Source organism: Lepisma saccharinum, chromosome 21 (assembly GCF_977018435.1).
Source record: "Lepisma saccharinum chromosome 21, izLepSacc3.1, whole genome shotgun sequence".
NCBI classification, from domain to species: Eukaryota; Metazoa; Arthropoda; class Insecta; order Zygentoma; family Lepismatidae; genus Lepisma; species Lepisma saccharinum.
In genome coordinates, this window is record NC_139249.1 from 19615408 (window position 1) to 19903765 (window position 288358).

The 288358-nt window shown below is 38.3% G+C and overlaps 3 protein-coding genes across 3 annotated transcripts; 1 reads left to right on the forward strand and 2 right to left on the reverse strand.

Annotated features, from left to right (window-relative positions):
• Positions 1–15549: 15549 nt before the first annotated feature.
• On the reverse strand, positions 15550–125748 carry Klp61F (Kinesin-like protein at 61F). Its single transcript, XM_083142460.1, has 19 exons — positions 125549–125748; positions 118329–118476; positions 116368–116520; positions 111097–111254; positions 109062–109211; positions 106596–106832; positions 102668–102860; positions 46583–46765; positions 43366–43637; positions 39996–40135; positions 37488–37603; positions 33256–33441; positions 28852–29019; positions 25699–25959; positions 23446–23625; positions 22954–23176; positions 19202–19329; positions 17838–17975; positions 15550–16006 (listed from the first exon to the last, which is right to left on the reverse strand). Exons 1-19 carry the CDS (start codon positions 125605–125607, stop codon positions 15878–15880), a joined length of 3222 nt encoding a protein of 1073 aa, XP_082998586.1. The 5' UTR covers positions 125608–125748; the 3' UTR covers positions 15550–15877.
• Positions 125749–126218: 470 nt separating this feature from the next.
• LOC146003996 (succinate--CoA ligase [ADP/GDP-forming] subunit alpha, mitochondrial-like) lies at positions 126219–150481 on the forward strand. Its single transcript, XM_083142541.1, has 7 exons — positions 126219–126339; positions 136313–136539; positions 139362–139583; positions 140621–140725; positions 143378–143557; positions 146692–146826; positions 149487–150481. Exons 1-7 carry the CDS (start codon positions 126303–126305, stop codon positions 149565–149567), a joined length of 987 nt encoding a protein of 328 aa, XP_082998667.1. The 5' UTR covers positions 126219–126302; the 3' UTR covers positions 149568–150481.
• Positions 150482–159514: 9033 nt separating this feature from the next.
• On the reverse strand, positions 159515–228260 carry Pdcd4 (Programmed cell death 4). The gene is made up of 9 exons (XM_083143364.1): positions 227772–228260; positions 174782–174939; positions 173666–173767; positions 172205–172322; positions 170763–170922; positions 168992–169214; positions 167756–167866; positions 164038–164177; positions 159515–162261 (listed from the first exon to the last, which is right to left on the reverse strand). Exons 1-9 carry the CDS (start codon positions 228067–228069, stop codon positions 162201–162203), a joined length of 1371 nt encoding a protein of 456 aa, XP_082999490.1. The 5' UTR covers positions 228070–228260; the 3' UTR covers positions 159515–162200.
• Positions 228261–288358: the final 60098 nt, after the last annotated feature.

The following is a 288358-nucleotide window of genomic DNA, read 5'->3' on the forward strand; positions in this document are numbered from 1 at the left end:
GGTAAAGTTTCATTAACTATAACACTTGCATTAGAACCTGTACTAGAATCACTAAGAGTTATAGTTTCTTGGTGTAATTGCTCTAATTCCTCTTGGGCGTATTGTTTCAATACTTGTTCAATGGGAGTATCCTTATTACTATCAGCCATTTTTCTTCTATAACTTACAACACAATTCTATATTACTACTACTATTTACTTTGAGGTCGAAATGTTCTTCTCTGGGTTTATATATGCAATCAATTTGATGGTGTTCGTTTCCCTATCAAAAGTAGACGTAAATAACCATTTACTACCATATTTCTGAAAATTCTCTAATACAAATCTCTTAGTATCACTTGCAACTTTCTGAAGAAAAACATTTATGTCCATATCATGTATAATGGCAAATTCTACATTAGCGTCTAGAAATTGTTTCCATTCAAACAATGTTCCTTCTTTGATCATAAAATTTCCTCGAAATAACAAATGTTGTACGTCAAACAAAGCATAGACGTTCTTTAGAATCCAAGTCCATAAGTCGGGTTTGGTAAGATCCAAAGCCATCAAAATCTGGTGGGTTCCCTGGTTTGTGTCTGGGGAGGAAGAAAATATAACATTACCCGGTATACACAAGGTCTCCTTTTACTTTACTAAATGGAAAAAGTTTTACTTTTGGGGTTCTATCATGATAGTCCCTTATAAACAAGCAAATATCATCAACATGGTTTCCGGGTTGGTGCAATACCAAAGTAGGATGTTGTTCAGATAAAACATTGTTGACAAGATCCTTAAAACACTGGACTACATGAATTTCGTCCTCATGCCGTAAATTTCGTAGTTCATAAACATACAGATCTTTATTTGGATTTTCCCCATACTCTTGTATGACTTTTGTTGCTCTGATTAGAGGTTCATATGGGAAAGTAAAATGTTGTCTTGCAGTATAAATTATGGATTGATAATCTGGTGGATAACAAAAGTACGGCAGAGAAAATCTACCTACATGGACTACTAAAGTACTGCATTCATTCTCCCAATATCGAGGAGGTATTATGTTCCTCATAACTTCAATCATGTTGCTGGGTACTGAGTTATTCATTTTTCAAAAACACAGGGTCTTGGTTCATAAAACCTTAGGCAAGTCGTATATTGCTGAACACTTTTATGACAAAACTCTTTACAATGTCTGCAAAAATAGCTTCTAGGTAGTCTTAATGTGTATTGTGGTTTAAACAAATACTCCTTTTCTTGTCTTAAAACATAATATCTATAATATTTACAAAGCATATTGATGCAATACAGTCGATTATATCCGAAATCATGGAATTCGACTAACTCTTGTCTCTCACAACAAGGACAATATATCTTACTTCTATCGTGTACAATAGCTAGAGGTTGAAGACTCATTGTTTAACTTTCTTTTCTTAAATGGTTTAGCTAAAGTATTTAACTCGTTTGGTTCTGTTCCCTGTATTGTTCGTATATTTACTAACGGCGGTGGACCGTATGGCGTACACAACTCAAACAATCTTCTTATTAGTACATAATATACATCTGCGAAGTTTATTACGGTAACCTTGGCAAGTATATCATTTAACACATACTCGAATTTAGCAATGCTCTGGTTTTCTAAAACTTGATCTATCGTATACCTTTTGACATCAAAGAAATAGGGCAAAAATTCTCTATACTTAATCTTCCTATCTTCCAATTCCAATGGAATATGAGGATATTTCTTTGTGTAATGCAAGGACATTTACTTTTAGTGGTCTGCACTTTTCTCAGCGGGATTTGGTATTCGGGCTAGCTTTATATGTCCTCGCGAATCGGCGGTAACTTTCAATTTCCAGTTTAATCCGTACCTTTTTCTCCACTCTGATAAAACTATTATAGCGTTTCCTTTTACGTTGAGTAATAGTCTATTCCAATCTAAATATGGAATTTCTTGAACTCCTCCACTGACTGATGGATCTACTTTATAATTTGCAAATACCAAATAATATGCACTCAAAGCTTGCGCTAAAAACACAAGGGCATCTGGTCCTATGCTATTCTTAACTTCAATTAAAGAATAACCAATAAATGTTTCGATTAGAATTTCATCTATCGTTTCTTGTACTCGTCTTCTAACGGCGTCTGGTATTAATAACACTTCAAAGATATTTAATTCACTTAATATTTCGTTGGATGCAGATCCAGACATTTAATCACAAAAACACTTTAAGAAGATAAAAAGAGGTCATGCAAACTCTCTATCCGTCGTGATATAACTCATAAAATTTCTTAACTCACCTAACGGCTAACTGTTCTCCGCGAGAAGAAACAGGAGGTCGATTCTATTCTTAAGTGAAGATATCCACTAGGTCAATCTTTCAATCTTTAAGTAGAACCTGTTAAAGATAAATCCTGATATAGGGATGCTTTCGCTGTATAATATAGGCGAAGTAATAAATGAAAAAGATGATAATGAAATGATTGTCTCTTAAATGAATGGCCAGTTCACTCAATTGACGAGAAGATGATAATGATAATGAAATACATATTGAAAGAAAAATGTATAGACATTCTTCTTTTACGTATAACTAAAATATTAGTTTCTTGGATTACCTTTTTCTTTTAACACTAGTTCGATCCTTCTTTAAACAAAGGAACAAATTTACGTGTGCTTAGGATGAGTTTCTTCCCTTTCTGAGTTATTTGTGATTTTGGTCTTTACTGATTTACATTTCAAAACAAATGTAATTACCATTGATTCGGCGAATAATATCTCTTCAAACGTCTAACATTGACGTTCATTTCCTTTTGTCCTACTAACTTTCTTACATGGAATACATTATTTCCCAAATATCTGATGATTTCCCATGGTCCATTCCATTTTCGTCTTAACTTTTCCGTTAATCCTATTTTGTGTGCAGGTTGGTATACCAAAACCAAATCTCCTGCGACGAATTGTACGTCATTAACTTTTTCATCATATCTTTTCTTATCATATACCTGTCTCTGTTCGTGTCTTTTTCTTGCTATTTGGCGTATGTCTTCCAAATGCTGAGATAGGTGCGTCGTATGCGCGGTGGGATCTTGTGTCTTAAGTGATTCTATTCCCATTGTTTCTAAAGGGAATACCGGTTTTCTACCGTACACTAGTTCAAAAGGCGAGAAACCAATCTGATCTACCTTCGAACAGTTGTACGCAAAAACACACAATCTCAAATAATCACTCCAATCCTTTTGATGATGTTCTACGTATTTACTCAGCATTTGTGCTAACGTAGCGTTGAATCTCTCCACTTTACCATTCGTCTGTGGATGGTAAGCTGTGGTACATACATGTTTCACTTTCATGAGTTCCAATAATTCTTCTGTTACCTTTGCCATATATACAGATCCTCTGTCGGAGAGTATCTCTCGAGGACATCCGTGTCTACATATTACATCTTCTAGAAGAAATTTGGCTACTGTTTTTGCTGTGGCTGTTCTTAGACATCTTGCTTCTATCCAATTTGTAAGATAGCATGTTGCAGTAATGACATACTGAAATCCTTTAGAATTTGGCAACGGTCCTAGTATATCCGTGGATACACGAGCGAATGGTTCTCCAATAGGTATTGGGTGTAATAAACCTTGAGGTTTACCAACATTACGGTTTCTTTGCTGGCAAGTTGGGCATCCTTGGACATATGAAATAATTTCCTTTTTCATATTAGGCCAGTAATAACGTTCCGTGATTTTTCCACGAGTTTTACTTATTCCTAAATGTGCTCCGGTGAGAGGAGAATCGTGAGCTTCTCTCAAAATTTCTCCTTTCAATTTTTCTGGTACAACTAACACGTACTGGTCTCCAAACTTTCGATACAATATGCCATCTTTAATCTCAAAGTATCGTACATTTAATTGATCTGGGTCAGTTTCTTTATCTGTTATTAGTTGTGCTACCACTGGATCTTCTCTCTGTAATTTTCCGATATCTTTTACTTCTTTCTCCGTGTCATCTGTCTCCTTTCTAACCTGGGCGACGGCGACAATGGCTCCTTCTTCGATGTATTCTCTTTCTTGAGCTGATAGCGAAGTAGATGGAATACGGCTAAGACAATCTGGTGCGCAATGCAATTTTCCTGATTTGTGAACAATGTCGTAGCTATATTCTTGCAATCTTATCGCCCATCGAGCTAATCTCCCTACAAGATCCTTACATCTTTTTAACCAACATAAGGCATGACTGTCAGTTACTACTGTGAACTTTTGATCTATTAAGTACGTTCGGAAGTGTGTGATTCCAAACACTACAGCCAATGCTTCTTTTTCCGCAATAGAGTAATTTCTCTCTGGCCCATTCATGGTCCTACTAGCATAAGCTATCGGATTTACAATCCTCTTCTTTGATGACGGGTCCTTTGGATTTGGTCTACTCTGACATAGTACGACACCTATACCGGACTCTGAAGCGTCGGTGTGCAGTTCTATAGGAATACCTGGTTCAAAATGTCGTAATACTGGAGCATTCATCAAACACTCTTTTAATGTCTCAAAAGATTTTCTTTGCTCTTTTCCAAAGATAAATTCTTGGTCTTTTCTTGTAAGCTTTGTAAGCGGTTGTGCAAGCTGACTGAAATCTTTGACGAATCGTCTGTAATATCCGCACATTCCTAAAAATCTGCGAATCTCTGTGACATTCCGAGGTTCCGGAATTTCTTTTATTGCTTGTACTTTCTTCGGGTCGGTTTTAACTCCGTCTCTCCCTATAATAAATCCTAATACTTCCGTTTCAAAGTATCCGAAATGGCATTTAGTTGGCGATAGTCTTAAATTAGCACTTCTTAGTCTTTTTAAAACTTCTGACAAACGATATACCATTGTTTCCCAGTCTTCTGCGAAGACTATTAAATCATCTAGATAAACTGCAAGGCTATTCCATTTCATAGAAGCAAAAATTTGGTCCATGCATCGTTGATACGCTGCTGGGGCTCTGTGTAAACCAAATGGCATCCTTTTCCAATGGAAAAGTCCGTCTCCCGTGATAAACGCGGTCTTGTGTCGATCTTCTTCTTTAATTGGAATTGACCAATATCCTGAACGACAATCTAAAGATGTTATATATTTGATATTTCCCAAAAAGTGTATGATATCATCTATACGAGGTAAAGGATAGCTATCTTCTTCTGCAATCGCATTTAATTTTCGGTAATCTACACAGAAACGTATCTCGTTATTCTTCTTCGGTACTAACACTACAGGTGAAGCATAAGGTGATTTACTAGGTTCTATGACTCCTATGTCAAGCATCTGTTGAACTTCTTGTTTTATAAATTCACGCTGCTTCGGACTCGTCCTATAAGGCGGTTGACTTACAGGAGTTTCCGTCTTCAATGGCAGGGTAAATTCATAAACGTCTGTTTCTCCTAGTTGATCGGCAGTCCATGCTAAACAGTCTTTATAACTTGTCACTAAATCAAGAACTTCGTTCCTTTGAGCTGGGGTCAACTCGGGATTGATGTCTAACTCTTTTGCTAGGTCATGTTCATCTTCTTTCCCTAGAGTGGTTCCGCTGTGTAAAACATCCAAATCCACTGCATAACAAGATTTCACTTGGGGTTGCGTTAGTTGGGAAATACATTCTAATTTTCCTATCACTGTTCCGGATGGAATATTAACACTGGTATAACCCATATTAATTATCGGCACAGCTTTTAGATCGGAAGGTTTCACTAACATTCGTGGCACTAAACATCTAAACTGATTGTATAGACCATCAGAAGGTTCCAATAAGTATTCACTGTCACTTTCTTTTGAAGTTGTACATGGATAAGTTACGGCGATCTGTGTATGCTGACGAGATGGAAGAAACGTATTGACCATCACTTTAAACACTTTCTTTTCCTTTCTCCTCTTTCTTTTCTCTTTTCTAGCCTTTAAGCTAGTTTCAAAATTATCATCAATACCTGAACATTTCAAAGAAGTTATATTTACCTGATTATCTGGTAAAGAAGTTGGATAATTCAAAATCTCTGTGACTGTTGGTTTCCCAATAGGTGCTGGATCACAATCACAACGTGAAGACTCACTACGTTCAGACTCACTGTTGATTTGCGTTGATTTACTCGAAACTTTATGTTCGGTGTTATCTGGCGTTGTTGTTTGCGTACGCACTTGGGTGCGGTCGGCGTTCCTTGAGATAGCTTCTGATTGGTTGACTCGATCATGTGTTCCCTCTTGGCGACATGATGGCGTCACATGCGTGCGCAACTGGGTGCGGTCGCAAGACTCGACTATGTTCTCTAAGTGGCTAAGTCCTGATCGCTGGTGTGGCGTCACTGCGTTGCTACCGGACGTAATCACGTGTTTGCTGCCTGGTGACGTGATGTTTTGGCGTCGCTTCGACATCACGTGGGCATCAAAAGTGTTCGCTTGCTTCAGCTTCTTGATAACATTAATGAACCGAGTTAAGATTATCTTACTGGGCGTTTCTTTATTTTGAAAGTCACTATCACTCCTCATTAGGAATTCGCACTCCTTATCTACGTATGAAGATTCTTGGTTAGAATATGTTTCTTGTTTTTCTTTTACTTGGGAATGAAAACTGACAACTTTTATAAGACCAGAGTATGAAGGAATATTACCGTTAATGTCCATTTTTACCAACGGAATTTTTCTTTCCATTTGCCGGAATTCACTGGGACGCTTTAAACATATTCCCTTTGGACTGATCCATTTCACATACTTATTAAAGAAATCACTACCAAGTAATACAGGGGAGAACTTTTCTCCTCTTTTTGGTTCCATAAAAACGAAGTTTATCCACATTTTTAAACCGTTTGCTCTAAAATATACTCTATGGACTGGATATAAATCTGAATCTGTATCAAGCAAGGTTCGAATACTCACTAAACCTATCTTTTTACTGTTGCTGACGAATTTCTTTGGCAATAATGCAGGATTAATGATACTAATTTCCGATCCTGTATCTAATAAAGCTACCTCCTTTTTCCCAAATAAATGTACATGTAGGTGTGGTCTCGGATAGCGGTGAGACTCATATATTGCAGATTCTGGTTTCTCTAATGGTTTTAGGGGTTTTACATAGTTCGCCTGATTTACGAAGCGATCCCCATCTCGCTCCGTCCTTACTCGTTTGGGGTTCGAATGGCATGGACAGGTGCGTCGTTACCCTCCGTCAAACGCGTTTTTCCAAGCAGTTCTGACACTAACATCTCGGCTAACATTTCGTTGACTTGATGTTCTACTGGTTTCTGTACTAACTCCTGTACACCTTTTTGATTCCTGAAGGAAGCTTGATTACCTATGGGTCTTCGGTTATCGAAGTCGGACCTTTTTCTTTGTGGGCATTCTCTTGCATAATGACCGAAATTTCGACAAGAGAAGCACTGAATGTTACTCTTATCATTGTTTCTCGAATTCTGATTTAAAGTTATACCCCTATCATTGCGACTGTACTGATTAGAATTACCTCCATAATTACCTCGGTAATTGTTACCTCTATAATTATTCCCTCTAAAATTATTGCCTCTGTACTCGTTTCTAGGTGGCGTGGCCACTTCTGCTGTAAAAGTACGCTTGGGAAAATCATTTCTAGGTGGATTCCTAAATGTCCTACCTATTCCTCGCTGATACTGGTTATCTTGTCTTTCTGGCCTGGGCCTAAGATTATACCTGGTTTGAAAGAATTTATTCGGTGATACCTGTTGGTTCTGGGGTCGATTCAGTATTTGATTTTGTGGTCGATTCTGTGCTTGATTAGACCCTTGGTTAGCCTTAATAAAGGATATATTTTGTCCCTTATTTTCAAAAGAGGAAAGAACGTCTTTCTCTTTTTGTTCAGTTACCTTTTTCTTTGATAACGCACTATTAGTTAACGAAGCCTGCTTTTTGGCTCTTTCCATTAATCGAAGGTTATTTAGCAAATCACTTAAAGACTCCGGTCTCATGGGGACTAGTTTCTCAACTTGGTCCTCACTGAGTCCTCTATAAATATAGTTCATTTTGCTTTCAGTGTTCATATGTGGGTCAGCTCTCTGACACAATTTCAACATAGAGTAGTAATACTGCTCTATTGTCTCATCATCACCCTTCTTTCGTGCACTGAGTTCGATTAAAGCGTCGCCTTCTGGATAGACAGGTGAAAAGGCTTCTTCTAATTTTGCTTTTAGTTCAGAAAACAAATTTAATGCCTCTAAGGTACTCTTATGCAATTCCCAAAAATCAGATGCGCTGTTCTTTAAATATGCTGGAAGGTACTTTATTTTATCGCTTTCGGACCATCCCAAAATGGTTGCTACCCTTTCATAGGTCTGAATAAATTGTCGGACGTTTTCACCTTTATTTCCTGAAAATGTGTCGGGCTGCACGGACGGTACTCGCCCGTGACATGGAACTGACGTTGTCATTGTACTAGTGTTTTCTGGATCGGTCGGCATTGTGACTATTTGTGGTTTTCTTTCCGCTATAGGCTGGTTACATTCACTAAGGATACACGGAATTTCTATTTGTCTACGTGATGCAATTCTTTCACTACGTCTTGTCTCTTTTATTTCTTGATCAGACATTCAAGTATTTCCAAAGTCATAGTTTCAACAATGTCAATCAAATTTGTCCTACTTTTGGTGAGATTCCTTCTCACTTTTACTACTACTTTTGGTGAGATGCCAATTAAATTTCTCCTACTTTTTGGTGAGATGCCCCGCACCTCCACCATTTAATATGTCACGAACCCTGACTCGAACCATAGACCTCCAAGTCTATCACTAGGCTACCCTCAGAGTCCGTGGGACATATGTTTGCCGGGGCTCACCAGGGATCTCACAGCCACTGCGCTCACCTGACACAGAACTAGGTTCTTGGGCTGTACACTCTTTTCTCATCTGTACTCCCGGCAGAAGAGTACAAGATACAAAGAGAAAAGGGCAATTTATGGGGGTTCCACCACTTAACTTCTAAGAGTTAAGAACTTAAAGCAATAAGCATTCACCATTTCTATAACTATGACTGTTGGAAAGGAACTTGCATGCATTACCTTCTGAAATCAAGATAAATAAAAGAGAAACACAATAATAGACTTAATAAACATATATTCTTTGGTTATTAGCTGTTACACTATAAAAGTATACATGAGTTTAACATAAACGCTTGAAGAGGCGTATTCCATGACATTGACATATAGTCATGTTTAAGCGAATCTTCCTTCTCTTGTTTTGAAGGATGGATGTTTCTGTTACATGGGCGCTTTGGCCTACTGTTACATGAAAATATATAAGAATATGTACTTTACCTTGCAGCTATGCTTCTAGTGAAGTTGGCTTCATGGCTCAGACTTTACTTCTGAAATCGAACTAAGGACTGAAGAGAAGAACTGAACTAGACTGAACTCTCTTCTCTGGAATCTCTCTGAACTGAGAACTTCTTTACTTTGAGACAAAACCTAAGCTTTTATACTACTGAAAAAGGCTTGTCACTGGGTGGGGTCACCTACTGGCGCCCTCTGGCTGACGTCTTATTCTTTGAAATCTTGATCTATGTTAAAACCAAGAAATAACAAGTGTCTAAAGAATTACCATATATGGAAAGATTGGTATTGTTGGCGCTTTGGGCTTTGGAAAGTTGGATAAGGAAATCATGGTAATTTAATCATTCACATGAGCGTGAATAGCGTGATCTTATCAACTCTTCAAACAAACAGGATGCTCATTATTCTTTCTGCGGCTTGGCTGGGATAACCCTTGACAAAGCGTGTTTTCCCTCCGGAAGACAAACAATGCAGATTATCAACCAAATGCGGGCAGACCTCTGACATATGAGATAAACTGTATCCTGTTGTGGCTTCTTGCCAAGTTGAATAACAAGTATTTTCCTTGTCGAAGTAGCTCTTCTAAGCCTCTTAAAAACTTACCATTGCTGGGCAATGAATAACATAAAGGAAAGGTATGGTTAAAGGAATATGGTAGTCGCTATAAAGTTACTGAGTTCGATTCTGGTGGGCGACTGAAATTCTAGATGTGACACTGGGGCATTTCAGTGTACAGTTAATGAGATAGTCAAGTATAAATTAGATGTAGTAGCTGTCCAGGAAGTTAGGTGGCCAGGAGAAGGGAATTGTAAAACTAAAAATTATACTTTTTTCTATGGTGGTACTGAAAATCATAATTTTGGAACAGGCTTTTTCATAAATAATAGAATTATCTCGGCTCTTAAAACAGTAGAATTTATTAATGATAGGATATCATATGCAGTTTTACAGGGTAGGTGGTGTAAAATTATTTTAAACATACATGCACCAACGGAAGATAAAGATGATAATACTAAAGATGATTTTTATACAGAGTTAGAACAGGTCTTTGATAAATTTTCTCAGTATGATATGAAAATTCTGTTAGGTGACTGTAATGCACAGATTGGCAAAGAAGATACATTTAAACCCACGATTGGTAAAGAAAGTCTTCATGAATTAAGTAATGATAATGGTATAAGATTGATTACTTTTGCAACCTCAAAGAATTTAATTGTGAAAAGTACCACTTTTAAACATAAAGATATCCATAAATATACCTGGTCTTCTCCAGATGGTAAAACTCATAATCAGATAGATCATATTCTCATTGATAAGAGAAGACATACTAGTATAATTGACGTTCGTACACATAGAGGTGCTGACTGTGCCAGTGACCATTATTTAGTAATTGCTAAATTAAGAGAAAGAGACTCGGTGATAAATCATAAGCAACAAAATCTAAAAGTTATAAAATTTGATACAGGAAAGTTTGCTGATGAAAGAATTAAGAAAGATTACCAAATTAAACTGTCAAATAGATTTGATGTTTTGCAGGATTTAAATGATGATGAAAATATAAATGAAACAGACGTAAATAAGAATTGGGAGCATATACGTAATGCAATAGAATCAGCAGCTAAAGAAAGTATAGGATACCATAAACCAAGAAAAAGTAAGCCATGGTTTGATAATGAATGTCATAATCTAATAGAAATAAGAAATCAGGCTAGACTTAGGTGGTTAAATAACTCGGATGATACAAATCTAAGCAATTATAATAGAATAAAGCGAGAAGTTAACCGCACGTTTAGAAGTAAAAAAAGAGATTACTTGAAAAGCAAAATTAACGAAATTGAAACAAACAGCAAAAATAAAAATATCAGAGATTTATATAAAGGTGTAAATGAATTTAGAAAGGGGTGGCAACCTAAAGTAAACTTGATAAAAGATAAAGACGGTGATTTTCTAGCTGACCCAAGCGATATTCTAAATAGATGGAAGAACTACTTTAATGACCTTTTAAATGTTCATGTAGGAGATAAATCAGAAGTAAATGAAGTCCACACAGCAGAACCTTTAGTTCCAGAACCTAACTTCACTGAAGTTAAAGATGCTATTAAAAGGCTTAAGAATAACAAAGCACCTGGCATTGATTTAATACCAGCTGAGTTAATTAAATATGGTGGAAATTCATTAATATGTCAAATTCATAAATTAATTTGTTTAATATGGAATAAAGAAGAAATCCCTCAACAGTGGAAAGAATCCATAATTGTTCCTGTGTTTAAAAAAGGTGATAAAATGAACTGCAATAATTACCGTGGAATTTCTCTACTCTCAACAACATACAAAATATTGTCTAACATTCTTTTAACAAGACTAACCCCATATGCTAATGAAATTATAGGTGATTATCAATGTGGATTTAAACGTAACAGATCAACTACAGATCAAATTTTTCACATCAGACAGACACTTGAAAAAAAGTGGGAATATAATCAAAATGTCCATCAGCTATTCATTGATTTCAAAAAAGCATATGATTCGGTCAAAAGAGATAAATTATATAATATATTAGTAGAGTTTGGAATACCTAAGAAGCTTGTTAGTATGATAAAAATATGCACCAGTGAAACAGAAAGTAAAATTCGTGTGGGTAATAATATGTCTGACAAATTTATAATTCATGATGGGTTAAAACAAGGAGATGTATTATCTCCATTGCTCTTTAATTTTGCCTTAGAATATGCTGTAAGGAAGGTAAAAGAAACTAAAGAAGGACTAAAATTAAATGGTGTGACTCAGTTGTTAGCATATGCAGATGATGTAGACTTACTGGGGGATGATATAAATACGATTAAGAATAATGCTAAAATATTTTTCAAAACTGCTAAAGAGATAGGTTTGGAAGTTAACAAAGAGAAAACTAAATATATGCTTACAGGCCGAAACCAAGTGTTAGGTAATAATCAAAATCTAATTATTGATAACAACTCGTTTGAACCAGTTTCCAAATTCAAATACTTAGGAGTAATATTAACAAATGAAAATGATATTAAAGAGGAAATAAAAAGTAGGCTTAATTCAGGAAATGCATGTTACTTCTCTCTTCATAAACTTTTGTCTTCTCGTTTAATATCTAAGAAACTAAAAGTTAAAATATACAAAACAGTAATTTTGCCTGTAGTATTATATGGGTGTGAAACTTGGTCCCTTACATTAAAAGAGGAACATAAATTGAGAGTATTTGAAAATAAGATCCTTAGGAAAATCTTTGGACCTAAAAGGGATGAGGAGACAGGTGAGTGGAGAAGGTTACATAATTTAGAACTACATAATTTGTATTCATGTCCAGATATTATTAGAATAATTAAATCAAGAAGACTTAGGTGGGCAGGCCATGTGGCACGAATGGGAGAGGAAAGAGGAGTTTACAAGGTTCTTGTTGGGAAACCTGATGGTAAGAGACCTGTAGGAAGGCCAAGACGAAGATGGAGGGACAACGTTGAGATGGACCTAAAGGAAATCGGTAGGGATGGAAAAGAGTTAGATCTTGCTCAAGATAGGGACAGATGGAAGGCCTGTGTTGCTGCAGCCGTGAACCTTCGGGTTTAAGAAGGCTAGAGAGTTAGTTAGTTAGTTAGTTGGTCTCTCGGCATTGGTTGTATGAAAATTGTGAATTGTTCGCCTTACCACACACTTATCAAAATAATCCAATTCACACTTTTTGGTCTTCTTTTCCCTGGCGTTGCAAACGATTCAACTTCCCCACTTTCAACCATTCTCGCTAACTCCCTCTTGCTGTGCGTGCACCGCGGGATGATACATACCGCTCGAGCCGATGTTGAAGACTGTGCCCTGCAACGAGCGTATTATCAAGCAGTGCAGCCCCGTGATGAGCATTGTGTCTCGCAGGCAAAATTGCATTCTCTGCGCATCGGTGATTGTGGTAAGCTTTTCTTGAGACTACTCTACACATCAGTTTGTGTCTAAATTAGAAGTTTTGTGACAAACCTTTATATTATAGGTAGGGATTCTACTTTGTATATGGCAATAACCTCCCAAGTGGGAGCATTGTCAACAGGGAAGTGGGGTATATTTTTCTTGTAATTTGATCCTTTATATGCCAAAACACATGGAACATTTATAAACAGATTATGGCCTGATCTACAATGAACAAAAGGAGCAATATACTAAAATACTTGCTCATCTGTGAAACTACTATCCGACAAAAATATTGAGCCCTCTGTTTACTCGCTTGTAAAATTGTACTCCGTGGGAGGAAAAAAGTCAAATATACTTCATTGGAAAGCCTCAAGTATCTTCTACTTAAGCATTATCTGAAAATTAATCAACTTTGTTTTCTTACTATAATGAAAAACACTGAAAAGTAGTTTTTCTTCCATTCATGAACGGGGGAACTTAACACCATACAGTTCATAATCAAATGTATATATAATCTTGAGATTTTGTGTACTAGAAGTTTCATTACTTTTGGACCTCTGTAGAAAAAATCTAATACATATTTTTACTAGATACTTCAAAAATTGAAATTTTAGGGAAACTGCAAACTTGAAATGCATAATTACATAAGTTTAAAAAAAAAACAAAAAAAAACCACTGTTTTACACGAAGCTACACACAATTGAATTAGACAAGTAAAAAACACAAACAACTACACTTTACGAACATTTTTGTCTGAATAGAAAACAGAGTTGAAATCACGATGTCTTGCTTTTGTTTAGGGATGTACCGAAGCAGATTACAGATGTATGAAAATCGGCAGAAATTGACGCATCAGCAAAAATCCGATATTTAAACCAGTACAGATTATACTAGTTTTTACCTTCTAATAAGTTTTATATTCTAGTTTTGTAAGATTTATTGAAAATTTCGTTATTATTCATCATTATTGTAGTTTTTGAAATAAAATTATTGCAAACTCTCATTCAGAGGATCAACTATAAATCGGGATCCAGGTTTCCAATACAACAGCTGAACCAGGATCTGCTGTTGTATTGGAAATTCAAAAATTAGTATTCAAACCAGAAGCAAGTGCTGAGAAAATACTTGAGCTTACTTGCTGCATCAGTATTTAGTGATTGTGTGTTCAGTGTTGCTGAACAGATTTGCGATAAGAGAAGTAGGAGGTTACTTCCTGAAGTGCTTCCAAATCTTGTTTCTGAAGTTGAATCTGGCAGAACAGGAATTCATTTTGCATTTCAAAGAACTGCTTTTGTACTAATGTTAAATCTCTTGAGAATCCATGTTCTTCTTAAAGGTTCACATAACATTTTGTAGATGGAAATGTACATTTGCATCTCTTGAAAATATATATGTATATACATATATGCAATAGAAATGTACATAGCAAATTTATTTGTGTCATGCTGAAAATAACATCCCATTTCTGTTTAATAATCTTAGGTATCGGAATCGGTTCCAAAAATTATCGGTGAGTACATCGGCATCGGTAAATTTTCAACTTCGTCACATCCCTACTTTTGTCTAAAAGCAGACACTTGTAGCTTTCCAATGAGGTATATTTGACTTTTTTCTTCCCAGAGAGTACAATTTTACAAGCATGCAAACCGAGGGCTCAACATTTTTGTCACGGATAGTAGTCAAAGTTCTATTAATTTCAGTGGCCACTGCCACCTTCATTCTCTTGGCAGTGTCCACCAAAATTAATAAGGTATAACCAACTATCATAGTTTCAGAGATGAAAGCAGGGCATAATTTCGAATTTCACACTCAAGTCACAGCTTCAAGGCTAATTCCATTGAAAATGGCCTCGGCATCAAAGAGTTAATACTTGCGGCATAATCTTATAATGCATTCTGCAGTTCAGGATCTATTTCACGTGAGTAATAATAAGTATAGTTTTTAAATCAAATTTATGGCTATACGTATTCACCATTTGTATACTTGTACAATCCTGAAATATGTTCAGTTTCTGTACCGAAATCTTAATCTTTTATTCACCATACATATATGGCTCTACGGATAGCTTTACCTTTGTGTCAGTGACTTTCCAATGACAACTAAAATTCCTATAAATATGGATAAACTAGTACTCACTTTATCCGCAAAACTGTTTTTTCTTCTTTGTTCTATTAATTTCAGTGCCAACTGCCACCATCCTCATTGGAACTCGCTGTACTGTTGCTTGGTGTGCCAAAGAACAAAAAACAGTTTCACAGATAAAGTGACTACTAGTTTCTCCATATTTATATACTACAGCGTGTCTTTTCCCAATTATGAATAAAATTCCTAAATGCATACTTTAATTAGAAATTAATATTTTTATTACACATTAAAACTTCTTTATTACAGTTTGCTTATAACTAAAAATTTATAAAACCTTACACTAAAGACATCTAGAAGGCACATTGTACATTATAAAAATAAAGAAAGAACATGCTACAGATACATTAATATTTTTGATAAAAGATGCTTGGATGGATACACTACTAAAATTTTATTCAGTTTGCTTTCTTCCTGAATATGAAGAACGTAATACTGGGTAAAATGACATATACAGCCATTTTGTCACACCCACTGTTCCATAAGGTAATATAAATGCACATATAAACAGTCACATTCAAGCATGTACAGTTCAATTAACCATTCTCAATGTTGGCTTCGAGAAAGATCTTTTCAATGATGGTATCTTCTGTGGTTGCTTGAATTCTTTTGGTTTCCTCTTTAACGTCATCTGTTGCCCACCTTTGTTCTCCTTGTCCTCCTTGCAAGGGGCAAACAAAATCAATTAATATCAATTTAGATTAAATAAATAAGAAAAAGTATGAATGTAACATAAAATTTTGACATCCTTGCGACTACTAAAACTAGGATATTTCAATGGTTTAAAATTACATGCAACTAATTATCACATGAAAATGTCTAGTAGGGATGGTCCGTTAAGAAATTTCGTCACTATCAATGTAAAATTAACCAAAAGACAATAATCTACTGATCTGATACAAAGTTGTAAATGTTCCTTGAAGAACATGAAGGGCTCATTATCTCCTTAATTAATAAATGTAACCAATTTATTTAAAACAGGTTTGGTTTTACCTATGAAAAGAGAAGTTGCATGCCTGATTTACCACAACAATTCTTATTTATAGTATATATTTGTTCTATATTAATTAGATATACAAGGTGTCTCAAAAGTAATAGCGCAAACGGACACAGGTGAAAGTATACGATAATAGAAGCAAAAAAGTCTCTGTAAACATGGGTCTGCAAACGAGCCGTTTGAGATAATCGCGAATGTGTGATTACAAACAATGAAGTCAGTGGCGCCTTGTAAATTCTTCCTAGTTGGTAAAATGCTTTCAAACACCCCCGGTTCATTTTGGAATTGGTCACAAGCATGTACAATTATCTATACTGATTGTATCCATCCTGTTTGAGTTCACCTCTCGGAAATGTTCTGTTTTGTAAACAAAGAGCAAAACTCTGAACGTGCAAGGAGTAAAGCACTCTGTGTTTACAAAATGCAATCAGTGACGGCTTGTAACCACACATTCGCACACATTATTAGAATTTAGCAACTAGGACGATGTTTACAAACAATGAGGTCAGTGGCAGCTTGTAACCACACATTCACAATTATCTTGAAAACAAATCGTTTGCGAACCCATGTTTACAGAGGCTTTTTTGCTTCTATTATCGTGTACTTTCACCTGTGTCAGTTTGCGCTATTACTTATGAGACACCCTGTATAACTAAAACACCAGTGCATGTATGCAAGTAAAACAAAAACAGAAGTCTGACAACTTCATTTTCCGGCAATTTCTATCTATACGAAAAAAGTCTGTTTACATCGGAGAATATGCTACTGACATACTGTACAAAACCAGGACATGAAAATAATTTTTAAAAAGTAATAAAAATTTTATAATTTTGTACTAAATTACAGGCTACTTATAGATGTATAGGACTGGTAGATAACTGAAATTTTACTAATAAACCAATACATCAATATGCTCATATTGGCCAATAATGATTAATTTGTCCCATACATGGTTTCTCATATCCAGGTTGCTTTTTACTTGGTACCTTCGAATTTGTAAAAGACTCGTTAGGTTCATTGTCAGGCTGGCCACTATAGTACCGTGATAAAATTCAAGTGCATATAATTCCCGGTTTTCAAGGTGAACTTTCAAAAAATTCAAGGTACAAGCAGATGTTTTCTCTATACAACCTTACAAATTACCACCTCTCAAAACACACAGAAATGTATTTACAATATAAAGAGTCTGTGTGATGCCAATGTATCCAAAATTGAACGGTATATATATATTTAATTTAAGGTGCGGAGTTTACATTTGTCATTTCACTTACTCACACTAGAAATACATCTACAAACATAAGTCACAAATGTTATGGGATATAGTAATCTACGAAAACTGTTAATTGTATAAGAATTTCAAATGTACCTAATCAACTTCTCTGGGTAAAATATACTGAGGGGAATGACTTTTGAGACCTTATTGGGAAATAAAATGTTGGCTCGGGAATTGTCACAGGAGACAAATTAAAGATGGATTGAATAAGCAGGCACTTACATCTGAACCTTGATCATTATCATAGTAGTGTGGGATGTCACCAACAGATGCAGCCCTTGGAATGCCTGAATGTGGTTTCAGGTGACTACGCATCAGCAATGAATTTGAAAGATCCCCCTCACTTGAGTCTGAAGACGTCTGTTGAGATAAGAGAACAATTTATTAACTCGCATTATTTAAGACCACATGTTATATTTACTATATTTAATATTTTAACAAAGCTTCACGTATACAAGAATGTAATTCATAAGAAACGGTGATCAAATCTTAACCACAAGTCAATAAAATTTCAGATTTCCAAATGTTTAATTTTATCAAAACCCAGTTCAGGTATACAGAGTCCGTTCTGAAAGTATCCGAACTTATTTATTTGCAAATAATTTATTGATGACAATTACAACTGCTGTCATTCTTCAATGTAGGCACCTTTAGCCTCAATACAGCGAGTATAGCGACTTTTCCACTGTTCACAGCAGTCCTGGAAGTTCTTAACTGACACCCTCTTTAATGCTGCGGCCGTGGCAGCTTGAACCTCTTCAATTGACGCAAAATGCTTCCCCTTGAGCACCCTTTTGACCTTGGGAAACAAAAAGAAGTCGGCTGGTGCCAAGTCCAGGCTGTAAGGGGGATGAGGCAGCGTTGCCACGCGTACGTTGGCCAAAACCTCACCTACCAACAGCGCTGTGTGAGCCGGCACATTGTCGTGTTGAAGCACCCACCTGTCGGAGACGCTGAAGCACTGTTTTGTAGTAAGCTGCATTCACGGTGGTCCCAGCAGGTACAAACTCTTTGTGCACGACCCCCTTCGCGTCGAAAAAGACAAGGAGCATTGTTTTCATCTTTGATTTTGACATCCGAGCCTTCTTTTGACGAGGGGACGCGGGGGTGTGCCATTCTGAACTTTGTCTCTTGCTTTTGGGGTCGTAAGCCTCCCGTAGCATGGTTAAAGTATTTTTTCAATTTAACCCAAAATTTCACAGCATAGCACTATTCTAAAGTGCGCTCCATTTTCACCAAATCCACCAACTGCAAATTGACGCGACGTTTTTTCCATGTAGACAACACGAGCGATTGCACCTCAACCACTGCTCGCAGGCAACTGAGCGAGGCCTTGTTTTGAAGGTTAAGGTCCCCACTGCCACCTGGCGCAGCTTTCCTTTACCCTCGACCGATTCTCGCGCCACGCTGCAGACAGTTCGGATACTTTCAGAACGGACCCTGTATAACAATGTAAATTCAGTAGACTGTGAGAAAATAGCAAGCATAATTTCCTTGACCTACCTGTTGATTTCTTGACATTCTTGACTGGTAGACAGCCTGCAATAGTACTGCATTACATTTGTTACCTTAAGAGCAATACGTACCCCATCATTCTGTGGTGAAGAATCTGAAACTGCAAACCTTGACCGGAATCTCTGTAGAATCCTATCATGAGGAGATGTGGCAGCAAGGTTTCTTGGGTATGAGAACTCCCTTCTCTGAGGAGTGTGGCCTAAAAATAAAAATTAATAAAGTAAGTGTTTTTGAATAACTCCATATTGTTGATAAGTGATCAGAATGCTAGATTTACCAAAAAGTAGCTCGTTACGCTACTCCTGTTAACTACTCCCTACTTCTGCATAAAAAAAACAACAACTTAAAACCACCTTGCGGATATTCAGCAGAAGACCCTAGTGTGACAGTTGTACTTAGTGGAAAATAGATTGTTATTTATTATCATGATTCCAGTTATTCGATAATGTTGATAGCAGTGTTACTTCATTTATTTATTTTTACTATAGGGTTTGAGAATAATGCACCTATCTAAGCTGCATATCAATTCAAATTATATATCAGAGTATTGCAATTAGGATGTTGCAAAAATTAATGATTACAACTATTCACAAATAAAATTTGGCACGATTATTTGTTTATGTATCAACATATTTTTCTTCAGAATAAATATTTCAGTTTTTAATCGACTGATATGAAGGCAGTATTTTAAGTGAAAAATATCTCTCACTTACTCTTTCAAGGATGATAATTGTCATGAACATGATGGATAACCAGATTTTCTGAGTAATAGATTTTGTCATTATAAATGTTCTACAAAAGTAAGCGTTAATGTCAAATTTTTTTGGCCCTGTTGCTACATTCAAAATTTACCGCAAAATGCCGAGAAGAAATGTACCTGTAGCGAAATTTTTGCTACAAGAATTTTGTAGATCGCTACAGTAGCACAGTACTTCTGACCACTGATTGATAATATACAAAATATACATATGGGTCATTCCATGTGAAATCAACAAGGTCCTCAACCAAAAATTTTTACATTCATTTGAAATTTTGCATACTGGAAGGGCCACCTGAGATAGGAGAATATGCAAAGTTGCAGATCAATATCTTTTGAGTTTCCGAAATTACAGTGTTGAAAAACTATGAAATTTTCACCATTTTTTCCCAAAATCTTGTTAATTTTAAATTTCAATATTTCTGCAATCAGGGCATCTATAGATGTAATTCGGACGGTGTTGTGAAGGTCTTTAGCTCTTTCATACGGGAAACTGCATATCTGTGTCAGAGTAAAAATACAATTGAAGTTGGTGTAAAGAAAACTTTGGTAAATATTCTCTCAAAAATGGGTCTTTTAATTATTTTTTTTCAAAAACTTATATGTCATACATACTCTATTACTCAATAACTGCACAAAATTAGAAAATGGGATCCGGAGTTATGTTAGATTTAGGGTAGGGTAGAGTAGGATAGGTAATGTATGATAAAATATTATGATAGACAAATTCTTAATATTCAAAAGTATAAGTGTAACAGAAATGATATACAATATTGATTGAATTAACGTATATGAATAGGATTGTTTCAATTTGCAGTTACAAATACAGGGTGATTCAAAAGTTCGGTCCCATAGGTAACTCAGTTATTAGTGCATGTAGCGACAAATGGAAAGAGGGGAAAGTTGTTGTAAATAGGCAACTTTCAATCTAAAGTGCTTGAATTTTCAACGTATCGTGCACAGTTTAGGCTGTACACTGGTACAAGCTTTATTGGTAGCAGAAAATGTCACATGCTTGGCCCTGAATACTGCATGCAATCAATACCATGCAGTACAAGGTAAATTAAGAATTAATGACAATAATTACAGGTAAACTAAACAAATGATTGTACTAAAGTATAAAAATGTGAAAGTGTGACATGCACAGTGTGAGTACTTATGTATTGCAGCCTGATTCTCATTTGGAGTTTTCAGTCTTTTCTAGAGGTCGGGGGAAAGGAGGGGTGTTTGCGTCACACTTTAATACTTGTTTTTATCAGGCGAGAGAGTAATAGAAAATAACTTCCTGAGCTATGCAAATCCATAACGTAATTTGATCTCACTTTCTTTTACTACAGAATTAACAAGGTCGTTACAGAAGTGAAAGCTTTGGGATGCTAAACTAGGGGGAAGGTGGTGTGTAAAACACATTCTGTTGCTCAGCCAGCATTGTCTGGCTACATTAGGTCTGATGGCATTTGCTCTTGATCGGCATAGCAACAGCTTTACAACCTAGAACTAAGAAAGCCATTTGTTGAACCTGAATTGTACTGCACATTTATACGAAATAACTATTTGTCGCTTTTCCCCATCAAAATGCAGAGTGCATTATACACATGAATGAGGGTGGATCAAATCAAAACTGAACAGGAGCCACAGAAAGAAATCAACAAGGTTTATTTCAAACATAATCTCCAAAGTTACACAAGCACTTGTCCCACTGTTTCACCAAGTGGTGAATACCCTGCTCGTAGAACTCCTTTAACTGAGGAACCAGTTGAGAAACATTGAACATGACTATATTGTCAGAGTGGAAACGCCGACCCTTTAATGCCTTTTTCAATGGACCAAAGATACGGTAGTCACATGGTGACAGATCAGGGCTATATGGTGGGTGTTCAAACACTGTCCACCCAAACGTCACCAACGTGTTCTTTGTAACAGCTGACGTATGTGGCCGTGCGTTGTCATGCATCAAAACCACTCCAGCGAACAACAGGCTGGGCAGTTTGGCCTTGATTGCTGCATGCAAACGGTGGAAGGTACTGACAGAGAATGTTCTCCATAGACTGCCTTCATTTGCCGCTGCACTTCGCAAACTTCTGCCACTAAAACATGAATAACACACCCCGTTGCTCTTCTTTGCTGGAAAACATTCCGCTGTCGCAGGTGAAGCCCTGACTGCCTGCCTGCCTTCTTGCCTTTTTGGATGGTACTGCTGCCGACTGCCTAACCATATCACCTGCTCACGCATGACTATCTAGGGCGAGTCCATTATGCAGTAGGGGTTTCCTTCCTTACCTTCCGCTCTACCTCTACACAGGGTTGTTGCCACACACATACATAAATATAACCCAATACATCCACTGTTTAGTTTTCATTTGATCCACCCTAATATATACGGTAATTCAAATACCCTAGATTTGTCCAGTAAAAGTAAAGTGCTCTTGTGCTTTGCACCACACTTTCTTGATCAGGGCCGAAGGTGGGGGTGATGTAATCAGTGCCATTCGCCTGGCCACCTTTACCCCCCCACCCTCCCAGAGTTTCCTCCAGGCACCCACTTTATAAGTCTGAAAATGCAGAATATTTTCTAGGGATGGGACCGATTAATCGGTACTCTATCGGCAGATATAGGCATGGTGTATCGGTAAATTTACAGATTATTTTACCAATCCGATATATCGAAAATATCTCATAATTTAGTGCAAACTTCTGCCACTTTGTTGTAATTTTTATGGATAATCTCGATGCCCTACTTTCTAAAAAAGTAATTGTGTAAATATTCAACTTCTTTTGCACTGCAGTCACCCTGAAACACACATTTCTTAAGGAGATCAATGAACATTTCAGGTTCTTCAATGACAATTTCTAATTTTATATCGGATCGGTAAATTTTATATCGGTATCGGCCAAAATTTCATATCGGCCCATCCCTAATATTTTCCTAAGAAATAAAATAAATGCAGTCAGCTGGTTACTTACAAGAGCTGAGTAACCAATTCAGTTTCTCCGTCTACTAGCAATTTTGGTTGAGCTATCAACCTGAGATATATATAATCTTACAATTACACACTTAGTACACACCTGTTGGCACATCTTTCTTTAAATCTTCATACAGGTATTTATCCAAGTCCTCATCTCGCCTTCTGAATTCTGTTGTCATTGTTTGAGACCAATCTGAGACAATGGAGCACTGTGATTCCAGCTTGTCTTGGTGCTGTTTGACAAATGACCCAAAGTCTGCTTTCTGTCCTTCCAATACAGCTTCGTGAGATTCAGCTGATGCATGAAGCACATTGAACAGAGACTAAAGAAAATAAAGAAAAAAGAATGAAGAATATTGGAATTTGCAGTCAGACTGAAAATGGGCAGGAAGTTTTATTTTATGATTATTTTGTGGATCGATAACTTCACTGCTATAAAAATAAAGAACATTTGCATGCCAAAAGCTTCTGCATAGGCAGAAATGTAGCCAGGAAAAAAAAATCCCAAAGCCAAAGTTCATCTAGTACTGAAGCAGTACATACTAGAAAAATAGAGAAAATCAATATCACATAAGAACTGATCAATACTAACCTGAGTGTTCTTAACTTGATCTTGGTGTTCTGCATGCAGACCTTCCGAACGTTTCCTCAATTCGTCTTCTATCCAGCTGTAATGATGTTGCCAAGCAGTTTCCCCAGTTGAAATAACACCATGCACGCCTGTGACAACATCATCTCTGTACTTGTCCATGTTTTGAACTCTCTCTTTCGACTGCAAATATGTTCAAAATTCTTCAATTACCTTCTCACATATGAAAATGTGAATTACAAAATCCTTAACAGAAAGCGAGCTACTTCCTTATTTAAAACCACGTTACCTATGAAATTATGAGGATTACGTGTATTATGCAGAAAAATGTAAAATCTGTTTTACCAGAGTATTAAGTTTATTCCTGTATAAAGGGGTCCATTTTTTCTGCTAAAACATTTGCAGCAGGATTAATCAATTTTCCGTGAATTGCATAACTCACAGGATAATTCATGTCTGTAAATAAACTCTAAATTTCATGTTTAAGAGTCCATTTCTCATTTTTCAGTTAGTTTTGAATCATTTCGTGACAAAACAGGGTAGGAAAATGCATCTCTCACCTTACAATGTGTTATTTCACATTTCATGTTTTCATTAAAAATGAAATATGCATGCCTCTAACGATAACACAACACTGTTCACTTAGCCATATTTTTTGAAAATTAAATCAGGTAGATAGCACTCACGGAGTCGGCAGACAAAATTATCCATTACAGACACCAGCATTGCAGGTGGAACTAAGCTGGACTTCTTCCCTTATTCTTGTCTTTAGGGTCTCTAGGTGTTCAAAAACTCTGCTCTTGAGGTTCCCCCAGAGAAAGAAATGACAGGCAGTCAGTGTGTACCATACATTACTTTTAAAATATGCCTCTACCACAAAAGCAGGGTGTTTAGGGGTCCAAAGATCCATTGCTACAAAAATTGCATCATTTGTGCTTTTACCTAGCATGCTGGATGTCATCCCAACTGCGGGGCAGAAGGAAACACCAACCTTCGAAAGTGATAGATGTACAGTGGAAGCTCGATTTTACGTTTCTTAGGGGACCAAGGTCACAAAACTCAAAATACAGGAAAATGTAAAACCGAGATAAGTTCTATAATGTTTTGCTATGTTCGGACAATCAAAATAGGGGTTTCACTGTACATTGCTGGATCCTGTATTAAAAACACTTAAAAAATAGAAGCAAATTAACATGTTATAGGCAAATAGTAACACTGAAATTCTGAACACACTGTCCCCAGTTAATCTTAATCTGTCCACTGATTTCATAGCAGATGTGCAGGACTCAACGAAGCTGCTACATTTAAATTGTGAGACCTTATATTATAAGCTGCAAAGCTAGGACAAATATATTCATGGGGAAATAACACCAGCATTAACACACAGGAAAGGTGCCAATTTATCAGAAGTCATGTGATTTTGTTTATACTAACTTCATTCTTACAGTGGATAGAAAATAAAATGTGTTTTACACCTGTTACACATCATGAATTACACTGCGCATGCAAGCTGAACATTCTGTTTTTGACCTTATAAGACTAGCTGCAATTTTCTGCTGCATGTAATATTATAAAGCTAATGTAAGTTGCATGCTTGGAAGACTTGTGCCTAAATATGTAATAACTGAAGCAGTGTCATGTTCACTTTGTCACTTTCATTACTTCTTATAACACCTGAATCTGCTGTGTTCTGTCTTTCTCACTTTGATATTTCTCTTGTTACGTATTTAGTCCCCCAAGCATGCAACTAACATTAACTTTAGAATATTACGTAGCTCAGAAGTGCAACAGAATTTTTTTTTGATTTGATTTAGTTTATTTTACTTAGCGTTTTGTGCCTCTTGGCTAATTTGCGAAGATGGGGATGAGTGATGAAATTGATGAATGGACATTCACAAACAACCAAGCCCGACCGGGATTCAAACCCGGGACCCTTGGCAGAAGTGCAACAGAACAACACAGCCTAGCAAAGATAAAGAAAGAATGCTCAGCTACACGAAGCATCCATGTGCAGTATAGTTCACAATGTTGCAATCTCACAATGAATATTGATGGGAGACACTGGTACTGCAAGTGCCTAACAGAGGATTAAACCATAAGCTTGGCCAGAACTACTTATGACAAACTAGCCTAAATTCTGCACTTACTACATAAAAATAAGTATTTTTAGTTGTAATGTCAGATTACATGGTGCTTTAAGAAAAGAAAAAACAAATGTGAAAATATTGTGGAAAAGAGGGTAAGAGGTGCATTTACCCTTTCGAAGAAGCCTTTCATGTCCTCCACCACAGCATCATTCTGACTCGCATAGTGGTGCTTGAGTTCATCTTCCCTGTTCACTTGAGTGTTCAACCCTTTAATAGTGGAACGAACCATTTCCGAGGAACTGTCACGAATCCTGCACAGAGCAGTGTCTTGATCCGAGATGCTGCTGTTGGTTTTCTCAAATTCGTTGAGGAGTTCAGTGATGAGACCATTCACGTTATCTCTCACATTCTCTAATGTCGATACAAATCTCTGCGAAAGAAAATAACTTTATTACTTTTACATACTACACAAACTTATCTGAAGACCACATTCACATGTACCAACTACTCTGGTCATATATATTTTACATACGAAGGGTGGTCAAAAAGTTTTGCTCAATCCACTGTAACTTCTTTCTTATTTACACTAGGGCAATGAGGTTTCATGTGAACATACTTTGCTCCTTCGGGTACATAACCATGTCGTTCAATGTAAACCTCCTCTGCTGCGACACATCTGCGGTAGTGTTCTTTCCATGCTAAGAAGAAGGTACTTTGGTAAAACTCAGGAAAATTTTAGCAGGCAAAATCTGAACTGTAGGGGAGGGGGCTGAGGGGCCACTTCCCTTCCCTTCCTTCTTATTTTCTGCAGCGTCATCATAGCTGAGTGAGGCCTCACATTATCGTGGTGCAGTTTGATGTCCTTACCTTGGAGCTCTGGTCTCTTGGTCCTGACTGCGCATCTCAGTTTATTCAATGACAAACAATACCACTCCTTGTTAATTGTTGACCCACGTTCCAAGAAGTCTATGAAGATTACATACACCACGTTGATCTCCAAAAAAGGTTGCCATTATTTTTTCGGTTCATCTGATGAATCTTTGTTTCTTCTTCCTGGAGAACCATGATGATGTCATTCCATCAACTGAGTTATGCTCTCTGGATCCATCATCCAAAGTCTGATCTCCATACACATGAAGCAGCTTTTTTCCGAATTGTTGTGGCTGAGTCGTCTCCGGTCTTGTAAAGGAATTCTATCACAGACCATTGGCTGTCTACTTCATTATCCATTGACCATTATGCCTCACCGGTAAGTACAGAAACTAAATTTGTATAATCAACTTTTACATAAAAGACCAAAGGTTGTTCACATGAAACTTCATTGCCTAGTGTAAATAATAAAATAGTTACAGTGGATTGTGCAAAACCTTTTGTACATATGCACTCAAATAGAAAAACTTTGAACTTACAACATACTAGGGGTGGACCAGTAAGATTTTTTTCAGATAGTTATACAAATATTTTAATACAGATAACTAATATTCTATTGATTTAATGTAAAATTCAAATAGTTCATGGTTCATTCATCTCTTTAATATACGTAACCAGATGATGTTAATGGGTACTATTTAGAAAACGAACTCCATGTTTAATTTACAAAACCAAAATAGGGACTTATACCATTATTAAAAGTATATTCAGTGATAGCATTGATAATTTATCAACCAATAAGTAGTTTCATTTTTGAGTTTTCTTTTAAACCCACTTTATGCACAGAGAGGTTAATCAGAACTGGACCTACAGTTTAATTAGGTCTGATCACTGGATATTGAAATTGGGACTGATATAAAATGGCATATTGATGTTAAAGGGGTGAATATAATCTTAAATTTGATTTAAAAACTATGTATCTTAAACAAAATAACATTTTCCTTCTTATCACACTTTTATGTAGTTATCTGAATATTTTTATTTGTGTAAAGGAGTCCAATTTTGCTTCTCAAACTTTTGCAGTAGGATTAATAAATTTTTCGTGTTTTTGCATAAATAACAGGACAATTAAGATTTCAGAAAGTGTTAAACTAAATTTTGTGTTTAAGAGTTTTCTTTTCACATTTTCAAGTTCATTTTACATCATTTTGTGGCAAAACATGGTACAAAAAGATAACTCATACCTTCAAAACCATGAAAACTTAATATTACATGTTATTTCACATTTCCTGTTTCTGTCCGAAAAAAGACACACATGTTTCTAGCAATCGAGGAGTCCATTAGATGATATTGTATCAGCAGATTCTGACAGAGTAAAGTAAAGTAAAAAAGTAAACTGCTCCCCCGTGCTTTGCACCATGCCATGAAGACAGAGTACCGATGAATACACAGTATGTCTACTAAGTTTTTAGACTAGCAACATATTAACAAGATAAATGCTGCAATGTGGCAATAGTGTCACATGTAATGTGTGTGTGTGTGTGTGTGTGTAGTGAAATTGGTGTCTCATCTGGTTCAATATTGATTGAGTTACAGCCTTTAAACTAGTGCAGTGTTTTGTATCCTCGTCATGGATTTGAAAACTGAACAAAGAGTGGCGATTAAGTTTTGTGCAAAACTCGGTAAAACTACTTCAGAAACCGTTGAAATGCTGAAAACTGCTTACGGCAATGAACCCTTTTGTCATTCCAATGTTTTTATTTGGCATCGTCTATTCCATGGTGGTGATGAAGATGTGATGGATGGTCCCAGTGAGGGTCGTCCCTCCACCAGACGAACTGGCAATAATGTTGAAAAATTTCTACAAAAACTGAATGAAAACTGGGCATAGGTACTGATGATGATTGCAGCTGTGTGTAGATCCATTTTAGAGTGCTTGCTAAAGAGATTATGACGAGCGAGACCAGAGCTGGTTGAATCCGGTGCTTGGTTCCTGCAGCACAGCAATGTGCGAAGCTACAAGACAATTATTGCCCAACAGTTCTTGGCACAGAAACAAGTGATTGTGTTAAACCACCCACCATATTCACCAGACTTTACACTGACTGACGACTTCTTATTCCCCAAATTGAAATTCCACCTGAAGGGCCACACCATTTTAGAAATTGAAGAAGCCGTGACAAGGCACCTAAACATGATCCCAAAATAAGGTATCCGCAGGGGCATCTAGCAATTATACAGCCATGTCACTAAGTGTGTGGACTTCGGAGGAATGTACATCGAAGACTAACCCAGGCTTATGGCAAGGCTCCAATATTTACACTTCTAATTGAGCCAGTCTATAAACTTTGTACACACACCGTGTATGTCCCATCTCAACAATATACACTTTCTTTCTACTTAACGAAATTAACCTAGAATTTAGACTACTATAGGGAATAATTATAACAACCTTTGTATTAGCTTCTGACTGCTGACGGAGACCACGTCCTATGTCACGAGTCTTCTCAATCTCCTCCCACTGTTGCTTATTGAAATTCTGATGGATCTCAAGAAGACTGTTCAGGGCAATTTTCTGCTCGGCAACTGAAGTTTTGATCAGTTCTAGCTGGCGCTGAAGCTACAATTAAAAACAAGAAAGGTTAATAATTTCATATACAATAATTATGTACTAATTTACACAGATAATAACCAACATTTAAAGAAATATAACTTGGTTCTTACAATCAAAGTTAATTATGTTACTTATGGACAACCATTGCAAGATTTCAACACAGAGAATGCTGTACAATTTATGATGTTGTGCTCTCTTATTAGATGTGTTCTCTGCCCTGACTTCTAGTAGTAATGTGGCTAGACAGTCTGGCATAAAAAATCACTGGAGCATTCCAGTATCACACTTGTGACATTCAAACATAAAATATAAGGTTCTAGATATGCGATTGAATTAAAATATTAAAAATGAACTGATTTCATAGAATTATGAAGTACCTTGTGGTGTCTGCAAACTTCAGTATGACGACATTGACTGAATGCATGGAAAGCATTAACGAGAATGTGTTACCTGTGTGATGCTTCAAAAATGTAGCAAAGTTAGCAAAGTTTGACCTCATTTGTCTGAAGCAGATGCTAATAATTTTTGTTGGTGAAATATGCAATTTATATGCATTCACAAACATTTCAGCCTCAATGCAACTAAACACAATAATTTCCAGCTTGATTAATTTTATTATTTACATGGAGTAGGCACATTTCGTGGAATGCCCCTATTGCACTATTCACTTGACACACAAAGTAGACACAGATTTTACCTTCCCAGATTCCACATTTTAACAAATCAATCTTCATGGTCTCAAAAAAAAAACAACATAAAATGTCCCAGATTTTCTATTATTTCGCATTGTAAGCTTTTTTGCCTAGGTCTCCTGAAGAATGTAAAATCGAGGGCTGCTGGAAAAGTTTCTACAAACTACACCAACAGTGGCGCTAGTGTTCCGCTATTATAAAAATCGGAAGAATAGATCTCTTTATGTTTAAATTATCTTTGATTGTTTAAGCCTATTCATTTATTTTTCACAGCAGTTTGAAGAACTAGTTTCGTGTGAGAAATTGAAATTTCTTGTGAACACTTTCGGGCAATGATTTTTTTATGATGTCAAATGTAGTTTAACACCAAAACAATGCATCGAGCGACTTCATTTGGCTTTTGGGGATGAAGCACCATCCAATAAGACTGTGTACAATTGGCTTTCCGAATTCCAGCATGGTCGCACATTTCTCAGTGATGAATTTCATGAAGGTCGTCCATCCACGTCTGTTGTTATCAGTAATGTTGATGCTGTGCGTGAAATGATAGAGAGAGATCGGCATGTGACATACCATGAGATTCAAACCTTCTTGAACATTGACATGAAAGCAATACATACGATGTTGCATGGTCATCTGAAAGTACGGAAACTTTCAAGCCATTGGATCCCAAACAACTTGACCGAAGCTCAAAAACAGGCTCTTGTAAATTTGTGTAAAGAAATGCTCAAAAAATTCAACTGAGGCAAGTCAAATTTGGTGTACATCGTTACAGGGGACGAAACTTGGATCTATTCATACGAACCCGAAACTAAACAACAATCCACTTTTTCGGTGTTTCAAAGTGAGCCGAAACCAACAAAAGTTGTTCGTTCGAGGAGTGCTGCCAAGCAAATTATTGCTTGTTTATTCGGTTATACCTGACATGTGGCAACAATAGCTTTAGAAGATCGAAGGACTGTAAATGCTGAGTGGTATACAACAATTTGTTTGCCAGAGGTCATCAATGAATTGCGTAAAACAAACCCAAATAGTCGCATTATTCTTCACCACCACGACAATGCCAGTTCCCACTCAGCACATCAAACTGTTGATTTTTTTGTCCAGTAAAAATGTCGAATTAATGACTCATTGTCCGTACTCACCTGATTTATCACCTAACGACTTCTTTTTGTTCCCACACATGAAAAATTAGATGCGTGGTGAGCGATTTGTGTTGCCTGAAGCAGCTGTTGACACATTCCGAAAAGTGGTTTCTGAGGTATCAGCTTCAGAGTGGAAAAAATGCTTTCAAAATTGGTTTGAGCGCATGCAAAAGTGTATCAATCTTAAGGGTGAATACTTTGAAAAACAATAAAGCCATTCCCAGAATTTCACGTCTTTTTTCATATTGATTGCAGAAACTTTTCCAGCAGCCCCTGTATACTTAAAAGACATATTAATATTAATATGTGGAAGTTTTGTTGAAATATTCTGCATTTTTAAACAAATATTATTTCGAATAAATTGCAAATGATATTAATTTTATTTATATAATTTACTTGTGACCGCCTACCAATTCTCGTAGCACTTCTGGCAACTGGAGAATCGCAGGGGACCAACTTCCTTACTGGGATTTTTACCTTTCAGGCTCAAACCACATACGCTTACTCATGCAAAAGTCTGGGGTTAGTAATTCCAGGTTTTTATTAATTTTCACATGCAAACATGCTTGAAATTTATTTGAAAACAATCCGATTGACATGCATCGCAAAAACTTACAACCACGGCTTCCATTCAGCTAAGCCACCCAATATCTCCACACTCCCATTCCTCTATTTTATACAATGCGATTGCCAATATGGCTTTTCTTTACATCGCTGTCAAAGTTATAATTCATACAGCATGATTGCCACTGTGGCTTTTTACACATTGCTGGGAAAGTTGTAATTTGTACAGCGTGTTTATTTTTCTATATACAACATTTTCGACTTGAGAACTTATGATCTGTCATATACTAATTACTGCAGAACATGTGATTTCTGAAAAAAAGTTCATTTTTTGTGTGTTACTTCTGGTGTCACTTTGCCCATGAATATATTGCTCTAAGTTTGTGTCGGCGTAGTCGACTATGTGCTTTGTAATGGAGCAGGTAATGGTGCAAACCATGGAGGGCACTTCAAAACCAGAATAAGGTTTGAAGTTAAACTTCAATATAGTCAATAGGTTTTGACGTACAAGCTATATTGGGTGGTGCCTGATGTATACCACAGAAACCTGGAATAAAACTTTAAACAAGACAAATTGATAACCTTTTATTCCAATGATACCAAATAATATAATACAGTTATTTTTCGTGTTTTCTTTTTTTCCAGAAGTAGAGTGGAGTGTAACTAGCCATGTAAGGTGTTGAGTGAGAGAGAGTGAGAGAGAGAGAGAGAGAGTGAGAGAGAGAGAGAGAGAGAGACAGAGAGAGAGAGGAGAGAGAGAGACAGAGAGAGAGAGGAGAGAGAGAGAGACAGAGAGAGAGAGAGGAGAGAGAGAGAGACAGGGAGAGAGAGACAGGGAGAGAGAGACAGGGAGAGAGAGACAGGGAGAGAGAGACAGGGAGAGAGAGACAGGGAGAGAGAGACAGGGAGAGAGAGACAGGGAGAGAGAGACAGGGAGAGAGAGACAGGGAGAGAGAGACAGGGAGAGAAAGAGCTTGAAAAATTGATTGATTGATTGATTGATTTAGTTTATTTTACTTCGCGTTTTGTGCCTCTGGGCTAATTTGCGAAGATGGGGATGAGTGATGAAATTGATGAATGGACATTCACAAACAACCAAGCCCAAGCGGGATTCGAACCTGGGACCCTTGGCGTCACGGCGCGATGTGCTAATCGCTCGGCCAAACAGTCCGGCAAGAGAGCTTGAAAAAGTTCTGGGAAACCAGGACAAAATGTCGCATGAAAAATAAAAACCACTAAAAATAACTATTGATTGATTGATTAGGTGTTTTAAGTCCACTTTAAGCACAGTAAGGCTAATCGGGACTGGACCTACTATGGGTCTCCACCGGGTATCGAACCAGGGACCCCTTGATTACAAGGCAACGAAGCTTCCACCGTGCCATTGGGGAGGCCCTAAAAATAACTATTACTTGGTATCTGCAAAAAGTGGATACACGAACCTTTAAGGAGAATATGCATATGCTTTTTATTCCAAGTAATTCTACGTTAAATAGCAACTCCTACATGATAAACCAAACAGACGCTAGGTCCTACAAAAAACTCTTTGTATCTCCTGAAAACTCCAATGAGAGATTGGAAACTGACTAATATCAACACACACTATTCTCACAAACGAGATTCGTGCACAGCTGCCCATTTGAAAAACCAATAGGACTTATCACAAACTAAGTGTTATTGTATACATTTATCTCATTCTACATAGAGTGAAGGTCAAATTTCGAACAACGGCAATCTTTGATTTCAGTAAATTTATAAAATGAATTCTGAAATTTCTTTACCATGAGATTCTGAACTAACAATGCAGGCTCAAGCTATGGTTAGGCTTTACGGTTACATACCTCCTCGGTCATTTGCTTCTCCAAAGTCTGGACTTCCATTTTATCAATCTGAATGAGATGCTCGATGTTCTGGGCAGAAGGCATGAAGGAGTCTGTGAGGAAGTTGTGCAAGTTGTCAACCTGAACATCACAGTTCGTTCGTGCGGAATGAAGATGGTGCTGTATCCACTGCTGCATTGTGCCCACCTGCGAAAACAATCCACACTTGTATTAGACGTTTATACTGGCAATATTGTAACTGTCACTTACAGACCTATCTAGCTCTGAGAATGAATAATGTATCAACGTAGAAAGTGTGTATGTAGTTGGGATGGCTAGGTTCATAGCTACTGGGCAATACAGACATTTCAGTCAAATGTTTCTATAAATAGCATGTAGTAGGATGTCTACAATTTGATAAAAACAAAATTCTATTACCTTTTCCAGGCTTGAAAATGATAATTTTCAGGGATCATTGGGGTAATTAATGTACAGGAACAACATGTGTGTGTGTGTGTGCGCATGAAGTTCACTATACAGGTTGTCCCGTTACCATCACTGTCAAACATAACTCTGAAACCACATGGCAGAGCAGGACAGTTTTTTGCAAAATGTTCTAGAGCTCAAAAAGTTATTTTTGTTGTCATTAGCTCATTCGTTTTTATTTTGGTTCTGCAGACTGGAAAATGACACCGCACCAGGAGAAGGCCTAATGTGTGCTCTGGAATGCTGAGTGCAAGTCACCGGTTACTGTGCAACGACACATTCGCTGTCAATATGGAAGAGATCCTCTCCTGAAATCCAGCATTCAGAGATGAGTGCAGAACTTTAACCAGAGAAAGCCCAATGTCACCTGTAGGTGACAGCTTTTTAATTTTTTTTATTGTATGCTGTGGCCGGACATATATTTTTTCTATGTCAAACTGTTCAATCACTTTTTCTCAACTGAATTTTTGCCATTTTGAACTGAGGGATGTCTTGTGGAATTTTCTGGAACTATTTAAGCAAAGATGGCCACCCTTAAGAAGGACGACACATCACCTGCTCCTGGAAAAGGACATCAAAATGGTAAGATGATTACAAGTTTATTACTTTTACTTACTCTTAAAGGTTTAAGGTTTATGTCTGGTAAATATAAATTTTCTCCCTGAACAATAAGTTGGTGTAATTGTTGAATAAATTTGTAGTGTCACCTGTAGGTGACATTGGGCTTTGAAAGTCATGAATGTATAAAGGACTAGGACATAATTGCATTGCAGAGTTACTTTTAATAATTATAATTGTAATAATAATATAATTACAATATAATATTGTAACAATGATATAATAATAAAATATAATTTTAATAATTTTAGTCCTCCAGTGAGTAATGATTTATAATTATTGTAAAAACAAGAATAAAAACATTGAGACTTGAAAAATAAACACAAAGAATATGCTTTCCTCATCAATAATAATAAATCTTTTTTGAACTTGGAATCTACTATCATTTCAGGTTGAATTTGGATGAAGCATTACAACTTATTGGAGGATGGATTCACAGATGAAGACAGTGGGGATGAGAATTGCACAGATGTCAATCGCCTTCCTCCAGCAATGCTCCTCGCCGAGGCGGAAGTTGTCACAAGAAGTTATCATGATTCACAAGAGACTGCAACAATTGAAGAGACAACAATTGATGCTAGTGGAATCTGGAGGGCATGTTCTTCAAAGAATAAGCAGAAAGGAAGTGTTCACGATCGACATTGGTCATATAGTGAAACAGGTTTTGTAAGCCATGGAAGAGGTGACGGTGACGAAGTAAACATTGATTATGACGGACCACAGTTGACACCAGTTGAATGTTTCGAGTTACTTTTCAGTGATGATGTGATTGCAATGATTGTAGAAAATTCAAATTTGTATGCACTGCAGAAGTGGTTCTGTGTCCTAGAGTGTACCAAGTGAAGTTAGACGAGACATCAACATTGCAGAACATTTGAAGGTAGTGTGTCCTCAAGGAAGATGTGCACACTGCCACAAGAGGACACAGATAATGTGTATGAGGTACGGTATAGCATTACACATACACTGTAGGTACGAATTTGATGCACATACATGAACAGAAAAAAAGTGTAAAGTGCAATGTCAAGTTCTGACATTGTTAATATCATCTGTGTCACATAAAAATGAGAAGGGGGAGATATAAAACAGATGTTCCATGGTATAAGTTTCACGTTATGTTCATTTTGGTACCTTGAATGCCCAATGCCACCTACAGGTGACACTCCTGTATTTTCGAGCAGGATAATACAATCTTTATTTTATTTCATTTTGATGCAAAACCAATAAACCCTGTTAATATGATCACAAAACTAACAGAAATAAAGTCATGGGCTTTCTCGGGTTAAAGCAACTGCTAATGTGAACAACTTGCCTCTCAGTTGACAACCAGGTGTGTGTCAAAAATGTGAAAGTTGCATTTTAAGGCAGCCCTCAGAAGTCCATTCGTTGTGCATCACGGGAACTGAATGTACTGAAAAAGATCCATGGAGTCTGTTGATATGCCGCAACATGTATGGGTAGAAGTGAGAGTTCCTCCTACTACAAAAGTACCCGTATGTTTCCCCCAAACTTTTCCAGACTAGTAGAGACCCCATGTAACCAGGTGCATAATTTAGTAGTCGCCAATATAGGCATCTTAGGTTATCAGTCAAACTATCAACAATTTTACTGATCCGATACAGGCCTCATACTTTGTTCCTTGGGTAAAAATGTAGGCAAATTCAGATTTTAATTGCAGATAAAAGAAAGGAACCTTCATTAAATGCTATGATGTTATTTCACTTCTTTACAATACTGCATTGAAGGACACTGGTTAACTTACACTGTACTGTCAGTAGAGGCATGCAAATTTAGTTTTTGACGAAAACACGAAATATGAAAGAACATGCTGTAATGTTCATTTTTCATGAGAGGCACATTTTTCTACCCTGTTTTGTCACGAAATAATGCAAAATGAAATGCAAAACATACTGTTAACACGAAATTTACCGACGCGATACTTTCTCAAGTCTGAAGTATCCTGAGTGTTATGCAATTCACGGAAAATTGATTAATTCTGCTGTAAATATTTGAGAAGCAAAAATGGACCGCTTTACACAGGAATAAACTTAATACTCTGGTAACTACATAAATGTGCTATTAGAAGGGGTAAGTTTATTTTGTGTATTAACTGCAGTTTTTAAATCAAATTTAGGATTATGTTGATAATTTTAAAACCAAAATGTCATTTTATATAGCACTTTTGATGTGATTATTCACTGCTGTAACACCAAAATTTTATTTTACCACTTTTGAACCCGAAATAGACTGTTTCTGTACCGAAATTTTGCTTTTTATTTACCAAAAATATGTGCCTCTGTCGGCAATAACATATAATAAATGGTGCAGAGTTTCATTTATGACACCCCTAAAATGTATAACTGTGACACAACAGCCTGTGAGGGCCAGAGTCTGCTACCGACTGCTGGCCTCACTCTCACCTGCCGAGGTGGGAGATCATCCAAACAGTTACACATGACAAACACCCAGTCATTGTAGATTTCCGTGACGGGGTTACGCTACTCATTCGTAGCTCTTTAATTTCCTCACAATAGTGGGTGGGCACCGGTCCCATACACAGACTGAAATCTCAGGACAAAAGTTGTTATCCTTCCTCCAGGAGACCCGAACCTGCATGCATCCTGTAGCCGGTGCCCAAAGCCTTATGCCTTAAACTCCACAGGCCAAGGTGAGGGAACCTAAATTTCTATGAAAATGCTAATTCTCGAAAAAATTAAATCATTCATTTTTAAGACAGCAGTGCTGCCTGTCAGTCCCACAGAAGAAGCAGTTGTACAATGGATCTTGTCAATATTACATTGGCAACCGTTTTTTTTTAATTTTATTACTATTATTTTAAATGAAGATTTTTATCAAATTTTAATTGTAGATATCAAATATCATCAGGCAATTCAAAATCATCTGCATATTGGAAGCAACTTGTCATCTGTGGCTGTTGTTGCCAAACTTATGTTTCATCCTCTAATAAAGGGAACAGCAAGCTGACTGGCAGGGGAAAAGGCACGAGTCACCTCCAGTGATTTCAGTGGGTGGAAGCACTCACGTGATGGCTGCCAAGGTCTTCCAGAAAATGACAGATCACAGAGTGGAAGGAGCACTACCAGAAAAAACCTAATGTATAACTGACGGAAAAGTTTTTAAAAACTTACATGTGAAGCAGCCATTTTCTCAGCCTGCTGAATAACATGTGTCAGGCTTGTCACAAGCGAAGACATTTGCTCACTCACAGCAGTCAGTTCATTGCTTCTTTTCTCCAAACGCTCTCCTGCGGGAAAATAAAAGAAAAATGTTTCCATTCCTTTATGTAATTTCCTACTGAAAGCAATATAAATTTAAGTTAAACTTGCTTTATACAATCTATACTAATATATGTAATTAATTCAAAATTGCAACCTTGTAAGACGTGCATTCCCAGAGTGCACCATGAAACATGATTTTTGCACAGAAAGCGTATAAATTGGATCACAGGAACAAAACACACATTTAGACCAATATACTCGTATTTCCACAACCTTTCATTTCAAGCAAAGAAATGTATTAATCAGACACAAGTGACCAGTCAAGGCCTGGTCATCTGTTACCCTGTTAGCCTAAATGAGAAGTCTGATTTGTGGTAACCCAGCTGAGACAAGTCACAGGCCCTAGATGACCAGTGGAGGTGTGCGTCAATGCTTGTTAACTTAAATATGCCACATCATCATCTTGCAAAGTTGAGAGAATATTTTTCTAACCATAATGGAAATTCATGACTGCAGAGCTATTGTTAATATACAGGGTGGTCATAAAGTCTTTCCCTCAATACAAAAAATTATATAAAAAAACATTACAGCTACATACATACTTACTGTTATTTTAAGTTAATGTCATTTTTGTTTTAGATACAAGTTGAGTTACTATAGGAGGTGCTGCAATCACAAACTGAAAATAGTGAATTCTGTGCAGGAAAAGGCACAGTGTGTCTTATGGTATGATACCAAATTGCAGATTACTGTGCAGCGAAATTTTACAAGGGAATATGGACAACCACCACCTGATCACAAAAGCATCACTGAATGGTATGTCAAATTTAAGGAAACTGGAAGTGTGGAATCCCATCCGTCAGTCAAGAGTGTGTTAAGGCTGTTCATGAACGAAGTCCTTGAAATTTTTTTACACAAACAGCTTCAGTGACAAAGTCCAGTTAGTGCAAGCTTTGAAGCTGGATGACAGTCCCCGTTGAGCTGATTGGAAGGATCGATGACAATAATAATTACCTGCAGCACGTTTGTTTCTCGGACGAGGCTACTTTCCACACGTCCGAGAAAGAAACAGGAACAATGTGAGAATATGGGGTTCAGAAAATCCTCATTTTGTCATGGAACAAGAAAGAGATAGCCCTTAAGTGAATGTCTGGTGTGGCTTGATGCATGACCAAGTCATTAGTCCTTTATTTTTTTCAGAGAATACAATAACAGCGAACATTTACCTTTTTGTAGCACCTCAACTGAATGACTTGCAACCCACGGTGGTTTTTCAACAAGATGGTGCACCACCACACTGTGGATTAATGGTTCGAAAATTCTTGGATGATACATTTCCCCCGATCGCTGGACAAAATGCCACTGGATTTTTTTCTGTGGAGTTATGTAAAGGACAGTTTATGTAAAGGACAGTGTGTATGCAAAACCTGTACCTGATCTGTACACACTCAGAAGGAGGGTAACTGAATCTGTTGCTGGTGTCATGTTGTTGGACAATACAAGACGAGAAATCAAATATTGATTAGATGTTCTGCAGGCAACAAAATGGTGCGCGTGTGGAAGTGTTTTGACAATGTCCAAAAAACACAATGAGTTTCTCTTTCGTTTTGCAGCAAACAATAGGACTGTGCCTGCAATAGTTTTTTTAAATAATTTTTTGTAATGATGGCCACTCTGTACATTAAATAGCTCTATATTTCTCTTATTTGTGGTTAGCACAGGTAAGTTGTAGGATTGTTCTATTTTGAAAATGAATAAATAATCTCTAAACACGTAGTACTGTTTGTGTTATTGCAAAATCTATAGAATAATTAAACAATCCTCTGCATATTATAAAGTTCATGTTATGGAAGTAATACATTTTGGATAAAAGAATGAATTTCAGGCTTTTCATTGTTCACACTATTAGAAATAAATGCCTATTATGTGCACGTTTCTTTGTGCTTATTACCTTATCTTCTTGCCTACTTATGTGGGGAAGTTTTTAATGCCTTCAAATCCAGGCTCTTAACGATTACAATATCATTAGTTCATCATCTAAAAAAAAAAAATATACATATATACCATTTTACGCATGCATAATGCATAATGTATAATAAATCGGAACGTTCCTTCATTTTGTGATGAAGTTATTTCAAGCACATTTCACAGTAGTGTCACCATTTTGAATGTAATATTGTTACCATATTCAGAAACTGCAGGATTTAAGCTTTACAACGATATATAACATGATAGGGTTCCGTAAACATGAAAAATCAATGCAAGTGTCACAAAATCATGGAATGACCATGTACGGTTTCATGTTGGCTGTCCGAATTATTCCGTGCACCGTTTTTGGGAGAAAATGTTTTTTTGGAAAAAGTGCACATTATACATGTGTAAATACGGTATTACCTTGTAACCAAGTAAAAAACTTACCCAAATTGCTTCGTAACTTTGAACAGAAACTCACAAGAGCTTGTGTAAAATGCACCAAATTTTCTTGCATTCTAGCCATGTTTTTGTTGAACTCTACCCGGAACTGCTGAGTAATATGTTCATTTGTACTCTCAACTGACCTGCAAACAAGAAATGATTGTTAGGAATGGACCAATATGAAATTCTTGCTGTCAATATATTACCGATACAACCAATAGATATTCTACCAATCTGATATAGAAGTACAAACGTTTCATGGAGAGACTGAATTAAGAGTGCAAGGAAAGGATTTCGCTCGAGCGCCAAATAGTTCACATGGACAATGCTAGATAGCGTACGGATTTGAGAGCTTCTTCACTCAAGCAAATAATGCTAGAACATGCCAAATGAGCGGTTTAAACTCAAAAGCCCAGTAGTATACATATAACCGTAATATGTCTGTGGTAGTGAACCCTCAAATATGGATCGTGAAGTGAAAGTCTCAATGAAATTTGAATTTAAGTAAACATAGTCATCATCCCAATCTTAGAATTTAGTTTATCTTACCAATACACGGTGATATGTGAAAATGAAATAGAGGATTGTGGGCTGAAACAGGGTGGCCACTCTAGGTCCAAGATGAAATTCAAGTATAATTCCTTGCTTTCAAGGCAAACTTTCTGAAGAATCAAAGATGCAAGCAGATGCTTTTAACCTTACATATATTACCCCACATGTGTGATTCCAATGTATCGAAAAATTATAATTCAATTAAACAGTATATATATACAGGGTGTAACATAAATACATGTCAATACGTGGGGAACATATTCCTCACATGGAGACGATGAAATAATGTTTTGATCATGGGTCCGGAAATGCATCATTGACGAGTTAGAGCGCATTTTCAAAAATGCTGCACACTGTGTATGAGGAGAAAGCGGTGTAGTGTGGAATCTCGAAAAAAGTGTCCGATGCCACATACCCCACATCTGAACTGGCGGGAAACATTGGCGTTGACCCCGGAAGAAATTGGGGGGAGGGGGGGGGTTTCGAGGAACACATCGTAGTCGGGAAACTCTTTATTGACATGTTACAGTTTGTATGCTACATACTACACAACACCACATACCAGAACACTGCACACCAGATCTGTAGGTAACAGACAAACAGGTTGACAAGAAATGCTCAAAATTTTGCCATGTGCACGGAGACATGCAGCAACTTGCCGTTGCATACACTCCCGGATATGCTCGTGAATCCCTGGAGAATTCCGTATCGCATCCGGCCAGAATATGGACATGAAGATTCTCAGCATCGTATACTGGTGTTGCATACACAAGAGCCGTTAAATGACCCCACAAATAAAAGTCTAGTGGGTTGATATCTAGAGAGGGTGATGGGGAGATAATAATTAACTTTTTATTTAATATTCAATAATTTTTGTTATTTGGATCTATTGTTAGTGATTGAAAGAATAAGTTACCTTAGGGATAACAGCGTAATAACGGAATGGGTCCACCCCTACCGATCCACCTACCACGGAAATGTCGATGCAGAAACCGATGAACATTCACACTGAAATGGGCAGGAGCTCCATCGTGCATGAAGTACATATGTGATCATGGGAGGAATATGTCCCCCAAATATTGACATATATTTATGTAACACCCTATATATATATATAATATTTTGAGTGCAGAGTTTACATTTGATATTCCACTTAATCAGACTCAAAATAGAGTATATCTACAAGCTCAAAGTCACAAATGTTACAGGATATAATAATCTACGAAAAATTGTTAATTGTTATAAGAATTGCAAACTCAAATTCAACTAATCAATTTCAAGATATCTAATCTTGCAATAATCTTATGTCTGGCAGATAGATTATTCTGCAACGTGCAAAATACATTAACAAAGTAAACGGATTGAGAGAATTCTGTTTTATTTTCCAAGCAGCTTTCTTTTCCTTCCACAATAAAAATAAAAGCTAAACTGTGATAAACTTGATCTGATTTAATAAAATTTGCATTTTCTCACGTCAACGGAGATAAAACCATGCATAATTCACGGAGCCAATAATTCAAGCATAATTCCCAGTGAGTAGACACCCTGTGAAACTACCAATGTGGATATTTTACATACATGTGTCTATGGTTATTGTCACATTAAAATATTAGATTTGTACACTTGAGGGTAGCACAATCGAGGGTGGGAGATTCGAACGAATACGAGGAAGTGAAAGTGGTCACATGCAAGACTCTTACTCTGATAGTTAACCCAGTTCCTTAATTTATATACATAACCAGCAGACTGCATCCATTTTACCTTAGAAAAATACAATACATATTAAGATATTTACAATAGCAAGAAGTATGATTTATATATTTGGACAATCTCATAGTTAATGTTTTGGAAGTTAGACGTTGTATATTCTTAAAAATTGAAATATTTGAACACATGGAAGCTTTCACTTTACTCTATAAAGTATATTCATGTTTGTTTTACATAGTTATATCTTGGAGATTTAGTCTGAAATTATTCTTTACATATTATTAAAAATTACACAGTTACGAATGTAACTCACGAAACATCTCGCCTCCAGGCTACACACATTTACTGAATTATCATTTCCACAAGATTAACAGGACAACAATTGGACCTTTGAAATTAGTCATGCAATTAACCATGGAAATATAAAATTTATCTACGCAATACTTTAATTGTGTATACCATGCCAAACTATGAATTTTATAAATTGGACAGTAAAAATAACAATGTTCTTCTTTCTTACATGATGTTCAATTAAAATGTTTCAGACCTAACATCTTTACATTATGGACATTACTTTTCTGTTGACATCACAGCAATAAGAAACATTTATACAAATACATATCAGACAATAGGCATTGTAGCTTTTCTGGTGACATGCTTTGAACAAGTGTTCTCGGATTACCAGCCTGGTTAAATCTGCATTAGCTTCCAACATTTCGAGTGCATACATTGCTTTCATCAGGGAATGTAAAAAAATAGAGACTGGTGTAAGGTTATACACACAACTATGATGGGGCGGCACTTGAATGCTGTCTTCCTATTGGTCAGCTTTGGATCCTGGTGTTCTTATTGGCTGGTGTCAAATTTTTACGGAGGAGTGGGTTCCAGGATTGACAGCTGGAGTCCCACGTGGACAAACCTGGAAAAATTCCAACCTTGGATCACCCACCCAGGGTATCAAAATCTGGCAGTCAGACACCCTATTGACTAGACAGTCATGGTTCCAGTCACATCTACATGGATACCCAATTTCACATCTTACGTTGGTTTTTAAGTTCTATGGCGACAGGTCTATGAACACAGAATAGGCAACATACCATTGCATTAATATTACCTTTTTCTCTCAAGCTTTTCATGTAATTTGCTGGTGTGATCTGATGTTGTGTCCGCAACAGCAAGAAGTTCACGTGCTTGCATCCCAAGCTCCTCTTCTGTTTTCATATGATGATTTAGGAGATGCTTCTGTTCATCTCTGTCCACGGTGGTCTTCTTCAGCACATTCTTAGTGCACTCCAAGGTAGACTTGGTATCACTCAAACACTGGACTGTTTTCTTCAGTTCAGCTTCAGTCTCATCTAGCTTCAAGTTAAGCTCTTGACACAGCTCCTGGAAAAAGGAGAAAAGAATAGAGTAAAATTTTCCCTTTTATCATCTTAACCCATTTTTCGCTAACATTGCAGATATACAACACATACAAAATAAAATTTTTAGTCATTAGGATGGTGACTCTTTTTTGTTATTAACATCAAGAAGTCCCATTCTTGATTATTTTTCTTCAAACAGGACAATAACTTTTCATGTGATGGTATTATTACACCACAACATGTAGCATTCTTTTCTATACTTCATGATTTCGATAATTTTTGTACCTGGCAACACTTCCATATTTGAAAACTAGATTCATGGTATTGTATTTGTTATATATCATACTAGAAACTACACTGCTTTCACCACTGTTTTCTATATTTGTTGGGAGTTATTGTGACATATTTAGAAGTGTACCATTTACGCAATGTCAGCATAAAAGGCTATAGAAAAATCATGTACATCGTTCTTGCTAGGAATCTATCCTACCACTTTTGTACTGCAAAAGTATGAATCCCAACCTGGGCATGGATTTTCTTTGTGGATCTTCATAAATTTAGTTATCTAATCACGAGGATGCAGATTTACAGGCAATAAAAACCTCTCAAATAGGCACCAAAAATTATGAAAATAGGCACTTAAAGACTATAAACTAAGAAAAGTCACTAAAATAGGCACCCTAAAATATAAAAAGACATTAAAATAGGCGATGAACATACACTTATTTAAATTTTCTTCTTACAGTGGATAGTTATACTGTATTAGCACTTCAGTTTATACATGAAAGTGCACTAAAGACTAACAAACTATTAGTACTATTTTGATCGAAATGTACATACATATGTGGGGAATCGTCAGTTAAAGTAATTCTCACAAAAATAACTTGTGCTAATGTTTTTGTTAATTTGAACAAATGCCCGAGTTGCGTGCACAATTTTTCACGAGTGATGAAAAACAATTTGCACCATTTTAACTGAAAAAAATATTTTAAACGATGTTTCAATTATAATTTCTTGAAGAAATGAACTTGTGTTACCCATTGTACTAATTGCACACGAATACAAAAATTGCTTCACAAATAATTGACAAGTTTGAATCAAATTCTCATTTGCAGGAAAGCTAGGGTAACACAACCTGGTTAATTAGGTGCATTTCACCTACATCACAAACTGCTGAATTGTGGCTTCAAGCAGCCACGATGGAACCCAGTTCCTGTAAACACGGAATTCAAGCAGGGAGGGAGATTAGAACCTTGTTAACAATGGTACATTGTGCAGTATTCAGTGTTTCAAACAGAAGCTCAAGGTTTTTCACATTTCCTTGCACACGATAAACAAAATTGTCCACAAAAATGGCTGATGTGCACATCCTGACATCACATGAAACCCACCGATATGAGCTCTATATCTGTGTATGCACACGATCTGTGTATTCACAAGAAATTTTAGAATAAATAACATCGTTTCATTTAGAGTCAGTGCTCGAAGTGAGGGGAATGCGTATAACACACCTCCGATGCCAGTGGTCTCGTGTTCGAATCCAGACTTGGACATGAGTGTTCTTTGTAGTGTTCTTCTCTACATCAATTTCATCATATCACTTATTCTCATCATTGCAATTGGCCAAAGGGACGATAAATAAAAATAAAATAAAATCAGTGGTAAAACAAACTTCTGCAGCAATTCATTTTTTTTAATTTATACACTTCTGGCCGCTTTGTGATTTGGCATTTGAAAAAGAAAGATGGGGTGGTTTGACATCCAAGTACGAGTCACCAACATGTTGTTCAGTTTGTTTATCCTGATTAAGCAACATTTGGTATTTGCAAAGATCTCGCATCCATTGGGACCCACAAATCTGGCAAATACCAGATTTCAGTCAGTTCAACATAAACAAAGACTTACATTCTTCAGTGTAGGTAGAGCCAAAGTTGCATAAAAAAAATCTGAAGTAACAAAAAATTTCAGAATAAGCACTTTAGGCATGATTAAGCAAAATAGTCGCTAACCCTCAAAATAGGCACTATAAAAATGAATTTTTGGACTAGAAACACCATGAAACGAACTTTAAACATTAAAACCCATGTTTTACTACAAAGGAATAAAAAAGGCAAATAGGCAAAAATCCGCACTCAACTCGGAAGTTGATTTAGAAAACCTAAAAAATGATCTATAGAATGGCCTTAAAATTATAAAAAATGACAAACGTCAAAAAATGACCAAAAAATTATTTTCGATCTTGAAATGAAAGTGATGTTTTCATAAATTACAAGAGAGTAGTTGAATAATTCGATAAAACCCATTATTTGGTGGTTTACTACTACTACTACCTCTGTTTTTACATAAAATAATACACCACAAAGTTTTTCTGTATGCCATTCAACTCCTTTCAGAGTGGGTCTGGCAGAATACAGTAGTCTTTCAGCAACTGAAAATACAGTTGTGTTTCTTGTACATCAGATTACGTTTTATGTTGAGACTAATTTTACTTTAAAACCACAGATTAAACTGATAACAGTGGCCAGCAAGAAAACCTCAGAGTAGGCTTCACTCTAAGTATATTAAGTTTGCTGGAGGCAAAATAAATATACCACAATTAATTATGTAATCCATTGCCAAATATTTAAATTAAAATTGTGCTTTTGCATGACAATATTATTGTTTGCTGGCGCACGTGCTAAAAAGACCATGTTAAGATATTTAGATATGTAAGATGCTATCTAATGCATGTAAAATTCATGAAACAACAGGAGAGGAGCAACAAAAATTGCAAAAAACACTGAAAAAGACCTAAAAGCCAAAAAAGGCTGGAAAATGCAAAAATGGAAAATAAAACATTTTTTTCCTAAAGGAAAACTGGCCCAAAATATCTCATATTATAGCACTGGACCCTTTATAAAAATAATGTTTGATTTTCGTACAATAAAATTTTCAAATATTAATTTCTCCAAATTCAGTTCCACTTACTTCCTTTTTCTCCATCTCTTCTTTTAGAGCTTTTATATTTGCAAGTTTTTCAGCAATTTCTTGGTGCTGACTCTCAATTTCTGTTATCATCTCGAGATAATTCTCATTGGCCAAATACACACCATTTCTTTCACGAGTAGCCAACAGATCACGGCGCAGCCTTTCTATCTCCTCCGTATATTCCTGCAACGAATGCACACAGTATGAGTTAGAAACGTAACAATAAATACAAAAGGCAGTTTATGGTAAAGTTATAATAAACCACTAAAACTAAAGCGAATGCTGTAACAGCCTTCAGAGGATAAATTCTAAAATTAAAGAATATACTTTTGTTAAACTATATCGCATTAATATTGTGACTACTCAATGGCTTGATTCTTAAGGCTTCACTGGAAATTTGGCCTACCATAGCCAAGTAATTTTAGAAAATTTCTCTAATTTTGATAACTAGCTTGAGATTCCCAATTCTGTAAAATTACATCTGCTTAGAATTCCTTGTGCAGCATTCAAATGGTTTCTCATGTGGCTTGCTTTCGCAAGTTATCTCTGTTGGAAAATAGGTTTATGCAGTCATGAAACTACTGCAAATATTTACACAACAGGAAACTCAAACTACACAAAGGTTCAAATGAATACTACAGAAGATAAGCAGATGTAATTTTTTTTCAGAATTTCGATCATCAGACCGGTTTCTCAAAAAGAGAATTTTTCGAAAATGGTTTGGTTGGTCGAAGGTCAAGTGTAATCTTAATGGTTTTATAGGATGGTTTGGAAGAAGGAAGAACAGTTAGAGCTTGGGGGGGGGGGGGAGGTTCCATGGTTCTAAATTTATTTTTTATTAACATGAAAGTAAATCGGGATCGCCCTTCCTCTATTTTTTATGTAGCATAAAACATTATGATATCCTCAACCTTGACGACAAAAATATATAAACCCGCTCCCTTCCCCCCATGCAAGAGGGTGTGTTTGGGTGGATAACCATCACTGGTCCTCTGAATTGACAAGAATTGTGCATTTCACCATGAGGTTGGTGTCACTTTCACATGGCTATCGTTGTTCTTTCCTTGTAACAGTGTGTCCACGAAAGAAGCAGTTACAAAAATAAATAATCATGGATCCTAAAGCGCCAGTGGTTGAAGTGAGGGGGGGGAGCTGTCCCCCAGCTTGAAACATTTTTGCAAAGCAACCCCCCCCCCCTTGCCCAGCTGTTTCATTGTCACCATGTCTAACTACACGAGCACCCTCCAGCTAACTCCAAGGATCGACCAAATATACTCCCCAAAGAAACAACTTCCACTTCAGGTGCTGGAAAGCGTAATCAAAAAAGAGAGCTCGAAAAATTCATTTTATGCACATGGTCGGAACCTGTGAATGCAGTTGTTTGGCATCCGAATCCCAGAGGAGAAGGCAGACTATGTATTGTGGCTGGCTGAAATGCAGTCAGTAAACTGAGTGCAACACTGGATTCAGAGAAAGGAGGCCAACAAGGGTGTGAGCAGGGGGGATAAGGCACTTGTTCCCCCTCTGAAATATCAGGAAAAACTTCACATAATTCAAATGGTATAATTGTAGCATGAAAACGTGGATGAGGGGTGCCATGAAAGACAGCAAATTAGGTGGTCTCTGTTTGTGGAAAGGAAGCAATTCAAATCCAGTTTCTATTTAAATAGTGGACTCCAAGTTTGAACTTGAGAACAACGCTAAGATATTTTCAACTCAATTGCAACTTTATGATTTGTAAACAATACAGTGCACTCTCTTTAATTCAAACTAGGATAATTCGAACAAAATCACATTCCCCTTGAAGACCCTATCTAAAACAATGTTAAAAATGACTACTTAATTCGAATTTTGAAGGTTAAATTTGGATAATTCGAAGTCAGGTTTCCAATAATTTAACATAAATCTTTCCAAGAAAGACCAAAGTGGTTGCTACATAAGAAATTCCAACAGATTACTCGTCCCCATTTTCTTCTTGAAAAAGTTGTTTTTATGGTTAACAGATGTGTGGACGGCAGATAAGAGAGGGCAGCGGGAATTCCCAGAGCTTTTGTTTGTAGGAATGTGACCTTCACCCTCTCAGAAACAAGTTGAGAGGGGAGCGGAAGGGGTCATTTGTTTGTGTGTTTTAGTCGAGTCACAATGTTGAAACGTGGTGCGTGGTGCGTACAGTAGCTTAACATTAGATAAGAAAGTTGAAGTGCTTAGAGAGGTAGAAAGAGGAATGAAATAGAATGAAAAACAATCACGTGATGCGAATATTCTAATAAGTGTACTGTTCCTGGATGGAGATATGGATAAAACATGGCAGTTGTAAGGTAAGGTGTACTGTTTGCGTATTAATGCAGCTTTATGTTTAATACAGTGTGTTATTTCATTGTTGTTTTTTTTTAAAATTATATTCTGGTTAATTCGATTTTTTTCGTAGCCCCTTGGAGTTCGAATTAAAAAGAGTTTACTGTATTAAAAAAGGTAAAATATGATTTTTTGTAATGACTGAAGGGCAAGGTATGAGATCTTAGTGCAGAAACAGGCAGAACATTTCAATTTAAAAGTAACTGCGTTGTTAAAGGAATGCAGCTTGGCTATACTAAATGTTTCTGTTTCTTGTGCGAATGGGGCAGCAGGGACAAGAATAACAACTACATCAAAAGTGACTAGGTGTGAATCACATACGCCTGAACAGAAAAATATTGTATACCCCTCACTATATTCACAATTCATATATGATTCTTCTTCTTTCACTTCATATCAAGTTTCAGCTTTTCAAAAACTTCGTTAAGACGATGGACAAAAAAATGGTGCTGGGCTTCATTTGAAAGAAAATTATCCCCGAATTAGGACGTTAAAATCAAGTTAAGAATTTTTGTGTGCTCCCAAATTAGATCTTTGATAAAAAATTTGAAGGTCTTTTAAGCCAAGTTTGAAACATCAGCATGGGATTAATTTAAAAGCGCTGTGTATAAACGTTTAAGGAAATCTTAAAGCTCCGAACTAAGATCCATAAAACTCCGATTGTGGTTGAACTGTTACAGTAATGCAACGATATGGGGCGTAATATGTCCTTCAAAATAAATTTCTTGGATCCTGACCTGGATTTCTTCCCCTACAATCTTTGTGCCGTCAGTGACAAACACGGGCAGTGTTTCCACCGAGAAACCTGTCATGGAAAGGAGCTACCAGGGACAGTGACGTGTAAAAATGCTTGCTGATTACTCTTGGATGCTAAAGAGGGATGTTCCAGATGCAAAACAGAAGGAAATTAACAACTCTCACATTTTAGTTAAGTTGTATAGTGTCATGTATGTAAAGACACACAGAAATATTTCACACTTAACCCGGGCGACACAAAAAACGTTCTATTAGGATCAGCTATTTTCCTTCCTGTGCCAAAAAAAAAGTTCAATTCTGTTCCCCATTGAATTAGCGGACCCCTTGCCGGACAAATGTGCTGGAAAAGTATGAGCTGGTATCGGCAGATGAATTCCAACTGATGCTGATACCACTATAGGTATCGGCTCATTAAAAGTTTTTTCAAAATATTAATATTTGTGGCTGGTTATTCTACTCCAATTATAAGCATCAATTTAGCAAAGTTTTGATTTAAAATATTCCAGAATTACATCAGAATATCGAAATATAGGTTATGTAATCAGAAAATTCAGTTTTTCGCGCAATATTGGTGCAAAATACACGGTAGCTTCTAATTTTGCATATTTTTCCAGGTTAGCATCTACGTGCAGAGTGAATAATCGGACAATAACACGAAGCGCGAGGAATTTAGAAATACCGATGCAATTCCATGCGGTGTGCCGGTCATTAACGTGCATTTGATTCACGCCCAAGAACATTTTTAGAGAAGAAATAAAAATCGCATTCAGAACAGATTGGAGTCGTTATAGTTTTACGCGCTCGCGTAACGACTTCCGTACAATGACACGAACACTTGTGCTTTGGCTAGCTGCCACTCTTGAAGAACGCAGTTTCTTTGAGAGAGGGAGAACGTGAACTATAAACACACCCGCCCGTGGAAGTGATTTCGACGATATAACCTTCTCATGCTTCGTCTCATTGGTTGGTTTATTTGCCGGTTGTTTCTTCCGTGAGGTTAACCGCGACGGGGTCACATAGTTAATTTATGGCCAGTGTAGTCAGTAAAATGAGTTTCCTGCGTATGATTGCCCAACGAGGCAGAAGTTACAGAGTGGTTGAAGCAGTGTCCCGCCTGAAGCACCCTGAACGTGAAGTAACGACCTACGATAGGCCGTCAAGAAATGGGCTATTGGCGGCGAACGAACCACGAGATATTTACGCAGCTGCAGGTCTGAAGTCGCTTCTCTCATTGGACAATAGGAATAAGGTGAATGAAGTATACATGCGAAAAATGGTGTGTATACTGATAACACAGAGGAATATAAAAAGAGGAGTAAAATCTCGAACGATATCTTGCATTGGCTAAAGAAGCTAAGAAAATGGAAATCATTTACATCAATATTAAGAGGAAGGCAAAATGCAGCGTGGTCCAAAAGTATGGAGACACCCGAATAAAAGTTGAATGACGTACTGTTTCGCAAAACTAACACTGTAGGTTTGTGATAGGGGTGGGGGGATATTTTGTAGGGCATATTACGATGACGGCCGCTATCTTGAATTCAAGTTCAAAATTTAAGATTTGGACAGATCAAAGTCGAATTGTTAGTGCTGGTAAGTTAATGGTGTGGTGTGGAAAACGTGATTGGTTAGTCCATTTTTCATCGACGGAACCTTAAATGCTGAGGGCCGCTTGGATTTGTTAAATGAACAGGTTCTTTTCATCCTTGCTTACGGAAGAAGGTTTTAAAAATTATTATTTTTCAACAGCACGAGCGCCACGATGCTATGGGAATGTTGTGAGAGTTTGTCCAAAGTGAATTATCAGATAAAAAGCGTCGCGTATTCTGTTTATTAACTTCCTTATGAACATAAAAATTGGTCTCGTCAATGTGAAGGACTTTTCATTCCAGTGGAAGCATCACACTGTAATTGTTGGAAACAACCAGTCACAAAATTCAACCCTTCGGGAATATCCCTGATTAAAATCATGTGCAATGGCATGCGAACTTCTCTTCCTAGACGTCAGTATGATCTCGATGTGTTACTGACGCATTAGAACCGTTTTAATGCCATTCTCAGACACCTCGAAAAGGAACAAATTGGTAGAAGAATTCATTCTGAGTAGATGATTTACGGAGAATGAAAGTTAGAAACGGGAGAGAAGCAGAAGAAAGTAAGCAATGACAACATTGTTCAGCTGGCCAAAACTGGCAGAGATGTGGCCCAGTATAAAGAAAAATAATTCGACAATAGGGATGGTAGACCGAGTCTCGAAATATATAGCACAAACAACATGCAGAGCGTGTCACCGCAGACTTTTCAATATGATGCCTCGGTACAAACTAGGAATGGGCAAATCCGGATTATCTGAAATATCTGGATATCAGTAGCGTAGCATGGGCATTTCGGGTGGGAACGCCAAGTCCGAAGGGTCGGCCCTTTTTTGCTTAATAATTTACTTATGGTATTAGTCGCCACAGGTATTGTTTATTTGCCTGAAGTCAGATGGGTTTTCAATAAAACATCATCTATGCATGCTTTAGCTAGAAAATGAGATGCCTCACTATGCCACATATGTTTTGAACTCTGGTGTTTTATACTTTTCGGTATAACGCAAGTCATTAGAAAACCTACCTGAATCACAAGCGCCTCTGAACAACAGTAGACGTCATTGTTGTGGGCGATCCAACTACTGATTGATTTGGTTTATTTTACTTCGCTTTTCTACCACTTTTGGTTGATCGCGAATATGAATATGAGTGATGATATTTATGAAGTGATGAAGGGACACTCATAAAGAACACCCGTGCTAACGCCGGGATTCGAACCAGGGACCTCTGTCGTCTTGGCGCGCTGTGCAAAACACAGGTGGGTGGATGATCCAACTATCGTACACTCTACTGACGTAACAGTGCCGAATAGTACTTCAGACCACTGTTTATTGCATCTTGGAATGGTGATAAACATTTTAAAATAATTTTGTCCACAGACCATTCGATGTTAAGAGTTTTCAAATGAATGCTAAACATTTCCATTGACACAATATTAAGTAGTTAGATACTAACGAAAAAAATAAATAATAAAAAGGCTAGTTTTGCGTGTTAAGTGGTAGAGCAGGCACAGGCTGAACTTCTACCACGAGGACTTCACCAACTTATTTGACAAAAACTGTGTTGATCTTTTAGTTTTTAATACACATCGCTGTTCGTGCGATAAATTATACAATGCACTGGCTATTAAGAAGTGGTATAATTGAGTTTTCGTAAAGTTACGTCAGTCAATATTGCGTATTGCAGCATCACATAGCACCAGTGGCACGGGCGCGAAGAACCGGGAAGGAATTCTACCGCTGTCGTCTGCTTCAGAAGGCACGAAGGGTCACATGAACCAATCACGTAGCCCTCTGCTCCATACGCTGGCATATGAGAGAGCATTTGCGCGCGTACTGTAGAGATCCAAGCCTGTCCAAGCTTTCCCTCCAGAAAGCCAGCAAGGAATATAGAGTTCTTAACGCCGAACCAGCGATGCCAACCCTAGCATAATGGTGCTAAACCTAGCATAATTTAACCGTCATTGGCACCTAGCACCCTGTGTTTGGCATAACAGCCAAATCTAGCATAATCAACAACCGCTCTGAGTCTGAGCGGTGGAAGTTTAATTCAAAGGAAAGAACTGTGAAGAAGTAAAAAAAAAAAAAGTACCTCCACATCTCTTTTTCACGAGTGGACATGTTTCCAACAAAATAGAATAAACCTGTCCAGATCCCACCACTCACCAATGTCTTTCATCTCTTCCGCATCTTCCTGTCGTAAAATCGTAGAAGAGGGTCAAGGTGGAGGAGGCCACCCTCTGGTTTGTCCTTTCTCAGCACCGACGGAAGGGATCAGCCATTCGGTGCCTTATTTTCCAGAGGAATATTTATGAGAGGAAATCTTAGAAAGTTGGATTCACAAATAAAGCTAATGTTCCGCCTTTCCTTGTCGGCGAATTTTGTGACAATGTTTCAAGTCGAATGTTAGCAAATCAATTTGTCTTCTGTTGGTGTTCGGTTCGGTCCACATCTTGCCATTTTGGAAACCGTTGTAGCTAATATTGTTTGTGTGTGTGTGATTTTAATTTTTCATGTGTATTTTTTTAGCATGAGTTTAAGTGTATCTGTGCTTCTTTTTTTTCTGATTCTTTTTATTTGTGTTTGTAAATTTATTTGGAAGAATTTCTAAACATGAGTACTAACACTCTTTGGTGTGCATCCCTGCCTGTAAACGAAACAATTTTGAACCAGTGTGAACAAGTCAAGATTTCGTGTACAGTGAGAGTGGCAGTTTCTTATTTGTTCTTTAATAATAATAATAATAATAATAATAATAGTAATAATAATATTAAATGTTCTAGCACCATTGAGTACCATTTTGGCATAATTTCACTGTTCAATCAGCACTTTTCGCAGCTGAGAGGTTGGCAACGCTGCGCCGAACCTGCCCGGCGTCCAGGCACGAAAGGCATAGAAAAAAGATGCCGGAACGAGTGTTGTTCGTGGAAGCGTTGCAAGCGGATCGCGAAAAATAGCTATTATAATGTCATGAAGGTCAAACATATATGAAATTAGTCAAGATTTACTTTATATTTACAGCATTTACGTATTTTTGAAATTTTAAATCGGGGAACGCCGGGCGTATGGGCGTACTATAACGCTACGCCACTGCTGGATATCCAAATGTGCATAATATCCAGACACTTTTATCGTTTATCCGTTTTACGGACTATCCGCATTTTCTTTGTCAGTCATGTTTGTATTTTGTACAAATTCTTCATCAAATCTGAAATGTATATGGGATAATTTGAAATCCGGATTTTGTGACCATCCCTATAGTCAGTCTGCTTTAGTCGAGGATATTGACGCAAGTGCGCATGCGCTATAGACGAGTCCAGTGACAAAATAAGGGTGATGGTTCCGTGAAAATCGTCTGCTGCTGAAGTAACATCGTTTAAAACATGCTAAGAAGTCTTCATTAACTTCTAAAAATACTTATTTACTTGTAATTTCGCATTTAGGCTGTTTGAGAGGTTCAACTACTCCATGGTTGCCAGGCCCAACTTTATCACCATAGTGGCTACTCTGGCTGTGTCCAAAAGGTACAAAGTACATACTTGAAGTACAGTCTTGACGGAAGTGACGTCACCTAGTGCAGTTCGAAAGCGCCAAACAAACGAGTGTACAAGACCAGAGGACGCAGCATACGAGCGGTGCACACTTGCGATCTGTGCTTGCTTTTCATTTGTTAAAAAAATGGACGTCTGAAGTCAATCAGCTGGTAGTTGTAGTTCTTCCATTGTGTGGAAATGTAAGTAAACAAGTTTTTAAAATACTATATAATTTTATTTATTGGTTTTATTCATATATGCGTGGTTTCTTTCTTCTATAGTGAGAAGGTGTTTAAAAGTGAGAAAACAATTTCTTTTCCCGCGATCGTAAACCATGTTGCGGAATGTGTGAAAATTAATTTGAAAGAGCAAATTTCTTTCATATTTCTATAATTAATAACGTGCTGTGTTATATAAACTGCACGCCGAGTCATGTGTGTGTTGTTCACGGAAAACAAGAGTGGCACATACAGTCGATGTTTGATAATTTTAGTTTCGAAGCAACTTTTGTCGCATTCCTCACTTGTGTTGGCGCTGCAGTCGAAGTGCAGTTCGAAAGCTTTTAGCTTCCAGGCTTCAAGACCGCACTGCGAGTATGCTCTCGAAGTATGCTCGCTTCAAGTATGGTCTTGCAGCTTTCGGACACAGCCTCTGTTTTCCGAAATATCACATTTTGTTTTGAATGCAACAAAATGCAATTGATATTAGCAACAGTGTACGGAACAAACTGTTTCATCCATAAACTATTCAATTATAGAAGTGTTTTTGAAACATGTTGTTTTAAACATGCCAACACGTTTGTCCAGGGTGCTAACAACCAGCAGGCTGTTGAATTCAACCTCCAAAATCGCGGAAAACAAAAGACATGTCTTTGTAAGTGAAAAGGGTGGACATAAAAACAATACATTCCTTGTGCGTACTGCATATTCATTAATTTGTCTTCGAATGTTAACGGCGTTCCTTTCTGAATAACACTCCTACTTGGGGGTGGTGATCTCAAAAGTAAAAGCCCATAAGACTCCATATTGAACTTTTGACTTGGGATAGTCTATAGCATTACGTCTCTATGAAGTATCAGTTTGATGTTATTCCTGACCACATAGGATGGCGTCACCAGTACATAAAGTGACAGCAAGTAATATAAACAATACGAGTTCGCTTCTCGCCGGGCAACAACCCGGCACTGGCAGATCGCGGGATGCGTTCGGATTCCTCTCCCAGCCAGACCCCATTAAACGCCCACATCCCAGGATGTACTTGATTATCAAGGCGAAAAGATCTTCCAGACGATTTCTCGCGAGGCACTAATTAGAATCCGGAACAGCGTGTAATCATGAACATCAAGCGTCGTGGCGGAAAGCAAAGCGCTACTTGTTATGAAAGTGCTTCGCTTAACCATTAGTTGTTCGAAAACCTGTATAATCAGAACGTCGTCGTTTCTCTGTTGGTGTTAGGAGAAAAAGAAGTTACAGGTACTTTTAAAGGAAACTAAATAATAATAATTGTTTACTAAAGAAGGAGTGTTTCGGTATCTTAGGTTGTTATCGCAACCAATCTTTGTCAATAAGAAAACAGTGTCCAGCAGTTTTTTCAAGACCCTGAAAAATATACTTTGTCCAAGACACTGGAGCAAGCGATCGAAAACAAGTCTCTGCGTAAGTAGTGAGACGAGACGGCTCCACCAATGAACATGTGAGAGGAACGGGATTGCGTGAAGGGGGAAAGCGACTGCAGTTACCAGATTTCGCAGCAGCGTGCACTGCTTCGCTCTGCCCGCTCGATCCCACCCCCTCCCCTTCCGCTATGCGCGGCCTTGCTCCAGAGATAAGCCGGCACAGTATACTGGTGGCCCTATCCCCCCCCATTCGCTTGAAAGCGAAGCGTTCCGTTTTTTAAATATTATTTTTCAAAATAGCCTCCTTTCACCCCTTGTAGCCATTCCGCTACTCTCTCAGTTTTAATTCTATGTTGACATTTTCTAAAAAACTTATTTTCAACACTAAAAATATTCGTTGACATAGGTATACACAGTTCTCTGACAAGTCAAAGTGTCTGTCAAGTGAAAAACTTCGCTCTATACTACTGTCGCCACAAAGATGCCATGACAAAGCCTTGAAAGGTTGCATATCTTTGAGAGTTCTTTTTCAAACATTTCTGCTCAATATTCATCAGGATTTATGCATGGAACATTAGGAAGACTCTAGCAATATTCATAATCGATTTGATTTGCTTTATTTTACTTCGCTTTTCTGCCACTTTTGTCTAATTGCGAAGATGGGGATGAGTGATGATACGATGAGTGGACACTCGCAAACATCCATGCCCAGGCCGGGATTCGAACTCGGGACCCCTGACGTCGTAGCGCGATGTGCTAACCACTCCGCCACGGAGGCAGGCAGCAATGTTCATAAGTGAAGAAAAAATGGAGGGGGTGTTGAAAATAACTTACAAATATAGGGCTACCAGTTGTCCCAGTTTTCAAGTTTAGTCCTTTTTTAAGTAGAAAAATAGTGCATGAGGAATGACAATGAACAAAAACAAACAGGATTAATAAAAAGTGACAAAAATACAAACAGTGAAATGTTGTTACTAACAGTGACGGTAATGTATAGCCAGGAGAAAGCATAATGAGTTAATTAGTACATAATAATAGTAAAGACAAAAATGACAAATTTACTCAGGGGGTCCCACTAGTTTTCATCCCGTTATGGCTAAGGTTGGGTTCGAAACTGGATTCCGATGTCAGTTGTCCGTTGGGTATGTCTGAATACAATATTGCCGTACAGTAATCTGCTTTTAAATTATCCTAACATTGCAAGAAGGAAAACGGGCTCACAATTTTGAGCGCAAAGTTAGGATGTGTCCGAAAGATCCAAAAAGCAGGCTTGAAATACGGTCTTGTCAGAAGTGACGTCACCTAGTGCAGTTTGAAAGCGCCAATTAAACGAGCAATCGAGTCCGCAGCATGCAGTAAGCGACAATGCACACTCATCCGCATGTTGTTCAAAATCATGGAAATTCAAAGTCAGCTAGGGACATGTTCTATTGTGTGAATATGTAAGAGTAAGAACTTTTTTAAAATGCCATGTGATTTCTGGGGTGAAAAATAAGTGTTTATAACGCTGGAAAAATCAATGTGTTCTGCTCGACCACAAGGAAAAAAACTTCCGTCAAAAGCGTTCGCGCATCTTCCCTGCCGTTATCGGTGCTCGGGGCAGTGTTGCCAGGTCAGACTTGAAAAAATCGGGAGATTGTTCCTTGGGAAACCAGAAGATCTGCTACAAAATCCGATGAGGGGGAAACAATGTATTTTTATCAGGCGGGTAAACGAGGCATATTACCCCGTAATAATGTTGCCCTCTCAGAAAACACTACTTGAGTTTGAAATTATCACGTTCCTACATCCCTATTATAATAATGGATGTAAATTACTGTGACAAATCAACTCCGTCTGAAATTATAGGTACTTTTATGTAAACATTCATTTTCCAGAAGAGGAAATATTAATGCAGTAATAGTAATAAAATAATAATGTCCCAGAACAATTGAGTATAGTTTGGCATAATTTCACAGTTCAAACAGCACTTTTCATGGCTGAGTGGAGTTCCACTCTACCTCTCCCCTTCATGCTCAAGTAAGATGAGCAGTACACGTGTTTTTGAGCAGGCCGTTGGAGGTTCCATAGCAATAGTTTATTAAGGAATTCTCCCCAGAAATCAATAGGTCTGGCAACACTGACGTGCGCCGGGCTGAAGGCTCCTTCCCCCACCCGCCAGCGCGATGAGGTTCTGCGCAGGTTTCTTTCCTTGTGGTTTCAATATAGTTTTATCTACTCATCATATTAGGAGCTTCAGTCGAAGTGTAATTCGAAAGATTTTCGCTTCAAGTATGGTCTTGAGGTTTTCAGGCACGGCTTTAGTATTATCTAAACGTCTGTAAGGTAAAGGTACCATATACCCTATGAAGAGTGATGTGATCAGCATCACGCCCGACTGATTTATCTCCCCAGGTACCCATTTATAAAGTCCGCGCGTTTATTATGTCCCCATCGGCAACCCTTTTATAAAACTTAACACTGACAACAATAGCAAACAATAGCCAAGCCGCTCCCGATAAGCGCGTGCACTCAGACGTTGTTGCCACATTTTCTTTACATTTCTTGTAGTTGCAAGGCGCCTCTCATTATTTTTGCTCCATAACCACGTGCGGGGTTGATTCTTTTTAACTAGTTGTGTTGTGTTACAGTGCTGTTTTGTTGCTTTGTTATAGTGTTGTGCTTTTAGTTTTTTCCTTAGACTTTGCATAATGCAAGTTATCACTCACGGCTGCTAGTGAAAATCCTAAGTATGAAGACAAAACTGCAGTATATTATTTCCTTCATGGAGAGCACAGGTGCCCACCCCCTCAAAGCCAATGGAGCATTCCCCCCAAAAATCATGTCATGCGTCCCCCCAGATTATATCATGTGCCCCCCCCCAAAAAAAAAACATCATTCGCTCCCCACAAAGTATTTAATTACGACAGCGTGTCTACCGAAAGCAACTTTTTCCTTAGCTTTACAGAACACTATACTTGATCTGCCCTTATTCCCTAAACAGGGGTGCCCATCACTCAAGACCACCCCTAAAATCGTTCATAAACCCCCGAAAATAGTTTGGATGAATGTGTAATAGATGATGTCTATTTGAAAGAAATACCATGTTACATTGTCCATATTTTTTGATTGTTCGATTTTCGAAAAAAGGTAAAGCTAGCACATTGATTGGTTAAATGTAGTAAATTAAAATATGTAAATATGCATATAAATAGTATTTTTGAGTGGGTTTATAAAACTCAATTTGAGTATTTAACACGTTTAATTCAGAATCCCGGTGTCAATTAAGGCCTAATATGTAAGAGTTGGATATTTCTCCCCCCCCCCCTTTGATAATACCCTTAAACACTTCCTTTTTAATCTTTATCTGTATTTATTTTCTCTTTCCATATTCTTTAATCTTGTTTCTCTTTCTTTTTTCCTTACAATTTCCTTCTGCTTGGCAACATCGCTATCCTACTCCAGTTTGTTGCTTCTACCTCAAAAGAAAACCGCCAGCTTGGGTGTTTCTTTTAACAAAGAGTACCGCTCCCTTTGTTAACCGCTGGGGATATAATGAACGCGCGGACTTTACGAGGGTGGGTGGGCCTCAGAGCAGCGCAGAAACAGGGAAATGACTGGAAAAATTCCTGATCGATCACCTGCTCCGGAATTCGAACCCGGCTCTTCCGCGTGGTAGTCAGATGCTCTAACAACTGAGCTACCGCGGCTAATTCTAATCTTCATAATTTATAAATAGGTTTTGCCAGCATCTGTAAATCGGGAATTTATTTTTCCTTTTCGATATTTCTAAGCAGTACCTAAAAAGTTAAAACCATGCATTGTGAAGTTTATTAACTTCTCACATAGAACTCCCCAACACGGACAACGACAGACGCCTTAACCTGCCTAGTTTTATAGCGCGCTGCGCTAATCGTTCAAGGAGGCAGACTTCCACCTGGGAAGAGAGGGGGGGGGGGGGCAAGTTGAAGGTTGCCTGTCTTGACACCCGGGAGCCGAGAAATAAGAGGGCTTGCAGTTCAACGTTTCACGGCTCGTTATCTCGACTGCATATTTCCCCCCCTCAAAGAATGTGGGTGAAAGAGGGGAGGAACTTTCGTGCGTGCTGTAAAATGAGCTTTACAGAAAGAAAAAAAAGGCTGGTGGTGACAAACAACGAGGAACCTTGTTTTCTTTCAGGTTGCTTTTAAAAATGGAAAACACAACGAACGAAAAACAAATGTAAACAGCTGGCAGACGAAAAGGAAACTGACAGAACATTAAGGAAGTGTCTGCTTTACTTGTTTGCATTTTGCAACGTTTGGTTAAGATCCTTCTTTTATTATTTTTAATTTGAACGTTTTTGCGTCGAACGGGATCTATTGCTTTATACACAGATCGACTAATCGGGACTGGACATAAAGTGCAATGTGCCACCTGGAATCTATTGCCAAAAGGGCATAACTTAAACTTTAGCACAAAGTTAGAAACTGAACTGAAATTGTTATACGTGATATTTTCGTGTTCGCGTTTGACCGTCAATATAAATAGTGGAGAGCACAGATGTGCACCTTTTACCCAGGAATTTCGACTGTAGTGCGACATGAAATCAAACGAAAGTTCTTACCAATAGGATGATACTATGAATACGAATCGTATAGGTAAACATATGGTTTTGGGATAGAGGGCATGTCTTTTTCGCTGAGCCGTATTAATAGGAAATTTAGTCGCGACAAATTTTGCACATTTTTAGCTGAGGGCAGATCACTTCACCCAGCAAATCTTTCGCAATGTATAACATTAAACAAAATAATTAATTTACATTTGATGTAATATAAAGACCAAAATAGAGAACACTTTACAAATTTGCATGTTTGTTAGTCCTAACGTATATGTATTTGTCCACTGCAGTGCAGAACTAAGCACCAATCAACTTCTGCACGATATGACGTCACTTCCGCCCGCGAAAGGTTAAACGTACAAGATCTTGCAGTCTACTTGAAATTTTGTACGGCTTGCTGAACTGGGAATGAGGAAATTTTGCGATCTTGGTGGTTGTTGAAAAATACGGGAGAAACAGAACGTCAATACGGAAGCCGGGAGAATAAGAGTTGGTCACCCTAATTAAAGTGGATATCCCTTTGATGTATTTAATAGTCAGTTGGCGTACATAATTATGACCTTGGATGGCCAAAAAAATCAATCTAGTAGGAATGGGGGACAGCTTATAAAGAGTCGTTAATCACCTCCACTACATTATAAACCAAATGAAAACACAAGGGAAATCCAAATTATACCAATGATTGCGAAATTAGGTGACTGGACAAAAATGTGCTGGTGATGCGCGCGAGAAAGGCAAAGAGAGTGGCAGAGTTAGCTATACTACCAACAAGATTTCTGAAATTTAGGAAAATATGCTAACTATAGGCTTCCCTGTGGCTTGACACTGTCTCCAAGCCAGGGTTTCAAATACGGTGGTGGATCTACAGCTCGTTCCCGCACACGATGAGGCAGCAGCGTTGCCTAGTCTGTCAACCCTGCCTTCAAAGTGAAATGACTATTGTAATCCAACAAATTTTAATATTGATAAGTTTGCTTGTATTTCACGTGTTACAAAGACGGGTACAAAATTAGATAAACGCTGCTGTATACCTAACCAATCTACATGTGAACAGGTAGGCCAGTGAAGGTTGCAATATCCTTGGGAAATCTGCCCACTACGGATTTATAAAAAATCCTCTGCACCAAAATCCAACAACATAGGCAGGCTCTTTCCTTCTAATAAGAAAGATAATCAGTTTTGACCTCAAAAAATGCTGATAACCCCCTTTGACATTTGTCTCTCATTCTCCAACTCACCCTTAGTGTGTGTGGCATACAGGTAAAATACCGCATACACACATTGTGTCGTGCCATGCCGACACAGGGGATCTGTTGGGAGGGCTCCACACATTCTCCAGTTGAACCATAGAAGATGTGTTCGTCACCACTTTCCAACTCCCCCCTCCTTAAGGGGGTGCACTCATGTGACCTTTGGTGAGAGGTTGGGAGCAAGGGTTTATCCAGAATTTTCTACCGCGGGTTGTAAGTATAAATATGGACGAAAACGGAAATACATCCGGCCTTTGTGAAAAATAAGGCCGTGTCCGAAAGGTGCAAGACCGTGCTTGAAGCGAGCATCCTCCGAGCATGGTCTTGGAGTGCGGTCTTCAAGTCGTGGACTGGAAGTGTTGTCTTTCGAATTGCACTTCGACTGCAGTGCCAAATACAATTAGTAGATAAAACTTAGTACTCGTTGTTTTCCCCACGTTTTAAACACTTGTTTTTCACCACAGAAATCACATAGCATTTTCAAATGTTCGTACACATATATTTCTACAAATTATAAGAACTTTAACCAACAACTTGAAGGCCCATAACGTACATTTAACCTGTGTTGCTGACTTTCTACCTCCGTGATTTTAAACAAATGAACAACGAGTGTGCAAATCACGTGACCTAGTCAGCTCCCGTCTGTACTGCAAGCTGTGCACTTGCGTACTTCTGTTCTTGGCGCTTTCGAACTGTACTAGGTGACGTCACTTCCGCTAAGACCATACTTCAAGTCCGTACTTTGTACCTTTCGGACAGACCCTATATCACTGGTTGGGAGAGTCCCAGAGCTGTTTTATGGAGGGACACAGACATTCCTTTATTTAACTTCGCTTTTCTGCCACTTTTGGCTAATCAAAGATGAGGATGAATGGTGATGCGATGCAATTGATGAAAGGACAATCACAAGCACACATGGGCAGAACCGCACAAGTCCTAGAGAGGATTACACTGACCATGAGTCCAGATACCAAAACCTCGTTAGTCTGCAAAATGCAGTCCAGGGTGTACTATGTGGAAGAGAGTTTGCCATTTGGGTTTGGAGCATAGAAAACGTCACACCCGAGACCGATTGGACAATAGCAGAATTCACATAAACACACACACTGTATAAAAAGATCTTCCCCGCCATGTTACCAATTTCGCACCCTGGTCCCCGGCACTGATATGGCAACAGCGCAAATTGACACCAGAAGCCTCATCTCGTGTCGCCGAGTATAGACATACCTTGAAAGCGAAGTAATTCAGGGTGATGGTGACGAACGACGAAATGCACACAACAAGCGTAGTAAACATCCAGCTCCGGGCCATAGTACAGCAGCCTCCATATTTTCACTTTTCCAGAGCGCGCGCGAAATCAGGTGTTCCTTTGGCTCCAGTTCCTCGAACTGCCGAGGCGGATTCCGAGACACAAAGAAGGCAGCGGCACAAAACGCACTTCCTTTTGGGGACTCAGGTATGGGCCTGTGATCGACGAACGTACAAGCATCCTCCGCTGGGCAACACTGTCACACGAACGCGCGGGAACACTTTTTCATCCATTCTTTGCAAGGCGCTTGCCCGTCTGCAACTGCATGCATCGCTGGGACGGGCCGTTGATGTGGTAGGTCGAGGGAAAATTCGTTCGGGTAGGGGATTTTTCGAAGGGAGAAAAAGGGAAAATTTACTTTGAAACGCTGCAAAAAATCACCTTGCCTCCAGTGATTCATCACTCAATTTTTTTTTAATACTGCTCCTCTCAGATTGAAAATTATGGATATGTACATGCTCTTACTTTTATGTCGTTCTTTTTACTTTCTTCACTAATCGCGGTGATTCGGATGAATGATAAACACAAAATCGATGAACGGACACTCACAAAGGAACACCCATGCCAGTGTCGGGACTCGAACCGGCCACCGAGACGGCTAGATCCAGTCGGTATGGACGCTGTAACACGGGACCTCCGGATTCGATTCTCGGGGTGAGAGATTAAAGCTGGATTTTTTCCGATACCTATGTTGTTGTTCCGGAGATTATCCAATGGGTATCCGGGGGCAATAATGGTGGACGGTTAAAAGATAGCTGGAACATAGTGCTGATCACTACCTCCACTGTGGCCGACATCGAGAATGTGTGGGCCATACCTGAGCACCACTTGTGTGCTTTCATATCAATTTGCAATGGACATGGGGAAAGCTCTCTCCCACACATTTGCTCCATCTAAAACATGCAAACTGAGCCTAAATATAAATTCTATCACACTCCTAAAGTGAAATGCCCTATTTCAGATGAAAAAAAACTAACTATTCGACCAATATGACTGTACAATAAGTACAAGGTTAAATTGTGGCTTGCCTAGGATTTCATCGTATAGTAGAACCACAGCGAAAAGAACCTGCGCAGTACTGCGTCTCCTGTGCATCGTACCTGCGCGTGGAGGGGAAGATGCGTGGAAACTTTTCGCCAAAGGTTCTTTTCTTTGTGTTCGCTTTATAGTAACCCCTACCAATGCTATAAATTGGACAACCGATACTGATCGCTGTCGGAAAATATCTGTTGCAATTTATCACCGAAATCGGCCGATAGAATCCGGAGTTCGCAAAAATATCCTGGAAATTTAGCAAAATGCACAATTTTTTAATATTTTTACAGAAAGGTTGTGGGAAAAACTGGATTTTGTGATTAAACGATTATGGGCAATCTGAATTATTATAATGTTCCAATATCGATATCAATGGGAATCGATAAGAGGATCGGCAGTTGTATCAGTCATTTGTTCAAAGGGGTATCAGCTCAGTCCTAGTTTTAACCTGCACTCCCAACTACAGGGTGATTCACAGAAAACGAACACATTTCTTTCCCAATTTATTTCAACAAGAATATTACTAAACCCAATTTATGCCACAAATGGAGAGTAACTTTGGGAGATTACTACAGTCTACAGCAAATGCTGAAAATGTCCTTCCTGCTGCTCCAAGTCGGGGTTTGGTGCGCAATCTCCACACGGAGAATAGTGGGACCATTTTTTTTCGAAGCGACTGTGAACACTGCAGAGTACCGACGCATCTTCGTGGAGTTTGTGGAGCTGAGTCAAGGATATGTTCAACAAGAAGGCGCCACATGCTATACATCGAACAAATCCATGGAGCTTTTTGAAATGTTTTTGACGACCGGGTAATTTCCAAGAACCTGTAGCCACCGAGGTCTCCGGATTTAACAACCACGGACTTCTTCCTGTGAGGTTACTTAAAAGTCAAAGTTTACGCCACACGCCCCCAGACTTTGGACGATTTGAAGCAGAACATTGTACACGAGATCAATGGTATTGACAACAGCAACAGCTGCTTGATCAGCAGGGAGGACATTTTCAGCATTTGCTGTAGAGGGTAGTAATCTCCCGAAGTTACTCTACATTTGTAGCATAACAAATTGTGTTCAGCAACATGTTGAAATAAAGTAGGAAAAAATGTGTTAGTTTTCTGTGAATCACCCTGTAGCTTCCATCTTGGCTTCTGGGCACATATCATGGATAATCTGATGCATGTTATGTCTGTCATATCGCAACTACCTGCTGCCCAGAGATGACAACATACACATTATCTAGGCTAGCTTCGGTGGTGGTTGCGTAACGTGCTATGAAGCTAAGGGTCATAGGTTCGAATCACGGGTAAGGTGTGTCTTTATTGCTTCACTGTCCATTCCCATCGTAGCAATTAACTTGGTAGGGCAGAAAGGTGACGTAAAATCACGGGATTCCTGGTTTTGAAGGTTGAAATCCTGTCCCTAGTGATTGTACCGAGACGGGCTTGTAAAAATCGAAACGAAACCTAGGCTTGGTATCCGAGGTTCTCAGTCTCATTCCAGACTTTCGTTATTACATTGAAAAATTTAAATAAAATAAAATTTACTCTTCTATGCGACTCCTTCAACAAATATGAACAATAATAATTATTTTATAGATAAATCATGTGTGTTTATGGTAAATGAAGTCAATCCATTAGTAATTGTGAGCCTGAGCTCCGTGGTTCCATACAGAATGTATTCAAGATAAAATTAAGTTTTTCGAGGGCTGGTAGCATCGAAGTGAGGAGTCAAACAAAAAACCTAAAGAAAAGTTGTTTGCCTTAATCACTTCTATACGCTGTAAAAGTTTATGCAGTGACACGCTGTGCATGTTGCTTATGCGGTATTTTTCGTGACTTGGAACGAGAACGGGAAGGCTATACTTTTAGGGCAAACACTTTTCGATGAGCTACCCTGGACTGCACGTCGCAGAATAGCGAGGCTCTGGCGTCTGGACTCAGTCAGTCAGTCTAATCGTCTGTGGGGCTGTCTTCTGTCCGTGAACACTGACGTTCCCTTTCTCTACACCAATCGGAGAGTAGCACGTCTGACGTCAGTTATGCATATATTTCCTCTATTCCCCAGTAGAGTTCGCAACTAACATAATGTCACCCTACAAACATGGAGCGGTCTTAACCGTTCACCTTTATCTTCACGATTAGCCGAAGTAGCAGAAAAGCGAAGTAACATGAACCAGTTCAGTCAATTAATCTATTACGAGCGGAAAGTTCGGCACAGGAGAGATTTCTCTGAGAAAAGGGAAATTCTCAAGAGGGAATTTCCCCTGAAATTAACCTAACGTCACTGAATGGAACTCGCCACTGAAAACGGCAGCAAGAGACTGTCGCTACGACCTATCTTCGGGGCGTCGCTAACCCCGCCTCACTGCCCCTCCCCCTTCCACACACACACAATGCCGGCAACAACAGACATCCATTCCCGTCACGTACCTGCTTTAATGGTCAACATGCGAACGCAGAGTTTCCCAAAAGATGAAGAGGTACTGCAACAACTGTCCACTTGTTGACTAACATCCCACCACGCCTTAATTAGTAAGATAAAGGAATGATCTGCTGCGTTACATTCTGTTGACACGTCCGACCCACAACTCGCACGGCGGAGATTATTGCATCGCTCGTAGCGATATTAATTAAATGTGGTCAAGGAATACATGCAAGAGCAAAGCGTCAATGGAATGCACATTCCTTCTAGTGCCTGTACGCCCTTATAAATTCAATGAAAACTTACGAGCGTAAAAAAATATTATTTCCGTTTGAGAATTATGCACATTTTTTATGTATATTGTCGGCGATATTTTAATTTTACTGTGACTAGTTGCATGATCAATCTTAGTAAACATTCTGATGTAGATCACCTGTTAAATAAATGTTAGCTCCTCTGTAACTTGCCCTTGGAAGGCTGGGAGAGGAACAGAAAAAAGAAAGTACAGTCACAAGCAACAAAAAAAATACCTAGATCCTCAAATACTCGCTTCCCTGCAAGGCGTTGTGTGTGTTGCTTAAGTCTACGGCGTTGGTAGAAGTTGCCATTGAAAATTTGCTATTACGAGAAAATCCCTTTATCGCAGTACAGTTTGGCAACACACACAAGACCTAACAGAGTAGAGTATTTCAGGATCTAGGTCTCCCACTTTTATTGCTGGTGACTGTATATATTGAGCATAGAAGACAAAACCAATTTAAGAGTATTGGACAGAGTATGGAACGAGAGATTTCGATCTAATTTCTGCCATTTTGGTCTGATCACGACGATAAGAATGTAATGGAAGGGAGACGCACAAACAACGTCCAAGCAGAGATTCGTACCCGGGAACTTTGGTGAAAGTTACGCCCTGGGTCACCAAATCGGCGAGAGAGAAGGAACGGGGATAAATTCGAAAACATGGTATTTTCTCCGGATAAAAGAGGAGAGGTATAGAGTAGGGTAGACAGGGGGGGGGCAAGCGAGATTGAAGGGGGAAATGGAAGGGTAACAGTGGGGTTAAAAAGAGAGACGTTCATGTGGATGTAAATTCCACACATTTAGATTTCGGCCACAGTAGATGAAGTGACAAGTACCACGCTCCAACCGGCAAGGTTGGTCTCCAGATACCTGTTCGAACTTGAGATCACGCATCCCGGGACCTCCGTGTGGCAGGGATTGGAAGGAATCCACAACATGGCCAGTGGGGAAAAACTAACACGCACTTGGTCGGGGGAGAAAAACACCTTTCGCCTAGAGCTCTGGGATATGTTGATTTAGCACTATCAAACAGCTATACTTTCAATCTTCTAATTCGGGGATCAAAATCAACGAATTTACATTCATCGCAGTTTTGACAGCTTTGGTGTTCAGGGTATACGAGATCGGGAGTTACGATGGGATCAAAACACGGTTTGAGATACGAGAATGGACATCAAATTCACGAAGGTACGTAGGTAAGGCTCCACATACTCTTGATATCGACCACAACGAAGGTGAAGTGTTCAGCACCACGCTACGTCGCCTATAACAGCCAGGTATTTTCTTTCAGGCTGGATAAGACCCAGAGCCGCTTATGCAGAAACATCCATGTATATTTTAAAAGTTCCTTCCTGGGGTGAGCCACACCGACCTTCTGATAATATAACGTGATTTAATTGACGTAAAACATATACTGTGATTCACGAGGTATTTTTTTTGTTTGTTCAGTCCACTTGGTCATGTATGCTTTTCGTGGCACGTAAAACACTGAATAGGCATGTCCACACTCAACGCAGCATGTCCCCGTTAATAATGGCATGGTCCTTAAATCATTCACTGATATCCCCATAGAAAAAAAAGCGTGTGGCAGTCACATCTGTTGACCTGGCCGGACAAGAAACATCTTCATATCTTCAGATCACTCTTGGTTTCGCTGTTGTCTAGATATCTGTGATAGAGAGTAGGTTTATGTAGCCGCTAAACTATTGCGAATATCTAAACAGCGAAATAAAACCACACGAATATTCAGGTGAATGCTATAGAAGGAATACTAAGGAGATGTATTTCTTTCTTCAGAATTTGGAACGTCACGGCGGTTTTTCGAAAATGATTTGGTTGGCGCATGCCAAGCCTCAAATCTTCAACATCGCATGATAATTAAATGAAGATTATTCAACACTATTAAAAATAAATAAAAAGTAATGTAATAAAAATTATGCCTATAACTATGTACAGAATATCTAAAATCACGATGCTTGTTTAAAAAGTATGTGTTTTCAATCTATAATCCTGGCAAGCACAAAAACCAACCAATTTCCTTGACTTGTCAAGATTTCTAGACGTTTTTACAAAATCCATGGACTTTCTCAGGATTTCCACGTCAATGAAAATACTGAAATAATATAGCCGTACGTACGTATTACTGTATTGGTAAAGAGTAAAGGAGCATTGCCTGGCACCCATGAAATTGAAAGAAAGAAATACAATCGTTGCAACCTCCGTTCCCTTGCCAGAAGAAGGCATTTTTCAAAGCCGCATAGTTGCTTTAACAATTCAGGCCAGCGGGCAAAACGTGGCTTTTGTGTGCGCCGATCCTATCACAAATATTCATAAATTTCACGGCAGCTACTTGGCTCCTGCCTAACCCCCCGCTGTTTGTTTCAGCTTTCTTGGAAAGGTTACAACCACTCACGCCACCGTTCTTCAAACAGCATTCTTTGTGCAACAAAGGCTTTATGACTTAACTACGGGCAATGATGTGCTGTGGACTATTAAGCCTGCCGCTGCTGGCTGCAGGACCGTGGCAACGAAATTCCAGCATAAATCCTGTTGTTCTAGGTACAAAATTAGGTGTCCGACTACTTTGCCTCGGGATTTAAAATGTTACTTAAAGATAGGGTTCTGTCCCTTTCCTGTTGATTTTACTAAAGTATCAACACTCAACACATGTAGGTCTCTGTGCGATATTTCGACATCGACAATACGGATCTTCCAGGGGCGTATATTCTAGGGTATTTAGGCTATCTGCGAAGCCTGAAGTCTAGAGAATAAAATACAGGAGGAAAATCGATCAGAAATTGTAAAAACCCGATTTTCTTATGAGTTGGCAACCCGATTTCCCATGAGTTGGCAACCCGATTTCCCATGAGTTGGCAACCCGATTTCCCATGAGTTGGCAACCCGATTTCCCATGAGTTGGCAACCCGATTTCCCATTAGTTGGCAACCCGATTTCCCATTAGTTGGCAACCTGATTTCTTAGGAATTGGTAAACTTATTTCTATTCATAGCCCATGACCACGTGATATAGTGAGATAGCACAGATCTTGGACTCTGTATACGCCACTGGGATCTTCGATGATCGATATCGCACAGCCCTTAAAACTGATACAAGTATGGATGGTATAGAGACAAGACACACCGTTCTTCATAAGTGCTTGAAATGAAACATTTCAGAAATTCACCATGCAACGGGTGGTGGTAATTTTGATGCCGATAGAACGATAAACTCTACGTTTTCGCAGGAAACCGCACGAGCACATACTGTAGTTGCCATGGCTGCCGCTAGGGGATGTGTTGGCATACGTGCAAGAATCTCCTTGTGCCTCCACTCCCCGCTGATCTTCAGAAATTCGTAACCGTATCACTGCGGCTGTGTCACTGGTCGCTAGGGAGACAAATTTATGGTAAATAAAAACTGAGGAGAGCGGTAAATAAAATGTTAGATCAGCGGCATATGCAAGCGGTGGAAAAAAAAATTGGCACACACTTTTTCATCATGAGAGGAAACAACATACAAAAGAGCTATAAATTGATAAACTACTTCATTTTTATATACTGTACACATGCACAAGTACTTAGCTGTCCAACCAAAAAGAAAACATCAACACAAAATCACTTCATTTCTAAATTGCATATCTCAAGTGATTTATTCATTGTATGTATTTAAAGGATATCCTTGCTGTCCAACAAATAAAATAATCACTACTGCACATACACAAACACATGTTAAAAATCACATGATGATAAACAAAATTCATTCATGACTGAACACAAATGACACCATTGTTTCCCTTGATGTGCGGGAACAGACTAATCTAATCGCTGCTACAGCTAGCAAGTTCAATGAAACTGGAAGTTGAGTAGACATTCGGGGGAAGAAAGGAATGCAGCTTGACAGGGAGCCAAGTTTTCGAACTGAGATTATGTGCATGGGAAATCCCAATTTGCAGCGTCTTCCTGATGTGATTGAAGATAAAACGTTCATCAGCTGCAAGTGGTAGGAAACTTTAGGCAAACGTTTCGTTACAAATCGACAGTTTGCGCGCGTTTTCTACTTAATTTGATATTTCACGGTTATTTCGCGAAAAGGGTTCATTTCGTGGAAAAGCACACATTTCGCATTACTTCGCGAATAAAACTCATGCATATTTCATCATTGGGGGTGTAGTTACGTGCAGAATGTTCAAAATTGCATTTATTTATTTTTTCTTCACATTTTGCGATTTCGCGCATCGTCCCTATGTCCCTACTGATCGCTAAGGCGCGTGTGGGACGCAATGCTGTATCGATAAGATATCTACCGCATCAGCAAAGGCGGATGCACAGAGCATTTATGAGGTGTCCAAAAAATTTGGCGAATGTCTTTCAATGGCATCAATTACCATGGGCGTGCACTCCGGTACAGCAAGGCCACCAGTGGTGGCGTGGCACACAGCATAACTGTTACAAATTAATTCTTTAACTTTTGGATTCTCATTATTTCTTCCTGGTTGCCTCAACAGAATATCAACCTGGAAGCGTCCAAGGTTCGTCCTTTTGCGATATGGGGCCATCAACACCCTCTCGCGGCCTGTTTACAAACATATGCGTAGTATCACCACCCTGGCAATGCCATCAGAAACCCGAAAAATACCAAGCTAGTTAAAATTTATATTCATAAATAAACTATACCGTTTCAAAACAGAGGAGAAACACAAAATATGATTGCTGACATACGGATGATATATTATATGCGAAGATAAAAGTTTCCGAGCGTTCGGTCTATTAAGACAGCTAACATGTCCATGGACACATCCGCCAAATACAGTTGGTAAAACTCGCTGGCCGCGGTCACACTTTCTCAAGCGCTTTGCGAGGTGAAAAGTTATGGCTTTTCAGGCGGGTGAATTTCTATTTGTTTGCTTCAAACAGTGTTGGCATTGTTTACTATTTATTACGGAAAGAACTACGTGGTGCCAAAGTGGATTTGTGAATATTGCAATGTGTGAAAAATCTTGAAAATTGTTTCAACCATCCGCGATCGTCTGTTGCATTAAATACGTTTCACAACAGACCAACTGAAATTCGAAAAACTTAACAACTGTGCCAGGACATTCATCTTTCCCATAGACGTTATGAAAACAGTATCAGGTAGAGTGCTATTTTTTTTTCATTATTTCGGGATCTGCTACCCAACGGAAAATGTCACCGCACGCCACTGGGAATTACCATTACAAAACCGCGTTTGTTACAACCTGTCCCGCTTCCCGCGCTAGCCGATCGCTGGCTTTTCTAGCATAAACCACGCGATGTTGCTGCTGCAGACCGCGTGCTGGGGAAAGCCAAAGCCAGGCAGCAAATTAAAATATGCAACGTGGCAACAGCGTCTACGTAATCGCCTCTCTCCTGGCTTCCATTGGCTCCTCGCTGCCCAGCAGACGACTTTTTCCTAGTTTCTCATTGGCACCGAAAATGTCGAGCGATCGCTAGCGCGGGAAACGGGACAGGTTCTAACAAACGCGGTATAGTTGTGTCGTTTATCTGTAGTACATTTCTACAATGTTTCAAAGACTTATGAATCACCATGTATACATAGTGAGAGGACTGCAGTCACTAAATGGATATAATTTGTTAGGGACAGACATCGTTCATCTTCCTCCATCTTCTCATCACACGCGCTCCAGCTCTAAAAGAAGACATTGTGCCGCTGTTTAAGAACCAAAGACAAATATTTACGCAAGAGACATTCAGAGTAGTGAAAGTTTGCATTCCCCGTTCTTTACTATGCGCCGTTTGCTTTCAGATATGCGTCGTCGCCCGGCTGAAAGGATGCATAGATCTTCATGTCAAAACATAATAATGATACACCATTCTCTCACAAAGGTTTAGAAAAACAAGAAGGCTACTGTACGACCCAGAAAAATTTAAACTATAATTCCAGGTGTTATGGCGAATCCCCCCGCTCAAATAATGGCGAAAGACAACTGGTGTAATGAAAATTAATTTGTATTAAGGAAGATTACACTAAATATTTACCAACAGTTTTTCTTACATCTTACTTCATATGTGAATAATTTATGAACCCCTCCCTTCTACCAGGAGACATCGTGCGATTGAGCTATGAGTAAATGACGATCAGCGACTCTCGCCCTTATTTACCTGACATGCAAAATTAAGTAATTATCTCAGATGAGTCAGTTAATGTCTGTTAAAGCCGGTCGTTACCTTCAAGGTTTAAAAGGGCGATCACATTACCTCCGAAAATCCAGAATTAACCAAATTACCTTCGAGACTATAAACAATAATAAATCTCTAAGTAAGTACAAGTAGCAACTGTCCCCCCCCCCTTTTCTTTCTAAAACAAAGTGACCATCCCTTCTATACCACATCTCAAAGTAATGTAAATCTCCATTGAAGCTTGAGAACGATAACTACAAATATTGACACGGAATGAATTAAATACGGCCATTTTGCACTTTTGAAGAACATTCACGCAAAATTCCCGGTCGGCATACAAGCTGAAAAATACATGTACGCCAATATAAACAGTCTTGTGTACGCGCTAAGTCAAAAACAATAATAAGAGAAGCGAAGACTTAATAATAGCACACTCAGAATTACAATTAAGATCCGCTTGCAGGGCCTATTACATTCGTAGTTTTCGCTTTTCTTCTACTTTTGGGTAATCGCGAAGATGAGGATCAATGATGACATGAAATAGATGAAGGGACAATCTCAAACACATGGGCAGAACATCATACTGGCCGCCATTCAAGGATATATTACACTCCTGTTCACATAAAGTGGCACACATTTCAATTGTTCAACTACTAAATGTGCCACTTTATGTGAACAGGAGTATATCATGTTGAAGAGGTTGGCATTTGGGTGTTTACAGAACGTTTACATCCCGAAGACGTTGAGAAGTAAATAAAACATGGGAGTATATCAAAGAAATGGCAAAGACAACTGCAGAACATATGAACAACTGGAGAAATCAATGTACTTTTAAATAACTTTCCAGGTCGCTCTATAATGATTTTAGATAATTAAATGGTTCAATATGGTTGGAAACAATTAACGAAAAAACATTTTTATACTAAATATTTCCCCAAGAAAGAATCCAATTAGGTTTTAGGTCCATGAACTACAGCTTGTATAATGGAACCACAAGACAACCTGCGCAGACCCGCGACTCCTGTGCATCGTACTCCCGCGAAGAGGGAAGGGGGAGCATGCTTCCTTATGGCCCGAGCTGAACGGAAGAAGGGAAAGCTGCGCGGTGACTTTTCGTCCAAGGTTCTTTTTCCTTGTGGTCCCCCTATAGTGTGCCCCATCGGGAATCGAACCCGTGGATCCCTAAGTACACAGTGCTGGCCAGTCCGGCCAAAAAGGCACACACGTAAGTAACAGTTATTTATAGTACAATATGAATAGAAGACCGTGTACCGTTAAACACAGACTTTAGCATGGCATTGCTAAAAGCTAGCACAGCGAGGGGTTGAAGACAATAAGAGCCAGCACGAAACCAGGAAGAGGGGGACCAAGCTGAGGGCAGTGGTGAATGATAAATTCTCGCCGAGAGGTAGGTATGCATGCATTCCACCTCCCCAGAATAGCAATGCATTCCTAAGCAACGAAGAAACCGCGCAACCATGGGGGTCGAACGTGCCGTGAATATGCATGAAATTAATGCACAATTTAAGCACAATGCAAGTAACCACAGGATTATTTTCTCAGCAATAACTCAACATTATCTGAACAATGTCGCTTTGCCCTCGGCCAGACAGCTCGACAGTGTTCTCTCTCTCTCTCTGGAGCGAACAAAGAAAAACAACAGGCACGTTATTGACATTAGGCGTTGGCCTTAAAGAAATACCCGTGTTAACAATTATCTGAGGATTCAAAACGAAGTGAGAACAAAGCTTGAATACATCGCGTGGAGACCTTCCCAGCGAAAGCAGTCACGTGTGTCGGCCATTCATGTGTAACTTGAGGTTTCGGGTAGGATGAGATAGTATAATCCATATGCATCGTCGTCCTGCTGTCGCCACCAACCTCCACCGTTTTAGTGGTCTATGCTGACTGGAACCTCGACATGTACTGAACTCATAAAAACGACGGCTTATAACAAAACGAACTTGGATATTATGACGGTAGAGGGGAGGAGAAACCGAGTGGGCGGAGCGAAGCAGTACGCGCTTCTGCTAATATCTGGTAGCTGCAACCGCATTTTCCTCTTCATGTACTCAGTCACCTCTCACGAGTTCATTGGTCGAGCCCTGTCGAGTCACTTCGTTTGCTCCACAGATTCCCGGGATAACAGTATAGGTGTTCTCACAGCACTGGTACACCGGCCTACGTCATTTTTTTTAAAAAAAATAATGCATATTATTGTAGATTTCTATCGTGTCCTATTTCAATTTCCTGGTTAACTGAAATGTAGGGTGTCCCAAGTTTTATGTAGTTGCGCAACTGGGGAAGGGGAGGGACTGCTATCCCCCAGTTAAGAAAATGTTCACAAAATCATCCATCCAGCTAAGATAATTTGCATAAGCACACCCACTGACTGATTTGATTCCATGTAATCACCACCCAACCACGCCAAACTCGACCAAGAATCACAAACTAGGAATTTCCACTTCTGATATGCAGAAACGTACGCGTCTGGCTGGATTGGGAGGAGTCATGTGGAATGGGCACCACGGCCACCTGACCTCAACACTATGGGTTTCCCCAGGTGAAGAATTTTGAAATCTGAGGTGCATGGTGTGAATTCTGAATCTGGATCTTATCCGGAAGAGAATAACCACTGCAGTGGCTGCTCTAGATTCTCACATTTTGAAGAAGATTCTAGGAAACATTTTGAAAGGTTTCAAGAAGTGTTCTGAGACTATACGGCGTACGCTTTTAGAAGGAACACGAGTTCAGCCAATACGCAACCAGTGCTCACGCTCTGTTGCCAAACCAACTGCTAGCGGAAAGGAAACGCGGAGATTTCGCGTGTCCAATATTCAGCTTTTTATATATAATGCATGCACGTGATATTTGAGTTCAATGAAATATATAGTGAAGAATTCTACACAGGATTATATCATATCACTGCAGCATATAAGATAAACTCGTACCTGAAAGAAGTTTGAAGGTATTTATTACAGAGGAACTGCAAGACCACCATCATCACTCTCGTTTCTGTTTTCTGGCATGTTTCCCAGAAGATTTGAATAGGAGTTCATCGATTTCTGTGGTAGATACGTTACCCTGTTTTATAATACGCAACACAGTATGCACACAGACACCACACGCTTTAGCCGTAAGTTCTGGACTATGAGAAAACACTGTTTCAGCACGCACTTCTTCCGACGCCAATTCCTTGAAGTAAGAATACATTGTAAAAATAAGATTTCTGTCTTGTGAAATTAACATTTTAGCCTTGGTGCCTGTACTACTTGTAATAGGTTTCGAGAGCGACATTATTAATTTGATTTGATTTACTTTATTTTATTTAACTTTTCTGTCACTTTTGGCTAATTGCGAAGATGGGAATGAGTGATGATATGATGAAATTCATGAATGGCAATTCACAAAATCCATGTCCAGGCCAGGATTTCAACCCGGTATTCCTGGCGTCGTAGCGCGATATGCTAACCACTCCACCATGGGGGCCGGCGCGAAATTATTAAGTAACATTCGCGGATCACACACTATTGCACTATCGAACATAAGGGCAGGACTTACAGCGCGCTACGACGCCAGGGATCCCGGGTTCGAATCCCGGCCCGGGCATAGGTGTTTGTAAGTGTCCCTTCATCAATTTCATCATATCATCATCCATCCTCATCTTTGCGATTAGCCAAAGGTAGCAGAAAAGCGAAGTAAAATAAACCAACATTTAATCAATCAATAAGGGCCGTATTGAATCGTCTCACTACTGTTCCTCGTGGCGTACGACTACAAGTATCTTACACCGCCCTTGTTACGAAAACGCTGAACTTAAAGTGACTCGCAATGTTCGTAAATGCCCACGACAATGAAGGGCCATTGTTCATATTCAGCCGAATTTGACAGCCATAGCTTTACCAAGACACAACTCAGCGGGGTTAACAAGGTGGCAAATAATAATAAAAATTAAAAAACAGACGGAACACTGAAGGAAAACGAAGGGTCATTGTGAGTGTGTAGAGACGCGCTGTTTCCCTTGGTTCTTCGAGAAACCATATCTCCGGCTGTAGGCGACGGAAATGAATGGGACTTGGACAGTCAAGTTCATAATGTCGTGCCCCATGCAATGATGAACCTTAAAGTATCGAGTTTTATAAAGAACTTCTTGCGCGCAAAACAATTTACAGAACACGGCGCTTAACTTGCTCGCCGCAGTTTCCTAATTGTACAACGTTGCACTCCTGCTATTGGCTGGTCGCCAAGGACACGCTCTCCGTAACTCCGCCCGATATAGCTTCTAAAACCGTGCGTCGTATAGTAGTGGACATGTGGAGCTTGTTCGCATTAAGGAAACTTGCTGTTCAACGGTTCTCCTACTGGTTGCAGACTTCATGACCAGTTTGTATTGTCGGTACACTATATTGGGAAGAATATCGGATCGTATACTTCGTGAATTTACAAATTACTGGAGACACGTTTTGACATGACAAATTGAGCTTCCCTGATGGCGTGGTTGTTACAGTTGTCGCCTTGTATTGCATTTGTGTTATTTTACGTCACTTTTCTGAGTCTGCGCTAATTGGGACGATAAGAAAGAATGGGGCGGGTGGATGCAAATTGGATGACAAGGCCGTGATCAAGGAAGTGTGGGGCCCCAACTCCACACCTCCTGTACGCCTTCATGGGATGGCGCAAGGCACAGGGAGTCAACATCCACGCCTTGCACATGACGCGAACTTACTATGTCTCTGGTTTCGCTATGACTTTATAATCAAGTGGCATCGTTGGATTCCTGTTGGATTTGTAAGCCAATTTAAGCTGTAGGTCCAATCCCTATCAGTTTATCTGCAGAGAACTGACGAAACAACAGGCTTTTCTTCCACCAATGTCAATCCAAGCACGGTACTGGAACCGAAGCCACATCTTGTATATTTTATCTTACGATGAGCGTCAAAACGAGTTACTACGAGCATTGAAATACCGCGCACGTGAATACACGAATTGATTACTTTCGACAGACCTGCAGAATTTGTTACGGGTTGTGCACCGAGGGGGTGGAGGGGATGTAAATGGTGGCTTTTTCCACGACAGCATCAATGCCCAAAGCCCAATAAGGAAAGGCGGCATCTTCTCACCGAAGCTTTAAATGTAGGCAAGAACTCCTTTATTTATTGACCAATTAACCGAGTCAAATATTCATGTAAATCTACCGGTATGCCAAGATCGCCGACGAATGGGAGCTTGATGTCGAAGATAAGTATCTGAAACGGTGTTCTTAACTAGCGTCCCTCTTCAAACTTAAGGGATGGAAAGGAGACACGCCACCTGGCCCCACATCTCACAACTAAGAAATAACTGACGCACCTGACTTCCCAGCATGCTCCTCGGGTTTTCATTAAAAGGCCGGTGGCTCTTTTTTTGCGCCAGTGAATCACTCTACGTAAATAAACGAGACGGGCCCCGTTTTAAATAGCTTTTGCAGGCATTGTTCGCCTACGCGTGTACACATTAATGAAGCGAAACGGTACGCGGCAACTTACAGATGCATTCGAATTACCCAAGCACGGCGTGTGGGGACATTCGGCCAATTTATCTCACGGGAAAATATTAACGTCTCGGCATGGAAATTGGTTTTCATTTGGCGGGCGCTCAGGCTTCCACGAAGGAAATGTACTATTAAAATCACGTTAACTTAATTTCGGTCGCCTGCGGGAAGGTATTCTTGCCTCCATTTCTTTTTCCAAGTATTTGTTTTGACTCCACTTTATGCACAGATAGGCTAGTCGGGACCGGACATACAGTTTAAAGTGGGATCAGAAGCACTGTGTGTCTCCACCGGGACCCCTTGATTACCAGACGACAACATTACCACTACGCAGTCGAGGGCGTTTTTCTTCTTAAAGAAACACACTCTCGTGAAGTAACGATACTTGCGCCGCATGATCTGTAGTGGAACCGCCAGCGAAAAAAACCTGTGAACCGTACTCCCGCGAGGCGGGAAGGGGCAGGGTGAACCATGCTTCCTTACGGCCCGAGTGAAAGATGCGCGAAGGATATTAGTCGAAGGTTCTTTTGTTTCTGGTCGCTCTATACCTATTTGTGCTGGAAAATTGGCAATGTCGCAAGGTGCCACACTGATGTGGATTATTTTCATTAGGTTTTCTGCCCATTTAGCTAATCGCGAAGATGACTATGGTGATGACTAGGGCTCGGAAGTTGAGGAAAAATTCTTTTTTTTCCTAGTGTCCGAAGACGAGGCCCAACATAATATATGTTCATTTTGGGTCATGGTAGGCCAGAAAAAGGTGGGTTTTATTTGTCCTTTTTTGCCTTATTGGTCCTTTTTAGGTCTTAACGGCTTTTTTGCAACTTCACCTTCTTTCGACTACGTTTTTACTGCTCATTCTCAATTCGAATCATCATCAGTTCATCACCTCTTAAACATCCTTTTTTTCTGTAGTAAAGAAATAAAAATATATATATTTGAACCATCCCTGAAACGAGAGAAAAACATTTTTGGACGACTGAAGCAGGTACGGTACAAGATCCTTTAACCGTAACTTGTCTGGAAGGTCGCGCTGGAGATGACTATTGTGATATACTGCAATGGCAACTGAGGTAAGGTTTCCCAAGTCCTATTTCTGTAACCCTAGTGTGGTTAGGCCAAATATGATTTTTCAAATTATGTTAATCTAAAAATTATATAATGTCTGAAAGAAGATGCATTTCATTCATATAGTTTTTTCACACTGTATTTTCCATACCACCAGAATTTTGTATTTTTTTATTCATTAAATATCTAATTAAAACTAAGGTATTAATTAATTTGGATCACATTTATACGTCCTTTTTCCGTTTCAAGGTCCCTTTTTTATATTTTTAGGTCTTTTTTTTTGGCAATTTATAGGTCTTCAACGTCCGAGCCCTAGTGATGACATTGATGAACGGACACTCATAAAGAACACCCAACCCCCGACCAGTCCTGGATTTGAACCCGGGGCCGCTTGTGTTAACCACAGAGTTCGACACTTCTCTCGTGAAGTGCTGCTACTTATGCCGGACGGTTGGTTATTCGTCCTACTTGCGCCGAATAAGAGTCCACTTTATGCAAACAAGCCAGTCGAGACGGGATCTACTGTTCAAGTATGGGTTCCGAGCCACTATGCGCCCCCACATGGTATCGAACCCAGAACTCCTTGATTACAAGGCGACGACGCTACCACTACGCAGCTACGATCCAGGAATTTCCGATTTAGGTTGTGCGAGTTGCACCACGTCATTAGGGTATATGCTGAAAACTTAGCAACGTAACATTCTCAAGTGTGGAACTGATCCCTTTTTAAAAAAAATCGTCCAGAAGAACAAAGTGTGAGAGGAAGTTGTAGGTTTCAAGGCAGAAAAATGTGTTCGCAATTAGGACACAGCCCGTCGAGGCAATATAGTGTTATATCTGTTCAGGCAGCAAGTGTTCGCAATTAGGACGACATCCTAAAAACTAATTTATCCAATCAACGTTTTACTTGTAAAACGGTCAAAATTTGGAATATCACAGGAGCTTTTCTAAACGACTCTTCGTTGTAACAGGCTACAGTTCGAGCGTCACCTTAATCACGGCACAACATGAAGAAGTACTTCCCGAGAACGCACCATTCAGTGGTAGTATTCCAACGCCACGTTTTCTATTTGCAGACCCATGAATTAATTCGATGGAACCCTTTCGCGTCTAAAGCAGCCAACAAATCAAAAGTGTCGCGGCAGAGACAAATCTCAAAGACAGCTGGGTCCACGCAATGCTTTAAGTGCGTGTAATGTATTTAGCAGAGAGGCCGGCAAAGGTTTTGTCAGTACAAGGAGAACTGGTTCGCTCTTCCGAAAACAAGCCAGCGGAGAGCACTTACGACTCTAAGAGGGCGTGGGAGTAGGTTATTGATGTGTAGCTATGCATCAGCTTCCACAAGACAAATATCTTCCTCGTTAGGGCACGTGATTCCCATTCGTCGATAAGTCTCGCTTTAAACGAAAGAATTTTTCTTAATGTTACCGTGTAAAGTGAAAAATCTAATGGCATTTCAAACTTCATGGTTTAACACCTTTTGATAACCGAACCCATTTTGCCAGGTAAGCACGCTGGGACCGGGTCAATTTTTAGCAAAATGCAGTTTCATTTAGATGCCTGTAGATCGAAGGCTAATTGCCCTAGACAAACGAATGAAGTACAGTTATACACGGAATGAACCATAGATTCGGATTACATACAATTTATGCACATTGAGTGTATATAAGAATGCGGGGGAGGGGAGGAACCGGAAAATTCCAAAATTTCTGAAAAATGGCCCTCCCTGGACAACAAAATACAGGACATTGTCAAAATACACATGGAAATGATCGCAGGCATGTTTGGAACAAGAAAATAATTGCACTATCATCATATGAGCAACGGAACACGACTTGTACCCCCAATACGACATGTCTGTGCGCCACTGACTCGGTTTCAAAGGAAGCCGCTATTCTCCCGCCTTTTAATGGAAGAACAAGACGTGCAAGAGTCTTTACGGTGCAGTATGTGTGTTAACAATACTATAAAAGAAGAAAATCGCAATTCCAGCGAATTATAGCGACATTACGAGGTAAAAACTACGAACATGTCAACGTGTAAACAAGAGGTTAACCTTTTGAAAGCTGTGGTGGACACCGGTGAAATACGGAACGCCGAAGCGTGCATGAGCGGTGCACCAATTCTGGAAAGGGCCCTTTGTATGAATGTGGATGAAGTTCAGTTTGACGAGATCGCGATATCGAAATGAGCCATCAACGACCGAAACGTTAGGAAAATATGTCCTCTGCAAGTTGTGAAAGTTTGTCGGCGTTGGTTGGTTTGTTTGATTTAGTTCATACTAGGTGATTACCCGGTGTTGCCCGAGTATGTATTTGTACCAATTTTGTATTAGACAGGAAAATAATGAATTCTAACTATAGTGTAAAATGTAACTAATTTTAACCCTTAGTATGCCGCACGGTCTGACGAAAGTAAGCCCACTGTCGCCGAGGCTTTGAGCGGGAAATTTGAATTCGTATACATAATGGAGAAAAATCGTAATAACTCTTGCACTATGGGACCAATCTACTTCGGATAACTTTTGTTTTGCAGGCAATACATCGGTGCATGCAACCATGTAAAATTTGGATGCCCCAACCGTGGGGGGGTTACGAGTGGGGGCTGCATCCCCCCAATTTCAATGAAAAAAAAATAAAAATGTGGAGTTTGCCCCCTCTTCTCCAGCTACTTTGGGGAGAAAACCCGAACTTTTGCTTTTTTTTCAAAGAATGGACCTTCCGCAACAGAATGAAACTTGATTCATGTTCGTGGGTGCAATACAATTTGAATAATAAGGCAAAACGTAAAACTCTAGCGAATTTTAGCCAATTTGCATATTATTCATAAAATTGTTATAACTGACACTATGGGACCAATCTACTTCGGATAACTTTTGTTTTGCAGGCAGAACATCAGTGCATGCAACCATGTAAAATTTGGATGCCCCAACTGCGGGGGGGTTACGGGCGGGGGCTGCATCCCCCGAATTTCAATGAAAAAATCATAAAAATTTGGAGTTTGCCCCCTCTTCTTCAGCTACTTTGGGGAGAAAACCCGAACTTTTGCTTTTTTCGTTCGCACTTGCATCTTGTGTAGCTACTGTGAATCTATTTCTCCCTTTTGACTCGGCTCTTTGTGGAAATATGTCCGGAAGGAAACGTTTGTGCGTTAGGGAAATCGATGAGATGTTATATGATACGAAGTGTTTATGGTGAGGCCTTTGTTAGTCCTAACAGAGGAGGGAGGGAGCCTTTGCAATCCTTTCTTTTGTCTATACTTCTGGATAGACGCACGCTTTAAGACTCATGCTTTTGGCCTCTGGCTATCGTCAAGCTTCATTGCATTTCTAACATAGAGGCGACAGAAAGCTGACACTGCCAAACCTCATCCAATCCCCTCTCTCCTTGCCCTACCCCCCCACCCCCGCCACTACTTCAGCTCGATCACCAGGTCTAAACACAAAGAAGAATGTGTGCCTTATCAGTACTAAATCACAGCGTTGGAAGCTTGGAGGAAAACAGCATCGTAAATACCAAGCATTTATTGTGTCTGTCAACTGAAGAGCGAACACGTGTTTGGGTGAGCCCAAACACGTGACATATTCCGAGAAAGGAGGGGGTGGGGGGATTTGGAATTTTCGAAACACGATTGCAAAACATGTTCCCGAACGAACTGTCAGTGTTTCAACCTCAATATACAAATATAAGTGTGGCAAACCCTCGATAATTGTATCTAAAGCTGTTTGTAACATATGTGTTACGGCGGCGAACTAAGGGTTAACTATGATCGTGAATGTCACCGATTAGTGTACCGATTCCGAAAACTATGGATTCGACACTAATCTACGTCATTTGTGGCAGTTTATTTTTCACCCCCTCTCACCCCATGTCGATAGATGATGAACTTGATGTTGAACCGCATTGGGAGTGTCACTATTGATCTTTGCGACCCCGAAAATTATGGATTCCACACTAATATCGGTCGTTTTCGCAACAAACTCATAGCCTGAATGTTAGACAACACGAGAAACACTATCGTTTTGCGGGATTGCAGAGAGTCACGGATGTCTGTGTGCGGAATTTAATATCGGTCGTTTTCGATTATTTTTACATGTCACCCCTTCCCACCCCAAACCCTAGGGGTGTCTTACCCCAACAGTATTTCTTTCCAGATTGTAGGCGATATGTGCACCAAGTTAGGTTGAAATCGCTCCAGGCGTTCGAGAGTTATGCCGGAACAAACATACATACACACACACACACACACACACACACACATCCATCCATTTATATATAGAGAGAGATTACTTCGCTTTTCTGCCACTTTTCGCTAATCTTGAAGATGAGGATCGACTGGTGACAAGATGGATAAAGGAACAATAACAAATATATAAGAATAACAACACAAGCCCGACAAAGAATTATATTGACCGAGTCCTGACGCCAGAGCCTTGTTAGTGTACAAAATGCAGTCCAGGGTGTACTACGCGGAAGAGAGGTTGGCATTTGGATGTCTTCGGAAAGGGTCACGCCATTTGTAGTTGTTGGAACCAAGGCTTCGCGATATATCGATATAGACAATACCTATACAGTAAAACCTCGTTAATCCGGACTAATGGGGGATAAGTTGACCGGTTTAACGAAAGTCGGGATTAACTGAAATAATCTAAAAGAACAGTAGAAAATACATTAAAACTCAGTTTATAGCAACAAAACACGTTTGTTATGGTGTATTTAAAGGGCATTGGATGTACGTATTCCTAGCCGTTACGGAGCAATATGACGAATGCGATTGTTGACTTCTAGCCACATTCTGCTTTCTTATTTTGCCTGTCCAGATTAAGCTAAGTCTGGCTTGTCGGGGTCCGGATTAACGAGGTTTTACTGTATTATCGGTATCAAAATCAATAGCGCACAGCTCTAGTAAGGCCTGTATAAACCAGATTGGTTGAAGGTCTGAAACAAAGTATTGAAGTACAATGGTTTGAATTAGGTTATTTTACGTTTGTCTTTCTGCCACTTTGGGCTAATCGCAACGATGAGGATAAATGATACGATGAAGGGATACTTACAAAGAACTTATGCCCAGGTCGGGATTCGAACCCGGGTGCCCTGGCGTCGTAGCGCAATGTGCTAACCACTACGCCACGGAGGTTGGCTAAATTTAAGTGCAAGCAAGCGATATATGGAAATTGTAAAATTTTTTTTTACATCATTAAGAAATAAGGAATTCAGCGTGTAACTGAAAATTCACGAACACAAGACAACGTTTTTTCTCTTTACAAGACAGCAACGAGGTCCTATGTATCCGAATCTCAATGTCCCACACAGAAAACCCGCTGCTAGGACGACAACCTTGTGCCCCTCCCAGTCAACAGCTGTGCGTGGGAGCTAGAACTGTGTATGTGACTCGCCAAGTATCTGTGAGCTGCAGGAAGTACCTGGCTGGATACACCCGTCATACAATTCTGAAATAAGCACCCTGCAGAAATTAGGTCTGATCGTGGAATAACAAAATCTCCTCTCTATGGTTACAAATGTTGCTCGTTAATGGATGGTCCCCCTCTCTCTCAAAACGGATGATACAGTTATATTTAAAGAAACAAGAAAGACGACCACACGTCACCCCGTATCTGGTTGGATGATCCTGGCCCTCAAGGGCTGTTGCGCCACGGGTTATTACATAATGCGAAACATCGTTTTTCTTTTAATGGAGGGGATGGGAAATACTTTTGGTTTGATTGAGTTATTTGTTGTTTTAAGTTCATTTTATGCACAGTAAGGCTAATTGGGACTGAACCTACAGTTTAAAGTTGCATCCGAACCACTGTGCCATGTATCTCCACCGGGTATCGAACCGGGATCCCTTAATTAAAAGGCGACGACGTTACCACTACGCCATCAGGGAGGCCGATAAACTTTTGGAAAAGGAACGTTATAAACCCATAAATATAGTACATTTTGCTTTTCAACCTAATACACTAGAATGTTGGATTTGAGTGGTATTTCTCGTGTTTTAGGTGGCACATACGCGAAAATGGCATAATTCGCATTATTTTGCGATTTCGAATGAATGCAACGATTAACATTTTTCGGTCTTATCGCATTTACTAAAAATCAAGGTCCATACCTATTAATCAGTGAACAGCCTGCAGTTCTCCATACTATTCCAACGAAGGCAATATTTCTTGGTTCTGAACAAGACCGCGGAAATGTGATGAGACAGGCGATTACGGTAACAAATGGACCACATACTCCAGAACAAGTCTGCACGTTGGCCACAGGCGCCAATGCACACCTAGCGTTCCAGATTGGGTGACTAAGGTTAGCGCAGTTCGTTAACACCGCGTTTAGAAACGCTGTAACCCGGACTTTTAATTCTACATGCTCAAGGACGAAACTTCACTAGTGTCATTATGGGAAGATATAATGGATCAATGTACTTCTTGTTTCCCACCCATCAATATTGACAATCGCGACGCACATTCCAAAGCACATACGTCGTTCAAACTGAAACTCTTCAGATAATTGAATGAAATCGTAAATCGTTTACCTGAGATTTTAGTCTGGGTATAATTTCATTCTCCCCTGTTAACGCCGGAAGATAATCAGGTTAGGTTTATCATTGAAGTGCTTAGGACACACCCATATGTGTAAACTGTCAGGTCGTCAGTGGGAACACCAAAGAGTATCCAGGGGTGCCCATACCCCCTCCCCAAATCATTCGCACCTTCAAATCATGTAATCCCTACAAGTATTTAATTACGACAGCATGTCTACCGAAACTAACTTTTTCTTAGCTTTTTGTTACAAATGATGCCCCTGCTTTAAATTAAGCAGTATACCAACACTAAACATTATATTTCAAGAAGTGATGTTGTTAATGAATATCGCTTATGTCTTTCAATGCAGCTATAATATAAAACTTCACATTCACCTCAGTAGTGCCAAACATGCATTCCCGTAACACATCACCGCAAGCGAAGCGAGTAAGAAAATTTTTACGTCCATTTCTTTGCAGGCTTTCAAGAATATTAATTTAATGGGGTGTCAATACTTTCTTAGGATCCTGAGACATGTAGTCTCTTCCAGCTTCTCTTTTGGCACGTTCGGGGTCGAAAACGTGTGGATACGATATCGGTAAATACAGTCTCCAAAATTTAATGTTCGAATTCTCTCTTCACTACAAAAATCCCTTGACAATCTAAGATTTAAAACTTTATCAAGAGCTTCATATCCCCCCCCCCCTTTAAATTTAGTACTCAATCCTACCACCAAAATGTCCATGCCAATTTAAGACTTACTGTTGATATTGAAGAGTGGATACAATCTCTTCCAAAAAATTAATTCTCAGTCTCCACACCAGAATTTCCGCAACAGTCTAAGACCATAGTAATACACAAGAATTTGATACCTCCCCCAATTTAATGCTCAATCCCCCTCTAACTAAAATACCCGCCATAACATAAGACCTATGTTCCTTTTCCGGAATGTCTGGAGTAGCGACGCGCAGAGGCGAAAGCTTGTGGGCGGGGCCAGACTAGGTGGGGAAGGGTGCAGAATGCAGAATTCCCCTAGTAGGCTTGTGAGCTGTCATGTTTACTACAGAACTACTGGACCCCTCACCTCCGCGCGTTCATTGGACGAGGCGCACAGCCGCAAATTGCGGCCAGGACGCGTTCGCGTTATCTTACTCCAGACATTCCGGAAAAGGAATATAGAGTTGGAGACTGCCCCCCCTCCCAACGTTTAATTCAGAATCCCCCCCAAACCCACATGTCAATTAATGCCTATTATGTAAGAGTTGGATATTTCTCCCCCCCTTTCTTTCCATAATGCCTTTAAACACTATTCTTCATCTAATGGATTAAATATGGTGCATTTAATATTTTTACATATACTTTGGAAAAATATATAAATGTTGAATTTTAACATTGTTTGAAGGAAAAATCTCAATGGTGCAGCCTGCCCCATAATCCCCCCTGTGGGCACCCCTGAGAGTTTATCAATGATAAATGCGGAGATGCTTGTAGAGAAATAATATTGCAAACCGACCCATTATTGATACACTGAAAATGCCGGTTTTCGATATATTGGCATTTCTGTTACTAATGCCTACACACTGTAACAAGAAGCTAAGGAGCAAACGAACAAAACAAGTGGGACTCTAGAGAGGGATCGACCAAGGAACCCTTGAAGGGAAAACTCTGCTACAGCTACAAGCCGTTTGCAGCAGCGTGCAAACGTTCCTTACTCCACATATTTCAAAGATAGAGTGTACGTCCTGGTATTTTCAAATACAGTAAAACTTCTAACGGACACTTCTATATAATGAACATTTCTTAATTCCCATAATTTTTTTAAAAAAAAAACCATGGGGATATACAGGGTGTCCAAAAAGTCATGGAACCAAAACATCGAACATACGTAACTTTCGTACAAAAAGCGATTGAGGCATCAATCTTACACTGGGCATTAACTCTCTATGTGAATATTTTTTAAGCATTAAACAAGAAAACCATGCTCTACACAACGTCCTGTCTGTTGAAAAAGTTACTAGGGTTTAAAAACGTAGTAAAAACAAATATGGATAAAAAGACAGCTGTGGATTCGCTTGCAATAATTTTTGATGTGCATCAATGCTCTCTGTGGGTATTTATCGAACTGATAAAAGAACTATACTTATTTACGCATTACAGACGATTTATGGGGTTAATTATGGCATATTCATAAAAAAGGGTTTCTTTTTGTTTTTTATTCGAAATTACAAGTGTACTGGCAAGATTGTTCATATCTGAGGGCAGTACCATGTGTGCCCAACATCTGGCTTGATATTCAATCCATCCCAAGATTTAAGAAGAGAGTTGAAATTTATCGTACAAAAGATAGGTATCATGGAGTTTTTGGACTATTAACCACTGTTAATTTTTACAAATAAAAATATTTTACCTACGTTTCGGAGGCCATTTGACATAGTGGAGCCTGGGCCACTCATAATCTACCCGGCACTTTTTTCGTATATAGAGGTCCTTGTAACTGCAGACGCGGTGAAGCCTAGGTCACTTTGAACAATTCCTCCTAGGCAACCATTTATGTAACAGACTACACGATACCCTGAAGACGGAGGCAGATTCAGCCTCCGAAACGTAGGTAAAATATTTTTATTTGTAAAAATTAACAGTGGTTAATAGTCCAAAAACTCCATGATGAATAAATCACCACTGAGTAGCTACAAAGAAGAAAAGATAGGTAGGTTAGATTTCCAGTTCTGAATAACAAATATGGGAAACAACAATGGCAACTCCTGAAATTCAGAGTTAATTATAGGCAGAATGTATTTTCCACGCAGATATTTGGATGATTTGGTAGCGAGGCTTACTTAAGTATTTTTCGTACTTAGGCTAATTTTTGAAGTTACCCATTTTATCTTGTGATGTGTGTGGAACATGTGCTACAAAAAATAAAATTTCGTCTAATTTTTATCATGACATTGCATCATATTTTCTACTAGTTTTAATTTTCAAGTGTATGCTTTCTGAAACAGTTTGTTACTACCTTCCTTCACGCAACCCAAGTTTCTTTTTCAGCATGAAACAAGTACTTCACTGAAGTGTAGATCCTGCGAATTTCTGACCGCATGAATATGTCCTCTATAACGTTGGCTTCATTTCAATGCGGAAACTTGTCTGTGAAATAGCAAAATGCTGCTCCATTGTGGTCCATGTCAGACAGTTGGGTGATCCATTCTTTTTTCTTATTGGAGAAAAATTCTCTCAATGGAGGAACCACCATGCCAAACATCATATGCTCCAATCACACTGAGTTCCAAGGTGATACAAATAAGACAATAGATGTTGTTGATGGGTGTATACATGTTCAACCATCAGGTTATGATCAGTGGATTTCAAGGTGAGCATCAGTGAGGGCAGGTGAAGCACAGTGGTGTATTCTCCCATGTTATCTGGTTTACTGCTGGTAAATCAACTTTTTTAACATTCATAGAAATTGCTGGGAAATGTGAAGTTGTCTGACTTCTGTCTTTGTTATACTTACATGGTGTTTATTTCTATTATATAATTAATCTGGTTGAAGTACATAATAAATATATATACAACAGATAAGAATTGTTGCAGAGTGTTCAAAATATGCCACTGGTGAAGCATGGGTGTTCCAAACAATGTAATAAGAGCTGGTATGCTGTATAAGTTTAAACTTGGAACAAGCACGTCAGCAGGCTTTCGGGAATGATGTAGTGAATGAGAAGACAGTGCAACAAAAGATCCACAATGGGCGATGCATCCCTCGAAGATGTACCACATGCTGGGAAGACCAACTGGTCTGCAGGCTGCTACTGTGATAACTTGGAAAACAGTACAAAGTGGGCCAATGGTCCCTACATGCCTTGACTGCAGCTCAGAAGGTCATACGAGCAGATGCATAAGTTTTCTTGTTGACGCGTCTAAATAAGGATTCCCTTCTGGACAGAGTGCTGATATGAGATGAGAAGTGGGTTCTTTACGATACTCCATGGTACTATCATCATTGGTTAGGATCACCTAAACCTATTCCAGCAACCGAAACCACCACTGTCTCAAAAGGTTATGCTCTGTGTTAGGTGGACCACTCAGGGTACGATGCATTTCGACTCCTGACCAGACAATCAATGCAACTGGTACTCTCAACAGCTGGAACGCGTTCACAAGAAACCATAAACTGTGGCATCAACACTTGTGAATTGCAAAGAAGTCCTCTACTTGGCTGATAATAAGAAGCCACATGTGGCTCCTCTTCATAATGTACAGGCAAATAAGACATTAGGATTTTATGAGTTACCTTCGAAACCTTAAAAAAACCGAAGCCAATAAGAATTTTCGTGTCAGCACCCTTAAATTGTTAAAAATTAAATAGTCTGGTTTCTGAAGTTCCCTCACTGTATACCAGTGTAATGAATCAGGGGGCTTTCTTCCCCCTTCTTGATTTTTCACACTCAGTTATCCACGAGTATGAAAAATGAAGAAAGGTGCTATCGGTTGGATATGTGAACTAAAGCTGAAAAACTTTGAACCAGCTCATATAACAATGAATCTGTGACAAGTTATGAAGCTAAGGCTTCTCTTGGCAGAAGTGACTCAACAATAGATCTTATACATTGAAGTTAACTATAATTCTTGCAAGGACTTGCCAGTGTGTTGCAATTTACAACTAAATGCAACTATTTTTTTTAATTTTGCTTCCTTCATTCATAATAAAATGGTTGCTACTTGCTGCCTAAAAGAAGTAAAAGAATTTGAAAACTTTCTTCTAGCATTTTAAAAATGTTTCCCACAAATTATTTTACTATTATTGAAGTTCTTTATATTTTTCTGGAATGTGTCAACAATCAGCAATTTTGCTCAAGCTTTATGTAGTTCTATTTCTAAAACTACAAACTACTAAAAAAAACTAAGCACCTAGAAGAAGGTGGAAATTAAAAGAAACTGCACCTGCTGACAGGTTATGTTGCAACTATATTGCAATAATTACAAAATCAGATCAAACGGACAACAGAGTGCACTATGGACATACTGCTGACCCCATGTCTGTAGGATGTGGCACCCCTTCCAGTCTTTATACATGCACTGATTAGATTTGGAATGGAGTTCTAGAGCCTTTGTATCCTTTCCCGAGGCAAATCGGCACACAGCCATTGTAACTGGTCCTCGATATCTTGCAAATTGGTACTGGGTCGGACCTGGCATCTGAGCTGATCCATTACAAGCTCTATTGGGGACAGATCAGGGGATGCTGCTGGCCACAGGAGTACCTCAACATGATGCAGGCAGTCCATAGACACATGTACCGTGTGCGAACAAGTGTTATCCTGTTGAAAGACTGTAATAGGACACTGTCTCAAGAGGGGTAACACATGAGGATGCAGGTTGTCAGTGACTGTTAGAATCCCCAGAACCACTACCAGGAATAAACTTAAAACTCTGGTAACTACAGAAATGTGCTATTAGAAGGGGTATGTTTATTCTGTGTAATAAGTGCAGTTTTTAAATCAAATTTAGGATTATTCACAATTTTAAAACCAAAATGTCATTTTATATACAGCTTTTGATTCGATTTATCACCGCTATAACACCAAAATTTTATTTTATTTACCATGTTTGAACCCGAAATTTACTGTTTTTGTACCAAAATTTTGCTTTCTTTTGCTAAAAATATGTGCCTCTACTATACTGCAAAACGTTTAACCTGGCACGGCTCCCGCCAAAACATTCTCAGTCGTCTGCAGGACATTGTTGCCACTGATTTCGGCGCAAGTGAGCAAACATGGCGACAGGCCGGGCTGCGAACGGTCATTTGTAAGTGCAAGAACAGATGTCTCCACCAGAGACCTGCACAAGACCTGGAAAAAACCAGTCTGTGAGGAGGCACACCTACAATAAAATGCAACTCGCACTTCAAGCCCAGGTGTTTGACATCGCGCAAGCGAGCTTCACGTCACAGTTGTGCACAGGCATCGATACATGCCAGGTTTTTCCATTATCTGGGTCTTAACCAGATACCCCGATCGTCCTACATGTAGAACACCTACTCAAAAAATTCTGGACGTAGTTCAAGGAACTCCCAACAGATCGTGCCTACATCTCTATTTTGTAGAAGGTTTATTGTAACAAATCGAGCTAGTGTTCCTTGTTTCACTGCCATTCGTGTTGTGATTATGTTGTGTTATGCATGATTGAAGTTGAGTAAACAGACAGAAAATGGATAATTACCGCTTCAAATATGACAGGTAAGTCAAACACACATTATTTACAGTGCTTTTGAACTGGTAGCCTGATCATTTGTTTTAGTATATATCCAGTTTTGAGAACAACTGTCAAACAGGCTTGCCAACTGCTGAAAGTTAGGTGTCCTACATGAAGGATGCCAGGAACTTGGCTATCCTTTATCAATTGCAAAGAATCACTTAGTCTTTTTGAATTCATAGCTATCAGATCTAAGAGCCTGCGTACTTATGTACTATAAAAGTGACTGTATGTCTGTGTGTGTGTGTGTGGGAGGGGGGGAGCAGGACGGTTAGGAATAACCTCTGTTTATGTTTTTGCAAGCCAATAAGTCTTTCTTGGAAGAGAATTGTTACAAATTTGTTTGTTTTATATATAATTCATTTTATGCTTTTGGCTGAATATCACTTTTTTTGTTTCAGAGGGCTTACTCTTCATACCATTATGAGCATGATTGAAGAGGATGATGATGACATACCAGCCAACGGTAACATCATGGATGAAGATTCAGGAGAAGAAGATAATGTTTCAATAAATCATCTTCCTGGTAGCTAACTGCGAGCGGCCGCCGAAATTCAAATTGAAGAGACTGGTAATCAACATTTAGAGGAATTTCAAGATTTGGCAACAGATGGGAAAGCTGCCACAGAAACTGTGGGAAGTGATGCGAGTGTATTGCCCTCCCCTCCTCCCGTGAAAACACGAAAGATCTATTCATGGAAAAAATGTGATTTAGTTACAAATACACTTGCTTGGCCAGTGCAGTGTTTGGTTGAAAATCAAGAGAGCCCTCTGGAGTTGTTTTGCTCAATATTTGATCAACAAGTGATGTAACCGATCTTGATGCACCCCTTATAAAAGTTGACCCACCCTCGCTGGGGAAAAAAGGGCGGCAAGAGAAGTTAACGTCTTTTCTGGGGAACAGTTGATGTGTGTGGCAGAGAAGACAGTCCGGGTCAAGCATTGATACGGTTAGGATCCGTGTTACGTTTGTAATGGCCATTGGCCATTATCTCAGCTGGAAAGAGAGATAGTGTCTAAAGAACAAACTGTGAGTGAACTAATGGTCATGATCTCTGCCGGAAATAGAGATAGTGTCTAAAGAATAAACTGTGAGTGAACTATCGGCCTGTGCAGTCTCTCTACCAGAACATGATAAAAGGTTACTAAAGAAGAGAGGCTACATTTTCATTATGAACCAACCACAGGAGGATTAGAAGTTTGAAGATGTCCAACTCGTTATCAGCAAGATTTGTGCTTTCCCATACAGATGATAAAAAGTCAGTGTGAATTAAGAGAAAACGAAAGTGCGAGAGATGCACAAAAGTTGAAAATAAGGTTGAAGGCAAACCGGAAAATAGTTGTTTAAAATAAGGTCGAAGATGGACTGGAAATTATTACAGTTGTGTATTAAAGTACATGCTGATGTGAAGTAAATATGAATGTTCAAGATTCTGTTACTAGTCATAGGAGATATATGCTATTAAGCGGTGAATCGTAAAGAAACTGGAAATTTACCAAAATTACTGATCTAGGCTTGATGATACTTTGTATAAGAGAAAGGAAAGTAGAGGTTATGGCAAAAGCAAGAAGGTTTACTGTTAAGATTATTTTGATCAAGTAGGGTGATATTTTTTAAAGATAAAAGCAATAAAGTTATTTTTGGAATAATTCTATCGAAGCTCGCTCAAGTGTTTATTTCAGGTTATGAGTGTTAAGAAAAATGAAAAGTTGGTATATTTAACAAAGTTATAAAAAGTAAAAGAGGATGTTAATGTGATAAAGTAAGGTTTATGAAGATGATGCAGTAAAATTAAAATAGAATTGAAAAGAGTTATATGTAAAATAAATAGAACAACCGATGAAGGGTTGAAGAACAGTCTGAAAATTGTTGAAAGGTTTATGTAAAATGAAACAAAAGAAAATACTAGAATGTTAAATATATGAAAAGAAAAATATTATTTTGAATAATTTATGAAAGCAAACCGGTTCAAACAAAGGTGATATATTTAAGTTAAAAAAAACACTCAAAAATATTGATTTTGCATAATAGCAAACTACAGCAATAATTCATTAAGTGTTATCTTGATACTAAAGAAAATCTGCTTTTGATAAATATTGTTTGAGAATGTTTTCTAAATTTGTGTAAGCATACTAGTGTCTATGTAATTATATTGTATGTGGAGTATATATGATCTGTACTTGATTGAATAATTGGATTAATATGCAAGATGTTTAAGTTGGGAGTGGAAAAATGTTTGATTTGCAAGTTTCGCTGTATATTGGCGCCAGAATGCCAACTTGCGTATTGGATAAGTAAAGAAACAAGAGAAACAATTTAATCTCTAAAGATGTTTTATAAAAATAAATATGGTTTGAACTTTCATAATAATAATAATAAATTTCATTGTTAATCATTTATAACATTTAATAATTGAAGTAATAGTAATAATGGTAAAAATTTGTATGTACAAGGCTCGTCTAATAATTGAAGGTGTCATTTGGAATTGTAATAGTTATTACATTATTATCTCTCATAAATGTCCATCTAATAACTTTTTGGAGGAGGGGGCTGTTGTAACCGATCTTGACGCACCCCTTATAAAAGTTGACCCACCCTCGCTGGGGAAAAAAGGGCGGCAAGAGAAGTTAACGTCTTTTCTGAGGAACGGTTGATGTGCGTTGCAGAGAAGACAGTCCGGGTCAAGCATTGATATGGTTAGGATCCGTGTTACGTTTGTTATTGGTTTCGGGAGCCATGATATATAGTGATAAACATGTTCGTTTCCTACAGCAATATGTATGCAGCTGCAAAGAGCAGTCCTGAAGATATCACTTCAAATGAAATGAAATGTTTTTTTGGAATTCTTCTCCTTAGTGGATATGTACAAGTTCCTCGACGAAAAATGTACTGGGAAAGGAGTTCTGATGCTCATAATGACTTAGTGTACAAAGCCCTAACTATAGATCCATCAACCTATCTGAAACCCTGGCATGGAAGCAGTGGCGCTAGTGTCGCTACTTCAAGTTACGGGGAAACCTGTAGTTCGCATATTTTCCGAGGTTTCAGAAAGCTTGGTGGATCTATAGAGACAGATTTGATTTTATCATGTCAAATCTTCACATAGTTGATAATAATGAACTGGACACAGCAGACAAATTTGCTAAGGTTCGTCATTTGTTTGATATTCTGAACAGGAAGTTCCAGGAGTTGGCTCCACTGGAAGAAAACCAAAGTATAGACGAAGCAATGGTCCCTTATTATGGACTGGTGCTACGTGGCTGGCATGTCACTTGGGTTGAGCCTTATGAAGGTGCTAGCACGATACTCAAGCCACTGTACAAGGAACTTGGTTTGGGAACATCAGTTGTACTTCAATATACAGATATATTGCTAAGTATTAGTCCTGATTCTCCTTTCCATTTGTATTTTGATAACTTTTTTACGTCCATTCACTTACTTCAGAAGTTGTCAGAAAAAAATATGAGAGGAACTGGAACTGTGCGAGAAAACCGAATTTGTAGTAAGTGTCCTCTCATTGAAACACGTGAAATGAAGAAAAAAGACAGGGGTTTCTTTGACTATAGAGTGACAGGTGAGAAATCCATTGTTGTGGCTAAATGGCACGATAACAGTGTAGTGTGTTTAGCTTGGAGTATTTCCTATTCATTCAGCAAAAAGGTACTCACTGATGGAGAAAAAGAACATACAGGGGCAGCAACCACATTTGGTTCACATGTACAATTCTAATATGGGTGGTGTAGATCGATGTGATCAAAACATAAGCCTCTACTGAGTCAACATAAGGGGGAAAAAATGGTACTTTCCTCTTGTTGCTCACTGCATTGACTTAGCAGTAAATAATGCATGGCAAATACACAAATCTCGCAAAGGTGAACTGGATCTGCTATCTTTTCGTTGTCGAATTGCAACATCCCTGCTTGCAAGCAATGCCAGAATCTCAAAACCAAATTCCAAAGGACGCCCAAATGCATCTGGCAAGGAAGACATGCGATACGATAGAATTGATCACTTGGTAATACCACAAGAGAAACAGACAAGATGCCGACAGTGCCATGCAAAAGCAACAACAAGGTGTGTAAAGTGTGACGTTGGATTGCACGTAAAATGTTTCGTGGATTTCCATACTGTGTAAAACATATGCAATTTAGCAAGACATTTGTATCATTCACATTCCTGGCATCCTATATATAGGATGGGCTAAATAATTGCCCAAATATGAACGAAAGTGTATAATTATTCTTTTTCACATATTTCAGTTGGCAATGAAACATTTTATGCGAATAAAAGTTTGTTTTTATTTATAGTCTTCTTTTAAGGTTATCTGGGTTAAGAAGACCCGTGAGACTCGATGTAGTTCTTGCAGGTAGACGGCGAGCACTACTGTCAAGTGTTGCCAACGGCCATTATATTTCACTACACATGGAAATATTTGAATTTCTGCTAGGCACAGGTGCCTTCGGCTTGTATAACCATTGGCATAGCGAGGGGTGGGTGACGTGGGCAACCACCCTGGGCCTTGCGTCCCATAAGGTTGATACCAAAAACATAATAAATGGAAGTGAGAAAGATACAAAAGGCTAATTTTGTGGGCAATAAAATTAAAACTTTTTTTTATCTGGCTTTATATTCGTTTAACTTTATAATTTGAATGAATACGTCAAATCCAAGACGGGCGGGAGTTCTAAGCCTAAGGGGCTCCGAAAAAGTCAAAATTATTCTCATTTCTCATGTGAAACATTAACGTAAGAAATGCTTGGACATTTTTATCCATTTATTATTTTCTTGAATTAAAAGCACTTTGTCTTGGCTTTTCTTCTGTCTCGTGACCTTGCACAGCCTACACGATTTTAATGTGTTAATGATAAAGCACCTCCAACTGCCACAGAGCAAAGTATGGGGCATTTAATGCTTCCGGTGTTTTAAACTGAAGAAGGGTATGGATAATATTAGCAGTTCTTCCTTCCTACGCTATTGCCCTCTGTAACGGGCACGAAGATGATTAATTTTCCGAATTTCCTCATCAATTTCTAAGTTTCAGAAATGTGCTTAAATCTGAAATCAAGGGCTTTGGCAAAGTTTCTTCTCCTTGATAGCTCTACGCTAGCTTCCAGTGTTCTCTGTATCCCATATCTTTCTCAAAGTTGAAACTTAGGAAAAACTTCTGGAAGGTAGTGTCGAATGGTATGATTCAGCCCAAATTTAGCAGACTCAGTAATCTCACTCTTGAACGAGAAAGGGCAAGATCTAATGTAAAAGGGTCATTCGCTGCTCAGAAGCCAGTAAGAAAAGTTCTGTTAAGCAAGGTAGTTTGATTTAAATCAAATTCATAATTAATTTAATTTAATTTAATTACAGAATAATGTACACAAGAAATTTGTAGATATCAAAATTGCTTTTTGTGAAAGTATATTAATCTTGTAATCATTTAATGGTGTTTATTATGCTCTAAGAAAGGAAATAAAGGAAACAAAATATATGTACTGATGAGGTGAAGCTCATACAAAATTAAATGTAATATGATATCTGAAAAAAAAAACCACTTAAATTTCCCTAGATTTAAAATTCAATAATTTTTATAAGCAAAAATAGCACATTTTTTAAATAGAATAATATACAAAATACTAATCATGTTAAACCGTAAATAGTGTCATTTTCATTAAACTGTAAATAAATATGGCAGCTGATATTTGGCTATCAATAAAAAACACTAAAATTCGGCTACAAAGACTGTAAAAATTATTTTAAGTTAAAAATATAAAGTACTTCCAGAATTTATTATTTTCACTGTAAGAAAAGTTACTGAAATTATAATAGTTTCATTAACACACACAACAAACATTTTCATATTAGCTTCATTATGTTCAGTTCGAGAAATAGAGAAATGCATATTTACATGATATTTATTATTTGCTTTAATCGAACTCTTCAAATATTTTACAGGGCCGTTTATCAGAAAAAGCCTTTCTACATAAAAAAATATGTCTTGTGTGTACGGTGCCAAAAAGAAGATAGATTTAAATAAAAAATATCAAACATTATAAATAAAAATCATTTTTTTTATAAAACCCAGCTGTTAAGAGGGGCGGGGAGGGGATAAGTAGGTATTTGTATTTTCTTCTTTTGAATACATAAATGTCAAAGAAAGATATGTTGTAATATGTGAAAATTCACAGGTAGAGCATCGATTTGTATAATTATTAATGTAAGTGTAGCCATAAATTTCCTGGAAGAATCTGACTGTACTTGAGGGACCCAAATTTGTTTCTTGCGGACACGTACTTTACGATTTTGTTACACCACTGCGTCAAATATTTAATATTACAAGAACATTAAGACGTAACAACAAAATGAGATTCACAATTATTATTATCATCATCTAAGTCCTAAAATTCAAAGTTAACTGGTACAATTAATGTACAACACAGTCAAAATTGCTAATTAAATAAAGGCAAATTAGCTGTATCAATCGATTACACCAAAGATTTCACACTTATGGGGCAAATGACTATCGTTTTAAGATTTGTTGATGTTGAAACCAATTGTGTCGAAGAGCTTGTAGGTAGATATTTTGGGCCCCTAAACAGGATTGTGGTATAGCGTACCCCGTTCCCCCCGCTCTATCAAGAACCGACATTTTATGTACGTCCTTCGATATTTTCTTCTTAAGATATGGTTTGTATATCCTACAAATTTTGAAATGAGGAAACAAGGAACAACTCATTAAATAATATATAGGTTATATTTAAAGATTCTTAGTTTGTATTTCAGATTTTTTTAAAAAAAAGTTTAGCATATTTAAGGATATTTCAGTTGTGTGTTACTGCCTAAAGACATCTTAAAAAACGTGCTATTACTACTGTTTTGGTTAATAAAAATTCCAGCAGTGTGTTACTGTAAATTTCTGTCACCGTACTATTAAATATAATTTTTGTCAAATGTATTATTATTATTATTATTATTATTAGGCTATTATATAAATAGGATAATTTGCTGGAGTTTCCTTTATGGCTGTGTATCGATTCATATTAATATTCCAAACTTAAAGAACGGATGAGGCGGCCTTGCATTATAATCTCGCCCAGGGTCTCGCAATAAGTTGATACACCACTGTAGTATAAGATTTTGTAACTTCTCAAATTAGTTTCATTATTATGTCAAAGCGACTACCACATATTTTCCTTTTCTTAAGGTCTTGAAATAGGTTTGTGTGTCTTGTTCATTTTATGTCACTTTTCTGGTCTTGAAATCTTAAATCTTCTATCGGTTTCATCTTAACGTAGTTTGTTTGTTGAAATATGTAAATAGCATGCCTATCAATGCGGAAACTAGATAACTAGCAACACCATGAGCGAACGACAATTTGTTGAAAGAGATGACAATATGCAAAAACCTTTTATAATGCAAATTAAGATTTCACGATCCATTTTATGGACCATTGTGCCTTAGTGTTGAGGGGTGATATCTTGAGCAACTAATTCGGATATTGAATTCAAAAGATTACACCAGAGAGAAAATCTGTTTGATTGGTTCATTTATTAGGTCACTTTATGCACAATAAGGCTAATCGGGACTGGACCTACAGTTTAAAGTGGGATCCGAACCACTATGTACCTCCACCAGCTATCGAACCCGGGACCCTAAGATTACAAGCCGACGACACTACCACTGTGCCATAGAGGAGCACCCCCAAAAAATGTTTAATGTAGAACAATCACCAGTCACACAAAGTTCCAAAATATTTACGATGGCACTTTTTGCCAAACTTGGTTCGTACTCGTCTACAGGTGTCGGCAGTGGCGGCGATTAGGGGTGGGACCGAGAGGGGGCAGTTGCCCCCCTTTTTTTTTTGCCACTTTGGCACCACGCTAATTTTATGTACCAAGGGAAATTAAACTGTCCTTGCTTCCCCCTCCCCCCCTACTCTTGCATCTTGGATGCCTAGTTTTGGAACTCAATCGCCGCCACTTGGTGTGAGTGATACAAATGTTTTCTACCAAGGAATAAATGTCTGCAATTTCAAATTGATAAAAGTGATGAACATTTTAAGTGCTCCTAGACCAGTTTAGAATCTAAAAGTTGGCAATGGTGACTGCGTGACTCATGTATCTGGAGACTGTGCAAAGCCGGAATGAACGTTTACTGAAGATAACAGAGCTTGGTCTTGCAAGGCTTTCCAGTTACCCGTGGACTTTCGATGCTTGACGGGTCAAAAGTCAGGTCTACAGTTTTACTTGCCCGCTCGCCAACCAGGTGGGCCTAGTAAGCAAATTTGCCCAATGTGCAGCTCTCTGGTCTCCGCCACCAGAACATTCACGTCCTTGACAACGTGGCAACAAAGGACACTGTGACCCCTGGTAGGCAGAGGACAAACCACTTCGCTTCTTGGACCACTATTGGCTAAATAACGAAGATGGGGATGAGTGATGGCATGATGAAAATTATGAATGGATACTCGCAAACATCCATGCACAAGACAGGATTCAAAACCAGGATCAACATTATTATTACTACGTATTACTAGTGGGAGTATCAAAGACGTTATCATCCTCGCAAATTACGCAAAAAGGGGATAAGAAGTTTGTGCTAAAGTATTTGTCTTCGAACAAACTATTTGCAATATTTTTCTAACACGTTCAATTTAACATTAATATCGGAAAACAAGTACATAAACTACTTTTGAAAGACAGAAAATGCTTTATAAATGCATTCGAAATATAATTAAAATTCCATTAAAATAACTTTCATGCACAATATAAGCAACGTGGACTGACATGGACACTAAATTGTGTATGTATTCAAAGTTTCTTTAATAAATATTATAAATACATTACACAACCAATGCATCCATCTCACAATAATCAACAACAAAAATTAAATAAATTGTCTCTCAAATGTACACGTTCCCTTTCCTCCAAACAATTGTTCATGCATTTAAAATAAAATCAATGAAGACAAGTCTTATTTCTCTGTCTTGTGATTTACAATGGATTATGGACTACAGTGAAGAAATAGAAATTGCGAGCAAGAAAATTTTTGGATCCAATTTTTTTGCAGGCTGAAATCAATATTAATTTAACAGGGTGCAAATAATTTCACGGAACGCCATGGCATTGTATCATTTACAAACTTCTGTGCCTCCCCGATGGTGTACTGGTAACATCATTGCCTTGTGATCAAGGGGTCCCGGGTCCGATACATGGTGAGGCACATAGTGGTTCGTAACCCATTTTAAGCTATAGACCCAGTCTCAATTAACCTTTCTATGCATAAAGTAGACTTTAAAAAAAAACAAAAAACAATCAATCATATTTAGATCGTTCGGCGTCCAGGGCCATCTCCCGTCGTCCCCTAGCTATGGTTCTGAACTTGATAAGACTAAGAAAAGCAGATATTGTGAGCGAAGCAAGCAAGAAAATTTTACGAAAAGTATTTTCATTTGCATAAAATTTGAAGTTCTGGGTGATAATTGTCCCCTGCACTAGACTTGGTCATCAATGTTTGCCCCCCTAGAACTCGTTTCCAACCAAGGGTGGGGAAATCAATGTATTTGCTCCCCTGTAGTTGCGCCAGTGGACCTTTATAATATTGAGACAAGACCAAGACAGTGTCCAGTGACTAGAGTTGTGCAAGATTTTATAATTCAAGAGACCAACTTCTACATTTTATCTATCTTCTTCTTCTTCTGGATGCATTGTGCAAAACTTCATAAAAATCAGAGCTAGTCATGAAGATAGAAATGTTCTGACACAGAAAGTACTGTATGCACACATCGAAAACCGAGAAAAACTAAAATGCATTACCTACCTTGAGCAAAGTTTTCTTTGACAACTTCTGGTTAATTTCTGGACGGTTTGTAATGTTCTTCGCTCTATAAGCATAATCCAAGGTGCTGAGTGTCTCCTCTAAATTGTTTGAGGCAGGAGAAATTGTGGCAATTATCGATGTCTTGGTACGACCTCCCAAAGAATCCTGAAGTAATCTTGTCAATTTAGATTCTCTGTAATGATGGAATACAAAACAATCAAAAGCCATGTCATCAGAATAATAGTATCTTAATTAGGAATGAGCTGATGCATCAGTATTGGCCGATATCACCGATATTGATATTAGAAAGTTTCATTCCAATTCCATTTGAAATATAAATGATTATTTATGATGGATGAGGTAAACATGGTTTAAAATTACTTATGTGTAGGGGCATGCATATTTCGTTTTTAACGAAAAAACGAAATTTGAAAAAACACACTGTAGTGTTAATTTTTCATGTTTTTGAAAGGTGAGGGATGCATTTTGTGACCATATTTTGTCACGAAATAATGCGAAATGAACTGCAAAAAGCGAAATTAACTCTTAAACACGAAATTCAGGGTTTATTCACCGACGCGACACCTTCTGAGGTCTGAATTATCCTGAGAGTTATGCAATTCCCGGAAAATTAATTAATTCTGCTGTTAATATTGGAGAAGCAAAAATGGACTCCTTTAGACAGAAATAAACTTAAAACTCTGATAACTACATAATTGTGCTATTAGAAGTGAAATTTTAATTCTGTGGAATAAGTGTAGTTTTTAAATCAAGTTTAGGATTATATTCACAATTTTAAAACCAATACGTCTTTTTATATTCCACTTTTCATCCATTTTTTCACCGCTATAACACCGATATTTTATTTTATTTACCACTTTTGAACCCGAAATTGGCTCAGTTTTTGTACCGAAATTTTGCTTTTTTATTTACCAAAAAAATGTGCCTCTACTTATGTGAAATTCCACTCCAGACACGGTACCCTTAGTAGATGAAGATAGAGGATCTTCGAAATTAATAGAATTTAACCATTAAATTGTGCAAAGCGGAAATACGAAACTTCTAAATTTCACGTAAGTAATAAATGATTATGTTTTTAAATTTCTTGAAATCTTGATCTTTTGTTCACTATAAATATGTGGGCCTGCTTATACATATCCAATGTAAAATTTATATATTAAAAGTTACAAATATTCTAACTACATTGAATTGTTACAGTTTTCAAGTATCAGTCAGGATTCGTAAGAGTATTGTATCCAAGTGGTTATCAGCTCAGCCCTTGTTTCTTTCTTAACTTACAAGAAGTTGTTGTATCAAATTAGGGTTGTATGCACGTGAAAAATTCACAATGACATCATGTACAAGAACCATATTTAACATGCTCTGTGCTTTCCAAGTTTTTGAGTGTTATTCTTAAGAGCCATAATTTTGAAATTCAAAGTGACATAATTACAGCTTTTTGTTTGGCTTGATTTCCTTATGTTGAAATAGTAATGAGTAGGGACTGGGACTTTTATGTTAAAACATATTTTTAATTTGGTATCAGATCAAATACTAGGGCGATATCTTTATGTATCTGATGAAAATAAGCCAAAATAGATGAACTTGATAAGGCATATTTTCCCAATTTAACGTTTTAACAACATACGAGGGTTGCTGGAAAAGTTTCTGTAAACTACCACCAACAGTAGCACTAGTGTTCCACTATTATAAAAATCGGAAGAATAAACCTTTGTGTGTTTAAATTATATTTGTTTGTTTAAGCCTATTTGTTTATTTTTCACGCCAGTTTGAAGTAGTAGTTTCGTGTGAGAAATGGGTGCGAAGTTCATCCGAAAGGCTCACATCTCCCGAACGGAATTTCTGGAACCAATGCCTGGCAGTGCGTTCGTTCACGGCATTCTCCCCAAATACCTGGCAAATGTGGCGACTTGATGCGGCAGCTGACAGGCCCACTTTAAAGTCATACAAGAAACACACACGAACAAGCTGCTTCGATACCTCCATTCCTCTTCGACATGGGACGAGCTATGTCTGCTGTGTGTGTGCAACGTGCCTGTATTACTGACAGTCGATGGTCAGACTAACTCCCGATCGCTTGGCAGGCACGTGCGTCATTTCGTTTCCTCTCTGTGAGTGCATGATTAATGGGACATCAAAAACGGCAAGAACTTTTTTGGTTACCTTGTAGTTAGAATATTTGTAACTTTTAATATATAAATTTGACATTGGATATGTATAAGCAGGCCCACATATTTATAGTGAATAAAAGATCAAGATTAAGAAATTTAAAAACAATCATTTATTACTTACGTAAAATTTAGAAGTTCCATATTTCAGCGTTGCACAATTTAATGGTTAAATTCTATTAATTTCGAAGATCGTCTGTCTTCATCCACTAAGCGTACCGTGTCTGGAGTGGAATTTCACGTAAGTAATTTTAAACCACGTTTACCGCATCCATCATGAATAATCATTTATATTTCAAATGGAATTGGAAATATCTGAAATAAAAATAAAACAGACTGCTTCTTTTCACAGTTAGTTCGCTATATTACAACAAAGTAACATTGACAACATCCATTATATAACTGATTCTTTTTGTTTAAAAAATTGCTAACCATTGTTATAACTGTATATTTAGTCAAAATTAAAATAAATGTCTGATGAAGGGAGCGTGTGTTCTCCTGAAACGTCACAACGAAAAACTGTTTTCTTGTGCTTGTAATAACCGTAAACTACAGGAAAATAATTCTACAATGCAAGCAATGCGTACATACAAGAAAAAATGTATTACTTTTGTTGTATAATGTGTTATTTATTGCCATTTATTTTACATTTATTTATTGCAGTTACCATTGAGTTGTGGTCGGTGGAATATCGCATGTTCACATATGATGGTCTATGCGACTTCTTTCTGTGGGGATATTTAAAGGAGCGAGTTTATGTCTACAAGCCCCATTCATTAGACTAACTGAAGACAGAAATTCATAGGGAGGTGCAGCAGATCACTCAGGAGACATTGCAATGCATGTGGGGCAGCTTCACCTCTCGACTGGAAAACTGCATTATGGAAGATAGACATCACCTTCCAGATGAGATTTTTCTACGTAACACAAATGACATTACTTCCCACACCTATTCAAACCCCAGGAATAAAGTTTGGTGTCACATTAACTGTATACTCTTAATTCAAAAATGAGTACAATTCCCTGTCACCCTGTACATATTTCTGGCTTTACTGGGAATATTTCGGCATTTTTGTGATGTATTTTTCAATATTTATGACATAATTACGTACATATTTTAGTTTTATAGGATAAAGTACCAGGCTCTAGTAATGAGAAACTAATATCGTGCAATTTTGAGACCATGAAAAATAAAATTCCTCCCCTCACCTGTACAAAATGTTGAAATTCAATGTCATACCGTCCATTTTTCATGAAGTGAAAAACTGCATTTTGGATGCAAGTGAATGTTCATGATGAATGCAGTAAACACTGTGTAAGTGTTACCTACATGAAGTTGTGTGTTTCCGCATTGCACAATTGGATAGAATGTTTATAAACAAGGAGTGTCACATTAACAGTATGTGGAAACAGAAGTTCGGGGTGTTAGAACAGCACTTCAAACTTACTCATATTTCATTTCTCATGAAAAATTGAACATTTTTTTACAGGGGAGGAGAATTTTTTTCAGTGTCTCAAAATTGCACGATATTCATTCTCATTACTTATCAATTAAAAAAAAAAAATACAACTATCCAAATATCATTTTTTTTTGTCTGAATTTCAAACTAATGGCTCTTAGTGAAATTAGTGATAGGTTGCTTACCTGAACTTTCCCAGTTCAGTGGCAACATAGCAAACACTGGCAATTTTCTCCCAACCGTACATACAGTTTATAAATAAGACAACTTCTACCCTACCTGTAGGGGATGTGGGGTGCTCTTTCAACAAGGGCCGTGATGACTCGTCCCAAAGTGAGTAACGACTGGTTTATATTGCCGGCCTCACGAGCTCTCTTATCCACAGCTCCAGAACGACCGATGTTTTCACTTCCAGCCAAATCAACAAGGTACAACTTGCCATTCTTCAACAGCTCCTCACCATCAATAGAGTTCTCTTTAATGTGCACGGTTATAGAAAACACTGTATGGGACCGACTGAAATAGAAAGAACAATCAAGATTAGTAAAATATCAATGAAAAATAGGTGTTTTTCAGATTAACTTTTGCCAAGAAATATTCTATTTTTAAACACAATTCACAATCAGGGAGGCAAGTCTATGACCATGATAAAATTCAAGTATAATTCCCAGTTTTCAAGGCAAACTTTCCAAAAATTCAAGAGTACAAGGACATTTTTTTTTTCTAATTCAACCTTACGTATTACCGCCCCTCACCACCCACACACATACTCACACAAATATATAAACAATGCAAAGGGTCTGTATATTTCCAATGTATCCAAAAATTCTAATTCAATTCAATTAAACAGTAGTAAACAGTATATACTATTTAAAGTACTCACTTGAAGGGGCAGAGTATACATTTGCCATTTCACATACTCAGACTCTTAATATATCTACAAATACAAATCACAAATATAAGGCGTATACTGATCCGAGGTGCAACCACGAATTTTGGTCTTGGGGAAGGGGGGGGACAAGTACCAGGATAAAAGTACCAATAATAACAATAATTATTAGTGGTGGTGGTGGTAGTAGTAGTAGTAGTAGTAGCAGTAGTATCAACTACGTAATTATCCTCATAAATTACGCAAAAAGATGGTAGAAGTCTGTGCTAAAGCACTTATTTGGAACAAACGATTTGAAATATTTTTTAAACAGAGTCAATTTCACATTAGCCAATAATGGAAAACTAGCACACAAACTGTATTTTTGAATGGCATAAAAGATAATTCTTTTTGTACATATAACATGTATAATTTTCATGTAAAACATAGGTTTTACATATATGCAACATGAAGCAACATAAAATAAGAAAATACATATGCAACATGGAAGCGGCCCCCGTGCCCACCTAGCGTCGAATGACATGGGTACCTGGGGGAAACCCTGGGGGGTTTCAACATATATCCCATTTTGTTGGATTCTTCTCGATATCTAAGAATAGTGCAATGTCATTGTAAACGTATGTTAATTTGTGCAAAACCAGTAATACGTCAGGATGATGAAAGAAAACCTTCGTAAGCACAGCTTCATTAAAGAAGGTGAAGTGAGCTAGAAGAGTAATAAAATTCCAGCAACATATTTGCAGTCTTGTTAATGCATGTGATTTTTGTTGGATGTTGTAGTTCGAAGACATTCATCAAAAATCAACTATCGGATGGCGCCACCTGCTCCTATCCTCTTCCTCTGTTTACAGTTCTGTCCCCTTACTTCTCCCATACGGACAAGAAAAAATTGTAATTCAAGGCATTTTCCACGTAATATTTAGAGGCTTAACAAATTTTTCTGCCCGTCCGGAAATTTCTCTCTCTCTCTCTCCTCCTGCCATCACTGATTTCTGGCACCGTGGTTGTGTTGTGTATAAAAGGGGCATAAAAGTTGAGGCCGAAACTTAGCAACAAGATTTCCTGTTCCCGTGCAGAGTTCCATAACGATATTTAAATAAATAAAAAAAAGTCAATCAAGACAAAATTCCCTGACATTTCCTGGTTTTCAAGGTCTGTCGCCACCCTGAATGTAGGATGTAAATTCAAAGACTTATGCACAAGAACTAGTTAAATCATGTAAGCCTATGGTCCATAGACCAATCGGGCCATTACCAGTTTGTTTCTCCTCCTCGTAAAATGGGAAGGATGGATGTAGAAACATCTCGAAAGAAATTTAATCATAATCAAGAAGTGGATGGAAGGATATCACAAACACCAAACCTGAAATTCAAACTCAGAACTTTGTTACTAGATTGTAGAATCTTCATTTGCACTAGGGATGGGCCGATATGAAATTTTGGCTGATACCGATAAAGTACCGATATAAAATTTACCGATCCCGATAACCGATATTCTACCGATCCGATATAAAATTAGAAATGGTCCTTGAAGAACCTGAAGGTTCATTGACCACCTTAATAAATGTGCGTTTCAAGGTGACTGCAGTGAAAAAGAAATTGCATATTTATACATTTACTTTTTTAGAAAGTAGGGGATGGAGATTATCCATAAAAATTACAACAAAATGGCAGAATTTTGCACTAAATTATCAGATATTTAATGATACATCGGATCGGTAAAATAATCGGTAATTTTACCGATAAACTGATATGCCTATATCGGCTGATACCGATAGAGTACAGATTAATTTGCACCCATCCCTAATTTGCACCCTTTGATGATGTAGTAAATGCATAATTATTGATTCCCCTTACCTTGAATGTGCATTCATCAAAGTTGCTGCAGTCTGGCGTCTTTCGGACCCCTTCTCCAAGATAGCATACACTTCATTCTTGTTGTGAACAATAACTTCTTCCATTCCATGTATTATCACTGATCCCTTACGGTTGCAATCTTCATAAAGCCTACCAATTGAAAACACATACAGTAAACGAGATAAAATATCTATACATTATTTAACTTACTTAAATAACTTGCAATCTGCTATCATATCACAACGTAAGAAAATGTTCCAATGCATTACATTCTCACTCCCAAGAAAAAATCAATAGAGAACTCGATGAACACCACCACTTGTAACCAAAATAAGATGAAGTCTGAGTGCTTTCATGGTACAAGAACCTGGAAATTCTGATCAGCCACAATACTGTATAAATATGACCAAAAATGTGTTACATAGTAGACATGGAACTTATTAATCAGCAAATATATAAAAATTACCAAGGCAAATGGCATTTTTGAAACAGAACAAAATGAATTGAGCAATGTTTACGTATTACTAGGACTGAACAAATAATGATGGATAGGTGTATTATCTGCAATTTAATCAGTGATAACAGTTGGTAGTAGTGTTTTGTGATATATCACGATATTGAAAAAATATCATCCAGGCGATATCAACTAGACAATATATTGTCACTATATTTGGCGATATATCGTCACGATATTTGGCAATAAATATAGTGTTTGAGATATATTGTCACAATATTTTAGCTATATATATCGTGTCAGCGATATGTAGTCATGATATTTTAGCAATATATCATGACGATACTTGGAGATATAGTTCGTGGAGCCGATATATCACCGATATCACAACACAGAAAAAAATATTGTATCGACTGTGACTATATTTTCTTGACGATATATCGAGATATCAAATTTTTGATACCAGCTGTCCCTAGTTGATAGTCATCCCAGATCAGTGTCTTGTGAAATGTCTAAATATGCCACATACCACTTTCACATAGTGTAAAAATCCTGGAAATTGTGGGGGAAATCGATATTGTAATTAAATGATCTCTTTTGAAATTACGAATATTTTAAAGCAAGAGTGGTAGATTGCTATGGTTAGAGGCACATATTTTTGGTAATTAAAAAAGCAAAATTTCGGTACAAAAACAGAGTCGATTTCGGGTTCAAAAGCGGTAAATAAAATGAAATTTCGGTGTTAGAGCGGTGAATAATCACATGAAAAGTGCTATATAAAATGACATTTTGGTTTTAAAATTGTGAATATAATCCTAAGTTTGATTTAAAAACTGCACTTATTACACAAAATAAACTTATCCCTTCTAATAGCACATTTATGAAGTTACCAGAGTATTAAGTTTATTCCTGTGTAAATTGGTTTATTTTTGCTTCTCAAATATTTACAGCAGAATTAATCAATTTTCCATGAATTGCATAACTCACAGGATACTTCAGACTTCAGAAAGTGTCGCGTCGGTATATAAACGGTAAATTTCGTGTTTAAGAGTTAATTTCGCTTTTTGGAGTTCATTTCGCATTATTTCGTGACAAAACATGGTCACAAAATGCATCTCACACCTTTCAAAAACATGAAAAATTAACACTACTATGTGTTTTTTCACATTTCGTTTTTTCGTCAAAAACGAAATATGTATGCCCCTAGCTATGGTGTATGAAATGGGAAAAATATGTATTAAAATTTTAAATAATGGCAACCTATTTGAATTGTTAAAAATGTATGATCGAGGAAAAAAAATGGTTTTGCTTCACTGAGACTGGAAAGGCAAATCTACAAAGTGGGGAAAACTAACATCCTGGGAATATTTAATTACAGTTCTGTTGTATTAGACAAAAAAGAAAAACACATGACGAGCATATACAAGCACCCCAATTTGAATTCACAAGTGCAAACCTGGCAAATACCAGAATTATCTAATATGGATCATACACCAGAAACGTATTCCAAGATAAATGGGTGATTTTTTAATGACGTACAAAAAGAAAATTAAAAACTTGAATAACTTTTCAACAGCTTACCTCAATTTGGAAGTGTCATCAAGCGGTGCCAACAGATCAAATAATTCTTCATTATAAAGTTCCAGAAATGAAACTCTCACACTATGTTCGAGCTGCTGTACACGTAGTTCATCGAACAGATGGCTCAATGCACGAGGAATGATGCCAGCATCTGGACACTTAAAAAAAAAAAAATTAAAAATAACTCAATGAAAGCTATGGATGGAACTAACAAATTCATCAAAATAATAACGAAAATAGTTATATAGTTTACATTGGCACAATTAGCAAGAAGTGACAGAAAAGTAACATAAAATGCTAATTTAAAAGGCTTCCCTTCAAGACATTTTGATCGCATGCTACTATTACATTTCAAGACAAACTGCCACAAGAATATAAATACTGTCCATTTTACAATTTGCAGCATTTTGTTGTTTTCAATATTTACCGTGTAAAACATGGTGACATTTTGGTCATTTTTGAGTTACAAAGTAAAATGTGCCATCTTCCAATTTCCGAGTGACATTACCATGTCATACAATTTGCATTGAACTCAGTAAAGCCTTCTCAAATTGGTAAACAAAACTCAAAAATAATTTAGTTACAACATAGTTTCTAACCCAAGCCCTTCAATTAGTAAAACATGTAATGTTCAGAATTTACAATTGGCAAAAATGCTATCCTTTCATGGAGGATTACAATGATAAAAAATAAACCATTTTCATTAATTCTGAACCAAAACTGTGTGGCGAACGCACATGTATAATTGAATCTCATTGCCTATATGACAATAAAATTAATACATTGTCATAACAACATTTGAAAATGGTTAGGCTAAGTTCAGAGTTCCACACTTGTGCAATAGTTATAATAATTTAGTCATATGATTGCTCAAAATTTATTCATATAATGCAATTAAATGTCTGAAATTACTATTTAAACTAATTTTATTAAATATGATGTTTAAAAAAGCCAATTTGTATATCATGACAAAGTTATAAAATTGTGCTATATTTTGAATTCATATACATAAGTTATTTTTGACTCACAATATGAAAAACAAATATCTTCAATCATATGTCTTCTTTCAGACAAGAAAGATAAGATATATTCAAATTTATAATTAAATTTATTGAAATTGTGTACATTTGCATTGGCATCAAGGTTTATATACAAAGGTCAATTCTTTATAATTGTTCAATGTATAATATGATGTCACTCTTGGTATGTTATATCAACATTCAAAAAATGGTTATTGTAATCATTAGATAAGTATATTGTGATATACATTTTAAAATAGCTGTAACAGAGCAAATATGTACATTTACTACACAAACATTCAAGCTGTAAAGCACTTATTGACAAAAATATAAAACAAAAACAATTAAAGATAACATGCTAAAAAATCTTGCTTGAACTAGTTTCTCTAATACTAGTTGTCTGTGACTGAGTGGAATCTGAAGATGGAACAAAGATAAGTACAGAGATAACAAGATGGGATGGATATATATTTGTACAATAATTGTTGCTTTTAAAGCATTAAACTTTGCAATTTTATAACAACTTGGATATTTAAGCTATATATAGAAACCTTTTATGAATCTTGAATGAACTTTGATTATGATATAAACTTTCAAAAGATCAGAAAGTTGTGAAATGGCACTCATATGTATAAAATATGAGATGTTGAATTTGAAGCAGTTAATAGGTATCTGCTTTCATCTTGCTTAACAAGCAAGCTTATAAATGCAACAATTCCTCAAATGAATGCTTCGAGGAAAGTTACATAAAGCGACACATATGTTCTACATTTGGATGTGATTTAGCCAGATGCTGAGTTTTGAAAACTGAAGATCAGGATTGTAGAAAACCTGGATGAAGAAATTGGCATATTGAATATACTCAGTTGTAGAATGGATACATGCTAAATTATAAAAAGAAATACTAACTATCTCAAAAGGAGATATTCTCTTCTTATAAATAACATGTATATGTTATAAATGTTCTTGTTAACAAATGCATAATTTGATGCTCTGGTAACTTGTTATTTCTTGTTTTTTATCAACATAATTTGCATAAAAATGTTTATAATTGTTTCAGCATAAACATTATTCATCAGCATATGTAAGCTGGTTTTCCTTTTCATCATAGAACCGTAGCTTCCTACTGTGTTATTACATTGATTTGAATTCTGACAGGTATATATGTATAATGCTGTGCCAGTCAGGACTTCAGATTTAACCGAGGACATTTATCAAAGTGACTGATTAGTGAGATAGATCAGACTGAATAGTCTTCTCGATATTTAGTCTCACTTTCTTCTTTTTTCATCACATTTATCATCATACCTACTATGTGAAATAATAATAATCTTAAGCAAAACTCTGGTACAATGAAATGAAAAAATTGAGATACAAACATCACAAAATTAAACATCTTGCAAATTCTACTCCACATTTAGTCTGCTTAGAATATATAAAGTTCCACTATGAAGAAAAATAATGAGGATCTTGCTCCAAAGCTACAAATGCAGAACAGCCCGAACGTTAAAGAAACAATCTCGCTCTAAAACAAAATTATTTTAACTAAAACAAAACAGCCCTTTCCACCCGAAACTTTCATTAGGAGATTGAGTGCTGCATATTTTATTTTTGACGAAATATGCAAAATTATCAGTACTGTAGCAATTGTGGGAAGAAAAATAATATTCACTAGCTAATTATCATCTTTTAGCGTAAACTTTTGAAATCAAATTTGAAATTTTAATCAACGTAATATAGAAAATGTCCATTAATATATAAGGTTTGAATCATATAAAATAAACTCCTTGGTATAACAGTCCTCCAAGGGCCAGAATCTGCCAGGCAGCTGTTTCATTGGGTGATGCGTGTCCAGCATGTCTAGTTCCATCACCGCAGTTTTCTGACTTTCAAGACCAAAGCCCACTAAGCCACGCATGAAGCTAACTTTGCAGCAATTTTTATATATCAATCCAAGCGAGAACTAAGCTCATACTCTTCCATGCAAGTCTTGTCTCAACCGTCGAGCTGGTTACATCGCAAACACTGAGAAAATCTGCAGTATTCCCAACCACACAACACTTCAAATCCCGCACATGCATGTCAAGCGGAATGCATTTTTACTTTTCGTCTCCTGAACCATACAATTTTTAAAGCACTTTCTGAGCATAGATTATGTAATAAATTAATATAACTCGCGAAAGGTCTTCGAAGCATGAGGGCATGTGTGTATATTTCGAGCACGTGAAAAAAAGTAAAAGTAAACGACACGCTCCTCTTGAATTTAATGACGAGTTATTGTTTTTGGTTTAGAAAGAAATAAATTTATAAAAAACTTGGTTGCTTTGTTCGCAATACATCTTTATATAAGATACATGCCCTTCAAGTTTATACAGTGCCACAAAAAAAAAGCATGATTTGTTATTGGAGATATATACAATGGAGTGCATTGTCTGCTATTATTGTTTGATTTCAATTTATTAATCACTTTGCTAAACCAGGATTCAAATCTTGGTCTGTGCATTTCTTGGTGATAATCACCCTTCCTTTTCTTTGCACGGAACAGCAAGCATGTGTCTTCAACAAAGCCTTCATTGCTGCTAGTGGATGAAACAATAAGCCTCCCTCTCCCCTGTCGGATACTTCAATAATGGTGGTGGTCTTGCATGGTGGTATTCTCCCACGCTTGAATCAATGATGCACATCTCGTCCAAATAATTAACATGTTCCTTTTCACAGTGATATCTTTTAATACCGCAGATATTCTTTTGTCGTCAAACAACAAACAATAGTTTCCTCCTAAACTCAACCTCAAATCATTCAACACCAGAGAGAGTGAGTTTGTGCGCACATTGACGGCAAATCACCTCACACCCTGTTTTATTTTGCTCTTGTTGCCATAAGGAGGAATGTGAATTTAAAACTTGCTTGACTTTGAAGAGCTTTCTGCTTCGGATGATGCCCAAAATAACACTCGGGCAAAATTGAGCACTGAACATGAGACCTTGAAGCCATTCTCACCTCTGTATAGCACAATTAGCAATGAACATTATAAACATACGGTTAAAATAGTGGGATGTGCAACACTGGTATCACCGATTCCACGTGCTCTGCAGTTTCGCTTGACTCGTTCTTGGGCTTCAGTGTTTCTTCCGCACAATAGACATCCCAGTTGGCGAATCTGCGGATCCAAATTTGTCTGCACAGTGATTGCAACCGATCAAGTCCATACCTGGTAATGTATTATTTTGTCTGTATATTACAAATTGAATAACTTTTTTCATGCAAGTAAGCAGTTGCGTCAGAATGGAACCCCGTCTCAGCAGAAGTATATTCTGCGTGCATGTTTGGATCTACATATGCGAAAACCTGCTGCAAAGTTAACTTGACGTGCAGCTTACTTTATTTTCAAGTAGCTTCCCAATTAAAGACCCCGGTGCAAGAACCAGACAGCTCCACTTTTTGGTCAAAATTGTTTTTTTGTAATCTATCATGAAAAAATGCTCTATTTGCTGGTGCAAGAATCAGACAGCTCCAGATTTGTTGCATAGTAGGAATGGAAAAGTTGTCTGGCATGTTTCTGCTGGCACATCATCGCAGACAGCTCCTGGAGCTTGCAGCGGCTATAGCTAGTGTTCAGCCACTCGGCGACATGCAGCAGTTGCTATCGAGACCGCACACTCCAATATGTATGTTACTGTTGCTTCTAGCTATTGCACGTGAATACCCCTTACTTTTTTGGCATTTCATTCTTTTATTCAGTTTTTCGTGTCTCGTGAAAACTTTTATAATTTTGAGCTGTCTGGTTCTTGCACAGGGGTCTTCAAATGCTCTCAAGTTGCTGGATCAACAATGAAATTTTGGGGACTCCCATCAGGAAATTCAATCCTGTACCTCTCACAGCAAATGTGAGAGTGATAGCCGTTTAAATATGTGGCAGTCTGAATATGAAATTCACTTTCTTTATTTGACAAGATTTTTTTAAAAATTACCTCAAATGTGTCAACCCTAGCACTTTTGCATGTTGAGGATGCATTTTTCAAGGCACCATGGAGGAGGAAATCAATAAAGCAGGAAAATATAAAATCTAGGAACATGAAACTAGAGTTTCTTTTGGAGATCGAACCTGGAACTGATTACACAAGGGGCAAGAGCACTTGATTACTTGTGGGCCATGCTTTCATATACTGAGTGACAAAATTTGATAAATATCACAAGAAACAACAACAAAGATCCATTTAACACTGGTTAATCCAAGCTGAAATTTACTTACATCTCCCCATTGTAGATCGGTATTGCTGCCCCGTTCACCTTCCATGGTGAATGTCTTCCCAGTTCCAGTCTGTCCATATGCAAAAACTGTACAATTATATCCCATAAGTACTTCATCAATTAAAGGTTCTACAACATACTTGTACACATCATTCTGAAACCAAAAAGCAACATGTATTACATTCTGGGAATTAAATCCAAAAAGTATTAAAACTAATTTGTTGTACGAACAGATGTTCTCAAGTTACCAGCCAGCTTAAATCGGCGTTAACTTCCAACGCAACTTCCAGCGCATACATTGCTCGCCAGTAAACCCACAATTCATATTGTTATTTGTTGTAGTCATGATAAAATTGCAGTCAGTCACTAACAATGCAGTTTCTCTCCTGACTGTACATGTATAAAAACATATTACTTAAAAAATTCCATATGATCCTTGTTTAAAATTAACATGATCAGATGCAATTGTAGGAATCTCTGCAATGTAATGATTTGTTATTGTAGTTTTCACAAATTGCTAATGCATTCACCTTACTTTAATGCTAAAAATTCATATACCAAATGACATGTTATCAGTCGTTCAACAGAAGTACATAGCATCCTGGAACATTGGATCAAAATGAAAAAATCAATAATCCCAACTTCCGAGAACAATATATTACAATATTAGGGATCCCAGAACAGGCAAGAAAATCAAGAATTTCAGGAAAAATTTTCATGTTAAAAATATGTTAATAATCTAACTTTTTCCAAGTCCAATTTTTACAGAAAATTCTTAAATAAATATCCACACCATTCTGTTGTGTTGCAATGACGATTAAAACTGTTTGAGAACACTGAACAATAGAATCACTAATTAAATCCGCACCTTTTCCTCTTAGTGACTGATCATTTTATTACTCAATGTTTCCACAAAATTTCACGTGTAATTTCCAAGAGCCTAACATAAGCCCTGTTCGGCGGGCCAGGCAACTTCAAGTCGCAGCCGGAGCAAGTTCAGCAAAATTTGACTTGTTTCATCTGCAAAAGATCTTATGGCAAGATATATGCGGTTTTGGATAATGTTATTGAGGGGATGGCTATAGTTATACTTGGCGATGTTTGACAACATTCTTTGTACTCAAGATAAGTAAATGATTCTTTGAAAATGTTGGAATATTGGTTTGAAAGAAGTTCATTGTTTTATATGAAGACCACATTCACTGAATATCTCGTTAGCTTCAAAGAACGAAGAGTGTGACTTCGACACAAGATTTGAGCAATACAATCTACTTTAATGAATGCTAAGTATATATCCATAATGAGACCTAACGTGGCAACATTTTTTTCTCATATACCATATTTACCCCCTTTCCAAGAATAGTAGCTACTTTTTTTCATTCTTTCCAAAATATATTTATTCTCCGCAATTTTCCTCTTTGCAGCTTGTAAGTTAGTTGTTGCATTGACTAGTTTTATCCACAGACTGCGTGTGACTTTTTGTCATCCGGCGAGTCAGCTAAGATGATCTTAAGCCGGAAAATGGTAGTCACGTGTTTCCTCTCAGATGCATCTTACAGTCGTCTGGCTCGCCGAACGGGGCTATTGGCTGAACAACCTCCTCAACGATGGCATAGTGACAACGATCTCACCTTGTAATAAAGGGAACTCAGGTTTGACATATATTTTTTTCAGCAAAAAGCCCATTATAAAATACTCAAGAGTAAAACAGAGGACTTTTTCAAACTCTGCTTGTTAATATTAGTACCAATTGATATACGGTTTTGTGATTTGAGTATGCCATACCTTTATATGTTAATAAATGAACAATAAAATAAACAATATGATATGTAGTATTCAAGCAATGGCACGTAAATTGCATTGCCAGCTGTCTACTAAAGATTAAATGACAATATACTAATTTTGTCTAGATACGAAAATAAAATGTTATGCACATAAAACAAAAGGTCTTCTACTGCTTACCTGTTTTGAATTAGGTGCAAACGCCCTATCAAATGTAAAAGTCTTCTGGTGTTTATCCGCAGTCTTCTCCTTAACAATGACTTCTCTGTTATTCTGACACTCTACAATACTGTGGCATTTGACATTCTTTTCTAGTGAATTCAGTGGCCTACAAATAAATCAAATAAAAAATAAATCACAGTATTTATGAATTGACTAGAAAATGTTATACTTTCCTATTTTATAGGTGAAGAAATATCAAGATTAAACTTCAAATAAAAAGTCACGGTGTTAGTAAGTTGAAAAAGTAGAGCAAGATTGTTAAGTCATGGTAGGCAAAAATTGTCATCATGATCAAAAATGGTCACTTTAACAGACCACACAAGAGAGGAGCAATATGTGAAAATGCTTCGAACTGTCAGCTGCGGTACATCTACTGTGGAGTTTGAAAATGAAGTGGCAATGCATAATGCAACACTAGTACAATTATTCTCCTTAGGAGGCTTAAATTTCGAATGCGTAACAAAAATCTCTGGGCGAGTCCTGGACAACTAACATATTTACTACTAAACATCCTTATAACCTCCTCCGCTATCATGCTATTTTCAATAAACAAATCATACTATATCCATCAACTCTTTATGCTAAAACTTCCCCCTATAAAAAATGTCCCTATTTATTTCAATATTATCACTTGGTGGTCTTCCGCTGCAACAACACCTACCCTAGGGATTGGCAAATCAGTCATATACATTAGCATTTTGCAGCAATTGCTGCCACATCTCTTTTACTACTCACTACACAGGAGGTAACAAGATTAAGCCTTATTTCTATGTTAGATGAAAACACTAAAGATGCTGACCTAGGCAGTCTTTATAATATAATAAAACACTATACATGTAACTAGGGGTGCCAGACTCTTTTTCTCAGGTACCAGCATTTTTTTTCTTTTTTTTTTAATACAGGCAAAGAAAGCCATGAATCCAACTAAGATAAAGCTATACATTTTGAAAGTAAATTTAAAACATTCAACTTGTTTTAAAACAGAATTTGAAAATTCAGACATCATGTGAAAATTTTAGAGTGACACGGCGAGCAGATCCCTGTAACTATCTACCCCTGCTCAGGGTGATGTATTTCTTTCTATCATGTGATATGTCAGCATTCTCCAGACCGTGATGATGTAGACAGTTCTCACACTAGTCACTCCAAAAATACCTAACATCCCAGAGACAACTTTTATAGATTAGTTATATACATACAAAACACTAACTTCCCATGTATCTTTAAAGAGACATCTCCAACCCTGCATTGGCTAGTCAGTATATAGTTGACAAACACGCACTGGGATAGTTGTATGCCCACACCCATTCTCGGGCAGACAGTTGCACATAAGCAGCACTTTGGGAGATGCAAAGGTAATTTCTAAACCCATTACTCCAACCTTGAATAAATTGGGCATGATGGAAGCTGGGTCACAACAAAAACAATCCTCCCTGATACTTCGCTTCCTGTAATATCAGAATTAAAATTGCATTCACGCACAAAAACAGGTCTCACCCAGATTACTAGATGAGATGGGGGTCTCCGGCAGATATATAATCCTCACAGGAACTCTGCTTATATTCCACTTTTCGCTCTAACTACACATATAGATGGCTTTCCCAAACACATCCTATGTTCAGGGGCTACTGACAAGGGGTAGACAAAACTAAAAATAATTCACGCACCAGCACTCTTTTCCCACTTTTTGTTAATACAGACTAATAAAACCAACTAAGCTAAAGCTACACATTTTGAAACGTGACCTTAAAAGATATATTAATTAATACAAGATTGGAAAAAATAATTAATTCTTGTGCCAGAGTTGCATTACAATGCGTTCTAATATACGTGAGACCCTAGCATATCATTGTAGATTTGAAAATTCGTCTATATCAAGTGCAAAACTATAATGGCACATTTAATATTCTGATTTAATGATACACCTGATACAGAAAACACACAAATATGAAAAAAAAACTAATGTACTCCTATTTATTTTTATAAAAAAAAGTAATGGATTTGAAAGGCGACTGGCAACTTTGTATTTTTCTACCTCTGCTGACTTCGTAATATGAGGAAACAGGGAAGAAGTACAGAAACAGCTTGATAGTTGGAATGAGGAAATCAGAAGAGCAAGAATGAAACTGAATTGAAAGTGAGGACAAATTGGTGGTGAACTATATCAAAGTGTTCGAAGATTAATATGGAACAGAGATGTACCTATGAAATGTAAGAAGGTAACATAACACACACTATATGCCAATAATTACATACGGAACAGAGACTTGGACAATGACAGAGAGAGAAAAGAAAGATGCAGGCAGTTTAGAAGAAATTTTGAAGGAGTATATTGGGAAGGACTAGAAGGGATATAATAAGGAATGAAGAGATCCGACAGACAGTGGATGTGGTGAAGCTTCAGGATAGATCAGGAACAGATGAGATGGTTTGGGCACATGAGGATGCAGAAAGACTACCAGTAAGAGCTTACAATGCACAATGAGTGGGAATAAGGACAAAGGGGCAGACCAAGATGTCTGTGGAAAGAGCAGATAGTGGAGAGTGTTAGGAGACTAGGACAAGATTGGAATACCGTGGAAAGAGAGGAGTGGTGGAAGACCAGAAAAACATTGAAAAGCTTGACTCCTATGGTGACCCAGCCAGAGGCAGGAAACAGCAAAGACTGATGATTATGCTACTGACAGTCCCTGAAACATACATTTAGAAACTAGAGAGAGTCGCTGTAAGTCTAAACAATACTCCTAACACATTGCACAATTCCACACAGTGAAACACTTATTGCACAGAGTTGGCAACTGAAATAACAGTACCACACAAACCTACTTATTACTTCGCTATAATATATCTCCATGAGATAAAAACAAAAATATTGATAGAATATTATCTTTGCAAACCCAAAAAAATTCACTTTCTATCTGGAGTATGGAGGGTCAAGGGTACCCACCCATGCCAAAGCTTTTTGCCATCATGCGACTTGATTATACTTTTCATTGCAATAGATCTGCAGACAGCAACAAGCATTATCAGCACAAGTATTAACAATTTTTAGCATCAGAGGTATTTTAGTAGGACAGACGGTAACACTTCCATATAGTGGAGATGGATCTCTTACTTTTCACAGAAGAAAGTACTTACGAAAATCATTTTCTGTAGCGTTGTTGAGATTCGGGAATGTAGTTTTTATCCTTTTCAACGCCAATTCATGTTTTATTCTGGGAAAATATCTCTCTGACATGGAATTGCTGTTGCTGCCATTTGCTTTCTACACGTGAACACGATGTTCCGTATTTTCGCAAGATGACGTGTCTAGCATGCATCCTGAAGTTTTTAAGTTTGCCTAACCAAACCTAACCTTACCGGCAATGGTTTGTGGGGCCAACAAGGTATTAGCATAATTTCCAATTCGCCCACGAAATTAGGTATTTTTCAGTGAATAAGGTTGAAAAGCTGCATTGACACTCCAAATCGACAAAACACTGCCACATCGCGCGATAAACCAGTACGCTATCGCCATGTTAGAGAACCGAGAAAAGGAAGAACAGTAAGTACTCATAAATGTAAGAAATAGACATTATTTCCATTAGAAATTCATTATTACACCTAAAGAAATGTATAAAAATATACATAAAAATATAAAAAAGTGCGAAATAAATGATTTGTAGGTGTCTCCACTATACCGAAGTAGTACCAGATAGACTTCTGAAGCAAGTATGTGATATGAGAAATACACACCAAGTGAGTATCTTCAAAAACTGAACATGTCCAAGTATAAGAACCCAAGAATAGCTTAAATGCATATAACAGAAATATCCATCTTTTACTGTAAACAAATATTAACAGGTCTAAAAGTCACCACCCCGGCCTGTTGGAATATCATTTATAATATAATATATATATATATATATATATATATATATATATATATATTTACTGAGCTGCTGTAGTAATTCCACTTTATGCACAGATAGGCTAATTGAGACTGGACCTATAGTTCAAAGTGGGATCAGAGCCACTATGTGCCTCCACCGGGTGCCAAAAACATATTTATTTAGAATTCCATCAAATATCTTTATAGTTTTATTATTAAAATTATTATTCAATTGTATATCATTGAAGGTATAAAAACCATTTCTAGAACATTTTTTTCATTTGATATCATCCAGCACATCCCATGGTAAGAGTCTAGTTTACGTCCTATTCCTAAGGAATACGTGTCATATATCGTTGGAAAGGTTATTGTATAAGGAATTCAACAAAGTAACTCCCAAAGCGAGGAAAAATTTCCTGGAGGAGAAAATAGAGAAAAACCGATGTTGTCCGGATATGCGTGATTGAACGTACTGAGGACATTTTTCGATGATGAAGCACATCTTTATGGGTGAAATGAGTGCTAATGGAACCTAACCTGACAGGCCTAACCTAACCTCGTTCCCGTGAATGGTTAGTGGGGCTATCATGAACAGAAAGTGTACTTACCCTAAGAGATGCCGGAGCGCCAGCTGTCTGCTAGCACGGTTTTGAACGATGCACTGAATTATCACTGGGGATAAACGTATTTTACACTATCTAAAGTAGTTTTCACGTTCAGAAGACACAACGGCGCTTATGGAGAAACTGCACAGTGTTGCCAATACTGCACTAGCTCATGTCGCCGGGAAATGACCTTCCTTCACAATGAAGGTGTTACATATTTTGTATATATAATGATAATTATATGTAATTATTAATATTAATATTATACTGTGAACGTTACAGTTACCATTTTTACTATGATCCATTGCGATCACTACACGTGCGAGTGTAATGCACGAATATGACACTTCAGAAATCACTTAAAAAAGTAGAAATCACTGAGCGCTCACACAACTGAAAACACTTTTTCGAGAGAGGGAAAAAGTCTCAACAGACCAAAGCAGATCTCTCACTCAAGTAAGGGGAACCTGGCACATGGGTTAGATTCAAGTTGCAACCCAAACAAACAAATGAGTTATGGCCCAAGTGAACTGATAAGACGTGAATGACTCAAGCAAGGCATGTCATATTTCTATCTTGAAGCCCCATATTTTGTCACGTGTTGGAAAGCCTTTCAAAGGTTAATATGGTGTCTATGAATTTATGTGTAGGTTGGAGACTAAAAGGTGATCTTCATTTCAGTATTAATGTCGACAGTAATGTAAACAAAAACAACGTGTATTTGCGACAGCACTAATGTTGCTCACAACAGCAGCATTGGAAATAATTGTCAATTATTAAATTTAAGTAATGTCAATTCTATTATAACAAACTGCATGAAGTTAATATTTTTACTGAATGGAAATAAATAACAACTCGAAAACTTGGTGGTGATTAGCCGGAATGCTGCCGTGAGTCAGCTCAAGATGGCCAGACAACGTCTCCTTACTTCGCGCGTGGTTCGGGTTAAAAAGAAACTCCAAATGCATGGAAATAATATTTCTGGGAACCTTTGAATGGTTATAAAAAATAATTTCATTATTTTCTCCACAACTTTGTCGCTGGAAGTTTTTACTTGGAATTACAGAACAGAAAATGGCCAGCGACGACATTTTCTACTGCACGAATATAAAAAATCTCCACATACTTTATTTGAATATTTTTTAATGCAAATATGCTTTAAAGTATTGATAAATTCTGAGCACCTACGACAATTAAAAAACAGTGTCAATTTTTTAAATAATGAATGCTTCAATTTTACGGCATGTTTCAACGTTAGGAATGAAAACAATGTTAAAATTTTGTTTTCACAGAAAATTTGCATTTTTAATTTATCTAAAAATATGTAAGCAAGTTACCAGTTTTTTGTGTTCACCATTGTATGCTCCACAAAACTTCCTGCAAAACTGCAGGTACCGATTTTACTTAAGCTAAATTTGTAAACCCAGAAACTTCACAACAGCGCGCTCGTATTTTCCCATAACAAAAGCATTGTCCATAAGAGCCCATTGTGTCTTCTGAACGTGAAAACGACTCTAGAAGTTTTTGGAACCTGTTCGTCTTTAACACGCATTCACAATGAGGACACAAAGACGAGCATGCAGTGTTGTTAACTCCTTTCGGTTACACCAAAATGCAAGGACGTAAACTAGACTCTAGCCCTTCCCATGACTTTCATGTCACTCTCCTAACTCAGGGTAAGTGAATCTTTAGCATCTTGAGGCCAGTATGATTTACCCTGCCATCAGGAACAATAGTACTCCTCTTTTTTTCTCATCCCTTCAAATTTAAGTTTTAAATCAAAATATAACATTCTCTGCCACTTTTCAGGCTAATGTATCTACAATACATAATAATTCACAAACATTTTTAAATAATCAATGATGTGTCTAACTAATGTCATTGCCGGAAAAATCTCAAACTTCAACACTTGATTGACAATAATATCACTCTCCTGATAGTTTCGTGCCTGGAAGTATGACATAATACCCAGGAAGGTGGGGAAGTAAGAGAGTAGCATTATTTCTGCTTCCTGGACAGTTTTACGGCATTTCGAGTTTTTAATACTTCACTGTGCCTCTTTTCTATATATACGCCATAGCCTACCGCAAATAACTGTGAAAATGAGCTCCTTCGTGATTTATTTTTACACATTTTCGAAATTCATTCATTCTTGCTTTGAAAATGTTATATTTTGGAGAGAATTGCCCTTTTATGCTTTATCAAATGCCTAATTGTCGCATTTGAGGCTGATCTTGGGTTATGATACATAGGATGAACTTGATGCTCAAACCGAACGTCAGATGTAGCAAGTGCCGTTCGGTGTGTACTGAGGAAAGCAAAACTTAAATTTGATTTGAATTTTGTTATGTACCGTCGCTTTTAGCTAATCGTGACGATTTCTAAATTAATTTATATTAAACAATAGTGCTCTTCCACAGCAGGACACGATTACCCGTAACAAAAGCGTAACGTTCCGAAAAATAATGTGCAGACAAAGAAACCAACATGTCAAAAAGGAAAGTACAGTGAAAACGAGGGAAAATTATATGTCTGGAAAAGATGCGCCAGAATAAATAGAATATATTTTTATCTAATTAAAAATCATTCTTGGTTACTTGCATAATTGAACATTTTACAACATTAAACATAAATAGCAGAATTCAAATGTAATAATACATTCATTATACCGAAAGGTATAACAAAAAAAAATGTTCACTTACCTAACTCTAACAAATACTTGTATATGCTGGTTTTTCTGGCCTTTTACTCTGGTATCCATTTTATCACCGCTTAAAATATACCCTTATTTAGATCTTTTTAAAAGTGATATCTGTACATTTACATATGTTAAAAGGATCCTCCGTACATCAACACTTTCACGCACCTTACTCCAATTCGAACTATGGCCGTTTTTCTAATGCTCGAATCAACGTCCATCTTTAAGGTCACGTGATAGCGTAGTAACGAAGGTAGATAAACTTTGCATCTGACTTGTGCTGCCATCATTGACAGTATGAAAAACCACATAGAATAATGACGACACAATAAACAATCTCTCCTTTATGTTTATTGTTTATAGATAACATAGGGTCAGGATATAACAAATGACAAGTTCTCGATACTTTCTGCGCTATAAGCATACTCTATAGAAAAACTGACACCCAACAGAAAATTTCAGCGATGTATATATATATATATATCTATATACTCAATGCTCACGGTGCGGAAGATATCGAGAAGTAACCAATTTTTTTAGCATGAACATTTGGAATTTTCCGACTGTTCATGATCCTGAAAAGTCGGTAAATCATTTCCCTCCCGATATCTACTTTTCGGGATTCTGCACTCTGCTCTGACCATATGCTCGGACATGTGATGAGTGGGTGATAATCAAGACCACAGACAATTGCCCACACGCCAGAGACGAATTGTCTGTGCATTTTTCTCACAGTATCTTTCTCATGTTCAAGCAAGATGGCATCGACGACCAGGTTGTTAGCTAGATTTTCAGGTAATTTATTACATAGCTGTTTTAATAGGATTTAACTTGTGCATTTATGTATATATAATGTGAAATATATTGTTATATTTTCATTAACCTTACTTACGTGATTACATAGATTTTATTTTTTGTTTTCTTATGCTCAAATTCCGCTCTTCATTTTGAAAGTCATGGAAACAACATCACTTGATAGAATCCTGAGAATTTAATTGACTTCTGCATTTAAGAAGCGACAAGTTTGAAAATTACATTCACGAAATAGGCAAATAATAATTGAATGATAATTCATTGCAGTGAATGCGAGTTCGGATAAACTGTATGGACGTATTTTTCACACATCATACCCACTGCTCGAAGTGAAGTGGGATGTTGAGGGATGGTATCCCTCTATGAAGCAAAAAATTATGCAAAGCAACCCGTCCAGTGCCCTCATGTGGAAACATATGACCCCCGGCCCCAACTAGCCCCAAAGCTGAACCAAACATCCTCCCGCCTAACAATGAAGAGAGCTGTGAGCAGAGCAAATAAAGAATACCGGAAGTATCTTCAATTGCTTTAAAATTCGGCATACTCACAAATTTTAACCTCGTAATCAGGAATCTGCAGTTAAAATTTGGGAGGTCACGTCTAGAAATTGCGAAATAAGTCGAAAAGAGGGGATCCGTGAACGGAGTAAACACCATTGATTTATGAAGAAATACGATCACCCTTAATTTTTACTATGTTTGCCTAAACTAAGCTAACCTAACCTTACGTCAGGGCTCGAAAAATCCCGATCGCCATGGCAACTAAAAATTTCGGTAAAAATCTGATATTCCCCGGACACCTATAACTTCTTCATTTTGTCAATTTTTAACATTTGTACTTACCTATCTGCTTCGCGGAACATTCTTTAAGGTGTGTTCACGTTTTTCGTCCCAGAATCAGTGGGAAATTTAAACTAAAAAATTATTTTTGTTTGAAATTTTTTAGTCCAAATTTACCACCGATTCTGGGCTCCGCCCCTGGGGTAATTGACCTACCGCCCCCAACCACTGACGTGGCCCCACCTCCACTCTGCTCCGGCTCCCCGGCTTTATCTATAGAGTCCCTGTTAAAGGCATGTTAGAAATTGGCTGGAGTCACCTGCCCCCAAATGAGCCCTAAACTTTTAAATTTGAAGAAATCCGTTACATCGCACAAAACACCTTCCAGATGTAGTTTCTTCTGTAAGAAATTAAGAAATCTGTCCGGGGAATATCAGATTAGTACCAAAATTTCAGCCTGGCGACTCTGATTAGGGTTCCTACGCATCCTGGAAAACTTGGAATTTTAAAATATTTGTTCCAGGCATGGAAGTGTTATGAAATTTCACCTTTTTCCAAGCTTTACCTGTAATTTTGGAGATTGTCCTGGAAATTCCTTTGCCCCATTTTATTTGTATGAATTACAATAAGTTTTAATTTAAAACAGGCCAGTGTCATGACAGTGGTTTATTTACTTATGTCACGTTGCTGTGTACTGTAGTCATAGTTTTGTGATTGAAGTATAATGCCCCGCGTTTTTGTATTATTTTGTATCGCTGAGAGGTAGAAAATATGATGATAATAATAATGATTAAAAAAAGGGTTTGCTATCCTAAATATTCCAAGTTTTCCAAGGATATTATTCTTGTTTATTTGTAATACAAGATGGTAATTTTTTATAAACTTATATATACTTGTGTTTATTTCTTCTACCTTTGTATTTTTTCTGTATTATTGTAAAAATTAAATAACCTTTATTATACTAAGAAATGAAAGGTGGTAAAGGAGCAGGTGTAGGGGAGTTGGGAGCCTGCATTAAAAAAATTTAGAACTATTTTTTTTTAATAAAAGAAAGTATGTAATGATGTGTATTTTGCCATGCTTACTTTCTACACTTGTCCTGGAGCAATTGTAAAAAATCCTGGAAATGTCCTGGAAAAAAATTGCATGATTTTGTGTAGGAACCCTGCTGATCTTATGTTGTAATATGTACGAAATTTGATGATTCTAAGTTCAAATTGCAGTATAGCGTAAGTTAGCAAATGATTTTTAGTACTAATTTACTGTGCTTCGGACAGATTTCTATATTTTTACAGAAGAAACTACTTACCGTAATAAGTTCATGTAGCATTGATAACATCGGGAAGGTTTTTGTGTCATGTGGAAATGTATGAGAGGGGAAATTTAAGTTCTTTGTTGAAAATTAATTCTCCGACGGAGAATAGCATTTGGCGCGTAGACCTTCGTACATCATCACGCTTCGTGATTGTATTTTGTTCATGTTCATTGGGTATCCAGTGTTTCGAACTGTCTGTGTTTGCAACGAAAGTTAGAACATGATGTGTTGTGGATGCGTGGTGAAATTCAGGTAAATTTTTCGTATCCTGGAAACTGATTTCTTCGAATGCAATGCAATGCACATGCTTGGGGCAGGTGACTCCGTCCAATTTCTAACATGCCTTTAACAGGGACTCTAGAGAGAAAGCGGGAGCAGAGGCGGGGCCACGGTAGGTCAATTACCCCAGGGGCGGAGCCTGGAATCTGTGGGAAATTTGGACTCAAAAATTTCAAAGAACAATAATTTTTTACTTTAAATTTCCCACTGATTCCGGGACGGATAGCCCCACGAACCATTACAAATTTCTTCGTGAGCTTTGTTCATGGGCATTTCTTGGGTTCCGAAGGTTGAAACACTGCATAATGAATGAAAATCGACAAAACACAAGCACGATGCGCGATTATGTAGGAAGGTGTATGCGCCATATTGTGTCTGAGGCAAGCGAAAAGACTACGAGAAAGAAGTACTCGTAATGTGAAAAATTGCAATTACTTTCATCAAAAAACATGAATACACCTTAAGGAATGTTCCGCGAAGCAGATAGGTCAGTATGAATGTCAAAAATTGACGAAACGAAGAGGTTATAGGTGTCCGACGAATAGTAAATTTTTACGGAGTCAGTAATAATTTCTTAGTCTTTGTTCCCCAACACCCCATTTCCTGTTTTCTTGAATGATTTAGCGATGTTTTGAATGCCGTGATGCTCAGCTTCTTATCCAGTGTGTTTCAAAAGTTGCACAACCCAAATTTGAAAATGTATATCATGAAAACCGTAAGAGATATTTACACCTGGTTTTCTGCATTATAAAGTCTCATCCATTGAGATATTTTTCAATGCTTAAAATTATCAGTTTTCTCCATACAGAAAATTTAGATAAATTAATAACTGGCGGAAGGCAGCGTTAAAATTTTTCCAGAAATGCACTCTTGAATGAAAAAAAATACTTAAGAAATTATCGAAGGGCCATAATTAGATGACTGATGCCATGTCAATCTGTCATTTGCGACCAATATTGGTCATGTGCAAAATTTAATGGATTTCTTATTGGCGATTTTATGGGTTGAGTGAAAAAGTGCCATTTTTGGGACACACATGGCAATGCTAGCAGGTCGAAATATTGTCAACAGACGCATGCCACATGTGCCTAAGTATTGGCTATACATTTACGTGAAATATCATAAACCATGATTTTGTGCCGAAATTGGACTCTTTGAGAGGATCCTAGTCTGCCTCTGGTTACACTGAATTTTCTTCGCTCACTTTCGATGCTACTATGCCTGTTCTTTTAATTGATTAAGCATGGCGTATTCTTTGGGGCAACCTGTGTGCATTGCTGAAGAGTATTTTACTACTCATTCTTACTCTTGTGCAAGAGGTTGTCCAAGAAAAATCCCCTGCTTCTGCTGTACTTCACACAGCAACTGTTTTACGACTAGTCAAACACCAACAAATTGTTAAGAGTTGGTATTATTATTGAAGATTAGACACACACAGAAGATGTACTACGTAGAAATTTTCAGCGAAAAATGCAGGTTTGACCAGGAATCGAACCTGGGTCTCTGGCATACCATATGATTTCTCTAACCACTGAGCCAGCCTGGCCTTGCCTGAATTCTTGCTGTCACTGTTTTGCCTGTGTGGAATCGTCTCTGCCAGTGCTACCGCAACGGGATCTGTTGCCTTTGAAACACAGTAGACTTCGACATTGCCTGGTTCCTCCCAGCGTAGAGATGTTAATGCATTTTTCGCTGAGAATTTCTACGTAGTTCATTTTCTGTGTGTGCCTGATCTTCAATAATTAACATCTCTACACTGATAGGAACCAGGCAATGTCGAAGTCTACTGTATTTCAATCAGAGACCCGTGTTTGAGTCCTGATCGAACCTGCATTTTTCGCTGAAAATTTCTATGTTGAAAGTCAATTCTCAGATGTATTCAGCAAATTAACAATATTTTTTAAAATAATGTTCATTCATTCATTCATTGTTTTCTGCCTAATTGGCAGGTTTTTCACTGCAATCTCCAGCTTTCCCTATTCTCCGCCTTACGCTTCGTAATAGTATACGAACCAGTTAATTTAATATCATCCCTAAAGCCCCTATCACACGGAACTGGATTTCTAGTTGGTATGCCCTAGTTGGCGATGAACTGACTTTCTGGGTAGTAATCATGGCCGCCTGGCTGACTGCTTGACTGGTTTTGAGGAATAGAACATGTTCTAATTGCTACTAACTTCTTCGACTAGATTCTGTGGAACAGCCAATCAGAGCAAAGTTTGGCCATGTGAAGATATTCTGTGAGTTTGTAAAGTAGCCTTTTTTGTCTGTGGCTTCCGAGTGCATACAACACGAAAGGCATGTTTACAATTGAAAAAGCTAAAATATTCTTCCATACGTGTATAGTAAACGTTGTAAAGTATGTATTTTATCAGCGCCATTCTTCTTTACCTAAAACCATTTAATGCGATGCGATATTCCTCTCGGTTGGATAGTTATCGTATTTTAAAAGTGTGAAGTGATACGTTATTTACATCTCGGGCGGCCGCCATTATGGGAACGAAAGACTATCGACAAGTACGGTATAACAAGTACCGTGTGAGGCGAAAACTAGCAAATGGGTAGTCAGTCCAGCGTCAACTAGAGCATTCCAACTAGAAATCCAGTTCCGTGTGATAGGGGCTTTAGGGATGATATTAAATTAACTGGTTCGTATACTATTACGAAGCGTAAGGCGGAGAATAGGGAAAGCTGGAGATTGCAGTGAAAAACCTGCCAATTAGGCAGAAAACAATGAATGAATGAATGAACATTATTTTAAAAAATATTGTTAATTTGCTGAATACATCTGAGAATTGATTTTCAACATAGAAATTTTCAGCGAAAAATGCAGGTTCGATCAGGATATCTGATATCTCTTTCTTCCACGGACTTTTCTTCCTTCAACCATTCCCTCCAAGGCATCTCTTAGCAGGCAGTTCCTTCTTAGACAGTGTCCTAACCAGTTTCTTTTCCTCTTCTTGATGGGTCTCCAGTATAGATCTTTTTTCACCAACTCTTTTCAGTACCGCTTCGTTTCTTACCTTGTCCGTCCATTTTACATGCTCCATTTTTCGCCATGTCCACATTTCAAAAGCTTCGAGTCGTTTCTCTTCATTTCTTTTCAACATCCAGGTTTCTGCACCATATAGTGCTACACTCCACACAAAACATTTCATTAATCTCTTCCTTAGACCTATGTCCATGAGTCCACAAAAAACATTTTTTCTTCTATTGAAAGCTTCTTTTTCTATTGCGATTCTCATTTTCACTTCTTGTATGCAGCTCATGTCACTGCGTATAGTGCATCCGAGGTACTTGAAGCTATCCACTTTCTGGATTCTTTCACTGTTTGCTCTCACATTAATATTCCTTGGTTTCCGTCCAATAACCATTGCCTTTGTCTTCTTTACATTAATCTTCATCCCATACTGCTCACAGCTGCTGTTTAACTCTTCTAACATACTATTTATGGTTATTTCATCCTCAGCGAATAATGCCATGTCATCAGCAAATCTTATGCAGTTTATTCTTCTTCCTCCCAATTTGACACCTCCTGTTCCCTGGAAACAATTTTTCACTATATCTTCTAAATAGATATTAAACAAAGTAGGCGATAGGCAGCATCCTTGTCGTACTCCTCTTCCAATTTCACAGCCTTCTGTCATTTCGTCTCCTGTTCTCACTTTAACTCGTTGATTCATGTATAAGTTGCTTAGAAGTCTCATCTCTTTCCAATCTACCTGAATTTTCTTCAGAATTTCTGAAAGTTTAACCCAATTCACTCTATCAAAGGCTTTCTCCAGGTCTACAAATACTACAAACACCTCCTTTCCTTTCTCTAAATATGTTTCCCCAATGGTCCTCAGTAAACCAATTGCATCCCTTGTACCTCTTCCTTTCCTGAAACCAAACTGTTCTTCCTCTAACTCGCCACTGACCTTCGAGTATAGGCGTCTGTTCAGAATTCTTAGAAGAATTTTTGCCGAGTGAGATATCAAGCTGATTGTCCTGTACTCAGAACATTTTCTGGCATTGCTTTTCTTCTGCAGAGGTACCAAAACAGTCTCCGTGAAATCTTGTGGCCAATCCCCTTTCTCATAGATTTCATTGCATAAGTGTAGTATTTCTCTTTTTCCATCTCCCAGGCATTTGATAAGTTCAACAGGAATTTTATCAGTGCCCGTTGATTTCCCATTCCTCATTTCTTTGAGTACTTGCTCAAATTCCTCATTCAGGATATAGTGCTTCACAACACGTCGTATGGCTGCAAGCGCTAGTTCATAATTGAGGCTTATATTTATCACCACCAGGCTATCCTTTGTTTCTTACTTGTTACAGCAAGTGCTCATGTCGAAGATCAACCATCAAACTTGTCAACTGACGGGAAAGTGTTCGTAGCTTTGCTTTCTCAAAGCAAGTCCACATTTCATGAGAAATACTGCTTGTCCCAATTAATTTGCACAGTACTGTACGTCCCCATGTCAGGTTGTGCAAGGAAATTGTGTTCAACAAAGTAGATGCTGTAAGAATGGTGGTGTTTCAAGTTCAGGAGATTCAACAAATGTCTTGTCTGCTGCTTTAAATGTTCGTTTCATTGGTTAACACATACCACATGACAAATCAACAAAGTAGATGACTCAGTGTTGCACTAGATGCACGAGTGCAAAGAGAGTCAAGAAGTGCAGTGTACTAGTTTGGGCCATTATTTCAGGTCTTTCAGAGTAACAACAATAAGAAACAACATGCATTGACTACCATCCAGATAAATTGAATAAGTTGAGATAAATAAGAGTAGGCTAGTAAAGTTTATCCTAATAAAGTGCATAATATTGCCTGAGGAACTCTACATAGATATGTTAAGTAAGTGACAAAGATATACTGCCCGGACTGTTTATCAACAGTCTAGTTTGCTACACTTTTTTTACACTAGGTGTAGTGTATTCCACTGTTTTACGTGTGTGAAATCGTTTCTGCCTGGCCGGCTCGGTAGCTCAGTGGTAGGGGCCGTCGACCCACTGTACCCCCTCGAGAATTACGTCGATTTTTTTTTAATCTACAGATTTCAACGTTTTATGTAATATAAAAGTGGTTCCAGTGTTAGGAAACCACAAATAACGGAGATATTTGATCGCAAAGTATGCCCCGCGTAAGCAAAAGAAACTCCTATTCCGGACTACTTTCGCTCATTTTTCCCGTAAAAAATTCCCAAACAGCAGCGAAACTAACACACTCCTGACGTATCCTGATATTACTATGACCCCAAATTTTAACTATGTTTGCCTAACCTTACCTTACTGTGCATGGCTCATGAAGCTATCTGTGAATGGTTTGTGGGGCTACCCGTGCATGACGTCAGCGCCAAATTTTAACTGCAGATTCGTTATTACGAGGCCTAAATTATTGACTATGCGAAAAATGAAAGAAATTGGGGAACCATCTGTTATTGTAAAATCATGCCACAACCATTTCCAATATGAGCAAGAATATATAATTTTCAAAAGTACTAGCCTTAAAACAATGCACTTTCTGCTACGTGGTTGACCGGCCGAAGAACACCACGATACTGAAAATGTCGATACACTCCCCAATATGCATTTTCAATGAATAGCACTTGCCACACTAAAAATGCATGCCCACCTTGCAAAAAATATCCGAGTACCATGTGACATGAACTGAAAAATCGTCTGCAGTAAATCTCGCGTGGCCTGACATAACACCAGGATTGCCAACCTTCAATCTCAGATATTTCCATCATGCCTCCAAGTTACAAAACACAAATAACGGAACATGTTTCTTCACATCACATGCAGATGGCAATGATGAAAATAACGTCATAAATAGTCCCATCAAAAAACTCTCGTTACTCCACTATAATACATCTCCTAAAGCTAAAAACAACACAAATCGTTTGTATAGAACATAATCTTCATAAATGACACAAGAATCATCACCTTATCGCAGGGGTACGGAGCATCGACGGTACCCAGTGGTACAGCAATGGCACGGTATGCCAGAACCCCGGGTTGAGTCTGGTCGAGCCTCCATTTTTTGCTGAAAATTCTACGTAGTACATTTCCTGTGTGTGCCTAATTAATCAAGTAGATGTTGTATGCAAGATTAGCAATGTTCAACTTCAACAGATTCAACAAATGCCTGTCTGATGATTTAAATGTTCATTTGATTAGTTAGCGCATACGGCATGACCATTACATCACTGCAGAATATAATGCAAACTGTGCAGACACCAAATACACTTCGTGATACCAAATCAAAGAAGTAGAAGACTCGGTGTTGCACTTCGTAACCAACTAGACAAGAGAGTCAAAAAGTGCAGCAAACTAGATAGGCCTAGTGTTATCGTTTACAAAATTAACAACAAACTTATTGTTCTTTTAGACATTTTCATGATTCTGGTATCAAAAACTTCGTGACATTATAATTAAAGGTATGAATTGAGAAAACCGGAAGTATCTCCGATTACTTTCAAGTTCGGCATACTCACTAATTTTGGGCTCATAATGACAAATCTGCAGTTAAAATTTGGCAGTCACGTCTAGAAATTGCAAAATTACCTTCTCAATTACCGCTATGATTCTTCATACACTAACATGGAAACGATATGAAGACGTCTTCCTTTCCGCACAACGGTCTTGCTACCAGCGTTGCTCAAGTGTTGTGCAATAACTGAGAGCGTTGATTTGCATGTGAGAAAATGGCATCTTGCCTAAAGGTAGAAAACATGTTTGCCCCATGAACCATTCACGGTTAGGTTAGGTTAGGCAAGCATAGTTAAAATTAAGGGTGATCGTAAACATAGTTTTGAAATTCTAATCGTTGCAAAAAAATAGATGTTTTCTTCATAAATCAAGGGTGTTTTCTCCTTTCACAGACCCACTTTTTTCGACTTATTTTGCAATTTCTAGATGTGACCGCCAAATTTTAACTGCAGATTCGTGATTGCGAGGCCAAGATTAGTGAGTATGCCGAATTTGAAAGCAATTGAAGATACTTCCGGTATTCTCAATTTGCTTATAATTAAATTTTAAGTTCGTGACATTTATTACATGGAAAAAAGGGGGATAATTTTCTAGTATATTTTTTCATTCTATCACATGATGTGGTTACAATGAACCCATAAAGACACACAGCCAGATATTGAAAAAAAGTTTTTTTGTTCAACTCCAAGATCAAAATTATTTTTTTAATATGCTGAGAGTGTAAGTTTTTTTTAATGTTATGTTTTTCATATGCATCTATATTTAAATATCATCCACAGCCAAAAGAGAAAACCCACAATTTATACCAGTATGTTAGTATTGGTAAAATTTTCATCAGTATTATAATCAATCCTGAATATAATGCAAAGTTCCAATTGATTTTCGATAGTAATTGCCTAACTTTATTGAAATATTGAAGAATGGGGAATTAGTGTATGTAATATACTTATATTGGCTCAATCATGTTTTTAAATTCCATATGATCCAATTTGTTTTTGATTACCTTAAAATAGATGGCACCTAAAATAACATGTGGACAATAATTTTTAGAAAAATGAAGCTGGTGAAAATATAAAATTTGTTCCGCTCTTTTCCCATTACAGCCCAAATTTGTAGAAATGCCAGGAGCAATGCAAATTATGCATGCACGAGGGAAAACATGAAACTTGGTGCTGCCACAAGAGTAATGTGCCAAGGATTCACTGGTAAACAGGGAACCTTCCATTGTCAGCAGGCCATCGAATATGGAACACAGATTGTTGGTGGAGTGACCCCTAAGAAAGGAGGACAGGAGCATTTAGGATTGCCTGTCTTCAATACCGTAAAGGAGGTTAGTAGTGTGTGTTTGCTTCATGTGCAACTTAATCTGGCTGTAGTCTTTTATGTTATATGATATAGCTTAGGCCAGTCACATTTGGTTATCTTAGTATTTCTACATTGTTAAACACGCTAATTGACTTCCAGTCTGTACGAGGGCCATTTTTGTTGTGGCAACATGTATGAGAAAGAGACATGAAAGAAGATACATACCTGGAATCATTTCCAATCCTTCAATGTAATCTCCTGCTGCTGCATGAACACGTTTTTAAACATCCGGCAGTTGTTGGATGCCATTGATAGCTTCCGTTCGTGCCAGTTTGCACAGAGACCGCCCTGTGGCCAAAATGATGCTCAGGATGTCTGGAAAGCGTATACCCCTCAGCGGAGAATAAGGTAGGTGTTCCAATATATTTTTGGATGTGGTGAAGCTGGATGACGCCACTCATTCGACTGCCACTTCAATACCGGCTCGTACGATCTAGGCCACGTCTCGTCAGTAGCAATAATGTGAGCAAGGAATGCGTTACCTTCCAATCGCCAGCGTGCAAGGTGCATGCATACACATTCCCATACGTGCCATTGCTCTACTTCCGTCAGGATATGCGGTACCCATTTTGCCGAGGTCCTGAGTTAGCATCTGGTATACAGAGGATGGTGAAATCTTCTGTTCATTTGCTAATTCACTACGCCAATCATTCTCCAGCAATCTGCCAAGTACATCAAGGTGGTTGCGGATCTGTTGCTGTGCGAGGATGCCCGTCACCATGTTCTTTTGCAGCTGATTCACAACCATTTTCAAATGCCTTGCTCAATCTGGCAACAGTATGAAACGTTAGAGCCTGGTTCCAACATGCCTCGCGTAAGCCCTTGTGAATTTGCCATGCAACCTAAAATTTGATGAATAATCTTCAAACGTGAACATTGTTCAGGCCAGTATGATACACACGCTTCACTTTAACGTCTTCTAACTACCACACAACAGTACTATTCAACACCAAACACCTACACACGATCCTTAGTACAAGGCTAAACAAGACCCGATCGTCTTCTGTTCCAGCGACAACTGACAAGCGTATACCAACAGTGTTGCCACTACAAGAAAAATTACCTTCGTATAAAGAATAACTTGCACCATATGTCTAGTTGCTTACAAAGTACATGACTGAGTCATTTACTTCAGTGAGTTGGTGTCTGCACTACATTCTGGAGTGGCATACAGTCAGGGAGTCAGGGTGTGTACCAGTCTGGAAACCATGTAAATGGCAGGGAAATTTACTCTTTGTGTGGAAGAATGTATGGTTTTGTAGCAGTGCAGTAACAGATATGTTATTAAACAAAGAATAAAACAATAAGATTTTTTTTTTAATTTGTTGTGGACAAACGATACCTAGAGTCACATATTTTTGGTAAATAAGAAGCAAAATTTCGGTGCAAAAACAGAGTCAATTTTGGGTTCAAAAGTGGTAAATAAAATGAAATTTCACTGTTATAGCGGTGAAAAAGCGATATGAAAAATTACATTTTGGTTTTAAAAATGTGAATATAATCACAAATTTAATTTAAAACTGCACTTACTACACAAAGTAAATATATCCCTTCTAATAGCACATTAAATTATTACTAGGATATTAAGTTTATTCCTGTATAAAGGGGTCCTTTTTTGCTTCTGAAATATTTACAGCAGAATTAATCAATTTTCTGTGAATTGCATAACTCTCAGGATACTTCAGGCTTCAGAAAGTGTCGCATCGGTATATAAACGATAAATTTCGTGCTTAAGAGTCTATTTTGCAGTTCATTTCACATCATTTCATGACAAAACAGGGTAGGAGAATGCACCTCACACCTTTCAGAAACATGAAAAATTAGCATTACAATGTGTTATTTCACATTTCGTGTTTTTGTTAAAAACTATGCCTCACTTTTATGTACTGAATATTACTAAGAGCAGAAATTTTATATTGATTGATTGGTTTATTTTACTTCACTTTTCTGCCTCTTTTGGCTAATTGTAGTGCAATGTGCTAACCACTCTTGACATGGAGGCTGACAAATTTTATATTAAATAGGTGAAAAAAGAACTCATGTTTTGAACTCTCTATGATGTCACTTTCTTGTTTCAATTTGTTTGGGGTGTCTCGTACCTGGAGCCATGTATTGCAAAATCTTACTGTAATTTTGTATTATTTGCACTATAATTGTTTTTAACTTTTTTGAAAAGAGAATTATTTATTAATATTAGTCAATATATTTCAAGTATTACATAAACTCACCCCTGAAACTAACAAGCTACCTTCTCCTAACCAACAGTCAATTTGTGTTTAGTGTGACTTATTACCTTCACATGTGAAGTTAATATTAAAAAAAATAGTAAAGTGAAATTTTGTGTAATGGTGTTGAGCTAAAATGTAGTGAATATTAATTAACATTTTGAACAACTTTTAATTTTCACAATTCTCAAGCAGCAGTATCGGTATCGGTTCAAAATTATATCGAGCCTCCCCGATGGTTCAGTGGTAGGTCGTCGCCTTGTAATCAAGGGGTCCCAAGTTCAATACTCGGTGGAGGCACATGGCACAGTGGTTGGGATTCCACTATAAACTGTAGATCCAGTCCCGATTAGCCTTGCTGTGCATAAAGTGAACTTAAAACACCAAATCAATTAATAAAATCAAAATTGTATTGGCTCAGCCCTAGTAAAAAAATGTATTGGTTCAGTAGCCAGGCCACTAAAACACGTTGCTTTGGGAACATGAAATTTGCATTATTGTAGAGGTTAATGTTTGCATGACTGGGTCTTGATTATTCTCATTATTATTTCTGTCATTCCAGGCTGCAGAGGCTTTGTGTCCAGATGCTACGGTTATTTATGTTCCTCCCCCGAGGGCTGGCGAGGCTATTATGGATGCTCTCGATGCTGAAATACCACTCATCGTATGCATCACCGAGGGGATACCTCAACATGACATGGTTAAGGTGAAACACAGGCTACTTCGGCAGGATAAATCTCGTCTTATTGGGCCAAATTGCCCGGGTATCATTGCTCCAGAACAGGTAATATGATGAGCAATATTTATGGGCAGATTGAGGGGAAGGGCAAGAGTGTGCACATGGGGGATAATGTGACCATCAAAATTTAGGGAGGGGGGATTTTACCTTGAAATAATATGAACGTCAACACGTACATGTTTTTTTGGAACATATGTTAAGAAGTTTACACCTTGGCACCATGCTGTAATATGCGCAATGATCCTGTAGCCGGTCGAGAATCAGAATTTCTAAGTAATTCATTTACTTTTGCTGGTTCCAAGTCCCTTTTGCTACTCGGTGCATAATATTTCAGAAATATGGTGCACCTAGCACAAATTAAGAAAAGGTAGAATTTATGGAAATTTAGATCAAGTAAAATGTTTACTGAAAGTTACTATTTTTAGTTTTACTTTTCACATCGCAAATTTTTGTATAATATGTAAATATGAAAGAGAGCTCTTTGTAACTTGCGAAATAAATTGTGGAAAGAAGCATCTACAAAAGAACACTGGGATGAAAATACATAGCTTTCTTGTCCACCAAATCCAAGTTTATAGGTTCTTCGCCTAAACATTAAAGCAAAACGAAAATGTATAACCATAAAAGAGGGGGAGAGGGAGAAACTTCAGCATATTTCGATAAATAACAGTTTCTGTATTTTTTGGTCTTCTGTTTTTCTTTTGAATTTGTGGTCAATTGTAGGTGACGGTAAGCACTATTGATCTCATTGATTAGAAAATATGACCTCATATGAGGTACAAATTTTCTTCATGTTTCAGAGATCGAAATCATAGGAAAAGGATCAAGATAGGAAAAAGAAAATATCAAAGTATGCTGTTTTATGTAAAGTAAATTAGCAAATATGTAAGATATGTAATATCCTGGCAAATATGTAACCTAAAACTTATGCAAAATCATGTCAGTTATATAATTCGTTGACATTTTCCAGTTCAAGGTATGTATCTAGAAAGGAATAGAATATGTAATTACATACAAATCCGAGCTCTTATTATTATTGAGGAGAAAGAAATGTGCAATAAATGTATTTGCTTGATTTCTAGTGCAAGATTGGGATCATGCCCGGACACATCCACCAAAGAGGATGCATTGGAATTGTATCAAGATCAGGAACACTCACCTACGAAGCTGTCCATCAGACAACAGAGGTAAGTGCAAATAATTGCTAGTATGTGTTCATGCAAGTAACTGAGTGACACTTCTTGTCAACTTGCATGAGGCACTTTGAGGGATATTAGTCACTGCAGAAACCAATGCTGATGTATCAGAAACTATCACTTGGATTTTATTATTCGATACCATTTCAGTGTTTTGATCGTTTACAGGATCCCCAAGAATGTCACATGATACTTTATCGAGTCGAATTAACCTGAAAGTTACACAAAATTCGATTTCATTTTGTACCAGTATTATGTGAAAAATGAACTATTTTCAGATTACATAACATCCAGGGTGGCTACTCACCGGGAATTGTGCGTGAATTCTACGTGAATTTTTCTCCATAGTCGTGAAAAAAAGCAACTTCTATTAATCCAAATCCCATTCAATCTATAGATTTTTATAAACGACCTGAGACAAGTTTTTCACAGTTTAGCATTTATTTTTATCGAGAAAGGAAAGGATAGCTGCATGGCAAATAAAACAGAATTCTCTCAATCCGTTTACTTTGTTAGTGTCCTTTGCAGAATAATCTATCTGACAGACGGAAGACATCTTGGAGTTGATTTCGTAAATTTTAGTTTGAAATACTTATACAATTAACAATTTTTCGCAGATTAGTATACCCCCATAACACTTTGACTTAATGTTTGTAGGTGTATTTCAAGTCTGAATATATGAAATTGCAAATATACTCTCTGCACATTACATTAAATATTTTAAACATTGTATATACAGTTTAATTGAATTAGAATCTTTGGATACATTGGAATCACACAAACCGTTTGTATTGTTAATATATTTGTTGTGGATGTTTGGGTGGTGAGAGGTGGTAATAAGTAAGTTTAAAATATCTGCTCGTGCCGTTGAATTTTTGGGAAGTTCGCCTTGAAAACCGGGAATTATACTTGAATTTTATCATTCCCTGGAGTGGCCACTCTTGAGATCTTATTTTATATTCAGATGCAATTTTTTAATATTTTAAATCAAAACTGTGGCAATATTAATTAGTAGAGGCACATATTTTTGGTAATTAAAAAAGCAAAATTTCCGTACAAAAACATAGTCGATTTCGGGTTCAAAAGCGGTAAATAAAATGAAATTTCGGTGTTATATAAAATGATATTTTGGTTTTAAAATTGTGAATATAATCCTAAGTTTGATTTAAAAACTGCACTTATTACACAAAATAAACTTATCCCTTCTAATAGCACATTTATGAAGTTACCAGAGTATTAAGTTTATTCCTGTGTAAAGGGGTTTAGTTTTGCTTCTCAAATATTTACAGCAGAATTAATCAATTTTCCGTGAATTGCATAACTCACAGGATACTTCAGACTTCAGAAAGTGTCGCGTCGGTATATAAACGGTAAATTTTGTGTTTGAGTTAATTTCGCTTTTTGCAGTTCATTTCGCATTATTTCGTGACAAAACATGGTCACAAAATGCATCTCACACCTTTCAAAAACATGAAAAATTAACACTACAATGTGTTTTTTCACATTTCGTTTTTTCGGCAAAAACGAAATTTGCATGCCCCTATTAATTAGTATTCTGAACAACTTTTTAATTGTTACAATTTTTAAGTATCATTATCGGTGGGTATTTAATTCTCGCATATCTGCAAGACTTTTCTGTGTAGCAAGCTATTATTTTGCATAGTTCTGTGCCAGCACCCCCCCCCCCCCCCCCCCCAACAAGTGTGCTCTTGTTGCTTCTCATTGCTACCTTATCTTTTATTTCCTGAAACATTAACTTAGTTTTGTTCTAATTATGCTCAGAATCTCATGATTACTATGCACAAATGAGACACGCCTAATAATATAAACAATGCCAGTCTTTTGAACCTAAAATATGTTTTGAACAATAGATGTTTCTAAGTACTTTGGCTTCTTCAGCACAAATGCATTGTGGGATTCCTTAACCTTCGAGTGGGCTCTTGACCAGCACTACATTTATTTATATCATTTCTGAGGTTAATATAAATGAAACATATTGAAATACAAGTTAGAATGGTGAAAAAAAGACACTACATAACTAATACATTTTTATAGCACACCACGCTTTTCATCAGCAGGCGCATGTCTTACTTTTTACGACAGTGATATTCCTGCTGAAAACCTAAATGTTACAAGTATATATGTACAAACACTTTACATTCCAAGTTCAAGGAACCTCGCTTGTTAAAAATATCGTTCACGTCTATGTTCTGTCGACTCATTTTCAACAATGACCTGACGAACGGTGTTCTGATCTCAAATAAACAACAATTGAAAGAGTATAACATATGGATTAGTAACAAAGACTGCTAATATGCAACAGAAAACACCTCCAAGTGCATTTGAAATCTTGTGGCACAGGAATTTCAGATACGTAGAATAGAATGTAGCAAATGCAATACACAGGAATATTAAGCCAAATACAATTTGTAAATGGTTCCAATTTACAGAATTTGTAACATCAGCATAGTTTTTTAAGTAAGAGGCATATTTTGAAGATGTCACGAGCCCAAGGTCTGGTGGATATCTTGTTCTTCAAAACAACAAAGCTGAAAAAGTTGAGCTAACATGGAATTAAGCAATGCCTTTGAATGCAAATGTTTGACAGTAATTTGATTTGTAATTGAAGCATTTCTCGTTCAGGTTGGACTTGGCCAAACTCTGTGTGTGGGAATAGGTGGTGATCCTTTTAATGGCACTGATTTTATAGACTGCCTAGAAATATTCCTCAACGACCCAGATACAAAAGGAATCATCTTGATAGGTGAAATTGGAGGCTCGGCAGAAGAGACGGCAGCTGAATTTCTAATTGAAAACAACAGTGTAAGTGTGGTTTGTGGTTTTACAGCTTGAAATGTTTGTAAAGGAAATAATTTAAATTCAACATTTAATCAGGAAGGTCATTAATTACCATTACAATAATATATTTTTACTTATTGTTTTACAGAATTTCGTATGAGACTAGGTGGCTTTTGACTCGGTAGAATTTGTATATTTCTTATTTTACATTACTTTTCTGCCTCTTTGGACTAATCGCAACTATGAGGATGTATGAACAAATTGAAGGGAGAGTTACAAAGGAATACCAATGCCCAGGCCAGGATTTGAACCTGGAATGATCAGTGCAAGAGAGTCTTAAAACCTTTCTTTTGTTGCAAATGATAGAGCAGCAGTAAGAGCTTGTATTGGCATCGACCAAACATATGTGGTGCCATGGTGGTAAGGTAGGGAACCTTAGTGCCAAGATGGCTACCGTACAAGAGAAAGCTATGTGCGTTCTTTGGTTTCTTGACACCAAATCTTCCGTAACGGTTGAAAAACCTTTTCACTTAGAGTACAAGCATAATCCTCCTTGTAAGGACTACCTAAAACTTTGGTATCCATAATTTAAGGATACAGGAAGTGTTGATATAGGTGGTCTCCGAAGATGATGTGAATCGAGTGAGAGATGCTTTTACAGCCCGGGTAAATTGGATGATCCCATGTATTGTAAATGGAACTATTCAACATGGTCTATTCAAGACAACAAACTAAATGTGTGTACTTTACTTTGTTCTTTTTTTAAAAAATAGTCCTTGAAATGTGATCAATAACCACCCTGTATTTATTTAGTAAAATTACCTGCAAATATTTTTTACGTAGTAGTTAGTCCCAGCTCTAATTCAGTTCAATTTTCTTGCATCCTCCAGCTGAATCACATTATTTTTTTTATACTTTTTGTATTGTTTAGGTCTGTGCTGTTTGCTAAATGTACAGTGGTAGTGCAGTTTGCCCAATAAGAAAAATCTCTTGGCATTGTTGTCAAATTTTCAACCATAAGCACACAAAGGTTGGTGTTCTTCAACACATCATCATCACCTTTAGTCAGTGCCAAATGATTGTATCATCATGAAGTAGAGATGTAATATTTAACATTAATTTTTTTTTTTTAACAAACCGGGGGGTAAATTATAAATATGGCAACATGATGGCACCCAGGGCACAAGTGAAGGGGAGGCAAGAGGAGAAAACAAATGACTATATTCTTTTTCAAGAGCTTGCCAGAGGTTTTCTCATCCTGGTCAAGCTTTAATGTGTCACTATGACTGTCTTATTTCTAGAGACCGGATTTTAAAGGGAAGTCTTTTTTTATTTTTTAACATGGATCATGGAATAAATAACAGTGTTGATAATTATCTTCCACTAACAAGATTACATGGTTTTGACCCCTTTTTTTAAAACATTTTCCTTTCTTGTCCCTCCATGGACTAGTTTTTCAGCCTACATTCCTTCCCCCTTCCCTTTTAAAAAACATCTTTCTTGACAAGATATCAAACATTTTGTACGAATGTTTTTTCCCAGAACAAAACATTCAACGATTGTCTATTTGATGCAGTTTAGAGGAAAGGAAGAACAAGCGCCTTCTACCTTATCTTCCTTCCGTGAGTGTTGGGAGTACATTGCAGCGATTGTTGAAACAATACGATCTGGGCTTAAGAAGTAACAAACGCATTGAAAACCGAATGCCTGTTTAGTTGAAATTGTACTTATCTGCTAGATTGACTTTTATTGTGAAGTTTTTTAGAATAGTTTTAACTTAACTTTGTGACAGTGTTGATAGTATTGAGTGCCAGTGAAATGGCAAAGCAAGCTATGGAATGCGGTAAGCTGTTGCAAGGAAGATTTCATCGCAACAGATGGTAAGGTTATTCGCTATCCTTTACCTTCAAAAAAAGGAAATGAAAGCACAATATATACCTACCATTCATATATAAAAATGCATACATTAAATTTTGTGCAAATAAACTAGTCCTTTTTTTCACCCCTTTTTTGTCCTTTTTAGAGGAACATATTTCAGTTTAAATCCGTCTCTGGTTATTACCTAACCCTACATATTAGTGGGGCGTGCCCATATTGCCAAAGTACATGGTTGATTCTGACAAGTTGATTATGGTACTGTTAGTATCAGTGGCATGGCGTAACTTTTTCAAAAGTGTTGCCGGCTATCAGTATGACAACTATGCCTGCTAGATGTTATTACCTCCCCCCGGTAAAGAAAATATGCCTTCGAGCTAGATATTTGTTCATTTCGTTCTTGTTTTTCAATCAGCACAGTGATTTAGCCACAAAGACACTCCTAGAAAGAACTACCACTCATGAGACAGTTACCACGAAAATCCAATGAATAGTGGTAGACCCTTGTCAATTCTTCATCTGTCTCTGTTTCTTTGCAATGAGGTGTGAAGGGGAAGAAGAAAAAACACACTTTTCTCAGGTCAGTTTGACGTTTGTGTGGTGAGTGCTGAGCAGGCGACAGAACTCTGCTGCTTTGTGGAAGGGAAGCACCCAGCTGTATGTACTACTGTTGCCAACTTAGTGTTTTGGAGCAAGGTTTGTCCAAATCACGAATCACACCAAGGAACTATCTTTTCGTCTATTACCTAACTGGTCTCAGTTGTAGTTCAATCCAGCCTTGGCTCTGCAGTCAACCACTAGTTGCTTCACAGAAATGGTATTCCTATTTTAGGTGGGATGTAGCTCTTTTCTGCCAATCCGATGTGACAACACTGGCTGATCCGGTAGGTCTGAGTGGCAACAGGGCCCTTTAACAGGCATATGAACAACCCCATAGCACACTATGCCCCAAAGTCCTTCCCTGTTCTTTCCTTTCATTGGCGCCCTCTTCTCCCTTGTTTCCTCTTCAGGGTAGTGGAACGGCCTCCCTCTTCACTTTTGTCGGCTGCAGAAAAAATGTCCTAGGCAATATCTACTCGATGGCAACGGTGTTCATTAACGTATTTAAGTTGTCATTTTATTGAAACAAATTTTTAATTCTTTACACACCACCCCTCTGGTTAGTATGTTTGAAGTAATTGTTCCAGTTATTTTATTTATCGTTCAGTCTAACTTTCTTTATGGCATTCAAGAGAGAAAAAATATGATGATTTACTTATGTCTTTTTGTTATCTGTACTGCAGGGTTCTGATGCTAAACCCGTAGTGTCATTCATTGCTGGGTTGACTGCTCCACCTGGTCGGCGAATGGGCCATGCAGGAGCCATCATATCGGGAGGAAAAGGCGGAGCTATGGACAAAATAAAGGCTCTGGAGAATGTGAGTGCCGTACATGTTTTAATTTTAACTTCATGATTTTCTTTTTAAACAAGAGCAGCTTCCAGCAAACATGATTCTATTCTTGTCAAAGTTATCACAGGAGATGTAAGAAACTGTCATACATTCACAGTAACAAAGATTTAATACATAACTTACATACTTATTTCAAGGTATCTGAACTTATCTTATCAAGCAAATGAATGTTGATAAACATTGTATATTCTCAATGATGACAAGACATTCTTACTTTAATGAATGAGGAATGACCTTGGGGCCATTAATTTTCAGATTTGACATATTTTTGCAATACAGTAGTTTGGGCCTCTTTGGTGGCATAGTGGTAACACCGTCGCCTTGTATTCAAAAGGCCATGGGTTCAATACAGAGTGGATGCACAATGTTTCGGATCCCTCTTTAAACTGTAGGTCCAGTCTCGATTAGCCTTGCTGTGCATTAAGTGAAGCTAAAACAATCAATCAGTACAGTAGTTCAAATGGAATTGAAATCATATGTGAACACACTTCAAATTCTAATTCTTAATTTCAGAAGTGAAGTTTCCGGGTAATGGGGTCAAATACCATTATTTACATGTGGTGATGTTGAAACTGCAAGTTTTGTTATACCTTGCACTATGGGAAATCCCAGGGCTTGAAAGACAACCTTGTTTTACTTGAATATAGAGTTTGTCTTCATTGTACCATTTTGTTTATGGATGTATAGTACTTACATTTAAAAGAGTTCTAATATAATATTTTTTTTTACATTTTTTCAACCACTGAAGTGAATGTAAAAAAGTAGATATAAGACGACAAGGACAATTCATGTTGACGAAACTGTGTAATTTATAGAGGCATGCATATTTCATTTTTGACGAAAACACGAAATAAGAAATAACACATTCGAATGTTAATTTTTCATGTTTCTGAAAGGTGTGAGGTGCATTTTTCTACCCTGTTTTGTCACGAAATGATACGAACTGAACTGCAAAATGCAAAATAGACTCTTAAAACACGAAATTTACTGTTTATATACCGACGCGGCAGTTTCTGAAGTCTGAAGTATCCTGTGAGTTATGCAATTCATGGAAAATTGATTAATTCTGCTGTAAATGTTTGAGAAGTTAAAATGAACTCCTTTATACAGGAATACACTTAATGATTTAATGTGCTATTAGAAGGGATATGTATATTTGTGTAATAGTGCAGTTTTTAAATCAAATTTGGGATTATATTCACATTTTTTAAAGCCAAAATGTCATTTTGTATGGTGCTTTTTCACCGCTATAACAGCGAAATTTCATTTTATTTACCAAAAATATGTGCCTCTAGTAATTTACAAATTGGGACCGATACCATCATCCAGTACCTCCCCGATGAGAGCAATAATGCTGGCACCTTGTAATCAAGGGGTCCTAGGGAAGGAGCTGTAGGTCTAGTCCTGATTAGCCTTTCTGAGTGTTTGTGTTTCAGTCTCTTTTGGCTAATTGCGAAGATGAGGATGAATGGCGATAGGATGAAATAGATGAAGGGACATTTGCAAACACATATGGACGGCACGTGTCCTACAGAGGATTATACTTGCCATAGTTTCAGATGTCAGAACCTCATTAGTCTGCAAAATGTAGTGTGGCATGTACTATGTGGAAGTGAGGTTTTCATTTGGTTGTCTTGAGAAAGGTTCACACCTTACATCCCTATCTAAGCATGAAGTACACTTAAACAGAACCTTCACATTCCCAAGTATCCTGGAAATCATTTAAAATGTCCAATATTATTCTTATTATATAATGCATATGTGAATCTTTTAAATTGAACCTCTTATAGATATGGTCGAATTTGAATGCTGACTCTGTATGGGTGTGTGCGAGAGAGAGAGAGTGAGTGTGTGTGTGTAATTAAGTGCTTAACCTTTTGATTACCGAGCCCATTTTGCAGGTAAGCCCGCCGGTGACAGGGCTGATTTTTAGCAAAATGCAGAGTTTAATGTAGATGACTGTAGATCGGAGGCTAATTGCCCTAGACAGACGAATCAAGTACCGACATACGCTGAGTGAACCATAAATTCAGACTATATACAATTTATGCACATTGAGTGAATCTATGGATGCGGGGGAAGGGGAAGAAGCTGGAAAATTCCTATATTTCTGAAGAAATTGTGCCTTTATTGTGCACAAAAATGCTTTTTCTTTTAAAAGTAAGCTGCCATTTTCCCGCTTTTTTTTTATGGAATAACAATAAATTTCCAGGGACGTGCAACAGTCCTTATGCTGACATATATGTGTTATCAATAAGATATATATAAAAAAATTGCAATCGCAACATTATGACGTAAAAACTACGAACATGACAGCGTATCTATTTATAGATATGTGGTCACCTGGACCTTACCGAACGTATCTTATTTATAGATACGTGGTAACCAAAAGGTTAAATGAACATGTATCTATTTCAAACACACTAACATGAGTGCAATTAACAAGAGTATGAACATTGCTTCGTTGTGTATTGACTCCACCCAAATTAGAAATATTGAATTGAAAAATTATCAGCCAACGCATCAATACAAAAGGCAACATAATGATACAGATTAATTGCACTACAATTTCAATTGTAGGTTAGATTGGAACATGATGCCCTAACACAAAGTCTTTATCTTGGCAGGCTGGTGTCGTCGTTTCAAGGAGTCCTGCCCAGATGGGGCAGATGCTGTTTAAGGAGATGGTTAGGAAGAAGCTAGTCTGAAGCTACATGCTAGATAAAAATTAGTCAAGTGTGTAGAGCATGTTGTATCTGCTTTTTTTTTTGGAAATTGTTGATTGGAAATGGAAGTATATTTATAGAATGAAATTATACAGAGGTGTTCTATTATTAGTGTGTGGAATGCATTATTTTTTTTGTTTTTAAAACTGCACCTCTGCATTTTGTGGATATATTTTTATGATTTTTTTTTGTAATATTTCTATGAGTGGGAAAGAAGTTTGTGGTGCTAATATTTTATATAAAACGAAAGTTCATAATTATTGTCAATTCCTATTGAAACACCTTATAATTGTACAAACAAATATGTTTTTGAATAATTGATTAGAAAAAGTACAATGCTTCCATTTTAATCAATAATTAAACAGACACCCGTAACTGCATGCATATATGTACTTCGTATGTGGTCACAAGTGATACATTAAAAACAACAAAATTGTTTGTAAAGGCCTGCACAATTAACTGGATTGTTATATATTTACTATATGGGTGTTTGAGCAGCTTATGTGACAAAACCATAAATTAAAAACAAATTGGATTTAAAATTTCTATTTTTTGTAACATCACCTTGGAATTATTGCTGTTTGTTAAAGGATTATATGCAAATGTTAACCTGGTGTAGTTCTTTATATTTACTGGGAAAGTAAAATTTCGAGAGCCAGATTAAAATACTCAAACATGCTTGAGTCTTTTTTTTAGTAGGTATGTGTTGTTAAATCACAGTTGGGGCTTTGTTTATATATATGTACATATATAATCACTGTATTTTTAGACTGTTTAAGTTAATGTTAAAAGTGATTCCTACCAAATAAGACATGAATATTGCACCAGCTATGTGGATAATATTCATTTCAATGTGTATATATATGAATGAATGGTAAATAAGAATGTTTTTCTCACGTTTTTGTAGTTTATTTGCAATTTGCTTTCCTGTTTATTGATTTCATTTCATTTGTGCTTGTTAAGGAGAATTCAACAGTTTTCTTTTCCTGAACTTGGTACTAATTGGCAGAAATGTGTGTGGTGACGTCGACACTGGGGTAGCAATCAGTGGCATGCCTAAGGAGAGTTAGAGTGGGTCATAACCCCCCTTGCCACTTTTCAGGGACCAGTATTCCTAAAAAAAAGTACATGCAACTCCCACCCCCTTTTGAAAATCAAAAACCATTTGATTTGACTACTAAGCCAGAGATCCCGGGTTCGAATCCCAGCTTGGCCATGGTTGTTCTTTGTGTGTGTCCATTTATCAACACTCAATCAATGATTTGATTTTTGTTATTTAGCGTCACTTTTTGTGGTCACATTTGGTTAATCGTGAAGATGATACGATAAAATTAATGAAAGGACACACACAAAAATGGGTATCGGGAAGGGAGGTCGAACGGGTCGGTGGACCCCCTCCCCTGGAAATTGACATTGTTCATTTAAAGATACAAGAAATCCTAAAGTTTGTTACTTTTTTTTGTTAAGAACAGAGATCAAGTTCATTTAATTAGTATTCGAACAGAATAATCAAAATAAAAATGCATTGGATGGAAAACATTGAGTGAAAAGAACAGGATCAAGGTTATATTCTACCATTTCATCCAAAGAACAAATGGTTTCACAGTTTTGAAAATTATAATAATTACAGTTTTAGGTGAGAGGTCAGACAACACACTTTATAAAAAAGAAACCCTAACATTTAAAGCCTTTTCTTGAACGAGACGTGCAAAGGTTAATATCAAAATTCATTCAGATACTAACTGCATAAAATGCAAAAGAAATAATAGAAAATAGTTATGCTGGTATTCACTCTCATGGTGGATCATCTTCCCATTTATATAATAATAATAATTATTATTATTTCAAATGTTTTTTTTAGTTTGTAATATTTATTATTGTAAAGGGTCTTTCATTAAGAGTGATACTTTTTTAAAAAAAATTAAAAAATAAACCACTCAACGTATGAAAGTAAATTGTGCTTTATTTTGAAGCTTAGACATTGCAGTTATGTTCTGAATAAAATATAGTTCAAATGTCCACCACGCCTTTGAACACACTGACTCACACGATGGCTCCACTGATCCTGATTTCAGTGGAAAAAATCATCTCAGACGAGGCGCATTGTTGTCTTAGTGGATTCGTCAATATGCAAAATTGTCGTTATTGGAGCGAGAAGAACCCACAAGTGGTCCATGAGGTGCCATTGCATTCAGAAAATCGCACTGTGTGGTGCGGTTTATGGCGTGGCGGCGTCATTGGACCTTATTTATTTCGAGATGATGAGAGAAGAACCGTTACCATCAATGGCAACTGCTACAGATTCATGTTACACGAATTTCTGTGGCCAGAACTTGAGACCATAGATATTGAAAACATGTGGTTCCAGCAGGATGGCGCTACGTGCCACACAGCTCATGCTACGCTCGATTTGCTGAGGGAGAAGTTAGGCGACCGGTTCATCTCAAGACGTGGGTGTGTGAATTGGCCGCCACGGTCGTGTGATTTAACACCCATGGATTTTTTCTTTGGGGCTACATCAAAGCCCAGGTCTATGCTGACAAGCCACGAACTTTGGAACATTTGGAGGCGAACATTCGTCAGGCTATCTCAGACATAACACCACTAATGTTGGACAGAGTGATTAACAATTGGAGCCATCGTGTGCGTCAGTGTGTTCAAAGCCGTGGTGGACATTTGGACGATATTTTTTTCAGAACATAACTGCAATGTCTAAGCTTCAAAATAAAGCACAATTTACTTTAATATGTTGAGTGGTTTATTTTTTTTTCAAATTTTAAAAAGTATCACTCTTAATGAAAGACCCTATATAATAACATTTATAACCGTGGTAATAATACTTATATTTTATCTGTTTTTTTACTTTTATCATTAGCCCGACCCCCCTGCAAAAATTTCTGGCGATGCCCATGCACACAAAGAACACCCATGCCCAAGTCGGGGTTTGAAACCCGAACTCCTGGTGTTGTAGTACACTGTGAAAACCACTCCCCCCATGGTTGGTTGATTTGGTGAAACCGTGACTTTTCAACCATTGCAGCAGGGGGGACGAGGGGCAAGGGAGGTAGAGGCAGAACTCTTCCCTTTCCCTTCCGGCACTGTTTCTACCTGGAACTGGTGAGGTGGAGGAAAAGCCAGCTAGAGTAGCTCCTTCCAGCCTTGCCTGCTGATCGCACCAAAGGAAGAGAAGCACGTGAAAAAAAAAAGTGTTGCATATGAACTGTGGCTTCAACAAGACAATAAATATTGTGATTTGAAAATAATTAGAGATGTGAGATTGATTGATCTCTGCTAGACAAGCTACTCCTTGGTGCACGTCACTGCTAATTGGGTTTGGCAACACTACTGTGATGTTATTCACTGTTAAATCCTACAGTAAGGAGCGGTCATAATTAAAGTTGCGGTGAAACTTGGTATAGAAGCTATGGAGACCATGGAAAAGCGAATGCTGATGTGAAAAAATAGTTAAAATTTGCAACACCAGGTGGAAATGTGGCACTGAAGTAAAAAGAACCAGAAGTCAGACATGTAAAACTATGTCCATACAGTAGTGTTCAGTATGTGTACAGTCTACGTGAAAGAAGTGTAAGAGAGAGTGATAATTTGCACAAGGCATTTTCATAGGATGGTTACTGTATACCAGATTTTATCACATTTCCACCTGGTGGCGAAAATTTGAACTATTTTTTTTCTCTGCTTCTCTGTGCTCTCCATAGGCTCTGTATACCCAACGGCGAAAGAAACAGACGAATTGTCCACCACGATTTTAATTTGGTCTGTGATGACACTAAATTGAAATAATGACGTCAATAAGCAGAGGACAATGCTTGCTTCGAACCAACATAGTTTCATTCGTTAAAACAACACAGGATGTAGAATAAAAAAGTAATGAAAGTAGTGGTGGACAATTTGCCTACCATTATCTTTGCCGTTGACTGTACAAAGTTTCACCGCAATCCAATGCTTCAAATGGACTCTTGAGTAGAACTTCTGCTGAGTTAGTGTTACATAAGGTGTGGTTAAGAAACATGTCATTGCCACTTTCCCACCAGGTGTCAGTTGGAACATCACCCACCAAATACTCCCTCTGTCCCATAATTATTGTTCGGTATGCCAAAGTGGTAACTTTTTATTTAGGTTCTTTTGGATACTTGATTGGCCAATTTGTACTGATCCTTGAGTAATAACGTTGTATGACTCATTCCAGTGTTTCATTTTCTTCTTCTGTATACACCAATGCCACGGTTTGCATATCGGACAATTATTATGGGACAACAAACTTGTACCGGACAATAATTACACAGGCCTGCGATGAAAGAAATACAAGGGAAATGATAGGTGAACTTTATGTATTTTGTGGTGCTGAGTTCAAAAAAAATAAAGAAAAATGTCTATCATGTCACGTTTTCTTGAAAAAATTAATTATACGTGGATTTGTATGAACATTTACCATAAATATGTTGTTTCGGCGTGGAATATCTTCCCACGGTTGGACCATTTGCGGTGATTTGAAAGTTATCTCCATGCTTCTTGGTCAACAAGGCAGATATACAAAGTTCCCATGTTTCATTTGTGAGTGGGACAGCCGTGCAAAGACTCAACATTGGGTCAAGAAAGAATGGGCTAAAAGACAAAATCTTGAACCAGGCACCAAGAATGTGATTCGGAACAGCTTAGTTGACCCAAAAAAAGTATTGTTACCCCCGTTGCATATCAAATTAGGTGTAATGAAGCAATTTGTCAAGGCTATTCCAAAAGATTGCAATTGTTTCAAATACCTGTGCAAAAAGTTTCCAGGTTTATCCCCAGCCAAGTTGACAGGGGGAATCTTTGTTGGTCAAGATATCCGTAAGCTCATGAAGGATAAAGACTTTGAGACTAGCATGACAACACAGGAGAAAGAAGCTTGGGTTGCCTTCAAAGATGTGGTCAGTAAATTTCTGGGGAATTGCAAGGATCCTGACTATAAAGCAATTGTTATGAATATGCTGGACAAATTTCAAGCGTTGGGTTGCTCCATGAGTGTCAAACTACATTTCCTTCACTCACATATGGACTATTTCCCCGGAAATTTAGGAGCAGTCAGCGAAGAACAGGGTGAAAGGTTCCACCAAGATATTAAAGATATGGAGCGCAAATATCAAGGACGACGGGACAAGAACATGCTTGCCGACTGCTTTGGATGTTAACACGAGAGAGGCCTGAGATTGCACATAAAAGAACAACGTCAAAAAGAAGTTTCAAAGGCAAAAGGCTACGTATGTAAATATAAAGTTTGTGTTTGGTTATGTTGTTTGTTCAGTTTACAATTTGTGTCAAACGTTCATGTACACATACATTGCTCCTCGTGGTGAATTGTCTACTTTATGTACGTTACCTTAATAAACACAAATGAACATAACACGTTGGTGATTTTTTCTAGAAACCACCATAATGGGACGTTAAAAGTTTAAATGCAAGGGAACTTTGCGTTTTTCTCTCGACCAGAGGCGGCTCGTGCGATCTGGCAACAGTGGTTTTCTTCCATTTAAACCTATAAAAAATAAAATCAATTGCTAATAAATCAATTTGCATCACCAAGCATCGATTTTACATAGAATTAAATGGATCAAAACCACTGTTGCCAGATAGTGCATGCAAAATTGTTCACAAAAATTCCTTTTCACATAGGATTTTAGCAAAAATATCGATATCGATTGTACAAAAAATCCTGGCGTGATGGAAAATAATGGAGGTCATTTTCGAAATCAGCACACCCAATAACATAAAACTCAGCGGACACGTATCTTGTATTTTTCAACAACTTCAATTTCGCAGGCCTGTGTTATGGGACATATGGAGTATTACAATGCTTAATGCCTATTTACTCTTCAAATCGAAAATGCAAAAGGTCCAATCCTTGTTTTTCACACTAGCAAAAGGGCTGAAAAGCTAACAGTTACAAATACAGCGGAACCCTGATTATATTCAGTGGAGTCACATGTGGTTCACATATGGGTGTTCACAATAAAAATTTTATACTCAAATGCAGATTTACTCCTCTTCCTTGTAACTTCATCTTCAATTGAAAAAGTAAGATTAACAGTTCCAACTTATTTTCAACAATTTCCCTCCAAAATCACGCTATATTTGAAGTAATACAAGATTTTTATTTAAATTACGTAATTTACAAGTACAGCAATGGCTAGTGCAAACTAATTAGTATAACATGCAATCTCGGGTATGTACAACGCAAGACTACCATACCTCACAATCTACTTTCTATTACACTGACCATACATTAACCAATGACATTCATTCACCATTGAAAGCACGTGCATCGTTAACAGGACAGAGGTGAGGATGTGTCCAGTCCAGAAAAAAAATGTATTATGTTTATGTAAGATATTTGGATATTATACAGAATGTCCTCCCGCTCACAATATAACTTGCGATCCTTATGATCGAGAGTCAATCAATGTGACATTGCTCATATTCCTTCTTCCCTCGTGTTTCGTATTTTTCCTCCAAGCATCATTTTGCCATGGTTCAGAGATATTCATTTTCGACCATTTCAAGGGTTTCCAAACTTATTTGCTTCACGGCGCCCTTAAGTGTTTCAAGCTTTTTCCGAGGTGCCCAGAATGTCCGTGACACTTGCAAAGCTCTGCTAATTGTAAGATTGCATGCCTTGAACTAAAAATTAAACGCTTATTTCAAATTCAGAAACATTTCATATGTAAAAAATGTACTAAATAAGCACATTTGAAACATTCATAGCATTAACTAACAAATTCAGTAAAAATATTGGAACATTTTGCAGCGCCCCTGCAAGTCAATCATGGTGCCCCAGGGTACCGCAGCACACACTTTGGGAACCACTGATTTAAAGCGTATAGTAACTAACATCTGTTCATCGTCGTCATTAACATGCTTACCCGTCGTCCCCTTGTAATCGAGGGGTCCCGGGTTCGATACCCAGTGGAGGCACATAGTGATTCGGTTGATTGATTGATTTGGTGTTTGAAGTCCACTTTATGCACAGTAAGGCTAATTGGGACTGGACCTACAGTTTAAAGTGGGATCCGAACCACTATGTGCCTCCACCGGGAATCAAACCCGGACCCCTTGATTACAAGGCGACGACGCTACCACTGTGCCATCGGGGAGGCCCACATAGTGATTCGGATCCCACTTAAAACTGTAGGTCCAGGCCTGATTAGTCTTACTGTGCATAAAGTGAACTTAAAACACCAAATCAATCAAACATATTTACCACCCTTGATCTTATGCATTGCACGAAACGAATCGTTCCACAAGCAGACTTTTGCAAGCGAGTTGCTTGTATATGTGCAAATTGTAACACCCAGGATGTGTCCTTTGTCCATCCATGCATTCGAGTGAATTGATCAATTACAAGAACTGTCCGATGCAAAAAGAATAACAATTCTCTTTTAGATATATTTACCTATAGGTATATTTTTTAAATGTATCTATTGCAAACAATACTACATAATTGAGCTCTAGATATTACACAGAAAATAAAATTCTCACTGTGGGTCAAGTAATTGAACCCTATACATCCGATGCACAATGCACTTAACAATATCAAGAGAAATAATCAAAATTAAATTGTACATTATGCAACTATGTAGCGCAGACAGTCTCTAGTCCCCCTAGACATGCCTTGCATATGCTGCGCTCTGGTGCCGAATGCAAGAACTATTGCCACTTGCTTCAGGGCTCGCACCACCATGTGTTTGCACAGCGCAGTGAACATTTTCGGGGTATAGTGGCCAACAGTCCCTTAGCTGCCAGTTTCATGCAACATGCAAAGCAATTTTGTGTTCAATGCAATCCGTGGAACACCGTGGGAGTCAGTGTTACCAACTATCTAAAAAGTTATCAGACGTGAAAGATGTCTTGATAGAGTAAATTGTGTGTATACTCAAACATCAAAGGATATTTTCGAATAAATATAAGTGTGTGTATTTAATATGTACGTAATTTAAAACACATACATATACATGCGAATATTATCAGGAGACGTGCCTGATTATATTCCTAGAATCTAAATTTACCACTTATCATGTGCATGCACTCCAGTACAGCAAGGCCAGCAGTGCTGTCCACAGTATAACAGTTACAAAAGTATTTCTTTAACTTTTGGCTTTTCATTATTTCCTTCCTGTTACCTCAAACGAATCAACCTGCTAGCCTAGTCTTTTTCCATTATGGGGCAATCCGCACCTTGAAGGATCCAATGGGAGGGTGTGTTATGTGAAGGGGAACTTTGTTTTCCAATCGGTAAGCCATCATTGTAGTCTGCTATAGTGCGCGTCAAATCTCCTGCATATGGCGATAGCCAATAGTAGCACTGCAGCGGTGCCATGTCGAAATCTCACACGGAAAAGAGACAGCGTGGTTGAGCGAAACACCTTGTCACGGAGAGCACGGAACATTAGATAATATAACATATAATAAACTTAATGGAAGAAAAGAACATACCTGATTATGCCAGAGGGACTGCATAATTGTTTCAATATTCTCAAGGTGGAAGTTGTACAGCCTTTGTAAGATATTTTGTCCCGTAAAGAGTACGTTATCCTTTTGGCAGTAGAAAATTCGCCACAATCGTAAATTTCAAAGACTGTTCTACGAACTACGTCTTTTTCAAAGTTATCTAAGTTTGTCGTTCCTTTTTGGTACGTTAATGTGCTTTCTAGGTGATTGAAACATTGGAGCAGGCCCCGATCCACATTGTTTTGCCCCCGAACATATCCGAGAAACGGTAGCTTGATTCACACCACACGCTTGAGCTGTTAGAGCCTGGCACTTCTTAAAGTCAATTTTACTGCTCACTTCTTCACTCGAACATTTTTTTTTAAAAAATTGTACACCTGAAAAATCACCCGTCGTGCCTGGCTTCGTACAACACTGTATTGTTCTCTCTTCTCTCGCTATCACTACCACTTGGTTTACTCAACGACATGCAGCACGCGCGCGCGCACACACACGCACACGCACACACACACACACACACACACTAAAAACGTTGGAAAAACGAACAGTGACGGTATCCTCTTCGTCAATTTCTCCTTCTACCATCACTGGGAACGAACCTGCCCTGTTCCTTCGCTAATCGGAAAGTTTCGGAATGCAACAGGAACGAAGGGAGAACAAAAACGATACAATGCAAATACGTTTATAATGACATTGCTTCTACAGAGGGAACGGTATAAGCTACAATCACGCTTGTAAAGCTACAATCACGCTTGTTTTTCGTACATATTCGCAAATTCATTATCTTTCCATCTGTTGAACTACTGACATTTGAAATAATATATTTATATCCGAGCGCCAGGTACACGATTTAGTAGCGAGGTGAAACAGGTTCTGAACTAGGCAACGCCGCACGTCTGTGATTCGCTGGTGCTGTTCAGCAGTTCAAGGCCATATGCAGGAGATTTGACGCGCACTCTAATGTTCTCAGTGTTGCGAACTGCACGATTAAGTGTCCACGTGCATTGTATACAGGCAGCGTTATAGCATATCCACCAAGCTAGTTGAGAGGAGTCAAAACATCTAACCATGTCTTGCACACAGGCTTCCCAGGTCTTAAGAAGGATCAGTCAATGTGAAATCTGAACAAAACAAAATGTAGCATGCAATGTTAATTTGACATTATCCATTGTCTTCTGCTTTAAAGTAAACTTATTTATTTGTAGTAAAATTGCATGTCTGTCATAGGTTCGATACCAAACACAAAGAAAAATAAATTGTTCACTTGAAAACGAGAGATGCTCTCTCGAAATGTAGTTTTAGAGTAAGTGCAGTTAAAAAAACAATTAACATTGCATTCTAATGTAGAACTATTGTTACTAACATTCAGAGAATCCAAAGAAGGTACTTGTTGCGACAACATAATTATAGACAATAAAAAACAAATTTTATTTTTCAAAACTTTCCTGTTTTTATTGTATTTTCTCGGTCTTTACACACATCAAACAGGCTATGAAAAGAGTATCACATTAGCAAAAAAAATCTTTCGTACCTAAGCTTTCCTAACTTCAGCTGACACATATTCAAAACTGGTGATTTCAATTTTTCATTTACAGCCGTAAAAAGCAGCGAATAGGTTGCAATGTTGCACAGCTTCTTGCTCATGTTTAAACTTATACCTTCAACAATGATCAATCATTATGAATTACACTTACATATTTCCTCCCAATTATTCTTAACCACTCGCTAGTAATTTATACATAAACATTGATAGTAATAATTTCTCTTTAGATGAATTCAATGATATTTGCACAATATGGTTCCTATTTCCCTACACATTCATTACAATGTTACTAGAAAATTAGCAAAAGTGTTGAAAATTGTTACAAGATCGAATGTCTGTATAAAGTGTGAAACTTTTCAGTTTTAAGAAAATTTGAATAGTTCTTAAGCTCTTTTATCAAGTACATCGTTTACACTGATTTAGCAGCATTATCCAACAAAAGGACAAAGTGGAAAAATTATAAAATTTTAATACTAACTACACTGTCTTACGATTTATACAATCTGTGACCACTGTCTCCAAATATTGTTTTCAAAAGATACTTGAACATAACATTGTATAAGTCTTGATGTAAAAATATTAATACCCACAGACCTTTTAGCAGATATTTTCAGTACAATATGTTACCATTGAATATAACATTCGAAACCACTGTCTGTATTCTCTCAAATTAATTTTGTTCATTGAATTTGTAATGTGGATGCTTCATTACAAACTTCTGGAAAAAAATCCCAGCTCGTTTAAGCCTTTCTCAATTTTTTTTTTTTTTTTTGAGTCAAACATTTAAAAGCATAAAAATATGATTCTGTATTTTCCCAACCACCAGTACCTGAAGCATATTTACCTTTCAAAGGAGAAACAGTAGAAAAGGTACTACTTAAACCAGTCCAAGAGCTGCTTTCTTTTCCTAATTTTTTTAAACCCACACCAGAATATTTTGTACAGCTGAACATTCTTAAGGAAAGTGGTATTTGCAAAAACACCTTCTCCTTTCTTTTAATTTTTTTAATGTTTGTACTTTTTTTATATAACTTTTATCTCATTTCCTCTCGCTCATGCACTCACTCACACAATTAAGCAAACACGTATGCACACTATATTTTCACACACTGTAAGACAGTTAACGACAAAATAGGTATTCATTATACATATGCATAGTCTAAACTTTTCTTAATACATATTTTATATATATATTTATATCAATTGGCAAAGTAAATTGAAAAAAAAAAATGAAAAACTTCCTGCTTGACATTTGCAAAAAGGACAAATATATGAGTATAACACCCAATACCGGGAAATTATTTTTTTTATATATATATATTTTTTTTTGTAGAATTTTACTTAATTTTCTTCATGAAATAAAGGAAGGAACGTTTAATGGACAACATCACCACCAAACAGGCATTCTTGTCTTGGTTCTGTAAGTCAACACAAATGTTATTGATGTACGCAAGTTATCAACAATAATGCCACAACACACGTACGCTATATACACACAGAGTTGTGAGCTTTTTTTACAAGACGTGCAAAAACAAAAAAGAAAAATCACCTTTACAGCATGCCAGTCGACAATCTGATGTCACTTCAAGGTGATTTAGTCACAATCAGTGAGCAACTGTTCTTGCGCACACTCAAATCATATACCACAGAAACAAAAAAAAAAAAATACCAACTTAAAAAATTCTACTTGAACTATAGGTTTCGGAAAAAAAAAATATCCTAGATACAAGCTACCATTGCCTATCTCATGTGGTGACAAGAGTCCTTATTGCAAATATGGTCCCTCAAAAAACAAAACTGTTGCCTCACAATCAAATTATAAAGTTTTCCCACATCATTTTCTTCTTAAACAAATGCTGTAACCTGAGTACATTACAATACGTTCATTATTATTTTTCTCAATATTATGTAATGGCACACAGTTTCTCCATCTGCACATGCAGAAAACATCCCCCATTTTTCCATCCATATTCAACGAAGTCCTCCAAATGGGGATAATTAACGAAAGAAAAATAATCCCCCCAAAATAAAGCAGTGAACAAGGGCAAAAGATTCGCAAGATAACCTTCAGTCTTTTCAGTGGTATGAACATGCAGTGACATTTTCCCCACAGTTCTGTTCTTTCCTGCTTTTTAATAACAAAAAAATTCTGTGTATGTGTACACAGACACAAGTGCATCAGGAAAATCAACACCAAAATACAGATAGAATGATCAAGAAATTTTTGTGACTTTCTTTTTCACATTTCTGCTAATAGTAACAATATACACACATGTTTACACAGGACTTACTGATTTTTAATTAATAGTAACATATATATTTGTGTGTATAATTTTACATAAACATTCTGTATATGTATTATGGATCTAACAGTAAAAGAGAAAATTAAAAAGTAAACAGTGTCGAGAAGGGGCTACTCAAGAAAAGCTCTTGTGCCACTGATAACATTTTATACCACTGGGAACACTTACATAAAAAAAAAATCAACAGGAAGAGTGTATATGGATTAAGCAGTGAAGGGACAATAATTGGTTTCTTTCAGAAGAGCAGTCTTCTCCGGATCTGCCATTTTAGAAGCAAGGATCCTTGATGCGTCCGCCATCACCCTCTGACACAAATCGTTTGCGGCCCCTGAAATAGTGAAAAGAAGCACTGTATGAAAATTCTGAGCAGTGAAAATGGTAGCATTCTGCACTGAAAATTATATTCCTGATACACCTCCAAGTGGTGCACATGATCAAGATTAATTTATGGTGTAACTTCTCTGAACAGGAATTCTTTATTACCATCAAAAAAGTTGGCAAACTTTTGAAAAAAAAAACTGAATGCAGGCAGGGGTAGAAAAATACAGGGTGCCCAGCCGCCATGGTGACTCCATTTTTAAATTCAGAACTAAACAATATATTTTTTTAAAAAATATTTCGGGTCCGCTTATGGACATTTTCATTACTTTTCATAAAACTAGCACGTTCAGAGTGTGTTCTGTATCACATCATTAAATCAGAATAATAAACATGCCATTATAATTTTTTTTCACTGCTAGCCGAATTATAAAATCTACAGTAAAATGTATTCTATAGTTATTCATGCTGCTACCAGTTCTTTAGGAATGTCACTCTGGTGCAAGACTTTTAATACAGTCTTGCATCAATTAATACATTAAATGTTTTAAGATCATATTTCAAAATTTGTAGCTTTATCTTACCATATTTACTCATGTATAATGCGTACTTTTTTCCAAAATTTTTGCCCGCAAAAAATGTGGTGCATATTATGCACGTAATAATTCAGACAGTCAACATGAAACCATACAGGGTTGTTCCATGATTTTGGGACACTTTTTTTCAGGTTTACGGAACCGTATTATGTTATATATCGTTGTAAAGTTTGAATCCTGCAGTTTCTGAATATGGAAACAGTATTCCATACAAGATAACGAGACTAATGTGAAATGTGGTTGAAATAAGTTCATCAAAACCTGAAGAAATGTTCTGATTTTTATGGTACTTTGGATGAAAGAAAACACAAGGAAAAAGATAATAAAAATTAAAATGTATTACTGGTCAAATAATATGACATACACTGAGTGTGTAAATTCCTTAATGGAAGAAATCTTGTGCTGCTAACTGCTATTTGGAAGGTCCTGAATGTACCTCGCATAAATGTTACATTAGTCACGGAAAGAAAAAGTATATATTTTGAAAAAGAAGGAATGAGCAATTGAATAGGTATGACATCATTCACTCTTGATCAGCAGAGCAACAGCTTTACAACCTACAACTAAGAAAGCCATTTCTTGAAACTGGATTGTTCTGCACCTTATATATGAGATATAATTTTTTGTCACTTTTACCCATCAAAAACCAGGGTGCGTATTATACACGCGTAAATACGGTAATTGGATTCATGGCTTTTTAGACCATATTTGGAAGAAAAAGCTGAATTACTTTTAGTTTTTTCTACCCTTGAATGTGTGTGTCTGTGTGCCTATACAGACATGGGTATGTCTCTGTATGTATGTCTACATAGACACAGATAGATATATCAGCTGATACCGATACAGCGGCAAGAGTTCACTACAAAAGACATCTACAACCTTGTTAAAAACAATGTGAAATGCGCTTATTCGGTGTCTAACCCTGGCAAGCAAAAAAATAAAAAATTAAATTTCCATTCCTTTTCCATTTTTAATTTATTATCATATTTTCAACAATTCCCCAACTCTTCCAGATCAGTGGAAATGTTGTTAATTGTTTCAAAGGACTTTATTAGCGAAAGAAATTTCATTGATGACTTGTACGTTTTTGCCCCAGATAATTTGCAGATTTGACAACGAAAGGAGAAAGACTATATTATAGGCAACTCAACAAATACGCATGCATCAAGTGAAAATTCAATGCCACTCACCTGGATGGCATTCGCTTCACAATTTCTTCGGTGAGGAAACCAGCTTTCTGGCATCTCTCGATAAATCGATCCAGAACGCTGTACGCGAGAGGAACATCAAGGCAAATGTCGGGCATATCCTCATACACTCTGAAGAATCCCTAGAAATAAATGATGCAAAACTGTAATAAGATCTCAATTTCCTAAACAACTGAGAATCTACTTACATTATTTTATTATAACAATGCTTAAGACCTTAAATATCAAAGGCGTAACTTGGCGGGGGAAGGGGGGCACTTTCCCCCCCCCCAAATTTTCAGGTTTATTAAAATTTACAAGTTAGGGGACCTGAGGAGCCAAGTAATAAAAGAGTAATTTGTGATTTCGCAACCTTAAAAGTTATTTAGCAAATAATCCTGGATGCTGTTTTTATTCCACCCACTCGAAACTAGGCCCCAAGTCTGATTCTGCCCACTCAAAACTAGGCGCCAAGTCTGGTTCCGCCCACTCAAAACTAGGCACCAAGTCTGATTCCGCCCACTCAAAACTAGGTGCCAAGTCTGATTCCACCCACTCAAAACTAGGTGCCAAGTCTGATTCCGCCCACTCAAAACTAGGTGCCAAGTCTGATTCCGCCCACTCAAAACTAGGTGCCAAGTCTGATTCCGCCCACTCAAAACTAGGCACCAAGTCTGATTCCACCCACTCAAAACTAGGCACCAAGTCTGATTCCACCCACTCAAAACTAGGTGCCAAGTCTGATTCCGCCCACTCAAAACTAGGCACCAAGTCTGATTCCGCCCACTCAAAACTAGGCCCCAAGTCTGATTCTGCCCTCTCAAAACTAGGCCCCAAGTCTGATTCCGCCCACTCAAAACTAGGCCCCAAGTCTGATTCCGCCCACTCAAAACTAGGCCCCAAGTCTGATTCTGTCCCCTCCAAATTAGACCCAAGTTTAATTCTGCCCCCTGAAAATTAGGCCTCAAATCTGATTCTGCCTCCTCAAAATTAGGCCCAAGTTTCATTCTTCTCACTCAAAATTAGGCTTAGTTTGATTCTACCCCCCCCCCCCAAAAAAAATTAGGTCCCAAGTTATGCCCATGTTAACTATAACACAGATTAGGCATAAGGAGAGTCAATAATAAACCAAGCATTCAAGTTCAATATGATTTGTTCTTGTACGCAGTTAGTGTACACACTATTCTATTACGTGCTGCTCACCTCCATGGTGAAGAGGTGAGCCCCAGGATCATTGTGAGGGGGGTTGAACCCTAGGGCACCATTCATTTATTTAATTAATTTATTTATTTATTTACTTTTCCCCATAGTCAGAACATGCGATGAAGAAATTTACACTTGGCAGAGGTATGTTTTGGTAAAATACTGCTGGAATGTTTTGTGTCCCAAATTAGTAGTAATAGTAGTTTTCTTCAGATATAAAGACACAACTGAAATATTCTAAATATGCTAAACTAATTTTTAATCAGAAATGCAAACTACAATTTTTATAATAAGTAATAAAGACCAGTTTTGGCATGTTAAAATAATAACTTTTTAATATTTTTTAACCTTAACTTACCATGTCTTAAATCTTGCCTATTCTTGTCCTATCTCCTGAGGAAGCCACTTGATGTGGTGAAAGCTAGAGAGCAAAGTAAGTACATGCCAAAACTGGTATTTATTACTTAGTGAAATGGCATGTGTATGGTGTAAGTTATGCCTTATACAATTTTTAAATTATAACTTATAATAAACGGTGGCTCAGTCGGTAACGCGTCTGACTACCATGCTCAAGGTCCCGGGTTCGATCCCAGGCCGGTTCAAATCCGGGAACTTTTCTAATGTTGGAAGCGGCTCCGGCGCCCAACCAGTGTCGAATGACATGGGTACCTGGGGAAAACCCTGGGGGGTAAAGGCGGTCAGGGGCATGATGCTGATCACATCACCCCAAATCACGACCGGATCAAGAAAGTGTGGGGCATTACCCCCACACCCCCTATACGCCTTCATGGCGTAGTGCTAAGCACAGGGGAGCACTTTACTTTTATTTTTTTTTTACTTTATTATTTTTTAATAAGTTGTTAATGTTTCCTCATTTCAAACTCTGTAGGGTGTAAATATTACAAACAATGATGTAAGAAGATATTGAAGGACACACTTAAAAAGTCATTAGCCCCATCTAGTTGGCTGCACTTTGAATCGCTTTGACACTCCTTGCACCAAAGTGTCTAGTTGGTTGCACGGTGCAACACTGAAGCATTTAGTTTGTTGATTTGGAGTCAAGTAGTGTATTTGGTGTCTGCACTACCTTCCGGACCGGTGTATGTATGGTGTATGGTTACGTGGTGTGTGCTAACTAATCAAATGACCGTTTAAAGCAGCAGACAGACATTTGTTGAATATTCTGAACTTGAACACCCCTTTCAGTCTAGTTGGTTGAATGTAATTTCCTTGCACCACTCTGACACTGGATACACCTGCACTGCGCCAAGTGTCAAAAAGTGCAGCCAACTAGACGGTCCTGCCCAGGGCACCAAAATGTATAACTACAGTGCTGGTTAGCACAGCATTCCAAGGGGTCTGGGTTCATATCCCAGCCTGGGCGTGGGTGTTCTTTGTGAGCATCCCTTCATCAAGTTAGTTACATCATCACTAGGGACATTGAATTTTCGCGATGTGCAAAATCGCGAAATCTGAAAAAAAGATGCAATTTTGAACATTCTGTACGTAACTACATCCCCAATGATGAAATATGCACGAGTTTTATTCGCGAAGTAATGCCAAATGTGTGCTTTTCCACAAAATGAATGCTTTTTCGCGAAATAATCATGAAATATCATCAAATTAAGTAGAAAACATGCAAAAACCAGCAATCGAGGTTGTGCGCGCAAACTGTCGATTTGTAACGAAATGTTTGCCTAAAGTTTCTTACAGCTGAAGAACGTTTTATCTTCGATCACATCAGGAAGATGCTGCAAATTGGGATTTCCCATGCACATAATCTCAGTTCGAAAACTTCGCTCCCTGTCAAGCTGCATTCCTTTCTTCCCCCGAATAAGTCTATGCGAACAACTTTCTTATGAATCGCAACTATTTCTTCCACTCACAGGTGACTGTGGAAGAGTGAGTAAAGATATATATATGCAGAGCGAGACTTAGAACTGTGGTTAAGTGAAATTCTTCTTTTTTTTTTAAGTGCAATTACCAGTGGCAGTGATTCAGGGGGGAAGGGGGGGTCCCCACTTTCTTTGCCCCTGCACTATGGCCTCTAAATACTAAGCCTTGTCTAGAAAGAAAAGTAAACTATCCTTGCCCCACCCAATGGCTGCTACTGGCAATTACAGTTGAAATCTAAGTACTTGTGTATGTGTACAGTATATAAAAATGAAGTAGATTGATTATCAATTTATAGCTCTTTTGTATGTTGTTTCCTCTCATGATGAAAAAGTGTGCCAATTTTTTTTTTCCACCGCTGGTATATACTGCACTCCTCAGTGTTTATTTACCATAAATTTGTCTCCCTAATCATCACTCATCCCACGATTAGAAAAAAACAGCAGAAAAGTGACGCTAAGTAACAAAGGTGCAATAGTCGACATTAATTATGATAGTGTGGTTACTGCATCATATTGTTAACATAATGAAGTTTCTTTAGTTATATATTTTTTAGTTCAGTGGCATAGAACAGGAATCAAATTATTTCTCAAACATGTACCATGAAAAATTAAACTACACTCACATTTTCCAACTGGTCTGGAGTAATGATGATTGCTGCTGTTAGCAACCTCAGCAGTTTACACAGCATCTCCTCCGTTTTGGCATTGATTGCTTCTATTGCCATTACAACAGCCTGAAAGAAAAGAGGTTTCATACTGCAGATAAGAACGCTAAGCAACAAGGAAAAAACAATAACTGCCTTTCATTTCCAACCACGAGCAAAATATAAGCAAATGAAACATGAGCTTCTTTCGACATTCATCTCTCTTTTCACAGAATGTTAAAACAGATATTATTTTTACAGTAATTAAATTTCATAATTCCCTACAGCAGTAACTCTTCCTTTTCTTTTGATTTCACACTAAATACTTGAATTTGCAGTCATTTCACTTCTTCAGTTGTTCATACCATCTGCTTCCTTTGGGAAGTTCATCAATGTTTTCCTTCAAATAATGCCTAATACTACACCATTCTACATAACAGTATATATGTATGTACACCCTATGACGCTTTCATGGAGTACCAATATTATGTGAAAAAAAAAAACTTGTGACAATATAACAGATATTTTTGTATTCTAATGCAATTTTTTAATATTTTACAGCATAACTCAAGTAAAGTGGAATACGCATCCACTAATATTAATTAACTCTTTTTAACAACTTTTGTTACAATTTTCAAACATCTGTAAAAATAACTGTATCACTATGATAATCGGCTCAGCCCTAATAGATAATCAAAACATCCAGCAGATGGGTCACAACTTCCTTCCTCTCGAAGCCCATATGTCAAAAGCTGGGAAATGAGTATTTCATTTGTTTTGAGCTGTGTCCTTTAATCTTCTGGCTCCAAGGTAAGTCAGATTTTAATATGCTTCTATTTACTTACATTGCAAAAGAAAACAACTATTTTTAAAAATATGCCTTTCTTCAATAAAAACATGCACTTACAGAAAATCCTCAGTGTATTCATAATTCCAACGTTAGGTGAAAATCATTTTACAATACACATTATCATGTGAGAATAGACTTTGTTTTTCTTCCAAGAAAATGCTTATTGTTGTGCTAATAGGATTACCAAAACCAGATTTTTTACTATCCGGAATCCAGATAGTAAAATTTCCAAATCTGGACTTTAAATTTTCCAGAATCAGGATATTTTTGGCCAACTCTACCAATAATGCACTGCATCATACACAAAACTACCGAAAGCTAAAGCTTTGATTGCTCTGAAGAAGCCGAACAAACTGATCACCCACCTCGTAGACGAGCTCATGATGAAAATGAGGAACTTCAAGCTCTTTAAGGCAGCGAATAGCTTCCTGAACGTCACCAGAAGAAATGAATTCCTTCAGCAGGAGGGTCATCTGCTGCGTCAGGTACTTCACAGGACGAGTGCCCCCACCAACTCCCCACACGTTGTCCAGTCGAACGAGACCATGCTTGATGGAGAGAAGGGTGTCTGCTCGACTTAAAGCTTGTCTGTGAATTAAGTATGAAAGTATTACTACAAGTAGAGATGGATCAGCATGAAATTGTAACATACTGATAAAGCACAAATATAAAATTTACCAGTGGTAAAGATATAAGCAATGCTAGCTGGCATTGCTTGCAGTATTAAGATATTATATAATGTATTTAATGTTTTAGTCTTATTTAGTTTTCATTGCACTCTTACTTTGCAAAAAATTAAGGCTGCAAAGTCTCTCATCAGCTCAGTTGACAGTGACACTACTTATAATAGCAGCTCTTTTTTATATATATAAAAAAAAATATGTCGTCATTTGCTCTTACCTGCCTTCACCAAATCAGATATAAATTAAATTTATTTTTACTGAAATGTTGCACAAAATGTCAAATCAGCTGCCAAATTATTAGTAGATAATTAGAATATGATACCAGCTTGTCCTAGATGACAAGACAATAACAATAACGGGAATGCATTCTGCATCTTTAGGTAATAGTGTGAAGATGAATGGATAAATGTGATGAAGGGACATGCACAAGAACATCCATGTTCAGGCCAGAACTTTTTATAAAACAGCATTTTCTAAAGGAATAAATGTTGCATGACCTAATGTACGAGGGCCATCCGGGAAGTAGTACCCGTTTTTGAATTTTAAAATAACTAACATATTTTTTTTAAAACTTTGTAATTGTTAAAAACAAACTTTAAACTACTTCTCTACATAGTCTCCATGTACATTTAAGCATTTGTCATAACGTGTGACGAGTTTTTGGTTTTGGTAACCCAGCTTCATATTCCTCTCCCGCCAGTCCATTGAGAAAAGTAGTCCCCCTTCTCTCAGTTCCTCATCAGTTATGAAATGTAAGGAAGCGAGGGACGCACCTTTCACAAATTTTCCCATACTTCACATGATCTTTGACAATTTCATGAAGAATTGTTTGTGAAACATCAGTGAACTGTTCACCGATTTCATCCAGTGTGACATGCTGATCGTTCTTGATGAATTTGTCAACTGCACTCAGCAGTTCGTCCGTAATGACAGACTGCCACCTGGAACATTCGTCATCATGGACGTTCTCCATCCCAGAGTTAAAGTTTCGACACCAGCGCCGAACAGATGACTCATCAGTAACATTATTCTCCATAAACCTCCTTTAATTGACGGTAAATATCTCAAGGTCGCACATTACTGGCGTTGAGAAATCTGATCACAGTCCTAACTTCACAAGTGGCAAAGTTTTCAATTTTTTTGAACATTGTAAACACAGAAACAATAACTACAATGACAGTGCTACGAAACTTTGCACACACTGAGCGGACAGTCAACTGAAGTCGTTTGACCTTGAGCGCTAGCTATTCGCGTCACTAGCGCTTTACACGATGCGAACGGGTACTACTTTCCGGATGGCCCTCGTATATCAATCAACAGAAATTTTCTACCCAACTAGAGATTTGATAAGACCAGAGGTAGATCAGTGATGATCATAAAAAAGAAGCGGAATACAAAATGCATGCATAAGCAAAAAGGTTGTGCATCTACGCTGCATTACACTCAACTGTACCTTGCATATTCACAGTCTACGGCTCCTTTATATCCCTGAACGAACTTCGGAGGGAGGCAGTCGTCTGCAACAGCTCTTGCTATGAAATTCCCAAGAATCGTTGGGGCTTCGGGTGTGTCAAGGATAAGATCAGGCAGGTTTTTCAGTAAGAGATCAAAAGCTGTAACAAAACAGAACAAAATATTTACTAACATGCTTACCAACTTATCATAGATTGTCACCCAACTGTTAACAAACAACTGTAAAGTTTTCCAAAGTAGTAGGAAGAAGCTGTGCTGAATAGTGAATATTATTTAATTAAAAAGCAAGTTATTTACATATATATGTATACAAAAATAACTGCTTATAATGTGAAAACTGCTCTGTATTGTCTCGTAGTGAAGCTCAGTTGATTGACCATCGATCCAAGATTTCAGTAGTCCACTTGGACAATCAATCATGCTGTTGAAGCACGCATGCGCAGAAAATGCTTGGCCAGCGAGATCCCCAGATTTGACACCTTTAGACTTTTTTGCATGGGTCTTCATTAAAGATGTTGTGCACAATGGAAAGTTCGCGATTTTGGTGATTTGAGACAGCGTATCGTTCCACTAATAATGCCTCAAATGCTGGTCAACACTTGGCACGAGCTTGATTATTCGTGTGGATATGTGTCGAGCTACAAATTGTGCTAACATTGAGGTGTACCAACGTACATAAAAACCTTCTGAGTTACTTTGTACATAACTGGGACAAGAAAGTTATTAACTTTATACATGCTACAATATGTGTGAGTATTTTTGTATACCTCTAGCCCGGACACCCTGTATATATGGAGCACTCCATTGTCATGGGTTAGATATTCAGACTACACTTTTGACATTAAAGTAACTATTATATTGATGGTTAAGGAATATTTTTCTTACATATTCTGTGCAATGAATTATGAAACTAAACCCTGTTGATTAAACATAACTACCCTTAAAATACTTTCCCAGATTTATAGCTATAAGTGAACAATTTTGTGTCAGGTGGGACCGATAAAACACTGCCTCTTTACTTAATAAAACATTTATTTTAATTTCAGTGAATTTTCAAATGATGAAAAGTAAATTATTTAAAACAAGGAGAGAAGGTAATTAACCTTTTAATAATTCTAGTGGAGTTGAAGGGGAAACATAATTATTTAAAGGAAAAATTACTGGTTTTTTGGCATCATTGGTGGGACACAATGCAAACCAAAAAGTTAAAACAAAGGAACAATACGTAAAATACCTTCTACCGTAATTATGTGTAATACTTGTATTTTTATCAAAATGCCAAGTCTTAGATTGTTGACTTGCTACTTACAGCAATTAGTTTAATTTCAAAAATTGAGAATCAGGGGAGGGGCACTTTGATATGGAATGCCCAATATTTATATATTTTCAGTGTAAAGTTTTCAATATGAAATTTTACATTACCTTTGGCAATATCCTTCTGAGCGACTAAACGGCCGTAGAGATCAGAAATGAGCACAGACGTCATCTCTCGGTGGGATGGCTTATGGTCCATTGCAAGCTCAATGGCCAACATAGGATACTGAAAGGAATATTATTTCTTTAACAAACTAGCACAAACATTTGTTTTTCATTCTATACTTCTTTTAGCAAAGAAAATTTTAACATCTTCTAAAATAAACACAAGCATCTTCCTATTCACAGGATGTTTCTTACATTTTTTTAGAGAGTCAAGACTAGTGTTGGGTGATATATCGTCCAGACGATATATTGCGACATTGAAAAAATATCGTCCGGGAGGTAATCATGAAAATATTTGGTGATATGTCGTCACAATATTTTAGCGATATATCGTCACGATATTTGGCGATATATATCATGTAGACTACATATCGCCGATATCACAATATAGGAAAAAAAATATTGTATCGTCTGTGACAATACTCTCTTGACGATATATCGTGATATCAAATTTCAGATATCGTCCATCCCTAGTCAAGAAGACTATTGATGGACAGGTCAAAATCTTTGAAGGCTATGTGCACCCCGGGATTCTACAGGATATCAGACCCAATGCTCAAGAAGATACTAGATCTGGGAGTTGGTCATCTGATCAAGGATTCAAATATCAGCCAGGATTAAAATCTTGGTAGGTTATGATTTAGATAATTTTGAATTTGGATAATTTGGAATCAGGTTCAAATGCCCAACTCTAGTTATGACTCACCAAGTCAAATTTCATGAAGTGATCACATGTGGCCCATCAAGTCTCATCACTCCTTTCAACTGGCTTTGAACACTGTTGCATGCTATTTCTTGTCAATTATGTCCCAAATTATTGTCCAGTGCAAGGACAACACCAAACACTGACAAATATCGTGCACTGTTTTAATTAAAGAGATGTAAAATCAAAGATCTTATATATTACTACAACATATCTGTAAAGTAGTATTGGAAATTTTGTTGTAAGTCTACTTTCTGGAATATAGGATTCTAGCAATCTTACACCTACACTGACATTACATTTAAAACTATCCGATACATTTTTGTCTCGGGGAATCTGTGGATCAAGGCTGCACATAACTGTACAGAAGGGGAGAAAAGCAGTGTGAATTGCTGCAAATGGGTGGTACCAGCTGCATTTTTTCCCCAAACACTCGCTTCTCCTCTCAAGTTACTTGCACAGAGGACTTGTGTTCGTTCACTTGCTCCACAGATTCCCGAAACAGAATGTAGTTATGTTTTCCTATTGACGCTAATACACATTATGTTACAAAATGGGAAATTGTACGAAACACAATATCATGTACTCGTTCTTCACCATTGTCTCCTGAAAAAAATGTTCATAAATTGCAATAACTTTCAAAAAGTTCTGAAATTATTGTTCATATTATAAATGTCCCTGAAAATATCTAAACTGCTTACCATATATTGTTTGGAACCACAGTTGAGCTCATCGAGAGCCAATGCAGCCTCGTTTGTATCACCATGTTCAAAGTACTCCAAAATGATTGGTTCAGCACCTTTCTGAAATATCAAAACAGGGTCTCATAGTCACTTCATCAAGAAAGGATACACGTACTTCAGTAGTTACACTAACAAATGGAAAATAGGGGAAAGCGTTTCCTTCTTTCTTTAATTTATATATAACACATTTTGTTTCCAGGCAGATATGCTAGATTAGCTGTCAAAGGTGACACAATGTGGACACCATTTGGCACTCTGCATAAACGTTTACAGGGATGCCCTTAAGACTAAGTTTTCCTCAAATCATAGGTGCAACTTTAGGAGAGAGGGGTCAAGGGTGTAGTTCAGGGGCTATTGCCACCCACAAAATTTTCAGGTTTATTAAAATCTATAAGGTTTTTCTTCTTTTCTTCCCACCTCATGAGATCTGAGCCCCCCCCCCCTCCATGTTCTGCCTCTACATTTTTAGGCCCCAACTATTGCTGCTGCCAGATTGGCTTTTGGCAACTTAACCAATACATTTTTCTTTTAATGTCAAATGTTACTGCTCAGGGAAGAAAATCATTTTTTTGTAGTGTGAATAAAACAACAAATAAAAATGGAAAAGAATACAGATTAACTTTAAATAAATCAACGTTTGTATGGAACATATTTGAAAGCTAATATTGACTGCTGAAGGTGTTTTAATGGAGGACAAAAAAAAATCTGTCCCTTGTGCTTTTCATGTTCAAGTAGTTCCAGTTAACATGCTGGAGGCAACTATTTAAAAATGTAATGTAACAATTGTTTGAAAAGTGTAAAAAACTAGTTTCCAAAGGACAATGAAATTCTTTTTTTAAAACATGTTTTGGTTGATGAAATTTCTGTAGATTTGATTTAATATATTAATTATCTTTTTAACTTAAATGGTCTAGTAACAATGTATTCTGGATTGACCCTATAAAAAACAGTCACCTGAGCAGGTCCACAGAAGTTAGTTCCATGCTCTCTTTTGCTTGTTTTTCCATGTAACAACTACCTTTTTGTAAGCACAAAGTACAGAAATGGAATGCAGGCACTTGGAATGATACATACCTGAAGCTCCTCTTCAGTAAGTTCTGGAATTATAGCTTTGAGCTCAATGTCTCCATTCTCTAAGGAATCACTATCGTAATTGGGATCATTCATATCCACGTCAGCCTCATCCAATTCGGAACCAAGCTTCCCCCATACGCCCTTGCCTCCCGCTCCACCTGCAGAATTCAAGAACAATGTTCAGTTATACTATTCCATTAAACTAAGAAATATTTATTTGTAATGTTCAAATATTGACTGTTTCTTTATGAAGGAGCCATTAACAAAAGTTCATAGAACCAAATTTCAACCACTATGGATTATGTATCACATAAAACTTAATGCCCTTACATAATAAATGAGGCACTCCCACACATACATAATGTATGACAAGGTGGAAGGCAAGGCTACCTCCTGAGGATGAATCTAAACGTGATTGGGGGGGGGGGGGTAGAAACATGCACAAAACAATGCTGTAGGTTTCAGATCAATATTTCATTTGTACATGTTCCATTACCTTGTTTATTATCACTCTCTTTGTGGTGCTTGTGATGGCTTTTAGAATTCTAACTAATTATAAAAAATGGAAAATAAATTACATTTTTACCTAGGGTGGTCCCAATATTTCTATATTACTTTTGCTCATAAAAACATCAATGTAATGTAAATAGGAAGCAAAATACACTATGTGGGCCTATCACGTGCCATGTTTGAATGTGTGTTATTGGAGAGATTCATGCCAGTGAGAGCGTACATTTGGTTGGTAGATGGTAATTATTATAATTAATAAGCAACTGCACCTCTATATGCTAAAAAAGCATTAATGAAAAATTATTATGGTTTTTGTTAGTTTTAGTGAATGATAAAATATGTGTGTGGTTATTATTTCTCATTAATGTTGGTAATTTTTGTAATTACTATGATTAATAAATAACTGCACATATATAATCAACAAAGGAAGCAGTGATTCAAGAACAAAATGGTTTCTTGAATTTTAGAATTTTAGTAATAAACAAAATATCACGTACGTGCGTTTCTCGTGTGGTAAATAGGGTTAATAGCAAATTTTCAATGGCAACTTCTACCACCGCTGTAGAGTTAGGCGACACACACAACGTGAGTGTTTGCAGGGAAGCGAGTATTTCAGGATCTAGGTGTCCCATTTTTATTGCCGATGACTGTACATAAGTCGCATGTGTGTGTGTGTGTGTGTGTACACGGAAATACATAAATCTGAAAGCAGAAGAGAGAGAAAATGGCAACCTGATATGCACAAGTCATCACCAGTACCGAGAAATAATTTGTTGTGGCCTCTTTAATTGTTGGTTATGATGGTTTAAAATTATTTCCGTCTGATAGTAATGCTGATCAATTCAAGACACTAGAAACTTTCATGTTACTACTCAACACGATTAGTTGGCTGCTTTTAACTAATAACACCTCATTTGTACCATTATGTTAACCACCATGCATAAAATTGCCAGTGTCGTACACAATATATTGGAGAAAACGGGAACGAGAAACAAAGGACATGCTGCAAGACCTTGCTGACAAAATTTCTCACTTTTCCTGATACGGAAAACAGACATGATGTTCTGTAAACAAGCTCAAGGTGAATGGATCTTGAATTACAGCTGTGGCAGCAAACAAGTCTGCTAGCTGAACTCTCGTTATTGTTATGTTGTCTGCATGCAGGCTGTTCTATTCAACAGGGTTATTTTTCCTTTGCCACTTTATTTACACAAATGGTAGCCAGGTTACCTGCATTGGTAGTTCTTTATTACACGTGAAAAATCACTAAAAACATTGCATTAATGTTTCTATTAATAAATTTTATTTCATTTTGTACAGTGGTATCCATGAGTATTACCGTGCAAATTGTCCATGACTATATTAATTAATTTTTCTCTTACATCCTGTGTGTTTTAAAGCGATAATTTTTTTTTATTTATGTTGGCGCAGAAGTTGTTAACGGTTTGTTTAGAGTTTTCTTTTAATTCTTGAAGCTCTTATTGGGTCAAATAAAGTGCAGGGACATGGTGATGGACAATTTGCATGGTAACACTCATGGATCCCACTGTACATTCTAGCAGGCCTAATATAATACTCCAACAGCATTTCGGATCTTCTCCCCCCCCCCCCTACGTTTTCGGATTTGCCATCCTCACCCACCCCCTCCTTCAAAAATCTTTGGTAAGAGCATGGATTCTAAAAAATAGACAAATTTAACAATATATATGAGAAGGTTCACGATACAACCGTTTTTTTTGTCTTTCCTTCTTTTGTTGAGAATAGGCGTTTGCTCGTCAAATTGTTCATGACTATTTCTATTAATTTATCTCTTGCATCCTATTTGCTTTTAAGATTTATGCATGTTGGATGCACATTCTTGGAAGCTCTCATTGCCTAAAACCGAGAATGTCTGGACATCTTGCTTGGTAATACTTATGCATCCCACTCTATATTTCAACACAACTTGCAACGTAGCAGCTTACGTTAAATGGAAGCTTCACCGCCTGATCTTGTAAAAATCTGCTGAACCAGAATACAGAATCAAGTTCACCTAACGGCGAATATTGACTCCTGTATTCCGAGGGCGCACAGAGAATAAACTGGTTTTGAAGTCAGTGTCCTGACCTGCTTTAACTCCACCCCCAACGCTTCGAGACAGATGAGCACCTCGGGAGCTCTTGCACTATCGCATCGCCTCGCCTTGCAGAAAGAAAAAAAAATCGCAATTGTCCGCTACTCCCACACCACATGCGGGCGCAAGCCGAGGTCATGAAACAGTTACCATAATGCATCTCCCAACACAAAGCCCACAGTAGTACAAGAGGCTGCCGAGTTTTCGATCTCGATTTTCAGGTTTTCTTCAATCGCAGCCAAACAAATGAAGTCAAGATCTGTGCTACAAGGACGCTTTTAGGTGCATTCCGGACCCCCAACACACTTACCAAATACTAAAATTAAATAATGAAAATATACTTGTAATGCCATTTGTTCTATAATCCAGGGTTATTTAATTACGCCGAAATTCTTTCTGGAAGGCAAGGATTATATTGATATCACACGGCTTTGAATGACAGGATCAAAGATTGATTTTTTTTTCTTTAAGTCCACTTTATGCACAGATAGGCTAATTGGGACAGGACCTACAGTTTAAATTGGGATAAAGCCACTATGTGCCTCCACCGGGTATCGAACACGGGACCCCTTGATTATAGGGCGAAAACGTTACCACTACGCCATCGGGGAGGCCCTTATTCAAATTTTGGCGGTCTTAACAATACATAGGTTAGATAATGAACACTTGCTGCCATATCTATATTCTTATACGGTATTTTTTTAACTATTCATGTAATAACACCAATACAGTATTAATTAATTTACATATTATGAATAGACCTACGAATTATATTAGCATACTCATTTAAACAATGGCATTATTATTATTTTCTCAGACACTTTGTTCGGACTCCCCGCCCAACCCCCGAAATATATTTCTAGATACGTGCCTGCCGTGCCATCAGATTTGTAATCTGGCAAAATCTATCAAAAAAAAAAAAGTCAACAATTTTCAAAACTCCAAAAACGAGATCAGATAAAACACTGTGTGTGCCTAGAGTGCGTCTTGCGTTTGGAATCTAAACTGAAGATGGACTGAGAAAGAGCGGTTCTGGAATCTAGAAAAGAAAATCTTCGGCTTGTATGACGTAGGGTCCGACGAAAGGTGGAATATTGATTGAGTGTCTGTCTGCACGATCTAATCACGATCCACACAAACAGGAGCGGTAAAAACGACGCGAAAGTTCTGTTTATATTACACTTCAACAAGCCACGTACAATTACAGGCTTTATTTACGATTTATGACACGGGAGGAAGGGAATTATGATTTCCTGAACTGAGATAAAGCCTCTGAAACGTACAGGACGGCAGCGTGGTTACATATTTACACACAAACAACCAACTCTGTATTGCACTAAGTAAGTTCTTGGTATTTAGTAGATATATTTACCGTTGCATATTGGACAATCGTTAAGGTAGTCGCCGAATGACAGCTGGGAGTAACAAGCATGTAGTGTGAATCGTATGTGTGTGTGTGTGTGTGTGTTTGGGAATTGAGGTTTAAAATTATGCTCAGCTCTACGTTGCCAAGGATGTTGTCGTCCCTTCATCTAGTCTATTTTTGAAATTACAAATGTTTGTAAATAAGTACACACTGTGCATAGTTGATGTAGACGTGGGCTATATTTGGAAAAGGAAGATTCAGATAACGCATCCTGGTGAAATCAGACAATCGAGAATGAAAATGTCAAATTCTAGCTAGTGAATTCGGATAGTGGAGATTCCTGTATCGAATCCTAGTGAAACCGGCTAATGGAAATCCAAGTTTTGAAGCCAAGTGAATTCGGAAAATAGAGATTGTGGCATCGCATACTAATGAATTCGAATAGGAGATTCATATATCGAATCCCAGTGAATTCGATTCATGAAGATTCAGCTCTCGCATAGTGGTTAATTCGGATAATTGAGATTCATGTATAACATCCTAGTGCAATCGGATAGTGGAGATTTATGTATCGAATACCAATGGATTCGAATAATAAGATTCGTGATTCGTATTGAAAGCCGATCACTATTTGAGAAAGGGATCCAAACTAATGAGAATCGAACAAGGACCATGTTCGTTACAAGGCGTTAAGTGGAGACTGGGGATGGCCAGAAATTTTCGGATCATGATCAGGTGAGAACAAGATGCACGAATATTTCAAGACAACAACTCCCACTTCATTATTATTTTACGCTGCACACAATTTTTAACATGTCTATGGAAATAGGCAGGAATCATCCTCCCACACACTACAACATATTACATGATCTACCACAATGGGCCATGCAAGCCAGCCCATCGAGCCCATACACGGGCCACACGCAAGACCAAAATTCAGTTCCAGGATTTCCCACTCACGGCGCGTATGAACACCCGTCCAGTTTTCGTGCCTCACCTTCAATTCACCTTCCCGAGACAAGCGAGTTTGGCCACAAAGCTCCTTTCTTCGTTAACATAATTACATCCCCCCGCCACAGTCGGTCGCCTTCGTTTCCCTGTCTTCCGAACACCTGCTCTTCTACATACATAACAACTTGCATTCTTCCTCCGTTAACCCAAATTAACTAAAAGCTAAATTCTTACTTACATCCGTTTTCTATAAAATATTTTCTTTTGTATCTTTTATACTCTTCATGTGCACGAGGAGACTTGCATATGTGGGTCATGGCAAGATAATCATATTGCAACATTTTAAGGTACACAAGCACGACTAATTGTTGATTTTTCATGGTCATCTAAAGCAGTGTTTCTCAACTGCCGGGCCCCGCCAACAATTACATCGGGTCGCGAGTTCTCCTAAAGTGTGCCAGAACTGGCAACCACCTGGAAATATGGCATTTCGTTCGGGTTTTCTGCGGAAACGAGAAATGCTTTGGCGACTTCAGTTTGCGCAGCAATTTTCATCAGCACTTACCAGATTAATTTAATGATATTGGCCAGAGAAAACGAAGATTCCATTAGATCAAGTCGTTGTCACCGAACTGAAACCAAATTTTACATTTGTTAACAAGCCTAGACGTAGTCAAATAAATACCATCTATGGTTATATCATAATTCAATTATTATTAAATTTCAAGGATACATGTTAATTAACGTAACGTAAGGTAAAGTTCTTAGTGCATGTAGTAGCACTGTGCCATAAAGGAACATTTAAGGGATGTGGGGATAGGGCCCCACACATTCTCGATCTCTGCCGTTTTCAAGGTGATGTGATCAGTAATACGCTCCGACAGCTTTTACATCCCCCTCCCCCCCAGGAGGCCGAGAGCCGCTTTATGCGGGGACAAGGCCGAAAAAATTCCGACCCAGCTCGGGAATCGAACCCGGGTTCCTGCGTGACAGTCAAACGCCCCACTGATTAGATCACCGTATAATTAACGTATAAATTTAAGAGTAAAATTTATTTTTAAAAATGAATTTACCGGAACGCGGGCGAACCAGGGCTCTAAAGCGTTAAAAGCGCGGGATGAAATATAAATAAAAATCTGACCATTTAACCCGTGACAGAGCTAAAATACAGTCAACTCTGGGTACATTAACTTTCTCTTTTAGCATTCATGAGTTAGGGCCAGGCTGTACAATTAAATTCACAAAATATCATTCTTTAATAGTCAACTATAGTTACACGAGAAGCAGGCTTTAGGAAACGAAACCTCGCCGTAAAAACCGACCACGAATTTCGCCGAGCACGGCATCTATCGTGCATGTCCGCTGCAATCATGTAAGCAACAGACCAGGCAATGTTAGTGAACTTTCAAGTTTCCCATCTCGCACTGCTACTTCCCATGCCTCAAATATTTTTGCCACTACAATGCACATCTTCCACACTTAAGCATCCAGAAATCTCTTGCTTTTATAGTTATGTACAAGATAAAGAGAAGTGATGGTACATAAGTCATCTCTGTAGTCAATTGCTGAGTTTAATATTATTCGCATTTAAAGAAGTTTATGACTGCGGATTTTTGCTTATTCGCTGTTTTCGTTTGCATTATAAAATAAGCTTTGTTTTAAATTCATGTTGTCTCGAACCTCGTAGTACACTTTATGCGTTCTGGGGGGGGGGGGGAGGGGGATGTCTTGCTGATTTCCACTTCCTCTCTCTTTCCAAAGTACACTGGAAGGGAGATTTTACCAGGTGCGGATCCACGGGGAGGGCGATAGGGGGCGATTGCCCCTCCCAACTGCTAGTTCTCTCATTGTAATATTGTGCCTAATATTTTGGAAGACTCAAATGTTTTGTCTAATCAGCAATTTAACAGGCTCGGGAATATTGCTTAAAGTTTGATTTAAGATCACTTTACGCTCGGAACTGGGCCTACAGTTTTAAATTTGCCTCAAAAGGGGATCGAGCCCGAGTCCACTTCATTGATTTGGTTATTTTATGTCGATTTTCTTCCACTTTTGGGAATTGTGACTGTGATGATGAAATTCGAACCCCTGGCGACAACTACTTCCACACGAAGATCGGCTTTCTTTGTTTATTCACTTGACTTCTCGTATCTCATTTTTCAGTTTGCCGTGGCAATGGGAGAAATTATGATAAATTCAACAATAACCATCTAATCGAGCCTTGGACCTTATATTTGCAAAATAATAGCCTGTGCCCTGATCTCTGAAACATGGATGTCAGTTTGGTTCCTGTTTATGGTACTATGTATATATTGTTATATAAAATACAGGGTGGTCCAAAAGTCTCACTCTTAGCATTTCCCCCAACTATTACAAACCTAGAAAGAAAAAAACAACAACCTAAAACAGACGGTCTTAAATGAGGTAGTCCGTATAATACTAAAGTACCCAAACCTACAGTGTTAGTTTTTAGAACAGTATGTCGTTCAACTTTTATTCGCGTGTCTGCGTACTTTTGGACCACCCTATATACAAGTGTAGGTTAGAATTTATTCTCTGTGACCTCTAGGTACCAGAATGGATTCGCCCCACCCAACTGTAACTTTTGGATCCGCCACTGGATTTTACACGCGCGCGTCGCTTCAGGATTTCATCTCAATCAATTTGGCTTATTTTATTTTCTTTTGCTGCCGCTTTTGGCTAACCGTGAAGTTGAGGAAGAGTGATGTGCGCGCTGTGCTAACCACTCCGCCACGGCGTCCGGCTGCGAAGGCAGGCTTGTTCGGCCTATCATGCCGGTATGGTGTGAAACGTTGTTGATTGGCTCGTTCCTTAGTGGCCTGTGTCACTTCGCTATGAATTAATCTCCACACTTCTTACTAGACCTTTACTAATTCATGGTGATGAACTTTACCTGATAAAAATTAACAACAAATAGAGGCTTTTAAACTTCCTAAGACTCCCAATTAGTAACTTTGTCAACTTTAAATCCCTAAACTAGTAACTCTATTCATACACTTTACACTAGTATTTACCTTCCGATTACTAACCTCTTCTTTCTAACTTTAAGATCTTAAAATCATAATTGTAGATCTAACACAATAACATTTTAACCCTACTAATACTATTATATGTAAACCAATGATTATTTTTTTTTCATGTAAAAAAATGGAAATTACAAATAAAGAACAAGGATAAACGGGGGCATCCGGTAAATATTACGCGTAACTGACGTTCCGGGATAATTTAAGGCACCGGGACAATAGCGCATACCTTCCAATGTATGCGGGTGGATGAGGGCATTTTTGGGGGGTCACCCCCTTTATTCGGTCTTAAATCTCCCTTAGGGAGTCTCAAATTCCGCTCGAACGAACCAATCAACAGCAACATTTCATACAGCAGCGGCATGACAAGCAGCACAAGCCTGCGTTAGATTGGTGCAACACGTGCCTGTCGCTTCAGTGTGAATTTTCCATTAAGAGCTTTCAGGCCGAAGCGACACGATGTACGAAATTGAGAAAACGACCCAGTCCGAGAGACACGTGCAGTTTGTCGCGTCCCTTCTGCACGGAAGGTTGTGTTTATTTCCGAGGTCTTGTTTACGACTGACGTGTGTCGCTTGTCGCATGAATCCTTGATGTCAGCGTTCCTACTGCGTTGCTGTAAAGGTAATTTTGCTTTGAAGCCGGGTATGACAAAAGAAGCTTATTCTGCAATGAAATAATGTGATCGTGCGTAAATACGCAATAAAGTGGGTGCGCCATTCCAAGTGACCAATCGGAGTGCGCAGAAGAGCCGTGCCCCAGCGGTCGGTTCATCAAGGTCAACGTGAAAATTTCACCGCAAACAGCACACCTGGAGTCTTGGAGTACAAAAACAGTACAGGCCGTCCGCGCTCGTCGAGACCATCGACACTTGACCCGGCCACTCTTTCTCGAAAACAAAATGCACGAAATTTTGGAAAAATTAACAATTTTTGGAGTTACGAAAAACGGAAATTTTGTCGGCAAACTAATTATCCTTTTAAAAAAAACTCTAAATCGAAAATTTCCCATTGTAAGGTTGTTCTCAAAGCCTGCCATCTTCGGTAAAATGCTGCATTTCGCTTCCATATATCAGATTATCGCGAGGTAAATTGTAAAATACAGTGATGCACCCTTATTCGGCCGCACTCTTCACTTTTGTTTTTTTCAGTCGGATAAATATATGATCTGTCGGAATTATTTTGATACAATTTATAGGCACAACCGTTTAGCATATGTGCATAAAGTGGGCTTACAACTACAATCAAACAGTAATCTGTAAAAATTATGATTCCTAATTCAAACTCTAACCTGTGTGTTGTTTTCATTGACAAAATTTAATCACAGCCTCCCGATGACGTAACTGTGACGTCGTCGCCTTCTAATCAAATGGTTCCAGGTCCGATACCCAGTGGAGGTAGGTACAGTCACCGGCAAAAAAATGGGCCACCTAGATCCTGAAATACTCTCTTCTCTGAAAGGCGTTATGTGTGTTGCATAACTACACGGCGGTGGTAGAAGTTACCATAGACAATTCAATTACCATTAAAATCCACTTGTCGCCTTAGGGTTAAGCAACACACACAATGCCTTGCAGGGAAGCGCGTATTTCAGGATCTAGGTGGGCAATTTTTATTGCCGGAGACCGTACATAGTGGTTCGGATCCCACTTTCAACTGCAGGTCCAGTCCCGATTACTCTATCTGTGCATAAAGTGGACTTGACAAAAACTCAAGCTCAACGACAACATTTAATTTGTGATATTCAACGGCAACAATGCTTTCGGAGTCGACCTCCAAACCTCTTGCATCCAACGACGGAATTAAACCCACATAGCTCCAGGACTGGTAGCTACGACGCAGTAATCTTCTCGGGGTTATCCACGCACGAGACAGCCAAGTACGAAATCAAACTGACAAACTCGATAACATAAAAAAATAAGAACTGTCCAGTTTTACTATGCCGTTACTCCGAAGCGTGTGCCAACGCCCAGATTTAATATGTTGCTCTGGAAATAAAACTGTTTAATACGTGAACAAAAACCTTGAGACGACATTACAATGCGCAATTCAAGTTACGGTACTTGTAGTTGCGCAGTTATTTGAAGAAAGTACGCCGATACTTGACTTTCGAACGTCCAGCATGCTTTGCATTGTTATGCGGCAATTACTCGAGACGTAGATGTAAAATTGAAAGATACTCTCATGGTTAACTACCATACTGTTTTGTACATTTGGATTGATTGTTGTAGTGCAGTTCGCAGAGGCTGTTTACATATTCTCAATTCGCTGCAAGAACGAAGTTAATGAAAACCAAGCCACATGACTTCTGAAATAGCTATACTGATTGCATTTCCAGTTAGCGCTGGGAAACAGCGAACCAGCGATCAGTTGAATTTTCTTCGACTGACATCCAGTGTTGCCCACAACTTTTCGGCAATGTCGCCACAGACGCAGTCAATATGTCCCTGCAACTGACCAAATGTCGCTACGCCAAGTAAAGCGAAAAAACAACCTCTCATGGGCATGCAAAACAGATGATAAAATATACACTTTTTCTTACCAAATCTTTCTCCTCGATGCTTCTACAATTTATGAATAACGTTGAGTCGTTTACTGTTGATTCTGTTATTTGAAGTCATACATGCTGCTGCTGTGAAGAGATAGATGTTGGTTGGTGATGCTGTATTTCCTGCAGTCTTCTTCACGAGCCTTAAAGAAAGAATTTATCACCAGCAAAGAATTTAACAATTCTGGTCCCATTTTATTTCTCTTTTTGGTTCTTGTATCACTTAACATTGAAAATATTCTTTCCGTTTCCGCGTTAGAATGTGGTAATGTTATCACTATTTTCGCGAGAGTGGAAATGTTTTCAAAAGAGAACTTGCCTTCAAAGTTCTTGATAACCGATAACATATTCCAAAATTCTGATGGAGATTTGTTAGTTAGTTCTTTTATCTCCTCCTCGCTAAAGTATCCAGGTAAACTAATCCATTCATTTTCAGGTTCAGAAGGATACAAGTGGGTCATGTCAGGAAATGATTCCGGTTTCATAAAATTTCGGCAGAGCATTCTTAACAAAGCATTTGTAGAGTTATTTTCCAACATTCCCTAAGTTTTCCCTCATTTGGCATCTGTCCCTACGCGGGCAAAATATAGTGAAAAGTCACTATGCGTAGGGACATGTCCCTATGGTTGGCATCACTGCTGACATCGGGCATTTGCGAGTCACAAGGCACCGAACGCTATTGCTGGAACGAAACAAATGAGGGTCGGATCAGCACATGTTGCCAAACGTACTATAAAGCGATAGTGTGTTCCGATAAGAATACAGTCAGAACCAGAAATCGACGGGGATTAACTGTACAGTGTCTCTCAAAAGTTTTAGGACAACGACATTTTAAACTAGGCAACCCAATTCACACAAGGCGTTGGTGGGTTGCGTGTAGAGTTAGGCTCAATTTCAGGGTTGCCACATGCACAATAGATATTTATAAAATGCGCGAAAGGAATAAAAACAAGTAATATTGTATAAAATTATGAAAAATATCACTATTATATCGCAAGTGACAAAATTCTTTCTGAAAGAAAATAAAAAGGTTTCTTAGTATTTCATCGCTGACGAGTCTACAGAAAGGAAAAGAGGTGAGAGAAAACGAAAGGTGAGAAAGGAGAGGAGAAAGAGAAAGCGAAAGGAGAAGAGGAAAAGTAGAGAAGAGAAGAAAGAGAGGATAAACGAGGAGAGGAGATGTAGTGAGGAGAATGGATAAAGATTCTAGGAGAGATGAGGAAAATGGAGCAAAGAAGAGAGAAGAGGAGACGAGAGGAGGGGAGTGGAGAGTAAAGTAAAGGAGAGAAAAAGAGAAGAACGAAAAGAAGAGGAGAAGAGTGCAGTGGAGTCGGAAATCTAAGACAGGAGAGGAGATACGAGGAGTGGAGATGAGTGGGATGGAGATAAGATGCGAGAAAAGTAGGGAAGGCGATATGAGATAAAAGAAGATCGAGCAGAAGGAGGGGAGAGGAGAAGGAGAAGAGAAGAACAGAAGGAACTGAAGAGAAAAAATTGAAATTTTTACACATTTCTAAAATCGACGATGTTATTTTCGTAGTTATTGATAGGTTCACATTTAAATATTTTTTCAGAGTTCGAGGGGGCATGCCACCCCCTCCCTGGGTACTGGCCTGACGTTGACGTAGACAGTGGGAGAAATTTCGGAGAATCTTTCTATTAAATTTTATTATTTAAATAATAATAATCCTATTGGGCTACAGCCCAATATTGGGCCAAGGCTTACCTACCGACTGCTGGCCTCCCTCCCACGAGGGGCACCCAAGGGGGCGTGGAGATCTGCAGCCAGACTAGGGCGACGGGTGGTCGGCCCGACAGACCCCCAGCCGTTGTAGGACTTTGCGACCGGATTACGCTCACTCACTCGGAGCTCCCCAATTTCCTCACGATGGTGGGTTGCCACCGGCCCTATACACAGGCCGAATATTCCCGGAGACTGAACACGGGATCGAACCTATGCTGAGATAGGTTAAACCGTTTATTGACAATCGTGAACTTTTCGTTTAATAGATAATATTTGGTTTTAAACGACGGGAGAATATTGGTCAAATTTCCTTCCGTGCTCTTTTGAGAGAATATATGCTTCTACAATAGCAATCGCGTTCGGAAACGGTGAAAAAAAATGACTTGGTTTTCAAAGGCAGACAAGCTTGGTAGCGTAGCTTGCTCGCATTCAAAGTGACTCACTCACGCTATTCAAGGCCGCTTCTTATCGCAAAACACGGTACGTCGATGCACAGTGTTTGCACCCAGCATGTTACAAGTGACCAGAGTCGAATTTGAAAGAGAATCTGAAGAATGATAGATTTCGTCAGAGGCGGCTAGGTGGGCACTAGCTCAACATGCAATAGTTTAAGTCATAATTTCTGACAAACAAGAAATCTTATTGAATAAGTATTGGGATAGTAATACATGTATCCGCTCCTTTTTAACAATGTTAGCTCGAAGACAATCTGTATTCCATTTGTTTATATTGGCAACTTGGTCAACCGGAGGTTATTATAAGGAACTACTTCGTAGATGTTCATGTAACCGTTATAAAATTACAAATAAAGTATATTCACAAGCTTAGATATACTAACAACGAATAAATAAATTCAGAGTTAAATTTCAAATGCATGTGTATAGAGTAATTCTAGAAGTACAGAGCTATATCAGAGTATTGAACTTCTTTTTGCAGGATAACGTTTACAATATTGACGCGACAGAATAATTAAGAACTGTTGCTCCAAGGGAAACAAAGGGCGTAGTGTATTGGTTAGAGTTCTTGAAAGCATTCGATCCTCCATACTAGGTGTTCTTTTTTTTTAATTCTCTTTTTATTATACACAAGAGCATGGTAACATTATTTGTAATAGCAGTGTATAGTGGCTACATTGTTCTGCACATGGAATTTATAAAAAAATAAACAAATAAATGAATTGACACACATTCAAAGGGATATTTTCATGTATAAGATCGTGAATTATGTTACTCTAACGATAATTGTGTACTGCTTCAAAGACATTGACAAATATTAATGAAATAACTATTTATATTTGTGGCAATTCAGGACATACTAATTTTACCCCTTTTCCCACTCGAGTTCAATGCAAGGATACCTCCGCAAATATCGAATGAAAAGTTTTCATCATGTGCAATTCTAAATTAAATGTTTTCGCCGAGTCGTACTACCTTCGTTTCCTTTGTTACAAACAAGTATTGCTTGCACATTACATGTAGGAGGAGAGTTGCATCTACATTTCACATTGGTCAGCTCCTTCTACTTAATTTCAGGAGCGAAAGCTTGTAGGGTAGTGTTTACCGTTCAGGACTGTCAATCTGATGGTCGTAGGTTCAAACCCTTCCGGTGGCAGAAAATTTTCGTAAGTTTTAGACCTATCCCATTGTGTTCATTGTCCACGCCGTGTGAAACTGAATGATTCAGTTTGGAATTAACGATGGGGGGAGGGAAAATATTAAATTGCAAAGTCTCCATTTCAACGAACCGAGAAGTGGACAAAAATTGGATAATTCTTATAAATATTCAAATTACATTCATGTTTTTAGTGGTATAATCGCAGGCAAAATCAAAGATCTTACATGGAACATTTTACCTTGCTCTGAACTAAGCCAAAATGCATTTCGAACCGATCTAATACATTCCCCAATACATTTCAAAATGTTATTGAATGTTTCATGTCGATAATTTGACCAATGCATCAATTCTTGACGCTGAGACGATATTTTCTGCAACTACCTCTTCTCTTCAGTCCCTTCTGTTCTTCTCTTCTCCTTCTCCTCTCCCCTCCTTCTGCTCGATCTTCTTTTATCTCATATCGCCTTCCCTACTTTTCTCGCATCTTATCTCCATCCCACTCATCTCCACTCCTCGTATCTCCTCTCCTGTCTTAGATTTCCGACTCCACTGCACTCTTCTCCTCTTCTTTTCGTTCTTCTCTTTTTCTCTCCTTTACTCTCCACTCCCCTCCTCTCGTCTCCTCTTCTCTCTTCTTTGCTCCCATTTTCCTCATCTCTCCTAGAATCTTTATCCATTCTCCTCACTACATCTCCTCTCCTCGTTTATCCTCTCTTTCTTCTCTTCTCTACTTTTCCTCTTCTCCTTTCGCTTTCTCTTTCTCCTCTCCTTTCTCACCTTTCGTTTTCTCTCACCTCTTTTCCTTTCTGTAGACTCGTCAGCGATGAAATACTAAGAAACCTTTTTATTTTCTTTCAGAAAGAATTTTGTCACTTGCGATATAATAGTGATATTTTTCATAATTTTATACAATATTACTTGTTTTTATTCCTTTCGCGCATTTTATAAATATCTATTGTGCATGTGGCAACCCTGAAATTGAGCCTAACTCTACACGCAACCCACCAACGCCTTGTGTAAATTGGGTTGCCTAGTTTAAAATGTCGTTGTCCTAAAACTTTTGAGAGACACTGTACAACTGCACACGTGCTCCTCGACAACGAAGTTTTCGGAACGATCAATCAGAGATCGGTATGCAACTGGCAAAAACAGAAGTACGCTTGGCAACGTTGCTTCGGGATTATTTCGCAACTGAGTTTGTTGCCACACACACCCGAAGATGATTGGGGGACAGAAAGAGCCATGAAGGTCAGCCACAAGCTGGAAATGCGACCAGTATAGCTATTTCAGAAGTCACGTGGCTTTGTTTACATTAACTTCGTTCTTGCATCGAATGGAGAATAGTTTGAATTTTAATTAAAAAATTATGGGTGCGTCAGCACTGATGATATTTTGCACCCGTCACAATATAAAAAAAATAAAAGCGTGTCTGAAAACTACAATTTCCTTACCTTGGTTAAAAGCTGAGGCTAAAAAGGGTGCTCAGCACAAATAAGGACAAAATACAGGACGACACAAAATTATACTGGCCATGGGGCCAGTCGCCAGAGCCTCGTTAGTCTGCAGTCCAGGGTGTACTACGTAGAAGTGAGGTTGACTATTGGGTGCACTACGTGGAAGGAGCACCCCTTACACCCAGAATGGAGAATAGTGTTAGTTTACAAATATCGTCCACATTTATGTACTGGTATAGCTTTATCATACACTCATTTGGCAAAATCTGTCCCTACATTCCTGCACAGTTGCCACTGAAACAACCAATAGGCTTTCTCTGAAGCAACGTATAATTGTTTACAGTGACTTCGATCTTACAGAGGACAGAATAGATCAACAGATGATACAGTAGTTTAAAAAATATTACATGTGCTAAATCTGCAATTTTTGTAGCTATACCCTGTCCACTGAACAAAGGCAAGTTGACTTTTGAGAAATCCAACTGCGTTAATCCCATTGGCAATTGAGCTCAGACGATGAGGGTATGATAAAGCCATGTCGTACAACTATAATCAAGACGCATCTTGATGAGTGACCTAATTTTATAGACACTCAATAAATAAAAGAGTGATAACAACGGATGTGAAGTTTTTGTTTTAACGATAACGTCGAAAAGTTGAGGAAAGAACAATAAAGTGTTTAAAATATATTTGGGTACGCTAAGGAGGCAAATTTTCGGTGCTTCGGAATCGCGAAATAACGCGAATGATGTCATTTTCAGAATTGCACAAAATTTTGCACTTTAATGCGAAATATGCAATATAAACTGGGGGTAACACTTCTTCTGTTCAAAGAGAGTTACCTGAAGCGCCATTAGTTCTGTTATATCTTGCCTAGCTGGTGAAAGTTCGATTCAGGAGAGATTGTCACGCTTCATTTATTGCAGTTTGGTGGTTTAGTGTTTATTATATATTGTGTCCGATGAGATTAAATAGTTTTCCACATGCAAGAAATTAAGTCATTTCTCAAAAAGGTAATCCTTATTTTTTGTAATTAAAACTAAAATTTGTCTCAATTTTCCACAACTAAAGCACAGTGAAAATCTTAAGCACAAGAAACAGTAAAAAATCATGTAAAAACAACACCGATTTTAAATTAATAAGATCGAACTTTGGCTTAATAAAACAAACTTCCCGTCCCTACAAATACCCGATTACTACGCAACTACCTACTGCCCACGTGTCACATGATTTTGTTTACATTGGCGATTCTTTAAGCGGACGGAGGAAGGCTCCACAAGAGATGAAGACAGATCAACTATCGATTCTCAAAACGGACGAGACACACAAAGGTCTAGGAGCATTCGTATCATGTAGACAATATTCAACACAAAATGTGCTTATTTGTCACAAAGACTGTCTTTACTTAACGAATAAATGACACTTAAGCATCGCATAGGTTGATAAGGCTCTCATAGCTATCATCTACGCTGCAGAATTTTCCTGGCGCGTCATCGTTTCGAGTCTAAGATTACGCTTACCGAGCTGCTTACATCCGCTTCTCCAATCATAGAGCACTGATATCGCGGCCAGTTTCCCAACAGAGAGAGCTTAAGGGCACGAGAAACAGTTTCCATGTCCAGCAAGACGCGAGGACCCGAAACTTCTCCTCCATATCGACCTTGCCCGAACTGGAGAAACTGACAAACTGTGCGCTTGATGGTTGTAGGAGGGGGGGGGGGGGAGAAAACTTAGCATTACGCTTGTGGGAGTATTACGTTACCAAACTTCAGATGGTGTAGAAAAACACATTAGCGGTAACAGGACAGGTTGAAGATTTTGTTTGTGTTAGGAAAAGTTGAAACTTTCATTAGATTAGTCGCAGCTTGAAGTTGAAGTTTTGTTTGTCCAAAAGGAATACATGGAAGTCTACAAATAATTATTCATCATACATTTACAGATCGTGTCCCTCATTAGGGCCGGCCGGCTCTGGTATACTCTCTGGCTTCGGTGAAGGTCACCCTGACACCCCCTTTATTGGGTACTACTTTTGCACTCCACTTATCGACCTTGCTATATCTTAAAACGATAAGATTGAACTGTCCCCCTGACTCACTTACGCGTGTATTTCCGTGTAAATTTCTTCCGGTGCACAGCTGCTATATATAAATACGCTCGGAATCTTTTTTCCTACCATTTCCTGCGCAAAAATAGCGAAAACTCCACATCAGCAGACGGTGGTACGTGACACGAGCCTCGTATAAGCTCCTCCCCCTCGGCTGATGCCAGTCGATTCTCTCACGCACCTTACGGAAACTGCGCCGTTGGAAATCTGCCAAGAGGGGAGAACGCGACACATGCACGGCAGCACAATTCGACTCTCTGGCCTTGGGATGTGTTTACAAACGTCGCGTGTTTACGTAGCCTTTTATACTCCACATTGTACTTCGCCAGCTAGTTTTTTTCCAGCCGCGACGCCCCATAATAGGAAATGCAAGTCTCCTTACACGATTTCGCTTGGTATTTTATCGCCATCTACATCTCCGCATTCACTCGATTAACCTTAAATGGTATCGTTAAGAAATAGAGCAAGTACTGTTAAGGGCCGCAAGCTGCTTTAGGGCACTGAAAACTATAATAGCTCCTCAACTTAATTGCATTTAGCACTTTCACTGCCACGGCAACATTGAGGGGAGGCGGGAAGGGAAAGAGAAAGATGTGTTATTCCGCGCCGCTTTTCTGCCACTTTTGGCTGATCGCGACGAGGAGGATGACTGCTTAATTTGATTTTACGTCGCTTTTTCTGCCACTTTAGGCTAATCGCAAAGATGAGAACGAGCAATAATATAATGAAACTGAAGGGGCACTCATAAAGAACACCCATGCCCGGGGCGGGATTCGAACCCGGGACCCTTGGCGACGTAGAGCGCTGTGCTATCAACTCCGCCACAGAGGTGTCACTAAGGGAGAAGTATTGATTGAATGATTGGATTTATTTTACTTCCGTAATCTACCACTTTTGGATAATCGCGAAGGCGAAGGCGATAAGGTGAAATGGATGAAAGGACAACCACAAACATAAATGGGCCGAACCCCGTGCTACGACGCCAGGGGTGCCGGGTTCGAATCCTGGCTTGGCCACGGACGTTTGTGGTGTCTATTCATCAATTTCATCATATCATCACTCATCCCCATCTTCGCAAATTAGCCAAAAGTGGCAAAAGAAGCGAAGTAAAATAAATCAAATCAAAACAAACATAAATGGACAGTACACAACACGAGCCCCACGTAGGATTGTACTCGATGTGGGTTCAGGCAACAAGAACGTCGCTAGTCTGCAAAGAAGTAGTCCAGATTCTATACTCTGTCCCAGCTAACTATGGAGCAGCGAACGAAAACAAGTCTGCGCAAATGGTGACGAGAGACGGCTCCACCAATGAGCACGTGAGGGGGACAGAAAGCGACTGCAGTTACCACCGTTCGAGCAGCATACACTGCTTCGATCTGGCCACTCTGTTTCTCTCGCTTCTCTGACGCTATGCTATACCTTGCTCCACAGTTAGCTGGGACAAGGTATACTACGTGGAAACGAGGTTCACATTTGGTAGAAACAAAGATAACAGGGCTGTCGTATAGTCAGGCCAGGACATTGTTTCCTATTATTTTACGGCGCTATTATGGTTCTACAAGTTAATCTCGACAATGAAGATGAAAGTGTGTCAACTTAGAAGGACACTCACAAGGGAACAGTCATGCCCGGAACAGAACTTGAACCCGGAACCTTCAATGGCAAGAAATGGTGAAAATAATCTTGTTCCTGCATTTTACACTCAACTTTTTCTTTGATCGAACGAATTTTTTGCTTCATTTCTATTATTGACTATAAGATTTCTGCCTTTATTATAAACTGAAATGAATCATGCCAATTTCCAGGGAGGGTCTATGGGCCGGTTCAACCCTCCTCCTTCCTTGACGCCCACGTCCCATTCAATAAAAATCGCTTTCAAGGGCAAAATTTACGGTTTTGAATAATCAAACCAAGGAACCGGCTTCTATTTTGAACGAACTTTTAGTTTTCAAAGACTAATCGTTCTGTTTACCTCCTTCGCGCAAAAAAACAAACATTCTCCAAACACGACTTCACGTGCAGCTTCCCAGCATCAGAGGGTGATACCGATCAGGATACCTAATTAGAACGTTGTGAGGAATGTGTTTGGGACTTGTCAACTTCTTGCAGCAGCAGTTATTCTGCAAAGAGATGCACACTGCCCGACCTTGGGCAGTGGCGTACCCAGGATTTTGGAAAAAGGGGGGCGTTACATACATTCTTTATTTCAGTAGTCAACCATCGTCTTGCATCTTTTCCTGCCTTTGAGGTTATTTTCTTAGAAATACTGGCCAAAAAGGGGGGGGGCGACATCCACCCCGCCCCTTGGACACGCCACTGGCCTTGGGAATCTAACCTAGAGCTCTAGAATGTAATTGCTCCAGCTAAGCTAATCGTGACGATGAGGTTGCGTATTTAATTTGAACTGTCAAAGGGACACAGAAAGACTTGAATCCAGAGACCCTGGAACATTCAACGCGTTTACCAGACTTCGATTGAGAAACAAAGTTATACGCAATATTACGTCTACTACTTTTGGCAAGCTTCCTACGTCCGCTACCAAATTAGAACACCCAAATTCACTTCCCTTTTGTGGTTACGCCAAAACGTCTGCCAGTCCGGAGGATCACCGTTTTACGCATCGCTTCGTCCGATACGAAAAATATCGAACACTTGCTTGTATCTTTACAGAGACAGTGCGTAACACACACATTATATCTTTAAAAACAAGTTATTCTGTGTGCAACTGCTTGAGGTTCCAAATATTGCTTCGCACAAACGTCGCAGAAATATCGTATCGAACAAAACCGCCGTGCGCGCATGCGCACCCGGTCAAGAGCGCCGAAACGCAAGGGGGGTTGGGGGAGGTGACCTTGGCCTTGGCCGCCAAAGCGAACGAATCGGAATGTCTGTTACCAAGCGCCGTGGTTCAAGACCCCTCTCCCCTTTAGCATTACGCAAGTAAACATAACAGTGGAAGTGGTGTTGCGTCATTTTTACTCAATTCGCTCTTTCTCTCCTCCATTCCTCGTTCGCTTCCTATTCCACGCATACCAACTCTTCGACATCCCGTGCTATCTTTGAAAAAGGTGCCCTTGAGCAAGGTCAAACCGGTCGCACTTTCGGACGCGAAGCAACGTTGCAAATCAAAGTTAATGGCACATTTTTTTTTATCTTCTTCCAACGCCGTGCGATCAAAAAAGGAAGAAATAACGAGTTTCGTATCGGCGGGCAGCTTCAAGTGCACAACATACACAGCCACTAAAATCCCCCCCCCCCCAACTTCCGTCCACATTTCTACACTCATCCATAAAAATACATCACAACATTTCGCTTCGTTAGTTCAAAATCCTATCAGGGATTCACTAGTTGCTTTTTTTCGGGGGGAGCGTCTAGCTTCTATATTAAACTTTTTCTTCAAACGATGATACAACTTCATTCGACTAATTTAGTAATTACCATTTGTGCGAGTGTGACCGTGTGTGTAAGTGAGTTAAAGAGAGAGAAAGACATGAATTGAGAATCAACACACACTTAGGTCTTAATGTCTACTCCTCCTTCAGATTTTTATGGAACTTACGAAATCTGTAAGTTTCCACCAAGGGCGCCCGCATGGAGGGCCCAGGGCCACTTGCCCCCCCTGAGATTTTTTTTTCTGAAAGAGTTAATTTAATTGTGAAATTGCAGCGATATTTTATAACAAAACATTGTTTTCTGTGACTTACAGGCCGTAAGTTACAGCAACTATTATTATTATTTGAAGTAGAGTTACATTTAAGAACTTAAAAAAACCGCTATTTGTCAGTACACAGTTATGTAAATTGTATATGGTTATACATAATATGGAAATTACAAATGTATGTAATTAAAAAAAACAAGTATAATAGTAGTAATAAAAGTTTGAGACTGCCCCCCCTGAGAAAAAATTCTCCGGGCGCCATCGTACTATGTACACTATTTTAAAAATAATAACCTCGGAACAAACAAGCTAGATTACACGTTGTCGGTTCATTAGCTTTCTAGCTTTACGCGTTTTGGAAATTAAGTTTTCCTGAAACCTTACACAAACGTCATTATATGGAAAAAGATTTAATTAAAAAAAAAAGAAGTGAATAATTGTACCTAATGGGAATTGCTTGCCCCTGAAGATAATGTGGAGCGAAAAATATACTAAAAGCTACGTGCACCAACTGGAGCTGGTTGCACTTGAGATATATTTCTTGGGAGTACAATGTTGATTCATGTCTTCAGAGCGGGGTGAGTTCCAGTATCCCGGCCTTAGGGGATACAATTGAACCTGTACCCTAACCCCATTGTTCTTGCACCACTGTGCTCAACAATTTGCAAGATTTTCTGTATCGTGAGAAATGCCCAATTGGCAGCCAACAATAGATATGTATTTGACGTTAATTCTAATGTTTGGTTTTACAAGTTCATCGGTTGTCGGCAGAGACTGGTGTAGAAAGTTGACACCAACTTTACTTGTGTTTGACAAACAATCGCTTAGAAAGCTCTTTGTTTCAACAACTTAGAATCTTAATCGCGTGTTAACTGAAACAACAAACAAACGTTAACAAGGCTGAACTCGTTGTGGACTGAATTTAGAGTTCCGCTATGGAGACACTATTTTTAAAATATGTTGATCAAGGAAATATCAAAGACAAAAATCTACTGAAGGTTAATCTGATACATGTTCGTTCAGCCCCTGCCGCGTACGGTTCCCGCAACCCTTAACAGCCATGAGGGTTGCATACTGTTACGGTTTACCTTCACTGTAACTACACCACCCCTGCAAGATCAAAGTCAATATAAACAAACACATGCCGTGTTGGCCGAAAATAAGTCACGCATGGATATATTGATTGATTGATTTATTTCATGTTTTATGGATTGTATCGGTAGTATTTTAAGTGCACTTTATGCACAGTAAGGCTAATCTGGACTGGACCTACAGTTTAAAGTGGGATCCGAACCACTATGTGTCTCCACCGGGTATCGAACTCGGGACACCTTGATTACAAGGCGACGACGCTACCACTGCGCCATTGGGAGGCCCACGCCTGGATAGAAGACTCACCCTAAAAAGACAATAATCGGAGAGATTGAGGGAGGAAAAATTACCAGCAGCAATTTTATTCTATGTTGAAAAACAATATTTACGTACAGAATTTCCTTTCCAACACATTTATTTTGTGTTAGGCACGGTATCAACCATTATTAAATTAAGCAAGAACTACGTAAAATACAAATGGCTCATTCTAAAGAAACTTGAATTCATTCAGAATATAAGACCAATAAAATAATAAGAAGGAAAGTTTTACAAACGATCAGTATAATATTCAAGAATTTCAGATCATTGCTATCCGGAGTAATAATACAATTTCTACATCAAAGGTAAGGAAGATTACTGCAAGAATAAAAAAGTATAGGTTCAAACTCTATTCGAAGTATTCGCCATTCTTGTATTTTTATCATTTTGCGTAGTTTTTCGCCCATTTTCGAGCCAACACCGACGATTTGAGAATGTTGAATTACATTGACGATGGACACAGAAGACGGGACTAGAACCCGAACCCTTCGATAGCGTGGGATCGACGAACCACTCAAGGTTATGCATTTGGAGACTGGGATGTTTCGCCCAACGTCTAATTTCTGCATCTGTGAGCTGAGCGCCCCCCTCGCCCCGCGGTTGGTCGTTCCCGAGCACGGCGCAACTCCCCGGTGCAGATCGAGCGCCTGCCCGGCCGAACGAGGAAACCAGTCCGCAGCCCGAGGAACCGGTGAACTGCTCCATGAGGTCAGCGACCTCTCCGCACAACTCTCACTCTCACTTAATTTTTTTTCTCTTACTCCGCCTGCTCTGCGGATTACGCAACGTTCTCCATAGCACATTTTTCAATAATTTCTTAGGCACAACCATTGGGAGAGGGGGAGTTGTATTATTATTAATTTAAATTGCAAAACAAAAAGCAACAAACTGATTATGTTGATAGTCTTGTTTCAATTGTTCTTTTAAGTACACTTTATGCACAGATAGGCTAATCAGGACTGGACCTACAGTTTAGGCTACCGGGTAACAGAAATAAAGTTAAGTTATTAGCATTTTAGCAGAATATCCAAAGCAAAAAATGAGTTACCTCAGAGAATCAAAATACAGGAACCCGGCTACAACTTACGTCTTCGTATTCTACCACCCAAGCTAAAGAATAAATGGCTTGAGTTCTCATCAATGTGAATTTTATTTGATTAGATTTATTTCTGCCACTTTTGGCTAATCGCGAAGATGAGGATGAGGGATGATATCAAATTCATGAAGGGACAATCGCAAACAACACCCATGCACAGGCCGGGATTCGAACCTGGTACCCCTGGATTCGTAGTGCGCTGTGATATCAAACAGGGGGTTGGTCGGCGGTTTCGAATCCCGGCCTGGACATTTTTTTTTTTTTTTGCGAGTGCCCCTTCATCAATTTCATCTAATCTACACTCTTCGTCGCGATTAGCCAAACTAGAAGAAAAGAAACTCGAAAAAATAGATTCCAAACAAAATTTTACTTCAATGTCAAAATCCGCGAGCATACGATGTCCGAATCCACTAGTATACAATGTCCGAATCCTACTTTATGTCACGAATCTATTAATATTCGATATCCGAATACTGCTTCACAGAGAAAGAAGTTCGTTTAGAATAACCCGCTCCAACAAAAAAAAAATTAACAAATAATTGTCGACATCCGTGTCGGAGTGGTTTAGACAGTGCGCTGCGACAAGGGGGTGCCGGTGAGTGTTCATGAATTTCATCATATCATCACTCATCCTCATTACGATTAGCCAAAGGTAGCAGAAGAGGAATGAACCAAATCAATCAATTAATAACCAATGATTGTTGAGCATAAACAATCAATTAATAACCAATGATTGTTGAGCATAAACAATTTCATTCAGTAATCGTGTACAATTACTTGACTTGTCAAAAATAGGGCCTTCCCGATGGCTTAATGGTAACGTCGTCGCTTTGTGGACTTAACAACAATTCAACTTAACAAAAATTAGCCAAATTAATAGCTTCAATTTCTTATTTTTTGTTCATCACTACTACCAATTCGAATAAATCTGTTTTTATTTTTCGAATCTACCTATAGTAGATATCCGAATACCAATTCATTGTCAGAATCCGCTAGTATTCGATATCTGAATCTTATCTGTACATCTTGACTTGCAACAGACAATGGACACGTAGTGTCTCATCTGCCACATGAACCGATAACACAATGTGACGTAAAGTACGAAAAATACCAACACAAGCAAGGAAACAAAAGACTAGCACTTTGCTCATTCATGTCGCCCCAGGATTCATGAACGCTCCTCGTGCAGACACTAAATTACCAGCTCCCACCCATTGTTCCGGATGACGTAGTTTCTCAGCGACATGCAAATGTGGGAGAGGCTCTCAAGGGGCAAGAGGGAGGGGAGGGGGCAATGCCAAGAACACCAAACTGCAACCCCGCTGCCTTCGCGGGGGGGGGGGGCGCATTCCCTACCGCCCTTTGACCTACAAATGCCCGCGCTAGAAATAAATCGGAGCTACCTTATGTAATATATCGCCACGTACTCTCCTGTATGTATGCGCACTATATTGTCCCCATGCCCTTCAAACGGTAAGCTAAAGGACAGGCAAGGTTGAGAAATTATCTCAACCAGTTTCCCCCCTCAGATTTATCGCACGATAAGATGTAACATTTTTTTAAGACTTTTTTTTTCTATTTCACGTGGAAACTAGCCAAAGGGTCGAAATTACTGAATTAATCAATTTAGTCTGATAAAGCAGCATCTTTTATGTGAAACTGGGATTTCATTCTTTATAACACCTTTTTACTCAACACAAAACTAATATTTTAATGATAAGATAATGCTTTCATTATTGTATTAAAAAGAATCAATATGAATGCTCTGTCAACAAAGGTGACCTCGTAAGATAATATGGTAAATAAAGTAAAAACCAGAAGAAGAGAAGGTCCTAAAATCGTAATATTTAAATTTTCAGCATGCTCAAGAAATACTTGCATTAACTGAGCAACTTTGTCAGTACAATAATAGTTATAACGAGGTTTAAAACAGCTTGACTGAAGTAAAAAATCTGTTATCCCACAGGAGAACCATGAAAATGCAGTATGGACAAAATAGGGTCGGGTCATAAACAAGAGGCTTAAACACAAAAAATACAGACTTTACTGGCATTTCTTTTTTAAAAAATGACATTTCCGGAGACAATTCTCCAAAATAGAACAGCCAATGAATTTTAATGAATTACTGGATGACCGTTGGTATTCTCATAAAATAATTGCAGATCAAGATCAATCTAATGTGACCAATTAATTACACCACCATCATTGGAATAAAAAAGGTAAAGTGCTCCCCTGTGCTTAGCACCACGCCATGAAGGCGTATAGGGGGTGTGGGGGTAACGCCCCACACTTTCTTGATCCGCTCATGGGTGGGGGTGATGTGATCAGCATCACGCCCCTGACTGCCTTTACCCCCAGGTACCCATGTCATTCGACGCTGGGTGGGCGCCGGGGCCGCTTCCGACGTTAGAAATGTTCCCTGATTTGAACCGGCCGGGGATCGAACCCGAGACCATGAGCATGGTTGTCAGACGCGTTACCGACTGTGTTTCCGCAATTCAAAAGATCAAGCTCAAAAAATTGTATAATTCCATAAAGGAGAGGCGAATCCTGCACAGTACCTGCAAGTACACTCTAAAAAATGTTGCCACTTAAAAAGTGTTGTAACACAGTAATTGTTGTAGCACAACAACTAATGTTTAAGGCCTCCATACTTGAAGTGTGACGTCAAGAAGTATAACAGGACACCAAAAATGGTGTTAAAACAACAACGCCAATTCCGCATGAACTCCAAAGGGGTGTTCTGTTACCACCACTTTTGGTGGCAACTCGTGGCATATTTATTTAGTCTAGTATATGGTAGTGCTATGATTTTATCTCAAGTTTGAACTGTTTTTTTTTTTTTATTATAGGAGGTAGCTTTCTGACACCTTTGGCTAATTGCGACGATGAGGATGAAATTGAGGAAGGGGCTCTCGCAAATAATATAGTTAATCTATTTATGTTATGAGCAGACATATTTTTTTCGCACAAAACATTCAATTTAACCAATTATCATAAGCGCGGAATGCTTTCGTTGTTAGGTTACGCTTATTAGGTTTAAATCTATTAGCATAACTTTGCAATTTTTGGTGGCTTAACCGAAAAAGTATTATTTATACTAAGAGAACTAAGACATTTAGCCAAATAATGAAAGCATTTCGGCTGACGTCAGAAGGAGAAGGGCGGGGCTTCGTGTCAGACTTGTGCGATAAGGGAGACCACTACACTACAGGGCATGGCATTACTTCAGAGCTGCAACAGCAAAGCGGTGAAACAAGACTAATAGAAGAGAGCAATGCGGAACACATGCCACCCCAGAAATAGCTACAACGCTGCTCTTTCCCACCGACAGAACAATGCCCTGAAAAATACACACCCAATACTCCTGGCAGGGCTACTAATGCTTCTTGTAACACAGTTCCATTGTTTTGCTCTAATTTTAAACAGTTCCTATGAACGTTCCGTTCCGGCACACTTTGGCGGTTCCAATGTAATGTGTCAGTCGCTTTTTACGCCCGTTTAGGATACATGCGTCAAACTTCGGGAAAGCCTCACGTTACCAGTTGATTTCTTCACAATTTCGGCAAAATTAATAAATACGGCTAGGAAGTTTATGACAACTAACTAACTAACTCTCTAGCCTTCTTAAACCCGAAGGTTCATGGCTGCAGCAACACAGGCCTTCCATCTTTCCCTATCTTGAGCAAGATCTATATACTCTTTTCCATCCCTACCGATTTCCCTTAGGTCCATCTCAACGTTGTCCCTCCATCTTCGTCTTGGCCTTCCTACAGGTCTCTTACCATCAGGTTTCCCAACAAGAATCCTGTAAACTCCTCTTTCATCTCCCATTCGTGCCACATGGCCTGCCCACCTAAGTCTTCTTGATTTAATTATTCTAATAATATCTGGACATGAATACAAATTATGTAGTTCTAAATTATGTAACCTTCTCCACTCACCTGTCTCCTCATCCCTTTTAGGTCCAAAGATTTTCCTAAGGATCTTATTTTCAAATACTCTCAATTTATGTTCCTCTTTCAATGTAAGGGACCAAGTTTCACATCCATATAATACTACAGGCAAAATTACTGTTTTGTATATTTTAACTTTTAGTTTCTTAGATATTAAACGAGAAGACAAAAGTTTATGAAGAGAGAAGTAACATGCATTTCCTGAATTAAGCCTACTTTTTATTTCCTCTTTAATATAATTTTCATTTGTTAATATTACTCCTAAGTATTTGAATTTGGAAACTGGTTCAAACGAGTTGTTATCAATAATTAGATTTTGATTATTACCTAACACTTGGTTTCGGCCTGTAAGCATATATTTAGTTTTCTCTTTGTTAACTTACAAACCTATCTCTTTAGCAGTTTTGAAAAATATTTTAGCATTATTCTTAATTGTATTCACATCATCCCCCAGTAAGTCTACATCATCTGCATATGCTAACAACTGAGTCACACCATTTAATTTTAGTCCTTCTTTAGTTTCTTTTACCTTCCTAAGAAGTTTATGACAAATCATCTTTTTTTGTGGGCTACAAGACAATGCTAAACCTGATTCTCTTTCCCTTTTCACTTCAATTAAGAGGCAGAAATCGTTTTCATTTTGAGTTGTTTTTTTTTTCAATTTCCAGACTTTATTATTGTTTTAGGTCATTTTTTTAGTATTTTTTGCCGTTTTTATTGAATTTTTAGTAATTTTAGAAGTTTCTTTTTCTCTTTCGCATTTGCTAGCAAGTACGCCGTTAATCGTCAATATGGCCAATGCAAAAGCACAATTTAATTTTTACTGACATTTTTGGCAATGGATTTTGTGAAATTATTATTAATTAATTATGGACTAGTGGCCGCGGTGGCTCAGTCGGTAACGCGTCTGACTACCATGCTCAAGGTCCCGGGTTCGATCCCCGGCCGGTTCAAATCCGGGAACTTTTCTAACGTTGGAAGCGGCCCCGGCGCCCACCCAGCGTCGAATAACATGGGTACCTGGGGGAAACCCTGGGGGGTAAAGGCGGTCAGGGGCGTGATGCTGATCACATCACCCCTACTCACGACCGGATCAAGAAAGTGTGGGGCGTTACCCCCACACCCCCTATACGCCTTCATGGCGTGGTGCTAAGCACAGGGGAACACTTTACCTTTTTTTAAAAAAAATTTCTTCCAGCAAACTTAAAATACTTTGCGTGAGGCCTGCTTTGAGTTTTCCTTGTTGCCAACTATTATCGCTTTAATCTATGATTTTAAAGTAAAATTAGTCTCAATATATAAAAAAAGATGTATAATCTGATGCACACGAAACAAAACTGTATTTACAGATGCTGACGAGTACTGTATCGTACAGTCACTGACATTTCTGGGTTGTAATTATCCCATTGAAGGTCAATAGCGTTGCTACAACCCAGAAGTTACCGTGACTGTACAAGGCCCAGCCCACTCTGAAAGGAGGTGAATGACTTGCACAGATCTGGGGGTGCCATTGGCCCTGCGAGAGGGGTGGGGCACCCCTGCCTGGTCCATTTCTAAAACTTTTCTGCAACTGACATGCCCAGGACTGGACTCGAACCCGGACTCATATGCGCCCAACAGCAATTCCATGCAAAAATAAGACGCTTGTACGAAATCATTTCCTGAACGAGCTAGCAACACAAAACAGTGAAACAACAAAGGGCCATAATGGTGGACGTGTGCTAGATCCACGGAACCGACAAATGTTGTCTGTGTCGCCCTCAATCCCAAACTGTGATTCCGTTAACGTTTACAGAAAGAAACGAGGATGCATTTCCGTGTCGCCGGCACAATGGAGCATTTGATCGCATCACCGGGACACGATTTCCCGCAGCCAGCAGCGAGATAAAAGATGCTTCGGTAGGGTGGGGGCACCGATGACCTTTCATGATCTTAAACCAGTGATTTTTTTTTCTAATCCGGTGAGACATTTCTGTATTGTCGAGCATCCATCCTGGTGGAACTCTGCTTCCTACTTCCCGGTCGCTCGAGAGGAGGCGGGCCGCCTGCATAAAACGGTCAATGACAAAAGGCTGGCTTCCTGCTCCGATGGGGGAACCGGGTGAAAGCTCTCGATCGGCCCCGATGTGCCCTGGGATGGACCTTTCAATAAGCCAACTACAGGGTATTCATTCTGCGGTTGGTACTTACACTCACAATGATCACAACCTTTTTTCTCTCCTGGGAAAGACTTAATTTTAACATTTTATGCCATGACCAAAATGCAAAATGGCGGCGAAACTGGAGGAGAGGGCAAACTTCCAAAACTTGCGGGGAGGACAGTTTACTTCCCCTTGGTAGATAAGGTTTAGCATAGTGCGGGGTGTAAAAGTGACAAAAAGTGGGGGAGGACAATGGCCCCCACTGATGTAAAGTGAAAAATCTTATGGCATTTCTCAAGGATAGAATCGATCCTATTTACGTAGCATTTCTCATAGCATAACCAATCAGAAGCGACCTCTAGGTCACGAATACAACTGCAATGGCGGCTGAGTGAGATGCAAGACATTTATAAAAACCGATAACTATTGAACCGAAAGGAAAAAGTTTCCTATAAAAATATGTTAAGATACAAATAAATGGCGCTGCTTAAACGCATACCTTATAGCGTGTACAGTAAACGTATGGAAGAATAAGTTAGTTGTTTCAATTGTAAACACAGGGCACTGGTTCATCTCGTATGCCTTTCGTGCTGTATATATTATTAACGTTCTCTGCACGCTTCGCATCGCAATCGCCAACCGGAATGTTGCAGAAAATGCTTCCATGTCAAGTATAGTCTGCAATAAAAAATTGATATGTATTTTTAGAAGAATAAATGCTACACTCCATGAGGCCTTAGAAAGATCGCTTCGCGGGCTTGCAGCAGACGACAGTATGGGGGTCTGTCTGCGAGAACCAATCAGGTCCGCGAATGAGCGAGCCCGGTTGCCACACCTAGCTCGCTGCACCCTTCTGTTACCTCGGCCTGTTTGTTCAGCTGAGGAGCAGACGACACGAGAGTATCAGCAACAGTGTGCGAGCGACGTCTGTGTTAGCCCGCGAAACGTTCTTTCTAAGGCCTCCTGCAGCATAAAGGAAGTGATTCCGTCAACGGTTAAAAAATCGCAAACGTGAAACTGTATCTTAGAATCATTTACCGATGAAGTCTAAATTCTAAGAGCTAAAAAACCTTCAACAGAAATGCAACTGTACAGCATGCTAAAGTACAATTCTTGTAGGGGTGGGAACGGGGGACAACATAGGTTCGGATTTATACATGAGGAGGTCCGGGGCTGGAAATACCGAGAGGCAACCCTATATACAATTTCACTTGTGACTTTTAGACCTGGTGGGTAGTTGGTGTGTGTGTGTGTGTATGACAACAAGGCATTCTCAGTTCTCACTGAGCCTTAACGGTTAATTCAAGCACACATTTCCAACTTGTCCCTTGCACTAATAACAGAATTGTCCAATGGAGATGGACGTTCGAAAGACACACGTCTGTGTACACATACATTTTAAAGTGTATTTTTATTATTATTTTTTTTGTGACTATTTCTAAAGAAATTTTACCCCATTGGAGAACCATGGTTGCAGACCATTACAGGGTTGAGTTTGCCTACACCCGAACAATTTCGGATGTCATATATCCTGCGAATACTTCACGATCAGCAAGATCCCTAAGTCAGCGACGAACTTCATTAACGGTTACCATCTCCAGACATCGAAAACCTACAACTTCCGACGAAACGACTCCAGAGCGAGGTTAAATTTAGCAACGGTCTGGCGTTAGGGACAAAGAAAAAAGCGCCAACTTTACCCATGCTGAACTTCGCGCAGACTTGAAGCATGGGAAAACGAACTGCAGTCCTCATTACGTGCAACGATCAGAGAGAATTCTCCACCTCGATGCCTGGGAATAAACAAGATGCAGACGGAGTTCACACGCTGAAAGCCACCTCCCTCCCCCTCTCTTTCCAAGTCTAAACAGGCAGTGCTGGCTCTCTGGTGCTGGTGTCGGAGACACCGTGACTGTGATTATGTTCTCCAGATTGTGAGACCACAATGGACAGGAAGGAAAGTGATCCAGTTGTGTTACGAGTACTACTGGATCAGTAATGCTATGTTCAATTCTCATTCATCGCCCTGAAAAACATTGGAGTCGACTGGCGTGTACGTCAAGATTTATTTGCAAATGTTGACGTTATTTGTAACTTTGGCCTCTTTTTCACTACGACAATCCTTATCTAACTCACGTAAGGTATAATCTATGAACCTTGAAAGGTAGCAAATCCGTATAGTTACGGATATATCATTTGGAAAATTTGAACTTGTGTATTCTCTAAACAGACTATATTAAACCTTTGATTTTACTTGATAACGTTATTATATTTACTCAGTTTCAGAGATTTAGCCTGTATTGATAAAAAAAATGCATGTTACGGACGTAACGCAGAAAACGTAACAGAGGACACAGACGTTCATTTGACGACTGTCATATTTGTGCGAGAACAGGCAAACATGAAAACTTTTGGTGTGCAACTATATATAATATATATATATAATATATATATATATATATAAACTTGTATAAACTAAACAGTAAATATATAGTTTTTCTTTTTTACGAGACGCACACAACTTTTCTGTTGATCCCATTACAGTAGTTTGTGATTGGTGATATAAGAGCATGAACCTGGTCTGTTCTGTAATTGGTGGTTTTTAATGCGGGGCTGGACCTTTGTCCAACGCCAGCGAAGTATTTTTCGAAATGTCCTCTCCTTTCGAGAAACCGCTACGATATTCCACATCCGCTGAGAATTCAGCATTTACTTGAATTTTTTAGTTTTCACTGTTGTCTAGATATTCGCAATAGTTTCGTGACTACGTAAGCCCATCAAATTATTGCGAACTTCCAGGCAACAGCGAAGAGCGAAAGAAAACCACACGAAGATTCACGTCAGGAATTCTAAGCAGATCAGGAGCGTATATTCCAGGCTAGCTAGGCTATCTGCGAAGCCTGAAGCCTAGAAAGTAAAATACTGAAGATAAATCTCTTAGAAACTGTGTGAATTATGCTGATTTGGAAAATAAGATAATGGCGATTCTGAAGTTGGCAACTTGAAGTCTTAGGAGTTGGCAACCTGAATTCTTAAGAGTTTGCAGCCTGACTACCGTTGGGATGGCAACGTGGCTTCCTTGAAGACTTGAGCCTCGTCTTCTCCCTTCCTCCATAGGCAAGGACCAGGTGTCATAGTGAGCTAGTTCAGGTCTTAGGCTCAGCATACGCCACTGAAGCAGATGTAATTATTCAGATTTTGGATTAGATGTTCTTTCAAAGGGATTGACTGATTTATTAAAATTTTTGGGTTATTTGCAACCATCACATTATAAGAGGCCGAATCTCTCATCGTAACTAAACACTTGTCTCTAAGAATTAAAATCTCCTTACCAATGTTAAAAGTTGAGACTGTAAAGGGACACTCCAGACGCCAGAGCCTCGTTGGTTCTTCAAAAGGAGAGGAAATTCAAAAATGGTTTCGCTGACGTGGGTCAAACGTCCAGCCGACCCATAAGTTTCAAAAATATTATCCACGAGCTTCATATGCAATCGTATACGAACGATCCACTCTCCTACGAACAAAAACCAAGCCACGTTGTGCATTCGGCATCTTCTGAGAGGGAGGGAGCATTACCTCACGCAAAGTTACATAAAAGCGTGGTCCAATGATGCCGCAGATTATATGGTCGGAAGGGAGAGAAAGCTCCATTTTCTCATGAGTTACGTCATCCCGAGAGGGGAACGACCGGGCAACGAGCACGTCCTTCTTGGCGCACGTTCGGCCGAACCGTGTCAAGGCTCGGCGGTGAAAGTGCGCTGATTGTCCGCTGGCAGCCGGGATTGGACGGACGTCCACTCCTGAGATCAGCCAACACCTAGGGGTCAACGTTCAACCTGTTCCCTTTCAAAACGAAGCCACCAGAATCCAAATACATACAAATGGCCATGCAGTGTCCATCAGATTGGGATCTGTACAGCCGGTTCTCCCTTGGAGTGGAATGAATACATGTATACAGAATGTTCGCATGACGAATTCTCTCTGTAGACACTGAACAAAGGTAACAATGAATGTAAGTAAGGCAGGGATGTAGTACCGCGTGCATATAGTACCGTGCTATGAAGGCACATTATGGGATGTGGGGGGTTGAGCCCCACACATTCTCGATCTCGACCACTTTGGATGTGATGTGATCAGCACCACGGTCCGGTCGCCCTTACCACAGCTAGCCATCGATTTGAGTGTTGGGTGAAGCTCCGAGCTGCTTTCGGGGAAAAGGCCCGGAAAATTCCGACCTTACATCACCCACCCTGGGTTTCCCGCGTAGCAGTCTGACGCCCTAGACTAGACCACCCCGGAAGATAAACATTCCCAACAATATGCGTCCAAGGGAACCGAACCACAAGTCATTCATTATAGCTTCAGAAATACATAGGCGTAGCTTTGCTGGGGTAGAGGGGCATTGTCTCCCCCCACTCAGGTTTATTAAAAATTACAAGGATACTATTGCGATCATCCTGGGACATGAGGAGCAATAATAACGTGTAATAATCATCATTTCGCAAATGTAAGTTATTTAGTAAATAATCCTCGACGCATTATTATGGGATGAAAACTCAAGTTACGCTCACGTTATGATGTAAAACTGTGTTCGTTCACATTATCACATTAAGGAATGGATGCGGGGAAGGAATACACGAATGTTTCAGTCCACTGTATGCACGAAAAGGCTAATCGGGACTGGACCTACAGTTGAAAGTGGGGTTCAAACCACCGTGTGCTTCCAACCGGGAATCAAACCCGGGACCCCTTTATTACAAGACGGCATCGTTACCACTACACAATCGGGGATGCCCAGGAAGGGAGGGGGGGGTTCGGTTTCTCGTATGGCGCAGTGCAAGTTTATTTCACTTCTGTCGAAGTGCACTCAAATATTGAACACGGATGTGCACTCTATTCTAGGGTATAAATTACCCTTCATGTTGCAATTTGGGTGTAAGAAGGTGACCTCGGCTGAACGCACTCAAACATCAACCTCTATTTCAAGTGTTACACCCTGCGACGCATTTTTTCAAGCTAATTAGGCTGTGGCGCCTGGACTCACTGTCACTATAATATAATATAATCATCTGAGTGGGTTTGTTATTGTCCCATCATCCCTGTCGTCTACTCGCCATTCATAACCATTGTAGCGATTAGCCATACGTGCATAAAAAGCGACGTAAAATAAGCAGAATCATGTTTGAAGTGCAAGCGCGTCTGCGGCGTTAATATTATGCAAATGAGATTGTGCGTTACCAGTTCACGACTTATCGGAATGTAACAAGTGGCTTTTCTTTGGTTATATTTGAATTACTTTCATTTCAGGTCGTTTCTGCATCTTCAAGCCAATCGCAAAAATTAAGGTGAATTACGAGGACGGGACTTGAACCCGAAAGCTTTCTAGAGGCTTCGCGAGTCGACCACCCAAGTCGGCAGTTCACCTCTCTTGTCGAGGGAAATTGCATAAAAACGTTCGCAATCTCAAGCCATTGCTGAATATAATATTGTCCACATGTTGAATGCTGACGCAGTCATCCTTCTGCACAATATTTATCATGGCATCAGCATGGCGTTATCATGCCACATCGCTACAAAATTAGTCCCAGGAAAGTACAATCTTAAAGCAAATCCCAAGGACATCCAAGGAGATCAAACGGTGACTCATTCTATTGTTTCTTGAGAGACTGAACAGTCACTTCTCGATAAGCCAAACAATCTCTCTCTCTCGCTAGGAAATAGGACCAATAACACTCGCTGTGCACTGTGCGAGCGAAGAAAAACATCAAACCGATAATGTCTGAGCACGACTTGTATCGGTATTCCATACAATTATGGTCAGTGAAGAAAAATGCACATTTATGCGAAGACAACACAGCACACACAAACTTCACTGCGTCTTGTGATTGACTGACTTGTTATTTTTTAAGTCCCCTTTGTGCACAGATAGGCTAATCGGGACTGGACCTACAGTTTAAACTGGCATCCGAACCACTATGTGCCTCCACCGGGCATCGAAACCGGGACCCCTTGATTACAAGGCCACTGCGTCTTGTGGAACAAGGCATACATGTCAAGGGTCTCACTTATCACACCAAAGTCTAACACCTTCTTGATCAAGCGTGTACTTCGTCTTCTGACGTCCGGCTAAATGCTTTTGTTGTTACGCTGAATTTAGTGTATTTATGTTAAGAGATTCAATTTAAACCTAACCACGAAAGCATTTCACGCTTACGTCAGATGAAATAAGGCGCTTGAATAAGGTGTTTTGAGTTTGATGCGATGAGTCATACCCCCGGTTACCTATGCAACGATTTGAAATGTAGATTGGCACCAGAATTTCATAAATGGCCTGGCCTCAGCTTCAACGAACGTATTGGATATGGATCGACTGTTTCGAAGAGGGGTGCAGGTAATGTATTGCAATATTTTCGGAGCATCCTTGTGCGCATATGCAAGGCGATTCTCAAATCTAACTTCGCCACACTACCTGCAACACTGACGTACGCAAGGGGGTGATCCTCGAATATCATTTTTCTCTTTGAATATTTAAAACAAAGGCTAAAAGTGTAATTGTAAAATATTTTATAGTTTATCCTTCCTCTGGAAACCAGATACGTGATGCCCACTTTTAGAATTCCAGCCCCCTCCGAAAAAAAAATCCTGCGTACGCCAGTCACCTGCAAGCAATATATATATATATTCCAAATATAACGATTCCAAACTGCAACCAAAAGGTTAATAAAATGTATATTAACATAATCAATAGCCAAGGATGTTCTTGGCATATAAAAATAAGAGATTTCATTCACGCAACGTTCTCAGCATAAAGAGTGACGTATTTCACTGCAACCTCCAGATCTTCCGATCCCCTGCTCGATATCCGGCGGAGGCACATAGTAGTTCAGATTCCACTTTTAAACTGTAGGTCTAGTCCCGATTAGCCTTTCTGTGCATAAAGTGGACTTAAACTCGACGATCCGCTTATCAACCGGCCGACATCATCATCTTTTCTTGGAATCATTCCCTGCTAAAAATCCCTTTGATGTGCGAGATGAAGCAAATATTAAAAAAAATAACTGAGATGCATGATGGCCCAATCTATTTTTTAAAATAGATTCGGACACTGGCGGGCTACTGACCACGCTGGAGAGGTCACTAGCCCGCCTAAAATGTCTACATAATAACTTTTCAGATAACGTAAACTAGCATCCCTACCAGACAGAACTAGAGGCCCTTCTCTTTCCTTGCTTTCTCTCTCCCTCTCACGAAAGAATAAAGGACAGAAAGAGGCAACGTAGCAGCAATGACCATGGAAACAAAAACCCATCTGATACTCAGGTCGCCCTTTTGCCAACCCAAAACAAATCTAATCACGCTACAGTAAACTAATTCGTCCCCACACCCTCAAAATTTCGGACCGCTACTGTAAACCAGCTAACAGATCTACGCAACAACTTTGGTTAACTGAAGTAACGTCCTCACCCATCAAGGCATTGCCCTTCATCCAAGCTTCACTGCGGACGTCATTCACCCGGGACGGATTATATTCTGCTGCTCCTGAATTTCCTTGCCGGTCTGGAAGGGGAGTGGTTACAGCTGAACTCCCCTTCTCTCTCTCTGCACATTGAGGAAGTATGTTCCGCGCGATGTTACTCTTCTACGAAATTTCTTCTACATTACAAAGAACCAACTTCTGTATGTATATTCTTGCACTATTATGGGGTATGACTACTTACTCCTATTTGAATTTTCACATTTGGCACCACACTTATGGCTGCCAGTGAGGAAAATCAAGAGTAAATTGCCGTTGAAAGACACGCTGAATTTCCTTCAACCCACACCAGATACCCCTTGCCGAACATTAATGTATAATAGCTTGATCGATTTGATTTATTTTACCTCGCTTCTTGCTAATTGCGAAGATGAGGATGAGTAGGTAGGCTAATCGGGACTGGACCCACAGTATAAAGTGGGGTCCGAACAACTAGGTGCCTCCGTCAGGTATCGAATTCGGAACCCCTTACTACACCGCGACGGCTTTACCACTACGACATCGACGAAGCGTAGTGGTGAGAGAATGGGAGATTTTTATATTTAGTTTCAAATGGGATTGTTTTCATCTGGATATGAAGCAAAATGGTTGGCGTAAGCTCGGGAGCCGAGAGCGCTAAGTGGTCCATTTTCCGTCTCGAATCGCAGTTTTCAGGTTCGATTCCCGACCTGGAAATGGGGGCGTTTGTTCTTTGTGGTCAATCTCATATCATCCAAAACAAGATTCAAAATGACAGTTTCCTTTCAAAATTACGTTACTTCTTGGGTGTAGTTTACATTGCCTACGTATTATGCAGAACACAAGCTGATGTAATCTACGGGCAGGCAACGCAGTTTCGGATGCTGCCATGCCGTTGGCACTGCAACCAGGAAAGCATGGAGAAACGCGTGCCTTGCCAGCGCCTACGCACGCACGCCAACAACAGCGCGTACAGCGACAATGCCTTGTCGGTTCCTAATCAGCGTTCAGTTCATCGCCCTTCAAGTCACCAGAATAGGCCACGCTCCACATTCCCAGAGTGTCGACATGCAATCAGCGGTCACGATTAGAAACGAGTTAAGTACCCCCTTGCACTACCACCGCGCAATCCGACGATCAGGAAACTAGACCAAGGCATTGTCTGTTTGATCCACCTGGAAACAAATACCCGATGTGGTAAAGATTAATCTCTACCCAGGGCTGTAGTCGGGGGTATACTGGTGGAGGCTTTAAACCGTACGCCCAGTGCCGATTAGTCGATCTGATCTTAAAGATGACTTCAACCAAATACAAATCAAAACTTATATAGCCTTCAGTTAATCAGTTTAAACCATTGTGCTGCAATGCAAAACATTCGTGTTTTTCCCCATTTCTTACTGTTATTTGTAGTATTACATTAAAATGCTAGTTTCAGATTTATCTTTAAAACTTCTTCTCTATTGCAATATGCCTCAATTATGGGTATATCATCATTACGGCCCGGGACTTTATAACATTTTTTATTTGGCATTGGATCGAATACTGAGGTGAGATCTTTACGTATCTGATGAAAATCAGGCGAAATATATTAACTCGATAAGGCATATTATGACATATTTTACGGAAGTTCTTACAACATATTTCTTCAATTTTCTGGTAATAAGACATTTTTCTGTATAATTTCGTAATTGTATTGCATATAATCTGTTATTTTATAATTTATTTCAAATCTTTAGGACATTGTTGCATTTTTCTTATTCTTACGTTCTCTGTATTAATCGCTGAAATGATGAGCATGAATAATTAATTCATTTGCCATCATTTATCAGTCAATTTCGACTAATCGCGAAATGAGGATGCAAGATGATTACATAAAAAGTTCCTCATATACATAAACGTTAGCTACTTATTACAAGGGGAAAACAGAAAAAAACTATCCAGGTGTGTCATAGGCTACATCGACTAAAAATAACACAAAGTATAGACACTAAAACACTTAAAAAAAAAAACTATATTAAGACTTTACTCCCATTAACAACTCTCGCAGCAGTAGCGCTACTAATAGTTCAGTACACCCAGTGGCGTGCCAAAGGGGAGTTGGTGGGTGTCATAACACCAACTTTGGCCTAGTATTCCTAAAGAAAGAACTTATAAGATGGCAAAATGAAGGCTGACTACCAGAAAAAGTGTACATAGTCCCTCCTTTTCGAAAACGCCACTGAGTACACCTTACACGAGTGCTGAAACCGCCTAGCTGATTGGTTGTGTTTACGTCCTACTTTTGGCTAATAGCGACAATGGGGATGAATGACGACGGACAACCACATATAACCCCCCCCCCCCCCCCGTATCCTGAGTCAGGCGCCCGAGCCTCATCTACTTGCAAGAATGCAGTGTACATGGTGTCCAAAATGGAAGAGGTTGACACTTTTAACACAAAGGTACAACCTTCGGTTACCTTTGAGGGCAACAGCAATGATGATCCGTCTCAAAGCTGATTATACCATATGCATAAAGCTGGCTTTCTTCACCAGTAAAGAACAAAGGAAGTGCTAGTCTTGCGTGTGCCCACGCAACACTCCCAACACGCACAGTGGACGCACGTGTGATCGTGAGCCAGGAAAACTTTAATCTCCGAGCACGGATTTCTTGTCACGTCTCAAGATGACATTAGGCGGCCAGCACTACACAGGGGGACTGCTATGACGCCCAATAGAGACAGGCTATGAAATTTATTAAACGACCACTGCTCCAGAACGGCATGACGAAACACTTATTACAAAACCGGAGTAAAAAATGCAATATACTCAACTGGCTAGGAACTTCTTATCCTATCCATGACATCTGAAAATCATAAGATAAAAACTGGGTGTGGAAAGCTTTCCATACATGTGGTCCATAACTGAATGCATACTACTGTCCAGTACACAACATTTCATAAGAATGTAAAGTTAGTCAGCCTCCGTGGCGGAATGGTTAGCTTGGGTGCTCGTAGTGAGTGTGCCTTCATCAATTTCATCATGCCATCATCACTCATTCTCATCTTCGAGATTAGCCAAAAGCGGCAGAAAAGCCAAGTAAAATAAAGCAAATCAATCAATAACAATATTAACAAAAATAGTATGGCACATGTTACATTATACCGTCTCAGCTAACTGTGAAGCAAGGTATAGCATAGCGTCATAGAAGCTAGGGAAATCGAGTGACCATAGCGAAGCAGTGCACACTGCTGGGAAGCTTGCCCCCACTCCACACAATTCCGTTCCTCTCGCGTCATCATTGGTGGAGCCGTCTCGCGTCACTACTTCCGCAGAGACTTGTTCTCGTTTGCCTGCTTCAGTTAGCTGGGACAGAGTATAGACCCAGTCTCTATTCCACATACACTCTGGACTATTTTGTAGACTAACGAGGCTCTGGCGTATGGACTCACAGCCAGCATAATGCTCTGTCGGGCTTGTGTCTTGTCCATATGTATTTGTGACTGTCTCTTTATCTAATCCATCTGATATGACCAGCTTCTCATTGCACGTCCTTTAAAATTATTCACTAAGAAATATTGTCCTTCATTAGGACACAAGGTTTGCATCTTAAGTCGGTACATTAACCTAGCAGAAATATAAATATATGGCAGTGGAAGGCTTAAGCCGTAAAATTGTAGGTTTAGAGGAATTATGCATAAAAGACTTTATAGTAAAGAGGTTTATTTGACAACATAATGTCTGAAGGGCTTGAGACTACATAAGTGATGATTATAAGAATATAAACATACAATAAATAATAAAAAAACAATTAAATCTTTACATAACTAAGACTTCCTTACACTCTATTTAACCAAAGGGAGATTATAGTAATTTTATGTTAATATTAATTCCCCCCCCAAAAGACCTATCTCAGAATAGAACAAAGAGTGCTGTGCTTTAACTAAAAATCCCAACTAAATACACTACATAAAAACTTAAAATACTAAACCACTACAAAACAACTAACTACTCCCTGCACTTTGTTCCATTCCGAGATGACCCCTTTCAACACTCAAAGTGCTTTAACCTCAGCTAATCAGTGGGAAGTGAAGTACCCACACGAGGCTTTCTTTCCTCCGACCTCCGGTATTTCTTAGCCACGCCCCTTTTTTCCAAATCAAAGCCATCTTTTTTACACTCTTACACCTTGCATATGGTTATACTGATCATTCATCCTCATCTTCGCGATTGGCCATAGGTGCCAGAAAAGAGATGTAAAATAAAGCACCTCAATAAAAAAAATCGACAATTAACCAAAAGCTGTCAAATTTACACTGTCGGTCCGAAAGCTCCCCCAAAATATTTTAAAGGCTTGATGTCCTTTATACAATTACAAAATTAATAAACATAGCAGGCGACAGTTCTTTAAATGCTAAAAAAAAAAAGGGGGGACACCGTAAATAGCACAAGTCCGCGTGGTCAAGTACATCGAGTGTTTGACTAGTAATAACGCCATTGAATGTCCCGGGTTCGAATCCTGAGTGGTCATTCCTTTCTCAAGCGCCCATTAAAATTTAATCATCTGAGACATACTACCGTCACGATTGGCTTCAAAAGTGCAAAATAACAAAACACAAGCTCTACATATGGTACCACGCCCACCCCAAACTAGATGAACCGCTTGTGAATGCTCCCCCGGAAGCTAGACAACCCGAAGCTCTTCTGGAAGCCGTCTTGACCCCAATCTCGCGTCTCGTCTGCACGCGAGGCGGTCCACCCACGGAGGTTACAAGGAGAATTACCACAACCGGTTTGACCAGATGCTACCTGAACATCCACTCCTCGCGCCCCGCGAACGTGATAGAGCCAGGCCCGATCTTTCCTGGACGCGCCGGGAAAACAAGCTCGCTAAACGAACCGGCTACAGTGCTCTGGATATGAACTGCCGGCTTTTTGCAGCTTTCCTCCGGCATTCAAACTTGGGTCACCTTCCTTCTTGCACGAATACTTACGCGCAAACCGTGTGTAGAAAATGCAACTGCTTCATAGCATTAAAAACCACGGGCAGGTTGAATCTGTTCTCATCTTGCAAAATCTCTCTCCATAGTATTCTTTGATTTTCTTGGTCAGAAGAATCAATGTAGTGTAACTCTTCATTTGCTGGTGCACTATACTTCTACTTTTGTTATTGGCTTTGTCACATTTTGTAAATCGCGACGATGAGAATGATAAATGGGCTCTCGCAAACAATACCCACGTCCAGGACGGGACTCGAACCCGGAAACTTTGGTGGAGATTCCAAAAGTCGACCACCGAGCCGGCTTATTTCCTGGTACGGCGTAATGTATCAATTGTGACCATCTATAATAGCGCATACCCAAGAGAGTTGACGGTGTCCCTAATTCCAAAAAGCGGCAAAGCATGGTACTGGCTAGTCACATCCCCTGCCTTATGGCCACAACGGGCATGCTACTGCGTATACAAATAAGTGTGTGCGCAACAGAACATTCCACTTGGTTATCAGTGGAGGCCTTCACCATAATCAATTTCTGCTACGGTCCTGAACAATGGAGCGTCCTGTTGATAAAACACCATGCTTATCGAAATTGTTATTGTTTTGATTTTTAAAAAAGGCAATTGTTTGCAATTGCAAACAGAATAGAGGTGATTCTAGTTTTTGGACTTTTAACCACTGTTAAATAACAGTGGTTAAAAGTCCAAAAGCTACAAAGAAGAATAGAGGTGGTTCTGAAACGGCTTATTTTGCGCATTCCTACTTTATTAATACGCTGCTTGCACACGCTTCACCATGACACGAGACTTTATAAGTCACTGACAAGGACTTATTTAGGGGAAGGGTCCATGGGGTCCGGACAACCCCCCCCCCCCTCGAAAGACTTACCAAGTACTAAACTAAAATAATTGAAAATTTACTTTTCAGCACAATATTGTTATTAATTTCCTATGGACTTTGAAGGCAAGTATTATGATATGGCAAATATTATTATTTAGCTATTATAGTTGCATCATACTGCTTTGAAGGACAGTACCAAAGAAGATTTATCCACACTATTACTCATGATATTATGCATAAAATATTAATCAGAAACTTTACTTTTCGTCAACTGGATCTAACATCCTTTCTTTATTATTCGATAAATATTCAATTCCTTATCTATTTGACATTAATTTCCTTGCTTTTATACAAATTTTGGGAATCTTAAGTGCATGCAAGCGAGATAAAAACATGTTATGTACTGTACAGGTTTTATAACATGTTTTTACTTATTTATGTAACAATAAGAATGCAATATTAATAAATTTACTTATTTCAATTAATATTTAATTTAATTATAACAATTATTTTAATTCAAACATTTATATTATTATTATTGAGACACATGGTTCGGACGGACCTCCCCCACACACAAGAAATATATTTCTAGATACGTGCCTGGTCACGGATTGTACAAATCCCGAGACATCACAACAAACGTATGAAACACGTGCACTCTGGACTCTTTTAGGACTCGACATTGCCCTTCAAGAGGCAATGAACCAGGGTTCTAAGGACGTATTTAGTGGGGGGAACCAGGGGGGTCCGGACACTACCCCCAAAAAGTTACCAAGTCGAAATTAAATAAGCAACATGCTTGTTTGCTGTTGTATAATATGAAGTTTATTTATATCCTACGTTGTGTGCCTGCGAAAATTTGTGGATACACTACTACTAATAATACGTGTAAAGTAATGATCAGGGACTTCACTTTCCATCGACTAGACCCAACAACCTTCTTGGTATCCCATAAATAATCCACTTTTAAAATGTTTGACAATAGCTTTGGTAGAACAGTTGGTTTAATACAAATCTTTATAATCTTAACTAGGCATAAGCTAGATAATGTTATATCTATCCTTTTATATGTAATAATAATAATTTCGCCTGTTTTACTATTATTACACAACAGACATTAATCTTGTTAACCTATTATTTATAAACGTTATTATTATTACCAAGGGGAATTACTCCATTTAATCCAATACAAGTACCTTTATTCGGACACTTGGTTCGGACCCTACCCATTTTGCAAAATCGATTTCCCTGGCTCTTCCAGATCACTCTATGCTGGTTTTAACATATCAATAAATAAGGATTGCCTTCAAATGTGCATTTAAATCAGGCTAAGTTCATTCAACGGGTTGTTTCCAGTTGCCATTCCTGGGTTTTGAACATTTTTACAAAATTTCCCTGGCTCTACGGACTTTTCGATTTCGAGGTCAGTGGGAACCCCGTATATGCTCTGAGACTCACGTACCACTTCCACCCTGCATTTAAACCCCACCGCAGCACCATCTGGCAACTCAGCACCAGTAAGGGTTAGAAGAAAGAAATCACCACCGCTGAGGGGGAGGCGAGAGTCGTCGGGGTTGCGCTTGCAACGTTGCCATGGTTTCCCCAGAGGGGTTTCGGAAAACATCAGACAAGAGTACAAAATTGTCTCAAAATACTCTGCTAGGAGGAAAACCTCGTTGCAAACAAAGACAGCTTCCTCCCACGCAAACACAAAGGGGTCACGCTCTAGGTAAAAGATTTGTTTGTTTCTCCGGAACGAATTGACGGAACAATCTGTCAAACAGGCATCTCTGTCAGTATTCCTCCCCCACTACAACCACACGCAATTCAACGTTGACCCAGGTCAACAAAGGAAAAAGCGCCGAGAGGCATTGATCAGGAAGGGAGGGGTTAAATTCCCGTGGCTCAAGCGCGGAAGTGTTGGTACAAAATGGCAGTAAAGAGATCGGCAATGCTTGCAAACAAGTACAGATTACGACGAATATGATTACTATAAAACAAAGTTACCACTGATCAGGCACGTAGCCAGGGGGAGGGCTAAGGGGGCTGAAGCTCCCCCCCGATAACCTACAAATATATATTTTAAATAGTGTATAGTGGTAATTAATTTTACTTAGTAGAATTAAACATTAGATCAAAAAAGGTTTAGTGTATAATAGAGGAACCAGACCAGGTTATATTCTACCCTTTAAGAATAAATTGATCCGCAACTCTCAAAATGCGCAGTTTTCTTCGTGAGAGGTCAAACAATATAAACTTTATGGGTAAAATTTGGCCCTAACTTTTAAAGCCTTTTTTTTAACGGAATGTGTAAAAGTTAGTAACAAAATACATTAACTGTACAAAATGTAAGAAAAATAATGGACAACATTTGTGTGGGATATTCACTCACTTATATAAAAAATAATACTAAATTTGGATTGATTGGTTTAATTTTAATAACTTAATAATAGTTAAATGACAATAATAACCGTGGTAATAATTATTTTCATTATTATTTGTACTAATAAAATTTTATCAGTGGCCTGCTCCTCTACAAAAATTTCTGGCGACGCCTATGCTGATAAGGTATAAGCACCCCCGAAATAAAATCCTGAAATAAAACACTGAGTGTATGTTCACTTCCTTCCAACGCACCCTTCGTCGAAAGTATTGCACAAAGGCCTGACTTAGTTTGTTGTAAAACTTGCCTATACATCGACCTCTAAAAAACTCTGAAGAAATCCTTCACAGCGCCTCTTCCACCATACTGAATATCTTGCATGTTCAAAAACGTAAATAGCGCAGAGTTAATTTTCAATTTATCGGCTTTGCATTATCTAAACTGACATACGTAAGTAATGAATGTACACACTGGCGTGCGCAACTGGGGAGCTGATGGCGGGATATAGCTCCTTCAGAAATTGAGAAAAGCAACATTTTCAAATGCAAGTAGTATATAGGCCTAACTCGAGAAAAGGTAAAAGCAAAACCTTTAAATGACCCCCAATTTTCTTTCTTGTCCTTGAACAGCCTTTAAAACTAAGCTTACGAATGATAATTACGAAATAGCCATTTCGTTGTGTACCCCCCCATCCTCCTATGTAATATCCTGAGTATGCTCTTGCTCCCCACATAGTGCTGGAAGTGAGATAGGGGTATCCCCCAGGGAGCTAAATATACGCACAGAACCCCCTTGCTGTCTTATTGTCAATATATTAAACCACAGAAGCATCCCCTCAGCTTACCCCCAAGACTCAAGACTGCTTAACTCTGAACTTCAAGCACTGCCCCCATCACCGAAATAACAACTCCACTTTCATGTGTTGTTACTAGTATGCAACATAATGCATGGACACAAAAGTATTACATTTTGGAAACCATCATTGATTTCCAAACCATCACTACTGATACTTACATCATATTCATATGTGGAACAGAAACGATAATCTAATTATTTGAGTCCACTTTATGCACGGAAAGGCTAACTGGGACTGGACTTGTTTAAGGTAGAATCTGAACCACTATATGTCTCAACTGGGGAGAATATGATTGTGAGGTAGTGGGTGTGTGAATTATTCTTCTGTTAGAATTATTTTGTGCACAGAGTATAATCATATACTTTATGCAACTGTGTATTGCTCTAATCCGTATGTATGAATTTCTATCATCCTATGTATGCCTATTGTAATTTGAGCAAAAGCTCTGTTATAGGTGAGATGTAGACAAAACTAATAAATTCTCCAACATCAATACAAACCAGATATCTTAAAATTAAACCAATCAAAGTCAGTGTGTGTGCATAGTAGCTTTCGACACACAAAAACAATATTTGCTGTAACCTAGGTCATGCTTTAGTAGATGTGGCACGTAAGAATTACACATATACAGCACCAATCAGTTAATACTGTGAAACTGAAAGAGATCTGAAAAAAATATATTAAATTAACAACGTGGAAGGTTTCTAACCTACGGGCATCAAAGGACTCAAATGTATTATCTCAATATGAGCAATGCAAGTAGTGCAAGATTAAAAAAACTAAAACTATCTTCACAGTGATTGTCCCACATTTCTTAGTTGCAATAGCAGCCAGTGTAAATGGAATTAATATACATTACACTCCCCATAGCCAAGCCTTGATATCAATCTCAAACCTTTCTTTTCTGAAAGCAAAACCTGATTTTTTTTTAAAAAAAGTGCTCCCATGTAAAGTAGGCTCTGAACATAATTAGGTAACAACTATGCATGTAACAAAAAAATAATAGTAGGTACATTCATCAAGAAACAAAGAGGGACAAGATTAGTGGATGAACTGTTACACAATAGGTAGAGTTGTATCAGCAGTTAACAGTAAGACTGAGCTGATAGCAGTTTGAACTGATACTGCTGCTTGAAAATTGTTCAAAATATTTATTAATATTAGTGGGTGAATATTGCACTCCAACAACAAGCATCAATTTACCAGTTTTGCTTTAAAATTTTAAAAAAATACATTAGAATATAAAAAAATGCCCATTATGTAATCACAAAATATTTTTTTTCAACATAATAATGGTCCAACATTAATGGAAACTTTTGAGTTTTGCATAACTTCCATGATAATTAGGCTCCATGCAAGTGTCACGTGGTATTATTTCGGACCTCACGAATAATCGAACTGCCAGAGAAGTATTGGCTGGTATCGGTAAATAAAATCCAAACCGATACATCAGCTCAACACTACTTATCAGATATACTAAATCAGAAATACTGTCTGAAAAAAATTACTTATTATCCACTAATCGCAGAAGCAGAAAAAATGTCAATACCACTCCTCTAATGTATGTATATATATATATTGAAACAATGGAGACTTAACTACTATTATCTGAAATGTAACAGGATTTGGTGTATATTAAAATACATATTCTTGATACTCTTCTTCATCTAACATTTCTTGAAATTTGCCTGTTTCTTACACCAACAAATTCACTTTGGTGTGAACTGCTGAGAGCAGGAGGTTGTGGGAGAACATGTCTAAGGTAAGGTGCTCAATAGAAACATAACACCATATTAAAATACAGAGGAACAAACTATGCTACTCATCATGCCATCAAGAAACACAGAACTTTGGACTTCAAGATGTTCCTAGTAAGGTCCGAAACAAACTAGTTGGTGTTATACGTTTGTTAAAAATCTTATTATGAAAAGTACTAGCCTCCCCCTTTTGGGAGTCAAGTGTCTCATGTAGGTAGTACACTCTCGAAACAATTTCTGAAGGCTGACGAAGCACTGGCATTGAAATCCCACAAAATCATCTGTGAGGTTACATGTTGTGTATCTACATGTTCACGCCATTCTAAGATTTCCACATGGATTTAGAACCCTAAAATTTTGCTATCTAAATACTAGTTGACATTGTTAGAAAAACAGAAGGGCAAGTTTCAAAGATGATTTTCGACAACAAACAATTTAACTCAAAGGTTCTGACGAACATTCAAAAAGAGGTTTGTGTATGGGAAAAAAAAGTAGTAGTTCTGAATGTGTGTGAAAAAAATGAGTTAACTTCTCTGTCATTTTTTGGCTAAATGCGAATATGAAGATTAAGTCATGATTGATGAAGGGACACTTGCAACCACCACCTTGCCCATGCCAGGATTCGAACCCGTAACCCCTGGAATCATAGCATTCCATGCTAATTACTCTGCCACAGATGTCGGCTAGAGTTTTTTCACAATCCAAAGCCCTACACTAACTAGTTGGTGTCACATAATTCTGTAAATCTGGGGTTCCCAAACTTTTAAATTTCAAGGCACCCTTTAGTATTTCAAGAATTTTATGTGGTGCCAAAGTCAGATTGTAGGCTTATCTAACACTTGCAATGCTCAGTTAGTATGGTTAAATTCAGAAACATTGTGTATGTAAAAAGTATTAAATAAGCACATATTTTGAAATATCACATCAATGATTGAATTTACAATTGTAATTATTGGACACATTTTGCATTTCGTAGCACCCCTGTAAGCCAGCCACACCACCCCAGAGCACCACGGCACACACTTCGGGAACCACTGCTGTAAACAGTTGCTGACGTTCGAAACAGAAAGATAACCTGAGCAAAGTGCATTAAGATTCCAGATTAGGGATGGCCAAACGGATCCGGATCCGAAAAATCCGGATCCAAAAGTTACGGATCTGGATCCGGATCCGAAAATTCTGGATCCGGGTCTGAAAGTTTCGGTTCTGGATCCGGATCCGGGTCTGAAAGTTTCGGATCTGGATCCGGATCCGAGAGTTTCGTATCTCAATCCCATTATAATATTACCACACCTTAAAAGGTATTATGATCTTCGATTACAAAGAAATTTTTCATTAGTCCTAGAAGAATTTTTTTCAAGTGTTGTTCCTAAAATACTTTGCTACCCATCGGCTAACACACTCGTGCACAAATGTCAGAGGTGTAAATGCCTTTGAAACGAATATGTATTCATTCGAATGTATTGGAAATGAAAACACACATAAATGTGAGACATTCCATTCCAGGATGAAACCTTTAACATATATAACAAGATAGAAATGTTATACAAAAATTATACAATTGTTCTACAGTTACAGTTTTACAAACTAAAATAAAACATTATAATATATGCAGTGTTAAATAATTACAAAGTGTAAGACTAACAAGGGAGGTTATCTAAGTGTCCCCCTCCGATTTCCATGAAATTTGGCAGTATAGTGGGGCCCAAAGGAAGAATTACGTGTTTTTTTTTTTTTTTTTGTTTCAGCTAACATACAGTTTTAGGGGGCAAAATCCCCTCAAATGTCAAGATGAGGACAAATTGAAGTCAGGATCCCTGTTTCCCCCTCTGATTTCCATGATACTTGTCAGGTGTGTGTATAAACGGGCCCAAATGAAGAAATAGTGTTTTTTTTGTTTCAGCTAAAAAACGGTTTTATGGGGCAAAACCCCCTCAAATGTCAAGATGAGGACAAATTGAAGTGAGGATCTGACCCCTGTGTCCCTCCGATTTCCATAAAACTTGGCAGGTGTATAGTGGGGCCCAATGGAAGAAATGCGTGTTTTATTTTTTCAGCTAAAAAAAAAACTGTTTTAGGGGGCAAAATCCCCTCAAATGTCAAGATGAGGACAAATTGAAGTAAGAATCTGACCCCTGTGTCCTCATCCGATTTTCATGAAACTTGGCAGGTGTATAGAGAGGCCCTATGCCCCCTGTTTCTTCCTATGCCATATTTACGTAGTTTCGGGGTCAGATCCCCACTTCAATTTCTCCTCATCTTGACATTTGAGGGTTGGGGCCTCTATACACCTGCCAAGTTTCATGGAAATCGGAGGGGGAGACTTAAGACCTCCCTTGTAAGTGTATTAATTAATTACAAATCGCGCACGCGCGCACACACACTATATATATATGTGTGTATGTATATTATATATATATATATATATATATATATATATATTAGCAGGTAACAATAGGCCTATGTTATAAGCACATTCTTACTTTCCAAAGAAGCGCATGTGGGATGGCAAAACGGATCCGGATCCAAAAGTACTGGATCCGGATCCGAAAGTTCTGGGAAAATTTTAGGATCCGGGACCAACCGGATCCGGATTTCGGATCCGCCAGGATCCGGATCTGGCCATCCCTATTCCAGATTGCTATGTCACTTACATACAAAAAGTACTTGCAATGTACAATCTCAAGCACAAATTCACCAAATTTTACTGCACTTTATTCCCAAGAACTGAAATAAAAAAGGGCAAATCTATTTCAATTTTGCAGGTGAATGCAAATTCTGTCTCGCGCTACCCACTCGAGTGGAACATGCATCTAAAAGTTACTAAACTTCCAAACTCTCAAAGGCGATAATTTAACTAGAACACCAATAAACACTGACTTCCCACAGTAAAGGATAAAATCAATTACATAAATATATTCGACAGCTATGTGATGAGAATGAACAATGGATTGCACGAAATTGAGTAAATTGAGGAAGGAATACTCGGGCCCCACAAGACTTGAACCTGTAATCTTTCATGGAAAACAATAAACAAACAATGTGTGATTTCAGTGACCACAGGTTCATGAATCAAAACAAAAAGAATCTCAGCCAAGATTGGACATATGTACACATTCACTACATGCAACAGAACACCACCTTGTCATTCCAATTAACCTGAATCCACCATCTCCAAGAGAGGTCCTGGTTCGAACCTTAGTTAACGTATCCATGTTATCTTTTGGTACTGTTTCCTCACTTTCTTTAGACAAGAGGTGGAGAAATGATACCAATATTAAAATACAATTATTAAACTCCAAGACATAGACTTGGCTGTAAGAGGTTGCTACAGGCATTTGTCTGCATATGAATGTGAATCATGGGCCATGGCAAAAACTGGACAGTTACAGAGAGACACACTGGTTCACAAGTGGCATCAGAAGGCATAAAATACATTTGCATGATCCGAAGGAATATAATGGGTAGGAAGTTAACGAGACATGAAAGCCAAAGCAGATAAAAATAGAAAACACAGCATCACAGGTGCAATAACCACCACAATGCACACACTAATAATGTCCCACAGAGATAAAAAATGGTACAACTTATCATATGTTCAGAACTATCTGTAAAATAATTAATATAACATGTAAGTAATCAAATTTTCTATTTAACAAAAAAAATTGCTCTAGACCAGTGAATAGTTTTGATATGAATTTCCATTTTATATAATTTTATTAGATGTCAAGTTTAGGGACCCAAAGATCTTATGGGTGTGGCCTAGGGAGCAACTGAACCCCACTCCTCCCCCCCCCTTGCCTCTTAGGCCAGCACATTCCGGCAAACATACAATTCTATGTGCATTTATCCTAATGACGGATTGCCAAATTCACCAACATCCAATTAAATATAGCCTTTCAACTTAAGTGCTGGCCTATGCAAGGTTCTTACCACCAGCTTTATTTACAAATTTTCTTCACTCATCAATACGAGTACAGTTATACTGAGAAAAAGTGCTGCAAGACACTAGTATTACTGTGGGGTGGTTGTGTCAACTGCTGGAAGGCAGACAAGATAACAAGAATGGGTGGATGGTGAGATCACATAAAATCACTATTTTATAGACTATGAATGAAAGCATATTAGCATATTGAGGCAATGGAAAATCCGAAAAATGAACAAGACCACTCCCAAAGGACTTAAAGCAATACTGCAATGAAAATGCCGAATGCAGCACGAATATATCATTTGTTGCTAACCGCTCCGGCAGTGCCCCAGCAAACGATCACCCATTCCACAAGAACAGGAGGGTACAGCACCCGCCCATGCTCTGTTGTTACATCAAAGCGTGTCCGTCACTCAGCCAAGTTCTACATTAGTATGTCTCATTTATTAAAATGTCAAGTAATTTATTGAAACAGTCGAAATGAAGGGTAAGTACAACTACCTTGTTTGTGTTAAGATGTACATTTGGCAACGTGGCCTGGTCTGTTTTCTAGAAACCACTCCAGCTGGCTGGCCCCGCAAGAGGAATTACAAAGAATACACAAACAACACAAAAGCAACGCCAAACCGGCCAATATATACATTACATTGAATTCGATAGCAATAGATCATTTCAATAAAGCTACTATATTTCAGATGCTTAAATTTTAAGCTCTACACGAACTCGCTCGAAGGTTAAAAAAAAAGTAAAGAAAATAAGGCATACACTAACATTTGCACTTCAGAATCGAAAGCCGCTGCACAGAACCTATTAATTCCATTTGTACGCAAAGAACTGCACTAACTCCACTTTTCTTCCAGTTTACCGGCTTTTCACTTAAATTTTTTAAATCGTTTCTTCATGAACGAAGTATTATTCACTTTATACTTGAGGGTAAAGATACATACAAATGCATCATAACACGCAGATTCGTCCGGAATAGATATATTTGAGAAACGTTAAAAATAATTCTTACATTTGAAACACAAAACAAGATATTTTTCCCTTACCTTTTTTCGGTAGACCTCGTCCAAATCCATTCCTTGGCCTTCGACTATTCTTCAAATGCCTCGATATTTGCACAACATTAGTACCGTTTGGCACAGCTTCCTTGCTAAGTTGTTTAATCAGTCTTTTAGCCTTCCTCTTGATTCGGTGTTCAGCACCAACACAATTTGTATGTAGTCCATTTATTCCTTCATGCACATCAGTCCCTGATTTCTCACCGTTGACAACGCCATTTTGAACTGCATCGGGAATATCGGGCTCCCCATGGTGTCCATTTAGAATCTCACTTTCCATCATCATTAACACAAGTTCAGACTTTTAAGGTTGTAACTAACACAACTCAGGTACAGTGATACAGATGGTAATACAGGATGAACCTGTAACAGCTTGCCAGGTGGCAAAAAAGCGCTAACTATGTTCCGACCACAACAGCTGAACCAGCAACACTTCCAAGATGATCCTTCCCTTTAGCTCGCCTCGCTTGTTTTGCTTTTGAGTGAGCCGAGTCCCTGCCACGTGACGTTGCATCCTATGCTGTGCGCATGCGTCCAAGGGCTGTAAACAAAGCATACCTCCTCCGCAACCATTCCTGGTCAGGCGGGGCTCGGCTGGGTTCTTTGTTATGTTTTTTTATTTACCGACAAACTTGTATTCCTGTATATTATTGTTTTTATTAGATATAGCAGTCACATAGAATGACGTATTTTGGGGAAGGGGGCGTATGTACCTCCCGAAAGACTTACCAAGTACTAAAATTAAATAATCAAAATATGATTGTTTAGCATTTGAATCGATGATGATTATTTATTTCCGCTGAACTTATTGCAAGGCAAGGAATCTGGCTCACACGGCTTTGAAGAACAGTTCCAAAGATGTATGCACACTACTACTCAGCAACTTTACTTTTCGTCAATTGTAATAGGCAATTAAAAGTGATCACCGTACAATTATTGTTGCCTATTAGGATTGGATCTAACTCCTTTTTGTTATTCAATAAATATTCAATTCTTTTATCTATTTGACATTAATTTCCTTGCCAGGTTAGTAGCTTTTATACAAATTTTGGCGATCTTAACTACACGTAAGCTAGATACATTCTGTTATATACTTATCTATTGTTGTTGTTGAATTGGTGTTTTAAGTCCACTTTATGCACAGTAAGGCTAGTATACTTATCTATTCTTTTACCATCTTTTTATATATTCATATAATAATAACAACACAAAATTAATTAATTTACATATTTAATTCGTATTATTTTAATTTAATGTAATTATTCTAATTATATTATTATTTTATTTACGTATTATTATTATTATTATTGAGACACTTGGTCGGACCCCCAGAAATGTATTTCTAGATACGTGCCGTGGTCACATTGTACTATATTTTAGTTTTAAAGTAAAATTTATCAGTCATGTGTTTATAATTGTTTGTATTGTATTTTAAATAGAAAATATATGTCCAGACAATATTTCATAATAATTGGAAGAAATAGTTATAAACTGTTGTCTTCTGATCTGGGGGGGGGATTTGTCAATAGGCTATCCCCGCACAAAAATGAGAAACTGAAGGTGCAGAAGCAAAGGCGTAACTTGGGAGGGGCAATCAAGGTATTTTTTTCCAGGGGGCAAAGGAGGCATATTTTCCCCATAATAGTGATGCCCCCTCAAAAAAAAAACACTGCTTCAGTCTGAAATTATATCATGTTTCTGCAACACCCTTATAATAATTAACATAAATTATTGTGACAAATGAAATTATGTGTGAAATATATACTTTTTAGGTGGACATTCATTTTCCAGGGGGGCCGTGCCCCCCCCCTCCGGACAACCATGATCACCACTCATTCTCGTCTATGCGATTAGCCAAAAGTGACAGAAATGTAAAAGAAACCAAATCATTCAAAAAATTAACAAAATCAATTCATTACTTTGTGTATTTTTCACTTATTGGTTTCCAATTAGCCTATCTAACACATTGTGCGAATTAAGCTTTTTGCTTTGGGGGTGGGGACATGTAGTGGCGTATTTGTGATTTCATTTCGGGAGGTAGGTGTTTTGGATGTGCAAATTTGTATGTTACCAGTCACAGTGGCGTGCCCAGGATTTTTGAAAGGGAGAGGTTACTTACACTTTTTCTGGTAGTCAGCCCTCATTTTGCCATCTTCACCTACCTTGGACGATCTTTTTTTTTTAGGAATACTGGACCAAAGGGAGGGTTATGACCCCTACAACTCCCCCCCCCCCTTGGGCACGCCACTGACCAGTCAGTAAACTAAACTATTGCCTATCCTAAGTCATTAAATCTTATGATAACATTTACACATAATTTAGAAACAGTATAGCACCAATTCATAGACACAAGAAAGTGCTATCAAACTAGTTCAATTCAATGCGAACATTGATTGACTGGACCTACAGTTTAAAGTGGGATCCGAACCACTATGTGCCTCCATCAATGCGAACATGTTAAACCACATTCTTTTTAATAATAGTGCTCTCAGCAACCATATAGAATCCTGAAAACATTTCCCTTTTGTAAAACCTCTGCACACAACGACAATGTAGATAAGTAAACAATGGGCTATTTAAAAATAGAACTTCAGGCATGAAGTAGGACGCAATTGGATTGAGGCTAATTAACTGTTTCCAGAATGATTTTTCATTGAAGTGTGTTTACCATAGTCAAGAAATTATATACCGTAGCTATGCTTTCAATTCAATTTTCTTTGAGAGGGATAAAAACCTCCCTGGCAGGGATAGGATGAACTTTTTTGTGGGAGTAAACGCCCGGTATCCCCCTCCCCCCAGTACCCTGTTCATTCGCACACTGATCTAACACACTTTTTGGTTTACCAGTGTCAAGCAAAACCTTTCTGTATTTACTGGATTTTGCTGAAAAAGTCTTCAGTTTCACGTGTCTCTATTTTTAGTTCCTACCTGCTTGGACAAGTTGAAGCAGGTCTTGAACCTGCTTGCGATATCTTTGGGGCAAGAAGGAGTGGGTCAACAAGTCTTTATCTGTGTGTTTAGCTTTGGGAGTTTCACATTATCAGTACATTTTGGAAAGACAATTCCTGAAAAGCTACAAATATTATTTTGTTGGGTTGCAAAATTCGTTACGTTTCATGTACATGCCCTCTTGAAAAAGTACATGGAGCCATAATACAATATCCATGATGATTGTAGTACATGGTTTGTATCAATTCGCCATGCGTTACGATTACAGGCGGGAAGATTGGTTGTGGCTTGTTTCTTTATTACGGGGGGGGGGGCATGGGGGTCAGAAGCTCCCCTTTGAACTTATTTTTCTTTAAGAAAATAGGATAATATTATTTCACTCCGTTTTCCTACACATAACAGGGTTCCAAACACTTTTCTCACTAGTTGATTTCTCTCATTTAAAATTTCTTGTTTCACTTATGATGGGTGCTATGCTACAGTTTATTTCTTCACCTCTAATTTTCTTTATTATAGCAAAGCTGGGCAAGCGGTGTATATCCCACCACTACCTTGTGTATGCCAGTGGCTGATGCAAATTCTGGTATATCACCTTCATAAAAAACATGCACACATACTTTTACAATCTCTTTCCATTCTTCGCCTAGTTGTCCTATTTCCGTACTTAACTTGCGATTAACCCGAGGGGGCACAACGGAACATGGTAGTTTGAACAAGCCCAATTGTCTTTAATAAAGTCATCCAACCTATAGTTAGCATGTGCAGGTTCAAGGTGGATTTTTAGACCCCCACACCTAATAATCTAGCCTGTCAAAAAATACGTATTTAGGGGACTCAGGGGAGCCGAACCCCTCGAAAAACTAATAAAGTTCAAAATTAAATAAGAAAAATATTTATTTTCTTTGGTAGGACAGGCTTTTATACAAATGATAATTATCTTAACTATACATAAGCCACACCTTTCCTCATCTGTTCATGCAATAATAACAACAATAATAATTATAATTATCAATTAACCTATTTAAATATAATTATTATTTTGATATTATTAATCCATGATTATAAACATTATTGTTACTTTATTATTTAATTGATATTCTTCTTCATCATCATCATCTTATTATTATTATTATTATTATTATTATTATTATTATTACATATGAGATACTTGATTCGAACCCCCGCGAAATTTAATTCTAGATACGTGCCTACCTGCCAACTCCTTAACTTTGCACCTGGTCTCCCTATTTTCCACCACACTCAATAAATAAATAAATAAACATGACCATGTTAAGAATTTACGGTTTCTACAAGGATAAATAATAGCCTTATTTTTTAAATATCTTAAGTGCTACTATTAAAGAACACATTCACTTGAGGCATGTATTTATTTAATACATACTACATAATGGTATCAAAATAACAGTACTCTGTTAGCTTAAATTACTACATGACTTTGCAATATATTTATTATGCTATGCATCAGGAATTCGATTAATTCTTGTCTACACAAATCCAACTGTTTCTCTATCTCGCAGGTCAAGTACATTTGCATGAATGCAAGGAAATGGGAAAATATAATGAAAAGCACGTCAAATTTCATTTTAGAATACGCAAAGTGAAAATATGACAAATCATATCATCAATGTTCAGGGTGAAATTTAATTTCGAAAGCAAGGAAGAAATGTACACTGTCATTGTCGCAGCCTTCATAAATAAAAATCAAACATGTCACTGTGTCGAAGACAAATTCACTCAGATTCCCAATTTTCTGGAGTAAAGACGGGATGGGTTGATGTGTTCGATTATTGCCGAACCCCTCCCCCGCCTCTTTCTCTTTCTCTCTCTCTCTATTTCGTTCCAAAGGCCTCCTCGATGGCGCAATGGTAGCGTCGTAGACTTGTAATCAAGGAGCCCCGGGTTCGATTCCCGGTGGAGGCACATAGTGGTTCGGATCTCACTTGAAACTGTAGATCCAGTCCCGATTAGCCTTACTGTGCATAAAATGGACGTATAACACCAAATCAATCATATCTCTCTTGCGTATGTCTTTCCACCTTCTTTTTTCTGCTTTTTGGCATCGTTTCATCTTGACACGTCCTTTCCCATTGCACTAATATTTATTGTTATTAATTACCTTCCTCTTGTACAAATATTTATTGTTTATAATTACCTTTTCTCTTGTACAAATGTTTATTGTTCTTTAATCTTAATTTCTGTAATTTACCTATCACTGATAATGTCAGGATAGTGACTGACCTGTATATACTTATCTTGTTAAGAGCTGTTACCATGGAAATTACGATTGTGTTTTGTCTTGTTTTTAGAGTTCGGGCTTGGAGTTTTTTGAATAGAGTGATCAAGTTGAATTATAAGAAGTTTAATTTCTTTGAGTGAAATGGATTTTATCTTAGGCACATAAGTATTTAGTTTGCAAAGAAGAAAAAATATATTTTTTTCTTGGTGAAAACTTGACTTTGATTTGGTTTGAACAACGAAGAGAGATATTACCCCATGCCCTGAGAGGCATCACGTGAATGCTTTCGAGTCTTCATGTGATTATTTTTGTGTTGTACTTATATAATCATGTTCTTTTGACTTGAAAGAACGTGTCAATCTCTCTCTCTCTCTCTCTCTCTCTCTCTCTCTCTCTCTCTTCCTAATTGTTTCTTTTCCTCTCCTGTCTATCATTCCACTTCTTTGTTTTCATATTTTCCGTCTCTTTATCGTACGTTTCTACCTCTGCTTTTCCTCCGTCCTCTCTCTCACTGTCTCTCTCCTTCTCTGTGTGGTGTGTTTGGCATCATCCTTTACATCTCTTCTATCGCGTGTTAGTTTGACTTCTAGAGTCGGGTTACTTTCGAAACATCTCCAGCGGACTGCGCGAATCTGTCTAGCGAGCCTAGTGGGCGTTTAGAAGCTGAGCAACGGGCTTAGCGATAGGGTCTGGGTTCAGATGACGTCAGCGACTCGCTTGGTTAATTGGCTGCTTGAGAGTTGTGACTCGTTCCGATGCTTCAAATGCATAACAGCCAAAGATGTTACGGGAATAATCTCCCTCTACCTCAATTTTTACAATTCTCTACTTCTCTCTCTCTCTCTTTTTCTTTCTCGGTCTTGGGGACTCCGCGATAGTGTCCTGGTTAATACACTATGTGGAAGAAAGTCATTGGACACCCCGGTTTCAACTCTGAAACGAACTCCTCATGGAAAAGAGAGTACAGACGGGTATATATATGGCAGGAGGAGGCTTCTCAGTCATTCGCTGATAAAATGACGGACAGGAAAGACCTTAGCATGTTTGAAAGAGGGATCATAGTAGGCTGCTCCATAGGAGGCATGAGTATACGTAGCATAGCTGATGCCCAACAGGTCCCTAAATCAACTGTAGCCTTTGTCATCAAGAAGTGGAAGGAAAAGGGACACTGCAGCAATGCACCACGAAGTGGAAGACCCACGAAATTGGACGATCGGGACAGGAGAGTGCTGAAGAGGGAGATTCGGAAAAGCAGGACCCGTCCGATGCATTCGATTGCAGAAGAGTTTCAAAGTGCGACCAATTTGACTGTTTCGACCAAGACACTTCACAAGGAGGCCCATGCGCTCGGTTATCATGGTCGAGACGCTGCCCACAAACCCCTGATAACAAAAAACAATAAACGGCAGAGACTACGATGATGTAAAGAGCAGAGAAACTGGACGGTGGAGCAATGGCAGAAGGTCCTATGGAGCGATTAATCATGCTTCACACTTTTTCGATCAGATGGGAGAGTGTGGGTATGGCGATTACCCGGAGAACGTCTGTTACCTGAGTGTTTAGTGCCCACAGTGAAATATGGTGGTGGCGGCATCATGTTCTGGAGTTGTTTCAGCTGGCATGGCGTGAGTCCACTGGTACCGGTGTATGGCCACATGACGTCTGCGTCCTACCGATATATTCTCGACAACTCCATGCTCCCCACGTTGTGGCGTTTCCATGGAAACGAAGAATGTGTGTTCCAGGACGATAATTCGACATGTCATGTTTCCAGGGCTACCACGGAGTGGTATGCAGAAAATAATGTCACCCGACTGGATTGGCCTTCTCAGAGCCCTGACCTCAACCCTATCGAACATCTATGGGACGAACTGGAGCTCCAATTGAGGTCGCGATCGTCTCGCCCTTCTACACTTCCAGGATTGGTGACTGTACTTCAAGAGGAATGGCGGAATACCCCACTCGGTGTACTACACGACCTTGTGGCCAGTTTACCACGACGTGTAGCTGCTGTTATCGCTGCCAAAGGCGGACCGACCTCCTATTGATTGCAAGAAAACTGATGATATCCGCTGACATGTGGTGTCCAATGACTTTCTTCCACATAGTGTATAACCAAGGGGTTCAGGGTTCGGGACCCGGTGGAGGACTGCAGACCCCTACACAGTTCTTCTGATCCAACTTTAAACTTAAGTGGTACGCATGAAGTTTCGCAAGCACCGTCAACGCAAATATGTTTAATCACAATCTAATCCTTGCGTTTATTTAAGTTCTGTGGAAATGAATTAACTTCATATTATACGGTACATGTACTACAGTAAATAAGCATTTTGTTTATAAGCCTTCCGGGGAAACGTTCCCTGAACCCCCCTCTTGGTACGTCCTTCAGGTATGCCTGCATCATCGTTCTTGCACTAACTTCATTGCCAGGTACAATTTTTGCTGGCATAACATTAAAAATATGTATTATCGGTGTTTATACTACTTACCACAGCCTTTAATGCCTTATTACAGCAGTTCTACACTCACGAAAAACACATAACATACAATTATAAGTTCACATAAATACAAAAGAATATAGATAAAACATTCAATTACAAATAATGAAAAACATAGACAATGAAATTTAAACTAGCATGAAATGATATAATACTAAGAAAATAATCATTGAATCCTAGTAAAAGAGAGATGCCACAAATAGATTCACTTTGAATAATAATTATTAATTTGGATGATCAACTTGAAGAATAATAAAAAGAAATATTATAACATTTTCTGAATATATAGCCTTGCTAGATAAGAATTGTAAATCTTAACAAGAATTAGTAAAATGCAATTATTATCACTATTTTCTCTAAGCTGGTGTAGATTCACTTTCAAACATATTAAAGTACGTACATATTAAAGTGCAGAACTAATAAGGCGAACATTCCTTAGTTCCCGCCCCCAACATTCGATAAAATCTCAAAAATAATATCGATTACGTAAAAACATGTTACATAATATCTGCTCCGCATGTTAAGGATAAAGTGACCAGCAGAGGTTTTTTTTTTTTAAAGTTATTTACAGTTTTTTCAGTCCCATGGTTCTTGTTATTATGTAAACAAGTGATTAACGTCATATTTTTCGTGAAACACGAACGTTCCTATATTTTGCGAATCTTGATTTTCAGCTCCCCAGCAGCAAAATTTTTTCGGGGAAATTAATTGGCTTCGTTACGTCATCGATAAAATCGTAATCTGATGGGAGTAATGCAAGCATGAGGTTTAGTGGGTTAGCGTACTTATCATCATTACTGTGTTTGATATGCTTTGCTTCCTTTCCTTGATTGTTATCTGACATTATTTTTATAGTGTTTTGTCCACAATTCAATCAAGTAGTGATTGGACGTGACGTCACTAACCCGAGGCCGTGGGTATCAGTAGAACTCCACCAGTGGTATAGTGGGATCCATGAGTATTACCGTGCAAATTGTCCATTATCATGTTCGTGCACTTTATTTGACCCAATAAGGGCTTCAAGAATTAAAAGAAAATTGAAAACAAGCTGTTGACAACTTCTGCACCAGTATACATAAAAATCCATGGCTTAAAAGCACATAGGATGTAAGAGAAAAATTAATGAAAATAGTCATGGACAATTTGCACGGTAATACTCATGGATCCCACTGTACGTGCTATTATTTATGCAGACAGTATATTTATGCAAAATAATACAATTGAAAACTAAAATTGGTAAACGTTGTAAGTGCCACAATAATTCAAACACAGTTTTCCACGTTAAACTGTGAAATGTGCCATGCTTTATAATGTGGTAAACGTGAAATGTGCCTGGTAGCCCTCTAATTAGTTCATAGGGCGTGTAAAGAGGTCACTAGTGTGCAAGTTCTTACGGGCTGATGTGCGGAACGATGAAATTTCCGAACACTTTCGCTTTTTTCACTTACAAAGTTTACCACTTTTAGTCCTGAATTTCAGAGGTGATTATCAATGTGGATTTCAACGTAACACATCAACTGTAGATCAAATTGTTCACATCATACATATACTTGAAAAAAAAAGTGGAAATATAATCAAAATGTCCATCAGCTATTCATCAGCATATGATTCGGTTAAAAGAGATAAATTTTTATAATATATTAGTCGAGTTTGGAATACCTAAGACGCTTGTTAGCATGATAAAAGTATGCAACAGTGAAACAGACAGTAAGATTCGTGTGGGTATTATTGTGTCTGACAAATTTACAATTCATGATTTATTAAACAAGATATCATTGCCATTGCTCTTTAATTTTGCCTTAGAATATTCTGTTAGGAAGGTAAAAGAAACTAATGAAGGACTAAAATTAGACGGTGTGACTCAGTTGTTAGCATATGCAGATGATGTAGACTTACTGGGGGATGATGCAAATACAATTAAGAATAATGCTAAAGTATTTTTCAAAGCAGCTAAAGAGATAGGTTTGGAAGTTAGCGAAGAGAATACTAAGTATATGCTTACTTACAGGCCGAAACTAAGTATTAGGTAATAATCAAAATCTAATTATTGATAACAACTCGTTTGAATCAGTTTCCAAATTCAAGTACTTATAGGAATAATACTAACAAATGAAAAAGCAGGCTTAATTCAGGAAGTGCATGTTACTTTTCTAATATCTAGGAATCTAAAAGTTAAAATATACAAGACAGTAATTTTGACTGTAGTATTATATGAATGCGAAACTTGGCCCCTTACATTGAAATAGGAACATAAATTATGAGTATTTGAAAATAAAATCTTTAGAAAAATATTTGAACCTAAAAGGGATGAGGAGACAGGTGATTGGAGAAGGTTAATTAGAACTACATAATTATTAGATATTATTAGAACGATTAAATCAAAGGGACTTAGGTGGTCAGGCCATGTGGCACGAATGGAAGAGGAAAGAAGAGTTTACAGGATTCTTCTTGGAAACCCTGATGGTAAGACACCAGTAGGATGGCCAAGACGAAGATGGAGATATAACGTTGAGATGGACCTAAAGGAAATCGGTAGAGATGGAAAAGAGTGTATAGTTCTTTCTCAGGATAGGGAGAGATGGAAGGCCTGTGTTGCTGCAACCATAACCTTCGAGTTTAAGAAGGCTAGAGAGGTAGTTACAATACTATTCCAGTGCCACTTCAGTAATTATCTCATTATTGTTAAAAAGTTTATAGTTGAATACTATTTTTTCTCAATGCACTTTGATTATAAATAGTTTAGTGTCATAGTTCACATTTAATTTTGATACTGTTATGGTTATGGGCTTGAAATGCCATTGTTTATGTTGGTTGAATTCGTTTACTTTACCTAGCTTTTCTGCCACTTTTGGCTAATTGCGAAGATGAGGATGAGTAATGATGTGAAGAAATTGATGAACGGACACTCACAAATAACACCTACGCCAAGACCGTGATTCGAACCAGAGCGTCGCGGCACCCTGTGATAACCACCCCGCACAGAGGTATCATCATTCTTTATGTATTGATTTCCGAAAGCAATTGTTTGCATGAATATTTCACACCAATATAAGTTACACAATTTACATCTTCCATAACAACTTATTTAGAACATTTTTATTATCCCAGAGGCAGTTATTTCTATCTTATTTAACAACAGTATGCCCGGGCCGGGATTCGAATCGGAAACCCGTCTTAGCGCGTATCCATTAGAAATTATGTCGTCTGGGGAAGTAATTGCAACAGAAATAAAACCAAGTACCTCTGTAGTAAAAAAAAAAAAAAAAGACGAATCCACTGTGCTAACCACTCCGCCATGGAGATCAGCTTGTAACCACGGGCCAGTAGCGTGCCCAGAATTTTCGAAAGGGAGGGGTTATGTATACTTTTTCTTGGTAGTCAGCCCTTATTTTGTCATATTTTCCTACCTTTAACGTTCTTTATTTTGAAATACTGGCCGAAAAGGGGGGTTATAACCCCCATCAACCCCCGCTTGGGCACGCCACTGACGGGGTCCGCCCAGGTTCAATACCTAGTGGAGGCAAACTAGAGTTCGAATCCCGATTACTCTGTGTGTGCACAACGTGAACTTATAATAAACTCAAAATATATTTCAATGTAAATAAACATGTTATTGTCGGATGTGAATTTTTGCCAACTTGGCATTCTTATTGCTTTGTACTAAAATATAGACTTTAATGTTTTAAAGCATTTTCATAGTACCTATTTTAAAATGTTGGTGCCTATTTTGCATTTTTTGTGTTTGTTTATAGCTACCTGTTTCCTGTCGCTATTTCGAATTTCTCAAGTCTCTACAGAAAGTAAGGGCCGGTTGTACGTATAAACATCACTAACTGGAGATCAGATTTGACCTACCATCCGGTAGTGAACTAAGTTCAAGCTTCTATCATGTTGTATAAAGCTAACTGTCGATTTGTCGATCTTAGATCAAATCCTGATCTTGGGTCAAAGAAATAAGTTTGGCAACGTGGCAAATCCAGACATGTCGCTAGTGTGCCTGTGATGTTGCCAATTGTCAAACACTGAACAGCAAACATTTTAAAGTCTGTTTCGCAAAATGCATGTATTTATTATTTGAATAAAGAATAAATCTGAGGTGCTGGATGTAGTAAATATTCGAACATGTTACAAATTTAGTAACATCATATAAATTAGATACTAAACGACCTTTTATTGCTTGTGCACGTTCCACGTGGATGATTTGTTACATGATCTGTTCCATTCTGCGGACAACATTGCAATACCATTTGGCTGGATGCTGTATGCTGGATGTAGTAAAGCGAAATGGTAATATTTTTATACTTCCTCTTCATCCCAACTCAAGTTTTACAATGATATCATATCAACAAGAAAATGTAAGCGAGTCTATTTTCGGTTTGTATCAACACTCGATTGTTCTCAAGTTACTTTTCTCTGATCGTGCAATTAAACAATGCTACAATATGCTCTTGCAGTCATTTAAGGCAATTTCAAGAAAAAAATACGTGGTATTTCAAACATTAAATAACAATGACACACGATATACAGAAAGAACGAAAAATGGAAGAAATATTTATCATTGTTCACCTCGTTGTGCATGCTTTTTCTTTATTATTATCGAAACAGGATTTTATGAATTGATTCTCCCGTCTTGCCGCATACGTTCACTTGCAACACATTTTACAAGCAAATATTCTTTTGTACAGCTGGCACAGCCATGTTACAACAGCTGAACTACGGTCAATGTCTGCAGATCGGAGAAAAATCGCGGATCAACTTTGATCGCAGATCGCAGGGACTGAATCTCAGTTCAACTTTTATACAACACAAAATCAGAGTTCAGCGTGACTGCAGATAAATTTTACTGGCTAATCGAGGATCAACTGTTTTATACAATCGGGCCTTAGCATAATTACCAAATAGCCAAAAGTAAGAGAAAGGGACACAAATGTAAGAAAACTAAAGAAGAATACAGAAAAATCAGGTAAATAACTGTGCAACTAAGAAACGTAATTATTACAAGTTTCTGTTCATTGTCTATTTTGATGCCTTTTTCATTTTATAGTAGGCTACCTTTTCAAGTCTCACAATCTTGCCTAAAAATTTGTATTTTTTGCTTACTTTCGCTACTTTGGTTCTTATTATTTTGCTTTACAAGTTTTCGGTGCCAATAAATCCACTTCCTATTATTGGGCATCAAGGAAACAGGATCACAACACCATATGTACAAATGTGTTTTTCAGATGGAAATTTTTTTAATGAAAATTTCTCTCCAGATGCAAATTTCTATTTTGCTCATTGAAAAAATCCCTTTTTCAGGTGAAAATCATGCTAATTCCAGTGAAAATTTCCCTTTCCTTGGTGGAAATTCCCATCGTTGCTGGTTCCGCTACATGCTAAGGAACACGGAAAGGTCACAAGGACGTTGACAGAGGAGCGAGCCGTTCCTGTCCTTGGAGGCACACGACTGAAGAATAATGGAGCCCAGCTTTTTAACCACCTCAAAATGGCTTCCATAAATCCCATTAATTAAGTGCTGCGAGGGATCTGGACTGAGACGAAACATGTGGAGGAAATGAGAGTGAAAAATTAACAATAAAAATCTAATGAAGAAAACATGTGTATGTGCCATGAAAGGTGTGCGAAATCGATAATTACGAGAAATTGTTCGTAAGTTGTGCACAAGTGTTATATTGTGTTTGTTTGCCTTGCTTCCACCTACCTTTACCCATTATTGCAAGCGCTTGTAACCTTCGGTTAGGATAGGTAAGGCTCAAGTCTGCAGCTAGGCGGGGGCGAGGAGAACTGAGCCTCACTGACGTTTCTTTTTCTTTTCAAATTTTGTTTCATGCATGTCTGTTTTCTTGTTCAAAGTTGCAATAAAAGCACTGTGCGAATTAAGCTTTTGAGAGGTAGGTTTTTGGGGTATGCAAATTTGTATGTTACCAGAGGAGGCACATGGTGTTTCGAATCCCACTGTAGGTCCAGTCCTGATTAGCCTTTCTGTGCATCGACTTAAAAACTCAAACTAAACTAAACTATGTTGTCTTGTGGTTCTAGCCTGGGTTATTAAATGTTATAAAATTCACTCGTAATTTGGAAACACTTAGTATATTTACATTCTAAGAAAACCCCAAACTCGACACAACAAGAACTATCGAACTAGCAACACTGAAAACTTGACCAAATCTTCCATTGCCAAGTTCAAACTTAACGTCCATTTAACCCACCTACAAGTTTCTTCTGAACACTTTCATACGTGCAAAATATCAGCATTATGGAATGAAAATGTAAGTAAAAAACAGCTTATTGTTGTATCAGCTCGGTGAGGTTGGCCTGTTGCAGAATGATGTCCTTTAATCCACAAGGCTGGACACTTTTCGGCAGGGAAATCTTTGATGACTGGACCATCAATTGACAGGAATGATTTTTTTGTTGTGTTTGTTACCAGTGTTGACACAATCTGAGGGCATAATTTCGCTTTCCAAGGGGCAACATTTCCCTTTTCGCACTCAGTTTATCCCTTCACTAAAAACCTTTAAAAATAATAGTAATAAATAGTACAAAATCTACTAATCTGTAGTATTTTTGAGTTCGGTGTCTTAAAATTTCCATGGAATTTTGGTATTTATCATCCCATTCCGTTTAAAATTTTGGTTCGAATTTCCCTTCATAAAGGGAAATTTCCCTTCATGTGGCAACACTGTTTGTTACATAGTTATGAAATGGCATACTACTCGTATATGCTTTCAATTCAGTTTTCTTTGAGGGAGATAAAAACATCCCTGGCAGGGATAAAAATAACTTTCTTTTGCCGGGGATAAATTATTTTGTAGGTGGGAATCCCCGGCATCCCACGTAAACCGACTATTTTTCAAAAGTAATAAATATTTCCACAATATTTCTAAAATTAATTCAAGTTCTATACGAGGGGAGGCTGAAAAGTATTGAGCCTTACCCAGAAAAAAATGACCTAGGAAGCTGTAACTGCCACACTATTCTACATATTCCCCGAGGAAGTCAATGCACTTGTAACATCTGTCCTGCAGCTTCTTAAGTCCCTGCAAATAAAATTCTTCCGACTGCTGGTGTTACCACTCGTTTGCAGCTTTAATTGCCTCCTGAACACTCCTAAATCGTTGTCCCTTTGAGTGTTTTTTCAGATGTGCGAACAGATGATAGTGAGATGGAGTCAGGTCAGCAAATAGGGTGGATGGGGCAACACTTGAAAGCCTAAGGTGGTCAGTGTCGCCATTGTTTCAACTGCTGTGTGTGGCGAGCCAGTGTCATGCAACAGGATTACGCCTTTGGAGAGCTTTTCTGGAGGTGCTGCCATTTTCACTTTGGACCTGAAAAACAAAGGGAAGTTAAAATCATTGAAAGTCTAATTTTGCACCATTACATATAGAGGAATTGTCCAGTACACTCTGCAAATTTCAGCCTCCTAGCTCAATTTGTGCTGGGTAAGGCTCAATACTTATCAACCTCCCCTCGTATATACTTTACAAGAAAGTGATGTTCATTCTTATATTAATCTAATTTATGCATGCAATGCATGTATTGTAAGCCGGCCCCCGAGGCAGAGTGGTTAGCACATCGCGCTACGACGCCAGGGGTCCCGGGTTCGAATCCCAGCCTGAGCATGGAATGTTTGTGAGTGTCCATTCATCAATTTCATCATGTCATCACTCATCCCATCTTCGCAAATTAGCTAAAATTGGCACTAAAGGTGAAGTAAAATAGAGCAAATCAATCAAGCATGTATTGCACGCATATTGAATAAAAATTGGTGTTAGGACTGATAATATGGATAACGGATAACATTAATTTAGTGAAAAATTATTGCTGAGGCTAAACACATAAAAAAGTGTGTGTTTGTGTAATATTTATATCCTACTCTGTATTTGTATTTTTGTTATTTGCGACCATGAAAATGAGTGATGATTATATTAAATTGATGAAGGGACGCTCACAAAAATACCCATGTCCAGACCAAGAGTCGAACCCGCAATCTTAGGTGGCGAGATCGAAAGATCTAGTATGGAAGGTCTTTAAAAATATATTTCAAACAAGCTCCCTTGGCAACTTACGACTCCTCCCCAGTGGCGTGCCCACAATTTTCGAAAGGGGGTTACGTATACTTTTCTTTTAGAAGTCAGCCCTTATTTTGCAATCTTTTTTCTGCCTTTAACATTTTTTTATAAAGAAACACTGGACCAAATAAGTGTGTGTGAGGGGGTAGGGGGGTAGGACTCGAACCCAGGAACTTTGCTAACGGGTTCGGTCACTGAGCCGGTGAGATTTTGCATGAAGACACACAGGAGGTGCGGAGGTAAGGTCCCACAAATTACCTCAGTTTTGGCCATAGTAGAGATGATGTGATCAGCACCACACTCCGGCCACTACAAGATTTCCCCCACGGTATGCATTGATACAGGCTGGTTGAGCCCCAGAACGTTTCTATGCAGGAATATTGTCGGACAGACACACACATTCATATATATATTGCATAACCACCAGTACTACAGCATCATGTTATCTGCCGTTTCTGAAAATCCAAAGCCAACTTTACTGTGCGGATGTGCAAATTGCAACATTAAGCTACGTCCGCTTCCCGTTTCCGGACGATGGAATATAAATAGACATCTCTTTCTACAGTGAACTAGATTTTTCATCATTCAAGTCTTGTTATGTGATGGCCAATTGCAAAGTATTGGGTTTCCTGCAGTTTTTGGTGGTTCCGCCTAATCTATCTTTTTAATGAGCATCTAGGAAGTTTAGATTTAGTTTCTGTCGTTTGTTTTATTAGTGTTTTCCACTGCATTATTACGGTACATTCATTAGAGAAAATAACCTAACCTAACCTAACCTAACCTAACCAAGTCTAATATCTATGTTTTTAGAAGTTACCCTCCAATTGTCAATTTTTAAAACTTAACAGTCTGCATGGTAAGTATAAAGAAAATGCATGCGCATTTGTGTTGGTTGTCACGTCCCTGAGCTGTTCGTTATAGGGTTTAACTAATCGCACCCTTCTCAGACAACCTTTTTGGTCATGCCCCTCCCTTCACCTTCTGACGTCAGTGCGGAATGCCTTTTTTGTTAAGTTAGGCTTGTTAGGTTTAGATATCTTAGGATAAATTTCGGGTCTTGACCAAAGAGATGTTATATATAATATAGTATACTGTATATATTAATATATGCGAAAAGACCTAATCCCAAAAAGCGTAGCATAACAACGAGAACATATTTCCTGACGTCAGAAGGCGAAGGGCAGGGCTTGACCAAAAAGTTGTTTGAGAAGGGTGCGATCAGTGGCGTACGCAAGGAGGGATTACGGGGTTTAACCCCTCCTTGAGCTTTTGAAATATTATGATAAATGCTGTGAAGAAAATTAAAAATGGCCAATTTATCAGTCAAATATCTGTGACAATACTACTACTACTACTAATAATAATAATAATAAAAATTGAATTGTTATTCCCATGCAGCATGAAGAAAACCACTGCATTCCAAACACACGCGCCTTTCAGAGTGAATGCCTTGAAAATAAACACGAATTCTTGAAAATAAAATATGAGGGCACATTTGATTTAAAAAGAGAGAAAAAAAAGTTGTTTTGTATCTCAGCTGCATCAATGTTCAATGAACATGTATTTTGTGTGTGTGTGTGTGTGTGTGTGTGTGTGTGTGTGTGTGTGTGTGTGTGTGTGTGTGAACTATGCAGTAGCGTACGCAGGATTTCATCAAGGAAGTTTTTTTCCTAAAACTTTCTACACATTCACATTACCATTGTTTTATTATACTTTAATTAATTAATAATACTCATAATTAATTTAATAATACTTATAGTTAATTAATTAGTTTAGTTACTACTAATAATACTACCTATGCAGCTGCTGTTACTACTAATATCACTACTATTATTAAGTAGTAGAGATCTACATAAATACATTTATGAAAGCAATAATTGCTAGTCATTCGATTGTTAAGAAATTCTAGGAGCATTTGTTTTCTTTGTTAGTCAACGGTTATTTGTATGTGATAGGTGGGACATTTTAAGTGTGAAGAAAATCCATAAAAACAAGCAAATGTATTAAATTAATTGAAATAATCAAAATATGAAACTCATCCAAGGAGCCGCGGTGGTCTAGTCTGACAACCTCGTGGGAGATCCGGGTTCGATTCCAGGAATTGGTTGGAATTTATCCAGCCTTGTCCCCGCACTCAGCCTCATATCAATGGGTACCTGAGAGCAACCCTGGGGGATAAAGGCTGCAGGAGCATGGTGATGATCACATCACCCGCAAAATGGCCAAGATCGAGAATGTGTGGGGCCCCACCACACCACTACATGTGCTTTCATGGCATGGTGCTATATGCACGGGGAAATTTACATTACATTTACCTACGAAACCCACCCAGGATGATGAGGCGCGAGAATACATGTTGCTATATTCCACTGAGTCTATGCTTTCGTTCAAAAATAAATTTGTAGACATTCCAACACATTTATCACTTCTAGGTGATTCACAAAGCACTTCTTCAACATTATTTAATGATGTGGATGTAGACTCAGCATCACTTGAAAGTTCACAAGGGGATGTGAAATCAGTACCGGGAAGAACGTTCGCAATAACGTAGCACACTGAGACGAAGCAAGGAATTTTCACAATTCTCGAGAGAGTCACTGCGTGACTTTTTGGAAAAATAGTTGCAAAATTGAACTTTGCGGCCACTTAGATTGTGTATGGGAATAATAATTCAAATTACTATTATTATTATTATTATTACTGTCGCAGATCTTTGACTGACAAATTAGCCATTTTTAATTATTTTCTACAGCATTTTCCATAATGATTCAAAAGCTCAAGGGGGGGGGGGTTAAACCCGGTAACCCCCCTCCTTGCGTACGCCACTGGAACTATGAACATTAACTAAAGAAAGTTCTTGGTTCATTGTAAGCAGGTAATGTATAGCTAGGCGGGGACAAGAATACACAGCCACCAGTCCACCTTCCCATTGTTTACACTGGCACGTTTAAATTTCTGAATTCAAACGACAATAACATTAACTATTCTAAAATGTTTTCTTGGTAAGAACAGCGAGACATTCTAGATGTGAATTATCGGGAACATTTATGCGGGGACAAGAGCTGAAAAATTCCAACCAATTCCGGGAATCGAACCCTTATCTCCCGTGTGGTTGTCAGACGCCCTAGTGACCAGACCATCGCAGCTCCTTGGATGAGTTCCGTACTTTGATTATTTCAATTTATTTTAATATATTTTCTTGTTTTTATGGATTTTCCTTCACACTTAAAATGTCTCACCTTCTTGACTAGACAATTATTTCTTATCAAAGAAACAAAAAAATGCTTCTAGAATTTGTAAAAATCGAATGACTAGAAAATAATTTCGTTCTATTCCTTTCATAAATACTATATTTATGTAGATCTCTACTACTTAATAGTAGTGGTATTAGTAGTACCGGGTGTCCCAGAAGTCTTTCCCTTATTACAAACTTTATTCATATCCGCTATATGTAAGGTAGAGATGTCAAAGTGGTGCCAAAATGTTGGAAAACTAACCAAGTTTTTTTGTTCAAGGTTTCAGTAACGTGACTGTAGTGTAGCAGTGTCAGTGCCCAGGAAACCGGAAATGTTCACAAATCAGGAAAAAGCTCAGTGTGTCCCCTGGTATCATTAGGCAACAAAGCCTGTACAATTTGCACTTTGTATGCACGAAAAAATAAACGTTTGTGTAAGATATCATAAAGATAGCTTTTTGGCTGATGTTTTACGATGTTTGAAATCGCTGAGGCTGATGGTTCGGCCGCTTCTCGGTAAGTCAGCAACATATTCTGTGGTCTTGAACTTGTCCTACCACGACCTAATGCTCTCGACATCGGGCGGCATCTTTCCATAAGTTGTTTGAAAGTTCCTCTGCACTGTTATTGGTAACCGGGTCTCGTGACACACTGAGATTTTTCCTGATTTGTGAACATTTCCGGTTTCCTGGTCACTGACACTGCTACACTACAGCCACGTTACTGAAACCTGGAACAGAAAAACTTGGTTAGTTTTCCAACAGTTTGGCACCACTTTCACATCTCTACATTGCATATAGCGGATATGAATAAAGTTTGTAATCAGGGAAAGACTTCTGTGACACCCGGTATTATTAATAATAATTCAACTAATTAATAAATTATAAGTATCATTAATTAATTATGATTATTGTTATTTAATCAAAGTATAATAAAACAACGGTAATGTAAAAGCTTTAGAAATAACCTCCTCTTGACAAAATCCTGCGTACGCTACTGGGTGCGATGATGTGAGGCCCGTGGCTAGAATGAGATACAAACATGGCGGCGGTAACAGCTTGGAATATTGAACACAGATACACATTCCTACACGCTATATTGAATTGAAATGCATTTATTTAAATGTTGTGAACAAAAGTACACATTTATACAGCACGTGAATTTGACATACATGCGTAAAGACTATTTACAGAGTTAGTCAGCTTCATAAAAGATATAGTCCTTAAATTAGCCTACATTATTGTTGGGTTTTATTCCTATGCACTGGAACATTTAACTCCACTAAAAATGTGCCTTCATGGCGCGGTGCTATATGCACGTTATCCTACTGTTACCATTCATCCATCCAAGATTTAGATTTCATAACTGTACTTACATTATGATGTCTTCTGGTGTTTTACTGAGGCACTTTGATACATAGTTTTTCCAAATTTGTTTTACAATCGATTACAGCTGCTAAGATATTTTCTATAAACTGTTGACAGAATATGTTTCTTCTACATAAGGTTACATAATAGGATTTTTTTACAAAAGCTACTGTATTCATAATAAACATGATACATTTTAAAATTTTATCTCGTATACATACATACACACACACATATATAAAGAAAATCCGTGGAAGAAGAAGATATCAAATGATTGACCACATCAAAATAAATGGGTCTACGATCCTACAAAGAAAAAGGCTCAAGATCGAATAGCATGGAAGTTGCAAGGAAAGACCTGGGCAGAAACATTGAATGAATGAATGAATATACTATTATAACACAAGGCCTCTCCGATGGCATAGTGGTAACGACCTTTCCTTGTAATCAAGGGATCCCGGATTCAATACCCGGTGCAGACACAAGTGGTTCGGATCCCACTGTAAACTGTAGGTCCAGTCCCGATTAGCCTTTCTGTGCATAAAGTGGACTTAAAACAACAAATCAATCAATTAAACACAGCACTGAGACATTTAAGGAAAGCTTTCCAATCTGAATATTTTATCTTGCAAAAAATAGATAGTAATTATAAATTCCAGTTCTTTGCACCATGAATATATTTTTAAACTTGAATCATTAAAATTAAACTAATTTCGGTTAACTGTGTAATAGCCGTTAATACTTAGAAACGGCCGTGGCCATTTTTTTACGTTAGTTGAATAGCAACGGAAATTGACAATCTCAAAACCGCCATTTCTCCAGCCTAACCTTTTTTCCTAGTGTAAATCAAATCGTCTATTTCCTCAATTCAGATCCGGATATTATTCTGCTTTTCTGATGTCGGATTAGAGCTTTATAACAAGAGTCCATCAAAAGGAGACTAAGTTGATTCCAAAGTTAAATATTAAAAGAATAAAATAAAGTGATAAAAAACATAAAGAACAGGAAATTACACTTCGTAGGATGCTGTCGAAATTGGCTTTTGAAAAAAAATACATAATACAGATTTTGGATTTTCAATTACAATAATATTTTTCTCTCTCTTTGGGTTCAAAAGAAACGCTCTCTTGGTTTCTTTCCTCTGTTTTAGTTCTCAGTAATATTCGGTTCCATGGACGCTTTCAGAGAGGGTCAAGGAGGTCATTCACCCTACTTCTTCTTCCCTTCTCTGTTAACTGTTGTCTCTATTTCTAATCTTGAATCTTCTCTCTAGCTTTCGATTTTCATATCTCGTTGTTATTTGATCCTCGAAACCTTAATCTGTGTTTTCACTTTAGTTTCCTGTTTAATTTTCTTAATTTCTCTCTCTTTTCTGTGCCTCGGTTGTATTTTTCTTTTTCCTCCCTTTTTCTTCTGTCTCGTTTCTTATTTTTTGCTTTCTCTCTCTCTCCCCTTTGTCATTTTATTTTATACTTTTTAAAATCTCTTTCTCCCTATCTCCCTTATCTTTATTTATCTTTTTCCTCACCTCCTCACTTTGTTCAGCACTTTGTTCTCTCCCTGCCTCGCTTCTTAGTTTGAATCTCTCTCTCTCTCTCTCTCTCTCTTTCTCTCTTTGTAGTTTCATTCTCTCTTTGTCTTTCATCTCTTTCTTTCGCAATCCGCATCGCTATCTATTCATCTTTCTTTCTCTGTCTTCCGCTATTTTATTTCGCTTCCTTTTCCTTTATGTCTTCTTTAATTATCTTCCATTTTGTCATTCTGTAGAGTCCAGCGCAGATAATTCTGCCGTGCGATGCGCGAAATAACTAAAGAAGCAGTGTTGCTAATGGAGCAGATAGAAAAATCGCTGCAGTGCGCCGATGCACATCTGTTACGTACAACAATAAAATTAGAGAATTCAGGTCTATCTAACGTTGAGTTTTAAACGTCATGCATTATACCAGGACTAGGATTAATATGTACTAACAAGTGGCTTTGTATGTAGCTACATACATATGGACTAAAAATTTGCAAAATATGTACTAACACATAAGTAAAATTACCAAAAATGCTGCAAAGAAGACTTCTTCATACGATTCCTTATTTGAGTGATTTCAAACAAAATAAAAAATTATATATATTATTTTTCATTGCATTAATGCACTGGTGGCGTTCTAACTTTTCACTCCCAAAACCCGTATACACTGGTATGGAACTGCAACGGCAGATAATAACATGCCAACGTGTTAAACCGCTACAATTGCACCATAACACTCCTCCTGAAGCAGTATTATTATTTCCTCTCTGAGATCGGCGACAGTCGGTTGCCTTTGTTGTACATTTACAAAGGATGCCGGCTTCCACAACAATAACAAGTACATATACTGCCACTAGACGATAAGCTGCGCGGCTTTTTCTTTTGTTATGAACCAGGGCAGGCGCTAGTCATTTTGCCTCCCTGGGAGGTGGCGGCAGAGATGCCGCTCTATTTCGACCCCCCCCCCGGTCATTACGCAGCAACGGAAAATTGAAAATCAATATATTCCTAACTAAAACATCAAAATATAAAATAAATAATGAGACTTCTTATGCTATTTCAATACTATTCAGCGCAAAAGAATATCTCGCTCGATCACAGTTTTCAATAGGCTTATTTTTTTCTTCTCTTCAAATTTTGCCGCTCTGGGCGATGGGACGGTTCGCCCTCCCCTTCCGCCGGCCCTGCTATGAACTTGGTCACCCATGAAAGCATGGCAATTTTAACACAGAAAACAATATGTATCGCATTAAGCAGCAAAAATGACAGCCTCCTCTATGCAATTTCTACAAGAACACGTGCCGGAGCCAGAGTTGAAATGATGTTGGAGCCACATAATTTATTTATTTTGAATAATTCCAAAATTATGAAATATGAACAATTTGTTGCTGCTGTTCGCTGCTCTCTTGCCAAAATGCTTTATTGGGATGCTAACACCATGACTGGCTTCCTCCTTCATGAACTCGTGCACGTTGCTTAGAATTTCCCGAGCTTGGCTATGCAAGGTTTTTGATTTCAACTTCGACAGAACTGGAGACATTATGGAATTTAACGTTCATTAGCAAACACACACTTTTACATACACACACGCAATACACGCACACAACGTCAAACCGGTCAAATACTTAGTATAAAATAAAAATATGGTGCTTCCAATCCAACAAAACTCACCGCCACTTTACCTGTCTTTTCCCCTTCCGTGACAGAAATAGTGCTTCATTATTACAGTTGGCAACACTAGTTACTAGCTAGCCAATGAACATGCACTGCATAAAAGAAGCAAGCACTACGCCGTGCTATATTGCCACATTAGCGTCCCTACCGAACGGGGGGAACCGCGAGCTGGAGCGCTATTCAATTGTTTTCAATGATGTTCGCGCGAGTGTGTCCAGGAATGGAATGACAATGTGGCAACAATAGCGAAGGTTTTCGAGCAGGGTAGAACACATGATGCTAAGAGAGAGGGAGACGAAACGAAAATTCGTTTCTACGCAACGGCAAATTTACGTGTGTGGCACTCTACCGCTTTTTCACATAGCTTCTTTTCTTTCTTAATAACGGTTTATTTCTTCTGGTAACACGTAAATACCGGTATGACAGTGGCGTGCCCAGGATTTTCGAAAGGGAGGGGTTATGTGTACATTTTTTAAGTAGTCAGTCCTCATTTTGCCTTATTTTTCCTGATTTGACGTTCTTATTTTAGAAATACTGGACCAAAAAGGGGGGGGGGGGTTATAACCCACACCAACCTCCCTTGGACACGTCACTGAAGCATGACGTCGATTTTAATGTAATTTTCTATCTAACTATCTCTTCACTGGATCATTTTTGAATATGTACGGTATATGGTTGGTTGATTTGGTGTTTTAAGTCCACTTTATGCACAGTAAGACTAATCGGGACTGGACCTAAAGTGGGATCTGAGCCACTATGTGCCTCCACCGGGTATCGAACCCGGGACCCCTTGATTAGTACGGTATATTGATAACACTGCACAGGGTGTACCAAAAGTCCCATTACCCCCTCTTTGAATTGTAGACAAACCCGCAAAATGTTATTTTAACTGCATGCGTATGATGAGAGGATGGTATACCATTAAACCAGACCAATGGCCACCATTTACTCTGTGTGCAAGTTGTCTGATAACAATTATGGGCGACTTTCTGTTTGATGTGTCCCCATAGCGCGTTATCACAAGATGTCAGATTTGGACTTCGGGGTGGCCATTTTAAAGGTGCTGGTAAATTTGGCGATCCTCGTCCAATCCGTTTGTCTCTAAACACATCATGAGGAATTCTCTTAAAATGGGCACTCCGAAATCCAGATCTGACATCTTATGTTACGGAGGATTTCACATCGCAACCAGAGGTAAATAATACTGTGCCATGAAAATGGCGGTGTGCAAACAGATCCTCTGGAGTAAATAATGGTCATTGGTCTGATTTAATGGTATACCATCCTCTCATCATATGCATGCTGTTAAAATAACATTTTGCAGGGTTGTCTACAATTCAAAAAGGGGGTAATGGGACTTTTGGTACACCCTGTATAGGTGTGTGTGTGTGTGTGTGTGTATCTATGTATGTATGTATGTATGTGTGTGTGCATATGTGTGTGTGTTGTGTGTTCTTCATGGCTAAGATTTAGGGTAAACTCTAAACTTATCAATTTAGATATTTTATAATTGACCTGTTCAATATCACTGCACATATTGTACCAACATGATCTAACGAACGAAAACAAATCAAATGAATCATGTTCCCTTCCTTTATCCAGCAATGGCGTTTCTTATTTCCTTGTCGAGCTACAGTATTGTGGGTTGTTGTGGTTGGTTTTGACATAAAGTTTCGTGTAGAGAACGAAGGAAGAGTCCGCTTTACTAATACGCAAAAGGAAATTCTTCTTTCTTCCCTCCCTCGCGACCTACATTCTCTTGCCAACACGCTAATCTCCCCGCATGTCCCATTTCCTCCCCTCTGCTTCGGTTTCAATATGTCCACCTACTCACCACATCTGCAACTTTTTTGTTCATCCCTTGAGGCGAGCACTTCCATTAGAAACTCCACAGTGGTAATGCGGATTTCGAATCTCAACTCAATTAGTTATATTTTCACTCTGGCTTATTTTATTTGCTCGGTTTTTGTCAGCTGGTTTGCACAAAATATTGTGGACGGATTTTGCTGAAATTTTGTGCCAGTTTCAAGGTCATGCTGATTGATATATATATATTTTGATTCGCTTTTCTGCCACTTCTGGTAAATTGCGAAGATGAGGATGAGTGATGAAATGATGAAATTCGTTGTATAAGAACCAGAGGCGAAGATATAGTACAAGCAATGCAAGCACTGCTTGCATAATTCGAATATCATTTATAACTCCATTAAGCCTTGTTTCCATGATTATGAAAAACTAAATATGCTGACCAAGGCAGTAATTTATTTTATTAAAAACATAAACTAACGTAACGTTTCAACCTTCTAGCAAGGTCTTCTTCAGACTCTGTATCAAGTACAAAAGTAACCAGATACAACAAGAAGGGTAATATATATACACAAACATTACTCCCTCCAGACTATTTAGAAAGTTGTTATATTTTCACTCTGGCTTATTTTATTTGCTCGGTTTTTTCTAAATAGTCTGGAGGGAGTAATGTTTGTGTATATATATTACCCTTCTTGTTGTATCTGGTTACTTTTGTACTTGATACAGAGTCTGAAGAAGACCTTGCTAGAAGGTTGAAACGTTACGTTAGTTTATGTTTTTAATAAAATAAATTACTGCCTTGGTCAGCATATTTAGAATATCATTTAATGTACTTAATGTTCTAACCGTATTTAGTTTCCATCGCACTCGATTTCGCGAAAAAATGCGGCCGCAAACTCCCCCAGCAGCTCTGTAGCAAGCACCAGCCTCAATGCTTGCAGCCGTTCTGCGGGAAAATAAGGACTCCGAAGGAGTCACATGGCGAAGCGTGAATTCTGGTGGAACCCGTCCACAAAGCTTCTACAAAAAGCTGTGCTTTCCGAGCTTGCGTGATTCCCGAAAATAGCCGAGTTCAACCGAAAGCAGAAGGATTCATCTATGGGTACGTTGCCAGCAAAGACTAGTAACGAATATTTGTCTTCATGAACACGTAAACAAGATCGCAAATATAATAATAATTATTAGACATAAAATAACTAAAAGAAAGTTATTATCACTGTTCTAAATTCCATATATATCATATTATATTACAAATTATTTTAGATTTCGCGAAATGTAAAACGCGTAAAAAAAGTTGACATTGGGAGTTGGGCAGTGGAATTTCTGCACCCCCGTGAAGAGTTTTCTCAGGGAGGGAGGGAAGATTGGACGGACCTTGGTCCTGCACCCTGCTTCCTGGTCGGTCCAGCTCAAATTACGCCAGACGTGTTGACCGCTACCAGTGTTTGCAACTGCCAAATTATTTACGCAGTAATTCAAGTGAGCTCTTTCACAAATTTTACAATCAATAAATTGACTGCTTTTGAATAAAACTTGGGGTGAAAATAAAGCTATCTGAGAAAGAACTATCTACTGATATTTGTACATGGCATAGAAGTAAATCGTATACATTCTGCATATTATGAGCACAAGAATATGTTTTAATGATTGATTTGTTGTTTTAAGTCCACTTTATGCACAGTAAGGCTAATCGGGACTGGACCTACAGTTTAAAATGGGATCTGAGACACTTGTGCCTCCACCGGGTATCGAACCCGGAACCCCTTGATTACAAGGCGACGACACTACCACTGCGCCATCGGGGAGGCCCGAATATGTTTTAAGTTCTATTATTATGACGCAAGTCGTGTTCCCAGGGTCTTTTTACGGTCCCCATTTTGTCATCTTTTCCTTCCTTTGACGTTTTTTCTTAGATATACTGGGCCAAAAGGGGGTTATGTCTACCATCCACCCCCCCCTTCGCCCCGGGCACGCCATTGAATGACACTTTATTACTTAAATATTAATGTACATACTCGTTCTGCTGAAATGATTCTGATTCCTCCGCGTAATTTTTATCTCCAAACAGATATATCTTTCCTTTGTGACGGATAAAATTAAGGAAATAGGTTGGTATCACTTTCTGTTGTTTCAGAGATTTTCAAAGTGATCTTGTGTGGATGCTTGCATTTGCAGTTGTGGAAAGCGCGTGGGATAGTGTGAGTGTTTGTTGCTTCGTGTTTTGTGCTGTGAATTTATCGGAATGAACGCGTATTTAGGAACGGTTGATGTGAAGTGCGGGTGTATTATTGAGCAATTGAAAATTGCTTCGTTTAGCTCGAGAGAGATAAGTGTTAAAATGAAAATCGTGGAAGGGGGTCGACCAACTCCAAGAGTTTGAAATTTATTGTGGTGAGTACATCGTCTATGCATGTGTTTCTTTGCTTTGAAATGAATTTTTTATTGTTTGTGTTTAACTTTTTATTTAGTGTTTAAGTTACTCCAATGCGGTTTTTAGGGTGCCCAAAAATACTAAATTACATCATGCAGCGTAAAATAAACAAATGATTCCCATTTTTTTTTATCTAAATCGGTTTGGTCACCGTTTGACCATATTAAATAATAATGAACAAATAAAGGTACTAATAAGTAAGTAAGAAATTCCGTCTCCCTTTAGTCGTATGCGGAAAGTTCGCATATGCAAAACGTTTAATATCATATGAATAACGTTACCTGGATTTTTTTAAAAAAGTAAATGTGACGTTTGCGGATCATATGGTTTATTTTTAGTACAGTCACTTTATTACGATATTTTGACAAATCCAGCGACTGGGTAAATGAGGCTATAAACCTTGAATCTTTCCCCTCGGCATGTCGTTGTACTACATGTTTTGTTGTACTGAAACATTGCTTGCCTCCTTCGTAAGACTACGCTTCGCTTCTGATAAGAACCAAAGGAGCGTAACTCCAGAAATCCAATTTTTAGACTCTATTTGGAGTCAGAGAGACATTCCTCCACTTCTAATCCTTACAGTAAGCTGGAGTCAGTGGCGTGCCCAAGGGGGGTTGATGGGGGTTATAACCTCACCTTTCACCCAGTATTCCTAAAAATAAGAACGTCAAAGGTAGGGAAATATGACAAAATGAGGGCTGACTACCAACAAAATGTATACATAACCTCTCCCTTTCAAAAATCCTGGGCACGCCACTATGTGGAGTCATGTATCTTCAATTTACTGACTATTTTTAAGAGTCATTCATGTTCCTAAGAATACATTATTTCCTCTCTCCTGCAAATTTGATAAATTGGTGTTACGTCTCTTTGGTTCTCACGACGAATTGATGAAGCTATGAACACCCACGTCCAGCCCGGGAATCGAACCCGGGGCCAAGCGCGCTGTGCTAACCACTCCGCCACGGAAGTGGCTCAAACTGGTTGAACCTGGGTAACAATTCTGGATTATAGTGCGTGCAAGTAAAGTGTATGAATTGAATTTATTTTAAGTACACTTTACGCACAGTTAGGCTAATCTGGACTGGAGGACCTACAGTTTAATGTTGAATCCGAACCACTGTGCAGTACAATATACCTCTTTTCATTGTTGTCAGTGGCGTGCTCAGGACTTTCGAAAAGGGGGATATAGTCTCGACTTCGTCTAGTATCGAAATAATATACACAAGAATATATAAAAAATTAAAAAATATAACAAGAAAACTATAATCGAAAAACTTGCAGCATAAATAACCTATATAAGTCGCGCAGTAAACAATTACGACTTAGTAACAATTCTCATATACTTTGAATTTTAATTTACTAAAGTATTGAAGGAGACGAGACGTTCGGACGGCAAGTGTCGATCTTTTCTCGACAGCCCTCGTATGGTCTGGTCGTAGACTTGTCTCGATAATCTTCCCACTATGACCTTTAGGAAGTATCAATGATTTTCTTTATATAGTTCTATATTTTACACTTTTTTCCATGTTTGGGTCAAACGAAGGAGGATTATATAAGATCCCTAAAGTTTGTATAACAATTCTATGGGTAGGATTAAACCAGTATGTCTTTTCTTTTAACCGAATGTGATCACACTTTCTACCAGTAGCGTGACTGAGAATTTCATTTGAGTGCGCTCAAAGGTGGAGGGAATGTTCTCAAGAGCATTCTGCTTCAGTGGTCATGCCGGCTTATTCGTCCTTTCTCTTTCGTTTCTTCCTGTCTTTATCTCCTTCCTCTGCTGTTCCTCTAACTTCTGTGCCTTCTTCAATTTCTGCATGACACACACACACTCACTCTCTTTGCTTCTCAGCTTTTCTATATTTCTCTTTCCCTTTCTTATTTGTTTTCTCTCTTTCTTCCTTGTTATTCTTCGTTCTCTCTATATTTATTCTTTATTCTTGTTTTCTCGACATTTCTTGATTTCTGTATTCCTTTTCTTTTTATGTCTGTAGATTTCTGCATTATTCTTTCTATCTCTTTCTTTTTCTGTTATGATGCTCCTTCCTTTTCTTCTTGTTTTCCCTCTGTTCTTCTGTTACTCTTTATTTATCATTCTCTTGCTTCCTTCTTCCTTTCCATCCTTCCTTATCTTTCTTTGTCTTGTCTCTTTCTTCTTCTGGTTTCTCCACTTTCCTTATTTCTGTCTTTTCTTTATGTCTATCACTTTATGCATCATTCTTTCTATCCCTCTTTCTTAATCTCTGCCTTCCTTCTGTGCCTTCTTGTCACAATTCTTTCTGCCTCGGTTTCTCCACCTATCCTTAATTCTCTCTTTCCATTTCTCTTTATGTCTATCACTTTATGCATCATTCTTTGACTAAACATTGTACAGTAGGTAGGATCCATGAGTATTACCGTGCAAATTGTACATCACCATGTTCGTGCACTTTATTTGACCCAATAAGAGCTTCAAGAATTAAGAAAAAACTCAAAACAAGCTGTTGACAACTTCTGCACCAGCATACATAAAAATCCATCTCTTAAAAACACATAGGATGTAATAAGAGAAAAATTAATGAAAATCATGGACAATTTGCACGGTAATACTCATGGATCCCACTGTACCTCTGAATGTATGATTCTCGCTTCACTCTACAAGATTATGGACATTTCTCTCGGTTCGCTACAACTATTTCACAGTACCGACCCACACTTTCAACCGGAACGATTCTTATAATCTTCTCACTTCTTAAAAATAACGATATGAAAGCTCCGTGATTCCTGAAGCTTGCAACAACTCCTTCCATGCCACTGAATGAATGCTTATCTCTAAACACAGAACATTCCTTCCTCTTCTTCTTCTTCAGCAGGTAGAAATATTAGAGAATGTTCTTTACAGCAGTCGTAAAAGTACATTACGCAATTCTGAAAGACGGGGAGGGGAAGCGGAGGAAAATACGATAAAAAACGAAGTCGTCTCTCATGTATAGCAAAATATAACCAGGATTTCACAGTCTGTCGACTTCTTCGTCCTTGTTGAGTGCTTTCGGTCAGACTTTGAAGAGGAAACATGTTTCTTCTCCACCCATCACGCTGGACACAAGGGCCCGCTATTCTCGTATGTGGCAGCACTGGGAAGTACAATGTAGTCATGTTGATGAAAAGCTCCCCCCCCCCACTCCCCGCTGAAACCTTGAACGCGATGCGCTTTCTCTTCAGCTAAAAAAAAAAATCTTTGTTTTCATTTTACATTTTTGCCCTTTTTGAGGTTATTGTTCATTGATCAGTATTTTCGTAAGTTTTGTCATTACTTATTACATTTTAATATTTTGTAGGTTTCTGAACCTTTACAAGCACAATGGGGGTTTGTGAGCCCCGATATGTTATAATTTATAAAACATCGTAATATTTTTGTTTCCTAATGTTGTGTAACTTCTAAAGTTTCTGATATATTCAACTGGATATTCGTTCACACTTTGAAGCCAATTTTATAATTATTGTAATATTATGAAGGGCTCTGGGGTAAAACATGATAAGTGATATTTTGATCATTATTGAGTATATTAAGCAGAAGCTATACTGTAGACAAATTGTTTTCGTTCGTGTTTATTAATTTCAGAAGGGTTTAATGAGTCCAATGCAAATTGCATGACATGGCACGCAAAAATTGAAGGATGGCTCTATTTTCTTTGTAATTCAACGATGACCAAAATATCAATTACCTAGTTTTGCCCCAGACCCCTTCCTTTGATTGTGTAAGTTCAGTTTTCTATTAATTCAAAAACTGTAAAATTGACATAGCTTTGGTTGGCTAGGAACAATCGTGGATTACAGATAGATGTGCATTACGAGTAGGTATACAATAAAGGTTAATTGGTTCCTTTAGCTTGAATAACTTTTATGTATCGCATTATTGCACATAATGTATTGCTGGCTTTGCCAAAAAGGAGTACCCATTTTTGTCTAAACTGTTATGGTCCAATGTCAACGACAGCATGATTGCACCGGTCTTTCCGTCATCTGTAGTAAGAAATACTGACTACTCTAAAAATCATATGTAATGGAAGCTTCAAAGTCGTTCAAAGAACAATTTAATGACAATCTAATTGTAATTCCTCGTAACCCGTTGTTCCAAATGATAATCTCCTTGTTTACAAATACCTTCTGTGTGCGTAACTGGAAAACACGTGATGCTGTCACGAGGAGAAAGCCAAGATGCTGTTTTCGTCAGATAATCGTTTGTGGATAAGGGAAACGAAACGCTTGCGTCATTGTATTACCACCTGTTGTCTCTCCCCCCGATCAACGTTCACCAGGATTTGCCCCCCCCCCCCCCCTCCCTTCACTTCCCAACACGCCCAACCCAATGCACACTTTTCAGCCTAGCAGCTGCTTGGTAAACTCCATCCTCGTACTGCTCACTTCAGTGTTCAAAGCAATATATGTACAGCACATATGCGTACATATATACGTATATAGGCTAAGTGCGTGTGGATATGTGTGTGTGGCGCATATTTTCAATTAGTAGCGTCCTTCATTCAACTGTCCAAATGTGATCACATGTTTAATTTATCTCTTAGACAGTTGACAGGGGTAAATATTTAACATAAGATAAACAAATATTAACCTTACCGTTTAGCTGATAATTTACCCACTTCTAGTAGTAAAACTGGGCCAAAAGTGGAAAATGATCCATACAACACTGTATGACAACACTGAAAATGACTTTGTCCAAATCTGCTTCGATGGCTTTACGCTTCTTTCTTTGAAATAAGTTGTTTTTATGTAATATTCTTCGTAGGGTAAATAATATATAGGCCTATATATATTTATTTTTATATATATACACACACACATATATATAATTTTGTTATTTTACGTCTGTTTTGTACCTCTTGTCTTAATCACGACGACGAGGATGAACCATGAGTTGCTTGAATGGTTTATAGATTCAATGCAATGATACATCCACACTTGAAAAGAGCTTGAACATGTGATGTCAGGCTTCGTAGTGCAATACGTCGACCACTCCATAACGCACACGGACTTGCTGATTTTGATCACCACTGGAAAATGTTATGCTGGAGCCCTTGTCTGTGATTTACATCGATAACTCTCATGTTCCCAATTTCGTAGAAATCACAGAAACTTTACACGCACACATACATTATCCAAATAATTAACGAAGACATTATTTCGACTAGTGGTGGATGGTTGAAATGGGCTTGGGCTCATCTTCCAATAAGCCTCTTTGAGAAATTTTAGAATAATTTGAGAGTGTAGGAACAATCATTCTCTGCCTCTCTCTCTCTCACACACACATACACACATACATATACATAGAGGGAGAATGTGAGAGAGGAAAAAGAGAGAAATAATTGGAGAAGTCAAGATTCTGCTTTTGATTTACATGTTGGACTCAAGATTCGATAAACAAAAGCAGAGTTCGAAAATGATTAGGTGAAAATAGTAAAGAAGTTCAAAACTTCATCAACTGTATTAGTGTAAAGTCCTGCTTCTGCCAGAATGTATCGAGTATATTGAACTCCCATTGCAAAATATTTGTCATTGTCGCGATGTGAAGTTTGCCAGAAACACTAATAATTACGTCAAAATCTAAATTCACATCATGTAGCAACATAAGATGCATGAAAAATATGTTCAGTATGTCGTGTTATACACTTATAAATTTCCCACAACGATTAACGTTTGTCGATGCGATTGTGCAAATTAAGGTCTCTGCCCATACAGCACACTTGCTGGTGGTTTCAGTCAAATTTCCTCACACGACATGCAAAGAACAGTCAGTCAATCAAGAAACGTTAATGAGATTTTCGTTAATGAACGCCCCCAAAATCCATAAAAAAAACCGGTTAGTTTTGTTTGTGTAAAGCTCCATTGTAGAGCAGTGTAATTTGGCAAAAGATAATTTTCATGACTCCGGATCCTGTAAATCCATGTCGGGCCACGACAGAGGGAGAGAGAGAGAGAGAGAGAGAGAGAGAGAGAGAGAGAGAGAGAGAGAGAGAGAGAGAGAGAGGGGGGAGGGAGGGAGAGGGAGAGAGAGAGAGAGAGAGAGAGAGAGAGAGAGAAATAGAGAAAAAATATTTCTGGGTAAAGCCAGGAACTTATCAGCACCCTCAGTAATGAAAGACGAGAAAACAGCTTCATAATGTTTTTTTAAGTGACTGCTCATTTCTTTGCCTGCCTCCTACGATGTTCTTTTTTGCACACACACAAAAAAATAATTTGTTTGAATTAGCTAAACATGTGTGGTTTAAACTTTTTGGTAACCGCGAACAAAATATTTCATAGCCTGTTACTAAATATGGCAATTTTGACAATTTTTTGTAACTCTAAACAATAGTGCATCAATAAAATTCCTGAACCTTTAACAACCCGGCTTTGCTCCCCTTTGAGGTACTTTGGAAGGCAAAGAATGCCTTGCACACCAAGTCGGCGCCGACGAACCTCACACACAAATAAATGAAAGACACCTTCACTTTAAACATGTAGAAGAAATTGCTTCGGAGGAATGCATATTGAGAAAGCAAGGGAGGCCAGTGGGCGTGATGGGGAGGAGTGTTAAATGTGAAAGTGTCATTGCCCGGAGAGTTTGCGCTGTGACCTATGTTTCCTTGGCTCTCTCAAGACAGCGGCTACACCCAGCCCTCAGGGCGAAAGAATGCAGCTGAACTGGTCGGCCGCTCATCGCATCTATCCAGGAACTAACCAATCTTCTTCGTTTTTTTTTTACTTATTGTGTATTATAATGGCGAAAAAACACGATGAAAAAAGGTTTGTGCGAGAGCAACAGAGTAAGAAAGTAGTAAAGGCAATTAGATAGGCTTACCATACGTCCGGGATTAGCCCGGACAGTCCTGTTTTCTTAGTGCTGTCCGGGATTGCAAAATGTCCGGGGTTTTGAGAATCTGAACATGAAAATAGCTACCGGTATTGAATAGTCACGACCAATTTTTAAGGTGTTTCAAAAGACTGATATTTCAAGTACCAACATTTCTAGAATGGTTGAGTTTGCTATGTCTTTGCCTGGAACATCTGCTGTTAAGAGAGTATTTTCAATTATGGGGAATGTTTGGTCAGCAGAAAGAGGTAAACTTGTAGTATCCACTGTTAAACATCTGCTGAATGTTAAAATTAATTCAGAACTTTCATGTTGTGAATTTTATGATGTTATTAAAACAAACAAGTCATGTCTAGTGAAAAGTTCAACTGAGTCAACTAACAGAACGGAGAACAGAGAGGATTCCTAAACATCAGAAAATGTATTATTCAATTACATTTGAAAATTAATTGATTGATTTTAGAAAATAATGTTAATATTTTTTCTTGTACAATTTATTGTTTAATGTTCCAATAAAATGTTAAGGCTCTTAAGTAATTTCAATTTATTTTTGTAAAGAAAACTCAAATTCAACAGTAACGGATTGATCGCAAATATGTCCTGGGTTGGATCCCCAAAAATATGGTAAGCCTACAATTAGACCAATTCTGTACAAAGGATTAAGATAGAAAGAGTGCTTTAATCTTTGCACAGTCTCTTTCTGCACTCCTTTCTCTATCTGTTTCCGTGTGTTCCTTCTCTCTCTCTCCTTGTCAACATTTCTGTCACTCTTTCATTCCCTGCTTCCTTGTCTCGTTTTCTGTTTTGCCATATTTCTTTCTCTCTCCTTTTTCAATGTTTTTGTATCTCTCTTTTTCTAGTCCTACTCAGGCCCGTAGCCAGGCAGGGGCCAGGGGGCCTGAGCCCCCACTGGAACTGCCATCAGCCGCCCTGGCACTGCCGTCAGCTCCCTTGACATTAGGAAAAACTATTTTGTGTAAGCAGTGAAGAGTGATAATGTAGACAGCACATACAGTATTACTTTGCTCACAACTTTGGTGAAGTATAAATTCACATAACATGAACAGTAGCTCGTACATTATTTATCTGTATCTTCGCTACCCCTGTTGCGACCTCTCTTTTAGACAAAAATCTGTGACTTTGATGTCATCATGCAAATTTCTTCCACAGCTGCGTCAAAGGTTAACAGATCCCAAGTTTTGGGAACGAAGGGTAGTTTCATTGCTTCGGCCAGGGGTGGAATGTCCAGTAGGCACTATGATTGAATATTGTACATTTTTTTGTGTGATTATAAATATCTGTATCATCAAAAGTAGTATGGATTGTGTAGTAAGGGATGACTTCAATAGCAGTCAATTAACACTTCAAGCGATGTTTTTGTATTTTTCTAAATTTTATGTAACTTAATGACACCCTCCCTCCACACACACACACGCGTAAGTTACCTTCATTTAACACTGTTGAACTTTTGAAAAATGGACTTTGTTTACAAAGCCCCCCCTGATAATCTGTAAGCTTCCCCTGGAGATCAATTCTAACTACGGGCCTGGTCCTACTTCTTTGTCTCTTTTATGTTTTTCCATGTTTCTTTCTTCATTTGCCCCTCTCTCTCTCACTCTGTCTTTCTCTTTTGTTTGTCACTCTCTCTTTCATTTTTTGCTTATCTTTTTCTCTCTCTCTCTCACACATCATGTCCTTCAATGTTTCTGCCATCCTCTTTTCCTCCACCTGCTTCTTTGTCTCTTTTCTGTATTTTATTTTTCTTCCCCGTCTTCTGTCTCTCTCTCTCTCCCTCTCATTCTTTCACTCTCTCTTATTTCCTTCTTCTGTCTCTTCCTCTTCTCATTTTCCTTACGATTCTTCTCTCTCTCCGTTTCTGTGTTTCCTCTCTTCTCTCTTTGTCTATCTATTTTACCTTGTTTCTGTCGCTGTCTCTTTCTTTCCCTGATACATGTCACTTCCTGTTTTCTTTTTTCGCTTTCTTTACCTCTTTCTGCCTCTCTCAATCTCTATGTTTCTGGGATGTAAGTGGTGATCTTCCTGAGGGCATCGAAATGTCCTCACTTCCACATACCCCGATAACCTGCATTTCTGCAGACCAATGAGGCTCTGGCGTGTATCCTCTGAAGAAGGTGTTTCGTCCTTATATGTATTGAGCGCCCCTTTACAGCCTCAGCTTTTAACCTAGGTAAGGAGATTTTAGTTCTCGAGACACATTTCGATTTTAGTTGTGGTATACCCTGTATAACGTGAGGGGTGTAAATAGGCCAAGTGCTGACGCACATAAGTCTTCATTTCCAACTTTGTTTCTCACTCCGTCCCTCTCTCCTTTCCCCGTTTCTTTCTCTTTCCCTCTTCATCTCAGCTTTTTCTTTCTCCGTATGTCTCCGTTTCTCCCTCTGTATCTCTCCATAATTCTCCCTCCCTCTTCCTCTATCCTTTTTTCCTGCTTTTGTCTCCATATCTCCTCTTTTTCTATCTCTGTATCGTGTTTCCATTTTTTCAATCTCTCTTTCTTTCCATGTAACTGTCGCTCTATCTTTCTTTTCCTGCTTCTTGTTTGCTTGTCTCTTTCCCTTTTCATTTGTCTCTCTTTGTCTTTATTTCCCTGCTTTCCCCTTCTGTTTTCCGTTTGAACATTTCTCTATTTCCCCTGTTTGAAATCTCTACAGGCTTCCGCGAATGTCATAGTGGTAATGCAGTCTAGTAAGCAAGGAGTCCCGTGTTTGAGAAACATAGTGGCTCGAATTCCTTCAAACTACAGGTCCATTTCATTTTAATCTTTTGCTTGGTTATTTCTCCTTATCTGTGTTATTCCGTTCCTTTATATCTGCCATACTTTCCTTCCTGTTTCCATGTCTCTCTTTCTCATGGCGTAAAATAAGGGGGATGCCAGGAGCACCCCCCCCTTAACTAGGACCCAACAAGTGTAAATTTTCATTCTTGGCAGTAGTGATTCTTATCCATCTCACAACAGTATTAATAGTCACATTTGTAATAAGAGCATTTCCCAGATTTAAACTTGTGCACGAAGTAAGCAAATGCTTATACTTTCAATACAGTAAAACCTCGTTAATCCGAACCCCGATAAGTCGGACTTCGCTTAATCCGGACTGGCAAGAGGGAAAAAAGAGCAGAATGCAAGGTTTGAATGTGGCTAGAAGTCAACAAGAGAACTTCCCAAAGAAAAGGCAGAAGAAAGAAGAAATTCTGTTTCCCCCAGACTTTGTACTGTACTGTATAGTGTATTTAGGCCTATGCTCTTTAAATGCACCATAATAAACGTGTTTTGTTGCTATAAACGGAGTTTCAATACACTTTCTACTGTTCTTTTAGGTTATTTCAGTTAATCCGGACTTTAGTTAAACCGATCAACTTATCCCCCATTAGTCCGGATTAACGAGGTTTTACTGTAAATGCAAACAATGACATTACATCGAATTGTTGTGAAGCCACGGGGGATTGAATAGCACAGAGCGCTACGACGCCAGATGTTCTTTCTGAATGTCCTTTTATCAATTAAATCACATCACCATTAATCCTCACCGTCGCGATTAGCCAAAATTTGTAGAAAAGCGATGCTAAATAACAAATATTAAATACAGGGTGTTTCCGGGCTGATGATACAAACTTTCATGGATGATGGAGAAGGGCACCTGTCGAGACTGAAGAGGATCTCCTGGCAAGAATTCTCGCTGCCTGTGACTGTTCGAACGACTCCGGGGTTGTTGCAACGGGTACGCCAGAACTTTGTGCGACGATGTCATGCCTGCCGCGAAGCTGGGGGACTCCACTTTGAACAACTATTGTGAATGTAGCAGCTTGTGAAACTTGTGCAGGTAATAAAAGTATTACATCTTCATACACCGATTTTCGCTTATAACTTTCGACTAAGTCGTTTCCGAACCACGGTTCCTTATCTCAAATTGATACATGTGCCCTTCTCCATCATCCCTGAAAGTTTGTATCATCAGCCCTGAAACACCCTGTATAAGCTATAATAGTTAAGAAATATTCAGGAATTATTTGCAAAGACAATACCTTATGTTCAAAATCATTAATTTTATAATGCTTTGTTTCCTTTCACGTAAGTAAATCTAACAGCGTTAACAATTCGAGATAGTGTTATTCATAATAATAATAATAATAATAATAATAATAATAATAATAATATTTATTTAAGTGATGAACACGATTTTACAACCAGGTACATCACTATAAATTATAAAATAATACAGTGGATCCTACAATCTTATACATCATCATAAATTCAAATTGTAGGTTTCAACAAGATCAGCTACTAAACTTCTTCTTGCCTTATTTGGACTTGTAAGAACTGAGATATACCTATGGGAATTTTATAAGATGTATTATTTAAAAAATATTCACTGTCAACTTGGAAAGTTAAGGTCTTCTGTAAAAAAAAAATCCTTTTCATTATTCTTCTTTCTTCTACGGTAAACATATTCAACTCTGTTAACCATTCAGAGTAATGTTGGTCATAGTAATTTTTTAAAAACTTTGTGCATAATAACCCGATAAAAAGTTTTTGAACTGATTCAAAAGGAATAGTTACTGATTCTATGAAATGTTCACAACGTTGGTAAAAAGAAATCATAACACCATTAAGTCTTGTTTCCATGATATGAAAAACTCAATATGCTGACCAAGGCAGAAATTTATTTTATTTAAAAAAGAAACTAAACTTAACGTTTCAACCTTCTAGCAAGGTCTTTTGTACTTGGTACAGAGTCTGAAGAACACCTTGCTAGAAGGTTGAAACGTTAAGTTTAGTTCATGTTTTAAAATAAAATAAATTTCTGCCTTGGTCAGCATATTGAGTTTTTCAAAATAGTCATTTTCTAACTTACGCTGTACTGCAATTTGAACTTAGAATCTTCAAAAATTCGTACATGCAAACTTGAAAGAATGGCAACATTACAGCAAAGATCACAGTCGCCAGGCTGAATTTTTTAGTCGCCATGGCGACCTGGCGACTGGGATTTTTCGAGCCTTGATTATCATATTATTTATTATTATAATTATGTATAATAATAATAATAATAATAATGTTCATTTACCCACCCCACAAAAGGAGAGCATTTCGAGACCCCCTCCTCCTCCCGAAAGCAAAGGAAGTTTCATTCTCAGTCTGCTCTTTCCTCTGTGTTTCCTCAATTCTCTCTCCTTTTTCTTATTCCGCTCCCCCCTCTTTCTCTCTCTCAAATTACCAGATTTCCTGACTGCCAGGCACGCTGGCAAACACCAGCAACTTTCACACGAATTCATGATTTCTAGATTTATCATAGATAAAAGGCAACCGCTAATTCTCAATATTTTTCCTTTTTCCATAGCTTCAAGGCGCGCAATTAGAAAATTGTGCTAAAAAAAAAAAGGGCAGGCAAAACAAAATAACGACAGCAATTCGTGAATATCTTAATTACAATCACACTGGTCGTGTTGCAAATGTAGACACGAACATTGATGACGTACTAGGTTGGTTTCAACGAAATTCCCCCTATCTCTTTTAGCTGAAGATACACTCCTGAAAAGTTAAAACATTGTGAGTTATAGAAAGTAAATGAATTATGAAGTTCAATTAATTTTGTCACGCGTGCTTATATGTGCAATGGGATTTTCCAACCGAAGGACCCCTCCCCCACAAAAAATATTCCAAAAAATCCCTTCCAGGGATGTTTTTATAAACCCCCTCTCTCCCCAGATATAATGAAAACATTGAATTGAAAGCATATAACCCCATGGCGCGACAGCCTATCTCCCGACTGCCAATCTCCCTCCCACAATCCTACCTAGAGGCGTGGAGTTCTTCAATCGGTAATGGCACGTCGAACCCCCAGTCGTTATAGGAGATATCCGTGCCCTGGTTACGTTACTCACTTGTAGCTACTCAATTTCCTCACGATGGTGGGTTGCCACCGGTTCTATACACAGGCCCAGAACCTAGAGAGACTGAACCGAGGCGGACTCGAACCCATGCCGTCCCACAGTCGGAGCCCAAAGCACAACGCCTTAGACTGCACGGTCACGGAGGAGGAGGATTGAAAGCATATGGTATAACATTTCTTAACCTTCTATGGAATAAACATCACTGAAAAATCATCGTTTAACATTCCGAGCAATTGCATCCTACTTCGCTGCTGAAGTGCTGAAGTTCTATTTTAGAATTGTCGTCGGGTGCAGAGGTTTTACAGAAATCTTGAAGACTAGCTCCGTTGCTCTGTCTGTTGTTAAAACAATCTACAAAAACATGTCGCTATCGCAAGTAGAGATATCACATGTCTCACCGCACGCCGCGATTGAGTTGAACAGGCAATAAAGATTTGATCAAGTTTTCTGAGTGTTACTACAGGATGGCCCCAAAAAAGGTAACTAAAATGTAGAACAGTTGTATAACATTTCGGTTACCTTTTTTTGGGCCACGCTGTAGTACGATAGCTCTCTTTATGTGTGTGAGTTTGGGTTTTCTTACAATTTAGATGTTAGAACCATTATTCAAAGGTACATAAAACAGCAAGGCAATAGTTTAGTTTACTAACTGGTTACATACCCAAAAACCTACAGCCCCGAAATATCACCAATACGCCACTGTGTAGGAATCCTCCTCCCCCCAAAAGCAAAATGCTTAATTCGCACACTGTCCAGACTAGGTTTTCGTTAATTGAGTTGGTATATCAAGTCCACTTGGGACTGGACTTACAGTTTAAAGTAGATGCAAACCACTATGTAGGGGAGAGTTGCCGAAATTGGACCAGTTGGTACTATTTTGCTTCTGCATCAAAAACAAGACACAAAAAAAGAACGAAATTTTAGGTATGAGAAGAACAAGCTATTAGCTTTCACTTCATATACGTAATTCAACAAAATATGTAGGAACCAATATAATAGGGTACATAAACGAAAGTAGTGACATCGGTCCATTATAGGCAACTGGTTTCTTAACTTGGACCACAGGTTGCTTAGGTTGGAACGCTCACAAAAGGCATGTACGTATGTATGTCTATGGTATCTAGACACCTGCAGCACTCACTGCACACACCATTGTGGTATTTACTCCACGTTCACCGTTTGTAACAGCATCTACCTGTGATTTTCCTTTCTTTGCTACATTTTTTTTGTGGACGTTTCTAGACTGTGGTGGAACCTAACTCATCCACGTTGAATATTTGGTCAGCTGTAAAACCAAACAAACCATACCTTCTACTACACTCGTTCAAGCCATAGTCCCCAATATTGTATACTGCTATAGCCATTTGCAATTCCATCTCTGTCCACAGCCCATACTTTCTCCGGTCCAATTTCGGAAACACGTGGTGGTCCAATTTAGGCAATTTAACCCCGTTAATAAAAATATGACGCTACACGAACGTACGCAACTAATCCCTAGTTTTAACACATGTAGTTAGTGGTTAATGAATGGCGCTTTTATAATATACTACAGGACAGTTGATTACTTACCCCTAGTCTACACAAGAGCTTCAGATCCGAAGCACAATAATTCGAAAACGAACAACGGAAACACAATAACAGCACTTCTACTTCGTCGAAAGTATCTAGTTGACTGACCACTCAGTCATTTGTACATGGCACTGACGCCAACCAGTAGTGCCAACTCACCTGTTTCAAATACTCGTCTATAGGCAAAACCAAAGGTCCATCTTAGGCAACGGTCCAATTTTGGCAACTCTCCCCTACCTACACCACCGGGTATCGAACCCGGTCTACACTAGGGATGGCCAAATTCGGATATTGGATAATTTTCTATCCGGATATCGGATATTCTGATATCCGAATATACGGATTTTTCGGATATTCCAATTGTCCGGATTATCCGTTGCATCTGGAACGGATATCGGGTAATTTGAAATTCGGGTATCCGTTATCCGAATTTTATGGCCATCCCTAGTCTAATCTCATGCAGAACAATTATCTTCGGCACAATTTCAACTCACTTTCCAGTATTCCTCATCCCTTATTTAGAATTCATTCTATAGTGGAACCACGAGCAAAACGACCTGCGTAGGCCCGCGACTCCCGTGCACCGTACCCCCGCGAGTAGGGGTGGGGGAGAGTGGACCATGCTTCCTTATGGGCCGAGGTGGAGGGAAGAAGGGAAAGCTGCGCGGGGTCTTTTCGTCCCAAGGTTTTTTTCCTTGTGGTCGATCTATAGTAATATTCTACATTTTCTTCTCCTGGTTTTCCTTCTGGAATCTTCCGACCACAGGCAAGGAAGTTTACCCTGGTACAATTCCCGCCAGCACTGAGTGGTCTGTCGTCTCCCGATGGAGTCCATTAGTGGTGACGTCACAAGCAGACGACGAGCTGGGTAACTGAGTCTACACAACGAGAACTAGTTTTCTTCCTATACAATTCAATGCTATTTTCCTTCGGAAGGGGTAGCTTTAATTATTGCGACAGCAGTTATGAAATAATGATGCGTATCGTACATCAATGTAAAGATGAGATTTCGGAGAATACGACTATATATCACACATACAGTTTAACCGGAGTAAAAAAATCATGTATTTTCATAATATTCCAGTTCCGAGCACAGCCGAAGCCGACCGAAGCTCACCCGATCTCAAGTCGGCCACGCTGCCGCTATGGATGATGGGAAACCAGCAGCCTCAGGCGATTGAACCGACGACGCCCATTGGCTGAGATTTCTTTTGAAGCATTCAATTTACTCGATTTTGTACTCCATTTATTCTTTACATTCTCATCTGTAAGGTATATGTTATATATAGACGTATTCTCCGAAATCTCATCTTTACATTGATGTACGAAGCACATCACAAATTTGTTTCGTAACTGCTGTCACAATAATTAAAGCTACCACTTACGAATGAAAATAGCATTGAATTGGATACGAAGAAAAGCACGTGTTAATTTGTTTAGACTCAGTCCCAGCGCGTCGTCTGCTGTGACGTCACGCTATTGGACTCCATTGTTGATGCCTAACGTATGTTTGGTGCAAACATGGCGACTGACCGTGCTGTTGCGAGAGTACTTAAAGAAATGCAAGCGAATAATATTAATTCAAGCACTTAGAGGCAGACTCTTTTCCGCTCACCTTCTCAAATAGGTACCTGTTCCCTCGGGCCTCCCCCATGGCGCAGTGGTAGCGTCATTGCCTTGTAATCAAGGGGTCCCGGGTTCGGAGGCACAAGTGGTTCGGATCCCACTTTAAACTGTAGGTCCAGTCGCGATTAGCCTTACTGTGCATAAAGTGGACTTAAAACATCAACTCAAACGTACCTGTTCCCCTCCTCCTCTCCGCTGCGAATCTGGCAGCCACAAATGTTCATATTTCCCGCGCAAGGGAAACGGCAAGCTCTGGTTGTCAGAGAACAAAACACGTGATGTCTCCAGCGCCCCTGCGAGTGGATGAAAACAGTCACGTGACACTTGCCAAGGTCTACCAGCAGACAACGGAACTCTGAGTGGCACTTCACTACTTCTGGTATTCAGTGGCGTGCCCAGGATTTTCGAAAGGAGGGGGTTAGGTATACATTTTTTAGTACTCAGCCCTCATTTTGCCATCTATTCCTGCATTTGATGTTCTTTTTTTTAGGAATACTGGGTCAAAGGGTGGGGGTTATAACCCCCACCAACCCCCCTTGAGCACGCCACTGCTGGTATTATAAAAGCCTTCCTCCACATCCTTTTGCTACTGCTTGGCAGTAAATATTATTCCTTATATGATGGAGTCAGTTATGACCCCAGAGTAGAAAATGCATTATACTTTTTTTTTAAATATAAGCTTAAATGTTACGATCCATTGCTTTTGTTTATTTTACTTCGCTTTTCTGCCACTATTTACTAATTGCGAAGATGAGGATGAGTGATGATTCGAATCAGAAGTCGGCATTGATGTGGAAGAAAATTACACTTCATATATTTACATTTTTGTGGTCTTTGAAGCCTCTTACAACGCCACAGTAAAATTAGAATAAGTAAAATTCTTGTCTCTTGGGGCTTCTAAGATATTGTTTTGCCAACATGCTTTTCAATGTGTCACATTAGATCATAAACAAACTTCTTCCTTAAAACTGAAAGAAAAATGAAATCTGTAGTTTGAATTCATCATTTACATGCTAAACCTGTTTCTTCTAAAGAAGTGAAGTGCTATAGAACATTATCAAGTCTATAGAATATTAGAATATAATCCGTTGGCTGTAACTAGCATGGTGTAGAAAACAACAGAGAATGATTGATAGTTATGTGTATTGTTGATAAAATCTTATGAAATGATCTTCATTATTCAAAATTATTATCACTAACTTTGCCACCTGTTCTGATAAAGCGATAGGCAGATGGCAGGAGAATTAATTACTTGTTTGTCACGTGTTGGTTGTATGCAGTAGCGAAGGAACTTGTGTGTGTGTGTACACGTACATACATACATACATACATACATGTAATCATTAGATATTTTATTTTACAACAGTCAACAAAGCTCAAAATTTTAAAGCAAAATAAAAAAAAGAAAACTATTTTCAAGGTAGTTTTAAAAATATGTACAATTGTGGAACATATAAGTACATTCCATTGTGTGCACCCGTTTTAAACAGTTTCTACTTCCTCATAAAGTTGTACAATAGAACAGATTAACTGAGGCAGTTAAGTAGGATAGTTCTCTTGGATAGGGAGATAATGTAGACAAAATAAACTCATTGATTTTAGCTACTAAAAACAAGTACATGTATCTCTGAACGGCAGCATATTGCATCTGTCAAATTTGGAGGCAGTACAATTAGCTGAATCCCCCCCCCAAACCAAGCCTCAGCCCCCCCGGTAGCCCTCCTAGATTTTTGTAGTACGGTAGACACATTTCAACCGAAAACATAAAAATTTACATTTTCCATTATGAAACTTCCATTGGGGCAAGTACAATGTTCAAGTACATTTTCTAGTTCGGTTATATAGATCGCAATTACTTTATTACAATGTGTTCTGAAATCAGTGGGCCACTCACTGGCCATTCGATACTAAGTAATTTGCCAAACTTGCTACGAAATCATCTGCCTGCCTGGAAAATGGACTTATTCAGTGGTTGTGAGATTGTTTTGTGATTGTTGTTGGGAGAGACTGTAAATCGTATCACTATATTTCCGAATAGGTCTAACAGGTGTGACAAATGATTGGTTCATTTGGTGTTTTAAGTCCACTTTATGCACAGTAAGGCTAATCGAGACTGGACCTACAGTTTAAAGTGGGATCCAAACCACTATGTGCCTCCACCGTGTGTGACAAATGAATTTTTATAAGTAGGACGACGTTCAAAATCTAAAGAAGCGGTATGTTTCCTTTCTGTTTGTTAGTTCCTTATTGGAGTACCGACAATTGCATGAGAGTTAGAGATGTTCTCTCATTGGTTTCATCGTTATGTCTATTCTTAAGTAACTAATTCTCCAGCATTCTTAAACTCGAAGGTTTATGGCTGCAGCAACACAAACCTTCCTGTCCTTATCACTGCAAATATTCGAGAAGTTAAAGAATGAAAGAGTACACAAACTTCCTAATTCCTAAGTGCTAAAACATTGGAAATATTAAAATTGGCCTCCCAGGCCCCATAGTCTAGCGATAGAATTGCTGCCTTGATATCAAGGGGTCCCGAGTTCGATACCCGGTGTAGGCACATTGCACAGTGGTTCGGATGACACTTTAAACTGTAGGTCCAGTCCCGATTAACCTATCTGTGCATAAAGTTTAAAAAACAATTCAATTAAATTCAACTAGAAGCTGTAGCTCTCGTCCCGATTAGCCTCTGTGCATATAACAGACCTTAATACAAATTCAATCAAGTAATCATTGAAATACGGTGCAAATATCAGCAGGCTTGGGCAATATTCTTGCTCGCAGTCCTAGTCCTACATGTTAATTAATTATAATTTGTGAGGTTAGGAAATAATTTCTGCAGTACCACTATAGTGGACAAACTTGATTCCGTGCAGAAGAATTAATCTTTGAAGCACATCTAAAACTATTGATGCAATTCTGTGCAGTATTTATGCACAATATATTCTGAAATAAAATTATAATCTTCAACAGTTATTTTCAATAATAAAAATGCCCAGTGCAAGAGTTGCAACTCTATTCATTGCTTTTATGTCAATGTATTTGTCTCCTAGCGGAAGTGAATTTGTTGTAAAAATATTCTTGTTCCTTGCGAGTGGCACCTCCTAAGTAGAAGGCATTTCGGCATCCTCCCCATTTTTAGCCCTAAGTTCTGAATTTCAGTCGCTGAACAAGAAAAAGTAAGATACTTCATCATGGCAGAGAAAATGGCATCATTAACATACTTTCTGTTCAAGGGTGGTTTGCTTATTTGATGCCTACTTTATTAAGTTAGTGCCGCTTTTCTGATGCACGAGAAGCTACAATCTTTCGCCGCTCCATACTGTTGTAATTTGAACAGTTTAGAGTTGTGGCACACTGAGGCAGAAAGGAACTCAAAATAAAGACCCTTCAGCAGCTGCTTGCAATGGTTGAAATATTTAAAATTGCCTTTTACGAACTTTATAAGCTTTGTGTTATTGAAATGTGCTCACACCCATCAACGGCTGCTTACGGCAAATCAAGTGTTGCCTTCGTAATCGAAATGGTAATGAGAGGTTGATTGCAAAATCTATTCTGTCCTTTGAGAAAGAACTTGCAAAATCTTTGGATTTATACAAGGTTGTAGCTGCTCATAAAAACAGACGTACCTTATCGTAGTTCCTTGCTGTGGTTATTTTCTAATTTGAACAAAAAAGTACTCATATTCTTTACTTATAAAAAGTGTTACGTGTAGTATTTATACATATATCCAGCAAGTTGATAATGAGTGTATTTCTTATTGTGTATTTTGTTTACTGTTCATATGAATAGTAAGTATGTGATACTATTCCTCTCGATAATGGCTTAGGAAAAGAAAACAATACAATTATTCCATTTTATTTGACATAAAAGATTCGTGCCTGTGGAACAAAATGCAACATAACATCTTAGTGATTTGTCTTTGGATCTGAATGTGAAGTATGTCACTGGTAAAATTATACCGTAGTTAAGCATTACGTAACTTCATATTAACCGATATTAGTTAGCCCCCCGAGAATTTGACTCCGAAATCTGTAGCGGCCACTTATTTTAGCCTGGCGCCGCCACTGGGTACAGTGTACCCCTGCACACTACATCCTGTGCCAAAGCAGTCTGATATGCTTAAAGGCCTGTGATGTGGTGTCTCAAATGTCCATAAATATGTGGATTCGGACAGAAAATGGGGAAACCAAAATAAACATGAAAATTATATCAAAGTTAAACGTCTCGGTAGTTGAAGGTTTTTATCTTTCAGTATAGTCCGTTTCCGTTAGAACCAGAAAACATTGTTTTTATTGTGTATTTTGTGTACATCCTTGTCGTATTGGCAATTTTCGGTATTTTTTCAATTTTATATTATATTTTTTGAGTTTTTTAACTGCATTCTTTTTCATGACGGTATTTCGAGTCCTGGCTTTAACATTGTTCAGTCTGTGATTCAATACCTTCTTAATTTGCAAGTTAAGAGGCAGAGGCCCAGCCTTCGGAAAACTGTTAAGAGAAATTGTATTGAAATAAAAATTAGTAAATGATCTGTCCCTATATATCAAATTTGACTACAGTGTTCATAAAATAGTGCACACTTTTACTAAAATGTCAATTGTTGTTTTAAGTCCATTTTATGCACAGATGGGCTAATCGGGACTGGACCTTCAGTTTAAAGTGGGATCAGAACCATGTGAGTCATTCCATGCGAAATCAACACAGCCTTTGACCTGACCATCTCCGATTTTCATGAAATTTGGGGAATTGAAACTATGCATGGAACTTAGTAAGTATAAAAATTTTTAGTTTCGTGCGTCTTGTAATTGTTAAATTATTCTTCAAGGTCAAAGTTAGCAGAAATTGCCTTTTTTGAGCCCGCTTAGCTATACTAAATCTGCTGTAACTCCGCCCCTATTTCGCCTAGGAAGCTCAAATAAATCTTATTGTACAGGGAATTGAACAAGCTTTCCAGTGATATATAACAAGCCTACCTTTGGATAAAAATATAATTTTGTCACGTGACCTTGACTTTTGACCTTGAATATCTCAAAACATGTCATCACCAAAAATCGTGAAAAAAATATATTTGGTCCCTCATACCATACTCTAAAACATACCAAAAAATCATTCTGGGACTGCAATGGGATCAGAAGATACAAAATAATATGTGTAACTATGTGACTGATAAAAACCCCATTACATGAACTATGAAGAGTCAAATGTCCCTTAACACCCCCTACAAAATGTGAAGGAGTTATCCTGGGTATAATTGGTCATAAAAGAAATAGGTTAGGCACAGGGAGATCCCTAGCCATGTGTGTCAAGCGCAGATCCGGCATATTGTTGACCTCCATATTGAATTCAACGCAAAAATTTCAAAGGAAAGGGGGTTATTATGTGATATATCAAATCAGGCTAGAATTTCACAAGAAATGAAGTGACGAAGGATTTTCCAACATATATTTAACCAGCAAAAATTTATTACTGCATGCTTGTAACCATTTTCTCCTTTTCGAGGTGTTAAAAACAAAGCATTGGAATGCTCCTAACGTGTTAGGAACTCATCGAGATCACGCTGACATCTTGGGAGAGAAAGAAGTATACGCACCATTGCATATGATTTTAATCAGCTAAATTCACCAAATAGTTGAATAGTGAAGAATATTGGGAAAAGTATCTCAAACAATTACGTGACACTTCCTTTGGAATGAAAAATTATTCAGTGACGAGGCAAATTTTTATGTTCACGGTGAAGTTAATAAAAATAATATGCAATACCTGTGATTTGCTCAGTCGAATGGTTGTTGCTGGTAAGCTAATTATGTGGTATAATGTATAGCGAACGGAAATGGTTGGTCTATATTCAACAACGGAACCTTAAATGGTGAGGGCTTCTTGGATTTGTTAAGTGAACAGTTTTTTTCACCCTTGCTTACGGGATATGGCACTTTTCGAGAGTTTTGAAACAGGACAGAGTGTGACCACACTATGTAGACATTTTCGCAATTTCTTCATGGTAATTTTCTAGGTAGATTGATGGGCACACGGGGATCTATTAAAAGGCCTGCACATTCCCCAGATCTAACATCTTAGGAGGACTTTTACCTTCAGAAACATTTGAACAGAATGGTGCATGCACTAAAAGTCCCTGATATTGACCATCTGAGAGAAGGCATAGTTGCTGCTTGCGATGTTGTTGCACATGCTACAAATGTTCTATGCGAGTGTGAGAGACGTCAACGAGTGTGCTCACAGGAACATTGACAACATTATAATGTGCATATATCGTAAGTGAAAGATATGTGTATAACTTTTTGCTGGCGTAAGATACGTTGGAAAATCCTTCGTCACTTCATTTCTCGTGAAATTCTAGCCTGATTTGATATATAACATAATAACCCCCTTTCCTTTGAAATTTTTGCGTTGAATTCAATATGGCGGTCAACAATATGCCGGATCTGCGCTTGACACACATGGCTAGGGATCTCCCTGTGCCTAACCTATTTCTTTTATGACCAATTATACCCAGGATAACTCCTTCACATTTTGTAGGGGGTGTTAAGGGACATTTGACTCTTCATAGTTCATGTAATGGGGTTTTTATCAGTCACATAGTTACACATATTATTTTGTATCTTCTGATCCCATTGCAGTCCCAGAATGATTTTTTGGTATGTTTTAGAGTATGGTATGAGGGACCAAATATATTTTTTTCACGATTTTTGGTGATGACATGTTTTGAGATATTCAAGGTCAAAAGTCAAGGTCACGTGACAAAATTATATTTTTATCCAAAGGTAGGCTTGTTATATATCACTGGAAAGCTTGTTCAATTCCCTGTACAATAAGATTTATTTGAGCTTCCTAGGCGAAATAGGGGCGGAGTTACAGCAGATTTAGTATAGCTAAGCGGGCTCAAAAAAGGCAATTTCTGCTAACTTTGACCTTGAATAATTTAACAATTACAAGACGCACGAGACTAAAAATTTTCGTAGTTACTAAGTTCTATGCATAGTTTCAACTCCCCAAATTTCATGAAAATCGGAGATGGTCAGGTTAAAAATTGCACATATCTTCGTTCATTTGGCATGGAATGACTCATGTGCAATGTGCCTCCACCGGGTATCGAACCCGCGATTCCTTGATTATAAGGCAATGACGTTACCACTACGCCATCGGTGAGGCCAATTACCAAAATGTTATCGGGTACATTAAATTCACATAACAATACAGGCATACGATATATATTTGTGGTGATTTGAGTTCCATTTGTCCTGCAAAACATTAAAATAAGAAAGAACAAATCAACACCTATACCTAGGTATTTTAAAAATTGGCTACTTTTGTTTCTGTAAAAATTGCATTGAAGAGCAGCATATAATTTACCAACAAATTCCTGCCAACACCAAACTATCGAAGTTAAACTCTGAAAGATTCTGCCAGAACTTTGCACCAGAAAAATCTAGATCAAGATTAGAAACTATGCATGCCTTGTCTGGTTTCATAACAATTTTATCACCATGCTTAGGTTGTCATCTCGTGATCTTCCACTTGAACTTTGACATTTTATTGCTCACAGTAACTGCATTATCAGCAAAGTTTTCATTTTTAATATCCCGAGTGGCGTGTTTTCTGCTTGACTTGATTTGCTCTGCAAAGAAGAAATGACTTCGATAATTTTTTTTTCTATTTTATGAAAGACACTCAACCATAGATATATTAGAGGTAGGGGGAAGGAAGCAGGTCAAATCATAACCAACGTCTTGTAGACATTATTTTAGTTGCTCAATGATACTTTCACACAACTATGGACTATTTAATAATGACGTAATCAACTCAACCTAATAGATATGGACAATTCCTTAATATTCGATTTATTTCAACCTAATATAATGTAACAGCTAAATATAGCATGTTTCTGTATGAATGATATTCAACTTGACGTCATCACGCAGTGTACTCGGGCAAACAGATTCACGCTTGTTAAGGAAAGCGTATGAGAAGCTTTGTTACAGAGGGAAATTGACATTTCACCACTTTACACCTTTTCACGATTTCTTCAGGGTTTCGAAAAAGGTAAAAAGTACACATTCCTCATGCGATCACGATAATGATACTTTAAATAACTTTTCAAAGACCATATGCGCATTGCTTACCAGGCATGGTTTCATGGAACTGATCTGTTTGCCCGAAATTTGGCGCCATGAATTGTGGGGAAGTTGTTCGCTGAATATCATCCATTTAAAGATCCAATAGACAAAACAGCATAATGTTCCCGATAACACCATAACGTTGGTGGAAATGAAGGGGTGGCAGGTTAGTTTACAGTGGTTCAGACGTGGTATGGTGGTGGGGTATCCCACATTAAAGTGTAGATTAGCCTAACGTTCGTCAAGTGAACTTTTAAACCATGGCTCTACAAATGTTACGTAACGGAAGATAAGTAGTCTGCAAGGCTTTTTTAGTTACATTTTAATTTATTATAAAAAAATATAAGTAGACAAAATAATGATGTCTTGTTTATTTTATACGTGATAGCCATAACAGTAGAACCACAGATATCTAGTAACTAGACCGGAAATTAGACGTTCACAGTTGAAGCACCTTTGCCTCCGCATATTGAAGGGTTACTAAACGGTGGTTGGTGGTAATGCGCCGACTCATTACACCGCTCTGCAATTTAAAATATTTTTTTTGATGTTTTGGTTTCGAATGTCGTTTCCCCCTAATTTTGGGGCGCTGATTCCAAATATGTAAGCAGTTTTCTTCTATCACGTCCAGATTGTTGAAAAAAAATGAAAACAAAATTTGCATATTGAACCATTACCGACATATATTTATACCCTTCTACAAGATCATTGCCATGCTTAAAAACGTGGTGTATATTATAATTATGTAATTGCAAACACAATGTACGTACAGTTCACAAGAACTACCAACAAGTGGTATTATTTACAGTGACCTCACTTATTTTACAGGCAGGAATTTTCGTCTTTTTTAACTCCTTCCATATGCATAAGAAGTATTTACCCTTTTCAGAGACCAACAGTAGTCTACCATCATGGTCACAGTCCAACCACCATGGTATCTTCTTTTCATGTCTTTCAAATACTGATGGAAACGTTCACCCTGTTCCTCGCTGTAAAATCCAAAACAGGTATCTGGAAAATAGTCAATGTGAGCATGTAGGAAGTGTAACTTCAAACTCATGTTACAACCTAGTTTTCTCAAATTTTCCAACATGGTTTCACAATGATTTTGTAAGCTGGACTCCTTCTGTTTCCTAGGAAGTTTTTTACATCTTTGTAGCTCTCCCAGGCTTGCTTTTCCGTTTGTCTCATTGTATCCTCAAAATTGGGGTCACACATTAATTTCCAGATCTAAGGTCCAGTAAAAAACACCTGCTTTCAGCTTATCTAAGGTAATTCTCTGATAAACACAACATATGTACCTAAAACACTCACTGTCCTTATCTAAGGCACGTACAAACTGGCTCATGATACCCAATTTAATGTGTAGAGGAGGGAGAAGAACTTTTGTGGGTTCCACAATGGGTACATGCATAACATTCTTTGTTCCAGGTATCAAGGGTCCTCTGGTTGGCCACTGCCGCCTTTGCCAGTGATTTTGTCAGTATCGACTTTCCCACTCGCACAGGAAACAGGGCATTTTTGTGTATCCCATTTGTAGTCCCAGTAAAAGGTTGATAACTTTGAAGTCACCACATACAACCCACCCATACTCGGAGTACTTCACACACTGAATAGAAACTGCAAACTTTCATGTGATTATTTCAAAGTAATAGAATAAGCAACTGGTACAGATCCGCGAACATTGCCATTGTGGAGTAACGCACCTTGCAGCATGGTTACAGAAGAATCTATGAAAAGCCTTCATTCAGAAGTTACATCCTTTACACCAAGCCACGTTACAAGTTTCGGTATGTCATTGCAGAAGATCATAGACCTTTCTTCTGAAAATAAAGAAACTATTTCTTGTTCCCGGGATCTGTAACATGAAATTTTAGTGCCAGGTAACAATAAATGTCTGTCTTTCAGTACAGAAGCTAACAGTTCAGAACTTTCCTTTGGTAACGCAAGATCACGTACCAAGTCATTCAGTGCGGTCTGACTAAATAAGTGTGGGGTATTATCACTTGTACTGATCCACTGATGTCCGTTGTATCGCTTACAACTTCCTTTCGAGGCGATGTACAGCTTGAAGATGGACGAGAAGGAATAGGTAGACTTTCGTCATGTTTGATTGGTCTCATTGCAGATATCAAATGTGGATACACTATGTCACTTTTGTTCTTGGCACTAAAACCTTGCACTTGAACTTGACAAAAATAACAGTCATCCGTATGGTTTAATTGTTCCCTCCATACCATTGGCAGAGCAAAATAGAATTTCTCTCTTTGTCTGTTCATCCAGAACCTCAAACCTTCAACACAAGTCTTACATACTTTCTGGGGTGCCCATGGTTTATTTTCATCGCCAAGCACAAGGTAGGCTGCTTTTTGTCCGAATATACACAATTTGTCACTTCATGCAACCGTTCAGCACTAGGAATACAACACACTCAACCACCTGTGAAACAAAAAACAGTTGAATTAGTGTTGCCAGACCAAATACAAAGGTGTAATCACAATTTAACTCTAAATACTCTCCATGCCCTCCTATGGTATATAAACGGGACTTTTATGAAACACAAATTCCTGATTTTCTCGAAAACCTGACGTGATAGGAAAAAACGGATTGCACCCTTGAACTCAGCGTGAAAATTCCATTTAGGAACACTCATTCATTTGAAAACCTCATTTTTGCTGCAGAGCAGTGTTATACACCATTGGATGAAACTCTGAACTTAGGTTGGAAACTTAACTAAATAGTTAGCTCAGCAGCCAGCCATACTTGCAGTGCGCGAATTACACTGTTTGTTTTGGGAGATGACATCCATTGCTAGATTCAGACGTAAACAAGAACTTCGTTTTCTGTTTGGGGGAGAGGTAAATGTGCATCATGGGCTTAACTTGGGACTAATTTTGAGGGGGCGGAATCAAAGTTGGGCCTAATTTTGAGGAGGCAGAATCGGACTTCGGCCTACTTTTAAGGGGGCCAGAATCAGACTTGGGGCCTACTTTTTAAGGGGACAGAATCAGACTTGGGGACTAATTTTGAGGGGACAGAATCAAAGTTGGGTCTAATTTTGAGGGGGCAGAATCAGACTTGGGGCCTAATTTTGAGGGGGCAGAATCAGACTTGGGGTCCAATATTTCCCCCCGCAAGAAATACTGCATGCAATAGAAATTGTGAACAATGACCTTAAACAAATAAGTACTTGGTCTGCACACCATGGCTTACATCTAAACCCGACTAAAACCCAGTGTATTCTTGTAGGTTCCCCTAGAATTTTGAGCAAAATAGATAAATCTAGCCTCCCTAGACTCAACATAAATGACATTCATCTGCCCTTCTCCACTACTGTTAAGAATCTGGGTGTGATACTCAACCAACATCTCACCTGGGCAGAGCAAGTTAATTCTGTATCTAGAAGAGCTTTCGGTGCATTGCATTCACTCTATCGGCTCAAAAACTTCCTCCCTGAACGCATAAAAATTAAACTGGTCCAGTCTCTTGTATTTCCCATTGTTGACTATTGCGACATTGCTTTCTTGGATGTCAATCACGAGCAAGCTAAACGACTGCAGCGAATTCAAAATGCCTGCATTCGTTTCGTTTTCGACCTAAAATATTCAGACCATTTGACATCGTACTTTGCGAAGGTCGAGTGGCTTAAATTAAGCGAGAAACGTAATTTTCATAAGTTAATTTTACTGTACAAAATCCTCCAAATAAAAGACCCGCAATATCTCTATAACCGATTTCAACATCTTTCCGACTTTCACAGCCGCAACACCAGATCGCGCGAAAGGTCTCTGCTGTCCATTCCACTCCACAAATCCAACTTTTATGCAAATTCTTTTACTGTTACCTCAGCAGGCCTTTGGAACAAGTTGCCACCTGAAATTCATGTCTCTTCCTCAATTGTGACGTTCAAAAAATTGTTAAAGTTACACATATTATACAATGAAAATTAAATGTTTGATTTCCCTATTAATATGGCGGGTGCAGAGAATGATAGAAGGACGTAAGGCACTAAAATGAATTAGAGTAATAGTTAAGATAAATTATCGTCAAAGTATACCGTTTTGGACTGTGTTTTAAGTATGTGTAATATTGGACTGTGCTTAAGTAAGTGTAGTGTTATGTATTTGCTTGTACGTGTGTAAGGGCAAAGATATGTATGTGTGTGTGTGAGTGTGTGTGTCCGTATCTATAGGTTAGATTACCTTTCTTATATGTAATTTCTCTTTGTATTTTTTATTTCTCTGTAAATTTTTATATATTTTTTTCCTTCCCTTTTTTTCTTCCTTTTTTTCAATATTTTAATTATTTCATATTCAATGTTTTTTTGTAAACATGGTCAAGTGGAAGAAAAGGCTCCACAGCCTTAACTTCGCCATGTAAATGAAGACGAAATAAATAAATAAATAAATAAATAAATCAGACTTGGGGCCTAATTTTGAGGGGGCAGAATCAAAGTTGGGTCTATTTTTGAGGGGGCAGAATCAGACTTGTGGCCTAATTTTGAGGGGCATAATCAGACTTGGGGCCTAATTTTGAGAGGGCAGAATCAAAGTTGAGTCTAATTTTGAGGGGACATAATCAAACTTGGGACCTAATTTTGAGGGAACAGAATCAAAGTTGGGCCTAATTTTGTGGTGGAAGAATCGGACTTGGGCCTAACTTTGAGGGAGCAGAATCAGACTTGGGGTGGGGCCTAATTTGAGGGGCAGAATCAAAGTTTAGTCTAATTTTGAGGGGGCACAATCAGACTTGGGGCCTAATTTTGAGGGGGCAGAATCAAAGTTGGGTCTAATTTTGAGGGGAGCAGAATCAGACTTGGGACCTAATTTTGAGGGAACAGAATCAAAGTTGGGCCTAATTTTGTGGGGGGAGAATCGGACTTGGGCCTAACTTTGAGGGGGCAGAATCAGACTTGGGGCCTAATTTTGAGGGGGGCAGAATCAGACTTGGGCCTAATTTTGAGGAAGCAGAATTAAACTTGGACGTAATTTTGAGGGAGAAGAATCAAACCTGAGCGGTTAATTTGGTGAAAGATACTAGAAAAGTTTTTCATCTCATAAAATAAGCGTCCAGGATTATTTGCTAAATAACTGTGACGTTTGCGAAATCAGAAATATTACTCTTTATTACTTTGCTCCTCAGGTCCCCTAACTTGTAAATTTGAGTAAAGCTACACATTTTAGGGGAGCAAGTGCCCCCCTTGTCCCCGCCAAGTTACACCTATGATGTGCAATATTATTATTATTCAGAGATTTATCCAAACACCCCCAACACCCCCTCAACATTTCCTCACAAGAACTTTGTGTTAACGCCAGCATAAGAAAAATAGAAGGGGAGGGGTGTTGCTGAAAATTACATCACCGAACCAACAATGATAGGCCGACTCCGTGGTGTAGTGGTTATCACGCCACGCTACGAGGTCAGAGTTCCCTTGTTCGAATCCCGGCCTGGGCATTATTTGCGTGTTCCTTTACGAATTTCTTCAGATCATCACTGATTTATCTTCGCGATTAGCAGAAATGCGAGGTAATGGTGGAACTCGGGTTGAGTAAATTGATTTTACTCGTTTTTGTTGCAAGGAAGATTTATAAACGCGATATAATTATATGGCAGTGAACACATTTTGTTGTTTACCTTTTTAACAATTGTTTCAAAACTTTCCTTCACCTTTAGACAGCATTGTGATATGATGAAACTGCAATAGTAGTAACAAGAAATACTCAATTTGATAACGGATTCAGGACTGATGAACCGACACAATAGAAGGAAATGTAATCATATTTTTAAAAGAGCGATCTCTGATGTATGAGATTATGGCAGTGTTTAGTTAGTAACTTATCTGATAGTATTTTATCTTTGTTATTATTATGTTTGTGAGAGTATTGTGTTTGAAAACACAGTGTGTAACTCTATCATAAATGTAACTACGATAATTGGTTACTTTCCAGTAGATACAATCGCTGCAAGAATAAATAAAGAACCCATGGCGCGACAGCCCTAGAAGGGCCTTGGCCTATCTCCCGACTGCCAGTCTCCCTCCCACAATCCAACCTAGAGCTGCAAGAATAAGCGAACAAAAGAATAATATTACACAGACGATTCTTTTAAAGATAAGAATAACGAAAAGGCTGTAAAACATGAAAAATTGACAACCATGAATTGGCATCCGTTAAAACAGATATTTTCTTTGTAGGCAATATCTACAGCGTTGGGTGAAGGATTAACATTCTGAAGGTTGTGAGTTCGTTATTGATTGAACAAGATTGTCGTCCTGAAATATATGAAGGCTTGCAAAAAATTAAATTATAGTACGATATAGTATTTCTGAGCAGACCGAAACTGAGATGGTGAAAAGGTGAAATTCTGATTGTGGTGTATATGATCTCGAGGCTAAAGTAATAGAAAAGGATATAAATATTTGGCGTAAGTTGAAATACCAGGTATATTCATTCCACTTGCTAAAGTTTTATTGTTACTATTAGTTAACTTTCTTGAAACACTGTAAAATAAATTAAGTTAATCGTAAAAATGCATTGTTCCCATTTTTTCCCATATGAAAAACAGAGTTATTAGCTCTTAGATATAAAAGATGAAATCCCCTCAACATTTTTTTAACAATGTTAAATTTTACACGGTTGCATACGTGATTGTACAGTGGGATCCATGAGTATTGCCTTGCAAATTGTCCATCATCATGTTCGTACACTTTATTTGACCAAATAAGAACTTCAGGAATTAAAAGAAAACTCAGAACAAGCTGTTGACAACTTCTGCACCAGCATACATAAATATCCATCGCTTAAAAACACATAGAATGTAATAGAAAAAATAATGAAAATAGTCATGGACAATTTGCACGGTAATACTCATGGATCCCATTGTACTTACCTGAGGTAAAATGTTCAATGCACACTCGGTAAATTTTGTGTTTTATCAAGGTCGGCACTGTGGCTTGAGTGAGTGTCCTGTGTACATCCAAATTGTTGGTATGCAGAAAAGGCATATATCCATTTTCAGGTAATTCAATTGCAAGCGGCAGCAACAGATTATTGCACAATGAATCCATTGATGTCCGGAAGAGGAGGAGGGGCATGGGGTGGAGGGGGTGAGGGGGTGTAATCCCCTGGAAAATTAATGACAACCTAAAAATTATATGTTATTTCACATTATCATATCATTTTAGTAGTCACAGTAATTCCTGTTAATTGAAAAGCTCGGGTGTAAAACATGACAAGTGACATTTTGGTCATTTTTGAGTTACAACGTAAAATGTACCATCCTTCAATTTTCGAGTGAAATTGCCATGTCATACAATTTGCATTGGACTCACTGAAGCCTTGTGAAATTGGTAAACACAACATGAAAACAAAACAATTTATCTACAGTATAGCTTCTAATAAACTTTTTTCTTGATGAACTCAGAAATGACCAAAATGTCACTTACCATGTTTTACACCCGAGCCCTTCAATTGTTAAAGGGCGTTGCAGGAACATGATAACTTCAAACAATTAGTGTTTTCTGAAGGGGCAACATTATTATGTATATGCCTCGTTTGCCCTTCCCCCTGGGAATAATTACCTTGCTCCCTGTAAAAAAATCCTGCGGACGTCCATGAATGAACCATGGCATTTAAATGCCCCGCTCCAATATTAGTTTGCGTTTGTTTACCTAGCAGGCTCGTAATCATGACGGGTTCTTCCCATGATATGTATTTTGGCGACGTCACTGAAACTCGCATATATATTTCGAGACTCAAGACCGTACTTGTCCTTCCTCGAGAGAAGAGCGAGACAGGTTTTTATGTCTCGAGACGAGACTGTCAAGTTCGTCTCGTCTATCGTGTCGGAGTGTTAGCACAGCGGGCTACAACGGCAGGGGTTCCGGGTTCGAATCCTGGCTTGGGCACGTGTGTTTGCGAGTCTCTCTTCATCAATTTCATCGTGTCATCATCACTCATCTTCGCGATTAGCCAAAGTGTCAGAAAAGCGAGACATAATAAACTTAATAAATAAATCGTCTCGTGTCAATTCCTCCCTACAGAATGTTTTTTTATTGTAAAAGAAGACCGTCGCTGTTGGCTATGCTTGCAGCCATATACATATAGAGCACGAAGACAACTCCCATGTTCTTTCAACTGGTATCTGTTCCAGCAAAGGGCATATATACTCAGAGGATACGTTATCTTCGACAGATGACCTTATGGAACCTTCCACTGAGCAATTCAACTCTATCTGGCTGGTTTCCTTCACCAATCGTGAAGGTCGAATGTGCTTGGAAGCTACTATAGTGAGACACATCGTTCCATTCCACATCGCCAAACTGGATGTCACGTGACCCGAGAACTCGTTTCTTGGACGCAACAGGCGGGCTTAAATTTTGTTCTGACGCATGGAGATAATGCGATGCAAGTCGCTTCCTTCACCTTTATCTTCCGTCACGCGAAATTCTAGCACGTGCCCCCCCACCCCCCTCCGCCGAAAGCAAGGAAGGAGACCATTTACCACCTGCCACTGTCTGCTAAATCTGATTTGCATGTATGTGCCGAGGTCTTTCAGTGGTCGACTCCTGTTCTCTGGGGCATGGGTGCTCGTTTCTGTGGGTCTCACCCAAATTATCCTCACATTCACGATGAGCTAAAAGTGACAGAAAGGCGACGCAAACTCAAAATAACAAAAATAC

Coding starts and splice junctions, on each gene's coding strand:
- Pdcd4 (XM_083143364.1), bottom strand. CDS start 228,069: ATGATGATGGAAAGTGAGATTCTAAATGGACACCATGGGGAGCCCGAT. Junction 170,923..172,204: donor TCAGAAGGATATTGCCAAAG/GTAATGTAAAAT, acceptor GTTTTGTTACAG/CTTTTGATCTCTTACTGAAA. Junction 169,215..170,762: donor GTAGACTGTGAATATGCAAG/GTACAGTTGAGT, acceptor CTTAATTCACAG/ACAAGCTTTAAGTCGAGCAG.
- Klp61F (XM_083142460.1), bottom strand. CDS start 125,607: ATGGATACCAGAGTAAAAGGCCAGAAAAACCAGCATATACAAGTATTT. Junction 118,477..125,548: donor CAAGTATTTGTTAGAGTTAG/GTAAGTGAACAT, acceptor ATTTATTTGTAG/GCCACTGAATTCACTAGAAA. Junction 25,960..28,851: donor AGTCAGAAGCTAATACAAAG/GTTGTTATAATT, acceptor TTTCTTTCGCAG/AGATTTGTATCGACATTAGA.
- LOC146003996 (XM_083142541.1), top strand. CDS start 126,303: ATGGCATCGACGACCAGGTTGTTAGCTAGATTTTCAG. Junction 126,340..136,312: donor GTTGTTAGCTAGATTTTCAG/GTAATTTATTAC, acceptor TTCCCATTACAG/CCCAAATTTGTAGAAATGCC. Junction 140,726..143,377: donor CTGTCCATCAGACAACAGAG/GTAAGTGCAAAT, acceptor TTTCTCGTTCAG/GTTGGACTTGGCCAAACTCT.